At 42.4% G+C, this 269523-nt stretch overlaps 5 protein-coding genes and 1 long non-coding RNA gene across 8 annotated transcripts; 2 read left to right on the top strand and 4 right to left on the bottom strand.

Moving 5' to 3' along the window:
• Window positions 1-33492: 33492 nt before the first annotated feature.
• On the bottom strand, window positions 33493-43562 carry SLC30A1 (solute carrier family 30 member 1). Its single transcript, XM_010393772.4, has 2 exons — window positions 42824-43562; window positions 33493-39442 (listed from the first exon to the last, which is right to left on the bottom strand). The coding sequence occupies exons 1-2, from the start codon at window positions 43452-43454 to the stop codon at window positions 38532-38534; spliced, it is 1542 nt and encodes a 513-aa protein (XP_010392074.2). The 5' UTR covers window positions 43455-43562; the 3' UTR covers window positions 33493-38531.
• An 18010-nt stretch (window positions 43563-61572) lies between these two features.
• NEK2 (NIMA related kinase 2) lies at window positions 61573-69885 on the bottom strand. 2 transcript variants are annotated; one of them, XM_039569961.1, is made up of 10 exons: window positions 69732-69885; window positions 69339-69556; window positions 68028-68265; window positions 67258-67340; window positions 66881-67007; window positions 65893-66112; window positions 64872-64926; window positions 64719-64789; window positions 63804-63851; window positions 61573-62216 (listed from the first exon to the last, which is right to left on the bottom strand). In XM_039569961.1, exons 1-10 carry the CDS (start codon window positions 69825-69827, stop codon window positions 61990-61992), a joined length of 1383 nt encoding a protein of 460 aa, XP_039425895.1. In that variant the 5' UTR covers window positions 69828-69885; the 3' UTR covers window positions 61573-61989. The 2 variants fall into 2 exon arrangements, with proteins under 2 accessions (XP_039425895.1, XP_039425894.1); XM_039569960.1 differs by lacking the exon at window positions 63804-63851.
• Window positions 69886-70134: 249 nt separating this feature from the next.
• Window positions 70135-91292, top strand: LOC109143800. Its single transcript, XR_005604360.1, has 4 exons — window positions 70135-70214; window positions 73187-73280; window positions 74731-74821; window positions 91014-91292. It is a non-coding gene; the product is annotated as an uncharacterized LOC109143800 (long non-coding RNA).
• A 9716-nt stretch (window positions 91293-101008) lies between these two features.
• On the bottom strand, window positions 101009-161574 carry LPGAT1 (lysophosphatidylglycerol acyltransferase 1). Of its 2 annotated transcripts, XM_039568695.1 has the most exons (8): window positions 161519-161574; window positions 160867-161134; window positions 134567-134685; window positions 129395-129490; window positions 127026-127299; window positions 118310-118436; window positions 110740-110846; window positions 101009-106803 (listed from the first exon to the last, which is right to left on the bottom strand). In XM_039568695.1, exons 2-8 carry the CDS (start codon window positions 161102-161104, stop codon window positions 106652-106654), a joined length of 1113 nt encoding a protein of 370 aa, XP_039424629.1. In that variant the 5' UTR covers window positions 161105-161134; window positions 161519-161574; the 3' UTR covers window positions 101009-106651. The 2 variants fall into 2 exon arrangements, with proteins under 2 accessions (XP_039424629.1, XP_019137888.1); XM_019282343.3 differs by lacking the exons at window positions 160867-161134; window positions 161519-161574 and adding an exon at window positions 159792-159984.
• A 10008-nt stretch (window positions 161575-171582) lies between these two features.
• On the bottom strand, window positions 171583-208468 carry INTS7 (integrator complex subunit 7). The gene is made up of 21 exons (XM_039567956.1): window positions 208378-208468; window positions 208091-208309; window positions 207813-207942; window positions 206818-206964; window positions 203572-203709; window positions 203039-203085; window positions 202340-202539; window positions 201146-201268; window positions 198462-198579; window positions 197365-197496; window positions 196693-196790; window positions 195783-196022; window positions 194960-195097; window positions 194031-194237; window positions 190327-190521; window positions 189403-189506; window positions 188972-189040; window positions 187757-187889; window positions 186430-186528; window positions 185433-185618; window positions 171583-184537 (listed from the first exon to the last, which is right to left on the bottom strand). Exons 1-21 carry the CDS (start codon window positions 208466-208468, stop codon window positions 184250-184252), a joined length of 3102 nt encoding a protein of 1033 aa, XP_039423890.1. The 3' UTR covers window positions 171583-184249.
• Window positions 208451-232321, top strand: DTL (denticleless E3 ubiquitin protein ligase homolog). Its single transcript, XM_039569925.1, has 15 exons — window positions 208451-208512; window positions 208651-208776; window positions 209607-209705; window positions 210035-210096; window positions 210188-210308; window positions 210785-210850; window positions 211990-212105; window positions 212793-212866; window positions 213794-213897; window positions 214847-214951; window positions 216920-217032; window positions 220542-220631; window positions 222397-222532; window positions 226282-227144; window positions 228625-232321. Exons 1-15 carry the CDS (start codon window positions 208467-208469, stop codon window positions 228691-228693), a joined length of 2190 nt encoding a protein of 729 aa, XP_039425859.1. The 5' UTR covers window positions 208451-208466; the 3' UTR covers window positions 228694-232321.
• The last annotated feature ends 37202 nt before the right edge of the window (window positions 232322-269523 follow it).

Raw genomic sequence — 269523 nt, 5'->3', positions numbered from 1 at the left:
GGGCTCTGGCACCCTTTACACAGCCAAATGTGGCATGATTGCTGGGGCAACATTTTGGCAGAGGTCAACCAGAGCGCAGCAAGTGATGCGGGATGTGAGGGATGACAGCCTGTGCGCAGCTGGTGCCCAGCAGGGTACTCACCTCATGCCTGAGAAATGCCAAGTCCTGGAATCCATAATGAGTGATTCTTCTGTAATAGGGTGAACATACGTGTGTGTGCACTCTTAGCATGTTTGGGGACGATTTAATGATGGATGTGCCTAGGAAGGGTGGAGGATGCATAAATATTCCACTCACAACTGTTTTGGGAGCTGATTACACACACTGAGCTGTCCTCTCAGGTTTTGGGCTGAAGAATAAGACCTCATGTCACTGGTTAAACTGTATTTCAGGCACGACAGGAGTCGGGCGCTGTGCTGCAGGAACTGACTGACAGCAAGGCACAGAAAAGGGATTAGTCCTTCAGGTCAGCAGGAGAAGGAAGAAATTGAAATGACAAAGATAGAACGCAGGCTCAGAACTGCACATCGCACTGCATGGCCACGGAGCACCTTGTTTTAGAGGTATCTGAAAGTGATGGAAAGAGCAGGAAATCGAGATCCCCTGCTGATCTCTATTACCAGCTCTCGCTCCACTTGCCCTGCCACACACAAACCTGCAGACACACACCTGGGGTTTTTAAACACATACTTAGCAGCCAGCTTGAAGAGGACAAAATGTAAGAGTCACAGAAGTCTGTTCTTAATAACTGTGCAATGAGAAAACTTAAAAAGAGGAACCTACTCACTCTAAAGTAAAAGGTGTTCAACTTACTATAAGATGGTCCAATTTCTTTTAAAATTAAAATACTGGTGCTCCTGTAGTTTTACCAGCACGTTTCAGATTAGGCATCTGCTCAGGCATTGCCTCAAGTGGGTGTGTGGGTCACTTCAGAAAAACAGTTGTGGAAAATCAAGCCCTCCTTCTGTGCTGCATTCTGGCTGCAAGGAAACCACCAATGCCATTCACCAAGAGCAGGACCAGCCAGAGCTTTTTGATGCACTGGTTGTTTATTCAGTAATGTATTCACTGAATAAACAACCTGTTACTCTCACTGGAGTGCCACGCTAAACACACAGGCAGATGTGGAGGTGCAAACAGCGGAATGGGGGACGAGTCACTGCTCACCCCAAAGGCTTGTGATGGGCAAGTCCCAGGCACAACATCTCTGAGCATAGGTGAGCTCCAGTGGTGGAAAAGGCATGTTTCATCTCATTCAATTATTCATTCATTCATTCATTCCTAACACCACTGCTTTTGCTTCCTGAGACCCTAGCAGAAGTTTTAAGGCTCTCTGAGAAAGTTAGAAACTCTCTTTTCAGGGAGGGGTGTTATTTTTGAAACCCATGCCTTTCATCTGCAGTCACAGCAGCCTTTGGAAGGAAAACAGGCTATCAAAGCAGAGTCGAGTTCCTTGCACTCCAAGGGAGTTTGGAAGCAAGCATGGGGTGATCTCTGCAAGCAGAGGTGAACTGCCAAGAGCACTGAGATTTCTTCCTATGCAGCGATGAGGCAAGGCCCAGGAGTGAGCAAATCTTCCTGATGCAGGTTGGGTTAGAGGTGACAACAACAAAACCAGTCCCAAATCTCGATGATCTCTGCCTAGCAGTAGCATATGCCCTCCACATTTCTTAACATGATTGACAGTTTCTGCTGAAAAAATAGCCCACCAAATTTTACAGGCCAAAAGTGAGCCCCTGGGTGGAACCGGAGGAGGGGTTTGGCCCTGACCAGCACTCACTGTCAGCAGCACCAAAGGCACACAGCAGCTTTTAAATGAACAGGAATAGACTGCATAGCTAGAAGCAAGGCAGTTTTACTGCAAGGTCATGTGCCCCGTGCCCATGGGAAGGCTTTTAGCTATTTGAAAATTATTACTGCTCAATCTGAATGTGGCATCTTCAAGGACCAAGACATCCCTTTTTGTCATAGCCTGCTGCCCTCCCCAGAAAAACCCCTGGTTCACAGTTACCTTCAGCCTGTTACCAGCTATTTAACCTCCAGAAACAATTCAGATTTCATCACCAGGCCCCACCTGTGCCTGAACATGTCCACACCAGGTTATAATGTCTTGTCCTCGACATTATAACTGCTCTGGCAGGTGCTGGTGTGGTGGCAAACACTGATGAGATTTGCCTTCGGTCTGTCCTTAGGAATGGTCACCGCTGCTAGTATTGGATTATGCCTGCTCCAACCAGGCATGGAAATTTGCATACGAGGCCTGCTTGGAGGCTGCACCACAACTTAAACTGGTTTCAATTGGCACAAGTTTCTTGGCACTAGTGATGTGATGTATAGACATTTCACCTGTGAAGGAAAAGCAAGGCCAAGCTTTGTTACAAACTTTACATGAAATCCTAAAATTAGCATTCAGCAGAGTGACTGCCCGAAAAATCAGAGTGACGGCTTGTGGATTGAAGGCATAAAACTGAAAGCCTAAGAGTTTCTATGGGGTAAAGTGCTTCAGGTGGCTTTGGGCATGGCTGCGTGCCAGCTGACACGTGCACAGGGTCTTCCAGCTAAAACTAGAAACAAATTCACCTCTAGACTCTCCTCAGGCTTCTAAAAAATTCTCTGTTTGATCCCAACAGTTCAAAGATAAAACCTAGAAGTTCTCAGGACTGAAGGAGCAGAATCTCAGAGGGAGTTTTAGCCAGCTTGCCTGGCCGATTGATCAAAGACACTCCCTGTTCAAACAGATGGGAGCAGAGCAGGTCTCTTCATGATCTAGCAGAGAAAAATTTTCCTCCAGCACAAAAATAGCCCAAGCAAACCTGAATGTGTATTACAACCTAAATAGCACTGCCTCCCATCTGCTAGATAAGGCATAATCAAAACCTGTGATGTCCTGCAAACACTGACAAGGACTCTTTGCCTGAGACAGAAATCCCAGTATCGTGTTCCTGGAGGGATTCTCACTGGCATGGAAGGGGTGGTCCTGTGTTAGATCTGACCTGCACCTCTTGTTTTTCCCAGAGTCAGCTGGCTCCTTACAGCACGTGCTGAGAACACTGGCCCATGTCTCTCTCACTCTGGCCCTCTCATGCACGTGCGTGGCCTCTTGCCAGGGCTGCTCTTTGTGCCACTTGAGCCAAGCTCAGCTGAGTTCCAGCACCAGAGACTTGCTGGGAAGGAGAGGAGATTGCTCTCAGTCACATTTGTACTCCTCCCTGGCTCACTCCTGAGGCTCACAGAAAGTTCCCAGTACCCTCACAAAGCTCCCAGGAAAACCTATCTGGCAGCTCCCTGTTTCCCAGCACCAGCATAAATCGGGCAGCCCCACAGCCATCTCAGTGCACAATGTGGGGGGCTGTGCTGGGTAGGCAGCCAGCCCTGCTAAACCATGCCAGGGCCATGGAGTAACCATGAGCCTCCCTGGCATAGCCCGGGAGGGCTGGACATCCCATGGGGCACAGTTTGGGCATGCAGGCAGGAGAGCGAGGCTGTGCTCCTGACAGGGTTTGCCACAAGAGGGTCTGTTCAGGGAGGATTAGCAAAACTTGCCCCTGAGTGAACGGTGAGGAGGACAGCCCTGGCCAGTCAGGGTGTGCTTGAAGGAGATGAGCACTGGACCAGTTTGGGTTTGATCACTGCTGCTGCTGCTGCTGCAACTCCATTTGCAGCAGGCATTTGCAGCAAGGTATTTTAATGGAAACTAAAAGCTTTGCAGAAGGACAGCTGAATCGCAAGTGAGCGACAGAAAATTGACAGGGTAATTCTATGTTTCATTTTTAGCAGCATTATTCTGAAGTGTAGGATGGTGGTTAACTGATTTAACCAAGTTCTTACTTGGTTAAAAAGTTCTTAAGAGAGGCAGAACAAAGAGAACTCCTATTTTTTTTCCTTTTTTTTCTTTTTTTGCAATTTGTCATTATAATCAAGCAGCAACATTCGTATCTGTAGCAAGATTTCCATATATAACTGTTAATTGCTAATGAATGTGATTATAAGAATAGCTTTGCTTAAAAACAATACCTAGAGCAGTAACTGTGCACTTAGGTTTGTGTAGTAACAAATATTTTTACTTTTAAATTCTGTATGATTTTTTTCATTCTCAGACTGGCTGAACACACTGGAGTGCAGTCCTTGGAGATGCCCAAAAATGTAACAAAAGACAAGCCAAGGAGAGAGCAGCTCTCCCTGGCCAGACAGCCTCAAGGACAGTGCCCAGGGATGGATTCCCAAATCAGTCAGGCCGCCCTAGGGAGGGGGTGCAGGCTGTGCTCATCAGCCAGGATGAGTGCAAGAAGGGGCGTCTTCCCCAGATCCCAAGCCCATCCTCTCCACTACTTCATCTCAGTGGGCTCCAGCTTGAGGGCCAGAGGTGTGCTCCCAGCTTCTTTGGAATCGTGCCCAGAAGGATCAGGTGCCAGCATGAGTTCCCAGTGGAACGTGAACTAGTGATTAAATGCACAAACAAAACTGCTGATAGGGGTGTGCCTACGTTAGGCTGAGGTGTAGGCTTAGGTTAATACCCAGCTCTGTACGGTGGGAATCACAGTGGGATTTACACTGGGAACAGGAATCTTCCAGGTTAGCTGGGGATCCTTTGTCCTTAGCCCAAATTATAGCAAAGATGTAGTGTTTGGCAGATGCTGGCAGGATGAAAATCCCCTCTCTCCTCTCCAGCTGCTTCTTTGCAGGGGTAGGGTGGGGGTGGATGCAGAAGGCAAGCCTCCACAGCCCTCTCAGCTGCTCCTGTCCTGGGAAAGCCTAAGAGCTCACGTGGTTCAAAGGTGTTCCTCTCCCATCATCGCTCCTTTCGATCCCATTAGGGTCTCTCTGCAGAAATGCACGCACTCGTGGCACATCTCCGCTGCTGTCATTTCTCTTTGCACAGCTCGCAGCTTGGCTCCCGCCGTGCTCTTGCTTTGGCAGAAGAGGCCCATCGCCTCAGGGCACGCTCCACCCTGACCCCAGCTGCATGCCCAGCAGTGCTCCTGTGACTCGCAGCTGGCACTGGTGGCTTCCCACGCCTGCAGCCGGCACACACTCAGTGCTCACGGCTGCCAGATTCCCACCAAGGGGTCTCAGATCAGCAGGGAAACAGACCGTGATGCCCTGAACCCTGCTGGAAGCTGTCTCCCTGCCGTCCCTCAGCCACCTGACAGCTTTCCTAATAACATTTCAGAACTTTGACAATCAATAATGTTTATGGGGTTCACCAGTTCTGCTTTGTTTTCCTCTCCTCCAAATGTTTGATCTCCCTCCTTACAGAGAATGTCATTTTTAGGATGTTGTTCAACAACACTTATTCTCTCACAGCAGCAAAATCCTTATTAGTGAGCCAATGAGCAATGATTATTACCCTGACTACCAGAGGGCTTTGTGTTTGCACTTCTTTTCCTTGCTGACCACCTAGTCCTGTGTGCTCATCCAAACAAGACCTTTACAAGCAACATGAGCAAACCAATGCTGTGTAGGCTGATCTGGGCAGGAATATCATCTGCTTAATTATACAAGGTGGGAAGGGTCAGACTCTGACCCGAGTTATGATAGGTATAAGCTGTCTACACTCCAAATTCCCTCATGAGAATCCAGAGTCTGACTCACATCTCCAAAGGTAAGTTTTATGGTACAGTCAAGAGACCGGGTGACATGTGCCTTCTCTAGCTGCTGTCTTTCCTTCATCTTCTTTTCTGTTTGGTCTGAGATACCTTCTCAGTGTCAAATGCTCTGTTGTGCACCATTTCTGCCCCAGAAGAGCACCACCATTTCTATTCCACTGGAGCATAAGCAGTAATAGCACTCAAGCGGGGGAGAAGAAATCACCAGAGCGTCTCTACTGCTCAAACAACATCCAAGAAGTTCCTTCCCTCTTTTCCTGAGTTTTGCCTTTAAAGTTTTCCCTCAAGACTGCAGAGCAGCTTCTCCTGATGCTGTGAGGTCCATATATCCCCCCACCCTGCAGTCCTCAGCTGCTGTGGTGCCTCAATAGCTCTGGGGTTTGGTCCAGTCTCACAAGGCAAAACTGACACAGAAATCCACATAGGCAAAGAGAAAAAGTGATCTTACAACAGTGGCTGATTTTTAAAAGTAATTTTTTCAATAAGCTGAGCCTGCATTTGATCACCAAAAGCAGGTCATTTTGGGTAAAGGGCACTGACAGGGAACAGGCATTTACTGAGCTACTTTATGGCAACAGACCCTCTCCCACTGCGGCTTTGCCTCGAAGGGTGTGGTGAATAGGAAACAAATCCAGCCTTCCTCGATCCTCTGATCTCCAGTAATCTGGCCTGCTGGCCTCCTGCAGCAATTTTCTCCATAGCCCACCGTGCAGAGGGTGCCCTCATTGCCCTGGGCCTGCTTAACCCAGCTCTACCTTCATTTGCGCTAGCAGCAGCATTACATAAATTACTTACTCACTAATGATGCCTCTCTTAAGTAAGCAAAGGGATGACATCACCCACCAGCGACAAAGTAGCTGCACAGGGAGGGAGGGAAGGGGTGAGTCGTGGCTGCGTGGGTGTGCACACACAGACCGCTTGAGCCACGGCTGCATGGCAAAACCCAATCCTCCCAGGAATGGAGACAGGATCAGGAATAATTCAGACCTGGAAGAGACCTCAAGGGATCTCAGCCTACCCTCCTGCTGGCAATAGGGTCAGCAGTGAAGCCAGACCAGGTTGCTCAGTGCTTTATACACCTGAGTCTTGAAAACTTCTGAGGATGCAGCAAACAGCTTCTCTGGGCAACCTGCTCCAGGGTTCAACTGTCCTCACAGGGAAACATTGCTTCCTTGTACCCAGTCTGACTTATTTTTAGAATTTAAGTCCACTTTGCCAATTGTAAAGGTGGTTTTACACACCCCTATATACAAAAATATCATGTAGATGCATTCAAATCAATCCACATCTCTGCCCACAACTTTGTTCATAGCAGCCCAAGCCTTCTCCAGCCTTTAATAAACTTGTTATACAATATTTGATGTACACAGCACCATTTAATTTGTCTGTGGGAGTGCAGAAATTGGTTCATCTCCTAAATACCTCAAGCAAGCAGGACTATAGCACTAAGGCAGCTAAAATGACTGCATAGCTTATGTTTTGTCCAGATGCTGCATTATTCCTTCATAGTTCAGCAACCTACTGTTCACAAATTGCTCACAGCCTCCCTCCAGGCAGGAGGATCCCTGCCAGGTGCTCATCTCCAGGAAGTTTCTTCCTGCCCAGCTCCATGGGGTCAGATGGTCTCACGCATGGGGCAGCCCTCCTCCAGCCCAAGCTGGCTGGTGACAGACACCACACTAAGTCCCCTGCATGCTGGGGGTCTGGCACTGGCCTCAGGCTGTGCTTTGGGAGGAAGATCTTCAACCCCCCCCAAACCATTGTCACCCCACAGGACTCTACCCAGCAGCACCTAACTTTGCTCCTCCCAAAAGAGTGGTCAGTAGGGTCTGGTGTGAGATGCTGCGATGGTCATGAAAGGAAATCACGTCCACCTGCCACATTCAGAAGCCATCTAGCAAACTGACAGCTGGTGAAGAGGAGGGGGTGAAGAGAGGCACTGGCAAGCACTAAAAGAAGTGGTGCTTGTTAATACCCACCTTGGGGAGGGGAACTTTGCTTGAGATGGTTTGGTGGCATAATGCACAACCAGGACAGTGCCTGCTTGCATCTCTGGGCCCAGAAGTCTCCAAAACTAAATCAGCCTAATCTCTAAATCTCCAAAACTAAATAACCATTATGCACAGACCAGTTCTGCACTAGACACATGGTGGAACCCAATATTTCCAACTGCGCTGAGACAGTTATTTCCAACACAAAATCAAGAAATGTATCAAAAACCCACTAATTCCCTACCCCTGCACTTAAAATGTGCTTTGAAAATTGCCAGCTTTAACATAAAATCAAGTTCAGGATATTTTAATTTCTCTTCTGATTTTGAGCCTCTTGGGTGTGCTCCAATTATGTTGTGAGGCTTCTTTCTAGAAAGATGAGTGCCAGAATTTTTTTTTTTTTTTAATCCAAAAGCAAGACTGTCACAGAATTCTGTAAATCTGTGAAAGCACTCAAGGAGAACGAAAAACTATGAAACCTTGCACAGAAGCAATGATAGCAAACTGTACCACTGCAGCTCATATCGCTCACACTGAGACACCTGTATCTGGGGAGGGGACTCTGTAAACACTAAGGAACATGCCTAAAAGGTAAAAATCCCAACGAATAGAGTAGGAAGCTTAAGGAAGGGAGGAGGTTGGCTCCTCATGTGTTTTGCTCCCTGCCCTGCCTGAGGGACTGTTGTTGGCTGCACCACCATCCCACGCAAACACCAGTCGCAGGTTGACCGCCCACCACTCCCAGGCCCACTGGGTGTTAGTGCTTACAAAGTGCTTTGAAAACATGCCAGAGCAATTGTGCACAGAAATACAAGCAGCACAGGGGTGCTGGAGATTAAGTATGCCTAGGGAATAAGGGGCTTTTCCTTCCAAAACTACCCTGAGTGAGCTGTCTCGGAGGGCAGGTGCCTGCAGAGACACTGTTTGGCATATAAGCTGCTGTATGGAATTCTTGCCTGTCATCTCATATTAGATCTGGTAACTTGTTCAAACTGGAGGAGAAAATGGATTTCTGTAGTAAAATTCAGGCATCATAAAGAAACATATGAAATTTTAGGCTCTTTAATTACCAAATTCAAAGCCAGAGGAAGCAGAGAAAGCTATTAAAATCTGCTCAAGGATAATTAAGTTAAGATTGCTTGAAAATGTTACATGGTTAAATGCTGCCCTTTGTGCATTGTGAGAGCAAGGTTACTGGCTCAGATATATCTCTTGGTTAGGAAGAAAGACCCACCTGCAGCAACCCTGCTCTACAGGCTTCTGGCAAGAAGGAGAAATTGGCTCTCCTCGGTGAGTGAGTTAGTACCATGCTCACAGAGATTGCTGGGGGATTGAGAGACGTCTCTTCTCCCTATGGCTAGATTCCTGAACAGAGCTCGCCAAACCTACAGCCTAAAGAGCACTTCTTCAAAGTAAAATTGAGGGAAACGTGTGTTCAGCCTGCGGGTTGCAGAAATCAGCCTCTCCCTACCCAAAGAAGAGGATCCAGCAAGCGCCAAAAATAGCACCAGCTGCCCTGGAGACCCTTCTAGTAGTGCAGAAGTCCCATCTGTAATCAGAAAGTTGTGACGTCCGGCGTCAGTAATTACCCGCAGGCAACCCGAGGAACGCCAGATGTGTCTTCGCCACGAGCAGAGCGAGGCCTGAGCCTTCCAGCGCCTCCCGCTCGGGAAAGGTGCAGCGGGCTGGCGAGGCGGCAGCATATGGAGAGCAGCCAGCTGGGAGCCGCTCCAAAGCCGGCGCCCAGACAGAGGTGAAAATCAATAACGCTGCTAATAAATCAAAGCGCAACCGCTGGCACACGGCCCGGCTTTGCCCCGGCCCCGGGTTAGTCACTTCTGGCTGCTCTCGTCTCCTGGGGCTGGGCGTCGCACCGAGCAGCGCCGCTGTCGACTCCTGCTGCCAGCACCGGGCCGGGACAGGCGGCTGCTCCCGGCCCCGCTCCCGGCCCCGGCCGTGCTCAGCCCCGCGGGCCGCCCCTTCCCTGGAGCACTCCCGGAGCATCCGCGGGATCTGCGGGGCAGCGGAGGGAAGAGGGTCAGGCTGCTCACCCCGGGAGGGAAGGGGTCAGGCGGCTCCCAGGGCTCCAGCCCGCAGCCCCGCGCTGCGCGGCCGCCGGGCCGGCAGTGACACCGCGCGGCGGGCACCGGCACCGGCCCCGGCAGAGCGGGGACACGGCGGGGGGGAGCGCCTGCTCCGCCGGGGGCCGTGGTCTCGGCTGTTGGCAGAGGGCTCTGCGTGCCCCATCCTCCACTGGGGAAGGAGCCTTCTCCTCCCTCTCCTTCTGGATATATATATATACACACACACGCACATACATATATATAAATGTGTATATATAGCTGCAGCCCACCTCCTTCCTCCTCGACTCAAAGCCTATAACGCTGTCGTGTCTTGCCTCTACGTCCCGCATGCCCATTCCCACTGGTGGCGCGGAAGAGGTGCCAGCAAACCCTCCCGGCTCCGCGACACCCTCCAGGAAGCAGGCAGCCTTATCTGTAATCAAACTCACCCCGCTTTTTCCCAGCCTCAGTCCCTTACACCATCCCCATTTGGCTGGCCCTCCCGGGATGTTTTAAATGAGATTCTGTTTTCTTCAGGCCAGGGATGATCTTTCATCATGTCTGGTACAACCCTTCCCGCGCTGGATGCAGGCAGCATGGGACCTGCAGGCATAATTACAGTCCCGATAATAAGTACCAGTCATGTTGTTTGTCTCCCCGCTCAGCCTGCCACGCTGTGCTGTAATCAAACTTGCTGATTGTTTTTAAAAGGCAGGTATGTACTTTGGGCCTGATGCAAGGTTGTCCTACATTCTGCTCTGGGTCACGTCGGGATCTCTGGATTCGGTACTGAAGGGCTGCGGTAATCCTCCAGGCTCGTGTGCTGCAGGGCTCTGGTTCCCTGCCTTCCCCAGAAGACCTGAGACCCCTGCACTCAACACAGCATGTGGGCACAGTGCTCAATCAAAGGACACACCCTCTTGTTTGTCTGCTGCAAAGGAGAGATGAGCTGATGCTGTCCTCTCATTCCACTTTATGAGCTGCAGCGCTTCCTGAAGGCTGCCAGCCCCGTGATGCCCGGCACAACGGACGTGCCGGGTACATTTCTCCTAATTTTCCCATTAATAAGCACGTGGTAAGTGCTGGTGCTGGACGGTGCTGTACTGGCAGTACCACAGACTCCCATGAGGAGACATGGCAGGACAAGAAGACTCCTCGCTGCCTATCGGACTAGCATAAATCAAGTCAAGCTGGTCACTCCAGCTGTGCAGATCAGGACAGGAGAGATACATCAGCACATCCTGAAATGCCAATTTGCAGCTGCGGCTCCCTCTGTGTGGCCAGCCTGCTCTGTGGGAGCCACACACCAGGGCTGCCAATGTCTCTGACGAGCACACTGGTGCTTGCAGACGCTGCTGGCACATGATGCTGCTGTGGAGCTGCACCACAGACACAAACTTCTGCAGAGTTCACATCCCGGGTTTTCCCCAAAGGGACCTGGTTAAAGGGCAAGACTTTGTCTTTGGGGAGACAACCAGATCTGTGATGTGGCAGATCACTTGGGGAAGGCTTGGGAATGCACTGAGACCCTGGACAATAGTCCTCCTTCCAGATGCTACTGTGCTGAGGCTGACAGGGCTGTCTATCTCTGTGCCCAAGGCCCCTTGGCACGTGTTGCCCAGGACCCATGGGCATGTGTTACCCCAGCCCTGGAGCTAACTCATCCCCACACGTCCAGAATGAAAATGCAGGCACATGTCTCTTCTTTCTGTTGACCCTGTCCCTTGAATACTAGCAGTTTCTTCAGTGTCTTCAGAGGCCTCAGATACTCATTTTCAAGCCCCCTCAAAAACATGGCTTGGGAAAATGCAAAACACATCCACACCTGGCATCGGGCAGATGCCCATCTGGATGCTGGAGAATGCTACAGAAGAGTCTGTTCTCTGAATATCACCGAGATCAGAGAACACTGGGCCTCTCATCTACTGAGCAAACAGTTGCATAAATGAAACTGCCTCAGGCTCGCTGGAGTAAACTCACACACCCAGTGTGTCCTGGAGTTCACGCGTTTTAGAGAAGAAAGGCACAGAAATATCACTGTCTGCTAGGGAGAGTTCACTGCTCCACCTTTTTCAGCTCTCCTCTGGCAGGTTGTCATCACGTCTTGCCTATCACACCGTTCTCTCCTGCCCTGCACTCTGGGCAGGTTTCCAGGCTCCAGCTGGGGAATACTGACTTGATTAGATTTGATTCACAAAGGCATTTCACAACACTTGTTCACCTAAACAAAATAAAAGTCTTGGATCTAAGGATATTAATTAAGGGCAGGATAGATCCTTTTGAAGCAAACTTCTGGTAAGTCACCAAATTTTAAGTAGTACACTTTCCTGCCAAAATCCCCTGCTGAGGGAAAGTTCATATAAGTTCAGCTGCCTAACCCATGACTTCCCAAAATATGAGGTGACATGTTTTTGACTTTTGGATCCCTTAGACATAAAGACTGCTGTTCCAATTTTGTCAATTAACCACTTACCAGGTATGCAGGAGGTTTTAGCCATCTTCTCAGGCCTCAAACAGGATGCCACCAAGGATGAGGAGGATGTTGTGTCTCTTACTCCTTTGCCCCTGGTTCTTTTTGCTTGGACTCCTAATTGATGTGTCCAACATGCACACTAGGAACAAGAGCAAAAAGCCATCACACCTGCAGCAATGTCCAGTTCCCAATAATTTCTGCTCAGGCTGACCTGAGAGGGAAAAATCCCTCCCTGGCCCAGTTCCATGCTGTGGTGTCCATCATACTCAAAATTCACTTTTCTCCCCAGCTGATTTCTCAGTAGCTACACATAGATGGGAATGAGCTGGCTCCTTTCTGAAAACTAGCAGACTTCAGTGACTACTGCTGAGTTTATAATGAGGTTTGCCACCCCATGCTCTCAGACTGACACCATATTCAGTTCCACAGCACACTTCTCATCTTGCCCATCCACAAGGCCATAGCTGGAACTGCTTTAAAAACAACAAACAAAGCATGGGGCACAAGGAGAAAACTAATGGTGACATACCAACAGCCTTCCTGGGTGCTCAGGGAGAGGAGCAAAGCTGACCTCTTTGGAACCAAGGCAGGGGAGCATCATTTGCAAGCCACTCTCTCCTGGTGAAGAGGTCAGCCTCTCTGACCAGCTCAGCCACTAGCCCCTCCTGAAGCACAGGTGCAGGAGCCAGGCTGGCTTTGGTTTCCACCCTTCTGTCAGTTTCATCCTGAAAGAAAACCACTATGGGGACACATTCAGTTTCCTCTCCATTAAACCATTCCAGAAAAATAATCTCTACCAAATGCACTTTCTTAAGAAGCAGCACAAAGCCTGCTCTGTGAATCCCAGCAACAATGTGCTCATTAAAAACTTGCTGTTACGCAGTAATGAAAGTGCTCTAAAAAAGGGGGTACGGTCAGGAGCAGAACATGGATGGAGAAAGGAATTTACAGTCAGACACTCCTTCACTAGGATAGAGTTGCTTCAGTCTTACTGCAAAATGCTCTAAGGCAAAGCAAGAGCTGTTCCTGAGCAGAGGAAAACATGCAGGCACATGTTACACTGGCCTATGGACACTGCTCACATGATGGAAAGGGCATCTGAGGGCCACATGACAGCTCTCAGGAGAAGGCCATGGTTGAGGTGGACCTCTGAGAAGAGCAGGAGACTGTCCTGAAGCTCAGCTCTGTTCCCATCAGCTCCCAGCCTTACTGAACATAGAGGAGTTTCACGCAGCGACAGATGCAACACAGGATTGTACCTGTGCTCGGGCACAATCCCCAATTCCTCTGGGGAAGCACAGCCCCCAGCTTGCCTGGCAGGTCTGGTGCACCACACTGCAACATGACACGAGAGAAAGCATTTTTGGTCATATCAAAATGAGTAATTCTTTTAACTGGAAATCTCAGTGAAGTGAAGACCATTGTGCAAAACATTTCCGTGTTGATGAATCAGCTTCTTCCAAGGGGAAAAGCTGAGCCATTTGTAGAATGCTGGCCCGTTATACAGCACAGGCGCTCCCCCAGAGACCTCGCAATTAAGGCCTGAGACAAGCTGGAGCAAGCAGGCAAAATAAACCCTAGGTTCACAGGTACCAATTAAGCAAGGAGAGCAGAAATCTGAGTTTACCACTGGCCTGACCAATGCCAGAGGGGAAAAGTGAGTTGTCCAATTTCAAAATTAGATTTAAAAGAAGAAAAGCTGGTTAACATGAACCAATAAGCCTCGCTAGGCTGGAAAATGATGAAATAGCCCTCTGTGTGTTCTTGCCTCCCCCTTTTATGCATATGTCATGAATAATTAACTGGCTCTTTGTCTTCAGCCCTTGATGAATTCTGGGGTGTAGTAACAGGAGTAGCCGATGGTATCTTGACTCTTCTGCCTTCAGACAATACAACACTCTTGCATGTAATCCTATGATGGCACAAAGCAGGTTCTCCTTATCCTCCCAATCAGGTTTCTATCCTGTCTTCTTCCTGTGCATGTAATTATCTTCTGGAGTCACGTTCATAGAAGCAATAAGCACATACACCACTCAGCAGCACCATTCAGACTGGCAGAGCTGCTAAGGCTGGGCTGTAGTTACACAGTAGAAATCCTTCAGCAGCAGTCAGCAGCCCTGGACAATAACAGCAAGCAAGTAACACCTTGTAGGCCAGCTTACCCTTTAGCTTTTTATTATTTTTGTGGTCATGAGTCATGTGGGAGTACCTAGCAGGTAATATGTCACATACAAATGTTGGGCCTGGACACCAACAGAGCAGATGATATTTTTCTTTGGCTGTAATCTGAGCCACCCTCAAGAGGCAAGGTGTGTTATCACTGTCCTGGCAGTCATGCCGGTGGCTGGGCATGCAGCAGTGTCCCACCATGACCAGGAGTTAGGGAGTTGCCAAAGCAAATGAAATGCAAGACAGGAGGTACGTGAATAAATCTGGTCTACCACCACTGCAGGCAAACACAGTTCATGCTGGGAACAAGCAACAGAGAATGGGATCCCATCCCATCCAAGGGCAGGATTGTCATATTCCACTTTCTAGCAAACCACTCAACTGTCCATAGCTTGGGAAGTTCTGCAAGACACCTTGTACACATTCGTGCACTTCCTGAGAGCACCATGAAAGCCACAGTAATCCTGGAAGTGTGACAGTACTGGAAGCTGAACTAAATCACACCACTGTGTGCATTTCATTTGATGTGGTTGAGGTGGGGAAAGGCAGCCTGGATGGAATAAGTGTGCACTTCTGGTGTGGACAGTCATCATGGGCTGGCAGAAGGAAGGGAGCTTTCTGGGGAAGGAGACGGAGCATGGCTGGCACAGAGGGCATAGATGGGAGGGCTGGCCCTAGCTGGGGTGAGACAAGCAAGTTCACTTGAGATCTTGGGGGATGATTTAAAAAATGAAGCACAAAGGTAGATCTGAAGAGTTGCACGAGCAGCCACATTGAAGTAGCACAAACAGGTACCGCCAGTCTGCATCTCCCTCTCTCTCATCCACACCCCTCATCCTGCCCCAGCTGCTGGCTCCACAGGGCCTGAGTCTCCCCAGCTCCCTTGTAGGAAAGGAGGGCTCCCACCCTTTCTCTCTGTCTCCTGCCAGGCTGGGAGGGCTCTGCCTTTCCCATGTACATGCTCCCGTGGGCCTCAGGAGGCCTGTGGGCTGTCCTTGGCTGGCACTGCAAAGGGGCAAGGAGCGCCCACACCCCTTGAGGCCCCTTCTTGCAGGAAGCATGTACAAAAGTGCAGTGGTGAATTTCCCCCCTCCTTCCATCACGTATTACAAGCCTTTTGTGAAAGCAAATAATTAAAAAACAAATTAATAAAATCAAATTAACTGAGACATGACCTCAGCGTGGCCGCTCGGAGCAAGAGGCAGTGTCTGGACCTGATTGACTGTTGCTACACCTATGCCACAGCATTTTATAGAGTAGTCAAAGAAAAGGCAGGGTCCATGCTGCATGTTATTAATGTTTATTGGTCAAAGAACAACACTAAATCCCCAATTTTCCAGCTTTTTCTTATGGGAAATGTAAGGGTTTGATTGGAAAGTGTTCACCCAGCTGCTGGAGCTGAGACTGAAATGAGCGTGTTGTAACAAATAAACTGCCCATTTTTTCCCGTGAAAACAAATATAAACACAGTGGGATCAAAATCTGCTCTTTTCTTTGGTAGATGAAATGCCTGGCTTGTCCCAGCTAAACTAAACACATTTCCCTCCAGCTTTGCCCTTCACTTTTCAGTCATGCCCCCAGCAAGCCTGCAGTCCCAGAGCAACATGGAGACAACACGAGGGTCTATCTGGGACAAACACTCCTGTGCAGAGTGACAGACAACAAGCACAAGGCAGGGTATTACTGCGGGCTAGGGAGTGTATCCACCTCAAAAATGCTGTTGACTGCAGATGTATGAGGAAACATGTCACCATTGTAGACAGCCGTGTACATGGCGATGTCTGATTGAGATCACTACTAATTACTCTGGCAGGGTACTTGAGGTGCCTTAGAAAGCCAACACCCGCTGATGAGGCGTGATCCTTCCTGGAGTGGTGCTCTGCCGCTGATTGCAGCTTGGGTGTTTCAGCTTGTGCTTGTCTTTCCTCCTGAGAAGGGGGTTGCAACTTCTTCTGACCCTGAGCTCCCACAAGGAGTGTGTTCACTGGTCTGTCATGAACTTCTGAATGACAACCCTGAAAGCAAGTAAATTTATGACAGTTTGATACTCAGCTATACACAACTGCTCTCGGGGTGTGGGTTTTCACCTGCTTTTGCTTGGCAGTAAATTCACTCAGGAACTGAAGGAAAAGTATGATGCAAGCCATGCCCTAAGCAAGGAAGAAGGAAGTTCCTAGCTCTGCCCCTCTGTCCATGCAGAGAGGCTCCAAACAAGACTAAAAGCAAAAAAGAAAAAGGCAAGAAGAAATGATGGATGTGAAATGCAAGAGGGAAATATAGTTAAATATCAGAGGGGTAAAAAAACATTCAGGAAGAGATGTGCACTTGAAGCACCCCTTCTGCATGGCTAGGGCTTCCATTCCCAACTGTGACACCTCCAGCCCCACTGTGGCCTCTAACCCGTCTCAGGGGACCTGAGAGATGTGAAGGCCACTGAGCCAAGGCTCACTCATTTGTTCTCAGGGCACAGTTCATCCTGCCCAGCCACCTCTGTATTTCAGCCATAGTGAATGAAGAGGTAAATGCCAGCTCTCCTGGACATTCCCATGGTGACACTGAAGCCACATAGCACAAACACTGATTCCTGCCAGACAGGTAGTCTTCAAACGAGTCAGTGCCCTGGGGAGTAAGTATTTAGGCATACTTGTAATTTGATTTTAAAGGTTGGAGAATTCTAGGCAAAGAGCTGGGGAAAGTGGTGTGAAAAGACCTCAGTGGTTTTCTAACTAGCATCTTCTTGGCATTGTAGCAACACGCATTAGCAATAGCAAAAGATCCAAGACAAAACATTCAACAAAAACGAGGTCAGTGGAACAAAACACATTATTACTGAAACCACCTTGCCTCACAACATTAACTGTGCCATGAAAGACACTGACTCAAACCCGATAAGAGATGAAATATTAGAGGTTGCAGCACACATTTCTCAAGAGCTCCTCCATTGATCCTACTGCCCAGTTGATGATCTCTTTGATGACTTCCAGTTTCACCAGGGGGTCCTTTCATTTCCTCCCCTGTGCTGGTGTGAGGCTCCCACATGGTAACTTGTGCCATCCAGTGTTCACAGCAGTGCTGACTGCTCTGGCTTCTTCTGCATGGTTCTTACGGATCCATGGCAGAGGCCTATCCCACACAGAGGCTGTGCTTTTCCATCACATTGCTCAGGCATTTGTTTTATACTTCTTTTTTTTCCAAAAAGGAAAATGGAATAATTTTTTTCAGGTTTTCTTTCTGTTTTGTTTTGGTTTGTTTTGTTTTTAAAACGTCTTGATATTTTAAAACATCTTGATGCAGAAAAAGGACTTGCATTTTGAACTGATGCAAATGGCCGTGAGTGAAAGGATACTGTCATTCAAATATTGTACTGAGGTCACACAGCGCAAGGAAGTCAATTAAAATATTTTTATCACTGTTATGGTAAAGACTCTTGAAAAAAACCCCAATATTTTGCAACCTTGCATTTCCTGACACATGAAGATGAATCTAAGTCCCAGCACTGGGAGCAAAGACCTTTGCCCCTTTGCTCATATGGGAAAAGAAAGTGGGAAGGCATATCTTGTGCTGCTTGTCTAGGTGCCCTCTGGAAAAATGGCAGGACCATGCTCCAACAGAAACAATTGAGCAGATGCCTGCAGGTGGACTTCAGAGCCACGACAAAGCTAAGAAACCCGCCAGTTTGGGTCAGAAAGAAAGGAAAAGCCTTTGGCTGGAGCTGAAAAAGGGCTCTAGACATTTAACAAAGTTTCCCGTCAAAGTTCCCCAAAAAATCAGAGGTGGACTCTGGCTGTTTCTCTAGAGAAAATAATGCCACAGGTATAGTGAAAACTGGAAAATGAAGGTTAGGAACAGGGTGGTTCTTTACTGATAAATCATCATGACACTCTTCTTTGCAGAGTAAACAGGAAGTTTCTCCTCTCCGATGTACCAAGGTCTTCAGGAGGAAATGATTGCATACACAGTTGCTGAGTCTGTTACCGATAATTATAATCTGTTTTTCCACTGAAGTAAACTCCCTCACTCTTTTGCAGTTCAACTCAGGTGATAGTTTTCAACACTTACATCATCATCATAAAAAGGAGTGTCCAAAGTCTTGCAGGGACTGGGAGAGGCAAGCAGTGGGCATCGGCTCTGCCTCCTGCCCAAGAGCAGCAACAGCAGCTGGCAGGTGATAAGCAGCATTCAGTCTGGGTAGGGGCAATATTCAAGCAGGGAAAATCAACAGGTCCTGAAGCAAAATAAATCCGCTGAGTTTTGAAATAGATTTCTACTTGAAAGAGAAAATCTAGCATGGAGGCGAAGCTGGGAGAATTAAAAGGGCTGCCAATGTGGGCTGCCCTTGCAGAGTGAAGAGGGAAACATCATCCCATCCCATGCCATCCCATCATTGCTGCTGTTTGGGGGAACCCAGGAACATTTATCCCTGGAGCAGAGCCAAAGGAGGGGAGCAACTGGCCCAGGCACCACAAGGACTGAAGGATCCCCAGGGAGGAAGCGTGGGGAGCTCACCGTGTTCCCTACACCCTCACACACAGCCCTCTGGGTCAGATCAGTACAAGTATTTAGCTGCCTACAAATGCAAATCAGGCACAACGTGGTGTTTCCCAAAGCATTTGCATCTCAGACACCCACATATTCCTAAAACTCTCCCCTTCCGCCTATGCACTCTGCGTTAGTTTCTTCATTTCTAAAATGGATATGGTAATTACCCGCCTCTCTGGCAGCAGCAGGAGAGGAGACACCTGCTCTGCTGCTGTTACCTCAGTGGTGTCAGCACCACATCCCCTTCCCATTCCCCTCTGTGCCGTGTGCCAGGTGATGCCAGCTACTCCATCAGCACCTGCAATTGCATCTGGAGACTTTGGGAGAGGAGAGAAATGCCAGCTCTGAGTCTAGCCTTGTTTAAGATGGTTTTCTGGGATGATGCTTCCTGACCATTACCTCAATATCTTCAGGCTCCTGCCTCAGGAAAACTTCAGGCTCCCCAGACTGGCAGCACATCTGATCATTGTGTTTCACACATGCAGCTGCTGGCAGGCACGTGATGGGCACTTGCCAGAAATACCACGGGGTCATGAGCGTGCACTGCAGTGAAATGAAATCTGTGTGGGTGCCTTTCAAGGAAACCACAAGTCTTTGGGCACCCCAGCAGTCACACAGCTCAGGAGAATCTGTCTCCTGTGTGAATTTTTGCAGTGTATTTTTCCTGGATTGTCAGCCTTTTGTACTTGCCCTTCATAGCTAAGCCATATCTTCATCTCCTCTTGGCAGTGCTCATTTCTCACAGTAAGAGAATATCATCAAAACCTAAGCATAACAAACAGAAGCGTATTCTTGCCAGTCAGCATAAAGCAATCCCACATTAAATTGACCTGTTGGATAGTGCTTTGCATTCTACTTACTCAAACATAAAATCCTGTTTTCCTTTATATAAGAAAGAGGGAAGTGTACAGGCAAAGGGGTTTCACTTCAGGAACAAGGAATACCAAAGAGAGTTCACCAATTCAGTTTGCAGGCTGAACTCAGCCATTAAAATATCACAACATGGAATCTATATGCTCAAACAAACACTTCAGCTGATCATCCACGTACTTCAGGCAGGCAATCCATCAGGTCTGACCACTCTGACACTTTTGAAAACTTGTGCAAATAAAAGCATTAGGCAGTGCAGCAAGTTAGACCTTGAGGCAGGTGCACCGGCTGTGGGCAGAGCAGCACAGCTGACCTAAAAGCTCCCAGGCCAAAGAGGGCGCTATCAAGACCGAGGTCACAGCATAGCACATATGGTGGGGTCATGGTGTTAAATTCCGGGTGCTCAGGTGCTGCTCAGCATCTCAGACCTGACACAAAAGGTACCACCAAAGCAGCAATGTTGCAAGCAAGAGGATGCAGCTCCCCTTGGCTGCAGTAAATGCAGCTCATTCTGTACAACCTCCCAGGGAGGTGCTGAGTGTAGTACACTAAATTAGCAGGAATGCTGCAGCTTGCTATTAACGCATCCTGTGAGCTGCTGGACTCACAGAAACTCCACAGAGAATGGTGGAAACAGACTCTCCTCAGCTGCAGACCTATATGCTCAGCCATTCCAGCTCCTATTTTTCATCCGTGTCAGGCTCATCCTGAAATAGAGAGGAGCGTATGGTGACGGTGCAGTGGTCCTGAGCTTTTCCCTTGGTCACAAGTGTAACACAGAACAGCCCTGGAGTTTTAACTCAGCCCCTGGTGCTGCCTCCTGGGAATCTGCTACCAGTGGTTTTTTCTCATCTGAGCACTCAAAAAATTGTTTGGTTATCTAAACGTGCCAAGACACAAAACCAGGGGAAGATAGTAACAGTGGAGAGCTGGGCGGTAGTGATTAATAAAGACACCAGATCCTTCAGACTTTCATTAGGAAATACAGCAGAGACCTGAGTCACTGGCTGCTCCCAGGGTTTGCTGCAGCTGTGGCACTCAGCAGCACCTTGCAACACCTCTGCTGGCTCAGCCACCTCGCTTGCCTGGGAGTTTCACTACAGCCCACTCCAAACTGTGCTGGAAGATTAGAAAATTGCCCAAACCACTGTTTCTTGACCAGCACACTGGCTTATGGAGTATGTGCTTCAAATCTCATGCCGTGTGGGTGAATGTCAGGGGACCCAGAGACAGGAGTCATAAGAAGAAAGCCACAAGAGCCCTGGTTATTAAAAAGTCTCAGGACTTAGCTGCTAGGCAGGGTATTTCTTCTATTTGCACAGTGTCTGAAGCATCCCAGATTGGTAAGCTCTTAAATCCCTTGTCACCTAGGGACTGTCACACTGGGTCTGATAGGTCTTTCCTTCTGTAGCTTGCCTCCAAAAGGACTCAGCAGTGGGTGCTGATGGAAAGAGGGTGAGAAACAAGGCATGCACTGCCCAGCCCCTCTCGTGGCGGGTCCTCCTTTTCAGAAATTCTTCTTTTTCCTACAAGGTGTGCAAGGTTAGAGAGGCATTTATGCTCACAGATAGCTTATGTCTCTGGTTCATCCTCAGTCCTGGGCCCCCACCTGCATGCACTGCCTACTGGCCAGCAGCAAACCTGCAAGCTTCCTTGGGCAAAACGCAAGGGGAAAAAATAGTGAACATCAGCCCTCAGAGCTACAGGGGGACTCAGGTCAAAGGGTCTCCCAAGCAGGCAGCCTGCCCACTCCTTGGCAACCCCCATTGCAAATAACCTTGCAGCAGAACCCACTTTTCCTTAGCAGGGATTGCCAGCCACAGAGCAGAGCTGGGCCAGAGAAGCAAGTGAAAAAATTCCTGCTGATTTCAATGAGAAGCAGCAGGCCAAGCTCCAGTGCTCCAGATATTCCCACCAGACACCAATGCAGATTTTTTTGAGAGCTGGCTCCTGTTGTAGTAGAAGACACAAAGCATTTATCTGGCTTCTTCTGGCATCCAGAGGTTTCTCCCTAGAGAGGAAGGATAAGTAAAGACTTTGTTAATTATTTGTGCAGCCTGGTCTCCTGCTGCTCACTCCTCTCACAAATGACACCCACAAGCATGGTGGAGGTGGGCTAGGACAGAGGCAAAGCCCTGAGGTGGCTCTGGCTCAGCAAATGCTGCCTAAGGCTTACCATGGGCCAGGGCTCAAACTTCTTCAGCACACACCCCTCCACAGTGTTAGCTCCTGTTTTGCTGACAGCTGCAGCTGTGGAGAGCCTTTTGCTGATTCACAGGCTTTGCAAGGGTTATTATTAGCTTATTGAGATGAAATGGCTGTTGATTTGAGAAGATTTGGTACAAAACCAGGGCAGAGTGACCTGAAAGTGGGAGGATTTCTTTTTCTTGATGGCAAGTGTCAAGCCCATCACGCTTTGCCTGTATGCACATACAAGCTGATGAGGATTAATGCACAAGTAGTGCACTGTTGCCACTATTAAAACGGCAGCACCCTCCCCCTGAAGAAAAAAGGGGGAAAGAGAGAAATCCATTTATGTGGATCCCCATCCCCTAATAAACAGGGAGCTAGGACCTGGGGGTGACAGCTCTGGGGGATGAGCAAGTGGGGCTGATGGTCACTGACACGAGGTGCCCACCTGCTCTGGCTGGCTGTGTTTTACTGTGCAATATTGTCTCCTAGCAAAAATGCTCAGTGTCTTTGCCCTCCATTTTCCACAACCATCTTAATCCTTCAGAGCAAGAGCTCTTGTAGCAGTAGTTGGGAAGTGGAGTCAGATGTTTCCTGAACTGTCCTATAAGGTTTCTCTGCTAAAGGGTTCAAGCAGCACTGATGCCACAGGAGAAGTACGGCAGGAGTGGCTACACAGTCCCTCCACCACCTCAGCAAAACAGCATAGGAAACCAAAGAAAATAATATGTCCTGTTAACAATTTATTTGTACAAATCATCCAACTCCACTTCAGAAGCAAATCAGATTGCTTCCTTGGTGCTTAATTAAGCTGATTTGCTCTCCCTCGGACACATGGGAATAGGATTGGTTACTGTCACAGCCTTGACAGACTTTTCAGGGCTCCAGATGGGTTCCCGCCTGGCTCCCTGGGTGGGTATCAGAAGGGAAGGATTGCTTTTAGTAGCAAGTCCTTGGGGAACACTCCTTGGCCAGCCACTGCACCAAGAGGTCGAAGCTGAAGTCCCTGTTGCTGTGGCACCCCGGGGTCAGCATTTGGGCCAGTGCTGTTCAGGCTGGGCTGTGCTTGACACACCAGTCCAGCTCTGCAGCCTCCTGCCGAGGGAAACAAGGGCGCTGCAGTGCTCCAGGCAGGCTCATGCTCAGCTGCATGCATCTGCCTGATGGATTCAGCCTGCGGAGCTACTTACACAGCTCTCCTGAATTTCTGCTCATCTCAGTGAAAGAAGAGAGATCAGCAACAGAGCTGACAGCTGAAGCCAGACCTGTTCAGATCTGCTGCCACCAGTGAGCCTGGCTCAGGAATCTCTTTCTGAATTTCCATTTGGACCCACAGAATTAGTTTGAGTACAAGAGGGCACCAACAATGCACCTAATTTGTTTCACCCTGGAATACACCATCATTTAAAAGCCTGGAATATTTATTGTTGGCAAAGAGATATTGATTGCTTAGCCACAGGCAGAGTAAAAATCATTGAGGGGAAAAAAAAAGAACAAGCAACAAAACAAACCAGAAAAATTGCTCCGGTGGCTTCCTGCCACGCTAGTGTGCGATGCGCTGCCTCAGTTTTCACTGCCTTCCAGCATCCCTCAGCCCTCACAAGCTTCCAAGGCACAAAAAATGGCCTTTCCCTTTGAATTTATTGGAGAATGGTTTCCAGCAGCTCCCAGGCACTTTATCACCTTCCTGCAGGGGAACATAAAACAGGGCCCTTGTCTCTGCCTGTGCCGTAGGAACAAATAAATAAGGGCAGCTCCCCGCGGCTCCGCCACTGGCTCATCCATGCGCAGGAGCTGGCTGCATTGTACCAGCGAGCTCAAGCTGCGGAGTTCAGAGTGAACTCAGCTCTGAATTCCCCACCGCCCCTGGATGTTTGGAGGCAGTTATTTCCTTCTTGGGGTTTGCCCAACAGGAAGGCTGGTTCCCACCCCAAAAACCTGGTTAAAAGCTAATGGTCTATTGTGGCTCTTGTAAAAGATGAATTTCCCTGCTAATGGGGGCTGCCTGCTTTCTTGCGGTGGCAGCGCTTCCAGCGCCGCTTGGACGCTGCAGTTGGGTGCGTGCGGCCGGAGCGGTTTCCTTTCAGCAAATTGCCTTTTAATAGCGTGAGGGCAATCGCTCTCCTCACTGGGATGCTGCAGTGGCCCTGTGGCAAGCCTCGCTGTCGCTCCATTTGCCACAAAACCCCTCGCCTAGCTTCCCCTGTGGCCTGCGCTCAGGGACGGCGGCACCGGCGCCTTCTGGGGCAGCTGTGAGGCAGCTCCGGACAGGGACCCACCAGCAGGAGAAAGCGAGGCTGATCCTGCAGGCAATGGCCTGGCCATTCACTGGCGTGGGGGCTGAGATAAAACCTCCTGGGCGAGTGAGCAGTGGCGGGGGGCTCAGGGAATTGCTGTGAGGGCTGGAAAGCTGTGGCACTGCTGCTGGCCAGGGCCTCCTCCAGCCCCAGCGCAGAGATGCCCGGGCTGCCTCAGGCCCGGGGGAGAGGCAGGGTGGTGCCGGGCCGCTTTGTGAGATAAGGGTGGGGCTGTCCCCCTGCACTGGCAGCCAAGCCTCTCTCATCTGTCCCCCGGCACCTGTCCATGGCCATCCCAGGACAGCTGGGCACGAGGACTGCAGCCATGCAAGGTGACTACAGCCATCCACAGGGACTGAAGCCAAGCACGAGGGTTGCAGTGGTGCAGCCCCTCCAGAGGCAGCCGCTCGCACAAGCCCAGGCATGGCAGAATGAGAGACTGAAATGTTAACAAGGCTGTGCTGGCATCAAAGGGAGAGCAGCATCGCGGCACAGCCGTGCTCCCCGACACTCTGCTCTTCCCAGCACCCTCTTTGCTGGAGTGAGAAGGACGTAAATGAGCGCCTCTGTGGGTTTTTGCCACCCGCCTCTGGAGATGTGGTAGGCGTTCCTCAAGGTTTTGATTATTCTAATTTTTGCCCGGTTTTAAAGGGAAAAAAAAAAACATAAGGTGCCACCCATATTTCAAAAAGAAGAAATGTGGACTAACCTGTCAGTTTATTCACAGGGAACAATTTGTTGTGTTCTCATCAAGCCATACTTCTATTTCTTTTTCCAAAAAAATGTACTGTCTTTTCTCAGCCTAACCTTAGTGATTATCCCTTCCCAAAAGCTTTAGATAATTATTTGGTTCAGCATTTATCACTTAAAGAGTAATTTATGTGCTAAAATGCATAATCCAACAGCCTAGTTTAATTGCAAGATCTTAGCACTACAGTTGAACTGCATTGTTGGGTTTAATCTCTCTTATTCTTTTATGGGTTCTAATTAGACCCATGCAAATAACAGACTTTCTAGACATTAGCAGCTCTGAAAGCCTTCAGCAAAAGCTACTGGGGTCCAAGTGTTTTGTTCTACTCAAAACACTGAGAGAACTTGAACTTGTAATTTCACTCACAAAAGTATTTCAAAATGGAAAGTGGTTTGGAGTCAGGGGTTTTTTATAACTATTTCAGGAAATTAAAGCATTTTACAAAACAAAAAGTCATCATCCCGTGAGTCTGTCTCTGCAGTGAAACCACCACCAGCTACTGAAATGTTTGTGCTGGTATTAAAATTTGGGGGGAGGGTGTGGATTTCTCTCCTTGCCTTAACATCACTTAAAGGAATAGATATTGAGAGCCCATGAAGTAAACCATCTGCTTAGTAAAGACCTGAGCATGGGTGTTGGGTCCCCCAGTGCCCCAGATCGTGTCTGGGCTTTCCAGTCATGCCACACGAGACGGCATCTCTGCTGTATACATAAGATTATTTTCCCCAAACAGAATAGTAGCATTTCCAAGACAATCTCAATCCTGTCTAAAGCAAACAAACCTGATTTAAGGATCCTAAATTCTATGCAAAATCACTTGTCTAAAGTACACAGGGGCTGGGAAGCACTTAGGAGTGCTATTGATGCCTCTGGGCTTTTTAGAGGCATCTAAGAAGCATGAGAACATGGTGGTTTGTCCTTACATCCTGTGAGACAATGAGATCCACGATACTTTTGTGATACTTCTGTAGAATGACACCAGTCCTGGAGGTGGGTGTGGGCTGGATGTGGTGCTTCCTTGCCCTGAGGGAAGACAGTGAGGGAGGACAACCGAGTGCTCTGGGACAAGATGGATGTACTCTCCTCTAAAGCCACAGCTCTTGCTTGCATCCAACATGCTATGGACTCTGCCTGAGCACCAAGACAACTTCTTTTTTCAGCCCCTCTGCTTCTCCCTGCCTGAGAAGCCGTGTAGCAGGGAAGCATTAGCTGCAAACAGATCACGGAGGGCTCTCATTTCACCACCTGACACATAAAAGCAAAAAATAAAGAAGTCAGAAACATTATCACCATGGAACTGTTCTGGATGAACTTCATCTGAGATTAAAACCAAACCAGCAGCATTTTCAGCATGGCAGGCATTTTCTTTAGCTTCCAGAAAAGAAAAACATGAGTCAACAGGCTAAAGAAATCTCAGAAACAGGTGGTGAGAGACACTGTATGGAGTTCAGTATTCATGCAGTTGCTCTGGTTCTTACATAGCCTGTTTTAAATGAACCAAAATACCACTATCTGTTTGTGGTTGATACATATTTACTGCCTTACAAGCAATGGACATCTACCATAGCTTTGCTCCAGTGATGTTTATTCATTTAATAAGACAGTCTCTTAAATCTCCTCTCTACAACCTTTAAGAAAATCAAAGTGTGACCAAATTCAGAAAAAAACCACAAAAACCTACCACATTCTTTTGGGCTTGGTTGGGGTTTTTTTTCTAGTTCTTCTGGACATCAAAGAGAACAAAATTAGGAAAATCCTTGAGTCTACCTGCTTCTGTATCCCTCCTAATTGACCTGCACAGGAGTCTGTCTCTATATCGCTTTCAAGCTGCTTTAGCTAAATTGCTTCAGGATACAAGAGGTTAAAGCATCCTGCTGGGCAGAAATCTTTTACTCTAAAGGTCTAACAGCCTTTCTCTTAATCTGCAGAGTAGAGCTGTGATCATACAACAGCTAAAGTCATGAGCTTGTTAATGCTAAAATGACAGATGTTATAACAACAGGATATTTATTAAGTTTCCCATTACCCTGCTGGGTTGTCAGACCCCAATTTCTTTCTAAGACTGCTTTTTGCTTTTTTTAATAACCAAAAGTTAACAGAAGTCTGTTTCCAGCATTCTAACAAGAAGTCACGTGAGAGGAAAAAAACTAAACAGAAAACATTTGTAAACTCTTCATCTCTGTTATGGTATAGACTTGTTTTAGAGTAAGTATAGTTTTAACCTTTTACCTAAACACTATACAGCATTGCATGAAAAGTCAGAGTCCATGTGATTCCAAAGTCCTGGGACTTCAGTATCTATTACTTATTTAGTGAAACACTGCAAATTCTCTCATGGTGGGTGTTTCTCCTCATTGCCAGATTAGGAAGCATCCAGCAGCCCTGCCTGGAGGATACCTACCCCTATGATCAGTGGTATGCTGGGAGGCGACAACCCCTGCCCAAGCAGGGCTTGGAAGTTATTGTGGAAAAAGCAGACAGCCTAGAAAAGCCACCTGCACAAGGAAACAAGAAGCAACCAGGTTTAAGCAGTTATTTCTGCATAAATTGAGTTTCAAGACTCATTCATCAGTTCTAAACTCTGTGACAGCGTTGATCCCAGACCAACTGGAGTGGCAGCCCATTATCAGAGTTGTTACACCACCGGTGGTGCCATTTCCACCAGCCTGTTGCTCCCTTTACACCTACGTCACACATGGCCTGGATTTGGAGGCCTTTCCTATAGAGAGAGTGGAAGTTTCAAACATTGAGGGCCAGCGCTGCACAGATGGGTGTTCTGTGACAGGAGGTGCTCAGAGCACAGGTTAGCTGGCCTGCACATCCCAGCTCATGGCAGTCATGCCCTCGCTTCTCCCATGTGCTGTGGCCCTAAAATCACTGCAGCACAGCCAGGATTACCAGGAGCAATCCCGACCTTTCTGAGGAACACTGTTGGTTTTCCATCCCTCAGGTTGGGTTGGCTTGGGGTGCAATCCAACAGAGGATGCCTTCTTTCCTTAGCTGTAGTCCTGCTGGATGCTTCTCGAGATTTCTACAAACCGCCCCTTGTGGTGAAATTTTAACCTTAAACTGAAATTTTAACTTTTGGGGGAAACTGAAGTCCATGTGGAGATAAATGAGACCCCTCAGAGAACCACGGCTTCTACAAAGAAATCAGTCACATTTTCGAGTCCCAGAGAGTACTTCGTATTTCTTTACGCACAATCTAGCAGAGTTTGAGGTATGAGAAGCACGACAGAGGTCAGAGCCCTGCCTGTGCTATGAACAGAGAGCACTTTTCACCTGTCAGAGTTCCCAATGCTGTACCAGGGCAGGCTCTTATAATCTACTTATCAGAGATGAAAAGTGAGATGGAAAACATGCTCTAAGGGGTCCTGTAACAACCATTACCATCCTATGCAATTTACTTAGTAAACATCTTGGACCTACCAAAAAGCACCTCAGTGAAATTTCAATGAATATTAAGTTTTCCTCCTCTACATATGAGTGGCTCTGTTCAGGGTTAGTCACAGGTGCAGAAAGTAAAAAAACCCAAAACAAACAAAACAACCACCTCCCATCCCCAAAACCCAAGAGCCCAACTTTTCTTAACAAAGGCTTAAAGTGTTGAGAATTAATCTGGCCTTGCCTTCAGCATATTATTCCACATTTCCAGGTCTTTAATACCTTCCATCCAGCTCAACTTGGTTCAGAGTCTTGCACTCCTATTGAGCACAGGAAAACAGTGTCACTGGCTCAGCCAGCCAGCGCGTGGCCCCTGAAGGCATTGTCACAGGAAGATACCTTGAAGCCAATTTGGTTAAGACAATCCCCTTCAGAAAGAATCTGTCAGAACAAAGCTCCTGTCAGAACCAAGTTGTATGAAAAGTAGAATAATCATATTTGGGTGAAACCCTCAGCATACCCTTACATTATTTAAAAGAAGGATCACATGTCCTGGAAGGAGTAGCTGAGTGATGTGCAGTCCAGAACTGCATCTATCATGCTCTCCACTCCTCCCCTACCATACTTTCACTGGCTGGATAAATCACTGCATAGAACAGGATCTAATCTGGTTATTTCTGGAATAAATTCACCATCACATCACCAGTGTCTTGAAGGATTAGTTTTTCAGGATGCTATGTATAGTGCAAGTTAAAATGCATCTTAGGAATAGATACATTTTCTTATGTATCACTAAAGCAGCTTCTTCTTCATGAAGTTCAAGCAAACATTTTTCCACCCTAATTTATTGCCGTGGTCCCTGTTTTCACAGCATGGTCTACAGCTACTCAGCTCTGCAAAGTGCTGAATACTTGTTAGTGGCGAGTGACCTGCTACCAAAATTGTGTGGTTAGCTCCACTTTTTATTAACTGAAACTTCCTTTTTTTCTAGCTGATATTAAAGAAAAATAATACGTTAGCAAAAATTGGACAGGTTTTTGAAAATGAAGTTTATTTCTATGTTCTGTGAATTAGAAACAAGGATATAGAATAAGGAAATCATTTATGAAATGCTTTATCAGGAGAATTAATTATTTTATTTTAAAATATTCTTAATAATATTAAAAAATACTTGCATTTGAACTTTAAAAACACAGAAATATTTCTGTTACCTAGAGGAACTTTCAAACCTTCATCATCATTGAATAAGTAAGATCTATTAAAACATAGCTGGTTTCAGTAGCTGCAGACACTCTGCACTGCATTAACCTCAAATTTTCAGTTTGAGGTTAAGGTTTAGAGATAAAGGGGAAAGGAAACATGGCAGCCATCCATCCTTGTTTATCTCGTTTAATTTTTGTCCTAGCCCAGACCAATGACTTTTTTCTCTCCAAACCACTGTTTCAAAAGGGGAACTCTCATGTTGCATAAGAACCCTCCATATTTGACTTTACCTTAAGTCATTTTGAGAAATACTGCTCTGTCAGGATTTTACCACTGCCAGCAACAAACCCCCATGCAAAGACATTATTTTTGTCAAGCTGTAGGCTCTTGCAGAGAGAGGCTACTTCTCATATGCTTGGGGGTGAAAGAAAACTGCTGTTACCTGATTTTCTACACCATTTCTGTAGCAGTGAGTTAAGCTTGGTACTTCACACTAACCTTTCCTGATGGAACAGCTGAGGCTCTGCTGGCTACCTTCTGTCTCAGAAAGATTAAGGTCTCAGCTTCAGCTGTGATATGTTTAAGCATGTTTTTCCCTGTCTTTCACTAACTTGGATTTCCACGGACTCCAAGTGTAGGTCTCTCAGTAATAAGCTGTTGAGCACTGCAGAGCTATAGAGGAAAACCAAAGAAAACCATTACCCTCATTAAAGCAGCTGCAGGAGGGGGAAAATACAACCACTCCAAAATCAAACCCCATACACACTCCATTGCTCATCTTTCTCCATTGATGCCATAATTTCATTTGCTCTCTACTAACCAGAGTCACCACCATGGGAGAAGTGGCCTGCCTTTTTGATACTATCAGAGATGAAAGAAGTTTTGGCAAAAATCTCATAGATCAGATTTTCTATTCTTAAGAAAAGATCTAAAGAACTCCAGTATCTGCCCTATCGTATTTCCATGCCACATTAATTATTGCATGCACATGCAGTAATAGTAACTCAGATAACTCTCTGGGAAGAGGACAGCAGATAAGAGCATTACAGAAGGCTACTGCAGAAGCTGTGGTCTTGAGTATCTCACCAGCTTTCAGTAGAGAAACATTGTTTTGACATTACCTTGTTTTTGTAGATACTTTTAGAATGGGCACACCAAGTGCAGTGGTGCTCAAACTCTGGGTTCAATGGCACCTTTTTTTTCAGAGCAGCATGCAGTGTTGCAAGGCAGTTGAGCAACACACTCTCCCCTTAGCTGTGTGGCTAAACTTCTCAGCATTAAGGGAATGGGAAAAGGGACAAAAAACCCACCAAACCATGCAAGTTTTCAGCAAATGTTACTGAGGTTTTGAATAACACATAGAGCTTGGGTGATGCTCTGGGCTTTTCACATACGGCCCGTGATGTCACGCTGCGGCTGTGACGTCAGCGCAGCTCTGACACAGGAGCTCTGCCCACGCAACTTGACTCAATATTTAGTTCTGCAGTTTTCCTACTCCTTCAGAAAAAGATAACTGGGACATTATGGTGCCAAGTGTCATTCCACTTCCAAGCTCAAGCATACGCACCAAACACCTCCTTTTTAGTGATAACTTGCCGACTAACTCGTCAGTGTTTCTTACTGTGCCACTGCTGCGTGCAGGGAGGTTTTCAACGAACTGGAAACACACCTACCAAGGCTGGGTAAGAATTCTTGTGATAATTAAACACAATTCTTTCCTTTTTATTTTTGATCAGCAATGTGAAGAGAAAATCACTTCAAACTAGCATGACATAGAAGTCTAAGACCTCTGCCAGTATGGATATTTAGGATGAACTGCTTGAGCCTGGATTTTAGCTGGTACTTAAGCCCAACCCCTCCTAACACTCAGCTGGAAGCATGCAGAATCAACCCCATCCATTTGGGTCAGAACCTTCCCACATGCCCACAAAAATACAAGTGAAAATCATCACCCAAATTTTGCTAACTCACATAATCCCTTTCTCAAGGGAAAATGTACTTGTCTGCAACTGACTGGGGTAGAGCCCAAGGCAGCACAGGATAAAATGATGGACTGCATCTCCAGTCAGCACTGCCTGATGAAAAGATCTTGAGGGTAGGCAGTATGTGCAGCATTTATCTGTGGGAGTGTTGTTCACTCCTGAACTAGGAGTATGAGCACCCAGCTCAAGTAAGCAGCAGTGACCCAGTTACCTGCAGAGACTCCCTGAGCTGTACTCTCTGCACCCTCAACTAGAGGGATCACACGGTAACATCAAACCAAGCAGTGAAGCTGAATCCAGGTCTGCAGCAGGCCAGCAGCATCCCCTTACACTCTGCAGACACACTCTAAAGCACAGAAGACTGGCAGCAAGTAACTCCCTCAGCTGAGGTCTTGCCTATACTGCAGAATGCAGCTGCCTATAGCACAGAATGCAACAGAAACAAGTGTGGGCCAACCCACAGCAAACCTAATACATGAAATTAAATCTAACAAATCCACCCAGTGAGTCCAGGGGAAGATGAGGACAGGCTTCAGCCCAGGCCAGCAACACAAGCACAAATGCAGGAAGCCCAGCAGGTTGCACATCCTGTTCCACAGCATCACCAGGGCTATTCTTAGCTGCAGGAGCTGGTGCAGGAGAAAAGCGCTGGGAAGCCGACCAATGTTGTAACTAGAAACAGAGCTTGGGTGATGGGGGGTAGGGATTGCCATTTGGTCTCAGCAATACTTTAATGTTTGTGTTGATTGTCACAAAAAAAAAATAGATAAACCAAAACACAAATACACATAAATGCTAGCCAAAGTTTCAGTGGCAAGGCTTTCATGCCAGATTTGGGAAACTAGCGCGGATCAGCCTGAGAAGGTGCCTGCTGTAAAGTGCTTGTCTGCCTGGAGTCAGACACTCGCATCCCACCCTTCTCCTGCGACATTAGCTCCTCTGAAAATCAGCAAGGAGTTGTTCTGGGAGCTGGATCTGGTCCTTGTGGTCAGGCAGCTATCTGAGGTACAAGGTCTAGGAATGACATACAGGAAGGTACATGTAAAAGCAGAAATAAGCTATAGACCTGAAGCTTCCCTTCCTGCTAATTTAAATTTCCCACACCAGCATGTCTCATAAAGGATGTTCATAGTAAGTTTAAATCACATCCTGTCATGAAGTGGTAGAAGTAGCTTTGGAAAATGGCAAAACTCAAGCTCACATGCAGTGCTTACAGCACAACCAAACATACCCTCCTGCACATGTAACTAATAATGTGGAATCACTTTTCCTTCTTGAAGCAGAAAAAGGAGCTGCTGAAGCTGCACCAGTGAAGGGCTCCAAAATGAACTCATCATTGCAAGCTTATTAACAGCTCAAGGCAGGTATTGGTCACCATCCTGCCCTCCTCAGTAGTAGTGCTGGCAGCTGCAGTCAGTCTTTTTCTCCCAAAAAACTGTGCAAACTGCAGTGTTTCTGAATTGAAACAAATGAAGCTGAAAAGCACCAAAACATCTTCTGCTCTAAAGCAGCTTTCTTCCAAAGACATTCAAAAAATAGTATAGACTCATATTAGAAAGCCTACCTTATTGACCCTTACATCAGATATTTAACCACGGCCAATTAACAGGTCAAGAAGAGGTTTTTTTATTCTTTTCAAAAGCTGTTTTCCTTTGAGATAAAAAAAACATATTTTGCATAATTAACTCTTCCTGATACTAGAACTGAGCAACTATTCTTTTAATTGCACCTGGAACCCAGACAGTTGGAGGCCAGGACTTTACAACCCATTTACTAACCTCCTCTTCTATTTGTGCTCTTTGCATTTGATTCTGAGGTTCTGGGAGATGCTGACAGTGCATTTCTACTAGTTAGATTCCTTCCTAGGAGCTGATCTGAGAAAGAAATCCCAACTAAATGTATTTGACAGTCAAGAGCTCCATTTATTTTCTCAGCACTTTACTATTTAAAAACAAAAAAAAAAAGGAAGAAAGAAAAAAAAGAATATTATTCTTTATTTTAAAATAAGGCAAAAAGAAATATCATCAATGAACAAGTTATGCCAATCATACTTTAACATTGTTCAGGAAAAGGATCCAGGACATGAAAATAAAGAAGCCAAATTAATCCCATGTGCTTTTTGGAGACTTACAGATGAAAGGTGTTTTTCAGCTTTGTGGTTTTGCTTTTCAACTAGTTAGACAACACGGTGAGTGCAAAAAGTATAAATGTGAGCCTGCTAAAACGTGGTGCTGTACCTCACAGGCAGCTAACTACACAAAGCAAAGGTCACAAGGAATAATCAGACCTTCTGTTATCAGCAAAGCTACATTTGATTTGGAAAATTGTCAAGTCTGGCTTTAGCTCAGGCAAATGGAGCATCCACCTCTTTCTGTCTAGCAGAGAAGGAAAAACCAAAGATACTGTGGACCCGAACCACTTAAATGCATACCTCAGAAGGGTGTAACTGATGCTATGCTATGGAACTAAAATATGCAGAGCATATTTATATGCTTTTAAATATAGTTAGCAGTATTTCCCATTCCCTCCACGTGGAACTCGGAAAATCTAGTTACAAAATTCGCCCCCTCCATCCCCCCTGGTCTCTCCATAGCTGAAGAGATTAGAAAGTGCAGTCAAAGCAGGGGGCAGGGGAAGGAGAATGGCAAGAATCTTTATCCCTCCTCCCCAAACCCCACCAGGCAGTGTTTAATAAATTCACATGGCCCAATTTCAGAAGCAAACAGCAACGTCAGTTTAGCTAAACTTGTTAACAAGTCTTAGGACACTCAGTGGGCTTTTTCCCATTTCTTTTTGGAGAATGGGGAAAAGGAATAAATCCTGGAATTATATCGAAATGACAGTATTTCGACAGCAAACTTAGAAACACCATAGCAGTCCTGATTTTAATACATCCAGAAAATCTGGGTACTTTTTTTCTTTAAAAGCCAGGCTGCACTGGCAGAAGCTTTGGACTCACTCCCACAAGTAATTCCTGGTGTGCAAGTAAGTACTCGTCAGCCCGATGAAACTATTTAAGAATACAGAAATGTTCAGGACTGAGCCCTTGCCATGACTTTTGGGGAGTCACAAGTTGGGGCCGGTTGTTTTACATAACTCTGTGTATGTCCATACCGCACACCGTGATGTGGCAGCTACAGGTATTACCAAAAGCCCACACTGGCTGTTGAAAGCAGTTGAGCTACAATTATTAGGGGTTCCACAGAAACAATTTACTCTGCTAAAAAGGAAGCTTGATGGTACTGTGGCTAGCCCACTGAGTGTCTGAATTAGTTCTGCACTGCACTTAGGTGCAGATATAATCTAGGAAGTGATTCTAAAATAGCATGTTCCTGGATGAGACATGGAGTAAGGGTAAAGTATTTCATCCAGTGATGTTCAGTACATCTCTGACACATTTAATCAGAAGCCTAAACAATCTAGACACTGAAGTACAAACTTATTTTTCCTTAAAATCAGTGTTCCATAATTGTTTTTATTTTAAAAATTCAGGAATGTGATACACAATACAATTAGCTCCCCACCCCTGCAGTGTTCACTTACATGAGATTCACTAGTTTCATGCTTTGTGGGAAAAAAAAAATAGGAAAGAGAGACTGTGCAGTGCTTTTGAATGCTCTCAGTGTTCTTAAAATGTGAACTTTAGAACAAATCAAGTCTGTACAACCCCAGACAGATCAAGTTAAAAAAAACAAAGCAAGCTATTTCACAAGTTAGCGGGCTATAGTCGGGTCTCCTACAGCCAAAACAGAGAAATTGTGTTCCTGCTGCTGCACAGCCACCACCTTGACCTCAGTCTATGCTTTCAGGGAGTTTGCCATCGAGGGTTAAGGAGACTAAAGGGCCCTGGTAACACCAGCTGGTGCTGCACGTGCAACAGGGCACATGACAGAGAGGCCACGAAACTCCCCATTCTGCCCCCATCATCATCATCATCATCATCACTGTCACCTCTGCATCCTGTCAAGATACTTAAAATAATGACGGGGAGAGTTTTTTGACTTTTTAGCTAGCCATTGCCTGCAATGGACACAGAAATAGAAAAATATGATTTCTGGCACAAAAAAACCCAAAAAAACCAAAACAAAACAAAAAAACCAAACCAAACCAAAAGATTAAATAGTTTAAAATGGAATTAGTGACTACAACTCCATCTATTCAGATGCATTTACTGAGACTATTAACCAATGATGGTAACTGTTATGACTTACTAGTTGCCCTCATTTTATAAGAGCAACAGGAGAGAAGTCAGACTTCTCAGTGCTACCATGGTTTGATTTGTTGGTATTATTTTAAATAAACTAAAGAGCAGTAGTTCTATGGTGCATTAGTGACATATGGCAGGACCTCAACAATTCATACTAATGATTGAAACCAATTTTAAACTAGTGATGAAAATAATTAGTGAAAGTTTACCACAGAAAGCAAGGATACACATTTAAAATAAAAATACTACTTTGTTCATTTCAAAATTTACTTGGTTAATACTCTGTAGTATAGTAGCAGTGGTAGCATACTCTGCAAATGTAGTCTCATACAAGATCTCATTTAACAGTCAACTCTAGATCATATACAGGTAACAGAAAAAAGAGTTAAGGTAATTCAGACAAAACAAAAACATATATAAATACTATATTAATACATTTAAGTTAGTTTATGAGACTATACAACAAGCATAAACACAGAAAAAGGTGAGCAATGCTGGTGACTGGGAAGCACCAACCTCCCCAAGCCAGCACAAAGCCGAGCCCACCCATCCAGCACCCACAGCTTCCTGACGATGCATCTGAGCAGCCAAGGGGCAAAACCCCCGGGCAGTGCTGTGCTGCACCCAGGCAGTGCAGCCTGCGATGAGCACCCTGGAAGCAGAGCCAGCGCCTCCACCATTCCCATGCTTTGGCACACAGCGCTTGGCCAGAGTGTGGCGTGAGCAGGGGGCTGCTCTTGGCTCCACAGGCTGCACAGTTAATGCACAACACCGGTAATCCACCCATGGATAATCGAGAGTTGACTGCAAGGCTCTGCTGAGAGCTTGGGTGAGACCACTGACATGACGTGGGCCAATCCAGGTCCGATGAGCAGCAGGACTATTTTGTACTACTTAGGAGAAATTATGATGCAAGACACAAATTGGAAATGCAAACTAGGGAGGTGTTATGTATCTGGAGGCAAAGCTACATTCCCTTCACTAACAAAACATTCTTTTTTAAAAAAATCTACATTTAAATACTGTTAAAAACCTGAAAACCACAGCATCAAAAAATTTCATAAGGCCAAAACTATCCTCAGTTCCCTCTGGTTGTGCCTAGGTATTGCAATACATTTGTAGAAGTAGTAAATGCCAGGTAATCTAGTATCTTATCCTCTTTCCAGTGCCTTCCAGTAACAGATCTCAGAGCTCATCACACAATAGTTAAGCCTCACAACACCCCTGTGAGGTAGGTATTATCCCCATTTGAAGACAGGGAAACTGAGGCAAAGTGTTTATCATAACCAGAGTCAAAGAGCAAACAATGGAAGATCTGAGCTGTTTTCCAGTTTTGCACATAGGAGCAATCCATTAATCACAAGACATTAGATCCTGTACATAACGTGAGAGTGGATCAAAAGGGCCAAGGTTTTAGATTAGATTTCTTGTATGTTTTATCATTGAACTCTCATCTAGTCTCTGCCAAATTCAGAGTCCACACCGCAGTTTCTCCTTTCCTAAGGTCTAAGTTGGCAGCACACTCTTAACAGCTTGTTTAGAGCCAGTTGTCAATTAACTGAGTCAAGATTTTAAACCACAGATTTGGATACTGAGGAAGTGAAATTATGTAATACATAAACATCTTGAAGTGTGAAATATAGTGAATATATTACTCCCTGCACCACTTCCCCAGAAGTCAGTGGAGGGCTCCTGAGGACACAGTGCGGACCAGGACTGAAGTCACTGCAAGTGTTTACAGACACACTCAGCTAGAAGCAAAATGCACCTTTACATGACTTGCTGGGGAGCTGCTGTCTGTGCTTGAAAGCATGAGTTACACTGTTGGTGCTTGAGCTATATTGTTGGAGGCAGACCTCCCCCAACAGAGCACTTATTGACATAACTGATTCTTTATCTTAGTAAACTCAGCATCAGCTAAATATTAAGCTCCAGCTCTTTATTCATAGCACTGTTGAGTCAAGGGTTCTTTAAACCTCGAAGACTTTCATGACCAGACAAAACTTGGAAGTAAGGTAAAACAGCAGAAAATCTATAAAGTGTAGAAGACTGTGTTACTTTATTGACCAGTCTCATGTCTCGATCACAGAGCAATATATAGTAGCTTGAACTGCCATTCTGACAGAAAAAAAACCCTTTCACATCTGTTGTTTTCAATTACCTCACTACCTGACCAGAAGAAGAGGGGACAATTTCTGACAATCATATGATGTTCTCTTTAAAATATGCTGTGCGATAAATTCACTAGAAAAGCCTTCACATTTATTATTATTACATAGCTTTAAGAAAAATATGTGAAACTGCAAAGTGGTTTCCAGTTTTTAGTAGTTATATCTTTAAAAATGTTCTACGAACTTTGGTTTTCTTAGGGCTTCTAAATAAACAATATATTAAAATATCTACAAATCAAATATTAAAGGAGAAAGCAGGTCCAAAGAATCTGTAACACAAATTGAGTTCCTACATGCTTATCCCTCAAATACCTTTTCACTGGAAAAAAGTATCTTAATTTGAAGCACAGCAAAAAGTGTCTCTGCTGAAATGTTGAAACTGGTTTTCTGAAGTGTTACAGCATTGGTGCACTTCCTGTCTATCTCAGTCAAACAAAGTCAACACAAACACATTGTATCATGACAGTGACATTATATTCTTTAAAACAAGCATTCTATATTTAGCAATATGACAAGAACAAGGACTTCAGCAATTACACTACTTGGCAAAATTGCATCTCAAACATCTGTCTCTTCCTCTTGCAACACAGCTGTTGACAAAGTCACCACAACTCAGGTAGCACCCTTCAGGGAGTTACAAAGATGACTCAAACTGCTCGTTTTGATCGGTGTTTGCCTCCAGCTTCACTGAAGGGACGCTCTCCGACTTAGTCCTCCTTGTTTTTGGAAATTCAATGACAACTTCTGAACAAGAAATACTAAGTGACGAGGATTTTTCTGTCTTCTTTGCAGTACTATCTTCTCCTGTTCCACAACACTGCTTCAAAGCACACTGAGTCCTGCAAGGCAACTCGCATTTCCCTCTCCCTGACTCGGAGCCAACGCTGGCAAACTCAGGCTGAATGGTAGTTGCATGAATCCCTTCGTCGTGAAAGATCTCTTTGATGCGCTTTGCCACCATCATGTACGTGGAAGGGTCAGGACACTTGATGTGAGCAGTGCCAATGATCCTACTGCCTGCTAGCTGCCAAATGTGTAATTCATGGATTGCTTCGACTCCTTCGAGGGTACGTAACTTTGAGTTCAAAGAATGGACATCTATTTGTTTGGGAACAGTCTGTAGAAGGATAAGGGCTGACTCCCTAAGTAACGGGTAAGTTGTGTATAGGAGTATACAGACCATAATCAAACAAAGCACAGGATCTAAATATAGCAACCAGCAAGGACCAGCCACAGTAATGCCCTCTTGCTCGGACTTGTTAGCTCTGCCAAGTGCTTGGGATAAAGTAGCATTTTCCATGCAATGATTATTGACACATGGATTAAAGCAAGGCCCATCTTCAGGGCATGGATTCCACAACCCATAAAACAGCAAGGCATTCAGTACCACAATGACTGAACCCAAGGCATCTCCAAAAACATGCAGAAAAACTCCACGCATGTTAAGTTGTGCACTAGAGTCTTCTTCAACCTCCTCTTCATCCAGAGGATAATGGCCAGCATTCCCATTCACTTGTACATCACTCATGTCATCTTTCATATCACCTGACAAGAAAACAATAAAACAATTAGGCATGAGCTATAATACAACATGTTACTGTAATTTCTTATAAAATCATATCCAACAGTAAGCATGGCACACTGTGTATGAAACCAAAAAGCAACTCAACCCACACACTTAGCAACACCTTCTCTGGCTGAGGAAAATTCAGTTGTCCCAATAAGTGATCTAAACAGTCTTAGAAGGCAACTGTTTCTACATGGAGCTTAAAGCTGCAGAGTGGCAAAGAATGAAGATGACCACATTTTAACTTATTCTACTGAAAAACTACTTTCACCTTTTCCAGCTGTTTAACCATTTGCCTGTTCACTGTTTGTTTCTTAAACAACATGCAGAACTACAGAGCATATGTAAAATGGTGGTTTAAGTAGCTCAGTTGGTCACATTTGTTCCTTCTGTTGAAACACTGGTAGACTGATCACATTGCTAAAATCTCTCTTTAACCACAGGACTGCACTGCTATTTCAGATTAACATTTGAAGCCAGAAGCTCAAAAGCTGTATGAATACAGCTGTGCAGCAGCTTCTTTTCAGATTTACCAATGCATTTTCAAGAGGCTTCTGAATTCAAGGAAAAGGAATTTTTTCCAAGATGGTGCATGGAGCCAGTGAGATACAATCAGCTGAAATTTTAGATTTAAAATGCAGAATTTACCAGCAGAACTGACTATAGGGCAGTGTAAATTATCACTGAAGCTCTGAGAGGCTATGAACTACTGTTATTTCTATTTCAGAATAAATAAATAAGTAGTAAAATTACATTTTATGCAAGTGACATATAGCTGTTGAGTAGCACACAGCTTCTGATATCCAAAGCCATGGATTGTGCATAAATGGCCATTTTAGTGCCCTCCTTTGCCACACCTGTCTGCAATATTTACCACGCCAACACAGCTAACCAGCTACATGGGAATAAATACACACATCATTACAAAGAATGCTTTCTCCAAGAAAATCATCTTCCAGTGTTCAAACTGGAGAGAATTCTACATGATTAACCTCCTGCTTTTCTTCAAAAGTTCTTCTTTGGATATTTCCAATGCTAAAGAAACACAACAGGCACTGGCCCCTGGCCTGACAAACTGAAACAAGGAGCTCTTACTGCTTCTGAGGTTATTGAGTTCAGAACTTTGTAAACATTAACAAGACGTGCAGCTTCTGCTGTTCTGCTCTTGTGGCTGCGATTCTGCAGTTGTAGAGTGTGCACAAGTCCTCTCCTCTCTGAAGAAGGAGTGGGCTCCTACCGAGGCTGAGTTCCAAGCCCCAGCTCATTAACTCATCCAGTACGTTTCTGCCCTGAAGCTCCAGCTACATTTTCCACACTGCCTCTAGGAGTTATGGAACATGGGACCTGTAACTTTCCAGAGAAGTAAATACATTAGAGGGAAATGTCTTAGGTTACAGAGTTCAAAGTCCATGATGAGAGTGAGGAAAGAGGAACGCTCTGCTCTGTACCAAGTACTTGGAATAATGGAGATCTGGAAAGTCAGTACAGCTGTCTACAAGAGTGGGTAACAGGAAACACAGCCCCAGAAAGATCTTGAATTTTTTTTAATGGCAAATGGTTAAAACAAGTCCATTTGAAATATGTTCATTGAAACATAACAATAAACTGATTATTTTACATAAAGTGCATGCATAGAAATGCCTGTGCAGGACTAGCCCCTAAGGCTATGCCTACTTTTCACTTCCACCTTAGGAAATCGGGGACTACCCCACTGTGTGATTTCCAGTGAAGGCACAGGACCACCCTTGTCTTCAGCTCTACATCTTACACCTTCTCCCGTGTCTCCAATCACCTCTACCTGAAACTTTTCCATGGGCAAACTATGAATAGCTCCATCCATTACCTGATCATGATAGGGCACAGAAGGAAACACAAACTTATTTCAAAGTTTCACTGTGACCAAAATTATGCCATATTACCACCTAAATACCCACAACAAATTATTTGTTACTGCCAGAGGCACATCCATGAGACATTCCAGCCAAGTTAGCTCACAACAATATGCATTTTAATCCATGCTATAAGTTAACCTTTTGGTCTAACTAGTCCAAAACTTGGCTAAAAGCACAATTTTTCACCATGCAAGAATAATTCCCAAGCCAAGATATCTACGAGACAAAGGGTTAAGGGAATTTTACATTGTTTGAAACTAATTATTAGGACACCTCTGTTGGAACTAAACGAACATTAAGAGCTTATTATGTAGTCAAGAAAATGGTGTAGTGTATTCAGAGGAACTTTCCCATCCTCTTGAAAAACCTGTCTTTCCAAAGCCAACATGGAGTCGGAGAAACAGAAACTAAGTTCCTCAAATGTGTACTGGAACCTCTGACCACAGAAAATCTGAAACTGTAGCGAAGTTCACTCCAATCAATTAAAGCTCCCTTTAAGCTAAAACAATGGTCTCCTGATGTCACCCTGAAACTGAAAGAGAGAAAATGGTTCCAAAGCCCGAAGTCCATTCCTTCTGGTGACAAGGATGCCCTAGGAACAGATAAGTGGCAATCACACACACCTTTCACTCTGCTAGCATGCAATACTTGGCTTTGATCAAGCTGCTTCAAAACGAACTATCCAGGATTCTGGATACATTAAAAAATAACCCAAAAAATTCCTACCCATAAAACAGTTTAACCACAATTGGGAAGATTTTAAATGTATGTCTGCATGCAGGTGAGTGGGAAGGCGCATGCTTTAGAAAGCTAAAGAAAAATTATTCCAAGACACCACACATGTGCCCTGACACCAGCATGCTCCACATTCCGGCTTCCACAGTTCTGACTGGCAACTTCCAAGACTTCTTCCTATTAATACCGATGCTATTAAGAAGCACAGCGTTATCGCAGTGGAGTAGACTTCAGTATGTTTGGTTTAGATGGAGAGTAGCTTCCCAGGTAGCTGATAACTGACCCAATGGAGCAATCCAGCTGCCGGGACCGAGGCACCGAGCCGCGCTCCATTTGATGTGCAGCCAGTTCGGATGGCATTAGGACAGCGTCTTGTGACAGCTCGTGTCGCTAGGCAAGAAACGCTTGTCATGTGCCTTTCCTTGCAGAACCAACTTTTTTCCCCAGGGCAAACTGCTTTATCCTAAGACTCTTTTACACTCTGACCTGTCTGCAAAACAAACATGCAGCTTAGGGCATCCGAAGGAAAGGCGTGAGGAAGAGGTGCGACAGCCATGTGCCCCAAGAGCTGCTAACAAAGTTTCTCATCTCGTTCCCAGGAGTGCGGATAGATGGCCCTCACAGAGCCCGCACCAGGTGGGACCAGGACGGCCACCGCCCTACTCGGGGAAAGGACCCCTCCCGCTTTTCTACGCCTGGATGGGGCAGCGGCGCTTACCCCGCGGGGCTTACCCAGTTTCTCCTGGCTGACTCCGTTGGAGCTGCTGCAGTTCTCCACCAAGGTGCTGGTCTCCTCGCGGTGCAGCGCAGTCTCCCCGTCCCCGGGCGGCTGCTCGGGCTTGGGGCTGCCGCGGGGGTGCTGCCGGCCGCCGTGCGAGTGCCCGTGGCCGTGGGCGTGCCCGTGGCCCCCGACGCCGTGGTGGTTGAAGAGGCAGAGCCCCAGCAGGTTGATGATGAGCCCCGCCACTCCCACGGCGATGACCACCAGCGGCTGCTGGATCTCGTGGGGCTCCGTGAAGCGCTCGATGGCCTCCAGCAGGATGGTGAAGCAGAGGGCGGTGAGGAACACGGCGTTGACGAGGGCGCCCATCACCTCGGCCCGCACCCACCCGAACGTGTTCTTCTTGGTGGCGCGGGTGCGCTGGGCGAAGCGCACGGCCACCAGCGCCACGACCAGGGCCATCACGTCGGAGAGCATGTGGAAGGAGTCGGAGAGCATGGCCAGCGACGACGTGACGCGGCTCACCGCCACCTCCACCACGAAGAACAGGAAGGTGAGCGCCAGCATGCACAGCAGCCGCGCCCGCCGGTTCTGCCAGCACCGCGGCCCGCCCGGACCCTGCGCCGCCATCCCCTCGCACATCGCGGCTGCCCAGCGGAGGCACGAGGAGCGCGGCGGGCGGTCGGAGCCCCGAGCGCTCGGGCGGCCGCTGCGCTCCGCTCCCCCCGCGCCACCGCCGCCGCCGCTCCCTCCGCAGGCGCCGGGCGAGCAAACTTTGCACCCGAGCCCCCTCACTCTTTTCACACGGAACCCGAGCGCCGCCTCGGCCACGCCTCCACCCGCGCCCCATTGGCCGGCGCGCCCCGCCCGCCCGGCCGTGCCCTCCCGCCCCCGCTCCCGGCCCGGCTCGCCATTGGCCCGCGCGCCCTCGCGACAGCGAGGCCCCGCCCCCGCCCGGTAACGCCCATCGGGCCGCGGCCGCCCCGTTCCGCCCGCCCTCGACCGAAACGGAGAGCGGGCGGGGCCGCCCGTGACGCGCCGCGGAACGGCGGCTCCCATTGGCTCAGCCCCCCGGCTTTCCCCTCCCGCCCCGCCCCCGCAGGCCCCGCCCGCGGCGAGCGGGACTCGTGCAAAAGGTGCGCTTCACACGGCCCCGGCCGGGCGCGCGCCCGGGGGCGGAGCTCCCCCTGCGGGCCGCGGGGGCGGGGCCCGGCGTGAGGGGCCCTGTGACGTCACGCGTCCTGAGCGGGGATTTTGGGTGGGATTTGCGCTTTTTTGGGTGAGTTTTTGTAGGGAGGTTCCTGTTTGATTCTTTTCCTGTTCGTGCCGCTGAGGGCAGTAAAATAAGTGCGGAGGCTATCAATAATAGCTGATGAGCGGCTAAAAAAAATTGGAAGAGAAGAAGAAAGAAGTTTTGCTTGAAGTTTTGAAAGGCTGTATAATATAATAAAATATCATACTAATAAAATAATTATATAATAATTGCTACAATATCAAATATTATAAAAATTTAAAAATAATAATATTGCAAAAATGTGCAAATCCCAAAAGGTCAGTCCCTGGACATTGTTTGGTTTATTATGCTTGCAGTTAGGAAAGGGAAAGCAAGTGTTTTGAGACCTCCAGAAAAATCACAGAAGTGTAACCACAAAATTTAAAAAAAAAAATTCCCCAAAATTACAAAAAGGCAGAGCCGACCTCTTACTTTGCCCACTACATTCCAGGGAACCAACAAACATGGCAGCAAGAGAAAGAGTGTCAAAGAATATTCCATGAGCAGAACATGGAGAGGAGACAAGCAGCCCTAGCTCTTTGCAGCTGTAGAGGTGTTGCTCTCTGTGTGGATCCACAGAGGCAGTAAGAAAACTGATGCTCTGAGAAGGAAAACCTAGCAAGAATGCAAAACACTGTTCCTATACTTTCAGGTCCCAAAGGATTGTGATTCAGGGTCTGTGCAAAGCTTCCTGACTCCGTTTCAATAGTAAAATGGCCGAAGGTGCTCACATATCCACAAGGAAAGCGTTATCAACAAGCATAACTGAGAGCACTGATTCAGGACAGGCTTCCCCTGTGCTCAGCAGCATCCCCATGAGCCCACAGCTGGATACCACAGTGTTTTATCCATGTGTGCCATCCCCACGCCTTTGCTTAACCTTCCTCACTTGGCAGAGGTGGCTCGGGCACCACAGGCACTGCTGTGCTGACCTGTGGCGCTGAACCCTGCTTTCTGTGAGATTATCCTGGTGTCAAAATCTAGGTGTGCTACGTGCTGAACGTAGCGGTAGCAGCCCGCACAGAATTCTTTAATGCCCATTGTAAATACAGTCAGCAATTAGATTGCTATAGCGTTCTCCTCACCTGCCTGGCTTCCCATATGCCCTCATGTCACTAATTAAGAAATAAATAACCAGGAAGCTGACCGGCAATTACATAGAAACAGAACACGCCCATGTTGTGTCGTCCTCACTCCCACACAGGGCCATTAGTTTACAAGGAAGAATTGCCCAAATTTAGGATATATGGGTCAAAGAAACTGGTGCAGCTCAAAGCTCTTTTAATTCCTGCAGGTGAGATGGGTCATCATTTTACAGGGATTGCTATTAATCCAATGGAATTTAGCTAGGAAGGAAAGGAGGACAACAAGTTTGGTGTCTCTCATTGGCTCAGGTTCAGGAATTACTGAAATTGGGTGTTAGTTGGTTGCCCCTGGGTGTCACCATAGTTTTCCTGATTAAAAGTACTCAGTCCCCTCCTGAGAGAAATAAACAGGATATCGTTATCAGTAGAACCCTGATGAGTAAAACTTCATTATAAACTGTGTCAAGAGCTTTGTCTAATTTAAAGAGGGGAGTTAGGGCTTTTTGGGCTTCTTTCTTGGTATGCAAACAATGTCCAGATCAATTTGTGATCCTTTTAACATCTCTTTACCATGAGACCACCTGATCTGCTCAAGCACACCCACACCACTGGTCAGTGTGCTGCAGCCTTCCCCTTACAGGATGGCATGTTGTTGATCCTTAGCCATGTCCAGGGATAGCTTTTTCTCCTGCTATACCAGGCTGAATGTTTAATTCCACTTGGGGCCAAAAGCCACAAGACATGGACCATATACCCCAGGAGAATGGGAGCGCCTGGTTTCTTCCCAGGCAGGGAAGAAAAATGGTTCCTGAGGCCTTCTACTGCTCCCTGATGAATAGGGCTGTGCGTATAGTTTTGACCCAGCCACTGTTGTCTCCATGGGCTTCAAACACAGGGACTTTGACGAATGATCTCCCATGGCAGCCCAGTCCTGCTGCTGGACATGCCAGGCACAGAGTGGCAGCTGGACCACACAGGAGTTCACACATCTACCTCTTTCCCACACTCTTTCTTGTAAACCAGTGGGCTGTAGGCTGCTGTTTCCAGGCTTTTCTATTGTATTACCGTACACGAGCAGCCAAGAGGAACAGGGAGAGTTCCTAAACTTAGGGCTGTCCATCTGGCAACATCATCAATTTTAAAATTAATCGGAAAGTGACTGATAAAGGTACCTAATGAAACCAAAAATGGTGTTTTACAGGAGACACAATGTTCCTGCTTAGGCTTTTAAGGAGAATACTTTGTCTTCAGAGTAGGGAAGACTCTGGATTTTTTGTTGTTTTTGTTGTTTTTTTGGTTTTTTTTTTTTGGTATTTAGGCTTCCGCGTATTGTTCGTGACTCAAAGAATTCTTTCTCGGCTCAGCTTCCGGTCCACAAATGTGGAAGGACCCGTCTAAAATCTGTTTGCTTACCATAAATGCTCTGTGTTCCAAGGAGAGAAGTAGCTGTGGATGTCTGGCGCACAGCTTCCTCCCCCCCAGAGCCAGGTGATGGGTCTGAACAGAGAGCTGCTGCTTGTCACCTGTCCTGCAGTGAAACGTTTTGTACCGAGTCCTGCTGGGCTCTCCTGAGCCAGCCGAGCACTGTGTGAAGAACAGGACTTTGGCTGGGAGTTTTGCTATTACTCAGCATGTTTGCTGAGCAAATAAAGTCACTGCTTTTTCCCTTTGAATTTCTGCACAGGGTTGCAAGCGAAGAGATCTCCACCACGTAGGGCTCTTCATCACTCCGTGCCTTTCCACTTGGAAAAGGTGAAACCCTGCCTATAAACCGCTGATGTACAGAGCACACTGCCTCCTTTTAACACCTAACTCTTCCCCTTTCTGTGCAGTCATCAGACCTGTCGGCTTTTAATGAGGGCTTGTGGGACTGTGGCAAACATGACTCCATCTGTCTGCTCCACTTCAAGGCTGTCAGTGTTCATTTTAGGCTGCGTTTCTCACAGCCAGTGTCTCTCTCTCTGGTAGCTGTCCTTACAAGGTTTGTTCAAATTAGATTTGGTGTTGCAGTCAGCAACACCAAAGCCAACAGAAGCACTCACTGTCCAGCTACCTGCATAAAAAAGGTTGTTCCTTGTAATGAAAAATAACACAAATGAAGAGTATTACTGTTCTTGTAGCTCTAGGTTGGAGTCACTGTTATGTACTGATTAAGGAAAGCAGCTTTATCAAGGAAAGGACTTAGACATGTGTTTGCAGTTAATTAAAAGGCCTTCTTTGAACAGAGGCAAGTTAAGCATGTGCTTACATGCTTTTGTTTGTGACCTGTGAAGAAAGACTGTAGCAGTAATTGGCACTGAGATAGGAAATGAAGGACACCTTGCTCTATAAAGAGATTTCTTCTTCTACCTGGTTACTGCATCTGTGAAATCTGGGCTCTTTGGAAGTCGGTGGCAGAACTCCAGTTGAGGGGATCAGCATATCGTCCGCTATACGTCTTCTGAACCTTTTAGAAGCGAAACAGATTAAAAGCCCATTTTTTTCCCTTCCAAAACATTTTCTCCCTAATGAAGAAACAGCTGGTTTTAAAAATATGCCTTTCTTATGTCCAGTTTTGATCTTTCCTTTATTTTGCTTTTTTACTTTCAAGCTGTTGACTTGATCCAATGGCATTCAGTAGCCTGTAACTGCTCCAGAACTTTGGGCCCAATTAACTGTATGGCCAATCTGTAATTGTTTCTAACAAACAGGCATGCCCTTTTTGGTGGACTAAAGAGCATTTCCTGGTTGCTTTGATCACCAATTTGTCTGCTTATGATACAAATAGTATTTTCTTAAAATCCACAAGTAGGCAGGCAAAATAGTTGCTCTAATCAGCTGTGAAGTTAATACTGATAAGGTATTAGTTAGAAAAAATGCCTTATTCAGCCGATGCTTGAGTGGATCCAACTAGAAAAATCACCACCATATTAATCATTAAAGGAAAAAAGGCAGGAAAAATTGTGGTGTTACTCACTTTTGCACACAGTGTGGCTCTCTGGTGGAAAGACAAACAGTGATTCAACAGGGATGGGAAAATTCTGTAAATACGGAATTCTGGAATGAAAAAGTGTCTTTGCAGCTGATTGGTTCATAACATTTTTAATTATTACCAAAATAAACGATTATCCTTCATATGGAATTTTTAATAAATCATACTGTTAAGCTCAGCCTTTTATTATCTGTAGAGAGAACATGAGAACAAGCCAATTCTCTTGGAGCCATGGTAATGAGTATCAACGAATCCATGGGTAATTGCTGAGGACAGACACTGAGAGAGATATGTGCTAATCACAGTGGTGCCTGCTACACCTATTTACAGTATCAGGGCCTGTCAGAGAGCTCACAGTACTTTCTGGTGCCCAAGCTGCTTAACTGGGGGGCAGGGATTTCAGCTGTCACAGTAGGATGCTGGATTCCATTGGTGAAGGGTGTCTGCATGGTCTCTTGTTGGAAGAAGATCACTCGGGTCCTCTGAGGTAAGTCCCTACAGGAACAGTTAATACTGTAGGAACTCATAAACGTGCATGTACTGGCATTGGAAAAGTCAGTTCAAAACTAGTTCAACAAGTGCAGCTCTGAGTCGTGGGAGGCTGCAGAGCACCTCCACGTAGTGCTGCAAAGAAGAAATGCCCCTTGGTGACACATTTTGCCTTGAGGAATGGAGCTATGCTGGTTTATCTCCATGACTCCTGGGAGCTCAGTGACATCAAGGGCCCACTGTGCAAAGACCTCAGTCCCAGGGACTGAGCTAGGCAGTGTAAGAACATGGTACCAGAAGAGGAAGATCCCCAGGGAGATTGGAATGGAAGCCATCCCCCTGGCTGTGTATATGCAGAGTTTACAGGCTGCTTCCCGCAACAGCCATGAGCCCAGGGATACGGCACATCCTATCATTTCTACTGTGCGAGACAGGCCTGCCTGCAGCATGGCAAGGAGCCTGGTGGCACAGGATGTGCAGGGCACACTCAGGCTTGGGGCCCCTGTGCAGCACGGCTTGACAGGCTCCTGCTCTGACCTGGCGCCAGCAGGTCTGATCTGGAGGGCAGCCTCAGGCTCGCCTTCCCCAGCAGCCCAGGCACTCCTGGTGCTTCCAGCCAGCTCATCTACCCACACACTGCTCCTGCTGCCACAACACACACCAGGCAAGAGCTGCAGCCTTCTGTCCTGACACAAAGTCTTTTTTAGGTAAAGTCATTCAAGTGCCTGAGCAATAGCATACTCAACATTTTACCCTTTATGTATTAGATATTTACTGTATCAGCTTGAGATGGATGAATTTCCCTTTATTACACAACAAATACGGATGCTTTGACTTGGAATATGCTGCAATCCCTACTCTGAGACCTGCTGGACACTGCTGCTTTTCCCAGACACCAAATGTGGCCTTCGCATGAAGGCTTCATGTTAAGGATCAATTATATTTGATGTTTGTCAAATCATATCCCAAGGCAGTAAGCACAGACATGTAAAGTTTATGTTCTGTAACTGCATCTATTAATTTTCAGAACTGCCTTTCACAGAGGCCTTTTTTTTCTCAACTTTAGCTGGTCCAACTAAAAGCTGGTGCAAAAAAGAACCACCGCAAGTCCTTTCCAGAAATTACATTCCTGCTCCCAACCAGGCCTCAGATCTAGCAATGAGGGCATGTGATGCCATGAGGGGCATCAGCTTTGCCTGCCAGTGCAACCAAAACCCAAATTCTTTTTCATCTTCATTGTTTTTCAGCCAGTCCAGCCAGATAATCCTATTTACCTAGGGCAGCAGGATTGCTAGAGCTGACACACAGGACCATGTGATTGGGGCAGGGAAAAGTGTGTGACCATATACTGGCATCCACTTATGCTGGTCATGAAACCGCAGCCTCAACTGGACAATAAGAGAGGGATTCATGTTTGGGAATTGGTAGCTGATACACAAACATCTTGTGATCATGAGTCTTCCTTTAGAGTCAGCAGAGATCTAATCACCTTTGTCAGTGGAGTCTGCCATGTGGTTTATCTCCTCCTACAGTGCTATGTACTTGATTAGATGAATTCCATCCTTAGAGTGTGGATTTCTGTTCTGGATTATAAAGAAAACCTGGTGTGAACTGCTTGGAGATTAGGTCAATGGTTAATGAAGTGTCTCCTGCACCCAGTGTTAGTTTTGCCCACTCTAAGACAAGGATTTTCCTTATTCTTACATTAAAGAGCATGAGCTAAGTGAGTTCTTTAATGTCACAAACTGAGTAATGCCAGCAGGAAGAGTAGAATCCAGTGGCCTGTCCTGCCAATGCTAGAAATGTGATGCTCAAGGCTGTGTCTCCAAACTAAAATTCACAGACATAGCAGAGGTGTTTTGATTTAATCAGTCCTGGGCAGTTGACAGTTCTCTCAGAAGCAAACATGAGGGGTGGCTGCTTTTGGAAAGCAGGTAATTTGTGTTGGTGATTAAGCATGGAGGAGCCTCACTTGGGGCATCAGTTTTCAAAACACCTTCATCCAAATCTTACGAGCTAATTCTGTACAGTTCATTATCGAAGTCTATTTGCATATCAAAATAGTGACTGTGAACATTGCTTCTTGCAAGATTTATTTGTATTAACCTACCTTATATCTAGCCAGATGTTTCTGCCTTAATGTTTGGGAAAACAAGGGTTCACATCAGCATGGGTGGATTAAATGATGTTCTACAGTAGCTGCAGAGCCAATGGAGGGAACCCAATTCTATCACTGCTAAGATGACAGAGCAGTAATTATATCCAGCAGTTACTGTGGCTGGCCCAGGAAGGACTTGTTAGTCAAGTTTGCAAGTAATCCATTTGTGAAATATGTGTTCCATGTACTTTATTGACTAACAATGTATATTATCTGGTTAGTTAACTGTGGGGATAAAGGTCTTTTTTCCTGTCATTTGTCAAGCTCTCGTGCAAAAAGCTGCAGTTAAACTGTGTATAACCTTAGGATCCTGAAGAGTGCCAACTAAAGCTCTAGGAATATGCTTATTCAGTTTTTTATTAGCCACATAAAATAGAAAAACTTTGTGCCTTTGCCAATTAGATAAACCGGGGCCTATCTCTTTCTTGGAAATCTCTCTACAGAATGATATTCTCCTTGAAAAAAGGAAATATATAAATAAGCAAAATATGTATTTGAGGAGCAGTAACATAGCAGGCCAGCATTGTTAAAGCTCCAGTACATGCATTTTATAGCATTGTAGTGATATAAAATCACCATAGGCACTATCAAAACACATGTAGACACTAACTGTTAAAAATCAATTAATTAGGAGATCTTTTGCAAACGGGTCTTCAAAGCTTTTGTGTCCTTGATAATTATATCCAACGCCTTTGAATGTAACCCTAAGTAGGAAAAATGTTTCATGGAGAATGATTCATGGAGACTTGGTTACAGCCTATAAGCACACAGAAAGTCAGCCAATAGTGTTTGTGTGTTCATGTGTCCCCAAAGAGTTGTAACAGGCTGGGCTGACACAGTCCTCCATGGGAGACAACCATTCCAGCGGATTGCCCTCTAGGACACTGCGTGGGTGAACAAGGATTTGGGTGTGCACATGTGGCCCCTCCTGAAATCTTCTGTATGGCAACATGCAGGCACTGTGTAGGCTGGGGAGCGTTACAAGAGGGAGAGGAGGAGCTACTTGCTCTCTGTCATTGTAATTCGCCATCATTGTATATGATGGATTCCTGGCATTGGCTCTGGCCTGATCCAGCAGTCGGGGCAGCAAGGGCCCAGCACATCCTATCAGGGCACATAGCATGAGTGAGCCTTCCCTCTGCTGAGGTGATTCATCCCAGCCCCGCATACCACAGTGTCCTCCTGACCTCCTTAGTCCTCCTGGCCTCCTTAGTCTCTCTCTGACCTGCTGTAACTGTGTCACACAGCCTGCTTGTGCTGGTCGGGATGCTGACACAGATCCCAGAGTACGGACATGGATCTCTGGCAGCCAGATCCCTGCGTGGCAGGGAACAAGCAGTTACAGGAGCCGGTGCTGTACCCTCTGACTGACAGGTCCCAGTGTAACCCCAAACTTGGAGGCAGCCCAGCTTCATGTTTCTGTGTTATCTGCTTCACCCAGCAAAGGAACCCTCTGGGCCAGCAGGATAGCACATGTGCTTGGGGACCCTCCCACCTGCAGCACTGCTCCCAGCTCCCCTTCCTCATCCTGCATGGGTGTTTATCTGGGACAGCTGCAGCCTTTCGAGGGGAATGGTCACCTCCAGCTCTTCCTTGCAAGGCCTGCACAGCCTTTGGGTGTGCCTGAGTGCCATGATCTGCAAGCTCTCCACACGGCCTCTTGAAGCCACCGAGGTGCAAACCAGCTAATAATTAAACCTGCTTTCTCAGTTTTACTGCTGGAGAAATGCTTCTGTGGCAAAGCACTGAGGAGAGTACAATACTCCGTTCACATCAAAAGAATATGCAGATACCCAAGGTAAATACTGTCCTGCATTGAGCACACTTATTTGTGTGCTGCTCTCTATTTACCCTGATGGTTTCAGTGAATTGAGTTCCTCAGCCCTCCAAAGAGTTCTCAGCACAGTGGTCAAACAAACAATGTAGTTTTCTGGGTTTTATTTGTTCCAGTAAAGAACCCCAACAGTGTGACTGAAAAGTACAAAGGAAATGGAGCAGACAGTCAAGATGGAGCAAAGACAGCAAGTGGGAAAAGCAAATCAAAAGCAAGTAATTGGCAGAGTTAGAATTAGTTATTTCTATTAATTCCAAAGTTCTTGCTTCCTTCTGCCAGCCTCACCTGATTGTTGGGCAACAGGGGCAGTTTCTATAGGTTTCCCTTTAGTTAAAATAATTTGTTTATAAGACATATTATTTGTAATAAATATAAGGGTATCATTTTGTAAAAACATTCTTCAGGAAGTAATAAAACACTTGCTCAGTTAAAAGTGTGTCCTCAAGTGTTTTTGCTGGATGGGTGTTATGCTCATGTGGCTTTATTCCCCATAATCATTCCCAGAGAGAGTAGAAATGAGGGATGGTGGGGAAAGAGATTTGGAAACAAATAAACACTCTAAATCAAAAGGACAGGACTTTGTATGCAACCCAGGCCACAATAGCATCAATGGCTCCCACAGGGCCAGAATTCCTCCTGCATTCACAATCCAAGGACAAAACCTAATAATCTTGCCCTTGCTTTTCCTACTGCAGCAACTTTCCTTGGTAGCTTGCAAACCCCAGTTCATCAGTGTCTGACGCATGGCAGATGTCTCCCAGAGCTGTGGAGCCCCCACACTGTCATTCTTCTGACGTCACTCGTGCCTCAAACTTCAAGGACTTACCAGCAGGGGTGTGGGGGAAATGCATTTGTCAACAGCTTTTAGTACAATAGTTCTTAGCAGGATTTGTATGTTGTGAAAAAGGACAGGTTTCCTTGGGAGTTCCCCATCCTTTGCAGATGCTGTAAGGGAGATGAAAGAAAATTTACAGAAAATCTCAGGGGCAGGTTCTGAAATTATAGCTCAAGGTTGATCATTAGGAGCTGAGGCTTTGATATAACTTTAAACCCCGACTCAGAGATTCTCACATAAGGGACTCCTGCCTAAATTGTGTACTGTCCTCTTGAAATCCATCCAGCAGTGATGGAAAGGTTTCGGGTTGTGGGGAAGCTGTTTCACTCCTCAGTATCTCAGCCCTGCAGTCTGGCTACTCCCTGGTTGCCGGTGTCTTCTGGCAAGAGCAGCCCCAATCACTCAGGTCCACACACTGGAAATGTTTCAGAAGTACATAAATAAAACATTAATGAGGATCAACGTAGGAGAAAATCTAGAAGTAATACACTGCAAAGAGATGACCCTAATAAACAGCTGAAGGGGTCAATGGACTTTTTATTATGATGTTAAGCCCAAATTTTGATAAGAAGTTTCTCCATAACTCACTGAGGAAGATGTAATCGTGAAATGGGTACTAAACTAGAACTCCCAATTATAACACATGCCTTGAAAAGGCAATTACATGGAAATCCTTTGCTTCCAATGATGCTGAATTAGGGTTAATGTTTCTACCATTGCAGGAAAATTACAGTGAAACCCCAAGTACCTGTAAATAAACTGTTGTTTTAACAACCACTCTCCCTCCCATACCAAGGGACAATTAGCTTAGACAAAATTTTTAAAAAGGAAAGTATGTCAAATATAGTCTTTTGATACCTCCTCAGTAATCTGTGTAAAATTACCTAAAATTATCCTTCCTCTTTCTTGAAGAAGTAACCACTTCATAAAACACATAAGCAAGAGTGACAGTACTCTGAGCAACCTACGTGAGGAAGCAGAGCACTGAGTGCACGTACAGACAGGCTCACCCTGTTAATTCAGAGCAAACTTCCTCTCATCAGTTACTGGGCTTAATCTGAGTAATAAAATTAGAAGGCTGGATGTTGCCACAGAGACATTTCCAGTTCACCTTGTGGCCTGCATTGGTGTGTTGAGAGGGACTCAAGAGCTGTGCAAAGACAACATATGAGCATGGGTTTGTTTCTGCTAGCTGCATGCTTAAAACAGACCAAAAACCTCACTGCCAGGTAATGCAAGTCCTAAATAGGAGTTTCCTTAGAATAACTCCCAGGCTGAGAAATGTCTAGTGCATGCATTTATTTAATTCTTTATTATATTATATATTTGCATTACATATATGTATCTATTAGACATTCTATTTTATATTTTAATATATGCATGTATATGTTATATATCTATACACAAAATTTAATATTATGTATTATGTTCATGCTTATTTCATGCATTTATTGTTACTTATTACTTGCCGAGGGCAGGAAGCGACCTCACTGCTAATCGTGGGTCTTAAGGCAGCTGGGGACATGTGGTGTGAGGCTGGCTTCGTGTCCCGTTCCTCAGCACTGCTGGGGCTGGCACAGCACAGGGGGATTTACAGCACGGTAAGGAGTCCTCCTGGCATTAAAGAAGTGAGCAGATCCTGTTCTTCCAGGCTGAGTCACCAGGGAGAATGAGCCTGTGAAAGGGGGAAGACGACCATTGTTCTGTGTTTGGTTACTAACAAGGAGAGTAGGAGACAATTCTGTGTTTGCATATACGGAAAGCTGTCCTCACCACTGCAAAGACTCGATTTGATTCAGTGCCTTCCTTGTTGATGCTTCTGATTATCTGTAAGAGAACAATTGGTGATTCTACTGTAAGATCACTAAAAAATATTCATTCGCAGCCCGATATTGTGGGATACTGGATTAGGACTGAAGCTGGCAGCATATTTGGTAGTACATGTTTGTATAATAATAACAATAATAGATCTACGCAAAGTGTGCAGTTTTTCTCCAACTTTGTACCAATTGTTTACATACAGTGTGTCTTGTCCGCTAGTAACTAGGAAGAGTTAAATAGCATTATTCAGTATGTACAGATCTCAAAGTACTTCACTACAGCATAGTAATTTCTTCAATCCCACATTTTAAAGGTGAGAATTTTTTTGGTTTGGTTTTTTGGGTTTTTTTTTTTTTGGTTTTTTGAGAAGGTTGTCAGTTTGCCCAAGCTGAAGATGTGGGGAAACAGCTCGGTAAAGGATGCAGGGGCAGGACCTGCAGAAAGGCTTTAGAATCAATTTCCATTTGTGACAGCGAGTCTTGCATGCAAGTGAGGCAATGCAAATGTAGCAGGCCACGTGCAAACGCTGCAAATCACTGCAATAATGCTGAGCTTAGAACTGACCTCGGCAGCAAGTGCTACTTCACTTCCAGGAAAGTGGCTTTGAAGATGGAATATAAACTAAAAAAAAAGAATTTAAAAAAACCCCAAGTGACCGATAGAGCATCTGCATCAGCAGCAGCAGGAGCAGTGACTCTCCCGAGCGGTTTTCTGCCTCCTCTCCCTCTCGTTATCCCGCTCATCCCTCCCATGCCCTCCGCGCCCCTGTGCTCCCGCCGCGGCCTCGGCTCCGCCGGGCTCTCCCCGGACGCTGCGGGGAGCGGGCGCGGAGTCACCGGGGGTCGTGGAGCATCCGGGCCCGGGCAGTGCCGAGCACTGGCGGGGCCGGGCCGGGGGACACCGGGGCATCCCCTGGGCGGGGGGTGCCGGACCGCCGGGGCAGCATCAGCCCCGCAGGCGGCATCGCCGTCCCGCCTCGCCTGGGGCCGGTGCTGCTCCTCTGGGTGCTCTCCCGTGGCTTCCGCGGCCGTCGTGCGGCTCCTGGACTGGTTGGAGCTCCCCGACGGCTTTGTGCTTGTGATGGAGCATCCAGAGTGAGCTCAGGACTTCTGGGATGTCCTGGGAAAGCAGGGATTCCTTTTTCGTTTTCAGTCGCAGAAGGATTTGGGCTGTTCTACTCCCTTTTTCAGCTTTGGCCTATGATACTTTTCTTGGCTAGTGCAGGTGTAGGGGGTAAAGGGATAAAGGCAGCGTTTTGCCTACTCAGCTGTCCTCTTCCAGCACCGGAGGCTTTCTTTCACAACCCAAAGTTTGTAAACAAGAGTCAGATGCTGGTGAGAAGGCAGTGGGTGTGCCTCGTGCCAGCAGTGCAGCCCTCACATCCCCAGCAATGCCTGAATGAACGGGGGTCTGAGAGGGAGCAGCATGCACCTGAGGAGCTCTGCCTGTGTCCTGCAGGAATGCCAAAGTGCAGCCCACCAGAGTGGATCTGCTTTCACTGCTACCATGGCAATTCAGTGGTAACTTGCTCCCTGGACATCCTGCTCTATGACATGGTCTGTGGGGACCTTCCTGTCAACAACAATGAGGACATCATCTAGGGCTGGCTGTTCTTCCCACCATGGGTGTCTCAGGGTGGTTACCTGGCTTCATGGCATGGAGCAAGTAACAGCATTGGGAGAGCGCAGGTGGCACACAAGCATCCCGCTCTTGCAGCTCTGGAGAAGGTGGCACATATCCCGCCATCCTGCCCTCCTCCAAAATGGAGAATTAATTGGGATGCTTGGGTGCAGCTCTGAGCAGCCCCAGCATGGCTTGAACACTGCAGACCCTCAGAGAGGGTGGACAGGAGCTTTCTCCCACTGACCAGCAGTTTCTTGCTTCTCTCCATCTCCCCACAGTGCCAGCACCTAATCATATCAAAACATCATCTCAGCCTATGTGTTTGAGGGAAGGGGGTTAGGAGACAACACTTTTTCTGAGGACAAAACACTTCATTCACTGTCAAAAATAAACTTTGTGCTTCTGGTCCCCTTCCTCCAAGGCAATCTTTCTGTGTCCTTACTCGCCAGCTTTATTGCAATTAGGTGGGGGTTAGGCATCCCAAAGAATGAAACAACAGCCCCCGTTTCAAACTGCAGCAGCCACGCCAGTGAGCCTGAACTGCCACCCAGGCACACACTATGAATGTGAAAAGCAAGTGGGTTGCAGGGACCAAGATCTCACCCTGCTGTGAAAGCTGGGAGGAAATCAGAAGTGGCAAAATGCCATTTCAGCTCAACCCCTGCCCAAATTCTTCATCTTCCACCTGTAGGCCCCTGCAAAATGGCCAGGCAGAGCTGGGCTCTGGCAAGGTTCAGTCTGGAGTGCTTTATGCCCCCTGTCATGACAGTGATCAAATAAATGATAGTATGTATTGACTGGAAAATGGATACTGAAGGAAGAAGGGGATCGTTGGAGATAGGGAAGTCTCTTCTTGCCTCTCCTTTCTCTACCGAGGAGCTCCTTATGAAGAGAAATGCCTACATGGCGTTTACACCTGGCATCTCCCCACCCGTCCACCCCTTCCCTCACTCCAGTGTCTGATCCATTCTGTGGACTTCATTAGCTAACCTAAGAGGAGTCCCAATATCAATCAACACGGACCACACAGAGGTGAACGCTGCATAGTGAGGGAAGATTACAAATCTTACTTCAGGGGCAGAATTTGAGAATTGTATCTTTCAGGAGTTTATAATTTACTCTAGCAAACCACAAAACACTAAACATAGGCTATGAATCTTAAATGAAAAAAGCAGGAGGCCAGAGAGCACAGAGATCGATAAACCATAGGCCCTGGACTGCAGGGATACTGTATCATAAACCATCAACCCTAAGCAATAACCACTAAAGCTGGGTAAAAACCTGGAAATGTTGCTACTGGTGTTTTACAACTTTTTTGGGGGGTGGAGAACATTACAGGGAACAGTGGGCTCTGGCTGTCAGTGTTCCTGAGAAGTTTTATATACTGTTACACCTAGACTCTATTAACACCCCGTGCAGGGATACTGGATCTCCGGCACAGCATCAGCTCCACTGATGGCATTGTGGTCCCCTCACATATTTTCCACATCCCTTTGCTGGAATGGCTGACGAGCAACAACCAAAGGTCTGCCATAGCTGGACAAATGCAGATTACCACCATGGAGAAAATCCTTCTGGGGTGCAGGGGCTGCACTTGCCACAGGGACCAAAGAGATGGAGGCTCAGAGGCGGCATCTCTCACTTTTACGAAGAAGCTTGACAATCTTCTATATTTATGTCTGATTTTTATTCAGCTTTTTATCCACCCAGCTGGCCAGCACTTTCACACTGTTTAAGTGCTGTTCAGCTGGCTGCAGAGGGCACAGGGCATGACTGCTGAAAATCAGGAAACTGGTCTGTGTTTTTCAAAGATGATGCAGCTTCCCCCCAGGCTATCCTTGATGTTCTTATGCATGTAAAACTTCTGTAATTTCAGAGGTGCTCGCAACTAATCATATTATTAAAATTCCTGGCATCTGTATTAAACATTAATTTCTCTCACAACATTCCACAGTGTACACTGTTATTACCATCCTGTAAAGCTTAAGCTGTACCATATCCATATGTACACACTTACCTTCCCTTTTAAGAAATAAGTATATCCATCAGCATGATGGCAATGTTTTGCAAGCACTCCATAAGCAGTCACCATTCCCATAAATGTTCTATTTGTGAATGCTCTCTTTCCTGAATATGTTTGAAAATTGCATCCTGAGTGTGATTCTAATGCTACACACGTTCTATTGGAAAAACAATTACACCCTTGTAGAAAAATGTGAATTTTAGGATTCCAGAGCAAAAATCCTGAGAGAGAACGAAGCCCATCTCCAGGATGCCTTTCACTATGTTTGACACGTACTGGTAGGAAGTTCTTTTTTCAAAAACCTTAGGAAACACTGCATTTATCATATTAGAGTGATAATACTTCAAGAAGACACTGTAAATAATGCAGTTAAACAGCTTAATGCTACAGTTGTAACCTAAGCTGTTCTCATTTACTACTGCCATTGTGATTGATGCAGTTTGCACTCTCTGTAGCATTTCGTATTCGTAACAGTGTAGCTGTTAACAAGGACTTTGATTCAGCTATTTTTATAATGCATGCATGAAAGATGCAAAATGGCAAATCGGAGATAATTATAATTAATTGCACCAGCATCCGTAGCCAAAGCAAGTCAGCATCTTGCAGCAACGTGCTTAGAACAAAACAGGTAAAAATAAATGTAAATAAGATATTATATTTCGGATGAATGTATGATAGAGGAAGTTCTTATAAATGACAAGGCAACAGTGCCATCTTGAGGTTACTACGGAATTCAAGGGAGAAGAAAGCCGCAGACCATGCTCTCAAGGCATTTTACTTTTAAATTGCAGAAATGTGTATTCCAAGGGAAAAAAATACTCTCAAGCCATTTTCTTACCTTGGTCGTGTTAAAAGCAAAGCATTTGTAAACACTAGCCCTTTCACAAGATGATTAGAGGGATGGAGCACCTCTCCTATGAGGAAAGGTTAAGAGAATTGGGATTGCTCAGCCTGGAGAAGGCTTCAGGTTGCCCTAATTGTGGCCTTCCTGTACCTGGAGGGAGCCTACAAGAAAGATGACAGTCTTTTTGCAAGAGCATGTCGTGACAATGGGGAATGGCTTTTAACTGAAGGAGAATAGGTTTAGATTAGATTCTAGGAAGAAATTCTTTGCTGTGATGGTGGTGAGGCGCTGGGACAGGTTGCCCAGAGAATTTATGGATGTTTCCTGGATGGTGGCTGGCAGCGTTCCAGGCCAGGTTGGATGGAGCTCTGAGCAACCTGGTCTAGTGAAAAGTGTCCCTGCCCATGGCAGAGGGGTTGGAACCAGATGATCCATAAGGTGCCTTCCAACCCAAACCATTCTGAGATTCTGGAAATACAGTCTTTCATGAATCAGTATTAATTTATTTTCTTGGCTGCTTGTTTTCCTCCTTTCACTGATACCTGCATTTTACAGATGGCAAAACATTCTTGCATCCTACATATTTTTCAGACTGTACTACCCTTTAATGTTTTATGGGTTAAACCATAAAGATCCACATGAAGGCCAGAACTCCATTGCAGGTCTTCTGACTGAGGCACAGAACAGAAAAATCTAAGTGCACAGATGTGGTGACAAAGCAGGGATTCACCCTCCACATAAATGAGAAGTTTCAGAAATACGAAAGAATGCAGAGGAAAGCTGCACTGACCCATGTGGCACAGCTACTCTGGCTGTGTATACACCTGCCAGACATTCCCACCACACCTAGTGCTGGGGAATAACCACTAGAATGCTGGTGGTTTTACATTAGCAAACTAAATAGTCATGTCTAATTCTTTTAAGCAAAGGTTGTGGTGAAAACAGCAACCACTCTGCAAGCAAATGTTAAGTTCTACTGGGTGGTTAAGAATCTGCAAGATTGGGTTATGTTGTTGGGTTACACAAGTACTTCTCTATCAGCAAATCATGGAATGGTTTGGGTTGGAAGGGACCCTTAAGATGATCTAGTTTGTCAAATTAAATTGATGTTTCAAACAAGATTCTCTCCTATGAAGTAAAAACCATCTAGAATTCCTCCTCAGGTAACATTCATAGCCCAAAGGAAACAAATGTTTTGAAAACAAGCTGTTTTCTAAGAATGTATGTTTTATGGCATTTCAATCCAGAGAGGAAAAAAAATATGTAAATCATATGCCAGACATTAGTTTCAAAGGATATTTTAAAATTTATGAGTCTGAGTTAGTGCATGAAACTTACACCACCTTAAGTGAGCAACTCCTACACCAGCAGAGCATTGTTAAGGTTTAGATGGAGATACCTCCTAAGCTTCAAGAAAAGAAGGATTTACTATTTAAAGGACAACTGCCCCGCCCCAAAACACAGATGCTAATACCCTGGATGGCGTCCCATCCTGGACAGCAGTCTCAGGGGATCAGTTTATAAGTTTCAAGGTAAGTAAAAGGTGTTATTTCAAATGCCATGCCCTGACACAGGCCTTGCAGGAGCTGGTGGACAAGGCATTCAGCTGCTCAGGCAGAAAAGAACATAAACTCATAAATTATGTTATTCTGACCCACCCCACTCATTAGTCAAAACATAACATTAAAAGTAACCTGCTTTGATAGGTCACTTACTTAGTAGGAAGAGACAGCATAAAATCTTTGTGCTCTTTTGTTAAAAAATATTTACAAGTGCAGAAAAGAAGGCACTGTTTTCCCACATATACAGAATATCAATACTTCCTTTATCAACAACTGTGCATTACATACAGCATCATTGTAACCTACAGACTGTGAATCTGTACATTTTTCACCTGAAAAGTTTTTCACATCAGATTTTAAACAAATCATTTATATATATTCATTCTTTATATTGTCAGAAAAGTATGGTAAACAGGATGACCAAAATACCTTTCTATAATAATACAATTAATTCAGTTTGTTTTATTTGGTATCAAAAGTACCTATTTTCATCATATAGCATCTTATGCATTTATCATAAACTACCTGTCATAAACTAAGAGTTTGTACAACAACTGTTAAAATACTTTTTCAGTAGGTTCTAGTTTAAGAGAGGGAGGCACAAGTATCTGCCTATACATTTAATCTTCTTTTCAAATATAAATACATCTGTTACAGCTTCAACGCATGCCCAAGATTTGTCTGCTCTTCAGTTGATAGTTTTTTTCCAGTTCAGACAGTGCTTGAGCCCGTAGATTTGCAGCATATAGACGCCTTTTGAGATCAGAGCTTTTCCCTTTGGAAAGGAAATAGTTTTCCATATTATGAGGAGGCACAGCTTTCTCTTCACTTCCATCAAAGAGTGAGTTCTTCTTGGTTGTAGAAAGGGGAAGCAGGAGTGCATTATCTTAAGAAATCAAAAAGTACTGCATTAGTGCATCTTCCAGCATTTATTGCTTTTAACCCTGGTGCCCATTTTGTCATCTACCTATGGCTTTAAGTGATCTAATTAAATGCATCTCCATTAATAGCAACAACTCTTTTCTCTTTTTTGAGAAAAAAAAATTGAAAGCAAGCCTTTTAAATGATGGTGGTAAAAGGATATATGCCATAGTAGTTTTTAGGGTGCACCTCCCAATACCAAAGGAAATATTAGTTGATTGAGAAGAGAAGACATGATGCTTCTTTTGAAGGACAGAAATTAAATAAACAGTAACATAAGCCCGTTCCAAAAGAAAATTGAAAGAATTAGACATTAGAAAATTCCTAAAGAATTTTCAGCTTTTAAATTTTTTTCAGCTACTGAAAAAACCTTGTCTTTTCTTCACAGCAGGGGCAGACTCAACCTGTCCAGTGGTCTTTGTACATTACCCACATTGTTTCAACTCTATCATTGTATTAAGTCACTGGGGTACAAATTAGGCTGACTTGACAAGTAATGAGTTCACATGCATTAAAAATTAGCAAGTTACTTCCACTGCAGCCTCCAGAACAGGAATTTTCATAGTGTATCCTACAGCATGCCACTATCAAAAGGCAGTTAATGACTCAAGAGTACAAAAACTACCATCAAAAGCTATTATAACAGCTGAGTTGCCTCTCATAAGAGCCAACTTCACAAGGCCCAACTTAAGGTGTGATTTTTATTTAATCAAAGGTCTAACTATTCTAAGTTTAACACTGAAGCCTTAATTGGCAATTGATGAGGCTACAGCAAGAATGATATAAGCACTAAAGAGCAAGAAGGAATTTAAAAAGCCAGCAAATATTTCAGCACTTTCTAGCTTCATTACTCTAAGTCAGATCTGTTTTAACATTAAATGGCTCACTAAGAATCAGAAAAGCCCTGCAAAAATAGGGTAGCATCCAGGACCCTGTCTTAAAAACCAGGATTTTTGGTATTCCATTTTACTGTCAAGTGAACCCCTCAATGGACTTCTAGGAGAACTTAGGGATCTAAGAGATGTGTGAGATGCAATCCAGTTGTGAAAAATATAGCCATATTTAAGCAAGTGAAAGCACAAGCAAGCAATGGTGGTACCAAGATTGGAGAAACACTTGGTCCGTTTATATGAGAATAGGCATAATTTTAGAAACACTGGAACAAGACCACACTGGACTGAAATGCAAGAGCAGCAAATCACATGCTGTACAGCTATTGCAAGGTTTGGACAGTTTTGTAATAACTATGTTCACTTTTCTGAATTATCTATCTTGAGGTATTAACCACCCAAACTGGTTTTGCCTATCCTCAAAAACTAATATACCTGGTAAGGTCACAATATCATGTAAAGGGGTGGGAAATGCAGAAGAGAACAGAAGCAAGAGCAGAAGCTCATTTGCATTCAGTCATCCAGTTTTAGATGCAACATCAGAAAGCCAAAAGCAAGTTTGTTCTCAAATTCTTTAATGTGCTGAAGTCAGACAAGATGTTGAGAGACGGGTGGAATTCTCAAAGCTGACAAATGTTAGAGACTGCTCAAGGAGCACTCACTTTCTAGGGGCATTTTACTTGTGTCCTTTCCTGCTGTGATAGGCACTTCTTGAAAAAAAAAAAACAAGGCTGCTTCAGTTTTATTTGCTTTGGAGGCAGTGACATGCTTATCTTGCTTTATCAGACCAAAACTAAATGAAGAGAGTGTTACTGCATGTTAAAGAGTGTTCACATGTCTTTGTTCTAGAGTGCTACTTCTGACCCAGCCCTTCACTATTCCTACCACTATCTAAAAAGGCATTTAGATACTTGAATATTATTTTTAATAATAAAAGATGGCAGCAATAAAGAGATGATACTGCCCCTTATGATAGCAAGGATTGAACAACCAAGTGAGTATCAAATACTACTGTAAAACAGATTGGACTAGAGGCAGTCAGGAAGTCTTCTAGCACATTTTCAAATCTGAGTTTTTCTTTCTATAATAGCAGTGTGTATTCTTCATAGTTTATACAATGCACCAGGCACACCTGCGTCACTTGCAACAAATAATATTTCCCATGTTGAAGCTTTTGCAAGTTTAATGAAAGCTGAATTTATTAGAAGTGTGCAATTTTATTAAAATTAACTAAATCAAAGGTCCATAAAAAGACATCCATACATAAAATAAGTGCAGCTCTGAGAAAGGTTTGGGTTACAAGCAGGCACTTCCCTTAGCTCACCACAAGAACCTAATTTCCCAGACAGCACAAGACTGCAGTGCAAACAGTGCTAACTCAGACTTATGCTGAGCATCACTCATTAAGTCCTTCTGCAAAGCAGAAAATCAAAAGTCTCTTCCCAACCGTGCAGCCATAGCTGGGCTTTGCATTGCCCCAAGGGGGCTGTGCCGAGCACGTTGAGCACCAGGGGCTTTCTTCCGGTCACACCAGCCTACAATGGCCTGAGCAAGCGCCTTCTTGCGTATTTGCATACCTGGACCTTCCGCATAGGTTACCTCCCGCTGCTGCTTGTGGAGATTGCACCTCTTCAGCAGGTTTTCAGCTCTGGTTTGGGAAGAGAAGTTTAAGCTTTTTGTTACAAGACTGTAGAGTTTCTAATATAGACTATTATAGGTTAGTAAGGTACCTAGCAAGTTTGTCCTCTGCCAGTCTCTCCCGAACACAGAGTTCCCGTTCTTTCTCTGGAAGTAGAAATATGGTAGTATGCAGTGTGAACATGTAACTGTTAGAGTGACTCTGCATGGTGGGCTTTTCTTACACGGAAAGAGCAGTAATAGCCAGTGAGATGCACCCACATTTCTGATTCTATGGCTCTAAGCAAAGATAACTGCTGCATAGATACAACTTTATCAATGCACTAATAAAGCATTGACAAGTACTCTGAAATGCCAGGCATGCTTCTGTTCCAAAAACTCTGACATGTGTGCAACAGAGATGAGATAGCAACTTTCTATTCTACACATTAACTCGTGGCACACATGATTGACACCAGATTTAATTGTTTATATACTAGATACTATAGCTCAGCTATGACTAAACACCCTGCTTACAACAGTAGCAGCTGTTATTCAGGCTCAGAAAAAAAATAATACAAATGGTTTAAAACTATTGCAGAGCCTACTGCATATGCAAAGAGGTATCTTATGTAGGCAGGAAATGCCAGCACCTGAGGACCAGCCATCTATAGTCTCACAGGTAAGCTAACCTGTGGGGTGCAGCTTTTATAAAAGCAGTTGACAGTTTACTCAAATTTTTTTTTCCCCCCAGCATCAAGCTCACCTTAGGTTACATGTTAGTATAGGCAATATTTACTTACACAGCAGGTAAAAAGCAACCTAGACTGCACAGTGCAGACCCTACTTTTCTGTATGCTTTCCTAACTGCCACTCATGTTTAATAATCTTCACAAACCAGACTTCCATATCTAAACTGCCAATTATATCTTAGTAATTTAAAACAGAAGCTCGTATAGCAGAGTAAAGCCCTGAGCATTCTTGGTTTGGTCTTTAGACAAAATTCTAGTGGTGCATGCAGGACTACAGTATCCTACTGCATTAAAATGAGGGTTCTGAAAACTGTCTACTTTTTCTTCTTCCAACTGAATCAGAATCTCAGTGCCACCCCCATCCCAAAATGGAATATCATACGCTCCAGACGTTGTTCTCTCTCTTTAATGGCTTTCTCTCGCTCCTGTAATTGTTGCTCCTTCCATTTCAGCTCATTCACTGCAGCATCTGAGTGTTGCAGCCTTTCTGGCTCCCATGGTCTCAAGCCTCTTCTATCATAATTCTGTTTTTGTTCTTCTTCCACCAAGTCTTCTATCAAGGGGTGCTTCAGAATATCTTCAACAGAAGGTCGGCAGTAATCCTAAAGGAAAGACATTACCAATATGTTCCATCTGTAAGAAGAAACATTAAGGCCAGAGATTCCCAAGCAAGACCAGCTGAGGTACTACAAAGTGAAGGACAAATTGGAGAAAACAACTTAGGAAGGAGTAGCACAAATAGATGATAAAAGCCAAGAGAGGAGGCTGCTACCAGCCTTCAGATCCAGAGCTGCAAGTCTGTGTCTCCCAGCCCAGGCACCCTCTCCTTGCAGAGTCAGAAGGGGGTGGGTGAGCGTGCAGAGGCAGCTGTCAGCAGATTCCTCAGCTAACAATCTGCTGAACAATCCATACCTGCTGGAGGCTTGGGTGCTTGATACAGCTTTGTTGTCCCATGCCATGTTCTTCTCAACACCCCCACACTAGCAGCGGGGAACAAGCTATACATTATCCATATAAAGCAAACCCCAAAATGAAGACAAAACAGCCCCTTCCAACTTCCAAACACACTGGAACCATTTTAACCCTGAAATTATAAGACCTCAATAAGCATGCTGTAAGGAAATCCCGTGTAAGCCAATATTGAGGCAGCCTTTTGGCATCCTGTGACCCTGGCAGGACACTTGAGCTGCTGCTGCCTTTGTTTGATGGACTCAGAGCACAACTCCTCCCTCCTTCCCCTACAAGTGACACTGCCAGTGACAAGGTGATAACCACTACTTCAGGTTGGTTTGTTTCATAAGTGAGAAGAAAAACCAGTATTTCAGTTCTAGCCCAAATTATAGGTGGAAACAATAGTAATTGATTCTTACCTTTACATTCAGCATCTCCCTGAGAAGGTCGTTCAGCTCGTCTGAGTAACGATACGGTATTCGCCTGAACCTCCCTTCCCTTATCTTTTCTGCCAGCTCCTTTTGGTTGTAAGCTGTAAATGGAGGCCTGAAGAAGAAAATTTTTCTTGGATTCTTTCACTAGTTTTACAGGACTTATTTTCAGAAAACAAAAGCATCAGACTATGAAAAAACCCTGCAATCAAGGTTTGTTTTGACTACCTCATGTCAAGCCCAACACAGAAATAAAAATCTAGGACTAGTCTCTGAAACCTTTAAGCTTTCATCTATACAAAATATAAATCACACCTGCATTAGCAGTTATGTTTCCACATTTGTTATCACACTACCATACTTACGAGAGAGCACATAATTCATACACAAGACATCCCAGAGACCAGATATCAGATTTTTCATTGTATGACATGTAGTTCATTTGTTCCTAAAGAAAGAGAACAATCTTAGGTTTATTAATGAAGACATGGTTCCACTATTGCAGGATAATCAGCTACTATTCAAACCTGAAATAAACCATTATATACTGGAGTTACTGCTAATATTCCATCCTAATTAATATTCATATCTAGTCTTACTAGAAGGATTTTAACAATTTGTGGCAGTACTACACTGTAGAAGACTGAAGTGTTGCACCAATCTTCAACTGATGCAACTCTATTTCAGTCAACATTAATCTTTTCCACACAAAATCCCCTGTGTCAGGGAAATAAGTCATTCCTTCTCATTTCCACTACAAATTAAAATCCTGTCATCAGGAGGTAATTTAATAAGCTCTTTACCTTAACTCTATGAAACATAAAAGCCCCCTAACTTCCCTGTTCTTTTACAGGAACAATATACTCCAACAACTCTAATGTCCCAAGAATATAACAGACCTTATACAGTGAAGAGCAACTTTAAATAGAAGGAAACTGATTGTGTGGGGAGGAAAGGAGATGAAAATAACCTTGTCTCCAGAACATACATAGTCTATAAAAAAAAGTCACCTGCATTTAAGACCAATCTTAATAATTTAAGATTAAAATCTCCCAAACAATCATGGACTCTGAGACCAACACAGCACACCTTGGAAGGGCAAAATGAAAGATCATGTATAGAGGGGAGGTCTTACTGGGGACATGTAATACGGAGTTCCAACAAATGTTCTGGCAAAGCTGGTGTCATGGTGCAATATCCTAGCCAGTCCAAAATCTCCAAGTTTCACATTCTGTTTGCTATCTAGAAAGACATTTGCTGGTTTCAGGTCACGGTGCACAGTGACTCCACCGTCGCTCCGTCTGTGACACTCCTTCAAGGCCAATGTTAATTGAGTCAACACTCGGAGAACAAAGCTTTCTTCCAAGAAATGCCTGAAAAATGAACACATTGTTTAATGGGTTTTCTGAGCACACATCAGTTTGATTAGTCACTGCCAGTCTTAGTTCCATAACTCTTTTAATACTACTATCATAAAATGCCACTGAAATAGCCACTATCAGCAACAGGCATCTATGCATTCTCCTTTAAAACTGATTTTTTTAAGAAAATTCACTGCAAACATGTTAGAAGACATTTAGACTTTTATTACAGAAACCCTGCAGTATTTCCTTCCTTCCCCAAACCATCTAACAAACACACAGCATTTTCACTACTTACAACACAAATATCAATTTGATGCTTGTACGATGAGATCTGCCCCTTTGATCACTTAAGATAACAGTATGTTGTCACCTGTTAATAATGAGCAACATACAATAACAGCCAAAACAGGGCTGATTTTTTAATACAAACTTCCTTAAACGAAAACACTGATGCTGGGGGGCAGCTGCAGAACTGTTTCAGACTGTTGTCCCAAAGTAAAAGAGGTGGTATCATGTACGTGTTTGACCTAAGAATGTGAAAACTGATACTATGCTTACATAGGATGCTAAGATTAGACCAAGGTGAAGCCTTATCAACTTGATGTCTCCCCAAGCTTTATATAAAGCTTTATATAAGTAGCTTTTCACATTGTGTTCAAAATCACTCCTCCCTTCCACATATTTTGGTGTCCCAATAGAACACAGGGGCCCAGTAGTTTTTCTCATGGGGAAGGCCAGAACCCACAGAGCAAGCTGCCTGTCTACAAGAGCTGTGACCTCCTGGTTCATGTTCTCAACCCCATTCATAGCCAGAAACCTCTCAACGGCTTCTCCCTCACAGGAGAGCTCTGGGGTTTTTTACTACCTCAGCACCAACATCCAGCCCGGTGATGCATTCAATAGCACAATTCCCATCGCTGTTGTAACTTTGTACAAAACCTTTCGCATTTGAGAAGAGTTGTAGGGTCCAAAGGGTTAATCCCGAAACTGCTCAGGAGTTACAAAATAAGTTTCCCTTCTCTCTGGACTGCCCAAGACTCGTGCAAGACATTCCGAGCGTGCCACAAACACATTTCACGTGCCTTTCTTTCGCGCGCTTGGCGATCAGGCTGGCCAGGTCTCCCCCATCGCAGTACTCCATGACGATGTACAGGGTGGTGCTGCTCCTGTCGATGATGCGATCGTAGTAGCGCACGATGTTCGGGTGCCGCAGCTCCCTCAGCAAGTTCACCTCCGACACGAGCATCTGCTTCTCCGACTCCGTCATCGCGCCATAGTCCAGCTCCTTCCATACTAAGATCTGCGGAGGCAGAAACACCCTGGGGAGTGACTGGGACGGCGGCCAGGGCCGCGCAGGGGGAAGAGGGGCTGCCAGAGCCGCTCGCTCGCGTGTCGCGGAGAGCCGCCAGCACCGGGCAGGGACGCACGGCAGCGGCAAAGCTGCGCTGCTCCCGCGGCCGCCTGCTCCTCCTCACCTTGCCGTCGGCCTTGCGGCGCACCTTGCGGCACTTCCCGTAGGAGCCGGCGCCGATGGTGAGCAGCACCTCGTAGTCGTCGGGGCGGCCGGGCATGGCGGGCAGCGCACGCACGCACGCACGCACCCCGCCGGGCCGCGCAGGCCGCTGCGCTCGCGCCGCGCCGTTCAAACGCACCGCCCCGCCCGCCCATTGGCCGCACCGCCCGCGCGCGCCGCCCGCCCATTGGCTGCGCCGCCGTAAACAGCGCCCGCGCGGCCCGGCGGGTACGGCCGTTAGCGCCGGGGGCGGGGCCCGCGGCCACAGCGAGCCCCTCGCCCCGCCCCTCGCCCCGCCCCTCGCCCCGCCCGCGGCTGAGGGAGACGCCCAGCGCAGCTTTTCCCACTTTTTCCCTTCTTTTCCGCCACGTTTCCCCTTTTCCGTTTTTCTTTCTCTTCCCTTCCCTTCCCTTCTTCCTAATTAGACAAATCACCGGGCCTGCAGGTATTATCAATAAGTCGCATATTCATAGCTCCTCAGGAAGGGGCGTTTCTTTTCCATTAAAAATAACAGTAAATCATCACCTTCCCTGAAATGTTTACATGTATTGGATAGATGATGACAGAAAGTTGGAACATCTTAGCAGAGTTGGTTTTGGTTGGTTTTTTTTTTAATATTCAGAAATGCTAAAAAAAACTTAAGCTGTTTAAAAGAACCTAATCTGGATTTATTGCAGTCTACAACTCCTCATGAGGGCAAGAGGAGGGGCAGGCAGTGACCTCTTCCCTGTGGTGCCCAGTGACAGGACCCAAGGCAGTGGCCTGAAGCTGTGTCAGGGCGGGTTTAGGCTGGATATTAAAGAAAGGTTTTTCACCCAGAAGGTGCTCGGGCGCTGGAACAGGCTCCCCAGGGAGGTGGTCACAGCACCAGGCAGCCTGACAGAGCTCAGGGAGCGTTTGGACAACGCTCTCAGGCACATGGTGTGACTTCTGGGCATGTCCTGTGCAGGTACAGGAGTGTGGATACAAAAATGCTGCTAGCAAGGATTTTCTTGCTATTTTCTAAGTCCGTGAGAGACTTTTCTCTCTCACAGAAGAGGTAGCAGTTATGTAAACAACCAAACACCTGCAGCCTTGAGGAGTCTTGTTTATAGTACAGTAGAAAAATATTTTGACAATGGATGTTTTAGGATTTTAGCCAATCACCCCCAAGGGGTGGCTGATCCTTTGTCCAATTAGACTATGAAGAAAAAAGTTTATAAAAGAGTTTGTAAAATAATCAAATAAATCAATCTTGCTGCACAATTCCTGCCTGCTGGATCTTCTCTCCTCCTCCTCCCTACGGCTGCAGGACACGGTGATGTACCCTAGGGCCCAGGCCTGCCGTAATACAGGAGTTGGACTCGATGATCCTTGTGGGTCCCTTCCAAGTCAGCATGTTCAGTGAAAATTCTCCTTTAAAACCAGGGAGGAAAATTTCTCATAATTCTTAAAAAAATCATTCATGAAAAACTACAAAAATCATGGCAGCTCTACTGGCCCACCACATATGAACACTCATGCTACATCATACACAAACCACCTGCCGAAAATAAACCAAATAACGTAATGGCTTAAAATGTGCAATTTGGAAGCAGCAATGTGTGGGCCCACATCCAAACATCGAGCCAGCAAATACTGAGGTTACATAAATGGCACTGAGTAACACCACAGTATACTAATGACATTATAGAAATTTTAAGACGAATGTAGTGTGTTCTAGCATCATTTATGATAAGGAATGATGCCAGGGTGCAGTTCTGGATTCAATTTAATCTATGTGTGGAAGTGGCTGTGACTGGAACAGAAACTCCTTCAGCAAAGCATTGTAACATGCTTGTATAATCATAGAGTCGTCATGGCCTGGGTTGGAAGGGACCTTGAAGATCATCTTGTTCCAACCCCCTGCCATGGGCAGGGACACCTTTCCTGCATCAGTTGTGAAAGGGAACAGTTGTATGTCCTGACCTAGAAATTCAGCAACAGGACAGAGTATTTCCTCATATTACATCTCCACGTGGTCTCAATTATTCCCCAATTTTGTTTCAGGTTTGAAATAGGTTTGATGGGAGTAGGTGTCATGGTGTTACTGAATATTTATCAAATATTCTTCTATTAGTCTTTAGAAAAATTGAAACCTTTACTTTTATCACCAGGAGGCACAAAAACTCCTGCTGTCCACTATAAAAATTGTATAGATTTCTATCTCTGGAGAATGTGTGTTCTTTACAGGAAAAAATGAGCAAATGAATTATACAGTGTGAAGACATTTTAGTTTTGTAATTAATGAGTACCAGGGTGATCTAAAGGGTTCATGTTTATTACTGATTTCAATTACCTTGAAAGAAAATCCTCACATGTACCATTAGCATAGTGAATAAATTACAGCATTACACAATAAAAACGACAAGCAGTATGTATTATTCAGGCTGTAAGCTTCATTTCTGGTTTCAAATATCTCTGTTTCAAACTTCTGTACTTTCAAATTAGCAGAAGGTCATTGTGCATTCCCACTGTTATCAATGGGAGCCTTTCTATTTATATTTCAAAAGAAATAGAGTAGGATTTCAATACTGTGTTTTGTCTAGGGACTATCTTAAAAGATTCTTTAGAAATGTTGGTTTGGATCAGAGAAATGTCAAAATGTCATGCTTCAAAAGCCAGCAGCAGAGTCATTTTACTTTTTTTTATACTTACTAAGAGCTGGCTAATTTTGAGAAAAATGTATTTCTAAAAGTGGTCATTAAAATTTTTAACAGGCACTCCATTTTCTTTCTTTCTGATTTTCATACTTACAAAAAAAATGTAAGAATTTTTTTCTTCTTTTATATGGACATGTAAGTGAACCCAGACGCCAATGATCCCAAAAATACGTATCAAGTTTGGAATGGGGGCCTCTTTTGTCAGGTATTGTATTTTCAACTCTGGTCTCTAGTTCAGGAGGAACTCTCAGATTTCTAGTCCTGAAAATACATGTGCTGACTTCAGGCCCTCAAAAGCCACCAAGTAGTTTTCAATAACCTGTTTACAATATTGCTTCTAATATTTTATTTTTCTTTTCTTCTTTTTTTTTTTTTACATCAAGATAAATAATATTTTATGCAACTTTATATTTCTCTAAAGATACTTTGTTTCTTGTAAATGGAAATAGGTAAAAATAAATGTCTTACACTTTGCTGTGGAAGTCCAACACAGCCTAATTATACAAATTATAGCAAAAAAAAGTATAGTAAAGCACTGTAGCAAATTATGTTTCTGGCAGCTTTTTTTGTTTTCCAGTCAGAGAAGATTGCCCAGGTTCAGAAAGTGAAAATAAGCTCAATAGGAAAAGTGCTGTAAATAAAACCATAAAAATGATGAATGATGAAAAATAAATGCACTTTATAAAAATAATTAGAAAAACAGCTGAGAAAAATCTTGGTTTTTTTCTTTTCAAAGAGGTGAAAGACATGTAAAGTCACAGTCCAGGATCTCAAATGTGCCAAAGTCTTCTAGCAAAAAAAGGAGGAGTTAAGTATTCAATATTAGACAGGTAAGAGATCTTAGAAATATTTTTACATCACAACAAGAGAAATTATAAATACTGGAGTGACTGAGACAATGAGTGTTTTATTTGAGTTCATTTTCACCACAGAAGTAGTTTGGGGTTTTTAATATTCAGTTGTGTTTGTCCTTACATGTCTTTGTGCACATTGGGTTTTTTCTCCTCACTTTCTCTCATTAGGTCCATGCCCAGAAATTTTACATTTACCTAGGACTGTTGTACATAGACGACATCATTTTTGGTAATGTTCTGGCTACTGACTTGAATGACAAAAATCATACACAGGATTAACAAAAACATATAAAATACTGGGATATTAGAGAGAAACACTCTAAAAAGTATCAGAGGATAAAATTTCCCACTACTTTTCCTCTTTTGCTTTATGAGGGAAGCAAAGAACACATTCATTGAAGAAACTCTGCACAACGCAGCTGTGGACAGGACAGCAAAAGAACAAAGTTTAGCAGCTTTAATTGTAGTATTTAAGACCATGCTACTTCTCATCTTCTGTAATGCTTGGATTCAAAGTCGAGTGAGAGTCCAAGAGCAATGTGTGCAGCAAGGCAAGCTTCAATGAGGGAGTTTGTTGCAGCAGCTGTACCTTGAAGGTTTTGCATTACAAACCATTCAGATGAGAAAATCATAAACCCACATGAAATAAATTCAGCAGCAGGTCAAGTCTTTACACAAAAGACTGTAAAATCGACAGGCTAAGAGGATGGGAATTAATGAGGAGGAGACTGAGGAGAAAAGACACATTTTTGCTTTCAGAGAGGGGAGCATATGAATTCTACTAACTCCAGGTTTGCTTTATTATCCATTCCTTATGTTCTGTAAAGTAATATTTAAAAACAATGCATGGCTGGACATTTTGAAAGTATGTAATTACTTAGCTCTCTTTCTTGTAATGAAACTATCAGCCCTATATGTTATATATGTCTTCATATATATGCTAATTTTCAAAATAGTATTCATTAACCTTAAGAACAGAACGTGCTCAAATTGATCATTAAGACCGCTATTTAAACTGATTAAAAGACTGATTATTTGAGATGTATAGAACTTCAAAAGTGAAATTCTGGAGTGTCCTTAAATCCTTAATAAATCAAAATTTAAAGTATTGGAATTGACTCTCAGGAAGGATTCTAGTATGATAATCCATAATTTCTGTTGGCTCGCTTACTAAGTCATTCCTAGGAAAGTGGACAAGTTTAGGATCTGTGCCTCAGTTTCTCCTCTTTTGAAAGGGAGGTAGTGTACACCTTCCAGATTAAAAATCCTATCTAGAACCTCTCAAAATACTTGTCAAAAAATGCTTTAAGTGATACAGTAAGTAAATATTTTGCTGACTTGAGCTGCCTAAGCAACAATATTAGAGTTTCTTACTGTGGAACGGACAGTGTCAAATGATTTTTCATTAATTTATTTGTACTCACAGTCCCTTCAGATATATTGGGGGAAAGTTTTTCAAGTACGGCCATCACCAGATTTCCATGCACCATTGTTGTCACAGAGATTTTCATTACCAGGTAGGTCAGTCGCTATTTCTCTAACTCCCAATGTCTAAAAAACCCATGCTATGATCCCAAAATAAGATTTTCTCCTGCCTTGTTTCTCCTATGGGAGAAAAATGCACAGAAACCACATTAAAGTCTCATCATGAGCAATGATGGCAGAATCCCATCCAGGTTCTCTCCCAGGTCATCACACCTGCAGAATGTTGTGCAGCTCCGGCTTTCCCTGAATCCGGCACCTTTCTGTACACTTGGAAGGGATGGTCCTAAGGCAGTGTGATAGTGTGCAGCTCCTGCCAAATATGTCCTGGCTTACAAGCCACCACGTCTGGAAAGGCAGGCAGCAGAGCCTTCAAAAGGCTTCAGTGTACCTTGGGGCACTTTAGTGACTCTACAGCTTCTGCAAAGCCTTGATAACCCAGCTGTTACAACTGGAGAGCAGCCAGGCCCTCTCCAGTTTCATTCACACCACACTTCCTTTGGCTAATGCTTTGTACTTCCTGCAAAAACTGCAGGTAGAATGCCAGCTACTGCTGAAGTCTTTTCTGCCTCTGCATTCTCTTTGGCACTCATACAACTGCACCTGAAAGTAGGAAAAGTGCCTGCTGACCTCTTACTGATAGCAGTGGTCTGCAGGCTGGCTGTGCCAACGTATGTCTCAGAGGCAGAAACAGGAAGCTCCTCATCCCTGTGCCAGGGCCTTTCCTGTTTGGGCAGATTGCTGTTCATTTCAAGTTAAGGTGCCAGAAGCACAAGCCACACACTTACAGTCACTGACCTGTGAAAAAGTCCTGCCCTATGGCCTTGCTTAGAAGTATCATTTGGCAGTTTTGCCTGGTGTCATCAGAGCCTCTGGGAACAGGTGGCATACATAGGAGCTGATGGCAAATGTAGTCACGTGCCTTTGTTGGGAGCTCTAACAAGCATCCTGGGGGCAAGAGGCCTTCATTTTCAATCACATGATGATAAAGTTGAAAATCCTGACGTAAAAAATTATTGGGAAAAAAAGAAGTGGCTTAAGATTGTGAAATATTTTTTGAAGGTTTGAAATGTTGTGCTGAGCATCCTGTCACCAAAATTCTGAGATAAATTGTAGCCAGGGAAATGTTAGGAATTTGACAGCTTGGGAAAATCACTGACATTTTATGCACTATGCACAGTATTTCGCCTTTTACATTTTTAACAAAAACGTGTACTTAGCTAAGGACTATTCTCCTCGCTTCCACGAGTGGCAGAGCAGTGGCAGGGAGACTGTCACAGGGGTTTATTTGTTTCCAGTAAACAAAGACTGATATTCATCCTTCTGTTACCCTCTTCTGCCTCTCAGAATCCTCTAGTTAAAGAGTCTTTTCCACTATGCTGTCTCTGTTATTAAGCTTCCAAATAAATTGTTGTGTATGTCAGTGGAAGGCTGTATAAATAAAAGAGAGAATTACAAGAGTAGCAGGAACAAAAATGAAAGAAAACTTTCTAGCATTTTTATGTTGCAAGCTTATGTTTCCAGGAAGGTACATAGTAAATGAAGCACTTACACTGCATAAAATCCACAAAAACTCTGTGGGTTTCCAAAATCAAAATATTGTTAAATCAAAAATTTGTAATGTGCCTCAGTAGTGTGTGGAAAATCACGCTGTGAAGGGCCAGTGTCCACAAAGGAGACAGAGGAGCCCTGCAAGAATCTGCCTTGCCTTGCCTTGCCTTGCCTTGCATTCAGGAAAGGGTAAGCCCCAGTCATAGCAATCAGATTGTGAGACCACTTCAGTTGGCAAAGTTTTATATCCATGAACTCGAAGTCACAGGAGAATCTGTGCTGCTTGTTTGCAAAGTCTAAGGTTCTGCTTTGCAGTCAGTGAGTTTTAAGGTAGGAGAAGAAAGAAGGATTTCTTACAGATTTTTTTTTTGAGTGTATAAATAAGGACATTTTAAGGTATGTGAATATAGTTATTCTTTTTGTGTTGAGGACCTTGAGATCCATGACACAGGGGATTCTCTCTTAAACTCAGGGACTGACAAAATACAGGGACAGGACAAGGGGAGGTGGCTTTAAACTGAAAGATGGCCAGTTTAGATTAGATATTGGGAAGAAATTCTTTACTGTGTCAATGGTAAGGCACTGGAACAGGTTGCCCAGAGAAGTTGTGGATGCCCCAACCTTGGAAGCGTTCAAGACCAGGTTGGATAGAACTCTGAGCAACCTGGTCTAGTGGAAGGTGTCCCTGCCCATGGCAGGGGGGTTGGAACTGAATGATCTTTAAGGCCCCTTCCATTCTGTGATTCTGTCAGAATTGTTTGGGTGAGTCACACCGAGCTGAGGAGCCACAAGTTCAGCCACCATCACTACAGAGACATTTGATCAGAGCTCTCAGTTACATTCCCTGCTCTCTCAGGTGGAGTCCATGAAGGGGTCTTGGCACCTCTATGATGAACAGAGCAAAAAGTATATCCTCTGCACGAGTCAGTGGCACCAAGTGTGCTTCCCTGTGTCCGCTGGCAAGAGAAACTGAAGTGCTTTAACAGTGCTGATACTCACGAGGCTTCTAGTCACCTGCATGAGGAATGGGGCAGCTTGCCCCTCTCTGAGCCAGCTTCAGTCTGTGAACTCAGGGAACCTGCCTGCCACGGTGACACAATAGTTCAGATTCTTTTTTACTGGTCTCTTTGTCAAAACATATTTTGTTTGATTTTTTGTACTTTCTGCAGGAATCGTTTGACAATGACAGCTGGCTAGGAAGTCTTAAAATGGTGAATAGGATCTTGGGAGCAAAGTTGGAGACTATGGCAAATGAGCCACATCAGTACATCAGTCAGTTCAGAGCCTTCACAGAAGAGCTGTGGCTTCTGAGAATCAAGGAGGCTTTCTCTTCTGCAGCTATATTTGCTGCTTTTTAAGCTGGCTTCACAGTTAACCAGGATTTCCCTATCTCAGAACCATACACCTTTTTTCATTTCAGTGTAATTGCTGTGTCTCTGGGTTTCTGAGACTTTCTGTTTTTTAAGATACTAAGAGACTTTCTGGATGAGAAGACCAGTTCCAGCTTTATCACACCCCAATGCTGGATGTAGTAAAAATCCTTAAAACCATAAGTGAAAAAAATAAAACAAAAAATCCCCACTCATCAGATAAAGCGAAGGAAAACATTTGATTTACAGTCTGCTTCTACAGAAGGCCTCATTCCTCCTATATATGCAATTAATTATTCAAATAACTTGTTGAAAATTGATATAATTATTTATAATTATTCTTGGTTAGAATTGTAGAATTATGTGATTACATCTAGATTAATGCATCATAAATGCAGGAGGTACAGCCTAGGTGAGGAGTAAATGTCATTTTATTTTTCAATTTATTCATTTTTACTAGGTAAAAAGATTCACAGTTTAATTCTCATGATCCTAAACAGATCATGAACTTACTTACTTACAGGCTCACTGAACTTACCTTTATTAAATTTCTTTTTTAAGTTAAGTAGTAGAACCTCTGCAGTTACGGATGCAAAACTCACTGGGTTTTACAATATTTAGGAAGGCTAGAAAACACCTTAGAGTTGTGTGATTGACGTGCAAGTAATGTAAGTGTGTGTTTCCTTTCTACAAAATCAAGCCTGTAGTGTTGAGTGGGTTATTCCTAGGAGAATATAACTGCTGGAGAAGCAGCAGTTAATTCAAAGTTAGTTTGTTTTTAATCCATCTCAGTCTTTGCTTTTCTCTCATGACACACATTTAAATTTCACATTTCCTTCTACTGTAAATTCATCAATGTTGTTACGATTGTCTAGCACAGGTGCTTAATAGGTTTCAGTATGTATCAGATAAGCATCTGAACTTGATTTTTTTTTTTTTTTTACATCTTTATTAAAAGCCATGACAAAGCTACTGGGTCTGATTCTGCTACAGCAGAGAGTTGTGGAGGCTAGGATTGATTGCTGGAGTGAAATCATTCTGCAAGCAAAGTGCAAAATTGATTGTAAAGGTCTTTAGTTAAGACCATGTTTATTAAAAATGTGCATTGATTTTACTGGTGTTGTGTCTAAGAAGATTGTATCTTCTTCCATGAGGGAATGCTACCTCTAAACAAAATATATCCTGTCCACCAGCAGCTTGCACAATTGGGTAAATTCCTACTGAAGCAAGTAGAAACTCCCTGCCAATTTAAGTCAATGTTGGAAGTATCTTTTTTGGAGATGGATACCAGTCCTACATATGCTCTGATGCCAGAGGATCAGGAAATGAACAGTGAGGAAGACTTCAACATGCTAGAAGAGAGGGGCATGACCTCTGGTGGCAGAGGAAAGTTCTCAACAGATTTTGATGCTCAGAGCAATGAAACCTCAGCTGGAAAGCCCTCTCTGTCATGAGGCTTCTCACTAACTCATGCTAACCAAGAGGACAAAGCATCCGTTTGTGAAATCTCTGATCCTCTTCAAGTTAGTGAAGAACCTCAGGCACAGATTTTAAAACCTGATCTAGAGATACCACATCAAGCCAAACTAACTACCATTATCTTTTTTCTAAGATAACTACCATTATCTTTTTTCCCATCTAAACTACAGCCACTACTGCTAACCACAGCAAAAGGTGTCTCTGAAGTAAGGCAGGCTACAGAAACACAACCTGTAATTTATGCATGGCCATTAATAAAAGATGGAAGAGAGTTCCAGCTCCTTTTGTCACAATTTTCCAAAATCTTCAATACAAAGCAGCCCAAACTTAAGAAGACACTGTTCTAGTCCTGGTGTAACTGAAGATGCAAAATGTTTCCAAATAACCCCAGTGAAAGAGGTTGCACAAGAAGAGTGAGACAGAAAGACAGCAAGATCCTCTCCTCTTATTGTAAAGTTGTCTAGCAGAGTTGTTTCAGAAATTTTGAAGTCACTCACCAATATCAAGAATAAGGATTATAAGAGTATGCTAACACTTTCATCTTTTAGTCCTATTGGAAAACAACTGGAAATTCCTGTCTTTAAGGGAAGTGCTCTGATGATCTACAATGCTCAAGTCTGCTTTCTGTAGGTAATGAGGCATGAAGATTTGTCAGCGGAAGTGGAAATAGCTGGTCATCACATGTTGCTTATGGTTTGGCTCATTCCATGTAGTTCTATCCATAATCTAACTCTGAAAAAGTTCCACATCCACTGCTGTCAAGAAAGGATGCTGTGAAACAGAACATAAAATGTCGTACAACCTGTGCTACCCCCACACACCAAAAGAAAGCATCAAATGAAACACATTTCTCTTCACACAGGATGGCTGCTGTCTCTCAGCCCAAGAACTGATCATACATTTTTAAAAAAATGACTGCCAGCAGTGACACAGTGTGACCTCTATTCCTATTCCATTTGGACAATGGCAGAGTTTAGTTTTCATCAGTACTACATTTTGCTTACTTAGTAGCAAAAGGAGAAGGGAAAACAGTGCTTATCTATTACAAGTAGAATACCTATTTCAGGTGTGGGTTTTGGTAGCAGATACTGAAGGAATGGGTATTCATACCAGACTGATCTCAAATTGCAATACCTCATGGTCAGATTTTGCAATGTTAAAGGTGACCGGTGTGTGAGATAGATGGGGTAGAGACAGTATTTTCCATGGAGCAAGGTCCATAAACAGTTGTAGCAGGGTTTTAACAGGAGACACCTGTCATTGTTGTACTCTTGACAATGCAAGTGCGTGATCTCCTATAGCTCCTTGTAAAAATACACAGAAACCCCATAACAATCCTTTGCTTTGAGGGCTGAATAAATTCTGAAGCCAAGAATACAAGTTATATCTGATGCAACTGAACATCAGGAAAAAAAGGCCATGTGGTTGTAGCAGAGGATGGGGAGACAGAAATTTTTTGCAGAAGGCAAATATTCTGGTACCATATGGTGCAGAACTCCCTGGTGTCCCTGAGCTCAAATTAAAAGAAGCTGGCTGCCTGATTTTCAACAGGGAAGATTTGAATTTTGGAGCTGCTGTACAAGTGTAACACCCATAGCCTTAGTGAGGATCTTGTGCGGGTTTCCTGATGACAATAACAAAAATAGGTTTTGAAAACAAGACAGTTCAAATGGAAGCAGCTGGAGTGGTGTTTTTCACTGCAAAGGTTTAAAAGCTGGTGTTTTCTTTGTATAAACTGATTTTTTTTTTTTGGTCTGGTTCCCTATGGAAATATAACTTAACTGATCATATCACCTATATATTTCTCTTGGTCTCTATGTCTCTTGTCCTCCTACAAATTCCAAAAAAATAACTCAGCAGAGAGAGAAGAAACATCCCAAAGTGCTCAACTGTATTATTATACCAGAGTCCACATGGATGATGATGATGATGATGATGGATGGGTTCACTGCTGGGAAAACCTTTGATTATTGTGTGCCCTTGAGACACCAGAGAATTTAACTATGAGATACAAATCCTCAGGAATACGAACTTCACTAGCTCCACTGCTTCCTGAAGTACGTTTTATCAATCTGTGGTGTTTTATTCTCAAACCAAACTGAAATCCAGTCCTACTGATATTACAGTAAGGTGATTACAGTGAATAAGTGCTTTCATGTGGAGAAAATGCCTGGTACTTACAAGCTCTTTAGACTGATGGAGAAAGGTGCAACATGAACTGATTTTTGGAAGATGAAATCAGGCGAATTAGAGGAGAATGCACAGATTTTTAACTGAACAAATAAATTTAGGAGCAGACAACTTAGATGAGTGGACATTCTCTGATTTTTTTATGTTCATAAATCAGGACAGTGGTTTTTTTTGAAAGATAAACTTTAACTGAAGTTTTATCTGTATTAGCAGGGTGAAATTTTCTCATCAGAAAGTTAAGACAGATGGCAGCATGTTTCTTTCTGGCTTAAACTTTACAATCAAGCAAGAGGTGGGCAGTGAGGCTTGTAGAGACACCGTCGTCAATGGAAATAACAGAAGGCAAATAACTTGGCTGAAGATAAATCTTTAAGGAACTCACTGCCTCACCATATCCATTCTGTAAGGCAGGGCCCATCTATGTCTCTAGAACATTTACACTTGACAGATACATTTTAGCAAATTTTGCTTTCATGCTCAAATATGTTTAAATATTTTCAGCTGTCCTCATTTGAAACAATCAACAAACACTGTGGTAAGGCATAAGTATTTAAAGAGCCAGGTGGCCACCTTACTTTTTTCTCTTGCAGTTTTTAAGCTTTATTTCTGTAGGAGGCTTCCAGGAAGACACTTAATGACATCAGTACGACTTCTTGCCTAGGCAGCAGCAGCTTCTGAGTGGAACTTATTATGGAAAAGACAGACACAATACATTCAGGTTAATAGGAGAAAGCAGGGAGCCAGCTATTGCAGGATATACTATTTCCAGTATACTTACGAAATCTTGTTCTTTGCTTCACATTTTGTTCATACAGAAATACCTTGAGAAGGGTACTTCAAAACAAACGTGTATGTGTCTATACATGTATATATACAGCTATTTATTTCTTCTGCAACCAAAAGTTTGCCTTCAATGGGAACCAGCTGGGCCATTTCTTAAAACTAGCACAGCCCTTTACTGAAGGATTCTCCAATACTCACAGGGAATATATTTGCCTTTTCTGTACTTTACCCATGATCCTGAATGCCATCCTGATCCCACAGCCTGATTTATCCTCTCAGAGCCCACACTGATGTGCTGACTGGACATGCATTACCCTCACTGCAGAGGAGAGGTGTGAGGCTGGGACTGGGAAACCGGGCTCAGAATGCTTCAGTGAGCGAGCTAAGGACCCCTATGATCAGAGATGGGGGAACTTTCGCAGTTTCTGTGTAGCCATAGGCACCAGGCAGGCTCAGCACTAAGGTCACAGCACTGTGACTCATGGTGCCTATCACAACTTGCCAACACTGAGACTCAGCTGCTGGTGGCAGCATGGGAAGTTCAAGGCTAGTCTTCCAAGTGGAAGGGAAGAAACAGATTGTGATTTTCCAGGTCACTGAAGCTGTTCCTATGGTGTTCAAAGGGGAGTTATTTTGGCACTCAACAAATCCAGCAACAGAAAATGTCAAAAGCTACCTGGAAATATCTGGGACCAGAGGGAGAACCTGCTGCATGGAAGATCTGTACTCAGGACTTTCCAGGGGAATTACCTGTCAGTTGGATTGTTTGCTCTCAGTTCTATGACAGCCCATAGGGGGTAAAAAAGGTACTGCAATAGAGGGTAGTTCTATATTTTTATCTGGATCTCTTTTGTCAGGCTTTCCTGGAAAAGCTGGACTACACTATCAGAAATTAGAGGCACCTCAGAATGCTTAAGGAAATGCCCAATAGGAACAGAACTCAGTTACAGGTTATGGCTGTGCTTCAATTGTCTGTGCATGGAGTGGACCCTCAAACAAAGCAAGGGCACCTATGAAATGAGCAGGACTGCCTAAAGAAGCTGAATGCATCAGGAATGACTGAATTTTGAGTAAGGATGAGCTCCTAACACAGCATCCTAAACCAACACCAGTCCTTGTCATTCAGGGCTTAATGTTTGAGAGAGCATTATGTCAGAATCATACCTGATTGTTACACCGCATTCCAAACCCACTTCTAAGGATGACTGGGAACCGTGAAAAGCAGTTCTGGTCTGGCTGGCTGTGCCTTGAGCCAGCAGCACTCTGGGGTATGAACAACCACTTGCTGATGGTTTTGGTCTCATGGTGCTTGCCAAGGCTTTTCCTAAAGGACACCGCAGATCTTCCTCCTGTGTCAAACAAACTCCACAGTAGGCCCCTTCTGCAGTCTGCAGTGATACATGACTGGCACTCCATCAAAAGTCAGCTTGATGGGAACTGTGGAAAAATTGATAAGTATTTCTTTTATCAGGATTATTTTGTGGCCTGGCAGAGTCCCTTTAAATGCTGGCAGTAATTCTTCATTGCCCTTGCTGTCTGCCACCTCCAAAATACTCATCAGCAACTGCAGCTACCTATCAGCTGTTACACAACTGTCTGTGCAGCTTTTGATTATATTTTTTTTTCTTCCACAGTGCTACCATCCTTCTGGAAAGAGAGAAAGGGACAAAATGTTACAGTGATGCTACACAATAGGGCAATACATTGTGAATAGCTACAGTATAAATGAGACAGTTTAGGGTAATGGCTGCTGACACCTCAGGCAGTCCACAGGCCACAAGTCTGCAAAATTAGGGTGATAACAATTATTGTGCTGTGTGACAAACAAATCCATGGAGAATTTCTCTTTCTGAATGTGAAATCTGATTTCTGTGATACCTCATTCAGTTTTGGAGGGGCTGAAGCTCAGAATCGGAGCTTCTATTTTGCTTCTATTTTGGTGATCTCAGGATCATCTTGAATTTGCCTTGAAGCCTGGATATCTGTAGTAAAAATACAGATTGGAAAGAATTTATGGATCACACTGATCTGTAATCGCCCTCTCTTTTTCTACTTAAAACCAGAAAGAAAACATTACTTGTATTGTTGTGTACGGCTCGTTTCAAACACCCTGATTACTTCTATCTGTCTGTTAGAGGCTTATCTCATCGTTAAAAAGGATGAAGAGGCATAACAAGCTCTGAGAATCAAAATTCAAGAGCAACCACACAGATCACTGATGAATTAAAGCAGAAGAGATAGGGGAATTTTGTAGAAGATAGATGCAGAGTGAGAAAAAGATGCAACTCTGATGTAGGTCTGCAATGCCAGCTAAAAATAATATAAAATTTTTGTGGTCAAATGCATGTTTAGTTAAGTAGATCGTTTGATCCACAGTTTGAATAAATACAGGGCTTCAGAGCTCTCTGGAGCTTATTTGCTTTTGTCCTCAGGGAAGTACCCACATGGTGTAATCCCAGTGAAGACAGCAGCTTTGCCTGGGTCCCTGGGGCATGGTGCTCATCCCTCAGCACACGAGTGCATGAAGTCCCTTACTGGCTGCCATCCTGAGAATCTGCTAATTCAGTTTCTCAGTGACTTCCAGCGTTGTCTCTGGTCCTGTAGGTCTTGAGAGTTCGGGGAGTTAATGTGTTCTCTGTGAGAGGTGATTATTGTATTAATTAGTCATGCTCCAAAGCTTTATATGGATAAGACTGAAGCATTTAAAAGTCAAAAGTTACAATGCCACCTCCCAGAATTATGTCAAAGTGACCCCGCAAATAAATTCTTCACTGGGGTTGCTCAGGAAAAGCAATTCTCCCTCTGGCCACAGGGAGCCACACGGCCACCGCTGTGAGCCCAGGGAAGAAAGCAAGGGAGAGGGCAAAATCTGCCGAGTCTGTAAAGTCCCTGCCAGAGAAGTTTGCAACAGGGGTTGTTCTCTCCTTGAGATTACCCCACCAGTTACACCTGCTTTTTCACCAGCACCTGCTGGCATCTTGCACTCTTGTTAGCCTGGCACATAGAATGCATAGATAGCAAAATACTTGCATGCAAACAGAGTAATTAGTGCAGACTGTCATCACAATTTATAAGTTCCTTTTTGACTGAAATTTTAAGGTCACTTTGCAAGATGGAGAACAACCAGTCATCTGTGAAGCCCTAAGCAACAACAGCAGTTGCTTGGCCCCAGAAAATAATCCAGGTTTTGTGTGATCACCCTAAGTATACAACTCTTAAACATTTAATTCTGTCTGTACCAATGGCATTCTCATCAGTAACATTATAGATCAGAACGCCTGGTCGTTATCTCACACTCCATACATCTAAGATCATTCTGGTATTTATGTATATGTCTGGTAGCTGTGTTGTGCTTTCTAGACAAGACCGTCACATTCAACTCCCTCAGCACCCTCAGCTTCTTTCTCAAGACCTCTGCCTGGCTCACAGAGACAGACTTGCACTGCATGTTCCCAGTGTCTCCCTCAATGTGTTTCCACAAAATTTCAATTTGGTAAGCTTGGAGATTCAAGAAAAGCTCCTATAGATCTTTTCTTGTGAGGGAAGGAAGAAAAAAATTAAATGAAACAGCAACTCTACAGAAAAGCATCTAAGGAATTATTAAGGTCTACTGAGGGATCAGTTTCCCTTGTTTTCAGCCTTTCCTTACCTTTTCCTTTCTCTAGACACAGCACATGCACTACAAATGTAGAAATACACTTCTTGGGGATTTAAATTCTAACTAGGCATCCAAATAGTTAATCTTTCATTTATTCAGATCCTTAATGCTCATTGCCATGCAATCTCACTTACCAGAGTGTGTAAACATGTTGAGATATTGCCTAAGAGTTCAAATATTGAGGTAGTTGGTTTGGACAAGAAGGTCTGCTGCACTGATTCATACTGAGCCAGATTAGAGGAGGAGTGCTGATAATGCCACGGACCTGCCTGGTGTCACATGCCAAGTTAATTGCTGGACTAGAAACTGAGCCTGCTAATGCTGAATTTCAGTCTGTTGTTCCATCTACTGTTCTTTGCTGCTCTCAAGCAAGAAGTTTAGCTGTTTGGAGGTGCAGATTTGGCCTGTAAAATCAAATTACATTGTCTCAGTCCAAACGTAGCCTCAACTCCAAACGTCCCCAGCTTTGTCTGAAAGCTGATACTTCCTAAATGAAGAGCTCCCTCTGTTTCATGTATCTTGGAGATAAATTGTATAGAGCAAGGACTATTCCTTGGAGGACTTTAAAAATGCTCTTTGACCAAATGATATTTGACATTTCCTTTGCCACTCTGCAAGGCTCCTCAGAGGGCTGAGCTACTCTCATTTCTGTCACAGAGGCACAGCCACCATTTCACTTCCCTTAAGCTAAACAGAGTATGATGAGCAGCAATTCAGAATTAATTTGACAGTAATGGAGTTGACAACTATTACTGTGAGGTATTTCTGCTATGAACATTGTCATCCTGTCCTCATTTCACACATACCCCCCAAGTTTTGGTGTTACAAGGAATCTCTGAGGAGCAGACAACCCCATATACAATGCACACACATACACCCTGATGTCCAGGCACAGCAGCAACTTTGGACTTGGCTTCTTTGGATACAGCAGCTGTAGGTTGGAGATAGAAAACAGCCCCATCAGCAAGGGGCTTCAAAGTACGTGACACACATAGGTCCACAGGAAGTGGCAATTCTTTCTAAAAAGGAGTCAGGCCTAGAATCATAAACTAATTTTGGTTGGAATGAATTTTTGGAGCTCATGTGGTCCAACACCTTGCTAAAACCATGGAATATCTTAGGCAAAAATGCTTATTATTTTCCTTCTGGCTCTCTTTCTAATTAAAATACCCAAAAGAAACTGGCAGTGGAAGGTTGCATTCTGTGTACGACTAGAAAAAGCAGTGCAGGTTAAATTTAAAATATGTGCAGTTCCTTTCTTTCTAACACAGGTATAAGTTAATGAATAACACTGAGCTCAATACAGTTATAAAAACGGACACTACTGGCTACAATCACTACACAATATCAGAGTGGATTCTCTCCCTATCTGCAGTGATTTGATGTTTTAATACACACATTGTAATTTAGGTCTTGCAACCCTGAGGACAAGGGCAAAGTCCTGAAATAATGAATGGCATAGGGTGAAGAGAACTGATCATTAGTCTCTTTATGCAGCACTCAAAACCACTTCCCTTGGACTTCTCTTCCCCTTTCTCAAATGAAATGTGATTTCAACATGCCTTGTGGGAGCTTGGCTCCTGCCATGCCAGATATCCCTGCTCAGCAGAGAGCTGCATTCCACCTGGCCTGTAGCACTTACCCACAGAAGCACGGCACAGAGCTGCTCCAGGCTCACTGCCAGTGACTCGGACATGGCCTCTCCTTGATCCCAACCTGCTGGACATAATGAGTTTGTGCCCTTCCTGTGGAGAGCCAGGCTAAAGACAGATGCTGGAGTTGGTCACTGAAGAAACCCAAACATGGCAAAAATGCCAAGATGTGTGAGGACAGGCACTGCAAGCAAGGACAGGTTCCTATCCAGCTGATGAAAGAAATTTCCTTAACTTTTAATGTCTCAGCAGCTCGATTTGTAAAATCAGAACTTAATGTTCTAAGGTATTAACACAAAGTCTTGGCTCCATTCAAGTATGTAGGAGCCTCATCTCTGACTTCAGTCTGCATAGCTGGTGCAGGCTTATTTTAGTAACTAGCCCTGTATCACAGCAACTATCATAAACAGATATGTATAGCAATCAGTTTAATGATTTTTATCAGTTTCATCATTATGACACTGGGAAAGCTTCAGGAAACAAGATGATTCCAGGACAGTTCTGTAAATGTATCTTCTATGAGAATAACAACACCGCCTACTCGGTCTAATCTAATAAACAATGTTTGCCAGTTCCAGGTAGCAAGTATTTCAGTAGACTCAACCAGAACACAGTCAAGTAAGTCCTTCCTTTGCTTTAAACACAGACAACAGGAACATCAGTTATCCCACATGCTGCTGATAGAAGTGGGGCAGTTTGATTTTACTGAAACCCTCCCTGTTGGTTTCCTGTGTGGCCATGGGCAAGTCAGGCACAGGGGCTGTGTGTCACTTCTGCTTCTCTGGAATGAAATGGGCTCTGATACCAGCTTCTCAGGAGACAGGTAATGATCAAGATTTTGATCTTTTGATGAGCTGTAGCATAGAAGAGCAAGATGCTTTCATTATTAATATTCTCATACATTTATCCTGTAGTAATTTATTGCATGAGCCAGGAATTATTCCTCAAAGAAGCGTAGAAGATAAATCCTCTCGAGCTGTTCTGTGAGTGACAAAGGCAGGGAATGCTGGATTCCTACAGATTTGAGTTCTTTGTCTCCTGAACTCTGCTTCCTCCTCCCTTAATAGCAGTGCAGCTGAATGTTCCCTGCAACACCCACTGGGTATGGAGAGCACACGCTGCAGTCACTACAGCCATCACAGACTGGCCAGCTGGCCAGGTTAAATAAAATGCCCATATTCTGCCTACTTTTTTTCTCACATGGGTGTCAGTAATCTGGGGAGTCTGCCCTCTGGGTAGCTATTATTTTTTCAGTAAAAAGCCCTTTTAGGATCACACTTGCAGGATTTAAATGAAGATGAGGATGACCAATAGGCCTGAAATATGTGGTGCAGAGTAACAACAGATGAATCAACCACAAAAATCTTCTCTTTTTAGGAAACTGGGGATGTTTCTCCCACCCCTCATGTGTGAGATGGAAATGCAATATCAAGACTCCCAGACAGCCCTCTGTTTTATGGCAATAAAGTGCAATACAATTAGCTTAGGGCATTTTCATGTTTTAAAGATAGTTTCCCTGTGTTGTCATGACAGGGTTAAATCCTTTTTCATGTTCTAGATAAGCATTTAACAATCTTGTATCTTAATATAATCATTCTAGATTTTCAAACCTCTTGGTTTGGGGATAATTCTTATATTTTATTGAAAATTGCTTGTATGATGAATAGAGACTGTAATTTTGTCTAAAATTTCATAAGGAAAAATGTCATATATGGATAAACTACATTTCTAATACCTAGAAAATATAAGGTATTGAGCCTAATTATAAAGTTGTCCTTTTAAAAATTTAATTTAGCTTTTTGGCCTTAAGATCAGTATTCCATTAAGTCATAGGCTGATGAAAGACATGTAGGTAATAGGAGAAGCAGCAGCCTGTTCTTTGGCCTGGCTAACTGCAGACAGTCCAAACAGTTATTTTAATACATCTTACTCTGTTAGGAGAATTATAGTGTCATGCATTTGTGCTTACAGCACTAGCACTAGCAAGGTCGTAGGTAAGCTCAGTTTTTTATTTGAATGTGGTTTTACCCAAGCTAACAGGAGCACCCAGGAAAGCTGATATATCATGGATATGACTTAACCAAGATTGTATGAGGAGATAGTATCTTTTCTTTTTCAGTCCAGTAAAATACAGTTGTTTTCCCAAGAGGCCTTCCCTAATGTCTTTAATGGAAAAACATACTACATAATTACGTGACTCCTAATTAACAAGAGCTGGCTCTGAATTCTTCTGTTTAAGACGTGCTGGCCTGCACAGCTCTAAACTGACAGCTTTAACTCAGTGCCTTCAGTAAGGGTGTGCCCATGTGCTCTGTGCTTCGCAGTGGTTCAGATCACTGACTTCTGCACAGTCCCTGTGATATCCATCAATCCTGTCTCCTGCTGGCTCACACAGACAGCTTAGTCAGCTCCATGAAAGGTTTCATTTTTTAGATGAAAAATTCAGATGAAGATTGCTGCTGTCTGTGATTCAATTGCCTCTGAAAAATAGCAATGTCCTCTAATATTCATTGTTTTAATAGTGCTGGTGTACTGGAGTGATAATCAAAGTAAGATCAGTTGTAATTTTGACTGAAAATAAGGTCTCTGTGACTAGATGATCTGAGGACACAGTTTGTGGTTGCATGGGACATCCAGAAGAAAAGAGGAAGCTTAGAAGACATACCACAAGGTACAGGACCCCAATTTAAACCTCATTTGAAATGGGGTTGTTAGTCCTGGCTTTCTGAGGTGAAAGTCATGTTGGTCACGTCCAGTGGGAAATGCTGACCTATTACCTAACCTCTGTAGTTCACTTGAGACAGAATCACAGAATCTGGTGTCTGATCCCACACAAGCTAATTCAGCATATTGTGCTGGCAGAAAATAGCTAGCTTTGGTTTGGGTGGTCATAAGGTTTTTGTCAGTGCTATTCAGTGTAGAACACAAAAGCACAGGGAGGCAAAGTGACTTGGTAGGCCAGAGGGGAACGTCTTCCAATGCTTTTCCAATGCCAGTCCAGTAGTGACCACAAGGCTTCATGTGTTGCTTAAAATATTTAAATGGCCTCCAACATTTCAGTGTCAAAATCAATAGCATTCTGATGAATTGGGACATTCATTTTCTTCTCCCTCCCCCTTCCCACATTTTGAATCTTTTCTCTCTGCTGGTATACTAAATTTGTTTTGAGGTTTCAGACAAATTTAGAACATTTTAGCTTTTAATTTTAATTAGTAGGCACAAGAGGACCTGACCCCTTTTATAATAACTGGAAGGGTTGAATAATCAAAGTCTGAGTAGTCAAGGTCAAAATATGTTTCTTAGTGTACATCTTACAGTTATCTAATACTAACTCTATACACCATAGATGTTAATCTACAAATCTTTAGAACCCAAATATTTGTTTTTGTCTATGAACAAATTAAACAAGACAGTTTTAAAATTGAAAATTATTAATGTCACAGTTGCCTAACATTGCATGTAGTAGCAGTGCATCTGCTCGTGTTTAGGTCAGTTCACATCAGCAATAATGCTTAGGCTAAAGCTGCTTCTGTCTTTAATACAGGATCTGTAATGTCACAGGAGGTTCAATGTCTGCACCACAAGCACAATTACATAATGATGCATCACCCACAGCATCTATTGGTGTGTATTTATCAACAAGGATGAGAGGCATATGCTCAGAGGGATCGATGTTCCTGTTAACACATTGCATTGGAGGGATGAGCAGACACCCCCATGGAAATGGATCCCAGGAGCAGGTAGCCTGGCTTTCTTAAGGCATTGTTCTCATTCTTCCTGAAAGTAAGAACAAGATCATCTCTGCTTGGTTATGCTAATCTGTTTTCAAAGCTCGATACAATCTGTTTTCAAAGCTCAATGCAGTTTGTCAGAACAGGCTATTTCACCATTATAAAAACGCTGAACTCAGGCTGCTACTCCTGCAGCAATGGATTTAGGAGAGAAAAGGGAGAAATTGGCCTGCACACAGAGCTACACAGCAGCACCAGTTCATGGCAGTGCTTGCAACACTACAACTGGTGCACTTGGAGACCTAGGAGGAAGCTAAGTAAGTGCGCTTGCACATGCCTGAGCCAATTAACGAAACCATGGCAAGCTTGTATGCAAGTACACGAGGTTTTTTCCAGCCTTAATGATTCTGTGATAATTACTTCTACAAAGCTGCTTCCTATGTCTAACATTCAAAATAACTACCTCAGCCAAGTAATTCTTCAGCTTTTTGGAAAGAACAAACTAGAAGTAAGGTGCTTATATCAGAAAAGAATAAAAGGCAGGAAGAGACAATTTGTAATAAAAATACTGAGTCTCCTAACAAGGAACCGTTCAAAAGAGGGCAGGGTGGGGCATGTAATTGCTGCTGAATGTACAACCAGCCCCCATCAGGAAGAATACTGAGTACTTGTCCCATAACTTCATCTTCAGTGGTGAGCTCACCAGACCCTTGTCCTAAAGTCTGTTTTTTTCATTGAACTTTCCTTCCCCTCCTCTAGCTCTGTTTGGAAACCTCCTGGAGCAGTGCAGTGAGATCTAGAGCGTTATTAGTCAGCCCTCTGCTGCCTTGGTCCTTGGCCTGGTGTGTTCACACAGACTGAAATCAGGGCCTGTCCAAACCAATAAGCCACAATCTGGATGGAACATCTGAAGGCAGAACACCCACCTACACTTTTTAATGCAGTGGTCACCACTGGTAGAGAAACTGAGGAGTGTAGGAGTAAGCTTTGCATCTGCCACAAATAAATCAGGAAACGACCATGAATTAAGACCCCCAGTGCTCCCACCCTTTGGGAAGCCTGGGAGAGCCAGTACTGCAGATAGGAGAGGCACTGCTGTGAGCAGGCAGCTCCAGAGGCCGGTTTTCATGGACTGCATGCAGCACTAGGAACTGATTGCAGGTTGTGTTTTAAACAGCACCCAGCAATGTAGACGTGACTGGGTTTGAGAGATTGTGCTTGAGCAGTTCTTTTCCACAGGGTATCTCACTCCAGTGAGGCAATCAGCTGGCCCAGCTGCAGCCTCAGGCATTTACTTTGTAATTCACTCCCTCCAATAAAAACATAAGAATTCATGTTTTATAAAGCTGGAAGAAAAGACTTTCTAGCACAGTGCAAAAATTAAGTGCATCCCTCTTGTCATGTTTATGCATCACTGTAAATGCTGTTCATCTTTTTAATTTTGCCACATATGCACTTAACTGCCTTTTCTTTGCACTCTTGTCTAAATGTTAAAGCAGATTTCAATCTCTAAGTATCTTCCTAAGTCTTTCTTGTAGGTCTGTGACCCAGCTGAATAGAAGCACCTTCCAGCCTCTTTATTTTCTGTGTTTTAGGGTGCAGTCCTGAGATAAGTGAGCTTTCTCCTCATTTGAGGCTTAAGTGTGAGTCATTACTCAGCGAAAAATCCAGATGGAATGTTGTCAGCAGAGTTCTTACCCAGCTCTGGGACAACAGGTGAGCAGGATGAAAGTAAGGCTGATAAAAGAGCAGCATCTCACTGGCTATTCAGCTGAAACATTTATTGTAAAATCTCTCAGTCACTGCTTGAGCAGAAGCTCGTGATCCCACAGATCTTGACCTGAGAAATTCCTGTTTGGGCCAGCACAGCACAGCAAGTGGTACCAACACTAAGCCAATGCCCCAGAAAGCCCAGGTCTTCCTAGTAAATCTGTTTGATAGTCAGTTTATCAAATACCAGATACCTATCAGGGATCAGGGGAATGCAACATGATTAGTAACCTGCTGCACCATCAGAGAAAACTGAGGACAGCAACCAGTTTGACAGATCTTATATAACAAACAAGTCAGGTCCAAAAATCTCAGCACAGATGTAATAATCCTCTTATTTATATATCGCCTTTTGGAGGGGATGAAGGACTCGTAACATTTCAGTACTGGAAACTTCCACTGGTGATGCAAGTTGGAAGAAAGATACACAGTGACCTGAAGGACTGAGGTAGCTGAGCCTCTGCAGAATGCAGCAGGCAAGGTAACACTGTCAGGCTGCACTACCAGACAAAAAGGCACTGAGCAATGCAGATGCAGCTGGTGCCTACCAGATGTTCTTTGAGAAATGTTCTCCAACCTTCAAGTAGAAATTGGATAGAAACAATGCATTTCTCTCTAGTTGTGGCAGATAATTTCTGGAAGGATTTTGCATTTGGGAAGTGTTCAGCAGAGATTTATCATCTTAAAGAAACTGTGGGCTTTGCCCAAGGTCAAGACAGGACAGCCTGTGCAACTGTTTGTGGCAAATCCTTGGACTACAAAGAACAAACAAACTGAGCAGCCCAAAGCCTTGTACAAGCTGAAACATTCATTTTATCCTTTACATTAAACTTTAGTTTCTCCAGGTGCTCTTAAACTTGCTTTCAACCTAAAACAGGATCCTGGACATGAAATAGCAATCCAAAAGTTAAATCACCCAGTGATTTTTAGTACCATGGGAATTTACTTGACTAAGAGCAGCACAGTTTAAATCAGACCCAAGTTAAGTTTTGTTGGCATTAATGCCACATTCTGATATAAGAAAAATCCTGTTCTATGTCCTATCTGAAAAGGTAATATCAAAAAAAGCCTAAATTATCAACTGTTAATATTAATTCCTACAGGATACCAGAACTCACCCTACTTTCCCAGTTAAGATGAATCACCAGAAAATATTTTGTCCACAGCAATGCTTGTATTGCAAATGGTTCAACCAGCTCATGTAGGATAGCGGGGTGCACTTCGTTATCTTTTCTTTGTTATCTTTTCAGCTCTCTGGAAAATGTGGGGGAATACAGAGACCTACCAGAGAGTGCCAGTTTGTTGAATTACCTATCTAAGGAGATGGTATCCTCATGAGATCTGGTCTTCCTAAAAATACGTGTGGCTTTGCTCAGGTGGGGATAAAAGCAGTGGTGAAAAGTGTGAAAAGTTTTACTGTGGTTTGTAAGGACAGGAGAAAGAGTCACACTTTACTTTTCTGAACCCAGTCCCAAAGACTTTCAAGGGCTGGTGTTAAGCTGACAAAGTGCAGATGCTGTGCCTACCCACTTTAACCTGCATGGGTTACAGGTTCCAGGCTAGGCTGCATTTAGAGAGAGCCCAGTGGAGGAAACAAGCTGGCTTTCTATCCCCATCCTTTTCTGATCTAATGATCCTTTAAAAGCCATGTGTCCCCTTTGCCATGTCCCAAGGTGTAGAAAGTTGTTCTGACTTTCCCACTGATTTGATTTTGTCTGCCTCCAGCTTTGCAGCAATGCAAACGTCTTCCTGGCACGGAGACACCACCTTTGATGTTTGATTTAAGTACCAGCAGCCAGTGCACGAGACAGGAAAGAGAGTAAGCAAATCCCAGTGCAGAGCCTTTTCATACAGAGAACATATATTTTACATAAGCATGTAAGTCAACTCCTATTCCTTATGGAAACACCTCCCCAAGGCTCCTGCATGCACCTTAGTGCTTGGTTTTTAATTTAGCCCTAAGTAACAGTTGTCATGACAGGAACAGGCCTGGAGTAATTGACACTCAGCTTCATCTTTGAGGCATATATAGACAGCAGTGACCTAAGAGCACAGGCTCCTATTTCAAAGAAATATGGGGTGGGTCTTTTTTTCTTTTTTTTTTTTTTTTTTTAATTGAAATACCATGTTCTTTCCAGGAAGAAAGTCTGTGTACTATCCTGCTTCCTGATTCTGAAAGATAGGGGTGTTCAAATAAAGCCTTTTGGATTGACAACATTTAGTCCATTTGTGAAGGCACAATGTTTTAAAATTATGTAATTATTAATTTTTGATTGTTTTTATATGAATCACGATTAAAAATCAATAAAACCCAAGCACGACAGGAGTCATTACAGAGAGCCAGAAGTGGATTCTCAGTTGATGCCTATTCAGTTGCCATGTTTAGGCAAAGCAGTCTTACTGTTGGTTTGTTCTGGTTTGCTTTCAGCCTGTGGAACTCCTACGTGGTGCTGCCTTGGGGCATTCTCTGACCCAGTGCCACAGGCAGTAATGGCAACTAACTGACCAATTTACAGATGGGGCATCTCGTTCCTTACAGCCACCACCTGTCTTCAAAGCATCCCTGGTGAAGTTAAAATAATAAGCTTGTCCCCTTTTTGTCAGATTATAACACAGACTGATCTGTTGAAAAGCTGCAGTTTTCTACAGCTCCTTTTTGCTGTTACTTTTTTCCCTTTTAACAGTTTTAGCCTTCTTAGCCTTCAATAGCAGATGATGCAGTAATTAGAAGAAATAAGTATAATTAACCACTGGCAAAATGTTTTTTCTCTCCCTCTGGATTTGCAAACACTTGCAAGTGTTAACAAAAGAAATAAAAAATCGTGTCTTACCTCTCTTAATGTTTGAAGTGGGTGCCACACTTGTACTTCACTGTGTCACTGTAACACATATTTTTGATACCAAGGAAGGGTTATTGCCCTAACCTGGAGACTTCCATGCAGTGCTCTAAGTAAGGAATGTTTTGTTCCTGCAGTTTTGATAATTTAGCTGCAGCTCTGGGCTGTCTTACTATGCAGCTTACTCCTGATTCATCTTCTGAGCTCACAAAATACCAGATAAAAATAGATTATTGTTCTATCTAAATTCCCATAATCCTTGTGCTCATTAAAAATAAAGTCATGTAACTGTTCTTAGTCAGGATTGCACTAATTAGTACAACGGGCACTTCTGACCTTGTGATTTCTACCCTTAATACACTCAGGTTGGCTGTGCTGCCTGCATTACCATACCCAGCATATCTAATATCTCCTTACACAACAAAGTGCTGCAGAGAGAAATGCAAACCAGAAAATAAAGGTCAGGAGCCTTTTTCATGGCTGTTTGGAGTTTCTCCACATCCTCATCCTTTGGTTTCACTGAATATTTTGTACTTATTTCCATATAACAAATTAAAGAGTTGCAAATAAAAATCAGGGGCCAACTTTTCATAGATCCTTTAGGAGATAGGGCAGTTCCCCAAAGAGCTCTTGACCAGTGGCTCTGGTTCAGGTTAGCAGTTTGTTGGTTTTTGTAACAGCTCCTAGGATCTCAAAAATTTCAGGGAGATACCAGCACAAGCTTATTAAACTTAACCTCATTTTAATGCTTTTAAAAGAAAGATTAATATGAAGGGAGCAACTTCCCTGTTCTCACTTTACCTTAGGGAACAGTTTTATGCTTTTAGTGTTCTTCACTATGCAATAAAATTAAATGTGCATATTTTTGTGTAGGAAATTAAAAACTGTTGGCAGCAAATTTTTGTTCTGTAGCTGCTAACTCATTTTTGTTTGATTTATATGTGTCATCAGAGTCAGGAAATCACTAATCCATTAATAAATCTAATCCTCTCACCATCAAGCTGTATGGATAAGTATTTAAATAAATTATATTGATAGGAAAATCAATTCTCTGAATGTTGTAATAAAAATCCAGAAAGAACTTAACTATGCAGGTGATGGATCTACCACAATGAGAACAGAAATTTAAATAGTTCAGAGAAATACTCAGTCGTGGTAGACTGACAGAGGATATAAAAGCAGGAAAGGTAGAGGAAAAAAGCTACATCAGGGCTTGGGTTTTTTTTAAAATCTCTCATAACACAAGAGGGAAGGAAGAACCAATGAAAACACAGAAGATTTATAAAGAATGAAGCTTTTTCTGAAAGTAAGTGGACTTCTGACAGAGCTTCTCTACGGCCTGCAGGATTCATTAACCTTCCAAAGCTCAAAAATCATCAGGTCAACAAAAAAACCCCAAAGAGAAAACCAACAAAGCCTTGACAGTGAGGAGGAAAACTAAAACGAAACAGGGATGTAAATTTCAGTGGGCCAGGACATAAGCCAACTTCTAATGGAAGGGTTAGGAAGAAAATTCCTATATATAGCAAGGTTATTTGACGCTTGTCCACTCCAGGGATCCTTACAATTTTCCCTGAGGCACTTGTCCTGGCTATTCTGGGTATGAGGATAATGGCTCAGACATATCTGGGCCCTGATTCTCTATGCAGCCCCACTCATCTGTGTTTACATAAGAAAGGAAGACATTTCAATAGTTACTCCACAGATGAAAATTATTAATCTGAAAATTTAGCATGGTATTTATTGCTATTTCTTGCAGGATCAGGGTGTGTAAGCCTGGAGCAGAAAACAGGAATGTTGCATTGAGAAGGTAAAAGCACAGAAAAGCAATTTGCCATCTAGCTGCTAATCTAAGTTTCACAGACTTCTGGGCCAAAGCCCATGAATTATTTAGTCTTGTTACCTGCATAATGTAGGTCACAACCTCCCTCTGTAATTAGGCTAAACAGTACCTACTTCTATTTCCGCTCTGTAATAAAACATGTAAGGCAACAACTCTGATTTCAAGACTTAAGGGATGGAGAACTGAACACATGCCCAAGCTGGGGCTTTCTTTCCCTTCCTCATCCTGAGCTCAGCTCATTGCACGGAACTGCTGCATCTTCAGCCTTTTTTTCCAGCCTGGAGTCTATGACTGACAGCACCTGCTGAGTACTTGTACATAACACAGTCGTACTTTACTTAACCCTTGGATAAGCTAAGCAGACGAGACTTCCTTCTTTCTCTTAACTAAGTTTTTCCAGATTAACTTTGTAGCTTTAACTCTCTCTGCCTGGGGTCTTTTAGGGGTTGTGTTGGTACAGCTTCACTTTGTGTGTGTAAGGCTTATTCAAAGATTAATGTTAAAAATCAATCTTGACCTAGATCCTTCTCTCAGCACAACAGAGAGACTTGGGTAAGGGCCTCACCAGGAGCAGGTGTTAGACACAACTTTTGGTGACTGTTCTCACCTACAGGTGCTTCTGCCCAACTTAGCAAATCCTTGGCTGACTGTTCTGAACTTTAGGGAACAGCTGTGGTGCAAACATGGAACATCAAACAGCATCTTGTGAGTATTTCCCTAGAGGAATGGCTAGAGTAAGAAAACCCATTAGCTACCACCTTAAGTGACAGTGGAATCAACACTTAATATTGGAATAAACAAGTGGGAGAAAATTTATTTGACAGAAATTAATCCAGTGCTAGTTACGCAAAACTGCTTCAGCAAATATTACTGCAGGCCTGTGGGCAATTAACAGAGCTTAGTTTTAAGACTCTACTAAATATTAATTATTATTTACACCTATTTTTGTCACCAGTTTTGGCTTAGGAGTTTCTTGGAAAAGCAATCCCACCCTAGTTATAGGATACAAGGTTCAGCTCTGAAGGCTCTTAAAATTGCTTGTCAGGTGAGGTCCTGAAAATCATTCAGCCATGGTGTAACAGAGCAGAGCATTGCACATAAAATGTTCCACTGGTTTTGCCAGCTGCAAGAAAGTTATTTAGTCAGAGTAGTGGCAAAAAACCCCAAACCAAACCAAACCCAAAACCAAAAAGCAAACCAAACCATCAGTTCTGTTCTAACAGATTCTAAGTGTGGCATTTCAGTGCAGGAAAATTACCATCTCATCCAATGAAGGGAGTTTTCTCTTTCAGGATGCCTGACATCTTGTGCACTTAAAGGCAGAGGTGCAGGACAGCCCCTATCCAACAGCTCTGGGTTTCTCCCCTTCAAATCCTTGCTGATGAGGAAGACCCAGTGTGTCTGCCTAAAAGAAATGCAGAGAGGAGGGAACACAACAAGAACAGTATCAAAAGCATCTTCAGTGTTTCCAAAAGCGCAGAGGGAGTAGAAAACCCAACAGCTTCTCCCTGGGGGGAAGCACTGTCAGGCTGTGGGTTTCACAGTGCTACTGGTCCCATCCCCTCCAAAGGGATGGTAGGTGAGGGTGAGACAGAGGTTAATCAGGAGGAGTGTTTAATGCCAGTGCATCTGAATCCGGCATTTCACCTTCTACCATGTTGTGTGATGGCGTCTGCTGCTTCTGAGCAGATGAAAACCAACTAAGATTGTGGGGCAAAAGCATCAAAAGAAGGTCCAGTGTGTAGGAAGCCAGTGAGCTGGGAGAGTCATGGCAGCTGCACCAAAGGGAAGAGCTGGAAGCAGCAGCCAGCCACCCCTCAGAGGTGGAGAAACCCTCACTAAGGGACTGGGCAGCATTCATTTCAGCTCAGAGCCAGCCAGGCCTCACCTGGAGACAAGGAGGCTGTGGGGAGGGAAACACTGCATTAGAAACTCTTCCCTTCCATCTTGCCTTGCTGTTTTGAGTCAATATTCAATATATGGTCTCACTAATGTTGCAGAGGGAAATCCTACTACCCTCTGCTCCTCCGTGGTCTATCTGCTCAAAGGGTCAAATCGGCCCTTTTATTTATTGCTATGTATTTATTTACAGTGGAAATGCCAATGCAACCCTCAGTTACCAGAATCTCCCAACTCTTGTGTTCTGGGATAGTTTCTCTTCCTGGGAGACATCTACTCCTTGTGGCTAGATGACCTTTCTTTTGCTCAGTATCAAACATACACTGCACTAAGTGATTTGGACCACTCAGTAACTTGTCCTCACTAACAACAAATTGGTAATAAAAAAATTGTGGTTTATTTCATATAATTTATGAAAATACTGTACACAGTTGAACAGACTTGCAGAATTATACTAGCCATCTGCAAATGAAAAATTTCCTCTTCAAAAGTAATTCAGTATAAACTGATTTTTTAGTTTTTCTCCTTGATGTTCTCAAGTGAGATTATAAAAAAACAACAACTATATTCTGTCAACAACTATAATCAGCTACATTTGCCATCTGGTTTAGTCCTGTAGTTTTGTTGAGCAAGACCAGTGTTGCTTTTTCCCAAAGGCACACAGAAGAGCCCTACTGAGGTTAGCTTATTATTTATTCTTTGTATAGACCCAGAGTTTGATCTTATTGATCCCTTTCACAATACCCACTTTTTTGGAACTTTTAAGTTTCCCAAGGTAAACTTAAAAATCCTCACATAAACATCCAGTGAGCTCCTTGCCACCTTTAATCCACATAAATCCACCATTTATCTGTTCTTATCAGCCTTTAATACTTACACAATAATGTCATTTACAACAAACTCGATGATTTATTTTTAAGCAAAATTATTGGCAGCCTTTATTCAGCTGCACCAAATCCCAGTACTAGCTGCTCTGAAACTTCTGATGCACCACTTCTCCAAGCCCATGGAGAAGTGTTCATCAAACCTGGTACAAAACCAGACCAACATCAGAAAGGACAACCAACCCAAGAGACTTCTTCCTTATGCCACAGAGAGCCCAAGGATATATGGGAAGTACTAACAGATTCTAGCTATAGAAAGGTATTGACAAGAAAACATTTTTTTCTCCCCCAGGAGATACTTTTTCTTTACCTTTGAGATGGAAGTAACTGCAGCACATTACACACCTGACCCCCTCATGTGCCTGGTTTTTTACCTGTAAATTTTTAGTATCTTTTTTTGAACAATTTTTTTTTGTTAAATAGAGACAAAAATGGTTCTTTGTAAACCAGAGTAAGCACATGACATTCACACACCTTTTTTATTTGCTGTTTCAGCTGAAATTAGTGGTATTTAAAAATGGAGAGCATCTTTTCAGAAAAGCTGACAGTTACCAGAACAGCAAAAATACAGTACAGTCCTGAGAGATAAAAATTTATTTATCTGATCAGCATGTCATGATATGGTCACAACTCATACAGCTGACATAGCCAAGAAGGATGTTTTTTCTTTTTAAAAATACATTTTTCTTTCCAGCAGGAAGGATTTTTTTTAAAACAAACATTTCATACTAGGCAGGAATTAAAAACAATGGCTTTTTCAATATGACAACACGGCTGGTTAAGCACTGGATCCCCCACCAGTGCCTTAATATTCAGATTTCAAGTTTTCCCCCCTGCTCCCTAATTCCCCCCACCCCTCACAGAAAAACACCACACAGAAAAACAAGACAAAACCCAGAAGGGAAACAAAGAGGTAGACGTCACTACAACCATGGCGCAGCTTTGGAAATTGTGCGAGATGTCTCGTGATGCTCTAAGGAGTTCCTTTTCCCTTCGTTACGAGTTGCAGAGCTGGGCCCCAGCAGTGAACATGAGAGGTGACAGGAGCCAAGAGCCATCGCCAGCGAGAGCTGCCAGGGCTGCAGAGTGAGCGGGGCTGTCCCACCTGGTGCTGCTCTGCCCAGCTGCAGTTGCTTAAAAACAGATCCCTCGTTATAACTGTGCGGTGTCACACCGACGATAGCCTTGCTTCCGACAAGGCTGGAGTCACGTCCTTCTAGAAGGCAAACCAGGGTCAAGGGGGCTCAGGTTCTGCTCTTGGCACACTCTATGCTCTCAGAAACTTTAAGGAGACTCATTGCTACAGTGACTTGCAGAGAAACTCTGCAGCCCAGGCACCGGTACAGCTTCCAGCGGGTGCTGGAGCAAGTGAGGGCTGCAGAAGCTGCTGTCCCCTCTCCCCCCTACTGCTCCACTCCTCCCCTTACCACTTCTGGCACTGAAACATTTGTCTCTCTGTCCTTCCTAATAAACAATCTATCACAAATTAACACTGCAGCTGGACAGTGAACCAAAGTGTTATTTTACTATTTGTTGTGTTTATGGTAAGCACAGTAAAGGTTGTGTATCCATTAGTTATAAGCACAATAAATACAACCATCAAAGAAAATCTTCTCATCTATTAAGTATCAGAATCACATGAAACAGTCTTGGAAAAAAAATCAACTCCATTTTTGCCACAGGGAAAAAAAAAAAGCCCAGGGAAAAGAGAAATGCTGCTTCTGGTATCTGTCTACATTTCTGAAAAACATCTTGGCTACTGGAAAGATTTTATAAAAAAAACCCAATGAAATAAATTCAGCAAAGTAATTCCAAACATGACCAGCCCTTCGCAAAACCACTGACAGTCACTCCAGGCTTCCACATCCATTTTATCACACAAAACAAAAATGCAGGTAACAGAGAAGGGAAGGAGACAATTGAGGTGAAGATAACTGGTATAAAAAAAAGCCTGTTCATCATACAATATGAGCATCATGGTGGAGTAATTTTAAGGAACTCACTCATTTTAATAGGACAGTTGTTCAGTGAATAATTATGTCATTATCTCATGATAAAGTAAAAGGTCTAACTTTAAAATGCATAGAATCCTTTCAATGACTTCTATCACAGCCAGGCAGGTTACAGTTCTTACAGAAAAAGCAGAGCTGCTCAGAAGCATTTCTAATGTATGCAGACATTTTAAACCAGAGTATGGTTTCCATTTTGCTCTTCCCATTGTTGCTCTGTATTTTTTAAAAGAAGTGTAAAAACTATCAAATATGCAATTTTGCAAAATAACCCTTTATTTCATATGGCTCCATTATTTCCAAAAAAATACAGAATCCCAGATGTATAATTATTTTGTGTGATTGTATCAGATCACCACAGAATCTCCAGCTGACTGTCAAGAGAATGCATCCAACCCTGGGCTTGTGATTTGGAAATCCCAGTTTTAAGTACCTTTGGTCCCAAAATTTATGTCAAGGCAAAGCGGAGCAGTTGAATCCTGTCACACACAGTGATCGGTATCTGTTATTATCGTGTACAAACAGGTGAGAAAAGTTATCAGCACTTTATGGCAGTGTCACACAACAAAAAGTTACATCATCTGCAAACCAAGTGAACAATGAACAGTACCACAGTGATCGCTTTATTTTTACTGCAAGAAGATGCACCTTATTTGTGACGCTGGGGGAGGAGGGAGAGGGAAGCTTTTAATTGTCCAGGAAAGCAAGGTAAACTGAAAATTCACTTTTCAACATCTGCTGAGAGCAACTTAAAAAAAGGAAAGAAAAAAAGAAGAAGAAGAGACACCATGGTTGCAAGACTCAACAGAACCACGCGTGGAACCCAAGTGAGACCGAAATGAAGGCACACTCACCCCAGGGCACTGAAGAAACTGCTTGGCATGGATGGGCATGTGCTCTTCACATCATGGGATTCACAGAGCAGCAAAACTAAACCGTGAGGACTGACACAACTTCAATTCTAACAACTTCTTTATGAACAATTAAACACAGAAATGTGGAGATGTTTTGTGGGCAACCCTGGCAGAGAACCATCCTTATTATTCGCAATGCATACAAATTGCTCTGTTCTCACTTCTGCGTGCAACAGCTTTCAGTTAGAATTTTTTCTGTGGGCTTTTCATTTTTGATCATTTTACACATTTTTCCATTATTTTTCTCCTAATATAAATTCAGTGTTATATTAATTTGTGATCAACTGTATGGTTCATTAACATCACAATCAAAATACATTTTGAACTCTCCAGAGAAGGCAACCCATAGATAGCAAAGCAAAATGCCCACTACATCCAGAACAGCAGCCAACTGCCAGAAGGTAGAACTGAACTGCAACCGACAGGAATTCATGTTTTAAAGACTCGCCTGCTAAGCTCCAGTCTGGAGCAGCACGGTATTTTTAGCACAGAATTTCCTACATACTGTATCCATTGTACGTTTTTCCCTTCATAGCAAAACTTTTCTCTCACTTACTGTCTTTCATGAAGCAGCATCCAGGATGATGCTGGGAGGGTCCTTCAGAGCTGCTTTCCAATGGTTTCGTTCTGGTGTCACCCACAGCAACTCGGCCATAAGGAGCCGCGGTGTCAGGTGCTTTTCCCGTTTTCCAGCACAGGCAGGAGGGGAAGCCTGCCACCTGACACCATTTCCTCACCCTACTGAAACAACAACCAGCGCTTGGAAACAAACATCTCGCAAGAGTAAGAACTACAGAGGAACAAAGTGAAAATGAACAGGACCAGATCAATCAAACTCTTGTCTGAAACATTACTGCGCAGTGCTAGTTTCTTGAGGCAGCACGTGAACACTCACTATTGACTGCAACCCACTGGGGAAAGAAAATAAAAATACTGCATTTGAAAAAACAAGATGCTCTTACATGGAGTTCACAGGGTCTATAAGGAACAGTCTCCTGATGTGAGTAACTGCTGTGCAATCTGCTTATATAAACTTCCCTTTTTGCATCACTCCAGTCTGTCCTAGCTCAAAATAATGAGCTGTACTCTGGGCATCTCTGTGGTTCTGATCAAACTACGTGGGGGAGAACAGCAGTGAGTAGCTTGCCACCTGCCTTTGGCAGTCTTTAGAGTCAGTCCCATGGGCAGCAGAAATAACTACTTACACATAACAGTGCTGGGCTGCCCCAACACCCCCCTGTACAATGACAGATTAAATACATTCATTCCATCAGCTGAACTTCAGCAAGAGCAATGTAAAACAACAAATACTCCCCAGACTCCCTCCCTATAAGGGCATACCTACCTCTTTTTAATGGTTACACCAGGATTCGGGTGCAGAGATGGTATTTATGAACAGCATCTTGCCTAAAACACAAAGCTATTGGCAACCACTGTCCTTTGCCTCCAGCCTGCAGTGGTTTTGTGGAGTCAGGGAGGGAACACACACTTCAGGGGACCTTACTGTGGTGTGTCATTTTGCATCCATCCCCACTGAGCAACCACTGCTGCATGTGGGGGGGCAGGGATGGCATATTTGACAAGGTATTTTTCCACAAAGCCATGGAAATTGGCACTGCCTCATGTTTTGGTATACTCTTTGCCCCCCCACCCCCAAACGGGAACACTGGCAAGGTTTTGTATTCTGCACACCACCTCCTGTGATTCATGTAGCAGCAGAGGGAGACAGAAGGGGAATCAATATTGCTAGCTCAGAGCCAAAACTACTGAGGGCTTACTTTGTTCTCAACAAAATTACTCTGTCAAAGGCAGTATGCCAACATCTGAAGTTCTGGCTACCCTGCCTGTATTTAGAGAGATTAGTTTTATTTTAGGAACAGTTCTCACAAATCTGTGCATAATCACATAAACACAATGCCAACCAGACCTGCCAGAAGTAAGGCTGTACATCACAGACATCCTTTCAAAAGGATCCTGCACTACACATCTGAAAGTGTCTTCTGTTCCCATCTGCCCTTCAGTTCTACCCATCCTTCTTCCAGTAAGATTCTAGCAGTAGGATTTTAGTGGTGAGCTAATTAATACTGCCCTCCATGTAGTTATTCAGAATATTTACCATACTTATTTTTTCAGTAGTATCTTCCTACAGATTTATGATAGCAATTACACCTATTTTTTCTTTCTACGAAACTAGTTTTTCTTCTATTACTCTTTAGCAAAACATTAAGATGGTTGGCATTGAATTATTTAAACTCTCCCACAAGTATATTTAGCACTGTTGCAACTAGCGGGGAGAAAAAGGCCTCTATAAACCACTCCAAGGTCACCTTGGTTGGACTGCAGTATACAAAATACAAAGGTGGCTAAAAATCACCAGCAGCACCAGCAGACCTTCAGAAACAGCTAGAATTGCTGTGCCCTCCAATGCGTGACAAAGCTTCCCTCTGTTCCCTAAGTTTTATGTCTTTCCTTCACTGTTTTTTCACCTTTAAAAGTGCATTTTTGAAACTGATGATGAGGGTTGAGCTGTATTCTGAACAAAAAGGGACTTTAACCGAGTGACTTTGTATTTTCCAAGTTTCCCTATAACACGAGATGCTGGTAGCCCACAGAACTCAGAGAGCTGATGGCAAGACCACAGCAGGGATGGGCTGATTCATCCCATGTGGACAGCTTTTAATCACACTGTGATGCTGCAATGCTTTTTGAGGACCAGCTCCTCACAGGACAGACCTGACACTGGATCTTATTTGGGTGTTTGGTTTAGATCAATGTGTCTGGTACAACAGCTGCTGACTGCGTAGCCACAAAGACACCTCCACCAGCTCTGTCGAGGATCTCTGACTCCAGCACAATGAGCTGCAATAAGTACACGTTGTGCAAATGAGGAATCTCTACCACACCAATGCTGTACACACTACTGAAGAGACAAGTTGCTGAATTTTCTGAGCTCTAACTACAATGCCAAGAAATACTTGTGGTGACAAAGCTTTCTTGTCACAGACATTCTTCTACGGTGGTTGTACAATTGCACCTTTTGTCCAAATGCTGAATTTGCTTAAGTGTGGGTGAGAGTATACATTTTTAAAAATACAGACAATTCTTAAAATAATACATCATCAGGTCACTATGTTACTGATCTTCACTTTTAGTGGAGTTTAAAATTCCCCCAAAGAGAGGTAAAAGTCCATCCAGTATTTTCCTTTACTCTTGAATATTCACATTTGCACATACAACATGATACTCATTTGCAAGAGCCTGGATTCCCATTGTGTCCTCAGGTCCCATTCCGCTTTTAAAATAGGCAATGGTACAAATACTGAAAGAGGCAGTACCACATCCCTCCTGACAAAAATGCAAATGATTGTATGGCAACCAGCCACAGGTTACTGAGGGTCATCTCCCGAGAAATCGCCTTTGTCTGACCCTGGGGCGGTGGAAAAGCTCCTACAAGAGAAAAGAAAAGACACTGAATGCTTTGCACAGGAATGACAGCCTTACTGCATGATTCTTTACCACCACTGCTTGTCCCAGCAATGGTGCCCACACACAATTAATTGGGCACTGCTCTATTATGCTGTCAAACTTATGAAAGACTCTCCAGCATTACCAGACACCTTCAAGAAAATAAAATACCTCAAAACAAAACACGACCCCATATCTTCATTACTATGAACAATTTTAATTGCCTTATAAGCTTTAAGTATAAGCCTGAAAGCATTCCTTAGAAGCTGCTATCACTGTACTCAACCTTTGCAGAGAGATCCAATTGTCAACTAAGTTTTGTGTTATTTCTGAAGTTTTATTAGTATCTCCATGATCAAATTGAATGGATTCCATATTAAACTTTACAGCTGTTTGGTGCTGATATTGTGTACTGTGAAGAAGCAACACACACACATTCCTGAGATTCCTCTTGAAAAGGTAAATACACACATACACTTCTTTAAAAGAACAGCTTCCACATATTGTTTGAACACTCAGTCATACTAAGGAAACACTGTAATTTGCCATGGAGTTTTCCAGAAATTCTTTACTGAAATCCTTGCTTCGATGGGAAAGACTGAAAGAGATTCAGCTGACAGTAAAATTTGGGTTTTTCCATACTTTGACTTTTTCTGACTTGCAACACTAAATTAAATGTGCCTGAATACATCCGAGCTTTATGATCATAAGCAAACTATTTGCATATATTTACATCAGCATATTAAATCATTTGTGTTACATTTCACTGAGATGCATAAAGCCTTGATGACACGAAGCACTTTGGTTATTATTAATCCTGAACATGGGATATAAAACTCTGAATATACCAGAGAAGATGATGTACTTGCTGCAGCATTATGGAGTCTCAACTTCTCTCAGAAGAACATGAAATTAATGATTCAAAGAGTAAAGATGCAGCAGTGTCAATTTTTAATCTTAGGAACCACACAATTTGGGCAATTAGATACCATCAGCAGCTTATCTCTGTGCTTCACATTTGCAATCACTGGAGGAACTGCAATCAAGCATTTAAGACAAAGCTTTTCTTCCTGCATGAATGCTCCATGCTCTTAATTAAAAAAAAAAAAAAAAAAAGGAACACCAAAGCAAACAAAGAAAAAGCCTAAAAACCCCCTTGATGAGCCCCATCCACCTCTCCCTGATAGGTATTTCACACTTGGGCAGATTTGTCACATCTTTATTCCCCAGTAACTCACAGCTAAGCTTCTATCTGTTCACTCTACGCTGGATTTGTTCTTCCATGGCCCATTTGTTTTTCTGTACAACCACTGACCTCTGGTTTAAATACCTTTCCTTGTTCCCTGGTAGATACAGAGAGCTGGGTCTTCCCCCCGCTCCCAAGCCATCTTTGACCCTTCCCTTTCCCAGCTGAGACAAGCCAAGTACTTTTAGTTGACCTTCACAGAAATGACTCTACCTTCCCCTTAATCTCAGCTCCCGTTACCTTTCCCTCATCCCAGTTCAATTTGTGTTTCTCGACATGGATGATGGACCTGTACACTGGATTTCCAGATGAGGTTTCAGACCTGCTACAACAAAGTGTTTCCATAGCACTGGGGATGCCATTCCTTACTTTTTTCATCAACTCACACCACTTGGCTTCTGAGCACAGGGAATGAGGAGCATAATGACTTCAGGATGCAATCACTCATTTCCAAGTGCTCCTAGATTATGGTTGGGTTTTCTTCCTTAATTAGTTCCTGAGTGTTTTTGTCCTGCTAAATGTAATCTCATGTGTGTTACTGTGGGCTTCAAGGTCATCCTGCTGAAGAGTTCAGGGAAATCAAGAACAAATTTTTCACTAGCTGCCTAAACAGGAGTCTGTTACCTACAGCTATTAACTCGAAATGGTTTTAATTTTAGAAATGGAAAGTGTAAAATGCACCTGTAAAAAATTATGGGATAATTTCATGTGAAATTTTAGGCATACTTTTTTTGGTTTGATTTCCAGAGGTCTATTATTACAGGTTTTCCCCAGGTGATTTAAGTTCTTAATGCTTAAGAATATAGCAAAATTGAGAAAGGTGCTTTAGGCTTTGTTTCCTTCTCTTCCCAAATAAAAATATGCCAAGAGAATGTATCCTTACCAACTATACTGTCAATGCAAACTTTTGAAGTTTCATGGAGCATTAAATGTCACTCCAGCTTTATGAAGTAAGCTTTATTAAGAGAAGTTCCTCGGCAGTGTGAATTGTAAAATAATATAATGATGATAATGATAACAATAATAAGGATTAATAATAACAATTGAAACAGCTCTAAGTCTTAAAACCACACCCACTTGTGACCATGTACCAGGTCAGTACAAAGCTGGCTCTTCAGCAGCCTCAGGGATTCCCCTCACATTCAACCTCAGCACCTTTCCAAGGGGTTTCCAAAAACTGTAGCAGCACTTTTTCAGTAGGCCAACTAAAGCAATGCCAGCAAGTTCTCAAAAAAGTATAAATGGCAGTAACTTTGAATTATGCTAATTTATGCCTAATAAGGCCCTATGTCACAGCATTTACATTTAAAACATGTCTTTATTAATTCATACTGATTGCACTGGCAAATTAATACCGATTACCCTATTTTGGAAGTGCATTTTAATGAATAAATCTGATTATATTAATTATACTCTCAGAAATTCTGGACTAGTTAGATTTTCTGGGTATGTCTTATTTCAATAGCATAAAATAATGTCACAAACCCAAGACTTCTTTACAATCTATTTGCTACACTTGTATTTTTAAAGATATTCACAAAGTCATTTGTCTAATAAAGTGCAACATATGCATTTGGATGTGATTTATATAGCAGGGTGTGACTTTGCCATCAATGATGGCTGAGTAACAGCAGTATTTCATAAAACAAAATACAACTCTGAGTTGTTAAAGAATTCTATTAATCTCTTTAAGCACTTGGATTGATAAATTAAGCACTCAAAACTAAATTAAAGCAGCCTTTGTAATAAATCATCTCACAAAAGAGGCATCTTTAACACAGTCACCCAGGAATACTAAACTCAGCTGATTTGAGACACCGAACACTCTCCCCATCAACAACTGTGATTTGCTAATGAAGAGAATATTTTTCTTTAGAGACAAGTTATATTACTTCATCTGGAGTTTTCCTACTCAGTCTACGTTTTATAAACTTCCTTGACTCTATATCAAAATAAACCCCAAATTTTTCCTCTCTGGACTTTTGTTTTTCTGCGTTATTATGATGCATTCCTGTATTTTGTACGCTGAACACGCATTTCCAAATCCCGTTCCCCACTCTCCCTCCCACTGAAGGGCAAGTGACATACTTCAGTATCAACTGATGGAGTAAAGAGCCCTGAGCAAACCCCTCTACAGTATTTTAAATCACATGTGTGCCAGTATCCCTTCAGTGATGTTACTGATGCCCCAAGTTTATTCCAATTCCTCTGCTCCATTAGCATGGGAAGTGTATGATGACAGGAGTGATCCTGGCAGCAAGGAGGCCAGCACTGACAGCACAGATCACAGCTCCAAAGACTGTATGCCATGTAATTCTCACAGATCCTTCCAATCATCCTTCCAACCATGGATCTTTGCACATTGCTAAATTATCCCACTCCATGAAATGCCACCTTTCACAGCTAAACTGTGTGTTACTGTTTGACAGCTTCCAAACACTACCCTAATTCTGACGTTGCCTAGGTAACTTACCTTTCCTAGATAATAATCATACTTTTTTGGCACGTAAGAAGCAGTAATAATAATAATAATAATAATAATAATAATAATAATAATACTTGTATCTCCTGTATGCCTGTGAAGAATGCTTACACATCCTTAAACCATTCTGAGATCCTTGTAAGAGAAGTCATTAGCAAAGCCCAGTTCTCTTTGCTGGGTATCATCCTACCTGTTTCATAGAAATGTGTCAGGAGGTCCTCCTTTTCAATGAATCGTTGATACAGCCAGTTTGTAAGAGCTTCAGGCTCTGCAGGTACATCTTTCACTGGAAAAATCCTATCAAAGAAACAAACACAAATTAAACCTAGCAAATGTATTCTGCATGTGGAGAACAAAACTCTTCTTCTGCCCCAGCCCACCACAAAACACAGAGAACAGAACTTTTGTGTAAATCTAACTGCATGATTTGCACTCTCTCCAACTCAGAGATCACAGAGGCATTAAAGATACAGAAGTGGAAAACTCCAGGTTCCCATCCAGAAGCACACAGAAGACACCAGCACCAGTCTCCATCAAATGCTGTACTACAGCTTTTGATAAAAGCTACTAAGTTGCTGGGTTTTTTTTAATAGAATGCCCCCACACTATATTACTACCCCCCCAAAAAATACAAACCAAGGAGGAAGGAAAGAAATAAAAAAATAAGAAAGTTCATCCACAGCTTTGAAGAAACAATTCAGCAGGCAGAAGCCACATAATGACATCACTAAGCACCAAGAGCTCTCCCACATCCCAGAAAACAAGCTCTCTGTGCTTTTCAAAGGATGCTGGCAGCTTTCTCTGAAATTTCCAAGGCAGGTTTTACACTGAAAACTGACCCTGTAGTCAGATATTGCTGCTCTGTCTTAAAAACACCCATGGAAGAATTGCCAGTGCTTTGGTACTTCGACACTGAATATTAGGTCTGCTTAGAAAAACATAACGAGGGCAGTATTCACTGTGGTACACACAGCCCAAAACCCTCAAATAACCCACCATACCTCACTGGGTTTTTTTTCAAAGTAGAACTTCCAGTCTTACAGTAGCTGTGAAACCTCCTCAGCAGACCCTCAGTGTCTTTTGATGTATACAAGAACTTAAATATCCACTGTGTTGTACTGGGAGGCCAATGCAGAAGAGGTTTGTTTATCAGGCTAACCTGAAAAATTCCCACTCTGAAATGCAAGGCCTTTACTGTAGGTTTCTGTTTCCAAGTGAGCTCCCACTTAGCCTCTCATCTACATCATGCTTCTATTTTCATTAGTGGATTTTCATTTCATTTTCAATAGTCTTAATTGATAATACTGCAAGAAATTGGAAGCAACACCACAATCACCTGGGCAGCCTCTGGACAGATATGGGAATGTCAGAATAAGAAAATAAGGCACTTCTGAAGAATGCTTTTGTTGCTGTTACAGTTTTCAAAATCTCTGCCTGCTTTGTTGCCAAGTCATTTGTCCTTCTTCCTTTCAGTTTGATGCACGGAAAAATAAGCTGTAAGTGGGGGAGTCAAACAGCAAAGTATTGCTCTAAGGAGTGAATTACAAATCACAGTGCTTTGGCATACAGAGACAACCTCAAAATAAGGAGATGAGCAACTTTATTTACGAACTATGGTATCAACATGAACTCAGCTATCTCTGCAGCCCTTGAAGTAATTCTACCTACGTCTTCCTCACACTGGAGTTCTCTATGCTCCAGTTAAGCCAGTCTTGGTAACCAGAAATTAGCAGCTGTTATCTCAGATAAAGCAGCTGGAAGAAGAGTCTTTGGCCAAAGACAAATGTTATGAAATGGTGCTTCAGTAAGCTGCTCAAGTTTTCAGTCTGCATATTAAGAACAAAGACAAACAATAAAAAACTATTTTATCTTGAAGCCCAGATGCTGTACAGCAGGTTAAAATTAAACCACGTAGCAGCAAGTAAAAAACACACCCACAGAGCAAGGACCATTTTGTTGAGGGTAGAACACTAAGAAAGACTTACTCTGTGTCCCCAAACACAACCAAGATGCCAAGCACTATTTTTACTCTCTTCTGCCTATCTGCTGTGAAGAGATAAAAGGCTCAGCAACTGAATATTGTGTTTCACAGAGTATTTTTGAAGGACAGATGCTTGCTTACGCAGGTTTTAAGAGGTTTCAGAACTACGAGAATGTGTGTTGCCTCAGGACAGAAGTGTAGGGTTACCCGGCTTCACATGCAGCCTCCATTGTAAAGTCTAAGATACTCTTCACCTCTGCCTTCACCTGTCCCTGACCTAATGGGTAACAACTTTGTTTTGCCAAGAAACAAAAAGTCTGAAAACATCACAGGATCTTGCAAGATACCTGTTAGGAACAATTTTTGAGCTGTGCTTTAATGGAGCAGCAAAGTGGCACAGGTGATACCAGCACTCTGAGAGACTAATGGAATGCTGCACACCACTTCCCTGCTTGAACCCATCCAGCTCTTGTGTGAATCAATAACACTGCCAGAATGCTTCAATCTCTGGATATAAACTGCTGCTTAGAAGTCTGGGAAGCAATCACTGCTACACCCAGTTTGAATGAATACAAACAGAATGAAAAACAACTGGTTTTCCAATAATGCTGCACTGGCAGCCCCAACTTAGCAATGATAAGTGCTAGTGTATTTGGAAGCATTTTCAAATGAATTTTTAGATTATCCTGAGTTATTTTTACCAGCAGAACATTCTTACTAATGACTGATCTAAATTAGAGATTAAGTATTTTTTAAAAAAATCCTCAAACTCTGGAAAGAAGCCCTTTCTGTACTCGATAAGGCAAAGCTAACCCCCCCCTATATTTAAACTAAACATACTGATAATGCCACGGTTCTCTGCCCATCAGATGGCTCAGCTGGCATCTGTGTTTTACAAGAACACTCTCTTGAAGGAGACTGGGTTCAGGAAGGTAATTGATCAAGTCTACTGTTACAAAACTCCCCACACAGGAGATCCAAAACAATGGCAGAGAGCCACTGCCCCAATGGGAGCAGGGTCATCCCCAGCCACTGGACGCTGACAACTGCCAGGTCCAGTGTTAAAAGATGCAGGAAACAGCTCCTTATTTCAATGAGATATGTAAACAGGTGTCCATGTGGTCAGGGCACGAGCATCACCTTGGCTCTACCTCACCTTTGGGTCTGCAGCATGAGGAATACCATTAGAAGCAAACAGTTTGCTGATCTCCTCAGGAAAATAAAATATCATCAAACAGAACTGCCAAGGCAAAGAATAAGGTCAACACGTAACATCTGAAGCTCCTGGAGTTTCTTGGGCACTTGCATCTTTCTAGCTTTTGGGCAAAACTAACCTAACACTGCATTAAAAATAAGAGCATCTTTGTTCCTGGTGTGGCAAACAAGGAATTTAATAGGACTGGATAAGAACTTGACCAGAAAATTCAAGGAGAATGGAAATACCTTTTTTTTGCTTCTCATCATGGGAACAGCTGCTCTTCTGTCACTGGGGAAAGTGGGAAAGGGGTAAAAGTAGTCACAGCACAGGCTGCACCCTGGGAAGTTAGAAGTGGTGGTGGAAATAAAGACACATTCCAGAGGGAATCTGTGAAAGAATCTTTTTTCAGTAATGAAGTATTATCCTCCAGCTGGAGGCACCTACTGGCAGCTGCAAGGTGACAACACCTGTGGGACACTCCAGGTACCTGACTGGGGGACAGCAACTTCTTAAACCACTGCACAGATTTGTGTCCATGTCCCAAACCAGAATATATTAGAATAAATGACAGTCCAGGAAAGAAGAAAGGATTGTTAAAAACAGGAGATGTAACTGCCAAAGACATGTTGGCATATGTGAGAAATTGTGGGGAATTAGGTACTGATAGGCTGTTTCTCAGAAGACACCAAAGAATTTTCAGAAATAAGGCATATTTAGAAACATTTCATTTCTTTTATAACTGGTCCTTATTGGAGAAACCACCTCTGATTCTGTATTTAAATTCTGAAGTTCACAGCTACCACTTTAAGTACTAATTGCCTTTTATCACCTGTCCTACCCTGAACTGAAGTTCTGTATTACTCGCTACTCCATGTAAGTCATGATATTATTTGCTGCTTCAATGGCTCTAAATAAATCCAGGACAGTGGAGGCTGTTGGTAGATGTCAGGCATGACCAAAAATAAGTTACTTGCGTAAAAAAGTGCATTAAAATACACTGCCAAATGGGATGCCCTTCTGCAACACTCATCCAGCAACCACAATGCATTTCATCTTATTTATAGCTCGGAGCCTGGCTTATTTCAATAAATCTGTATCAATGCAGACACAAAAATAGAACTTCCTCAGCAGCTGAAGGCTTGTTTCAGCAGCAGCAGCAGCAGCACAGCACAAAAGCTGGCACGGAGAAGAAAGGTGACAGAGCTGGGAACAGCCCGTGTGGCACTTCACGCACAGCCACCCCTGCGTCAGAGCTGACTCGGGCTGGCTCTGACGTCAGGGCTGCTGCACCACAGCCACCGTCACACAGCCCCAGCGTGGGATGTGGGCATTCAAGGCCATCACCCCGTGGAAAACCAGGGCAAAAAACCCAGCCCTACACCATTCCTGACTGAAGGGATGCTAAGCACCGAGTCAGCTTCATACCCAGGGTGTTTTCAATTTGTAAGTCTCGGGTTTTGCACACAGGACTGCAGCACTTGAGAAATTACTGCTGGACAAACTTGACTGGCTGAGAAACACCAAGCCAATCACACTAATGAAGTGCCTGGTGCAAGAGGAAAAGAAATAAACTGCAGACCTGACTCCTGGCACAGAAATGGTGGGAGCTGAGAACTGCAGCCAGTCCGTGGCCTCACTGGACACCAAACACGGACACCAAACAACTCAGCTTATTTCTGCTGAGTGGAAGTGCAGTGAGGCTGCATTTCTGGTCAGCACACACCACGCAATGACCCGAGCATAAAGCTAAGCCATTTGAGAAGAGCAAACAAACCTTTCCAACAGACTCATTACAAGGCAGATCTCATAGTGATGGCCTCTAGTTTGACAAGCCTTGCACGAGATGGACTGAAATCTCCCACTAAAATCCCAGTGCCATTTGACCTGGAGCAAGTTCATTAGGTATTTTCCTTGAGTGTTTTGTTTCAGAGAGCAAACCCAGTATTGCAGCACTTTCCAGTAAGTTCTGAGACAAGTCAGTCAGGGTCAAAAAGTTATTCAATAGATGGGTGAAGCTCTCACACCTTGTGTTTTTAGATTCAAACTTGGTAATTGTTCATTTTAAGTTTCTTTTGACATCCAGAGGAAAACCAGGCCACAGCTTAGCCTAATTATGAACTTCTGAGAAATGTGTCATTGGGACTGAAATCGAGGCTTGAAAAGCAAGGTTCAACTCATTATCAAAATTGAGCTTTCAAAAAAAAAGATTACTGGATTAAACCAAGCCTTCTCTGCCATTTCCATCAGCTAGAAAACCACCTAAAAATGGTAACATAAGGCTCCTTGCTGTGCTCTCTACACTTTTCTGTTGCTCCCTGAGTAGAATGAAAAAGAAATAATCCTGCAGCAAAGGCCCAGGCTATGAGAAAAGGAATCACTAGATTAGAAAGTCTGTAAGGCAAAAAGAGACAGGTGGTGATCAAAGGGCACAGCAGAAGGGACTGAGTGAGCCACCACAACAAAAGCAGCTCTGCAGTCTCTTCTGCTCCAGTTTGAGTGGCACAGAAAATGTTCCTTTCTTCCCCACTGCTGTCATACATCAGTACCTTGCTGTGGACTACTCTAAAAGGGAATAAGCATGTTTAAATCCTGATTCTTCTTTCATATAGCAGAGATGGCATCTGGACAAAACTATTCTTTGCTTTTTCCAAAGGGTGCTGCTTTTTCCCCCGTTAACTCAGTTAAAAGAAATTACATGAGAAGCTATTGTGCTCTCTTTCCAGTTATTCAAAAATTACCCTTAAAATTTATTTCAAATGTAATCTCCCAAGACATTCCAAATTACAAAAAAAAGAGCAAAATTTTATTGCAATAAATGCAGGAAAAGTGGAGTATAATACCTATGCAGACAGACTTGATGTACATTTAAAGAAAATTTCAGAGGATATCCATGTCAAATGCAGGAAAATAGAAACACACCTCTGACAATTTCCGTATTTTAAAGACAAAGTTCATTTTATCTTGGGTTTTCCTTTGCTAACTGAGCTTGTTTCAAAGAACTTCTTTACCTCTTTAACAACTTTAGCACAACCTTTACAAGGGACATCTCAGGCCTCAACACCACACAGGCCTTTTCAAACCTCAGTCACTGATTTAACCCCTGCCTACACTGTTAAGGGCAAGGAGTAGTCAATACCCAATTGTTATCAAAATTAAGAACTACTGAGGAACAGCTGGGGGCAGCTAAGGCAGGATATGAGCAAACTCTGTAAAATCATAGAGCATCACTGGGGGACCACTCATCCACTCCTGGCAGGACAGGGGAAATGGGGTGCTCCCGCTGAAGGCATCAAGTGGAGAACTTAGCAGGATCAAACAGAAACGCTCCTGGCCACCACCCTCCCGAGCAGCTACACATTGTGCCATGGGAAATTGTAGCAGTCTAAGCAGGTTAAAGTGGTTCAGTGCAAGAAAGGTTACATCATATTTAAGCTTGTGATCAAAAATAAGTGTGAATATACATTCAGAAGCAGGAAATGAATTCAAGTTAATTTGCTGTTGTTTTTAAAGAAAGTATTTTTGGAAATACTCTTTAGTAGAATTCTAAATACATTCAACTTGCAATTAAGCCAGAGATCTGAGAGAGTACTAAGGTGACCTGAATAAAGCACAACAGATACAATGCTATCTTATATAAATTAGGGTGTAAGTATGTTCACCTTCAGGGAAACTTGGAAGGTAGCTTTCTATAAAAAGTAAGGACAGATTTAAACATGGCTGTGGAAAGGAGCTCCAGCGAGCAGCCTGTATTCTGCACCACATAACACTGACACAGCAGTGATGCTGGAGAAGGTCATTCCCACTTAAACTGCCACCCAGGGGATCCACAGGGATACTTGAAAGCTTTCTGTAAAAGTCTAAAAACTCTCCAAATCATCAGAAGGGAGTAAGACAAAATAATGTGATTCTGGGATAAAATGCAACAACTTATTTGGTTTAGGAAAAGTGTTACAATACTCCTGGAGATTTCAGACTTGCATTAACTGTAATCTAAAAGCAAAATGCAACTTCTCTCTCCACCAGTTTAGGTCTCGAGTCAAATAACTGCTGAGGAGAAAAGTTTTAATGGTCTCCCATCCTAGCTGTCAATGAGAGTTGTAACACTTTCCAGCTGCTTTTTCCAGTTGCTTTCCTCAACTACTTAAAGTATTCTTTGAGTGAAAAAGCTTTTCTTTGTCAGAAAGTTAGATATAATAATCTATTAGGAAATCTGTTTATTTAACAACAGTGATTTTTAATTTGTTGTCATTACTAAAAAACAAAATTAAAAAAATTCAAGTTGGGCTTACCAACACCTTAACATTAAGGTGGAAAAGATGACCTAGCTAGCCTTCAAAAATATTCCTCACAACTCTATTCAACCACAAGACATTAATCCAAAACTTAACTGTCTGTCCTAAGATAAGGAATAGTCACTGAACTTTTTTTAAAAAAAAAAAAGATCGTGTTTAAATGAGTTGCCCACCTTTGTGAGACACAAAAATCCCACTCCCACTGCTACTGATTTCCCATATCCTGAACTGATACAACTGATTTGTGAATATTTAAGTTCAGTGTAGGAGGAGCAGGTTTATTTCCTACCTGTAATGTACATGTGTCACTGTTGGTTGTCGGTAGCCAAGAATCCAAGTTTGGATGTCTATAGGTTCAGCTTTGGGATATGCAATGGTTGTATCTATCACCCACTGGAGGCCTTTGGATTTGCTCTCTAGGAATAAAAAGCAAATTGCATGTCACTTATTTGAGAGTTATTCAATTTTTATATTACTTCATGAAGTATGAGGCACGAGACCATCAAAAATCAAATCCAGATTTCATTACAGAGCACAGAAATACTCTTACAAACTTCAGCTAGACCTAGATTTTATTTTCGTGGTTATTTCTGTTGCTCTTACATACTGTGGTATGCAGAACAGAACAAGTTCACTCACCAGGTATGAGTACAGTCACACAACATCTTGGCCCCAAAGTCAGATGCTTCCCCCCATTCACTAGAAGGAAAAATCCCAACATAAACATCCAAGCTCCCTGGTCTGCACTTCAAGCACATTTACACCTGGTCCTTTCTAAAAGATCATTGATGGAGCAGCAGCCATGCAGACCCCTCAAAGGTCCTTAAAAATGTGAGGTGCAGGAAATACAGAGGAAATACACCACTTTCAGGGTGTATTCAGGGTAAGAAGGCAAGGAACAGAAGATGGTCAGTTTTCACAGTGGGGAGGATACTGCACCCACGAGGTTCCAGGAAAGGCTGACACCAGTCCATGTTCATATGCCACTCAGCGTACTTAGAAACTGAAAAAAGGATCAAAGGAGGTGAAAATATTTGCTACTAAGATTATTGAAGAGAATCAAATCTGTCGGTCCCTTCCAACTCAGAATATTCTGTGACTCTGTATAAAATCTGAATATAGGTTACTACCAGCAACAGTCCAGGTCATAAATCAACCTAGCCATGACCCCTCTCTGGCACATCTTCAATTCACAGGTTTGCTAAGAGGGAGAGCAGCAGATCTGTAGAGCAAACCAAGAAGGAAGGCCACACCAAGATGGCACTTTGAGTTTAGCTTGTCAATTTTCTCTCTGTTCTAGAGCTGTCTTGTGTTTGAGCTCATGTTATGCCCAGGCCAGCAGAGTAATGCTCACCTACTGCTTGAGACACCAGTACAGCAATATGCTCACACCACACCAGGCAGTATTTTTGAGGATTTAAAAAACTGACTATCAGAAACAGCCACCCATGGGCAAGAGCATGTAAGAAGTGTTAGCTTTTAGTACAAAGCACAATACTCTTCAAGCCTGCAGCGGAGAAAGCTACGAAAGGAATGTAATAGAGGTTGACAAGAACACTGTCAGCACCAAGAACATGTATGGGGATTGACTGTTCACCATCCTTCTCAATACAAGACCAGACACTCAAAATTCAGCCAAGAGGAAAAGTTTTCAAAGCAAACAGAAAAATTATTCTGTGGGGAATTCCTTGCTAAAGGACATCAAGGATGCCAAGAGTCGGGTTCAAGAGGAAATTGAGTAAGTACATGGAGGGTTAACTGACCAGGCAGAAACCCCCACCTTGGGGAAACCCACCACACAGGAAACTGTCAGAAGCTTGGAGAATATGTGGGAGAAGTATGATGCAAGTGTGCTGTGTTCACACTCTTCCTCTGGAATCCACCTGGAGTCATGGACAAGATGTTGGGCTAGACAGATGTGTGGCCTCGCCCAGAGTCGCCGCTCTAATTTTACAGCAGCCCTACCACACACCTGAAGAGATGTGCAGCACTCAGTCTGAGCAGCACCCTGAAAGCCTCAGTTACTGACTCCAGCTAGAATGTACATGCAAGCACTGGCTTGCCAGTTTCTACCTGCATTTAATTTCATTTAATTTGCATTTGATTTAATTTAATTAAGTGTGAAAAGAAAATTACAGCAATGCCATCACATGTATCTATCAATTATTTTAACAAGCAGCCAGTGTTTTCTTGGTGTCTGCTCATCAGTGGAGTTGTAGTGCTTCGTTACAAATGCACTACTCCAACAGGGCTAGACAGCATCTCCTAAAATTTAGGTTATGAGTTCTTAGTAGCATGCAACATGCTAGTCTAAAATTTGACCCAGGGCAAGCTGCTCAGGTCAAGCTGAAACATTCAGTGTTACCTTCTGGAAATACAGTATTTTAAACCCCTGACAGACATGTGAAATGAGAAGTGGAGGCTGCAGGCTTGCCAGCATCATGACAGAGTGCTTGTCGAACCTCTCTTAAGAAAAGCACTAACTACAGAGTGCTCCATTTTAAAAGTAGCAATGATTCAGAGAAGAGCCAATATGAAATTAATATTAAATCAACAGAACTATTAATTTAGAAATAGATTTTGAAACAAAGTCATTCAAGTTATTATTTTCCCAGATGTAAAGCAAGAATGGATAAAGACAAGCAAATTGCCTAAGTGAGTAAGCAAAAAAGATCATTAATTGCAATTAGAAAGTGCCAGATGAATATGGGCACATTTTCTTATTATTTACAGTAAAGCGTTTCAAAATAATTTATTCAATATTTAGCTGTATTTAAAGCTGTTCTTTCAGTGGATAATGGTTTGCACTTCATTAAGGGAAGACTCCTGCAGTTCTCTGCTGTGCTGATTTCCTACCTTCTGCTTTTGTGGAGGAGAGCTGCTACTGCACTCGATTCCTGAATCCAGCTCCAAACTCACCTCCAACCCTTTTCAGGGCAGGGTGGGGGGAAAAAATTCTGACAGCCCACCAGAAATCCCAGGCCAGAAAAAAAAATTGTGACAGTAACATCAGCCTCTATAGACCTTCTTTTAGAGCAAGCAGGTGTTAGTGCAGCTACCTCCACGTGCTCTCAAATCACAGTATTTGTGCATGCTCTGGTTTAAAATAAGCTTTATATAATCATCCAAGATATCAGACTGCCAAAAAAATATAAGTCACCAAGGATTTAAGAAAATTAATTTTAAAATACATCTTGCTATCTTTTGGGGGGGGTTATACTGTGTTGCAACCTGCTCATGAGCAAATTTATTTTAAAGCCAGGGAGCTCTGACAGATCCTGAAACTGGAAAAGAATATGACAACTGCACAAAACACAGAGGAGTGGTACCTAAATACCTCCAAGGATGCTGCTTTCAGCTTTAAGCAGACCTTTGACAAAGGATAAACCCTATTATTTTTTAAATAGAGCACATAAACAGGAGCTCAAAACAAAGATTGCTGCATTAGTTATAACGTGGTGTGAATCTCAGGTCTGGCATTTGTAGCTGAAAATCAGGGAGCTCCCTGTATCTGTGCTCAAGAACTCCCTCTCACACAGCTTGGCTTGGCCAACTCGGCTGCATGGTTCTGACAGCCAAACTCTTCCAACTTTCTACCTATCATTAAAAGACACTCTTCTCCTTCATTTCTAGTACTTGCTGAAAGACTGAGCAGCCTGACTGTCAGAGACCTCAGCAGAAGCAGCTGCTGCAGAGGCCGTACTTAGGCTGATCTTTCCAAGCACAGGTTTTTTTTCTGCCGTGTCAGTCTGCTTGCCACTTTCAGCACAGGTGGAAGATTTTGATTTCTCCAACTGCTTCAAAATGTTAACAGTCTGATTCTTCTTAAATAGCACATAAACATTCTGTGCACCTGCCCTACACAACAGCACCCAAATCACACAGCAGTGATGTACCTCAGTGTGAATGGTACATTCTTGCCTTATGAGTGCTGAGACAAAACTGAACAATCACATGGAGCAGCAGCTTCCTGGCCTACACAAAAAAGATCAAAAATGAAATTTAAACAGCTTCCTAACTTGCTTGTTGTTTGGGGGTTTGGGGTTTTTTTTCCAAATCATCAGCAGAGGCAAATCTTCACAACTATTTTCTTCACTGTGGATTCAGTGATATTCAGTTGCTCCATCTTCACTTAAGAAGCAACTTACCATCAGTGTCTTCAAGACACTTCATGATCTGTCATCCTCCAAAGTCCCCTCACAGCAGATACTTGACTGTCTACAATCACGAATTTATCTGGGTTCAGAGCTTCTCTTTGTTCCCCCTCATTGTCCTCCCTGGGGTTGCTACTTCCTAGGGTCAACTGATGCTAAAACACCAGATTAGACGATGTGCAGAGCCCCTCAAACCCACCAGCAGACTGTCAGTGCTTGCCACTGAGGAACAGAACAAGTCATAGACAGATTTCAGTGGGAAACCTCGCCTTCAGCCAAGCTCTGGATGGTGTCACCCTGCCAGACTGGATCCAGAGTGGGAAAGAATGCACCAACCAGGTGTGCACCTGAGGCCTGCAGCTTGCACTTGAAAAAGAAAATATTTGCCAGCATTCACCAGAATTCAGGTGTGGTTTCCTGAGCACTCAGAATGCAGCCAAAAGAGGCCGGTGGCTCTCCATGCATAGCAATCCGTTCTCGTAATGTGTCCCTTGTTCTCTGCTTGTCCTTGTGTGATCAACTGGATCACTAACCTCAGAATTAACTTTTTTTCTCCAAAGATTAACTTTCAGACTGAGCATCTCACTAATCATTCCAAAATCCTGACATAACAGACCACCTGGAACAAAACAAGAAGCCCTTTTTCCAGGGGGAAATAAAAACAACCATCAAAAGCTTTTTCACATGTTATTCAAGTCACATTCCTCATGTAACAGCAAATCAGAAAGTTTGATTTTTAAAAAAATCGATTATGAAGTTCAATGTACAGCCTTGCAGAAGTGAAAATTTAATTTCTCTGAGAAACAGCATCAGAATTGAATGTACTCTGCTGCATTTGGGAACAGCAAGGTAAGATTTCAGTATGACTCCAACAAAGCTCATAGCAACAGCTTATCAGACAACAAACTGCTGCATGGTAAAATAAAACAGAATTTAAAAAAACAGACTAGAGCAAGTGTGATCAAAAATACGCTCTGGAATGTGCACCTTTGAAGAACAATAGCTCCAAACTCCTTTGAATTGCCAGTTTTGGGCATTTAGAACATTTTGATAGTTCTAAAACTCACAAAATCAATTCTTATCAACTGAAAAAACACTGTATTTGCAACCATGTCAAAGACTAAGTGTTGTGCTAAAAAAAATTCAAAAAACCAAACCAGTAAAATACCCCTGCAAACACACACCTGGGTCACTACAGGGTTAGGGTGATGAAGTATTTTTATGCTGCCCGTATTTCTATCCTGCATTAAAATCTTCTTCTGGAATGCAGGTGCTGGCAGCAGTGCTGGCCCATCTGTCCCATCTGGAGGCTTTCATCAGACACCAGAAGTACCTTAAACTCTCTTTTCAGGGACAGACACCACTTAGCTACACTCTCTGCACTGTTTACCTTCAACAGTGGTCATGCTATCAAATGACTGTACTACCTTTCCTATGGTTTTCCATCCTTCTATTTATTTAGGAATAAAATTACATTATTTTGTTAAATTAAACTAGAGTTTCAAAAGGCAGCAGAAGCAACAAGCATTTTAGTAACTTAATTTAGTGTTTACCAGCAATAAGTTAAAATTCACTCTGATGAAAGCTGGTACTTAGGATTTTAAATATGAAAGAAAACTGTTAAGAGGAGAAAATTAAGACAATAGAGGCTGCTTGTCCTGGAAAAGCCACTGATAAAGAACTGAGCAGTTTAAGTACAAGTATTATCAAACAGTATTAATTGTCCAGCTCAGGAACACTTGTTCTTCCTGTCACTTTACAGAGGAGAAATCAGCTACTAAACTGTGGGCAGTTCATTACTAGTATAAAAATAAATTGCAAAGGGGATTGGATATAAAGAATACCAGTATCATAATTAAGACTAATGAATCTTTGGGGAGGTTACCTTTCTCAACATAAATGCACCTCTACCACAGGGATGCCATAAATCAAATCAGAGACCTTATAGCAGGACAGATGATGTAGCACTGAGCTACAATTAGCCCAATTCTTGAACTACAACTCAAAGGCCACAGCTTCAGTGACATGTGACATACAAAAGCCAGCTGGGCTGAGGAGCTGGGGCGTGACATGATCAAACAATTGTATCTGACTCGGTTTGTGTCAAACTGTGATAACAGTATTTTAAGGATGAACCATCTTTTATTATAGTAGCTTTTGTCATCTTTTCTTCTTTCACCCAGTTTTACGCATCACTCCAGCTGAAAAAGTAGAATGGTATCAAATTTGTAATAGCATAAAAGCTACAAGGATCATTTAAAATGAATTAAGCACTAATAAAATGAGAGCAGTCAAGAACAGAACTGTGTATCATGACTCAACATAACATAGCTACCCAGGAAACTCAACAGGAGGGGACATAATTTTTGATGAGGAGAACTCAATCTACAAACCAATTTAATGAGAATCAGGTGGGAGAGGAAGGTGATTTCCCATGAGTACCAGTAAAGCTTGGTGGAAACAAAAAGACAGGGAGAATAATAAATAATGGAGTAGAAAGCTTATTATAGTAAGCGGAATAATTTGGCAACCCAGGACTCCAGGAACATTGTTACAACAGTATAGAGAGCACAAGAAGTACTGCAGATGAAAAATGTGTCCAGCAAACCATGAAGTTCAAAAGTGTGATGCTTCTGATAAAGAAGCCACTTCCCAAGCAAAGGAGTAAAATTATAATGTACAAAAGGTTTATAGGCAGTCTCCATGCAAGTCCCTGGCAAAACCTTTACTGTGGGCACTACACCTGGCTCTAGCACCCACATCTCAACAATGGTCACATGAACAGGAGGGAAGCTTGATTTCACTGAGATGGGTTTTCCATGTGATTAAAAACAGGGAAAGAGAGAAGAGATTAGAAGTAAAAATGTTCACTGACTTGTAAGGCTTCTAACTTTATAATATAACCTTATCAATTTATACAACTGTATTTCATTCAACTGAACATTTTCTAGCATGGCAAGAGAACAATAAAAGCATTCAGAAAGCAATAGATTACAGGAAGAATCTTTTATACAAGATACAAACCAAGAGCTAAGATTTCATACATCTCTAAAAGGGAAGTTTTACAATGCTAGAAACATTTTTGTGAGCTTAAAAGAAGAGAGGACATAAAATACATCAGTGTCACTATGTACCAAATACTACTTTTTCCTAGCATATAAAATTTACTTTCACTTTTCTTTTTCATCCTTTTTAGTATGCTTTCAAGTCCATTACTATGAAAGAATGACAGCTAAACCCACGCATTTCATTCCTATTTTTTGCCCATTTATCTTTCCTTGAGTAGGATGGACAATATGGTTTCATTTCATTTCTGAGGGAATTCCTTTATTTTACTACCCTGTTAGGTCAACTACTATCAAATGCTCATTTCTCTAGAGTCTGAATCATGCCACTCAAAGTGGAAACAAAAAACCAGGAAGCCAGTTTGATGTTCAGCTAAGTTGACTGCAACCCAAGAATAGGAAAATACAAAATTGGTATTTGACAAGAAATTTTGGTCTCCTTCCAGAACTAGAAGACTTGTAATTAATTTGGGGAACTTCTTACTCTTCATATCTTTTTGAGATGGCAAGAAATAGAACAGAACAGGCCAAACTTTTCTCCTCAAAAAAATTCAAACTTTTTAACAAGGATCAGGGTATTCAGTTTCTCTCTTTTAAACCTAAAATGTTTTATGACAACAAGAGCTTTCTTCAGCCTTTCTTTTCTGAATGTAGTCTGACAGGAAACACCCTGATGCATTCCACAGCTTGGTTTTTCAGCTCATTTTAAATCCTACCTTTACTTCTCCAACAACATCATCTCAATTTATTTCCTACGTTGACAAGAATAACTTCAAATCTAAAATCTGGAAGCAATTTCTGTATGAGGATTCTTGCTAACCCTGAGATTCGAACTTCAGACAGAAAATAATCCAAAGTCCTCTGCCTATGTGGCTTCATTAGTAAGGATCTTTGTTTCAAATTGCTAAATGATTATCAGAATTTGCCTATGGAAACACCAGCACCACTCATCAGTAAGAAACTACCACAACTCCCCAACCCATTGTTTCTGTAATAAGTAACAGGAATCCACAAGGAAGTTAATTAAGATCTAACCCTGCTCTTGAACATGCCAAGAAGTTAATTTTAAAAACTGAGAGACTAAAGCACCATGTCCCATAATGATAGGCATTATTTATACCCCAGCTATACTCTCCCCTACAGCCCAGGCATCCCAGAACAAAAATGTTGCAGGATTATTCTTATTCCCTCGTAACTCTTCTGACATGACAGCCAAACAATCCTTCAAATCTAGTAATCAGTGATAGTTAACTCCAGCCACAATGGGGACAGGCAACACAAAGATCTGTACAGAAGAGAAGAACTTGAGCTGAACAGAAAGCAGTTCAAGAAGAGGGATAAAGTATAAGCAGTGGATGCAAAGAAACTTTTAAAGCCCAGAATAAAAACATGAACTCAGTGTATTCCAAAAATACTTTTACTATAGTTCCATGCTATCACAAACCAGTGCAAACCATCGATCTTGCTGAAAGGAGTGGATCACCTTCTTGCTCACTCTGGGCGCCTACTCCAGTATCTGCTTCACCATCATGTGAGCCACACCAAGCATTCATGCAGCCATATCACAGACTAAATCAAATTAAAACTAAGGGGATTTTTTTTTGTCTGAAGGTGAAAAATAAAGTTAGCAGAACTAAAACTAAATATGCAAACATTTATATAAAATACAATGGCTCATTATGAATGTATTTGATATTTCAAGAGACCAATTCAACACAATGTTTTTCTTAACTTGAATCTTTGATACTTAACTTTCTTTTTACCCACAGAGTGAAGTGATCTTTACCTTTTCTCACAGTGTCTCCACCTGATGGAGTTCCATTTTCTTGCGGCGCTACAAGCGTTTTCAGAATTACTTGTGTTGCCCCAACTCTTGGCAGGGTAACATGTTTAAGAAATGGCAAGTTGTTTTTCTTTGCAAATGCCTGGCTTGTTTCTCTCCTTTTCCTAAGAAAGCCACCCTCTGGAAATAAAACAATCCATTTCCGATTGCGGCTCCTGTAATACTTTTCTAGATGATCTTTGAGTAACACAAGCTGCTGGTCACGGTGTGCTCTCCCCTGAAAGGATAAAACATTATCTAAATAAAATGAATGCTTTAAGGAGACAACATCAGACATAATTATTTTATTTCTAAGGTTTCTCTCTTTTCAGAGATAAAAATAATCCCCTGAGACAACAAAAAGCAATGTTCTCCTCGGAGTACCTACTGGAGGCCAACAGACCAGGCCTCAGTTGGGTTACCACAGCAGAACCACAGACCTCACTCAAATCTGCACCGCTCCAATGACTCGTTCATGTCTCCTCTTTGATGTATTAGGACGACTTCTTCACTTAAGAACAGTAAGATACATCCTTAATTACTGCAGAAATATCTTCAGGAACAATCTTTTCCCATCTCTGCACGCACCAAGCTACCCAAATTTTCAGAGGAATCTATTCACATTAATTAGCATTTTGGAGTGCTCCAAAGTGACTTTGTCAAATCACTCAAAAGACACAGGAGGGCAAAATTAAAGCTCTCCTCAGCAGAGGTGGTTTTAATTCTCTGAAATGTCAACAAAACTGCCACAAACTTTCCCGTTTGTTGGTTGGCTGGGTTTTTTTGGTCAGAGGAAGGAAGATGGGAAGAGTGGAGATGAATCAAAGACAAGAAGAAACAATACTTTACTGAAGGTGAGTTTTGTGAAAGTGTTTCTCCTAGCTTTAAGTCTCACCAACTTCCCACGAGAGGGATGAAAAAGGCTCTGCCTGCTCATATTAATGCAATTATAGAACAATATAAAAGTTCCTCAGTTAAGCCAGTCCTTTCTCATCAGACCACAGGACTCCAAGATAGCACAGCAGTTAAGACAAGAGCAGTGAACAGTAACCATCCAAGTATTACTAGGGCCTTTCTAGAGTCAGGCAAAAGACCATTCCTCACTCACATGAAGTATTTTGCCACACCCGAAGGCTGACAGCCTAGAAACATTTTATTTTCAATTGGTTTATACTTAGAACCACGATGATGTCATTTTATTTGTGATGTTGTGTGTAGCAACCACCTTACAAAAATGAGGAAAAGCCTTTGTTTGCACAACTCAGCAACTGTTTGGTTTGTAACTGGAATTGCAACCCCACATGCAGAAATTACAACTAACAAACTGATAGTCCTGTGTATCTCAAAATGTGCATCTTGTAAATCCTAACTGCTGGAACAGATTGGTATTTTACAAAGCATCCAAGCTTGTTTCCTTCCATCCTCTCACAACACACAGTGGTGTGCCTCTAGAGACCTTTGTTTTATCTAATTGTGCCTGAGGCTGTCTAACTATGCCTCTAGTGTTAGCGAGAAATCTCACTTTAGCCGTGTTCTGCTGTGATTAAGCATTTCTTTACTTCATTCTGAGTAAATTATCTTCTTCTCTGCAATGTGAAAATTCATTATTTCTCTCTGGCTCTCCACACATTTTTATGTCCAGGCAAAGTAATGAGGAGAGGAACGAAACATGTATGGTGGATATTGCAGTTCATGCTTTTCATTGGCCTCCTGAGTTTCTGCTTTGAGGGTGCAGCTTGACCAACAGCCATCAAACAACAAAAAACCCTACCCAAACTGCATGAAATAATCTGAGGGTCTCACTCATTAGTATTTCAGATGCTGAGCTCAACATTCCTTCCTAACACTCAAATAATAATTAACCTTCAAGAATCAATTAATTCCTATTTGCATAGGTCCATCACCACTTTAAACTGATCCACTACTATGTCACCATCAAAAGGGACGGTCCTGCCTTTCCTAATTTGGAACTTTGACAGCCACAACAGCGACACAACCAGACAGACTCTCTGCATGGCTTGAAGGTCACTAAGGAAAGATGAGAGGTGTGCTCAGAAACAGAGACAAAAAGGACTGCCCATGTATTTTGCTTGTACACCTCTCTCATAATAGGCTCCCATCACAACTGGATTTCATAAGCATTTGTGCTGTGCAAATAATAAAATTAGCTTGGAAAATTAAGCTTTTTCCGAACAAAGACCTCCCAAATATACACTTTACAGCATAGTTATTTCATCATGCAAACCAACCAGGAGATGAGAAGTAAGTCCTGTAACACCACAGTGTTCCAAATATAAGGATAAATCAAAGCACTATTATGTGTTTCCATTTACCTGTCTTATAAAGAAGTCTCCATGGATTAGAGACACAATGCCAAAGTTTGTATACTTAAAAATATGATCCATCAGCCACATCATCTGACGGACAACCTGAAAAGTAAAAATAAATTAAAAGAGTGAGTGAATATCAGGTGCAAAGAATTATGAATATCCTGGTCACATTCTTGTCACTCTCACAACAGCAATAAAACTAGCAAATAGATAGAATAAGGTCCTTTACGCCCCAAAACATAAAGCAGCACAGGTGCTATGCTTCTCCCTCAAGAGTAAGATTAAATAGCTGCCTTTTTGTAATGTAATATACAGTTCTACAATATTAGCCGTGGCAGAGCAGCCACATGTATCCTTGAGAATTTAATTAAACCCTGCTGCTTGTCCCAGGCAAGCAGCACAGTGGGAAGGCAAAAACAGAGGTTGAGCCAATTGATTGACTTGACCATCACTTCTTACAGGACAGTGAAGGCAGACAGTTTACCTGTTCAGTCCTTCGAGATTTAAAATAGGAGACTTACTCCCAACCAAGTAAGTAAGAGAAGGGAAAAGCTTCTTTTCTCACAAGGTCTTTTTCCTCTATCACTTCTACATGTAGTTTTTGAGAGGGGTAGGAAGTGGGTCTCCAAAACTGGAAAATCCAGTGTCCCCTACATGCTCCCAATCTTAGGCTAGTCTACCTTTTCTCTTCCCTGTGTTATGAGGCCACATCAAGACTGATTCAAGCTCAGTGAAATTGAAGTCATGTAACACAGTACTCTTCCATTTACCACTATCAAAAAAGAATATGAAAGACTGTGACATTTCTCTGGTGGTCAGATGATCATTCAAGCACCTTCTGCTTTGCATCTTTCTCACGTATTTTGAGGCAAAGACAAAAAAAAGCAGCTGAAGAAATAAAGATGACATGCTAGTATCTCTTCCTATCTGCCAATGGTATTCCTTACTAGATGCTACACATCCGAAGGACCAAAGGCACACTATGTATTTGTGAGTGACAAAAGAAAAATTAGTTCCTAGATACAATTCCTTACTTGAGACTAACATTGGTGAAATTGTTTATCCTACAGCTATCTCCAGGCCTATGTTAAATAAAAGTGAGGATCTTAAAGCAAAATTCTTCTCTGCAGACATTAACATTCTTTCCATTTCAGTAAATTAAAAAGCTTTATGGAGGAAAAAACAAGAAGGAAAAGGTGTGCCCTAAGGACAAGAGTTTAAAAAAGCATCACTGAGAGGTGTTACTGCTCTCCAAGGCACTACAATGAGCTCGTGCCCACGCATCACCCAAAGGTGACAGGCTGGTGTAGGGAACCACATCCTTTGATAAAAACACCACCAAAATTTCACTAATGATGATTTAGCCTGCAGCAGTACTCAGGCCTGCCAGTGTTCATCGACTACTTTGGCACTTTGACATCTGCTGTTCTATTATATCAAGCAGAAGCTGAACCAACATAATCTTATTTTACTGGAGGAGATAAGCAAGCTTAATACTCTGCTTTGCTGGAAAGAAAACGTGTCTTTCGAGGAGTCAGCACTGGTTCCAGATGTTCTATGGCAATCGTGGATGAGGAACTCCTGCCCAGCAACGCTAGTGCTTCTCCCCTACCATACCACATGTTACTGTCTTTTTCTTTAGATGATGGTAGGTCTATCCTGCAAGTTGATCACTGCTCTTCGGAGTCTGAAGTCCATCTCACCTTGTTTTAGGTGACACAGGGCTTCTAACTAGCATCCCTGGGCTCCCTCAGTCTTTCCTGAGAAGGAGTGATGAGATTTTGTCAAAGGTAAGTGTGACATGCAAATTATAACTAAGACACACACAGGTTGCTGCGTGTGGGCTACAAAGAGACAAACTTCAGAGTTCAGTGATCATAAATCTATCTGCAAGCCCAGGCAATGGTAGGAAGTACAAAGAGAAAGTATTTTTATGTATGGATTAATATATACACACACTAATATATCAAATCAAAAAGCAGTTCAAAGAATAGGACACAGTTACTTTGTTTGCAATCAAAAGGCAAACAAGATTAATGGATAATCATTTTATTCTGCTACCAAGGGCAGAGTAGAGGACACTGCAAAACTTTGTTGGTAACTCTTCTATTTAGTGACTCCTCTATTTAGTATCCTCAGGAATGAAACAACACTTATGAGATGAGCCTCTTATCACTTGCATTTGAAGGAGGTTTAAACAAAGACACTCAGAAGTGTTTTGAACACAAATTCATAGTTGTTAACGGATTCAAAGAACTTTTGGATGCCACTTCAGGTCCTTTTTCCTTCGTGCTTCGTGGTTAACTAAGTTCAGAAGCTAGAAAAAGCTTTTACCAACTATATAAAAAATAATCTAGGTGCCTCCTATTACACAGGCCCACTTTCATTTCAGTCTACACAGATTTCACAACGCAACCTGGATAGACTGACTTTCATCTTTCAAGTGTCTCTAACTTAACAATGAAACACGTCTTGAAATCTACAAGCTGCACTTTTTTCTCCACTGCACCCTTCCTGGCACTGCTTTCTGTTCCGAATCAGAAAAAAACCCCACATTTATCAGTCCTAATCCAGTCAGAAAGCAGCAATAGCAGCATTTTCACCTACTTCTTTTTGTGAAACACATAACCTTCAATATTTATGAGACCACAACTTAGTTAATTTTTTTAACACTTCCTTTCACAAAGAAATTGGAGCAATTTCTCAAACTTTATAAAAAGTGTAATTCGGTCACTTCTGGTTCACCTGAAACTTTGCTGTTTGGCTTATATTATCATATAATGTATTAATCAAACAATGCCAATCCAGTCCTAAAATTCTAATTTTCAGCTAACGTTCCACTTTTCTAGTAAGAGATCACTTTTTTCTTATTCATGTAAGTTAATCTAAAAAACCAGAAATATCTCAGCACATGTATTTCATCTTACTGCTTGGTGAGATTCAATTTACTTAAAACAGACAGGCTACACTATCACTGGTATGTAAGTATTTATAGAATGCTAGAAAAAAATACCATGATGGTTCCTGACATGACCCTTGGGAAACACTGTCAAGTTGCAAAACTGTCTCATGAGTTTACCTCACTATACAGAAAAACCCAGAACTTTAAATTGAATGCTCCTGGTGTCTTAAATGAACATTTCTTTTTTTTAAAAGCAGCATTAAGTGCTTGCAGATTACATCTGGTTTTGGTCTGTACTGGCTGGCAAAAGCAAGCGAAAGACATTTGGGACTGGCACAGGATTAACCCTCCTTAACAAAAAAAAAATCATTATTGAAAATCACTATTTTGCTGACAGATGAGTATCAAGCTTGTGAAGGACTCCATGTTAAGTTTACACTGGATTTAAGGAAAGCTGACTAATTTAAGCACTTGCATACTGTATAATGATTATTTCTGGACAGGTAGGTTTATTTTTTTTCCTCCAATACTTACTTTCACAGTCACTCTAAGTAATGACAAGTCTCTTATCTTTAGAAATATGAAGCATGCTATTTAAAAGCACCTGATTCAGCAAGTTCTAGCAAGGATAAACTATCCTGATCTTCTCCATTATTTTCAGCCACTTGTACTACTCCTGCTGTATTTTAAGCATGTATTGAAGCTCACATTGTTTTATTTCTTTATTAGCTGAAAACAAAGCCAATTAGGCTCTGGACATGCACACTGCAAGAGCAATTACCACAACTACTTAAGGGAAAAAATAGTGATTTTAAGGATGTTCTGCTTTTCTGAAAACATGCAAACCTAGTAATTTCTGTGGTGAAGACCGTGATCTCAATGCCTTCCTCCATTTTTAGCATCTCCTACAGTCACTGAAACTTACTCTGTCTTGACTGAAACTTTCAAACTATGGGGTCAAATGGATAAATATTATTTAGATTTATATATATATACTAGTGATCATGATCATATGCCATACATATCAACAGGACTACACCCTCACAGCCGTATCTTTATCACAAGATTGTCCTATGCACTATTTTGATGAAGGGAATCAAAGAGTTTATTCTCTCATTCTACTCCTTTGCATACAGCACAGAACACCATAGAGATCCAATTCTCTCAATTCCAAAAGAAACAAAAGCAATTAAAAGTACTTTTAAAACAATCTGCTCTAGGCTAGAGTAGAAAGAAAGAAAGGAAGGAGTCTGCTCCATCTTGAATGGCATTTTCATACTTTGTGAGGTTGGGTTGTTTGAAAGGGTTTTTTTGTTGTTTTTTCTTAAACAGCTCTGCTGTCATAAGAAAGATCTGGAAAACTTTCTACAAAATGGTACATCACTGATGAAGGTAAGTGTATACTTAACTATATTAATTTGCACTAAGAAAAACAGTGCTAGTTAAAAATTGTGCAGATGCAACAAAAAGCTCTTCTTGTTTCCTTGTTTCTTCACCAGATGATGATGAAGGAAGGCAACACTAAGACACTTCAAGAAAGAAGACAACACTAAGACACATGCAGCTGATGCATTTTTTCAGCTTGACAGGTATGCTTCCCACTCTTTGTAGCCTAATCTTGCACACATCCCCTTCTACCTAATTTGTATATAAATACGATCTCCTGTTTAGATTCTATACTCTGGTGTTCACTCCTTAGATATGAATTTTCTGAACAGTAATGCATGAAACAATTAACCTTAGTTACACTTCTCACCAAGAAATGCTTAAGGGTTTGTGAAATAAGAGCTCATGCAATTTTGACCTTTGCTAGGTAGCTTAACTTTGGCATGCCCTCACTCCTACCAAAAATCCATCCACAGCGTGCTCTAACTTTGAGAAAAATTCCATGCTGGAATAAAGTCATAACCAAGAAGCCAGACCTGTGTTGGTCTGAGCAAAGTTGGCATGAGTTGCACAAGGGCATGAGGTGAGAGGAAGGAGTCAAGTCCATGATTACATGCAAGGAGATCTGCTTCCCTCTGCGTTAACCTCAACTGGATGCACAGCGACTCAGCCCACATCTGACCTTCTCCAAAGACAACATTCAGGGTCTGTACCTGCTCCAAGCTACTGGCTGTCATGTTGGACCAAATCCAAACAAAAACCTCCCTAGGGAGATGATCTGGTGGGTTAACACCCCAAAGCGAGCCATTAGGGCCACACATGGATGCGAGCAGTCCCGAGGGAACACGGCACACACAGCAGCACCCCACGCCCCGGGTGTAGCCTACCGTGCCTTTATCCTGAAGGCACATCATCAGAGTGCAGACGTCACCCGTCGCTTGGTGGTTCACCAGCACCATGGCTTCATCTTCTGACACTGCTTTAACGTCATCACCCCATTCCACTACTATTAAAAAAAAACCAAAAAGGTAAATTAAACAGTGAGCACAGGGAAATCTTTCTATCAACAAAACAAAACGACCCCACACCCAGACTATTATCATAAAGAAACCTACATGCTACATGTCAATTTAAATTGGTACATAGCATAAGGCAGGAATATTAGCAAGACCATTTTTCCAAGCAGGGGGTATCCAGCTTAGTTCTAAATTGCATGCACAGAATAAGAACAAAACAAAAATACTCTACCAGAACATGTGCACAGAGATTGATCTCTTTGTGTCATTACACCATTCTATATTTAGGGTCTGAAAATTACATAAGCTTTTTGACCCAGCTTTCATACTCATCTATCTCACCCCACTAGATTAAAAAGAAAATGATATTGTCAACAGTGGGTTTTTCTAGCTGGGTTTGTTTGAGGTTTTTAAAACCTAGCAAGTTTTTTTCATTTCTACACTCACTATTATTATTCTACTCCAGTAAAAGCAAAACAAAAAGATCTGTATTTGGATCATTAGGTTTAAAATGCTACGTTAAACAAGCTCATTCATTCAAATCTAAACAAGTTAGCTATAGGCAAGAAAGTGGGTTCAGAAAATGCTGCTCAGATGACAGAAACTATTAGTCACTCTTTTGCAGACCAGAGACCAGATGCTCCAGCAGCAAGAATGATGTCAGAAGGAAGATACAGTTAGTTGTTTATCATCCAGCATTTACACTATCAAAACCATGCTGAGATAAGGAAGAGGGGTTAAAATTGGTAATTCCATCATCACCAAGTAACTACGTGGAGAAAGAGAAGACTGCCTCCCAAAGAACCCAGGATGGAAAACTAGGAAATGTGTGCTGTAAATTAAAGACCAGGCTGTGTCTAATGCTGCTATTGGGATAAAGAGTCTGTCTTTCTTCAATGAAAGGGATGGACACTGCAGTGCAGGGTAAAGGGAAAGGATGGACAGGCAGAGGAGCTCTATTAAGTTCCAAAAGAAAAATAAGAGGCATTGCCTGTGCATGTAGGACATAACTATTTTTCTGTGTTTGTTCAGTACCTTAAGTGGTTCTTACTGGCTATTATTTTCAGTTCTGACAACAAAGGAAGTATTTCACCTGCACTACTGACTCTTTTGTACTGTTAGCAGTTCTTTAGGCAGTGAAAAACTCTCAGAACAGGACAATTATTTTACTACAATCTGTCTTTTAATAGATGGTTTAACTGATGCAAAGGTAATAGCCTACACACTGAAGACAAGAAGCAATAACCCATGCATAGCTTCCCTGTCCTTGAAGAAAGCAATTAGCATCACACTTTTGAAAACTGCCACTTTATTACTTTCTAACAGCTCCCAAATTAGTACTGAATTGAGACTTGAACACAAAGCAAAAAAATAAAATGCTGTATTTGCTCACAAGTAGATAAAATCAGACTAGAGATATGAAGGTGAAGAGGACTATTCATTCCATAATGTTCCATATCTTTTCCTTTCCCTGGGAAAGCTAAGCAGAGATCTCTTCTTATTCTTCCCACCATGAACTTGGAAGATCCCCTTTATCCCTCCTCCTCATTATGTGCAAATTCCCTCTAATGTCCTCTCTAACCCCATGGAAGTTGGAAAATGCTTGGCCATGGCAGTCATAGTTGACTGTGCACCTTCCTTATCAAGTATTTCACGTATCTTACTATGGCAGTAACCCACAGAGCAGGAAACCAAGATGAAATGAGAATTGTTTTAAAGGGAAATGAATCAACCACGTACCGACTTCAAAATTATTACTTCAGTGTTTCTATTAAGCAGCCAATATACAAAAGCCAGAGAAAATAAACACATTCCTTTACTATAGATATTTCCCTGGAACATAGCAATTAAATAATAATAATTTAAACCGTAGAACAACGTAGAACAGTTTTGAAGAAACTCTTCAAAAATGATTCAGAGATCTAACTTTACATTGGCTCATGACTGGAAAATACAAGCCGTGAGAAGCAGCACACAAGTGAAAACAACAAAAGAGGAGAACTTACGAAGCTTAATTTGCTATAAAAAAGTACACTTTTAACATACTAGGTGACAACTAATGTCTGACTTTGAAACTTTCAGATAGGCCCCAGTCAAAGAAACACAGGTAAAAAAGCTTCTCTGGTTGCCTATTTTACCCACTGCTGTTGAATACAAGAGGGTATAAAACAAACAAACAGCTTACAATGCACTAACAGGTTTCAGCTGAGAAGTAAGAAAAAGGTGGGCTCTGTGATCCCACTCCAAATGTAAGGTGAAGAAATCTGAAGTTCGATTTAATTCTTCAACTGGTTTACTCAATTCATTTTACCTATCAACCAGCCAGGCTAACAGCTCAACTTGTGCCACTCAGCTGACAGGTAGTGGGTTATTAAATCCCAGGGTATCAGCTAGCCTTCCTCTAGCTTCTTTCCCCTCTGTCATTCCTCCTCAAGGCAAGCAGGCTGTCTCTTGTGCTTAATAACGCTTTATGGTCAATTGATTGACCTGATTATCAAGGAGAAAAGAATCACTTTGTGCAAGTCCTTCACAGAGCTTTTCTAGATTGAAAAGAGAACAGCAAACCACGGGAGTGCAGAGAAAAACTAATGCCATTACTACAGTTTTTTAAAGAAGAATAAAACAAATCCTCAGGTCTCTTAAAATTACAAGTTCACAGTGTCCCTTTAAATTCAGTGGGGGGGATAAACGCTTGTCTTCAATTTTCTCCCCACACTGAAATTTTCCAAAGAAGAACATTTGGCTTTAAGAAATAGTTGCACTATTATAATCCTCCACTGCAGTTGGAAACACTGAAATCAAAACCTCAGCTGCATGGCAGCAGAACCAAAACCACTGCTTTGCTCCACTGTAAGAAGACAGAAAACAGCTCAAAGACAAGTATTTGGTTAGATTTGGTTAGAAAGTTATATTTCTGCAAATGCAGTTTAACATAGTAAAATAACACAAAGGGAGAAAAGAGCAGGAACCATTTTAATGTGGCAAGACAGATGTGACTTAGCTTCACAAGACTTCACTTGTGACTTTGGGTTGTGAACAAAAGGCCTCTCCAGGAAAGGATGAAGACAAATTTACTTGCAATTACATGAACCCTAAGACAGAAATATTTATTCCTCTCTCATAACAAGAAGTCCAAGATGTAGAACATCAAGAAAATATTTCATCTAATGAGCTGCAGACATGGCTTTTTATGAGCTAATCTTTGCAGAGCTTAAAGAAGAAAACAAAAGTAATAAAGTTTTTTCCATATTTTTACTGAACTATTACTAGCTGTTGAGAGCTCTCAGAACACTTGGCTACTTTGCAATCGTGTCCTTAATGTAACCGTGTGCATGCAAGTGATGCTATGAATAAATATTCAAGCACTTTAATTACAGTATAGCACTAGGCTGAGCAAAGTACTACTAACCTAACTAAAAATTCAGTAATTTATAGTTTTGAATATACCTGGAAGAATGGCAGTCTCCTGATCTGTGCAACTGCCCAGCCATTAATATGAACAACTTCATTTTACATACTGTATTTTAAAACCTTAAAAATGGTCTGAAATTTTCACCATCTCTTCTTTGTTACAGTCAGCAGTTTCACTACAGTGTGTGCCCTAAGAATTGGCATAGATCTTTTTGGCATCATAACAACTTAAGTCCTAATTTATTCTTTCAAAAGGCACTGAGTTTTAAAAGACTGACTTTTTATGGCAAGGTCTGGGAAGTGACCTTAAGCATTCTAATCACAAATATTGAAACACATATCACCTAAAGTTACAGTATATGTAATTGATTTGGATATCCACTTTATTTGCTAATTAGACTTGAGTCCACACAATATTCACAACTTTCTCTAGAAACTGGGAGAAGTTAAGAACTTGCACTCCAGAACTTTCCACAAGATGACAGAATGGGTCAGGTTGGAAGGCACCACAGTGGCTCATCAGGTCCAACCTTCCTGCTCAGGTCATCCAAGAGCACGTGGCACAGCATTGCACCCTGACAGTTCTGCAATATCTCCAGTGAGAGAGACTCCACAACCTCTTTGGGCAACCTGTTCCACTGCTTGGTCACCCACACAGTAAAGAAGCTCTTCCTCATGTTCAGGTGGAACTTCCTGTGCATCAGTTTCTGCCCATTGTCCTTGTACTGTTGCTTGACACCACTGAGCAGAGCCTGGTCCATCTTCTGACATCTCCCTTCAGATATCTAAACAGATTGATGAGGTTCCCTCTCAGTCACCTCTCTCATTCTTTCCTCCTAAGAAAGATGCTCCATCATCTCTGTAGCCCCTCACTGGAGCAGCTCCAGTAGCTCCATGTCTCTTTTGCACTGAGGAGCCCAGACCTGGACACAGCACTCCAGATGTGGCCTCACTAGAGCAGAATTGAGGGGCAGGATGACCTCCCTCAACCTGCTGCCAATGCTCTTCCTAATGCACCCCAGGACACCGCTGGCCTTCTTGGCACAAGGGCACTGCTGGCTCAGGGACAGCTTGTTGTCCACCAGGACCTCCAGGTCCCTCTCTGCAGAGCTGCTTTCCACCTCCCAGACTGCTGCTGGTGCATGGGGTTATTCCTCCCCAGGTGCAGGACCCTGCCTTTTTAGAGCCATCCATAGCTTATTTTCCCTTCTGATCACTTGCAATCACTTGCATCCATGCCAAAAGACTGGCAACTCTTGGAACTGAACAGAACCACCTTTAGTCAATCGCTTGGAAACCTTCAGCAGCAAATAAAGAGCATTACTGAGGAACAGCCTTCCTCAAAAGCCACCCTGCTTTCTAGCAGAAAGAATGTTATTGTTAGGTGTTCAGCAGTGACTAACGCCTGACAACCAGGTTTCTATGCTTTAAGCATTTCCCCTCTTACTCAAGCATTTATGTCTGGCAAGTTGCAATCCTGCTTTACTGTTATTCACAAATGACTTGTCAAAGCACGTTTCAGCTGGAGTAGCCACGTAGAGTTGTTCAACTCATTTGTCTCTCCTTTATAGATGGGATTCTTTGATAGCAGGCATTACAAAATCCCAGAAGTGACGCCAGAGGTTAAATACTACTTAGATGTTTTTCACCCTTCACAAAAAGGTTAAAGGTATTTATCTCCAGGAATTGGTTGCCTACAGTGAAAAAAAAGGAAAACAAACAATGGACTAAGCTAATTATCATACAGTTAGTCTTTTACATTTATTAAGAATGTATTTTAGGGTCAGAATGTATTCCAAAACACCTACATAAAATCAGACATGTACTACTGGAAAAACAGCTCTTCCTATCCCACCCATTCCTTCCAAAATTCCTACTGCCAAGGAAGACCTCATGTCTTGCTTTTAATAACACACAAGATGTACAGATGATGAATAAAAATAGAGCACAGAAAAGGAGGTAAAAAACACACATACAATATCACATCTCATTAAACACGGCTTTGCTTAACATACTATCCTTTTTCTATTAAAGAATGTACCCTTCCTAACAAAAGTATTGTTGATTTCAATACGTATCTTTAGGTTGTAAACATGTAGTTTCAAACCATATTTTGATAACAAAAAGAACATCCTTTACAAGTAACTCAATTCAGAATTTTATGATGATGACAGGAAAAACCTGCCAGTGCAGGTCCGTTTATTTCCATTAAGAAAAACTGACAATAGAAAATTCAGAGTAGGAGCAGCAGCTGGGGAAGGGAAGGCTGCAAATAAAGGGAGGTTGTTCCTACAATATATTTTAATAAACCCAGGTTGGGCTTAAGATGTCCCAGTCACGATCTTCGTTTTTCTGCAACAAACCATTCTGCACACCTCTACACTTCATTGTAGGACACAATACAAATTTTCTTTTTGCTTTCAGTTCTTCTTAGCTTCCATCCTCTCCTTCTGCAGTTCAAGTCAGATCTGCTTTGTGGACAAGAGCACTAGCAGTCACAACATTTATTTCCTAAGTCAACCCACCCTCTTACTTCAATTAACCAACAGTCAGAAGTGTTAAAAACAGGAGACAATTACAACAGAGATGCCCTGGCTCCGTCACCTTCCTAACCAACCCAGGAGCCATGTTTTACCTAAAGCACAGCAGTTCCTTTTGGAAACAGGCTCTAGCAATGACTGCTTTTGAAGACTGACTTAGTTTTCCTTGAGTGCACATTCAAGACCTCATGGGTACAGTTTACTTGAGTTCTATAGTTCACTGGCACAAGAGATGATGCCTGTGGCTGAAAAGAGGGCTCCTTTTACCCATATGTGAATGAGAATGAATAATCAGCAAAACCTTAGCTCACCTTCAAGGAAGCAAACTTCTGGCCGACCTAAGTACTGGCAATACCATTTCAAGAGCTTCAGCACTTTGCAGTTGTACCAGGCAAGCAGTTTATATGATGAGAAAACTTTTTAAATTAACAGATATTATCACAATACACAAGCTATGATCACAGCAGATATTTAAGGAAGAGTTCCGATATATCTCAAATATTACAAGAACATGTCTTGCATGAAACACACCCTCCACATTTTCTGGAGGTCTCAGTTATTTTATGCCGCTCCCACAACACTGCTTGAAATGTACAGGCACCCAAGTCCCACAGCTCATAGTTTTGATCATCCAAATTGGAAGCTCAGCTGTAGATGGTGGTTCCTGCTCCCAAGGAGTAGCACAAGTCACAGTGTTTGTAGCCACACAGGTAAATGGGAACTCTGAGATGTGAAGATTGCCATTGATGTCAGCTTTCATGACTACAGTGGTAATGAACTGTAGCAGCTGAGAAGGAACCCCGCTGTCTGTTTTGCTGCTTCTATTCTTAGAAAAGCAACTGCAAGACTGAAGAAGGAGATGGAGTGCTGAAATCCTTTTGAAGTACCTCGCGCTCATGAGTCAGAGCACTCACAGAAGGAGGGAGCTGAACAGCACATTCCTCCCCGGTGACAGATAAAATATATTAACCACCCAGAGGAACATCAGTGCATTCATGAGCTAATATCCTAATGCTCTAATACCTTACATATTGCACATGTTATAATGGCCAGGAAAAAAAAATACTTTGTTTGAAGTCTGGAAGGGGAAGCAAAACAGTGGGGTAGTCTGGCAATTTTTTCTCACCATTAAAGAACACTTCAAAATAAAACATCAGAACAAGTAAAGGTTATTAAGGGATACTGCAATCAAATGCTCAGGCCTAGAAGTTGAAAATTATCCTGACAAGTTTTAAAGTATGCACACAAAAAATTACCTAGTTAGTAGCACATCGTCACCAAGGTCCTAAAAAGGCAGTGAACCTGAGCCAAGAGTGAACACACTCCAGATTAACTGCCACCACTTCAGTTTATGTGCAAAGCTGACATCCTGTACCATTTGGGTCATTCCTAGTTACAGTGTGGAAAGAAATAATGTCAACCTATGCTCAAAAATGTCTATTTCATTTTATTTATGAAATAAAGACTAAATTTACAGGACTGTCTTCAAGATTACCATAAACCAAAAAAGGTATGTAAGCTAAAGATGAACTTTTGCCTTTTCCTGGTCAAAAGCTTCTAAACACTGGGGATGACCAAAAGGTTGTAATGTCATAAGTGACAGAAGCAAAGAAACATATTTTCATAAAACAAACATCAAAGAGATTCTGAATAGAAGGATCTCAGCTAAGTTGTTACGTAGAGCAAAGACAAGATTTGCAGCTTACTAAAACTGCACAATTTTACACGGGAAGAAACATCATTTGACAATCACTGACCACAAAATCTATCATATGAAAAAAATCTGCCATGGAATTTTGGTGCAGAGATGTTTTAATCCTCCTTAAAGCGGGAGTACAGATTTTAAAAGACAACCAAGACATATAGGTTTTTTTTTACCACTATGCACTTTGTGATTCAAGTCCAAGGTCAGAGACAAGGATGGAAACACCACAGGCAATCTCTCATCACAGAGGTCAGCACTTGCTTAACTAGACCTGTTGTCAGACAAGGCTGTGGGTCCTGCATTTCAGTCTCTTTATCCACAAGAATAATTTTTATAAGTGAAGAAGGGTTCTCACCAATTAAGCACATGACTTTAAATACTGAATGCACATAATACTTTTCCATTGTTTTAAAATGCAAGAGTCAAACTCTCAGGGTTTCACCTGTAACACTGATGTTTACTTTTAACAAGAGGCAAATGTGATGTTGGACTACCCTAAGTTGATATCTGTAAAGTCCTTTTCAGTGTACTGTACACTGAAACCACAGTAATTTAACTATGGTTACAATGCAAAACGTATCCTAATCTCAAAGAAAACTGTATCTGTAACGCTGCTTTATGAAAAACAGCCTGGCTTTTCTAGAATTAAAAAGAAAAGTTGCACTGAAAGCAGCAATTCTGGAATACAACACCACAACATTTCAAGCATGCTTTTAGCAAAAGGTTAAGTACTACAGAAGAGTGAGAGAGGAGGAAGGAGTATTGGTTTTCTCTGGTAAAAAAACATACCAGTGCAGCTGGGTAAGGAAAATATGCTACAAATACAAAGCTTCCTATTATTGTTACCCTTATCACCCTTTCAAGCAAATAACAGTTGGCTGAGGCTCTATATTTTTAATAACTTGAACCCAGCAGGTTGCTACAGTACTTTACCCATACTCATCGTGCCCCATCACTACTGCTGTGCCACTAACAAAGCGGGAACCGAGCTGATGAACAGGGTCTGACTCAGCAAACACCAACAGGCAGGAATAAAAGTGCTACAGCACTTTTGTCATTATTTTCCCTTTAAAAACTACCAGTATCTTAAAAAAAAAATACCCATCTGCTGCATGAGCTGGAGAACTTGTTCCCTCCTGGATTCAAGTCAGAAAATACCAAATGACTTCATGCTCAGTACATAAAGTGAGGAGAAGAGGGAAGAAGTGGGATGTTTGGAGTGATGGTGCTTGTGTTCCCAAGCAAACACTGCGTGTGATGGAGCCCTGCTTTCCCAGGGATGGCTGAACACCTACCTGCCTGCCATGGGAAGTGGTGAAAGACTTCCTTGTTTTGCTTTGCTTGTGGGCCCAGCTCTTGCTTTCCCTATTAAACTGCCTTTGCTTCAACCCATGGGTTTTCTCACTTTTACACAATCAATTCTCTCCCAGATCCTGCTGGCGGGGGAACGACCAGGCAGCTGTGTGGGGCTTGGGTGGCTGGGGTTAAACCATGACAGGCCAACAAAGAGTCACTGAGATGATTAAGGGACCAGAGCATCTTTCACAGGAGAGGCTGAGGGAGCTGGGAATGTTCAGCCTGGAGAAGAAAAGGCTTCAGATGGAAAATCGCACCCATGTGTCAGTACCTGATAAGGGCACAGAGAGAGGTGTGAACATGACTTAGCCAGACTCTTCCCTGAAGTATCCAGTGACAGGTTGAGAGGTAACAGGGACAAATAAAAAAACCACAGGATATCCCACATCAACATAAGGCAAAAAAACCCCCAACAACCAAACCACCAAACATTTGTACTATAGTATGTTTCTGGGTTGCACAATGAGGTTGTGAAATGTCCATCCTTGGAGCTATTCAAACCCTGACAGGACATGAACCTGTGCAACCTGTTCTAACTGACCTTGCTTTGAGCAGGGGGTTCAGCTATACGATCCTCAGAAGTCCTTTCCAACCTAAACAACTCTAACAGCTTGATACCAGGAGGAAAAACACAGTGTTAACAGAATTCTCTCTTAGTGGATATGTTCAACTACAACAAAACCTACAGCTTCATCCTGCAGCATGAGAAAGAACAGCCTTTATAATCACAAAGCACACGCTGCAAATACAAACTGGTAAGGTTTTTCTGTCTTACTGCTGCAGAACTGCAGCAAAGACATAAATCTGAAAGATAGTTCAAACCTTAATATGAAAGAAGCAGAGTATGATTCATCTGGGATCATCAAACTCGGGCAAAAAAGTGGGACCAACCCAGAAGCTTGAGGCAATGCATTTTAGCCACAATAAGCCATTGTGTTCACTGCTAGGAAGTCTTGATACTTTCATCTGAAGATCTTTATTTAGATATTTATATCTTTAGCTATATTATGGAAAAGTAAACTCCTCTATTGAGCCTGTTTTGTCTGCATGACAAACACAACACATGTAAGCAGCTACATTGAAACTGAGCTACTTTAAGTTACTCAAACACCAAGATATTCAAATTACTACTTAATACTCAGATACAGCTACTGACACCTACTTAAACACAAAACTTAAGAGTAAAAAACAAGTAAACAGAGGACCCCAACATGTAAAGTGGGAAGGCCTCAATTATTACCTTTATCTATGATATTTATCTAAAATAGTTTCCTAAGTTGCTCTTATACTTGAGAAGCAGAAAAAGAGTCACTGCAACATCATGGGAGCATCTGTGCTGGTGGAAAAAAAAAATAGGAGGGGCAAGCCAGCACAATCAGGGCTATCAAAAGATGGCATGATGGGGCAGCAAGCACCAGTTGAACCAGGATGAATCCTTACAGAATTGTGGTTTGCTACACTGGAAGACCTGCTGGGCAAGTCTGGTTGGCCCAACAAGAAAAGCAAAATCAGTTCGAGTCACCCGGGTTACCTTCAAAATTGCTGTGAATTTCTTTTTGAAACAAACCTGTTAGGCATGTTGTGGTCTCTGGAGCACAGCAAGTGTAGAGTTTTGTTCTTTTAAAGAACATGTTTAGAACATGCTAAAAACCTGCAACCTCCCCACTCTGTTTCTGTAAGCTTATGTACAAGAGAAAGCAAAACATCCTCGGTATAAAATTTTTGTAGCCATGTGTCACAGAGACTACAGAGCCACTATTTAGGCAGGGACAGGGTGACAGCTGCTTAATTTTTAGTGAGCTTTGGATTTTTTTGGGGAAAGAAAATCAAAGAAAAATATTTCTCCCTAAGACAGCAGTTTGAAAGCACAGCCTGTCACAGTTAAAGTACTGCATCCTGCAATAACCTGAGCTGTCTTTGCAGAATCAACCGACTAGACAGCAGAAATTACCCAGAGGCAGTATCAAAAACTACAATACCACTACTAGTTTCCTTCTGAGTCACCAGCAATGGTATGCACTACTAATGTTGCTTGTCTTTCCAGATGTGAAATTCCCCACAATGCCAAAAAGACTCATTCATTAACTCAACTGTTAAGGTGGCTCAAGAAGTACAGCTAACATATCATATAGCCTTAAAAAGCTAATAGATACAGGACTAAAGCAGTCAGACAAAATCCAATCTCCAGAGGAGACAATGCCCAGAAAACAGAGCCAGGTTTTTGGCCCTAGAGTGAAGGGAAACATTTCAGACTGTGTCATCAACACCAAAAAACAGTATATCCAAACCAACTGGGTGAAAAATCCCATTAGGAGAATGGTCTATGCAGAACAAATGACTTGTGAAATTGTAGGCCTGTTTCTTACAGACAGAAAACTCTCTCTTTCAAAGTGGGGAAAGGCTGAAACCTGCTTTGCAGCCTCAGCTGTTCACTCTGATAATCCTGATGTAAACTAGTCAGCCTAGAACAAGCTGGCCAAAACTAATAATCAACAAGTCACCATACAGGAACACAGCACTCCCACAGCTCCCATTCAACTGTTGAGCTGCTTCTGCAGAGGTGCATGCTGCAGGACTCTGTTAGGGATCAAATCATCTTCTTTATATGGCAGAAATAGGGTCTGCATTATGTAATCCAGAATAATATAAATAATGGGGAAAAAGATTCACTGAAAAACATGCACCCACAGGGTGAAAGCAAGGCTTTAAATAATTGGGGAAAATCTGTAATGCTGTTTCAAGAAGAAAATAAGACACGAGCAGAGTCTGATGGCCATAAAGAAATAAAGATAAGAAAAATCTACTATCACTGTATATTCACTGATAACTGTTGAGCTGTTCAAAATCAAATCCTGATAAAGACTGCATAAAATTTTCATTGTTACTTAAGAGGGAGCAAGCTCTATCACTAAAAAGTTCTGCAAAAACTGCTAGTTTACTCTTTGGGAGTGGGGGGGGAAAGTGAGGTATTTTGAAAGCCACAGTTCCAGCCATACAGAAAACTCTGCTCTCACTTAATCTAGATTCTCCAGTCATCCCAGTTGAAAGTAGGGCTTTAAAGAGCAAGTAACTGGTGGCATATAGCAATGAACCTGCCCAGGAAGAGATGGCCATTTCCTCTCCTTTCAAGATTTGCAGACTGCAGGCTTCCAATATAATAACAAGGAAACCAGGGCATCTTGAAGCTTTTCTCAAAGAACACAGCTGCAGAAATGACATGACATATGCAGCAATTTTCCAACAAATATCCCAAGGCCATGCAATATCAAGTCTTCCTGGGGACAGCAGAAGAACTCAGCCAAATTTAGTTATTACATACTGCACGAGGGACTGGAGAAGGTGGCCAGCAATGAAAATACACTAGTTGTAAGTCTCATTCACATTTTTTACTGCAAGTTTTAAGTTACTGTATGATTTGGGACCACCAACTTTTCAGAGCACTACACAAGAGGCTCTTTTTGAGGTAAAAGGTATGCAGAATGCAGGAAACTGTCACTGGACTGCAGGAAGAGAAAAAGCAATTTCTCATAGGAAACTGATAGAACACAGCTATTCTAGTGCACTAGTAGTTAGAGAGGTAACTCAAGGGTTTCCTGGTACCCATGAAACATCCTCTGAAGTGCCTTGAGGTTTATGCAATACAGGAACCAGAAAACTGCAATAGGACTGCAAGTGAGCAAGCATTGCTTTTCTTTAAACAAGATGTGGAACTTGCCTAAAACTCCAAGTGAGAGTTTGCATTCATCTCTCTGTACATACAAACCCTAATTAATAGCATGGTGAAAAGCCTGATCAGCCCCCAAACATTCAACTGCTTAGCTCTGAACTGCACCCCTGGGTCTGAGCACAGGCAAGGGTTACACCAAGAGGGTACACATCAAGAAAAGCTGCCAGAGTAACAACAGTTAAGGACTAAGACTATGCTTTTCAAAAGATAAGCTGTGTTAAAAAAAACCAACTAATTACACTACTGAGCAAGGAAATCATTTTCTCAGTGTTCAAATCAACTGGGCTCAGAAAACCATGATATTTCATATATCCTTTAAATAAGTCATATTGATTAAATACAAACAAACAAAACCCGATCTCAATCTACTCTTCCTCCTCAGGGAAGCAAACTGCATGACTTTAACCACTGGCTGAAGGTTCAGGTCAAGAAAACAATACTATTACTGGAAGTCAAGATTCTAACTGTGGTAAGATCACCCCTTATATCCCAGCTCTGATCATTAACTTCTGTTTACCTAAACCAAGTTGACACCTTGAAGTTACCTTTTCATATTCTTCAGGTCTTGCCTAGGTTACCACAAGACATGATGATGTCTTGTTATACAGCTGATGTTTTCCAGCCCAGCTCATTGTCCAGTACAAATAATCACCACATAAAAGTTGTGCCAGATGTATTTGGAAAACCCTTTACTTTCAGATTAACTGGGTTAAATGGGAAAGGCAAAAGGCCTTTCAATGCATTTATTTGTTGTCTGCTTACAGTGACCTCAGAACTGAGGAGCTTGTCTCCACTTGAAGGACACTGACCATTTAAATCTTTTCAACTTTAGTAAAGTCTGGACAGAAAGAACAGCTACTGAGCGCCTGAATGATCACAAGAACACTGAGAATGCAGATGCAGCATAATCTGAAAATTAATATCCTCAAGCCATAAAACAGACTACTAATCAACAGCTGCAGCATTACTCTCTTCTCCACCCACACACCTCTGTGCCATTCTCCAGTTCCAGTGGGATAGCACGGCCATAAACCACAGAACACACCCAGGCACTGGGCAGTCTCAAGTTGCAGTGTGGAGGGGGACACTTAAAAATGAAAGGCCTGCAAAGAATCAAAAAATAACTGGGTACAGATGCAAGAAAGAAAGATAAACCTTTTAAGAGAAGCCTTAAATGTTTCTACCATTAGGTTTCAAGGACTTTGAAAAACTTCTCATCCACGCTAAAAGTAACAGTCTTTACAAGGAAGTTGTGACATGAACAAGAACTGTGAAAACAGTGTCCCTTGGACTTGTTAGATACCAGGTTAATTTTTTCCAAATAATGGATTTTATAAAGGCCAGGGGGAAAATGATGTTCGGTTACCACAAATTTAATGAAATAATTTAATCATAAACCAATTAGAAGCTAATGGTGCAAATAAATATAATAGTAAATTCCTATACTTAGTTTTATGTTTCTGTTTATGCAAATCCCATTACAAGAGGCCACAGAAAGTTTGAGAAGCATGCTGGAATGTGTATGACACCAATTCTGGCTGGGAACTTAAGTATTACTTTTGTTGGTATGACACAACAAATGATTCAAGAGAACAAAACCTCTTATTAAATTTGCCCGAGGTTATGCTATACCAGTTCAGCGACTTTTAAGAATTAAATGTGTGGCCAGGTTTCAGGTTGACAGTAAGCAGAAGCCCATCATAAAATCAGAAGTAATACCTTTAATGGCACACTCAGGCTATCACAAATTAAGTAATTAGCAGGAAAAAACAGCCTGTCATTTTATTATTATTGCTGATGTACCTCAAAGCAGCAGCAGAAAGTTTACTGCTCCTAATTTTAAAAAAGTTTAGCTCTCTGGCATCTGTTACTATTACAAAACAAATAATCCTCTTACACCTGCTGACAGCTGCAAGAAGTACCTTGGATTTGTGGCCAACAGCCACTACTTGGAATTTCAGTAGTACTTTTCACAAATATAAAATGGTCACTCTACAGAAACAAATTTATTCAAACATTCTGAATGGATGATTTCAGTATCTATCCTTCGTCCTCGGGGCACAGACCAGTATACAATGCACCTTCAATGAAATACCCAGTCTCAAATTGTGAAATATGTTTCTACAATGACAGTAATTGACACTTCTTCTCCCTCTCTTCTCGCTCCTCAAATTAAAAAAGAATTCCACAGCTCAAATATTAAAAAAATTCTATAGATTTGGAACAAATGGTGAAAATGACAGCAGGAAAATGCTGTGAAACAAAAAAAGAAAAAGAACAGACTTCAGAGTACTTCAATTAAAAGCTACTTCGGTGCAGAGCAGTTTCTCTGGAGAGCACCCATAAAGGGGTTTAACAACAGAGTTGTGAAAGAGACTGTGGAAATAGGCTTCTCCATTTCAAATATAGAAGGGTGCCACAAATGAAAGATTTGATGAGTCTCAAACTTCTACTTTACAATTAAATGATTAATGTGAATACTTGTAAGTCTGTGGGTAGCAATAGGCACTGTAAGCACTTTAAATGAAACTTGTTATGATCTGTGGCTACTAGTGCCTTGGCTTACTCTTCTCCTGAAACTCTTGCCAGAAGTCTTACAAATGACTTTTTCTTCAAACAAAAAGAAAACTAGGCAAAAAAAAAAAAAAAAAAAAAAAAAAAAATAGTAGGGCTACAGAAGTCTAGCACTCCCACAGAGTAAGAGGTTTGGTCAATACAGGTCCAACATTGAATTCTACCTATCCAACCAAATCCGCCGTATTTTGCTCAAAGAAAACTGCCTCAGATCAAACCCAGTGAGCAACCAGACACTCAGATTTGCCATACAGTTTTTGCTAAGTATCAGGAAAGGGTGGCAATGGGACTGGAAAAGAAGGGAGGAGACCACCTGCTACAGCTCCTTCCCACAGCAGCCACCCAAAATAACCCTTTGCCCTCCTACAGGGACACCACTTGTGGTTACATGAACTCAGCTCTGCATTTTGGCTTTTTAAGTTCAGTAGGATGTTAAAACAAATCAGAGAATGTAAGCAATGAAGAGGAAAAAAAAAGGTATGCTTCAGTATTTTCTCCCTTTGAAACAGAGGAGGAACAAAAGTGCTCTTCCAGCCTGCAGAAATCTTGTCAAACTCCAGAAGCCCAAGATAGGCATCAAATGATCTTGAGGGTTTCGCGACGCGTTAACCAAGACAACAGAATTACCTGGGCAAAGACCTCACCGTTGCCACATTCCCTTCCTCTGTTACTAAGTTAGAAGACCAAAGTATTAGGTTTGATAATACGAACAGAAGAGTTCCAAACACAAAAAATATTCATCTGTTCACTTTCGTATCATCCATGCAAGAAGTTTAACAGACATTTATATTAACCACGCCTGCATCTGGAAGCATTTCTACAAATGTAAACTGAACCTCACAGGTCCTTCATTCTCTATTAATGTATACACAGGCTACAGTTATATTTACTTCCAAGTAATGCTGCTGACAGGAGAAACATCAACTGAGTTTTATGCCAGAGAAAACCACAGGAAATAAAAATGGGTAAGAAAGAAGAATGCATTTGGAAAGCAAACTGGCAGGTACCAGAGTTGGAGATTTTCCAGGCCATCTATATATATTTATGCATATCAAAACAGGACAGGTTCAGGTACAAAACTCAAGAGGCCACACTTCTAATCTGATGCCTTCACAAGTGCTGCACAGTGGTAGAGAACCCTTATTGACAGACTCTCATGCTGCTTACAACCCACACCACTGCTCTCTCCCAGGTTTTCCCAAATATACTCAAATATACCTTGACCTTCATGTTTTTACATGTCCCTGGGTCAGATTCACAACTGTTTTTTACTTTGATCTGCCTAGAGTAATCTGAGCATCACTGCTCTTTCTTGAGAGTTTGTTGTGGTTTTAAGAGGAAAATTAACACTGTCCTGGACAAAATCAGGATGGAATTTCAGTCAGGTTGATGTCCTCCCAGTCCTCTTTTTAGGAGGCTACCTGAACTTCTGTTCAATTTAGAGCAGAAGGTATTGAAAGCTCAATACATTAAGTTCTTTTACCAGTTAGCCTTTTTCCTAACATTAAGACTAAAGAGTTTTCTGCACATGCCTTTTGGACCTAAAAGGCTGTGCTAAGCAAGGTGTACTAAACCCTACAGGAAAGGATGCTGCTTCCAGCACCATCTGCCACTGCCAGGTTAATGTGTTGCTTCAGAAGCAGAAGTAACAAATGCTGACTTCCCGAAACCTCGTTGTCTAACCTCCTTCTCCCCAACAAGATGGACAAGATATGCTAGCACTGTGGCAAACCCTAAATCATTGATGCACTGTTTGAACAAGCAGCAGATGTCAAACAAGACATACAATGGCTGAGTCTGCCTGCACTACCCTCAGCTGAGGCACAAACTTGGGTCTCTCTCCTCCGCTCAGCTGTCAATTTTCACAAAACTCATGAGAACACAATTATGCCTGAAATCCGAACCATCTGGTCAACTGCAGACAGATTTGCAAGGAAGCAAATCAGAAGTGTGGGAGAGGTGAGAGAAAGAATAGCTGTTAAACAAGTACCTTAATCTTATCAGGAAACTATACTTAAACATGGTCACATTTATCTACATGGGTAATAAAAACCCAAGTCACAAAATTATACTAAAATGGTGTTTGATGGCCCACCACACTCAAACATAACTGATGCTTAAATTAACCAAAAGTATGCATTCTTAATATTGATGGGGTTTTTTCTCCCCCCCAGTTCTGGCAAGCAAACACAGACACTATGGACTCTCACAGAAACTCCACAAGCTTGTAACTACGTGATCCTAGAAAACCAATTAAACTAAATTTTAAGAGAAGTCACAGGCCTCCCTTTTGCCACCAAAAATACCCCAAATCCACAAGCACTGATGCCACTGTCCGAAAGAAGCAGCTTTCCTGAACTCATGTCCTCCCAAATAGTAGCAGCTCTGCCCCTTGCTCTTAGAACACCATTTCTACTTTTAGTTCCACATAAGTGAGCAGCAGTAATAAAGCTATTAATCTTTCCTCCCCTCCTTTACTTAAATTACAAAGCTGAGGTGAGTCTCTAAGCTATGAACTATTAAACTCCTTAAACAGGGACATTTCCTTACCCTTTACAACTGTAACATTTAAACAAGAAGTTTTCAGGTTATGCTGTATGAATCAAAAGAACTAACACCATTGGCATTATCTGGTAAAGCACTAGGAAAAGGCATAATGAAAGTATTTAAGAAAAAAATTAAACAAAACCTCCATGTACTACTGTCTTATTAAATCTTAAAGATTTGAAATGTTCTACATTTTAAGGGGGACACTAAAAATTCCCTTCTTCTTTACAAAGAGTCAAGGAGATTGAATCTCTTCTATTCTGGCTAGGAAACAGAATCACTGACTTGCCCAATTTGGTTCTACTTCAAGTTAGGCTGTGAGTGAAATGGTTCTGGTTTGATTTCAGCCTGCACTAATGAGGCTCATGACTCTCTTAGAGAGGTCTTAATTCTTCAGTAGCTTTAGAACAACTGAGACAAAACTATTGAACTGTGAAGGTGAACCACTGATATTTTTTTAGTATTATTCTCCATCCTGTCCTTTACATATTTTAGAACAGAAGGTATAGTTGTTCATTGAGACAAAACTTTCCCTAAGCTCTCCATGACGGTTCTCATTTCTTTTCTGAACTGCTACTTTACTTAAATGTTTATTACTTTATAATGTTCAACACTAAACAACTTCTGCAATGTGTTGGCTATTCGTGCAGCTTAAGTACTTTTGAAGTTCTCTTGAATTGTCTCTGTAGCTGACAAATTCAAATAGTACACATAAATAACTTTAGAGGAACCCCACTGCTGAGCTTGCACTAGAACCACTGGTCTTCTTATTCCTTTATCAACTAGTTTTCAGTTCACCCTAGTCCTTTGTTCTCACCCTAAGCTTAGTTTTCTTCTCTAAAAGAATTTGGCAGAAGGCACTTTTCCAATCTAAACAATATTAACCAGTTAAGAAAATAGTCAGAAAAGATGAAGAAGTCTACTTCAGTGACATTTTATTCACACACTAAAGCCCTATCCTGCACAGGACTGCTCTCTTGAATTGGGGCCATAATCAGTAGTTAAAAAAATACACTAAAGCTGGTACTGTCACCAAAACATGCATTTCCTTCCTCTTTCTCCTTGCTGTTTGTACCTACCTTCTCTCACCACATCCACAAAATGGACTGGGTTAGTGATTGTGTTTTCTAATTCACCCAGCAAAAAAAGGGGTGGGTAGTTTTAGCGTGGGCCAGGGCCAGCTGTGATACAGATCACCATACAATCATTAAATATTTGGCCAATTGAACTGAAGCAATGGTGCTAGGATGAGTCTGAAAGGCTGAGATTGGCTTTCTTCTGCAGCACTGCCTGCTTGAAATGCTTTGGTGGGGGGGGAGTGGAGAGGAAAAAACACAGACCAGCCTCATACACAGAATCCCTCACTGGTGTCACAGAACATTTTTGGGAATGCAAACACATTAGCCTTATTTATTTCAGTAAGTGCACATCCAATGGCTGGACTTTTATCTGAGCTGTGCTGGCTGCAGGAGCAGTGCAATTCCGTGCCTATGCAATCATGCATTTGACATGTCATCCTCCACATCAGAGTTTACATCCCACTGCAACAAACGCCAGCCAGTTACGTATCTTGGAGCTGTACTTCAGCTCAGGTCACACTGGAGAGTTACACCACTAAGACTGTATTCCATAAAGGATTTACTGACTATCCTGTCTAATTAAGGTTGCACAACTCTTTCATTTTTCAGCACCTTAAAACCTTGCCAAACTAACCTTTGGCAAGACTTTTCTATCCCTCTCAGACACGAGAGAAAAAGGGCAACTGATGTATTCTGTTTGTCTGTTTGAGCCTCATTCTAAAAAAGTAACTTCCCAGAACAAAACATCAGAGAAAATAAATTTTCTTCTCCACATTAAACATTCAATTTTTTTCTCCAGCTTTCTTGAAAATCTCTAAAACTTTCATGCTTTAGAACAGTTACACTAAATGAGAGTGAGAAATTGCATCTTTGACATAAAGGCATAATCTCTGACACGTCCCAATACACACGATGACACTGCTCAAGTGGAAAAAAAAATCACTTCAAAGAATTTGTGGACAAAGAATTTAACTAAGATTTTGCTTGTCCAAATCAAAGCTGGACAAAGCTTTCCTGTAATTATTTCACATGGTTCCTAAAAGCCTACGATCAAGGAACAGAACAGGAAAAGGTGAAGAGAACAGAGACACACCTCTCAGGTATTCTTAGTCATATCCTTTCAGTAATGAAGGGAGAAGTAAGAAGACTAGTGTGAATAGATATGTTAAAAAAAAAGGCCCAGAAGAACTAGGAGGGATAAAACAGATGCTAAAAATAGCAAACTTGGCAATAAGGCGGAACAGAACCCAGAATTCCTAAAACTTTGTTTTCCTTTGGCTGTTAGCACATGAGCTAATTTAGATGCATCCCACAGCCATTGCTGGACTTAAAAGTATAGAATCACACCTTTCTGTATAGGTATTCATCAATAATTTCATCTTTACTATGCTTTGGTAGGCTTCCAATAGCTCTTGTATTATCCAGAGTAGGTGAAACAGGAGCAGAGACCAACCTGCTCTAAAAAAAAAAAAAAAAAGAAAAAACCCCTAAACAAACAAAAATAAAAAAAGGACTTAAATATCAACAAACAACAAAAACAAGAGTGTGTGCTTTTACTCTAAGTTTTGTGCCAGGAGGCAGCAGCTTTCTGAAAATAAAACTCAGAGAATATTTCACTATCTAATCTTTTAGAATGACCCTTTACAGTGAAATGATACAACAGAAAAATAAAATACAAGCTTTACTGCTTTTGACACACTAGATTACATTTGCTGGCATTAGATGAACTACAAGGAAGTATGGTAACTGTAACCCATGTTCCCAAAAGGAGATACGGGGATTTCCTGATGTGATTTCTCATGTCATCAGAAAAGGACAAGGGTCTTTGTATAGCACTCTTTGCAGACACATCACATGCATGGAGAAACTGACACTGAGTTCACTGTACACTTTCCCTCCTCTTACGCAAAGCTGCAATGGGTGTTTGCTCTGAGGCCATGGTGGAAACAGCTCCAGTGTCCCCAACTCATTCAACTCTGACCTTTTCTTATCGAGACAGCTCCAAAGTTACACACAAACCTCCTCTTACAAGCAGCAAAATGAATTCAAAGACTCCTGCTTGATCTCAGTATAACCTTCACATCAGGGAAAGCTTCATTTAAGTCAGAGATTGCCTAGAAACTCAACACACGCCCACAGCATAAACCAGAAGTTTATGTGCAGTACATTGCTACCCAAATCTACTGAGTCACATCAGGTATTTTTGCACATTCTAAGAAAACGTTAACAAGAACAATTTTCCTTCTCCATTTCACACACTGCCTGACCCCAAAACCAGAAGCTGTTTTGCTGTGCCTCTCCCTGCCCAGTCCTCAGAGTAGTGACTGGACCCAAAACCAAAATACTGACAATGAAAAATCACACTGTAGGAACTGAGGAGGGTAGAACCAATGGCAGGGTTAGAGGCATACATAGGTCTCCTGAAATAACACTGCCTGCCTTATTTGGGAGAAAAAATTTACTTTATCTCATCTGCTGTCCTTCAGCTTCTGCTGCACTTCCTGCCCAAGGAGAGGGGCTGACCCGTCATGAGAAGCAGCGCAGACAGCAAATGTTGTCTGCACCAAGGAAGTGTTGTCACAGCAACTCCACCTGTATTTTTTACAGCTCTGGAAGGCAAAAATATTTGCATTCTTAGAAGATTAGAGGAATTAAGGCTGTTGACTCATAAAACGGAAACAAGATTTTGCATTAGAAGGAAAAAAAAAGTATGACTGCTGAAAAAATTACAGAGTGGTCACATCCTAATCACGTATGTAACAGCCAATAAAAGTTAAATCACTTGGGAGGAGAGGAGACGGGGACAATTAAAAATCAAAATCTCAATCTCAGTTCTTCTTTACTTGGCTGAACAACAGAGAAGGAAAGAGAAATTCTCCTCACTTGACAAAACCTGACAATTCTTACAGACACTCTTTAAAATTAGTCATCATCCTGGCTGACACAGAACAGCAACATCATAGGATTGGTTCACTTTTAATTAAGCGCTGCATCATTATACTAGCAAGCATACTCACAGCACTAAGAGTTTTTGCATGTGGTAAGAGGTGAATAACTCTCTTCCACCTGCCCACAGCCCACTGACCTATCCAATATTACTGCAAGGCTCTGTGTGTCACTGAGAGGCTGAAACACAAGGTTTTGTCAAAGTGTCCTCTTTGCTGCTGGAATATCAAATACTCCAGGCACAGCTCTGAAGAAACCCACTCCCCAGGTGCACACGACCCTGTAGAGCCCACAGCTTCTCTCCCCTGGTGCTCTGACAGAGGAGCTGATGATTGCTGCAGCCAGAGGACACTCACACTCCGCCAGCTCCTCCACATCTGCAGCCAGAGGCGCAGGCTGGGCACAAGCACTGCTCCCTACAGCGGGACCGAGCTGCGTGGAGCAGTGGAACAGAACATCAGCACCCTGAGTGTCAGGACTGCACTGCCAACTGATTACTCTGCGGTCCTAGAGACTCCTAATTGCAATACTGAAACAACACCATCACAGGCTCCTACCGACTCCTGCATTCAGACAGCAGGAAAGGCAACAAAACAGTTTGTCTCTGTGTAATAAATTAAGCAAGCTTCTCTCTAGCAGTCCTGTTTTTGGTGATTTGATTAGGTACACGGATAGTACACTTAGTCTGCAATACTTGACCAAACAAGATTCAATCTGTGAGACGATTGCTTTAAAACTAGTTTTGTAGGTGAGCAAAAGGTCATCAGAAATTCACCACCACAGATATGCTCCATCTCCCTCCCATCTACTGCACTATTTAGTGCTATCTGGTGTACTCATCTATTAAATGACAAATTATAGTACAGGGGAAAAAGGTACTTGCCAACAAAGGATCAAGCACTCTCGAGTTTGCTTTTTTTAGAATGCATCTTCCAACAAATGCGGGAAAATATTTAGAAGTATTATCCAAAGGTGCCTTTCAAATCGCACTAATATGCAGATTCCGAGTGCCCTGGCTGAACAGCTCCTACAAGAGCAATGCATTTATAAAAAAAGCCTTTAAAAAAAAAGGAGATTTAGAAGAGTTATAAGAAAGCCTTTTTGAAATAATATAAAAATAAAGTAACATTGCTAGACTGTCTGTACACTCTTCATAAAAACATACTCAGTTTTCATTTTCGTAAGAAACCCTATAGAGCTCAAGAGAACAACAGAGATATTTATCATACTCTGCCCTTTAGAAATCAAAGTAAACCAATTATGCACAAGTTCTCTCTCATACTTGCATCTTAAGAAGAAAAAGATTAGGGAGAGGACAGTGACCTTTACAATTTCTCTTCCCATTCCTTTCTTTATTTTGCTTGTCCAGTCATACGCTACCTCTTTACATAATATCAAGTGCATCTGCAAATAGAAACACCTACATTTATCAAAACACCTACATTTATCAAAAAGCACAGATTAGAGCTACTGATACAGACACAGATCAGGTAATTTCTGTAATAAATCCTCTATGATGCTAACAAAAACCCCCAGGTTTAGACAGGGGCAAGGAAGAGATGGGCAGACCCAGTTCATGAGTTCTTCCTCAGCTCTTCCAGCTACATTCAATAAAATACACCAACAATTATGCAACAGCAGCAAAGCCCAGAAGAATAAGCTAGCACTCATCACATTTTCTTCCTTTGGTGTCGAGCTTCCTCCTACACATTACACACAAATTACAGGAGCAAAAAGTCCGCCCTGAATCTATTTTGCAGGCTGAGTTTAAGTTCCTAATTACAAATGTTTTATGTCACTTCTTAGCCAAGAGATTACCCAAGCTCGGAAAAGGAAAAAATAAATAAACTAAAGAACTAAAACACACTTTTGACACAACTGAAGCAGACCACTCCTGCCAATTAAGAGACAAGTAAACTTATTTATCCGTTTACCCTCTTAAAGATGAACAAACCAACAAAAAACCCCCTCACCAACTACTATGCTAGACGAAAGAAAAATCTTTAATCTTTTCAATGAACCCATACTATTTACTTACTATCTTGTATTTACTTTTGCAAGGATAGAACACACTGAAGCCTACCTTTCACTTAGTTTTTTGGAATTAAAAAAAAAAAAAGATTCCAGAGCAGTGTCTCTTTCAGATGCACCACTGCAAGTCTTGGACACCAACTCTAATAAAGCAGTATTTCAGTTCTGAGTTAGTTGTGTCATACTCGATAAAAAACAGGGGACCTACTGGCAATTTTTTGTAACTCTGTTAATCAGAAAAAAGACACACAGATTACCCTGTCTACATAGCTTGAAGCCAGAAAGATACACTCTCCAGGTTTCCTCTGCACGTGGTGATGAGCACTGATGTGGTTAAAGAAAGGACAAAGAAATAAGCTGTTCTTGCTAGTTCATAGCTTTCAGTATAAAACATGTTAACGCCTTTGTGTCGAATAAAATGCATTTAAACTAAAATTTCATACAAGCATTTGCTTAAAATCCTCCCCAAAAGCCATGCTTCATAGTGAAAAGCGAAAAGAAGGGCCTCCTTACCCGTACACCATCCCATAAAACACTTCTGCATAGCAGTCTGTAAATACTTCAAACAAATATACTAAGACATTTCAGGACTGTAAAACAAATGATTTCAAATTGTCAAGATACATCAGCAACACCAACCAACAGATGCTTCAGGAAGACTCTAGGATGTGCAGATCATGCTAAGACCACCTCCCAAGCAATAGGCAAAAGAAACCACACAGTTCTGCAGTCAGCAGTAGAACTACCCTGAGGAAATGGCTTTCAAAAGTTGTCACGGGACAATGAATTTTAACCAGCACATTCAGTATACACAGTGAATCCTCGAGGTCATTTGCTGTATGACTTTAACATCACCATTATGTCCATAAACTTTCCCATTTCCAATTAATAATACACACGACACCTTGAAAGTCAATCCTTCCTTCTGGAAGGCCTTTGTGCTTTAAGACATAAAGCAGACTTTTACAAGTGTACCTGCCACTGCAAACACTATGTGGACTTCTTTTAATGAGCAAACATATAAAAAGGTTTATAAACAGCAGATCTGGATAAGCTTGAGCTGTACCAGGCAAGGCAGTTTTGAAGCAGTGCAACGTTGCGACAGTTCTAGCCCGAGAGATCAGAGCCTAGCTTGCTGCTGCTGCTGCCACCATCTCCTGAAGAAGAACGGGAAGCTCACCTAGAGTATCCATAGAAACTTTGTGCATCTCGGAAAGGCACACGACAGGGTACCAAAAGCCACACTGGCACAGAGGCTTCAGCTCTTGTTGCCTAACAAGACTCCGTCTGGGTCAACACTGACTTTCTGACTAATCAGGAGTCTGACCAGACTCCAGAGCTGTGTGCTGCCATTCCTTGTTTTTCTTGTTTACACAAGACCTGCAGATGCAGCCTGGGCAGAAGAGAGGGAAAGAATTTTAGGAGGGCTGCTTATATTTTGCACTCAGTAGATTCATTTCTTCCCTTTCCAAAGCACATACAAAGAATTGATGGCTGTTTGCTTGCACAAAGTGCAGTAGCCAGGATGAAAATCAGTGCATCTGAGGACAAGACCAGAGCCTTCCTTAATATTTCAGTTCAGTCCATCACCTTGATGAGCCTATGAATACTAAACGAGCAAAAACAAGTCCAATAATAACCGCAAAGCAAGCATGCAGAGGGAAAAACCCTACAGATACTGTAATTAGCACTGCTAACAGTAAATGAAGAGTCATACAGTTGAGAAATATTGCATATCATTACTTGAATGGAAGAGGTTCCCTCTGTTTCCCTCCGTTCTGAGACGGCAGAAAACAGTTGCTGCTGGAAGGAATAGAAGACCTACTCTTCTGACATGAGCTTCATGTCAAACTTCTTAGCCTTGTCTCCTGATATTTCTAAGGGGAGATGATTTAGAGATACACAGACTTTATATAAGAAAAGTTAATTCTACCAGCTACATGCACAGTACTAATCAACCCGTTTTTGAAGGGATGTATCTTTTTCATGTAACACTAAAATAACATGATCAAGATACTAAGGAAAACTCGTATTTCTCATTTTACTAGGAAAAAATACTGATTGCAAAGCAGTAAGTTTCTAGCTATGATTTAAAAAATGCATACAGCATGTCAACCCAGAAACGCATCTGTGTAAGGAACCTGAAAGAAAAACATCCTGCATATCTACAATATTCAGATATTCCCCTATACAGCCCCATATGAAAACAGTCTCTTAACATATTAGTACTTTTTAAATTAATAAGATATTCTTACCTGTGTATCCTGCCCACCAGCCCCAGGAAGCCACCATAGCTAAAAGCCATTTAAATAACACTCCTTCGATATACCAGAAGCTTTTACTGTCCAATATTCGGAGAGGCTGCAGCATAATTAAATACAAGACGTAGGACGGAATAGCAACCAGGTTATTGGCGACCATAAAAGCGAACCTGAGGAGTGCTTTCAGGCAGGTATAGCCCACCCGCCGGGCCTGCTCTAGAGTCACGGCCATGCTCTTCACAGCGGAGGGCGCGGGACCGTCCTGTGGGCAGAGGGAGAACAAGGTGGCACAGGTAGCGCTCCCCGAGGGGCGAGGCGCGGCTGTCCGCCAGCCCTGCCCCAGCCCGCCTCCGCCGTGAGTCACCGGGGCAGGCAGCGACCCCCGCCCCAGGGGCACGAAGGCTGCGGCGCGACCCTCCGGCCGGCACCGCCTCCGTCCCGGGCTCCGGGGGACCCCAGCCCGCACTCCCGCCGGGGCACACACCCGTGCTCCCGGCCGCCCTCCATCTCCCCCTCCCCAAAACGGCGGCGGCGGGCGCTACGGCGGCTGCCGGCGGCCTCTCCCCCGCTCCGGGCTGACAGGAGCCCCGGGGCCGCGGGGCGGGGAGGCAGCGGGCGGCGGCGGCGGCCCGGCCGCGGGACTCACCTCCGGCGGGGCGGCGGAGCGGCGGCGGAAGCGGCGGGGCTGGGGGAGCTGGGCCCGGCGGCGGCGGTCCCGGCTGGCGGCGGCGGCTGGCGGCGGCTCATGGACCCGGAGGTGGCTGGCCCGGCCGCGGCAGCGCTGCTCGCCCTGCGGCTCCCTGCGGAGGGAGAGACGGGGCGGGCGGCGTGAGCGCGGGGAAGGCGGGAGCGCCGGGCCGGGCGGGCAGGCGCAGACCGCGGGTTCACCTCGGTTCTCCCGCGCCCGGGCCTGGCACGCTTTGCTTTCCCTTCCCTTCCCCTCTCTCACCCTTCCCCTCCCCGCCGGCTCGGCGCCCCGCGGGCGGGACCGCGCCGAACCCCGGCCCCGCAAGGGCAGGCGGTGTCGCGGGCGGGGGAGGACCCTGCACCTGCCAGGGGCGGGGGTTCGTACCTCGGCACCGCCGCCGCCTGCGAGCCCCCGACGCGGGTTCATGCCGGGCGCTGGGGCCGCGCTCCCCGCCCCCGCCGCGTCCTCCGTGACCGCCCGGGAGCGGGGCTGGCGCTGCAGCGAGCGCCGCCCCCGCCGGGCAGCGCGCAGCCCCCGCACCCTCCCGCTCACACGCACACACACCGGGACGGATCCCGGAGCGCAGCCGGCCCCGCCGCAGCGCATCCCGGGCCGGCCCGCGGGACGCCCGCGCTCCGCGGAGGGGGCACGGGCAGAGGCTGCCCCCAGGGCTTCTTCTCCCGTCCCGGAGCCCGGCGGGGCGAGACTGGGACGAACGGGGGAACGGCCTGAAGTTGTGTCAGGGGAGGTTTAAGCTGGATGTTAGGAAAAGGCTCTTCACCGAGAGGGTGGTTGGGCACTGGCACAGGCTGCCCAGGGCAGTGGTCACAGCACCAAACCTGGCAGAGCTCAAGAAATGTTTGGACAACGCTCTCAGGCACATGGTGTGATTCCTGGGGATGTCCCGTGCAGGGCCGGGAGTTGGATTCGATGACCCTTGTGGATCCCATTCTAACTGTGGTTCTGTGACCAAGGAGCAGCATGGCTCGGCCGCATGACACCCGCTCACCCTTGTTTTTTGGTTCCTTGGGCAGTCGGGGAAGGTAGAAGAGGATGCTGCCACAGGTTCCCTCAGCACTATCAGAAAGACCCTTTGGGCCCAGACAGCAACAGCGCATTTTGTCTTGTCCTTGTAGTCATAAGTCCCTTGTGCATGCTTTTTACAGATCAACTTCTCCAGTTTTCTTCTCTCTCATCCCTCCCCAGCAGCCACAAACATCATTATCTACCCCCGAAGTAACTCTGCAGTGGTCTCCAACCTAGAGAGACACCTGACCCCAGCAGAGAAGCAGCTGAGGGCAGAGACTTTACAGCCCCACTCAGAGACCCTGCACCTTTACAAAACCACTCCAGGGTGAGGATTTTTTGCCTCTTGTGTAACTGCATCATCGTTGTGGCAATACAGGACTGTTGCCTCTTGTCTGTTCACTGTGCAGATACAGGTCTGCTCCTGCCTTCTCTGTAACCCCTGAAGAGGCCATGGAGGAGCACTGCCAGACCTCCTTCAGCCCTCTCTGGCCTGAGCTTACTGAGGCGGCCTCAGCTTACTTCAACTGTTAAAATACTTACACTGAACAGAATGGCTTTTGCAAGTGATTTCAACTCTGCTTGTGTTCTTAAGGAAGAGCAGCAGCTGAAACCACCTTAACAAGGAAACATGCTAGAGGGTCTTTTGTGCTGAGAAAAGAAAAAAAAAAGTTCAAATTGTAATGTGTGGACTGAAAAACATACTGTTTTCACATACTAACCATGCCATGTGTAAAACTAGTCTACCGTTTCCTAGACAATGAGGCTTCCGAGATGACTGTGCCATCAACAAAATTAAATCCCAACCTCCATTCCAGGAAGCAAACAAAGTTGTTATTGCAGATAAATTTAATTTGAGAACTTTAAAATGCAAACAACTGAATAGTACCATCGTGTTCTATTTGAACAAAACAAAACAAAACTAAACTGCTGACCTTTTTGACAAAAAGGCCACATCTTGCCTAAGTGTTTCCAAGTCCGGGCGTTTTTTGTCCATGTTATTTTTATATCTACGTTAAATCTGACAGTTGTGCTCAGTAATCATTATGCAGTCAGCTTGAGCTGTTCTGAAGTGTTACCAGCATCAGTAGAACTTGAGTTTTATGTTGGTTTTGGGTTTTTTTTCAATATATTTCATACAAACAACTCTGGGTATACTCTTGAAGTTATTCTCAGCAAAATTTTGCTCCAGAATCCTCAGGTAGAAAAAGAACCATTTTTAGACCATAATTAAGGATATATTTAAATTTTTTACATACAACAGCAAAATGAAGCTTAGTTTATGTATAATTCCAAGATTAAAAATATTCATTATAATTATAATAAATTTTTAGAAAATTTTATGTATCTTAATTTTATTCACACTGCACAGTTTGGAATACTATTCTGAAATCTGATGCATCCAATGAGAGACTGCAGAAATTATGTTAGACAAGTAATGAATTAGGCAATTTATCCTGCAGAAAGGAATTACACATGGGGAAGCAGCTGTACAAAGCATTCATTCTTTGTCAGTGACTGCCTTAGAGCTTAGGAAGCTGTGGTTTAGCATTCTGCTGAATGAGCTCGTAGCAAAGACCCACCCCTATTCCTCATTTCCTGGCCTTCCCATGGACATCCCAGGTCCTAGGAAGCATGCACAATGAAATAACCTCACTGCTCTTGGGAAGCCAGCTGTGTCACCCAGCCTGAGCCTCTGAAGAATCCTTTCTGGTACAAAGTTACATGTACGTGTGTGCTGTTGCTGCAAACACAAAGAAGGAAACAACTAAAAGCAGCAATTTTTTATTAGGTCAGTAACTCTGAAGCCCAGAAGTATCACAAGTGATTTTTTGTTTTGGTTTTAAAAAAATAAATTCCAATTTCTGGAAGAAATTCCTCAGTCTCTGAGCTTCATGAGCTTTCATTATACATAGTTTGTCATTTTACTACCATATATGGGAAAAAAAGGGCAAAGTGTTAATATAAACAGCTCTCACTTTATGGCCTTTTTAATAATTTCTCTAAAGTTTACATGTTTTTTGACTGAATACCTCCCTATAACTTTCTCTTTTCACCCTCACAGAAATACTGACAGGGATGTAAAATACATTTTAATGTGCTTATTAACTGGTAGATAGAGATATGAACATTGGTAAAATTAGGTGATTAACTGATGTCAACGATTGCTGGAGCAGATAAGTAAATATTGGAGTCGTCTCCCACTTACCTTCATAAAAATCTACAGACCAAAAACACAGGTTAATTCCTGCCAGTAAGAAGGCAAAACATGCTAGAGGTGTGAATGTGTCATAGTAATAAACAAACATCTGTTCTATTTGGCTACTTTAACAAGTAATCCTAAACAATACCCAGGTTACTGCATAGGCTGGAAGATGTTTAATCCACACAGGCTGCATCTGAACACTGGATCTGGTTGCAAGATTCCAGTCAGGTGTCAGTCATAAACTCCTTGAAAGCCTTTTGAAGAAGGTAATGTTTTCCATGTCTGGGTACACTTCCAGAAGTGATTAAGCCACTGTCATTGTCATACTCTGCCCTTCAGTGGCACATCTTTGCATTCCAACTTTGCTGTAGCATTAGAGCTGCCTGCGAGCGTAGCTGCGAGGGGGAAATGCAGCGCAGACATTCAAGCAGTCCACGAGTCACAGCCATAATGGAATCCAGGCTTGGAGCTGTAAACACCAGCTAGCTGAAAGATTGGTTTCTGGAGTTAGGAAACAGCAAGTTTTGGAATGCTTTTGAACCTCTGTCTTGGTCAAAGATTGGCAAATAAAAAGCCACTCATTTGTCACGACCAGATTCAGTCAGCCCTCCCTGCTTGCTTTCACTGTAGCAAACTGAAGCTGCAGATGCCATATGGTTGGAGAAAAAAGGGTTAGGAGGATGCACTCGTGTGCTGATGACTGTAAAAACAAAATGGCCTTTGCAAATCATAATCTGTCATACAGAGAGCAAGGACAAGAAAATAGCCTGAGAAATCTCAGAAATTCTACAGAACAGAAAACAACTACTGCTTCCAGCCTCTCTGAAAAAACAACTGGTGACTTGGGGAATGAAATAAAATTTTATTAAAAAAAAAATCATGATAGGAAACATGAAAGTACACTAAATTGCCATGAGGAACTACAGAGATGGGAACAGGCAGAGCACAGACTGCTGGAAGATGCATAATATGAAATAGGGAATATACTCAGGGGAGCATAAATACAGAAAGCATCTCAAGTGAATTAAGTAGTTAGCATTGGATTTGGAAAAGTCACAGTGTAAAGAAGCATCAAGAACCTAACTATGTTTTCTATAATCTGCGATAAAGAAAGGGGAGAAAAAGATAAAGCCAAAACAAAGCAAAAAAGGGAGGAAGTTTTAGGATCTGGAAATAAATTAATTACATTTAACCTTTAATTCTGAGCTGCTTTACAGTGTCAAATACTCCAGTGTGAAGGATTTTTGCATTACTGTCTTCAGAACATTTAACAGTTTCATTACAACAGTTAAACCTTCCAAAATACTCTGTACAGTAGCTTCTACTGCAACCTCTGTAAGAGAGGCAAAATCACCTCCATTCTCCAAGTAAATTCTTAAATTTACAGGGCAGTATCAGTTACTCCATCTCCACCAGCTGCCCCTCAGGCGGAACCATACTTGTCGAAGTCCCTTGATCTTCAGTGGCAAGCTGATCTCAAATTCTTTCCTGTTGTCATCCAACAGTAGACATGCTTTTTAAGAGATCTATTTTCAGTAATCTTTCAGACACACAAGTTCATTTTGAAGGCTTGCATTCATTTATCACACACAAAATGTAAAACCCAGGCCACTTTCCTTTTGCCATTTCTCTCCAGGAAGTAAAAGTTATCAGACTATTTGACCTTTTAGTCAAAGATGCTTTTGTTTGCACTTTAATTCTTTTAAGGGCACTTCAGGGTAACATGAAGCAGAAGTTAAAAAGGAAGTAAATTGTGGCATTGACTTTAACACTTGTCACATTCCTGAATTTATATAAAAAGGCTTTAACTGAGCTGACACTGAATCTCAGCCCCCTGACAAGCTTCCTTCCCTTGCTTGCACCTCCAGATCCTTTCACCAAGATCAGCCAGCTGCAGACAAGTCAGCCTTGCCAGCTCCCTTGGCTCTAGCATACAGAGTTGTCATTTTTGCTCATTTTCTCTAATATTTAAACCCTTGGATGAAAGGCTTTTTTACATTAAAAAAATTATAGGCCTCAGATAAAATCTCACAAGTGTGACCAAAGATTGCAGGCTTACAATAAATGCACACTTTTCTTCTCCCTTCTACTAGCTTGAGTTGACATCAGATCTTAGACAGTGCTTGTTTAACAAGACTGCAGGATGCCAGGTTAAGGCCTTGAGTTGTTTTAGGGACATTTTTCTATTACTAGTGTAAGAGAGACTAAACAAAATGTATTTTTTCCCGAGTGAATAAAAAATAGCATTGAAGTAGCAGCATTTGACCTGAAATAGGTTTTGGTTCTTGCTGTTTGTTTTATTTTTTTTAACCAGGAATCATTAAATACGATGCAAGTTGAATTGTTACATGGCTCTTTAAGTTAATATTTCATTCCAAAATTTTTGTAAGCCTAAATGAGATCAAGTAAACATTTTATAACCAGGCATTATTGCATTTGTAATTTTACCCAAGGGGATTTTGAACAGTTAGACACAGACAGAAGAAGAAACTCTGGCTCCAGTGAGGCAACTCCAGTGCAATGCTTGAAGTTCTGTCCTACACAAAGTAAAAAATAAAGTTTGACAAACAGCTTCTGGGGTGTCCTCAGAGTAAACCAAGGCATAACTAGAGAGGCTGTGTGACGTGGAAGACACAGCCACACAATATCAGTGTACAAAAATATCAGTGTATCAAAAATACTGGGGAAGAGGGAAGACAGCTCATGTCTGATGCTGGGGCTGGCTGTGCTCCCATCACTCCATCTACTAAGTCCTGCATCAAACTGGGTCTTTATACAGTGAGATTGTCAAGAACATGTGTACTGCATCCTCCTGGCTCTGCATTTCAGATGGAGCTCATCTGCTGGATTGCTGCTGCTCAATTTAATTGGCTAGCATAATTGGGCATTCTCTGTGGGAATGTATTTTTGTCCCATTTAATACCTAATTCTTATTTATCACATGCTTTCCAATTGTTTGCTGAGTCCAAGGTGGTGTCAAAATAGATTTACTGGGTATAGAAACATAAAAAGTGATCATTTCTAAACTTTTTCAGGTGGAGATCATGTTCTAATATTTAGCAGCACTCTGTTCTTTAGGATTTGTCAAGGGTTTGTTTTTAACTATTTTTGGATGCATTTACTTCCTTTGTGGCACACGAGCAGTGTGATAACCAGCATCTGTACTACTTCCACCACAAACAATCTAAACAGACTCTAAGTGTAAGCTACAGAGGGGAACAAAACCATATGATGCTTCAGTGAAGGCTATCTTGATCTCCCAAGGGAATTTGAGTACATTAATATCTGAATGTACTTCTTCTTTCTACAGCAAAACAGGAGCAAATCAAGGAATCTTGGAGCTGGTTAAGAACAGTGCAGTCATCTTGTTCATGACCTTCACCATTTGTAAGACAGGCAAAACCCAGAATATATCACACTTGAACAACTTGCCAGCTAGTCAAGACTGGCAGGTGAGCCAGATGTAGCCATCGCTCCTTTTCTTCTACCAGCTATATGCAAATTTCATAATTTTCCACTTAGGCAGAGCTTGTTAACCTTCACACAATGCCACTCTTGGGTTTTCCATTTCAATCTTTTACATAAGATCTACATGTCATATTTGTAATTTTTTGGGTTACTCTTGGTCCAGCATATGAGGAATATAAGCCCTCTTATTGCAGCTACATGTTCTGTAACTCATATGCAGACCTGGTAAGGTCACTCATAATGTATTTCACAGTTGTCCAAATCAATATAATCTCAAAATTCAGAGAGGTTGTTCCTGCTATTACAATGCCTTTTCATACCATAATAAAGTCCCCATACCTGTAATTGTGAGCTGAATAATTCAGGTGTTTTGAGGTGTCTGATTTCTCATTAAAGCTAAACTGAAGACTTTGACAGAGGCCTCTTATTAAAGAGGGGTAACAGATACAGCACAATGCAACCAGGTGGTCAGTGAGCAACACTTTCATCTGCTGCTGCATGGAAAGTGTTTCTGCCATACTCCGTGTGCCAGTCAATGGGCAGCTTGAGCACAACAGAGCTGAGTTCTCAGTTACATGGGTGTATTTTCTCCCCCTCCTTCCCCCCCCTTGACACTACTGTCACCAAGGTAAGTTTGAGCTGAGGGTTTGCTTTTGATTTGTTTTGTGGGGTCTTTTTTTGTTTTGTGTTGGTTTGTTGGCTTTTTTTGAAAGAAAGGAGCTCCAGAGTTACTCCAACTAATTAATCTTTAACTTATTTGTTAGCTTGGTTATGAAATCTTTTATCCATAACATTGATTTAATTCAGTCCCATCTACAGAATCTTATTACTTCAGGCAATGAGAACATGCTGATTATATGTAAGCTTGCACTTTGCAAGATTTTTTTGTAAGCCCATTAAGTTTGCATATGGAAGCATGGCACAAACACAGAGATGAAGCCAACCCATCTTTAGGCAGATGGGACCCCTAACATTTTCTAGTTATCACACTGTTTTGTGATTAGCCATTTAAAAAAAAAAATATATATATAGAAAAAACAGGAATTTGACTGCCCTGAATTAATCTCTAATATTTTTCTCCATCTGTACTGGCAAATTAAGCACTACACTGATCATAAAGTTCGTATGTTGCATAAAGATCAGATGAGGCTCTTATTTTCATTCAAGTTCACTTCAAGTCAACATTTACCAGACTGACCTACTTGGGTTTTGGTAAATTCTTAACACCAAGCCAGTGTTTGTAGACCAAACCATAAATATAAGAGAACTAAATAAATACTTATCACTGTTATTAAGATGATTCTCACACTTAAATCCCCAGTGAACAGCTTGTTACAAAATTAAAGAGTTATTCAGACCACTTTATCCTTCTTACGTTTGTTGAATTCTCTATCGTTACAATCTAAAATTAATATTGATGTTTCATGAAAGTGGTGGTTTTTTCTAGTTGAAAAAGAAAGTAAAGAGTCCAATGTAACAACGACAGCTGCCTTTGAGGGGGAGTCTGTTTGTCCATGTGCTGAATTCCAGTGATTTCAGACAGCACTGGGCAAAGTGCAAAGATCCATCCTATTTGAGCTGACTGAAGACCTGGGGACAAACTAATCAGGTCTGATCCAAGGTCCACTGTGCATTTCCAGGAAGCAGGTATTGTAAAATAATTACCATCACTGAAATCTGGTAAGGACAGAGGTCTATTAAAAAACTCATCTTCCCTCCCCCAGTTTAGCATGGCACGCAACCCCCTTGTCTTATGATGCCATATGCAGCTTTGCAACTGTTCTGCTGAACTTCCTCAAGACTATGTTTAACTTGGTTACCCAAAGAAGGTCATGAACACATCCATGTTGCAAGCTGCTTATAAAGTTTTTGCACAAGCTCAAGCTGACTGAAGAAATAATGCAGCACTGGGAAATCCAAAAGGAGAAGTCACGCCATAATTTGCATTTAAGCTACCCACATCCTCTGCCGCCTCGCTACCTGGCTGAAAAACACTAATGCTGTCTCTCTGCTGAATGTAGAATACTGATGTCCACTGTTAACAGGAATTAATCATTTCTTTGGGAAAAGTTCAGTTAAAGATACTGTTGGCACTGGTTAGTGAGTAATCATTAATTAAGGTAGACAACACTATCAGTTAGGCATTAAAAGGTATCCTGGTTTGTTTATTTTTCCTCCAGAGACAGATCATAGAATCACAGAATAGCTTCAATTGGAAGGGACCTTAAAGATCATCCAGTTCCAACCCTCCTGCCCTGTGCAGGGACACCTTCCACTAGACCAGGTTGCTCAAAGCCCCATCCAACCTGGCCTTGAACACTTCCAGGGGTGGGACATCTACAACTTCTCTTGGAAAGCTGTTCCAGTGCCTCACCACCCTCACAGTAAAGAATTTCTTCCCACTATCTAATCTAAACCTACTCTCAGTTTGAAGCCATTCCCCCTTGTCCTGTCACTCCAGGCCCTTGTAAAAAGTCCCTCTCCATCTTCCTTGTAGGCTCCCTTCAGGTACCGCAAAGCCATGATTAGGTCTTAAACAAAGCCTTCCTTTTTCTGAAGATGCAGGAGAAGGTTGAATTCCAGAAAATCCTTATACATCTTATCTGTAGTTTCATATTAAGTTTATCATCCTAAGTCAGGGGCAGGCCCAACATCCTCAGAAGGAGAGGAAGGGAGGAGGCACCATGCCCTGTACTGTGATTGGCATCAACAATAAAGCCCCTTCCTGTCCTCCCCACAGCCAATCCAAACCACTTTATCCTGATTCACACCAGCCAACAGCACAGACTTAGGCAACAGTCAAAGAGGAATTTTAATCTAGATGGTAGTAATGCTGTTATATATTTTTTACCACAGACATCCAAGACCAGTTTGCTTAAGTCTGTGCCACAGCACAAACGTGTTTGTAAGGGAGAATTACTGCCTATTTTAATGCCACACAGTCAAGTGTTGCCCAAAAGCTCCATAGGTTGGCATGTGCAGTAAGAGCTGGAAATTGTTCTTCCTAAAATACCACAATTGTTTCTCATTAGTGCTACTGATGCATTTCAACTTAATAAAATGTTATAAAATCCATTGCACCATTGTTAACTGTGGCTAAGAAAAGCAATCCTAATGGCATGGATGAATCCAGCCAGACCACAAGGGATTACATAGTTTGATTTGCTCAGCCTCGGTCTCATAACAAAAAGGCAGAAGGAAACAAAAGTAAGGTTTCAAAATTATAGATATAGTTTCATAGTTACAGATGTAACTGTAATGCTATTTTTGCTTAGATTTATTAATCTACTATGTATTTAGAAAGAAAAGTTATTAAGGAAAGTAAAAACACAACAGAAACTCCTTTTATTAAACAGAAGTGATGCAAGTAGAAGATAAAAACCCTTTCAACCATCTGCTCCACTCTTCTCTCTTTTTCTCCATATAGAAATATCAGTAGTCCCAGTTTCACTGAGCTCCTCTGAATCTGTACACCCCCTTGTCAATCCCACGTGGCCCAGGCTGGAGCACCTACCAGTGCTTTATGCCTCATCTCACACTGTCTCAAATGCAAGTTTCTCTAAGGTCCCAGCTTTCACCTCCCTGCTCTACAGCCCCGAGGTTTCCAGTGGAAATTGTAGGCTCTGAGCAGGACACCCACCATCCACCATGTTGTTCAGGTGGGGATCCATCCCCAGCTTTAAGGTTGAAAAATTGTATTAAATGTCATTTGGAGATTGATAAATAAAGTCTGGTTAGTGGTAGAACTCAGATCTTTCCACTTGCTTCCACTTAAAGCTGTCAAGACTGACAGACAGCAGTGGAAGCCACTATAATTAGATTTGGAGGGGAGGAGGAAGGAGAAGACAACAAGCTGATGTGTTGAGATTCTGAAAAATTATCAAACAAGATGTGCCTTGTGTTAATGAAGAATGGTACATCACAGCAAATTCAGTATCATAGAACCATAACTGCTTATCACACTCAGCTGTGAGAACTTTGTACTGACTTAATTGAGGTCAAGAATTAATTGCATGCCTTTCAGATAACACTTCTAAATGGCAGCATCTGTCTAAAGAGAAGACATTAATTCAAACCTTTTAGGCCAAACATTTACAGAGAAGCAGAAAGTGCCAGTCAGAGCAAGAATGGGAAAAAAGTAAGTAAAATGTTATCTTGTCATAAAATGTGTCTTGACTGGCAAACTGTAAGTATGGATCAAAGCAGTAATATGCTGGAGGAATAGCTAGATACAGCAGAGCGTAGGCTTGAGTATTTAACCCACTACTTAATGTTCTCTTCTCTGTACTTGTGTATTCCAGGGAATATTGCCTCCCAAACCCAGCCTTGCATCCTCTTTTCCATTGTTAGTACTCAGTGATGACTGAGTTAGACACTTACCAAGGCAACGCCACCAAAGATGAACACAAAAATAAACAACAGTTGAAGAACAAATTATGTTGCATTTGTTACAGCTTGTTAATAAGGGGTCTCAAGCTTGACTGGTGAAGAAACAGGACATACTATGGGGTGGTCCTTGAATTCCAGCCTATCTTGGTGCCTGAGATTACCAGCTGACAACCTAGCAGGGAGCAGCCGTGGCCAGGGCAGTGTCTCAGACATGAGCATCTCCAGGAGTATCTACCATGCCCAGTGATAAACTCTTTCTTTTCCTGATGGCAGGGAGGAATGGAAGCAGAGGCCTGACACCTTCTAGTTCCACAGCAGCTATTGCTGTCTCAGGTTGGGGTGGAGGCCGGTAATTTGGAGTATGTAAATTATATTGCACATTCCACTCCCTACAACACATGCTCTTATTGTGGTAACTTCTGTCTCCAAGTGGAGGTAGTATAGGAGTTGTTACATTCCTTGAATATTGATCATCCCTCCCCTAGGGATGTGGTACACATTAAAAAACAAACAAACAACACCCCCAGCCAACCAACCCCAAACCTAAACCAACATCAGTCGTTAGATGAATGGACAAAAACATTCCCTGGGCTCCGCTCTCCAAGATGGCAGCAACAGGATCTAGGACTGCAAGCAAACATAAATTACACCTGTCCAAATCCACAGCAGAAAGGCTCACATTCCAGTTGAGGAATCTCTGCCATTCATTATGCTGCCAGGTGCCTTCACACTTGCTCCTGGCCACTAAATTTTCCCTGTGAAAGGTGAGCAAGGAAGGGAGCAGCCCTAACACGCACGGTCAGGCAAAGGCAGCCGCTGACTGTCAAGCTGCGAGGCTGATCTGTACTGCTGCCCACCACACACATGCACAGCTTTTCCCACCTCATTCTGCTCCTCCTCCTCTCTGACAGAAACTCATAAGCATCACAACTTTTGCAAAGGTAACTTCAGGGAATTACAGAATCACTAGGTATATTTGGAAGGACTGCGTGCAAGCACTGCTGTGCAGGATGACCTGTTAGAAGCTACAAATTATGTCTCGAGGAGATGGATGAAAAAGTGCAAGTTGGCAGCTGAATGAAGACACAACTGAGTAGAATTCCACTTGTTAATTTGTAGAATGAAGGTAATAGATTGCAGGGAAAAAAGTTGATCAAGATTGCTCAAATACACTACGTAATACACCCTGGAGAAGTCTAAACCATTGCATAAAGTCAGGAAGACTTGCAAATCACTGCTGTAACCAACACACCCAGGAGCAGTCATTCTTCACCTCTGTTTGCCAGAGGCCTTAGAAAACACCACTATTTGACTTTATGATCAAAACAGAAAGATAAAAACATCGACTTGCAACTTGAGTCTTGCAATGCTGCAGCTCAGAGATCAGCAGCTGCCAAAACCCCGCAGTCTCTGGTCACCATCTTTAAAAACAGATGAAAAATTAAATATCCTTACAAAATAAATGGATTAACATTCTGTTCCAGTAGAAAAGCATTGCGTACCAGAGAAAAACTCTCTGTACCCTTGTTCACAGAAGCTCTTCACCCTGTGAGCTGTGTTGCTGAGATCCTACCCAGCCTGTAACAGCTGATCAAGTTCACATCGAATTTCAGCTGAACTGTTATAAAAATCCTGCAGGGTTTCCACAAAAGGTCAGCACAATGTATGCAAATGCATGATGAAAGGATATAAATGAACATACAAGATAAACAATATGAATTCCTGATTAAAAACAGTTCAGCTGAACCTAGGTATTATATAAACACCAAAGATGACTTTTTATAATCTGATCATCCTAGTCAGTGACTTCATTATGCAGGGAAACATGAGCTGGAATACTCAGATTTTTCAGTGCATTCTACAGTTTCACATGTGGAGCCATTTGCATGCATTCAGTTCCAGGCAAAGTCCACTGCTAAGTACATCTGTTGTCTGCAAACAGACCTCAACAGGGCTGCCTATTTAAACACAAAAAAATTGAATTTTGGATCTATGATACAATGCATGTAAAATCTAGCTATTGCTTCCAGCTAGAGGAAAAAGAATGCTCATGGACAAGGTTCCTGTTTTAGCAGTTCAGAAGCACTAATTCTGTTACATTAGACCTAATCATTGAGAACATTTAAATTAGTCTTTAATCAGCAGAGCTTCATTACTTAACATGTGCTATTTGAGTGCATTTATTAAATGCACTGTATTTCCCCCTCCTCAAAACTCAGATACCTCGAGCTCTTTTTCAGATTCTCTTTTAGAATTCATCTTTAATCTTTGCTATTATAGAAGTGTAAGTTTGTCCAGTTTCTCTTATCTTCCACCCTCCTTCAGAGTAACAGTTGCTTACATATGCACAAATACTTTAAAAGCTTACATTCCTGAAGATACAAAGCTTTCATGCATCTCCAAAATACTTTAGTAAGTGGAATGCCCATGCAACTGCAGCTCCCTCTACTCCTAGGTAGCCGAAATGATTAAAGAAACTTATTAAATAATTAATCACAAGTACCATTCTTTGTCACAACTGGATTCTTTTGCCATTGCCTGGATAACACAGATGAATATTTTACTGTATCAGGTTGTATGTCTTGCCAGGCTTGTAATTGAAGTGGCCTGGAAGTTTAATATTTTAGTGAGGCACAAATGAGTCATGGTCTCAACTGCCTGTGCTGAGCATGAATTATGCACCTCATTTTAACAGCAGTCCAACACAGAACTATGGCAGACATCCTGTGCCCAGTGTCAACCCTACTACAGCGTTAGGGGGATTTGTCCTACATTAAAGGAAACTTTTGTCTACATTTTGTTTAGAAATTCAATTCCTGTGAATGGCTTGTGAATCCATGTAGACTGTTGAGTAATCAAATCACTGGTGAACAAATTATATCTCAGGAAGAACAGCTGTAGATTGATGCTCTCTTGCTGGACAAAGTCCTTTCCACCTCAGTCCTCTAATTTCAGCTGTCAGTTTTTCATTACCAACACCACAGCTAGAACTAAGGATGGGTACAAATGAATCACTGCTCAAACAGCTGAACTGCTGTGACTAACCCAGGCTCCACAGCTTCTTTAAAACACTGGTCAAAGTCTTCCTGAAGTAAAGATAAAGGACAAAGGGAGTTGTGTTTTTCTTCACAGTGATCTCAGTATTTCTATACTCTAGTGTACTAAATAAATTTATTACTTGTAATCATTTCTGTGAGCACAACCAGAGGATGCTGGGGTTTTTTATCTCTTCCAAAGGGTGGAGATGAGGAAACAAACCAGACGATAATTACAGTGATAAATTTTTAAATTACTAATTTGCCATCAACTTTTATCAACTGCAGGTCACGCAAGTGCTACCCAAGTCCCACCCACAGGATGGAGTGGAAGACACTTGGCTTGTAAAACTTCTTTCAAGTTCCTGTGCTGCTTATCGTTTACTCCTTGAATGGCCAAGTATCAGGCACAGCCCAGCAAGACTGGGCATTTGAAGGTCAAACCAAAACTAACTGAATTGTCTAACAATCCTGGTGGAAGGACAGATTTTACTGAGCATTTGGCTCTTTTTAAACTTATTTTTTTTAAGCCACGCTTCCTGGAGTCAATTACTAAAAATAAAAATGAGGAATGAGATTATGCTAAGCATGATTTATGGCTGTCATCATTGGAGAGAAAGCAGCTGAAAGTAAAAGCTCAAGAGATTAAAAGTGGCATTTTTCAAATTTATTCAGATTGCACAGCAGAGTACTTGAAGTGGTCAATGCCAACTTCTCCCTGGGCTGCCTTGAAGCTGCTGGAAGTGGTCAAAGATTTACAGGAAGAGGATGTCAAGCTCCCAGCAGTTTTTCATAGCAAAGAATATTTTCATCTCTGCCAGGAGGAGATAAGTGGTCACACACAGGTGAGAACTCATGAATCAGAAAAACCACATCACAGGTAAACAGGGGCTGACTTGGCAGTGGATGTCTGAAACCAGAACAGCCTCTAAGTGCTGTTATTAGCCATGACTGGAAGGGCAGTGCCCAGAAAGCACAAAGAGCAGCAGAAAGGCACATCTCAGGTGATTAGACAGGCATCACAGAGGGCTTTCCCGTCTGTCTTCTCACAGCAAGAACTCACTGTATTTGTACTACAGAGCAGGCCTCATTGAAAACAAATTTCAAGTTCCATATCCCTCTTGGTAAGCTTTCTGGTGAGGTAGTGTTTACACATATTCAGTGAATCATCAACATTCCCATCTGCTATTTAGTACACTCACATCCCTAAAGGGCAGACCTGAACATGAGTACCTGATCTGCAATACTGGTTTTTGTTGAAAAAAGGTTTAATAAAAAAAATCCAACAAACTGATTCATCAGCATGGCATTTAAAAATATTTTTTCTCAAAAGCATTAATTACCTTTTAAGTTCTGCACTGGTTTTGTTATCTTGCCAAGTTGAACTACTGGAGGCATTGCAGCACAGTTAAGAGTCATGGGTTGTATCCTCCCTTTTCCTATACAAGAAGAAAAAATATCCCTCCACAAAACAGAACAGTATTTTGTATGACCATAGTGATTTCTTAAAGCTCTGAACAGCAAAACAAAGAATTAGGGGTTTGTTGTTGTTATCTGGTTTGGTTTTGTTTTAAATAGGAAAGCCAGCACAATTGGGTGCTTTTTTTAGGGTCAGGCTGAAATACCAGAACTACAACTAAACCTAAAGCCTTCAAGCTATTCTTCTGGTTCATCTCTATTGACCCACTCCCCCCAAAATGAAAATCAGTGTATGTATTTGTTCTTGACCGAATTTACATAGGCTAACAGAAATACAAATCTCTGTAGTGGATCTGTGATGTGGCTTGTACTACCCAGATGCACTCTCAGAAATTCCTACCCAACTAACAAAGACTTTGTCCACATTAAAACTTAAACCCTTACAACAGGAGAAACAAGGAAAGCTCCTGCATCTCTCTCACATGGCACAGAAGGCTGTCAGGAAAACCTTTTCCTCTGCAAGGGTGAAAATGCACATCAATTCACTACTGGTGACAGACAGAGATAAAGGAAATAAACTATTAGAGTTTGTACATTGGAGGAAGGACCAGCTCACTGCTTACATGTGTCAGCTTCACTGATGAGCAGCAATAATTAGCCTAATTAGTTAAAATTGCTTTTGTTTCTCCCTCGTGGAATGAGGGAAAGACCTTCTGAAGAAGTCATACATTTTTTGTCAATTATTACAACTCCTGAAATTTCCTCTGTGTCTGAAGTGGGTGACCAGCTCTGAGGGGGTCTCCATCCACTTCACTCAGCGATCTAGTCTGGACACTGTCATTTGCACAGACCAATTTCTGCAAATATGAAACTAGTGCCAGTGGATTTCAGGCTAAGGGATAAAAGCCTAGCTTTAGCCAGAACTTTTGAGTATTCATGTAGGAATAACACTGGTACAAACTGCAATACATGAAACCTTGACCTCTGCACACCTTGGGACTTGGTGAAAAAAGGCGAGTCAGAAGCCCTCATCACTCACCACTGTGAGCTGCTGCTCACACGCATTGCTGGCAAATCTGGACATATTCAAGCACACCTCAGCTGCTCCAGAGCAGAGACTGACACTCACACAGGCTTGGCCCCAGCCACTGCTCCAAAGGGCCTTCCTTCCCTTCTGTTGCCTCACTCACTCGTGGGGGTGACTCAGAGCAGCCGGGAAGGCTGGGCAGCTGGCTGGGAATGACTGCAGTGCTCTCTGCCCACTCCTGCTGCCCATGCAGAAAAGCCACAGTTCAGATGGACATGAACACATTGTTTCCTCCAGACTCCTGTTAAATACAGAAATACACTGCAGGTGCACAGTCAGCCAGTCCAACAGCTCACTATTACTTCCAGGATACACCACACATCTTCCCCAGCACCTTTCTTGTACTGCCTGCATTGACCAAGTCGCTGTACAGTCAGACAAGACAAACCAGCTGAAAAAACACCCTAGCCAAATGGAACTGTTTTAAGTGGATAAACTCATGATCTGATCCAAAGAGCAACGCTGGAGTCAGGAATAAGCACAAGAGAGTCCCTTTTCAGCACTGCCACACACCTAGACGGTGTCAAGTGAAGCATGAAACTGTACCCTGAAGATTCCCCCACCATGTTTGGCAGAGTCCACCCATCCACATCACACTCAGTTTATATTTATCCCAGTCTCTTCCAGCTCAACTGCTACTCCTTGGATTTTCTCCGTACTTAGCTGTGTGTTAAGCACGGACAGCTCTTAATTTCACATTAACTGCATTCCTAAATTTAGAGCTTCTAGGAAGCAAGGAAGGGCTCCATAAAATGGATTGCCAGCAAGTCACATACTTAAACTGTTGAGCAAAGGTATTTTAAATCAGCCAACCCACACAAGTCTCTTATTTTATGCTATCTTCTTTCAAGCTTTGTAGTCACCATTGATACCCATTTAAAAAACCTTCCAAACAATTGCTTTTATTAATCACAGTTTTAAGAGACTTCTGGAGAACTCCACACTCATATCTGAGGGAATGTAAATGTAACACTCCCTGTCTATAGGGGAAAAAAAAGGATTATTTTTACGTCTGTGAAGTGGCTATGGCCTAAGTTTTATATCTATACAATAAAAGAGCTTCAGTATCTCCTTGACTGCTCTACTGAGTCACTGGTTCAGCACTGACAAGAAGAAAAATCAGCTTTTTACTATAGTTAGGTGTCCAGCAGACTAAAGTGTTTAAGGCATTGTTACAGGCTCTTTCTAACCTCAGAATTTCTCTCAAAATTCACTGAACACTGCTCTTACCTTATCTAAGATCCTTGTATCAGGAGGCTAAGTGCAAACTTTATTAACATACGACCAAGCTGCCCTTAATTTTGATACCATCACTTGGAGGTGGGCAAGCAAGAGGTAAAGACTTTATCCTAAATGCAAATAAGAAAACAAAGAAACAAAAAAAAGCTTCCTATTTCTCAGCTGACAATCAGCAGAGTAGAGCAACTTTCTGAAGTGCAGACCTGGGATGACTGCTCACTGAAATGCAGTAATCTGTAACTTCAGTAGTGAGTTTGAGCAGCTGCTGTTTGTCAGAGAGATGTTCCTTGGAGTACAAACAACTCAGGAACTATCAGGGGTCGCTAAGATAGGCTTGTTTCCTGGTAACACAAAACAGCACCTGGCTTAAAAATTCAGAGGGGGAGAGGGCAACTGCAACACTGCATAATATGCCCTGTTAAAAAAGCAGTGTAGCATTCAATTTTCCTTTGATTTCAAGAAGTGTTTTTGTCTCAATCACTCTCTCTGCTTTGGAGGTGAAAATGTCAAGGTTCTGGGTAAGTCTGCTTTTGCTCAGCATCCCAGGTTGTGTCCTTGGAGGCACCTATGTTTGTGAAGCAAGAGCAGCTCCCATAGTGCTGGACACAGAGCTGCAGCAGTCAAGCAGAGAGAGCTACCAGTTCTTGGGCTTTACACAACTCAGAACTGCTTTGAGAGCTGGCAGGGCTCCTAAGTTCCCCCCCCCCTCTATTTTTTCCCCCTGCCATCTTGGTTTGCACAGTGCAGACACCTGAGTACACCTGCACTGCCACAAAGGGAACAGATTGTTCAGGGAAGATGCTGTTAGGAACTCAAAGGACGTGTGTGTAAATATGCTGACCAAGGACACAGCAAGTACTTTAGGCAAACAGAAAGACAACAACCAGAAAAGAAATGAAGCCAATTCGAAGGCAAGATGCCTCCATACTGTGTTGTATGAGATCTCTCTTTCTCTGTATGCATACACACACGCACTGAATATCACTCAGAAGATATTTTAGGAAAGCAATATAATTCAGTCAAATCCTATCAATTCTTTCAGTAGGTTGGTGGGGTTTTAAACTAAAGTTGTGGTATCACTAAATAAATAATTCTTAAAAGTTTATGCACCTGTTTAAAGAACCATTAAACTTGCTTCTAGACCTGTGCAATTCCAGTACAGTTTCACAGGACTTAAGTCAAAATATATCCCCTATAAAATACAAAAACTTCAGCTATATTCAGGCATATCAGTCCTTGGGTAAGATGAGGGCATATCCAAGGAAACAAAAATAGGAAAGGAAGTCTAAGATTCCATGAATACCCACGATGAGTGCAACTTTGGGAATAATTTTTGAAATACACTTGAATGACCTTAGCAGGAGATTACACTCTAAATTCCAGGGGAAGGTAGAATCTGACAGCGGACATTCCTTCCCTGCCTTGCATCCAGTTCCACATTGCCTGGAGCAAGGGATCAGCCAGGAATCTAGAAATGACACTTTCTGGCATGCCTGAGCACATGTTCACAGGAATGTGAGCAGCAAGTACTTCCGAGAGTAACTGGCTACACCATCCTCCACCATCTGAGGAGAAGCCAGGTCACATTACAGAGCCTAAGCACCACAAACTATTGTCTTAACGCTGAACTGCACATATTACCAGCACCTCCAGTCATCTTCATTCAATCATCTCTCCTCCTGCTCAGCCCAACAATTTATCCCAGCTAGATGAAAGCGTATCTCAGTGATTAGGAACAGATCATGACGTAGCTGTCTGCATAAGCCCTTCTGTTGTTTGAATTCTTAGCAGCTGTCTCAGGACCAATGTCTAGCCACTGAATATTTTCTTTCTTCTGCCAGTAAGTGAAACAGATCTGAATTGTCTTCCATTATCAGTGTGCAGCTATGCATAGTAATCAAGTTACTGCTTTGTTTACTGAGAAGCACTAAGGAGATTTAAGTTGGGTCCGTATGTCAGAAGTGCTTTCCAAATTCTTTGTTGCACATCTTCAAGTACAGGCACCAGAAACAGAACGCAGGAATCAAGCAAGAATAACCTCCCTGCTTCCACTAATAGTCAAGGATCACATTCACTGCTGATAGCTCCAACAGCAGCTTTCTACATATTGCTTTAACCCTTCCTCACTTCTCTTTAGGTATTTTGAGCAATTGTCTGCCATGGAACATGTGGTTTCTGTTGAATTGACAAGTGTATTTCTCAGTGTATTAGGAATAAAAATACACCATGTTAGAAAACAAACAAAACACACCCCCAAGAATAACCTCACTACAAATCTAACAAAACATAAAACACTGTGCTTACATAAAAGGACAATTTACTAAAGGTCCAGGGCCTTTCCTGATCAGCACACACATATAATTAACCTGCAAATGAGCCAGCATGAGAAATCCTTCAGAGTTTGTTAGAAATACAGGTATTTGCACAGCAATCCAACTTCCTATACGAGCTAATTTCCAATAAGTAGTAATTGCAATTTTCCTCCCCCTGCAATCTCCCATACATAACATCCACATTCTCAGCCTCCAATTATTATTTGCTTGGCTTTAAAACTGATACAAGTTCTTGGAGTTCTAGAGGCCTCTCAGATCAGGTGAGCAGACTTGTTTAAAGAAGGAACACTTTTTTCAGCTGTACTAGGGTTAATCTTACCAGCTCACAGACCGTTAAGCTTCAAGCCAGAGCAGGGCTTTCCCTGGATGAGTCTGGGCTTGTTCCTGCTAGGCTTCTCATAAGTTTATCTATGCACTGGGAACATCACATGACTTACGAGAAAAGTTTGTTCCCCAGTGTAGAACAGTGTCTTGTACTTTCTGAGTTGTTTTGGAATGGCACCATCAAAGATTTCCACCAACATATTGGTCAATAACAGAGAAAGAAACACACATTCATTATGCAGGATAAAAAAACCTGTTTGACCTCGTAGTCCTCCTTTTTTTTTTTTTTTTGCATTAAAATACAGAGGGTTTTGTGGTAAAGACACTGATCTATGGCTTTAATGAAAAAACCCAGCTGACCACAAGGAGTTCAGATCTTCAATCTGACAGAGAACATACATAACACCAGGTCAATCACCTCTTTCTGGACCATTTAACTAGATGTAGCTGCAGGTACATATATGCATGTGTGCACACAGCTGTATGTATAAACACATACACAAAGCTGTAGGCATGGAACCACAAAAGTGGGACAGAAACCACCAATTTCCTCAGTCAGCTTGAAAGGCAGTGGCACTTGGTGTCTCCTGTTCAAAAGCAAAATCATTTAAGGAGTATGCTGCTCAACTTCTCCCCACTTTTGTGTCTTCTGTTTCAACCTTTCATCCCAATTATCTTTTCTAGTTAGGATTACAGCCTGACTAAGATATTATGACATCTAGCATCATCACTTCAATTTTTATTTTTTTTAGAGAGTCTCAAGCCAAAAGGAACTACTATGAGTAACACAGAAAAAAATTCTTCATCCTGCTATGCAAAGGAAGCCTCGGCTTACAGCAATTCATTATCATATTCTCTGCACTTGAAGCAAGCAAAATCTGTAAGCTCCAGTCGGCTCCACAGTGAAATCACCTTGAAGAAATGACAGTATCATGGGAATTTGCTGAGAAAATAACAACAAAAATTTCTGCTCCAGCGAGAGGGATTAAGCCATTTACAAGCTGAAGTCTGTAAGAGCCATCCTTCCTCCTCCTCACTCAAGTGGGTCCTACTTTCCTGCAGAGTGATAAGCAGAGACTTTTTATGAAGAGAAGGTGAAGGTCATGTTATGTGATCTACTGCCTGAAAGTCTGGACACAGAGTTCAGCCTTTTATATCACAAAGGAAGCATGAAAATTATGTATGAAGCAGTGTATTTCCAAAATTATTCTGGATCGATTTCTAGTATTGGCAAAATTCTATTTCAAGTTATCTTGTAAAATTAACAATTAAGATTAGAAAGCTGGTCAAAGACTACACAAGATTACAAAGCCTTTGGTATAGAAGACTCCTTTTAAGGAACAAAGCCGTTAACTTGCAAGTTGTCATTCATTTAAATTTCCCTCTTAAAAGAGCAAATAAAAAAACCCCCAACAAAATGAAAGGCTTCAGAAATATAGATGCATGAAAATTTAAAAACAACATGGTAATATTTTCTATATCATCTGAGAGACAGTGATTATTCCCACCTGTAAAACTCTGCCTCTTGCAAGACTCCCCAGACAGCAGGCCCTCAAGCAGTCTCCTCCCTCTGCAGGACTGGGTATCACAAGTGAGCTGCAGTTTTTTTCCTTTCAGCTGCATGCATTAAGTAGTGCTGATGAATTGTAACAACACACATACACCAGCCAAATACTGCAACTTGCTATTAAAATGTCAGAAAAAAAATCTATGGATATTCCTGCCCATTCCTTCACATTAAAAGATACACACTTGGTATTACACTCATTGCTGTATAACCAGCCAAAGTGAAGTGTTTCCCAACATCCTGTACGCCTAACATTAGAACCTATGTGCTTCAAAAAGCAACAGCATGGAAAGTACCAGTCAGCAAGCTCTTAGTGTCCCCTGCTATCATAGTTTATGAAGTCTGCTGGAACACGTTTGTAAACAAAGTTAGAGAACAGGTAGAAGTTTATAGTAAGAGCACAACTCCAAATTTGAACAGCTGCCTCGGCTGAATCAAGTTCAAATTTACCCCGGATAATTTAAAAAGCAACAAATTGGCATCTGAGACTTTCTAGGAGAAGGTTATAATAAAAAGTCTTCCAAAAAAATTTAAAAAAAAAAAAGTCCAAGAAAAACTGCAATACCAATTGAGCAGGACGGAGTCACTTCTGGGAATCAAAACCGTGAGTAGGCGGTTCTCTGCTGCTGCTGCTGGGATGGAGGCTGTCCTTGCTGCTGCTGGAGACGAACCTGCTGCGAGTACGGGTCCTCAAGAGACTTAACAAAAATAGTTGTTTTAGGCCCAGTTTTCCAGACAATACCATTTGAATCTATCACAGAGGACTCCACAGTGATGTTGTGGGTGCCAAGGATCACAAAGTTTAACAGAAACTGAGTGCTGAAGTAGTCGTTGTGCGGTTCCACCCTCTGCTCCATTTCATTGGTCATGTTGTCGATAGGAATCTGAGAACACAGATGGAAGGTTAAAACACCATTTTATATAAGCCTGCCAAAAATAAGTTTTCAGCTCTCCACTTGAAGGAGAGAGGAGAAAAAAGGAAAAATCTGTCCTCAATTTTTCTAAACCAATACATATGCATGCTTGAGACAGCTTGACAAGCTAACAAGTCATCTTCTACCCGAGGTTCTACTTTTCCACAAAGTAATGTGAGTCAAAGATTACACACTTCCCAGTCCTGTTCTTTCACAAGCCATTGACTTTCTCCTATTCCCCCTCAAAAAAACCACCAAACAACAACAAAACAAACAAAAACCCAACCCCAAAACCCACCAAAACAGCCCTTTCACTAAGTATCACATTAGCAGAACCTAAATCTCAGTCATGCAATCTTTGATAAAACTGTTGACTTTAATATGTGCCTCCTCAGATGCTATTTCATGTGGACAGTCTGTCCTAACAATTTCCACAAACAAAAGAACCTTAAAATGACTATAAAAAATTTCAAGAGACTATATGGTAGAGAATAATCTACTCCTGGTTTGGTTTTTTTTCCCTGTGGAGTTTTGTATGATATATAACTAGGCCGAGTTTTCCTCATCTCAAACTGATTCCTAATGACTTGTTCTGAACATCACAAAGCCTCTTTGCTTGGAAGAAGAGCTGTTACAAAAAGGTATTGACATATTGCAGCCTTAAAAATCCCAGATCCCCCTCCACACGTTACGCTTGGCTCTGGCCAGCGCTTGAATGGCAACTGTCAGGAGTGAAAGGATTACAGAACCACACATTCATCTCAACCTGGAAAACCTGAAAATTCTGCTGCCCAGAGTCAAACAAAAGAAAAGAAAAACACAGCAAAAAAACTTAAGACTCCTCCTGGCTCTATTCCATCCATACCTTATAGTCTTGTCCAGATTTGCTCTGCAGCACTGAAGAGACATTTAGACAGACAGACTGGATTTTACGGAAAAGGCCTGGTTTAGATCCGTGCTGAACCACTCCTTCCACCTTGAGGGCCAATTGCTGGTTGTTTTGTACTGCTATAGGTTCTGCTGGGTTCCTTGGAGACGGGGATAGAGCAAGCTGGAACACAAGTAAACAGAGCAAAATGTCATTATAAGCCTCCAGAAAAGCAAACAAAATTCAAGGATGAAACAGGACACCTTCTTATAGAAAAATTTCCAAGGAGAGGGTGGGTAGGAGAAGCAGCAAATGGAAACACAGACATTATCAGAGACTCATTACTATTTTATTTAATAAACATCATCAGCAATAGCAGATAATATCTTTATATCAGTTTCATTCACTACACTTCTTCAAAAGATGTGGAAAAAGATCTTCCACAGAATAGCCACAGGTATATTAAGCTGAACAAAGAAGCAAAATGCAGTAAGATTGAATATTAAAAAACTTAAGGCTTTCACTTTTCCCAGAAAAAAGAAGCACTTGACTAAAACAAAAAAACCCATGACCATAGTCATATATAGTTATTCTCAGTCAGTGTGCTGATATATATGACAATTTTCTTCCAAGGCAGTAAATATTGCTTTTTAAAGGAAAAGAAAAAAAACGATACAAATCTATAAAAGCTGCCTTCCTAGGACCAGAATTATTTCGCTTTGCAGACTCAGAATCAACAAAAATTCCAGCTACATTTTATCTTTAAGGCTTTGCAATCAAACAACTGAATCCCACTTGCCTACGTCACAGCCTAGTGGCTCTGAACAACCATCCATACATGTTATTCAAGTTATTCCTAACAGATTAACCCAAATGCTATTTGCAGTTATGTATCTTGATTAAAAATGCTGAAGCTTTGTGCTTTCAGTAGGGCTTCTCAAGAAGTAAAGACTCTGTAAAGAGAAATTTGAGGCCATATTTGAGCAGTACATACCTTAATACTTGTAGACTGCAGCTTTTGGAAAAAGTACCTTTGAAATGAAAGGGGCACCTTCAACAAGGCAATGACAGCATTGCACAGACAAGCTGTATGCTGCAAGAAACAGAGCCAAAACAATTGAGAAAAATTATCATTCATGACACAGGAAAAAGACATGTGTTTGAGGTACTGAAACAGCAGGAATTTCCATTATAAGTCCAAAAATATATTAATACAGTCATAGAATTACAGCCACTAAGATGACAGTGACTACATTCAGCCTCTCTGTTTATGTTCTGCCCCTTATTGAAGGAGGTATTCTGCTCTGGAAAGAACAAGGTAGCCAAGCAAAAGAAAAATACAAATCTTTCCAGTCCTAGTGTTAGAGTCGGCAGAGCAGGATCTGCTTAAAACACTCATACACAAAACCAGCACACACAAACCCTCAAATAAACAACTCCCCTCCAAGCAAACAACACTGGCATCTATCATGACTTAATGCAATGCAGTAATTAAGTTTTAAGCCTTGTCTACTCTTCTTTTCCCTGCTGCACCATGCCTCTGGCTCATATGAACACAAGCAGTGCCACTGAAGTCCCCAAGCTGCCCTGGTGAGGAGCCAGTCACAACTACGTTTACAAGGTTTACCTTTGCTGTGGTTTACATGACTCATTCCTCTATTCTATTTGGAACTGGTAAAGACTGTTGAATTTAGAAACCAGGCAAATAAATGCCAGCCATGACAAACAAACTACCTTGTTCCCACTAACATGCACTTCAGCTTTATGATGTTCACTAGCAGGAAGAGACAAACCCACCAGCCCTGTAAAGGAGAGCGTTATCAGCTCACTGCTTGCACCTGGCACACTCCACTTCGTGCTCTCTGATGATCTGCTTTGATAAGAGAAATGCTACGCTCACAAAGCACAGTTCACCACCACCAGCTCAGGGACTAAAGCTAGGCTGCTGTGTGGGAGGGGGAGAATCCCTTCACAGCAAGAACGTGAACGAAGACAACGTGCTCCAGGTTTGACAGTGAGTGTGGTGAGGGGGTCTGGCAGAGACCTGACAGTACTTGTAGTTACCTTATCAGCATCTGCTGTGCTGTTAGCATGGAAATTTTTAAAAGATTACTTTTAATCAGACCAGTAAGGTTACAGATGCTTTAGCAAAACTGTTTTTGAAGTGTTTTTAAACAAGTGTGTCTCTGTAGAGACTGTTTGTGTCAGTAATGTTAAATAACTGAGAATGCTTCCCAGTTTCTTGCCAAGCACAGATAGATGGAGTTGATGGGGTTTTGCCCCCTTTCTCTATACAATATACATTTAAAACTGTTACTTGCCAAGTAAGACACAGGAGCATATTTCCTGTTGAGGGATTCCACTTCCTCTAGTACATGATTAAATACAGACATCATTCTTCTTTCATATTCACTTTCAACATGAGCTGTTCCATTTGAGCTATATTCCTGGAAACTGAAAAAAAAATAACAACAAAAAAACCCAACCTTTTCATTGTGTCTAACTTACTTTTCTCATCATAACCTGGAAGGCACACTACCAGACAGACCCAAAAAGACATTACAACCTGAAATCCATTAAGAAATGTCTTTCAAATTGTTTACTCTAACTTTTTTACTATTTTTCCACTATAACACTTGCCCTTTATATTTAAATCTTTCTTAACTACCACTCACTCACCACTTTCTGTCCCCACCCTCTCACCTGAAGCAGTGACAGTTCTAACAGACTCAGCATACTTACTTCCCCTGGCCTTTATTTAACCCTGCAGTGTTTATAACAGTTACGAGAAACTCACCACACAAAGAAAGAATGCCAGTCAGAATTGAGACTAAATCTGGAAGTTTATCATCTCCTGCTTTGAAGACAATTCCATCTCCTAGACACCCAGCTTCATACAAATTTGACTAATACACCTTTAAGCAATGCTTAATTCATAACGAGTACTACAGACACTTAGGATGTTCACCTTTATCACCAGCTATAAAATCACAAAAAGATTTTATCCACAGTATTTTCCATTTAATCTCCATTTAAACTCTGGGTGTTTTAAACAGTGATTCAGTTCATCAGTACTTCAAGGTTGTTTTCTAGTGGATTGAAGTCCACTGTTAGAAAAAGAGCCAGAGGTGATGGCTTCACATTAAAAATTTGAACTAGTTTAGTGCATGTACTTTCACAACTTTGAAGGAAGCTAAGATGCACTTACAAGTGCAAGCAACAGGTATGGGATCTAACACACAATGACACAAATTAAAATAAGTGGCTAAAGGAGAGATTAAAAGTTCAAGTCTATATTTAGGACAAGTCTATTATAGTGCTGTCAAGAGCAAAATCAGTATAAAATACAGAACTCAAAAGAGAGTCCCCAGCCTGCCAGGTACAGCACAGCAGCAACAGATCCTCAAGCCTGCCCAGAATATAATTAGAAGGGTCTACTGAGAAACTTTCTGAGCATTCCTTGAATTCCTAGGTTTAAAGCTCCAAGGATTCATTAATACGCAGAAAAGGAGTATGCAGTTAACCATCAAACCTACCTTGCAGATTCTGGATCCAAAATCAGAGCTTCTATTGCATGTGAAATCAACAGGCAGCTCTGCTGTTGTCTGATGTCAACACTAAGGAGTTAAAAGACTTTCAAAGTTGGCACCTAAAGCAAGAAATGTAGTGTATTTAGTGGCACTCTTCCTTGCATCTGAGAAGTAATCCTACAGTCATTACTAATTTAGTAAACAAAGAGCAAGAACTGTGAAAATACCAAGTTACATGCTGCTCCAATTTTTGTGTGTTGTTTATGAAGTAATTCCAAACAATAGTACGGTAATGATTATTTTCAAATAGGTTTGAAGCAAAGGACAGCTAATTTTTATGTTATTAACTTTCAAAATGACTTTATGGCAGTCTTCACAGAAAAGAGGATTTTTACGAGAAGGAAAGTGGACAAATTGTAAGATTTTTAAAAGGATACAGTTCTACATTCCTTAGAGTTGCTGAGTCTGCATCAAAAGATGACTGATACAGATCTCCGTACCGTGTAGCCAAGTTTCGGAATTCCTCCATGGAGTGTTTCATCTGCAGAGACAATGTTACTAGGCAAAAACACAAAGCAAAGCAAAACAAACAAAACCCCACATATCCAGAAAACCACTACACTGTAGCATACAACACTGAAGGAATAAGGTGGCATATTTGAGAAAAATTCATTAAGTTCTTGCTTCTTCACTCAGATAAAGATTACCAAAGTGACAGACTCTCATCCATGCATTAAACAGCTACTTTTCCTACACCAACAAAACCTCCTTGGGTTAAAAACAAAGCAAACAAAAAAAACTCCATCAACAACCTCCTCCATCAATAAATAAAAATAAAAAATAAATAAAAATAAAAATAACTGATAAAGCAAACTGCTATGTCTTTCAAGGACTACCCACTGGTTGCTTCTGGCAGACCATGTGCATTTAGAAGCAAACCTTCTTGGTGTTCCATACAGTACCAAGGCAGTTGCCAACACTCAGCAAAAGGAGTTGCAGAATGATCCTCAGGTATATGCATGTATTCTTCCTTGGTGTACTCAGAGTGTCTGAGGTGTTTCAAATCAAGGTGTGAAAAGCCTTGCTGCAAGTTTGAGTGAACCAAGTGACTTGCCACATGCATTTCCTTGGAAGCTGTGTGTGTCACTGGAGAAGAAAACACACGTGCACACTCAGCTTCAAAACACAGCCTGCTACAGGCAGGTGTTTTCAGAGCTACAGGTGAAAACCAAGGTCCACTATTCAAAAAAACCCACTTCACAACTACTTTTCATTTCTTTTGTCAAACAAGTTTGCTGAGAAGCAGAATTCATACCAGAGTCACAAACATAACTGCACAAGAGCGGAACGGGAGCACATGCCTGGTTAGAGATGCGTCCACACCTTTGGAGATCGTTTCCCGATGTCATAGCAATCGTTGTGGCAATAGCTGGTGGTGGACTTGTTTTTAGGCTGTTGCAGGTACAAATAAGTTGAGAAAAAGCTTGCAGAAGGTCAATCCTGAGTTTCACAAACCCACACTGAAAGCTCAGAGGATTAAGTGGTGTACTAGCAGCCTGAAATACAATAATAGGGATGTTGGCAAACTAGGTCAAAAGCAAAAATGATAAAATTACACTGCAGTGTCGCTGAACAGTCTCATCAGACAACTGAATTCTTAAGTTCAATTCTAAAAGCTGGTGTTTTAAAACGACATTTAACAGGTTGCTCAATTTCAATCACACTAAATATAAATGACAGAAGTTACACAATTACTAAGTCATATTCCAAGCATATCACCCTTGTACCAAATGCAACTTAAGCAGTGAAAATGCTATTAGGGCACCTATTTCCTTTTTCCTAGGCCAAGCCATTGGGCTTCAAATGACATTAGCCCAGATAGTCTTTACCATAAGAAAGTGTACACTGAATTGGATGGCAAACAGAAACACGAGGACTGAAAAAGTGATTCTCTGCATCAGCCAGAAGAGAAAAAATTGGCTGAAGTAACCCACAGCAAGAGGAAGGGGTGGTTTTTTTGGAACTGTGACCTGGATGGGAACATTGTGAAAGCACGGAACCTTGCATTTGATGAAGAGACACAGTCTAGTGGTAACTAAGAACAGTAAATAACAGAACTCCAGGAGGGTAGACAAGCTGCTATTGTTCAGAAAATACAGTTCTGTGAAGCTTTGCTCCCTAAGAGCTTATCTGACTGGTAGAAGCATCTGTGACAGCTTAGGACACCCAGGAGGGGGTAAGCTGCAGTACCCAAGGTTTGATACTAGTTAAGCCAAAAATACACTATTTATTTTTCCTAAACTGATGGATTTTGAGAAGAACAAGCCCTCTGCAAAACAAAGCACTGGGACTATCTCTCAGACTCATGCCTATCTTCCCCCGTGCTCCTTATTCCCCACCAGGTCATTTCCCAAAGCAGGAAGTTATAACCTACCCCAAAACCTTACTAAGAACCATTTCTTTCCTGGCAGAAGACCAGAGAACTAGTTTCTCACAGAACATCCCATCATCTGAGAAGTGGCCCACTACTGACTAAAGTGAGGAAACATCAGCCCACTGCAACCAGTTTAAACTACTGAATTAGATTTCAACTGAAAAAATAAGACCATTTCATACTCGAGCCATTAAGCCTCTCTTATCTATCACTTTGCTTTTCCTTCTCCAAGGGCACAAAAAAATCTCTTTTGAATTGGAATTGTTCAGTTTATTCTGCAAGGATGGTTTCAGAAAACCCTCTGTGGAAGAGGGCTACACTGCACTGTAATTGCTCCAGAGAGACTACATGCTTTTAAAGAGTAAAGTACTTATATCAAAAAATCCAGACATTTTTAGTAGCACAAATTGGACTTGATTCTTGTAAATGGAAATACAAGCTCATCTCATTAATACTGCAATTTACCTGATCTGCTGTGGGCAATAAATGAATTATAATTCTTTTTTGAAAGTGACAGAAATATTTCTTTGGCTCAGCCAAGTTCTTCAAATACCACCACTTGCTATCGAGATATTTGGAATTAGTACTACTTAACCAATGGCTGTATTAGTGCTTTGTTCAAGTTCTGTATCTTCTTTAGATTACCAGCAGTGAAAAATAAACCCAGTGCTTCCACTGAGACACATGATCTGTGCCAGAAGGAGCAGGACCCATTCAAAACCTTTGCTAACCCTACAACGAAGTACACAGCAAGACCGATGGGGACTGTGGTCAATATGCTCCCTGACAAGTAAGTCCCTGTTCTCCCACAGGGTAAGGGAGAACCTCTTATCCATAAAGCAGTGGGACTTCTTTCCCTCAAGTGCACTAATTCCAATGAAAGAACACTCTGCAGTGCAAGATAGAGTTTTATGTGTATCAAGGAGGAATTGAGAAATTTTCCGACAAGATCAGGCACTGTCTGAATATTTCATCATTGCTTAATGGGGCTGACTGAATATCTGCAAGACATTTACTGACACTGTGTTTTCCAGCTACAAAGTGGAGCAGCTACACAAGGTTCATCACATGCACCACTGGTCTGTGGTACCAGCAGTGCTGAGTCATGCTCTGCACTGAAACAGCAGCAACAGGAAAGCTCGAGTAAGAGAGAAGAGACAGCAAAAGCCTTCAGCAGGAAGGCTGTCACGTGCATTTTATGGCACTTTGCTCCCCTTGGAGAGGCTGAGTTCTATAGACAAGCAGTGAGCGGCTCCTTTTACAGCTGATACACTCAAGCATGGTTGGGAAATTGTTCAGAGTGAGGCAACAAGTCAGCAACAACCAGCAGTAAAACCTGATTTCTTCCTCTCTCACCTACAAAACCTCTACTTACTCCTCTGGCCCTCAATCATCCACAAGGAGGGCACTGCACCCAGAAAAGCACTATGTGCAACATGCAGGAACTGATGTCATCAGAAGAGATGAAGACAGGAATCCTTCAACATAAAAAAAGCCCTGAACTCCAGGGAAAGGGTAATTAAATTACTGGATCACAGAATGACCTATTTAAGCAAGTTATTTTCCTGCCTGTATTAAATATTAACATCTAATTAGATGAGGTCCTCTTCTCAATGTCTTCTCTATGTTAGAGAAATCTTGAAGTGTTGAATTAAAAGTCTTATTCACTCAGCCAACAGTTAAAGACAAACACTTCAGGGCTGATGAGTCTTTCTCACTGAGGACAAAAGTAGCAATTTATGTCATTTCAGCTTATTCTGGAACGTTTTATTAATAAATAATAATATCTGAACTTTATTAAAAACGAATGTCTGAATTGTCATGACCCTAACAGTCCAGTAACTAAAACAACAAAGCAGCTTCACTGAAGAGGCATACAGAAAACTGTATGTAAAGATTTCTTCATGGAAACTAAAATATGAAAGAAAGCATTGTGTGAAGCTGGATCATCTTTTGTTAAGAAGCAACTTTACAGTAGGAACTGAAGGTCCCTATTCATTAATGCCTTTTTTTTTTTTCTTTGTTTACATTCACAGACATCATACAGCTTCTTGCTATTTTTACCACTTTGGAGAAGCAGAAAGCATTTGCATAAAAAGCAGGTACCAGTTGGATTTGATGAAACTGAATTGTCTTTCCTCCTCTTACTAACTTGCTGTTAGGATTCTATGAGATCACAATGTCAAATACAAGGCAACATGAACTCAGAAGGAGGGAGGAAGACGATTGAATCCTTCTCTGTATTTCAAGAAGACAGCAGCCAATTTAGGCCAATTCCCAGGCTTGGCTATTACAATAGTTTTTACTCAGCCAAAGCAAGGAGTGGAAAATTATAAAATGATAACTTTAATTAAACAAGATCTGTCACATTTCCTATGATCTAATCAAGGCAGGAAATGAGGGGTGGAAGGAGAAGAAAAAGCAAAGAGAAATCTAGCTAATCACACTTGGCTGAGCTACAGGATCTTTTCTCTCAAGATGCAGTGTGTTACAACTGAGATGCCTGCAGAGAAGAACCAGAGAGTCTGGCAGATGCCAGACATATTTAAGAACTTTTCAGAGAGTTAAGAGCAGAAACCAGAGAGCCATGATGCAGTACACAGAACATCACCACGAAAGATGTGTGCTGACCGTCAGTGACGCTATTCCTTTGTGGTAGGATTTTAAGGCTTCGGCAATGCAGGAGAGCGCGGAGCTGTAGTTGTCCTCCTGCAGGCCTGTCAGGCACTGCTCTGCATGGGAGAACTCCTTCAGGCTGTTCAGCCAGAAGTAGAAGTGTTCTGAAGCCACCTGAGTCAGCAGGCTTTGATACAGTTCTCTGGCCATGTCGTGGTTGCCCTGTAATGACAAGAATGTTTCTGAAACAGGACATGAAGCAAGGCTGGGATTTTCTACAAAACTTACACAAATAAGAAAACAAGAACATCTTCAGGACTACTCCCAGCTTCAAAAGAGAAACAATGAAACTTTTACCAATCATCTGATCATGGCAATCTTAACAATACATAAAAGCACAAATGCTTATTTTATGGAAATGCCAGCCTGTATAAAGTGTAGTATTTATTTATACAAGCCAATTCAATAAGATGAGAAACAAACATGGAAATTTACCTCATCATCTCATATTAGGGTTTCTGTGTAATTCTAACCCCAAATATGAAGCTACTGAAGGGAAAAGGGCAACAGTATCTTTTTCTTCCTTTCTTCACATTGAAGAAAGAGAAGCATACATCAGGATGACCTGTATCACATTCTGAAGAACAGTCAGACAATACAGATTAGGTGTGTGTTCAAGAAAGTGCCAGCACATCACTTACTTCCTTCTCAAATACTTCAAAAACACAAATGAAAAAACATTTTGATGGGATGAGTGTCCTAAATGATACATATCTGAATGAGCATTCCAGGGAATTAAGAGGGAAAGTGATTTTTATTTTTTTCCCCATTCACTTCCTCCTCCCAAGTCCTACGATCTTCCTTATTCCCTTACCCAATTCAAAGAAATCCCGAACATCCCTTCAATCACAGCAAACCATTTTTCTCCAGGTATTTTCACTTACCATCCTGGAAGCCTGCCTGGCTATCCTGTAGGCTGTCCATCCATTGGAGGCATTCTCAAGCTGCTGTTTAATAACAGTTTTGATTTCTGTGGACAAAGCTTTCTGACTGGAAACAAATATCACTGTGGCAAGAGAAACCTAGTAGAGAGTGGAGGAGTGAGGAAGAAAGTTATATTTCAGTAACTAAAGAAAAGAAAAAAAAAACCAAGCCAATTCTGTTTTATTTTGGACTCAAAACTACATAGAAAATTACATATATATGTTTTAACTGCAGAACTTCTCAGTCATTATCTTTTAAGTAGTTACAGCAATCCAAGTACTTCTTGCAGATAAAAGTAATTTTCATTCAAAGAATGTCTACTCTGCCTTTTAGCTATTTCAAATGCTCCAAATAAATTAACAGAAAGCTTGTAATTTCTTTTTAAAATTCAAATTCTTCTCCAAATAGATGTAATGAAAGCATTTTTCTCTTACAGTGTATTAAGTCATTTGCTTCAGAGCACCCTATATAAATAGAGCTAGCTGCCATTTGGCCTTCAACCACTACTTTAGAGATACCCCAATAATTTCAATAGCCAGGCTTGCCTAAGCAGTGCCATCTGCTGGAAAATCTAATGGAATACACTGCATAGTTCAGGCTCCATCTAGGAGCTATCTCTATACTGAACACTGACATATGGAGGTCTAAAGTTAAAACAAAACTGAGAATAGTGGCTACAGACGGGCACATCAACCTGGACATAACAAATGCCTTAGCTGCCTTTCAAAATACAATCCATCCACAGCTTTTCATACAGACTTTATCCATCAAGGGAGGTCTTACCAAGAGTTCCTGTTTTTTATCTGTGGCAGATTGTCCAATTAATTTATAGAGGTCCATTAGGTCTCCTAGGATCCCATCTGCCAAGACAGGCAGCTGCATGGCAATGGCTGCTAAGCAGTGGCACATGAGGATCCTGGCATTGTCCTGGGCACTGTGCAGCTGTGTCAGCAGGGATTCCACCACGGACTGGCTCAGGTGAGGGCGGCACTTCACCAGCTTCACCATGCAAGTCAGCGTGATCTGCAACTCACACAGTCAACAGGTACAATCAACACCATGTCTTCAAAACCAAAAAAGCCAGGCACACTTACTTATCTGCAAGTATGACTGCAGAAATACAGATCTGCTATTTCCACAGCCATGTTCTCTACAAAAGATGAGATTTTTCTAAGAGCCCAAGCCTTTATCCCCGAGCTCCCTGAACAAAGACACATCACAAATTCAAGAAACAACAGTAGTCTCTCACATCACCAGCCTTTACAGGTAAATAACTAGAAAAATTACTGATAGTCTCTGAAGTAGGAAAATAAGGATAATTATTTATAGAAGTGTTGTGACCATGTACACTGCATCTCCATCTCCAAAAAGCAAGTTCTCTCCAAGAGTCTCTTTGTCCTCCAGAGATACTGCCATCCAATGTTCATGTTTTATTACAGCTGTTCCTCTGAGAGGAATGCTCCCTGCCCCCCACAACAATTCACTTACTCTAGAGCTGAGAGGAGTTGTACTATAGCTATGCTCAGTTTCTCTACTGCTCTGAACTCTGGTTATGGACAAACTAGAAAAATCTTCTTTTCCCTCCAGTCTGTTATGCTTCCACCAGAAAGGATGTGGTGCACACCAGCCTCTCTGTTGTACAAGCTGTTGTTCTAACTTCCAGCTGTGAAGGGGAAGACAACAGTAATGTCACCTTTAAGGTAGCCTGGGCTCCTGGGCTGTCATCTTGACTACAAAGAACAAGAAGAGCTTCTAAGCCAAAAACTGCATCTTGCTCCAAAGGCAGAAGATCTACAAAAAGAAAAAGAGTTAAAAAGAGTTTAAAAGAGTTAGTTTGTTCTCTGACCATAGCTGGTGTAATGCTTGCACTGCTGTTGCAGCCATGTCAATTAAGAATCTTCCTAACGTGTCTGCTTTACCTTACTTTGATGAGAAACAATTCTGCCATTTCATGTCTTGGGTAACTTTTCAGCAGTCACAGTGACGTGTAAAGCATGCATAAATCTTGGGACTAAAGACTTCTAAATGGCCTGTTATTATTTTGCAACAGACTCTGTGCAAAGGGCTTTCAAGGATTGACCAACACTTCAGCAGTCTTACAGCAGAGGTAAAACAAGCATTTATTTAGCACCACTTCTACTCTACCCAGTAATTTTCTCTAAATTAGACAAAGATGGAATCTTCCCAAACATTCATAAAATCAGACAGAGTATTTCCTACTAGATTATAGTCCCCACTCTCCCTAACCAGCATGAGGGATCAGACAGATTTACAGACAGGTTCACAGTCAGGACGAGTTAATACATGTTAAGTGCATAAGCCTGACTGTAAACAGAGCCTCTTCATTGCCCTTGCTTTCCCTTACCTTTCTCCTGGCAAGAGGCTGATATATTGGTCAGGATTCTCACTCCATGAGCTGCAATGCCACGGTTATTGTGGTAACAGCACTCCTGTGCTAGTTTTACCAAATCAAATCTTGCAGTTGTAGCTGCTGCTCCTAAATAAAAGCAAGGCAAATGGAACATAAAACTGCACAGTTCATAAATATACCACAGATCTTTAAGTACCTTTCTGCAAAACAATTATATTGATTTAGGGTTCTTTCTTCTGTTTAAACAATAGGATGAAAATAGCTTTCTCTCCTCAGGCAAAACCAGACTCTCATTCTTGAACACTACACAAGTTAGACACATGAGAAAGAACATTTGGATCTAAAGGTTGATGTTTCAGGTTGATTTCTCAGAGAAATATTGCCTTAAGAAATATTATGTCTGAATAAAAAAAGCTGGTGAGTGTATTAATTATTAAGCCATGCCAGAATGACTGAAGAGGATGTACTATTTTTTTTCCCCCATTTCTGCAGCCCATGTATTTGAGCTCATAATACTCATTAGGGCAGTCTGGCTTTCAAGAAGAAAAAAGAAAACAGTGTGATCATAATTTTGAGAACAAGATACCTTGAATCACTTTTAAAGCCTACTCTTCTTCTCCAATTTCTCCAGTACATTGTCACAAAGCAGAAAGGTTCATCTGGTACTGCTGCAGGTCATGCTCACAAGGGTGGCAGGGTAACATGCCAGCCCACTCTCACACCATGAAGCCTCCCTGCTACTCAAAACTTATGCAAATCCATGGTTTTAAAACACCTTAAGCAGAATGCAGGTCAGCCATTTGAGAGGCAATACATTTCTTCACAAAATGAAGAAAACTTAAAGACCCAAAGGCAAAAACCATTTTCATATACCACAGTACCCACAAAACAAAACCTGAGACCATGATTATCCATGACTATACAGTGTCCCGTTTGAAGTTTACATATGATGAACACAGTGTGACTCTCGGTGTTCTGAAGTTCAAAAATACTTCTAGAAAATCCTACAAAGTGTTTAGATGAAACTGATCATCAGTAGAAAACCAACCTATTAAAATGCCAAAGGTAACCATCTAAGCCAGTTTTCTTACCTGGAGCACTGCTGAAGTACTGTTTAATGGCAATGGTCCCTGATAATGTGGAAAGAACAGATAACATGCCCATTTTCAAGCTGTCATAAGGAGTGTTAAGAGCAGATTCACAGAGTGCCTAAAAATCAGCAGGAAAAAAGGTACAGAGGTAAGAAGTCCCATTAGCTATCTGTATGAAAAATTTAGCTGCACTTCTCTGAAAAGTTTTGAGAGTCAAGGTTTTCCCACAGAAAATACTGTACTAAAATCAAAAGTCAAGTCCTGAAGCAGCTGGTTTAGAGGACTGAACATGCAGCTTGCAGAAAAGTGACAGTGGGTCTTATACACTAGAAAACATCAATTACAAGTCATTTGTTGATTAAACATCAGTGGCAAAAGTATTATCAGGTCTCATTGATCCAATACTATAAAAGACTTTACGACAGTTTGAGGCCTACTGATTATTTTTCCTTGTAACAATCTGCAAGGTTTTATATAAATATACACCTTAGAAGAGCTAAGTTTCAAGTGTCATTTCCTTTAGAAGTATTGGTGTCCAACAGGACTTTTAAGGTTCTTGATAAATATATTAAGGTGTATTTTATATTTTAACTCATTTGTAGTAGAGCTCCTGCCATACTTTTGTGCCTTTTGCCAGAACCCATCACAGGCCTTATGACATCTAGGTTTGAATAAGTCTTAAAATGCACATTGTTCTCAATTCCTTATGCCAACACTGCAAACAATTTAGTCATTCACTGATTCTGGATGCTTTTTTAGCCAACAGGAGGGATGGCAATATGAGACACAAATAGAAAATATAAGTATATTCTGCTTTAGAGTGTGCCAAAACTGAGTGACAAAGACCCTGAATAAAGAAAAACAACACAATTAGTTCCATAGAACATAAAAAACCCCCATGGTTTTCTTATCAGGCATACATATTGTGTAAGGGTTAAATTCTAAATACATCTGTGGTTTGTACCAATTAGTATTTTGCTAATCCACTGAATAGTGTGGCATCAACAGACAGAGAAAGATCCAATGACTGGGGTAGAAATTGAGTCTTGATGTCTCCCAAGACACTGATGCTTTACTCAGTGCTATTAGATCAGCTCTCAGGGCATATCTGAAACAGTAACTGTGAAGACTGCCAGGAGCGCAGAGGAATTAGCAGGATGGACTGCTAATTCCATAGCACAGGCAGCAACAGCTTCTGAAGCTGATGTCTAGAAATCAGTGAAGCCTCCACAATGCAAAGACCACACTTCCCAACTGACCTACACAGGACAGACTTAAAATGCTAAAGAAACGAACCAATGTTTGTTGGTAAAAAGGTACAAGAGGCACATCTTGCCATGGGAAAGGCAGAGTCTGTTCCAGTCCCTGCTGTATGAACATTACTATGGAGAACAATTTCCCAACTCAAAAGGATGACTTTTTATTTCAGAAGTCAGAAAAACTCTTATTATTTCTGCATGCCATTCAGAAAGCAGTAACGAGCTTCAGACAATTAGTTTTGTATTAATCTAGTCACTGTTTTAGTTCTGACATCAGTAGAACTTTTTCCTATGCATTTCAACCATCAGGACACCCACTTTACTTCAAGACACTACCTGATGGTGAAAGCCATGTTATCAATGTCTCTCACTCGTATTGAGATAACTACTAACCAGATATAATGGGATAGAGTAGCATTTTCTCTGCAAAAAATCCATAGAGCAATCCATAAAGCAATCCCTTAAAATTCCTAAAAGGAAATACATTTCTGGAGTTAACCCATTATGAAGAATAAAGCATTTCACTAACACAAAAACCTCTGCACACTCCAAATCATCATCTCCAAGAACTGGGGACAAAGCAGAACATGCTTTACTTCTCAGATGATTGTTAACAAAACCCAGCATAGTTTTTCCTCCCAGCTGCCTTATGCTCCAACAGCATAGAACAAAAGTAGCTTCCAAGAGTAACAAAAGCAAAGAAAAAATGACCCAGGAAAAAGTAGAGCTGTAACCCTGTGCCATTAAGTTCTTGAAATATTTACTTTCCCATTAATCTAAACTGAAGTTATTTTCCATAGTCATTTCTACTGGAAAAAGAGAAAGGAGAAAAAAAAAAAGTTCATCTGCAACTGTGACTGAAAGAAGGCAGCACTAATACCTACACTATAATACTAGTTTCCCCAAATAGCACAGGTGCACTATAAACACTCTCTTCTTCATACAACAGCAGTCACAAAGCTACTATTGAAGATAAGCCATGAATTCTAAGAAATGAAATCAAAATTCCATTTGACCTTTCAAGTACACCTCGCTGGATGATATGTTTTGACAAATCCTAGAGGCTCTGTTTTGCTCCAGAGCTTTGGTGTGGTAAGATCAGTGTAAACATTCATGCCTGTTATCTGAGATGAGTTTGTCAGATGGAAAAGCTACTTCCTCACTGTACAAAGGCCTACTACATGGCACATGCCTTCCCTTAGTCATAATAATTCAACTTTAACCCTTGAGTGTCAACTTATCCACTTGAAGACATTCTATGAATTGCTCATATACTTGGCAACTCTGCTTGGCAGAGTAACCTAACTTAAGGATATGGGGATGAATGTTATTCCTTTCTTTATCTCCCAAATAATTCTTCTGGAAAGAATTCTACAATTCACTGGGAAGTTTCATAATAAACTTTAGCTTAAAAAACATATAGACCTGAATATTTTCTCTGCTCCATGTATGTGGTGTCTTGTTGGCCAATAACTTCAAATCCTGGATTGCAAGCCTCTTCACAGCCTTCCTGGGGTCATTTTTCAAGTACTGCAACAGAAGTTGGATCTGCAACAGAATAAATTCATTGTTTAAGAGAGATGCTGCTAGAAAGAAGTCTCTTCAAAAGCACTCGGGAAGAAATGCTGAGCACACTGAGCCAAAACTAACTTGAAAAAGCATGAACACACCAGCCCTGGTTTTAGTCTCCACTCCCACCCTGGTTACATCAGTTTTAAGCAGTATTGGCTGTTGTGCTGCAGAAGTAGAGCCTAAATCTCCATGCTTACTGCCATTAAAAAAAAATGAAAGCAGCGTATTAAGTGTTCTCATGTTGTTTCAGTAGTCTTAGATTCAGTACCATCAAAAGCATCATCTGAAATACAGAAGTGAGCCACAACAGAGAGTTTCAGACAGATCAATGCTATTATCTAACAGTCACAGACACCAGCCTTCCACAGCTGTACAGGGCTGAAAGAAAGCAAATTGATTTTCGTGACTCCTTTACAAGGATTAGTTGGATGAGTCTCAAGTATCACTGTGCTCAGACCTGCTCTATAAATCACATCCACAAAGCTCATTATCAGAGCATAGAAGCATTGTATTTTTCTATCACTGCTTTCTCATTACTTGGTTTATAGTCCTGAATTTAAGCAACCAATTGAAATTCCTCAAAGTTCCCCAAAAAATACATTTTAAATGCATTCCGTGCTATTGAAATATTCATTTACTTGCATGAAAGAAAGGCAAAAGGCACACCCACAACCCAAGACAATATACAGAAGTGCAAAGTGAAGCCTGGCTTCTACAGGCAAGTTGAAGTGTTTTCAGAAAAAGTCAGGGTGTTTATTTTCCTGCATGCGATCTATCCTAATTGATTTGAATCCCAGCTGATTTAGAGAAAGATAAGTTACGATCTGTAAAAAACGCTTAGTGGGTTTGATGGGGTCACCTGAAAATGGAACCAGAAAAGGCAAAAACTATGAAAGCAGCAGCAATTTTCAAGGTACTCTTCCTCAATGGTTGGGAGCAACCAATCCAGCACAGCCATCACATTTCTTTTTATCAGCAGCCAGAATCTGAGTGTTTCTTAAATGAACTTTGTACTTCAAGTGGAAGGCATGCCTGAGGAAGAATTACCTGCTTGGGAATGTCAACCAAAGAAGAAGCAGCAAGCAGAGTAAAGGTGTGCAGGGTGACAATGACCATCTTGGTGGAGGGGTAGGATGTCACCAGCTGCTGCAGCAGCTGCCGGGAGCTGGAGGCCAAGCTCGCGTCGTGGTGCATGTGCTGCAGAATAGGGATCAACTTCAGCTTCAAGTCCACAGGTGTGGCCAAACCTACAAGGAAAGAAACACAGGCAGAGTTAGTCCTTGGGCTGGCTTTTTTTGGCAGTTCTGAGGCACAGAGTATGTCTGGATTGCTACTGCTGCTGAAAGCAGATGGTGCAAACACCTGCAGTAGCTTCCAGTAACCCATTTACTAGCTAGGTGTGAAATGACAGCACTACCAAGCACTTTCATGGCTGGTTGAGAAAGCTGCTCCTTGCTTCACTGCAGGTAACACACAAATTAACTCATCTGAAGCAACCTGTGAGAGTCTATGCAAGTTTATTCATCACACTAGAGATGGGCTTTTATTCTGTACCAAACAGGTGCTTCGAAAACTTAATTTTTAAGAGGATTTAAGATAACCAGAGAGATTATTGATCAGCTAATTTAAAAACTGGAATCATCTGAGGGCAACAGCATTCTGATATCTAATATGTAAATATGAATAATAAAGAATTTTCAGAGAAATTAAAGCTTTTCCTCTTTATCATTCAACATACACATGTACCTTGAATCATCTCGCTGATTTTATTACATATTCCAACAGCAAAATCCCTGTGGAGAAAAGAAAGTACCAGGTGAAATGAAAAACAAAAAATTAAGTAATTAAAAATTTAAGAAAAAACTCAACTGACCTACCAAACACTGTGTTTTAACGATTAAAAGTTACACACAAGAGTGCCTGCCAAAACCTGTCCTTTTCAGAACCCCTGCACACAGGCATGATCAAATGATAAAATGAAAGCTTTCAAAAACTGACAAGCTGCACTACATTTTGCTCCCTAATATGCCATCCATAAAATAATTCATAATAAAAGCTGCTATTCCATTTTTCATTCTCATATTTATGAGCTTTCCATTTTAGAAAAAAAAAATCTGCTGAACTTGTATTCAGATTTCCTTACAATACTGTTACTGCACATAATTAAGTGTTTTGCTATAAAGGACAGCACAACAGAAGACAGTAAGGTTTGTGAATGGTAGTGTTAATGGAGTTTCCATTTTCTGTAATATGAAGAAGTGAAAAAAAATAGATCTTACTTAGATTGTGCAGAAAAGTTGGCAGCAGCAAATATAGCAGCTTCAACTTCCACATTATCATGGGAATCCAAACTCTGACGAATACTGTGATGTGCATTCTTCCTTTCTGGAATGATAGATGCCATGCTGCCCAACATCCTACAGAAATCAATCACAGCAAAGTCAGGAAGAAAAATGATCATGAAGAAATGATGGAACCAGATAAAAATGTAAAAAAACTGGTTAAAGTATTTATATTTTATCTAAGTATGTGCTCTTTCATGTTGGCTACAGAAATAAACAAATGCTAAAAGTAAGCATATAATTAAATGTAACAGATTTCATCATGTGGGTTGTATCAGTGGTTTGATAAAAATTACATTTTGATAGCTTTTAGCTTGAAATTGACACAGTGAGAAACTTACCAAAAACTCTTTTAAAATTAAGAGTGCACTATGGAATGATTTGTTTCCAACATCTTTCCCTGATGTAACATAAGGTTACTAATTAAAATAGTGCAACATCTTTTGTGTAACTGCTAAAGAAGTAGCAGATCAACTTATACTTTGCCAAAATATCTCCAAGATACCTTTCAGGCATATTTAGCATAATCCAATTAAAAGAAGAATGAATGCAGGATTTATACTGATGGTAATTTTAGCAAGAGTTCTGTGCAAATATTTACACACGGTTATCTACCGATAAAATTCCACAGACAAAATTTTGTTTTACCAGATTGTAGGAACCCAGAGTGCCGAGAGTATTTCTCTGCCTGTTTTTAAAGTTTCTTACCCCCCTGAACAACACTGTTTTAACCTCCAACCTTGGAAAAAATTACCAACGATCAGACAAGAACTAGAAAATACAGTGGTGTGAATTAGGTGATAGACTACTATGTAAGATTGTCACAGGGTGAAAAATTTAGAGGTTTTGGGCTTCTCTTTGTAGTAAATAGATAAGAGTAAAAAATATCAAAATGGAGGATTGTTGTTGTTCTCTAAACCTTCTTCTTCTTCTACTACTCCATGTTCTGCAGTAAAAGTAGTTTGGAATGACTGGACAGAGAATTCCGCAGTTCCTGCCTGTGTTACTGAATAATTGGTAGGAAAGTGAAAATAGTATTCATTTTTAGTAACCATTACTTAAATTATCTTCAAAAGGCTGTGTAAGTATTGATAATTAGAGAATTCACTCCTGCTTTCTGTGCTCTGTGCTGTACCTGGGTCACGCTAGTGGCTCTGTTCCTCTGATAAGACTTAATAAACAACTGTCCAGCAGCACTGAAACTCCAGGAAAAGCCTCGGTTTATCTTTGAAACTCCTTGCAAGGACTTTTAGAAAATTCTCTCCCATCAGGAGGGATTTGATTTATGGCACGGTTCAGTGTCACCAGATCTTTCTTTCAACATGTTCTTCTTTATTGACACTATTCAAGAAGGACAAAACCAAATCAACAGAAGATTTTACACTAAAATTGCTGAACCAACAGCTATTTTAAGATTTTATTTGATGTATCCTGTGAATTTATTAGTAATTTAAGTATTTTTGCAAACTGAGAGGATTCCTGGGACTTAAGCAGATAACCCTCAATTGCACAACTGCAATCTTATGTTAGAACACTGAAGTGGAACTACAAGAAAACATGCAGACATATTGTATTTACAGATTTCTGAGATACCAGGGCATGAAAGTATAATCTCAAATGAAATGTCAAAAGAAAAAAGAAATGGACATATGAGCTAATCAATCAAATGCCTGTTAATGCCTCCCATTTCCCAAGAGTGAAATCAGTAAGAGTTCTAGATGGAGATAAGAAAAGAATATAAAGGGAGAAAGGAAAGTGCTCTCTTCACATTTGATTTCACCTGCACAGGGTCTGGAAGATGCAGTTAAGAGGATCATGTTGGATAGCGTTAGAGACACACCAGAGACAAACCAGCAGGACAGGGATGTTAAAGACAGATTAATTTTATTTGTTTTCCCACTTGATTCCCAGAAGTTCAAAGCAATCAGTAATATAACAGCACTTCCTTAGAAGTTATTGATCAGAGACCAACAAGCAGTAAACTTCTAGGACAATACTGAATGAAAAAGTAACAAGGTTTGTGTAAATTTTGGTTACAAGTTAACAAAAACTACTTTGCCACAAAAGGAAGCACTTTCACTTAGTCTAAACACATCATAGGCAACATGTGATATATTGCATATAGCTACTGTGTGGATTATGCATACAACAGATTCAGTGTTCTTCTCTTGAGCACACAAAATTTCAACACCGCAAATTCTGTTTTGCCGGATCCATCCACAAAATTCTCACCATCATAAAAGGTTAATACCCTTATTCTTGTTAGCACTGATCCTTATCATTCACCCCTTTTAAAGACATTGTTTTGCTTTTAACTCTATGAGCAATGTATAAAAAGCCTCCTTTATTTCACTCATAGAGTCATAGAATGGCCTGGGTTGGAAAAGACCTTAAAGACCATGCAGTTGCAACCCCTCTGCCATGGGCAGGGACACCCTCCACTAGATCAGGTTGCTCAGAGCCCCATCCAACCTGGCTTTGAACACTTTCATGGATGAGGCCTCCATAACTTCTCTGGGTTATCTGTTCCAGTGCTTCATCATACTCATAATAAAGAATTTCTTCCCAATATCTAATCTAAACCTACTCTCTTTCAGTTTGAAGCCATTCCCCCTTGTCCTGTCACTGCATGCTCTTGTAAAAAGTCCCTCTCTATCATTCTTGTAGGGTCCCTTCAGGTACTGGAAGGCTGAAGGTCACCCCAAAGCCTTCTCTTCTCCAGGCTGAACACTCCCCATTCTCTCAGCCTTTCCTCATCGGAGAGGTGCTCCATCCCTCTAACCATCTTTGTGGCCTCCTCTGGACTCCTTCCAACAGGTCCATGTCCTTCCTGTGCTGAGAACCCCAGAGCTGGACACAGCACTGCAGGAGGGGTCTCACCAGACAGGAGCAGAGAGGCAGAATCCCCTTCCTTGGCCTGCTGCCCAGGGTCCTTTCCATGTAGCCCAGAACCCGTTTGGCTTTCTGGGCTGCCAGTGCACATTGCTGGGTCATGTCCAGCTTTACATCTACCAGCACCCCCAAGTCCTCAGCAGGGCTGCTCTTGATCTGTTCATCCCCCAGCCTGGATTGATACCAGGGGTTGCCCTGGCCCATATTGTACTTGTCTTTTTATTTCAGATGAGCACTTTGATAGTTACCAACAGATTTGAAGGAAATCAGGAAGGCTCATGCCATACATACCGGAGTGTAATAGCCCGAGCAACCGGATCATTGCTATGGATTACTGAGAAAACTCTCTTGACAAATTCATCCACATTTAGGATCTTCTCTAAGTGCTTCTCACTCTGCTGGGTAACTTTCAGTACACACAGCCTCAGGAAGTTGTTGCTGTTAGAAAATACACACATTTCTTTGTCAGGCTATTCTGTAATGAAAATTCAAGCACTTCAAATACTAAATTAGTTAAATATAACTTTTGAGGGCAAATTAAAACAAGGAAATATCTATGCTTTAGAAACATTTGAGTACACTGATACAGTAAAAAAAGACACCGTTAATATACTATTGCTTTATCTTCTAGTTCAGGTAGTGTCAAACTAAAGCCCAGTTCCAGGGAAATGAACCTGTTGACACCAGTGAGGAGGAATGTAAGCAAATGCCTGTTTTGTGCACACACAGGGATCCAAATCTACTAGAAAAACACATCCAAGACCAAGACAGAGAAGTCTAATTATCACTGTCAAGTGTTGAGCAAATTTATTTTCCTTCCTGAAGACAACGGTGAAGATTCCACTACATCAACAAAAACTTTCGTAAGCTTTTACAAAGCAGCTTTGATTCCACTATATACATCACTTAGACAGTAGGCACTTGGAAAGCTCTACTTCGAGCTTTGTTAGAGATTAAATTTGCACGTATGATCATTCATCTGTTTATGAATTATGATTTGAACGTGCTTAGGGAGCAAAACTTAGTCAGGGAGTGAACTTAGTCAGGGAAAGAATCCTCAAATCAGGACAGAAGGAAAGGAACTGTCGGTATCACTCACAGCCACTTAAACCCACTAAAGAATTGGAAAACAAGTTTAAATCAAGCACAACCTCAACAGACTGGATACTGCAGCGGTGTTATCAGGCAAGCACGACATCCCAGACTCCGATGCAGCGACACTCCAAGGCACAGGGCGTTCCTACGGCTCAGACCGGAATGGACAGGACCTGCCCAACAGTACTCACCCCACTCTGAAAACATCGGCTAGCTTTAGGAACGCCGAGTTGATGAGAATAGGGAACGGGTATTTCTGGAAGAGCCTGGGAAAGCGAACGACGGCTTCGCACTGCTCCCCGAGTTTGCCAGACCTGAGGCCTAAAGGAGACAGCAGGAATTACAGCAGGTACCTCCAGCCCCGGGTCCTTCCTCCGCCCCCCGCCGTGGATAAAGCGGCACCAAGCAAAGCTCCCACCCCGGCCCCGCTGCCCGGGCCGGCGACAGCCCCGAGCCCGCGCGGGCTCACCTTTGTCCAGCTCCATGAGGGCGGAGTTGGCGTCCAGCTCCTGCTCGCCATAGCCCGCGTCGGCCAGGAAGGACTGGCGCTGCCCGCCATTGCAGCCGCTCGCCGCCGGCCCCGCGCACGCGCAGCCGCGCTCCCGCCTCCGCCGCGCCGGTCCCGCGCAGGGCGCGCGCCTGACCCCGCCCGCCCGCCGCCACCGCGGGAACCGGCGGCGGGTGCGGCCTGGAGGCCCCGCCCCCCGCCCCCTCGCCGCCCAATCACAGGAGGCGGGCGCGGCGCGGCGCGCTCGCCGCTGGCCAATGGGGGCGCGCGGCGCGCTTGGCGGGCCGGTGGTTTGGCGGGAGCTGGCGCGGCGCGCGCCGGCCGTGTTCCCGTGGCCATGCTGTGCCGCGCGCTGCTCCGCCGCGCCGCCGCCGCGCCCGCCCGTGAGTACCGCGCCTTGCCGCGAGTACCGCGCCTTCCCGCTCACCCTTCCGGGCCCGGCCGTGCCCGGCCGCCTCGCCGCTCCTGGCCCCCGAGCCTGTGGCGTCTGGTGCGCTCACTGTCCGTCTGTCCCATTGTAGGTCCGTCCTCAGCGCTTCCCCTGCAGCATCTCTTGGAGAACTACCAGTGCAGACAAGAAGATGACCACCTGTCTTACGGAGAAACGGGAATGCCGGTCCCTCCTTTCGGCTGCACCTTTTCTACAGGTAAAGTCACCTTCTGAAAGCCCTTTTGGGGGGCAGGGTATGGGCTCTGCTGTCAGCAGAGTTCCTTGTTTTAAAGTGAGCTGATAACAGTGCACTTGCTCCTGCACGTGATAAACATTGGCTTGTGGTGCTCCTAGATATACTGTTGGAAAGTATTCCCTCATAGAAGCAACTGCAAAGCATTTATTTTAATGTGTCTTTGTTTCGTCTGTGTCTGTTTCAAGGTATGTCCTCTTGGTGACAGCGTGAGGCTACATAGATGAAAGACTGGGCTTTGTTCAAAATACAGGAAAACTATAACAGGGTGGAGAACATTAGGTGGAAATCAGAGGTGGATGGATGTCACCAGGCAGTTAAACACAGCGTTTCCCCATGATGGGGGTAGGAGTAAGCAGTGAAGCTCCCGGATCTTCAGGGCAAAACTCTTTCATTCATTGTACTCTAGTTTTGGCATGAGATTTTACTTTTCTCCAAGGTGGCTTCCTGCTTTTCCAACTTAGGTCATGGAAAATGCTGGAAGCTGTAGATGATATTTACTATAGATAGAGAAAACGGTAACTAGAGAACTATTATAGCTGGTCAGAGAGGCTCAAAAGTTGCTCCTGGAGCCATTTGATTGCTCATGTATGGTCGTTCCTGAGTGGAACATCCAGAAAAAATGCTTGCCAGTATTTCTGTATTTTAACATTTAGGTTGCCGTGTAAATGCTGTTTATTCCACAGACATATATTTGCTGCATTCCCTATTTAAAGCATCTGTGGCCTTTCACAAAGAGCATGGGCATGATTATGTATTAGCTACATAATATAATACATTTCAATTTATTTCAGCCCCAAATTTGGAGCACGTACTGGCAGTTGCAAATGAAGAAGGGTTTGTTAGACTGTATGATACTGAAGCACAGACCACCAGCAAGCTCGTTTTTAAAGGTAAATGTTGTATAGAAGGTGATCTTCATTTGATGTGACAAGTATGGGATTCGCTGGAATCAAAGAGAGCTTTTTGCAAGTTCTTAAAACATAAATTACAATTTCAGTACTTAAATCCTTCCATATACTTAGCTGAGTCTTCTTTACAAAGCAGCAGCATGCATGTGCTCTTCAAACAGCAGTAGTAGATGAATTGTTCTGTGTTGGTTTTCATCCTAAGGCAAACTGTTGACAAGATTTCTGATTTCAGTGTCTGATGTCGTTTAGTCTTCTGCAAAATATCATTCTGCGATGCACTGAACTAATCTTGGCTTTTGTTTTCTTGTTAGAATGGCGGGCTCACTCAAATGCTGTATTTGACCTTGCCTGGGTGCCAGGGGAACACAGGATTGTAAGCAGTCTTTTGCCATCTAACTTTATTTTTAATGATTTCGCAACTGTGTACAGAAAATGACTAAAACTTTTTATTTTTCCCTCTGAAGGTCACTGCTTCAGGAGACCAGACAGCCAAGGTGTGGGATGTGAGAGCTGGCGAGCTTCTTGGCATATGCAAAGGTCACCAGTGTAGCCTCAAGTCAGTTGCTTTTTCTAGATTTGAGAAAGGTAAATGTTGATATTCCCTGTTGTCTGTTTTTTTCCTTCTTCTTTCCCCTTGGCGATGTACTTTAAGGGCTCAAAAAGGGCTTTGGAAACTGACAGGTAGAAATAGCACAGGCTGACTGAGCAGTGACCCAGCCAGTAAAGCAAAACTGCCTTTGTTGGAACTTGATGGTGTCCTGATCCTAAAATCTGCACATTTCTGATCTGGGGCAAAGATAAGATAGGATATCTACTTCCATACCTAAGTGTGTGAATATGCTTTTCATGGGCTGGTTTCTCTAGTGGGAGTGAGAAAAGAATAGCAGGAGTAAGGAAGCTAGTCAAAAAGCATGGCAAAACAATAGCCTGAGTTTTGTATTTCCAGGACTGGTATCCCAAGTGTTGGGACAGAAGGGCCAGAGGTACATAGATGGCATTGTACTGCATTCAGTTAATTAAATTAATGCTTTTGGAAACTAATAACACTCTTTTTCTCTCAGCTGTCTTCTGTACTGGAGGCAGAGATGGAAACATCATGGTTTGGGATACCAGGTGCAACAAGAAAGGTAAATAAACTTTCAGATATGTACCAAAAAAGCTTGGTGTCTCACATGAAAGTCCCGCTCAGATGGACTTGTTGGACTGACACTTTTGATTACAATATAGGCAGCAGAGGAGTCTCAGATAACTGTACTGCTTTAGTACTGTGAAAGGATGGAATGGGTATCTCTGCTATGCATAATACATTTTTCCACTTTACAGCAGTCCCAGATTTGCATCATGATACACAGGCTGGTTTGATAATTCCCTGTGTGTTGGCAAGGAGATGAGGGGGTACAGAGTGCATCCCTGTTAGGGCAGCACAAAAGCAGATGAGATGGGAGAGATTGCTTAGGTCAGAGCCATCCAGAGGGGTGAAGAAAAGCTGGGAAGGTTCCTGCCAGAGTAGGAAGGAAGGCAGAAAGTGTAGAAAAAAAGGAGCTTGTGAGTGCTGGCAGCAATGAATATATTGTGGGAACACCTGCTATAAATACGGTGTGAGCTCATTCTGCTCCTCTTTCTATTTTCTGGAGCTTTTCCTTCTCTAGCCCCTTCCCCTTATGCCTTTTCCCAGTTCCCTGCCCTACCACATCAGTTTCTTTGCCTGAACATGTCTTGCTCTTCCATCTGTCCCAGATTTCCTGGCTTTTCCAAACAGGCAAGTGGAGGAAAAGAGTGACTCCACATAACTGAACTGGAAGGTGTAGGAAAAAAAAAAGTAGAAAAGTGCATCAATCTAGTAAAGGAGCACATTTCATAAAATAACAGACAAAAGGCTAGACAGAAAATTATAAAATAGAGTGGAAAAGCACTGGAAACCTTCCAGTGAGCACAGTTCTGCTTGGGATGAGATGGGTTGAATGCTCCGGAGCAAGATGTAAGATGTGAAAAACAGACCAAGGGGTGATGATTGCCAAAGGTAGCCTGCCTAGATCAGTTTTGCCTTTGTTGTCCATGCTGCACTGATCTCTGTAATTTTTTGCACCATGTTCTTTTCACTGGTTTTGTATTTAAGTAACAATTTTTTCTTTTCAGAATACAGTAATGACTTTAAAGGTTAGCCTCAGCCACCTTTTAGGACCAATTCCAAGTTGATGTCTGTTTTATTAAAGTGATAAAAAATTGCGTGTAAACTACTAACTGAGATGTCTTTGATTTCTTTCAGATGGCTTCTACAGACAGGTGAATCAAATCAGTGGAGCACACAACGTGGCTGACAAGCAGACTCCTTCCAAACAGAAGAAGAAGAGGCAGAACCTGAGAGGACTTGCTCCCTTGGTGGTAGGTATCTGGGGAACAAACAAAATGTGTCTTCTGAGGACAGTGTTGTTCACAGAATTCTTCCTAATTAAATATAGTGAGAAATATGTGGCTTGTATGTGGTAAATGCTTCCATTTATCTTTGCAGAGATAGGTTTTTTTGTCATGGTCATTTGCTGTGGCTAATTTTAGACATTGTTTAGTTGCCTAACAACCCATGCATCATAAAAGCCAACTTTGGGCAAGTGCTATGTGAAAATACATCTTGTTTTTTGTTTTTTGTTTTTTTTTTTTCCAGAGAGGAAAGGAGTGGCCAGCATTCCATTTTTGAGGGGGGAGATATGAAGGGTTGTAATTTTTTTTTCCTGTCTTTTTTTACCCCCCCTAATTTGACCAAACAAATTACTGCCTTACTGGAGTAAGACTTGATCATTTTTAATATATTAAACCTTGTGATGAATGCAGCTCTCTTATCTGTGACTTGAAAGGTGTAATCTCAAACTGCTGCCCAAACACTTATCTCTCAGTGGCAATTTCACTGGTGGGAGTGTTCAAAGGATTGTTGTGTCCTAAGTGACATCTGGTGTTTCTAGGTTCTCCTGCCCGGCTAGAAGGAGGTTTTCCCTGCATTCACATGGCCTTGAACTAAGCAGCAAGATCTTGCTGACCTTAAAAGAAAATAAAGTGCTTTTTTCTTTTCTTTTTAAGGATTTCCAGCAGAGTGTAACTGTGGTGCTGCTTCAGGACGAGCATACTCTGATCTCTGCAGGAGCTGTTGATGGGTAAGGAGGGAGGATGCCTGCTTTCCTGCCTATTCTGTGTGCTCAGTGGTGTAAAAAGATACAGACATTTTTTCTCTAAGATCAATCAGTGGCCAACAAGGCTAGAGTTACTGCTAGGTGGAATCAACAGCTATGCTGTCAGCTTGCATTGGCTTTACTTCCTTGCTGGAGATTGCAGCACTGGACAAATTGTGCATATGTGGTAAACACTCATTTTACTGTCTTAGCTATGGGGCAGAATGACAGCAATTCTTATCTCTCTCTCTGTTCTCGTGGACCTATGAGACCACACACAGACAGACTATTGTTAGACAGCCTTTTTGGATGTGGGTGGGTGGTCAGGGCCTGGATATGTGTAGGTGTGCTTGAGAAAACGTTGCTTTGAGTTACAAAAGATTCATTCTCTTAGGTGCCAGATCTCTTGCAGCATCTTGGAGCTCAAGCAAACTGTCTTATTGATTAGCATGGAAACCCTCTTGGACTCGATTCTTTAGCAGCTTCCATGTGGTCAGAGCCTTTCTGAGGCAGATAAGATTGACTCTCCTGCCTATGGTTCATGACAGAGACTTGCTCCCAAAGAGCAAGGGAAAAACTGGAAGACTTGATTTTTAAAACTGCAGACTAAAACTACTTGTCCTAAGTATAAAGGCATCCTTGTATTTCCTTTTACTAGTTGAAGGAAGTTGGCTTGTAGGCTCTTGTTCTGTCTTGTGTTAGTTACAGAAGGCAGTGCTGCCTCCTCACTCACGGCCAGCAGAGGAATTGTTCTGCTTTCAACATCGCTCTGCTCTGCTTCTCAGTTGTTGTCTCCTTAGCACTGAACACTCCTCAGTCATGAGCAACCTGACTTCCTGTGCTCCTAAAAGGCTTTATCAGCATGGCAAGGGAAATTTGGAAGCTGAACACACTCGTGCTTTTCTATTGCAGTGTGATCAAAGTGTGGGACTTGCGCAGGAACTACGCCGCCTTCCGTCAGGACCCGCTGCCCATCAGGTCTTTCTGCTACCCTGGAACCAGCACTCGCAAGCTTGGTAGGGCACTGGACATGAATTTGTTAGAGTGCAGAGTGAATTTAAGAAGTACTGCAAGTGACATTTCTTATCCTTATAGCCAATTGTTGATCACACTGGAAAACTCTGCAGGGTATTTTGATAGCCAATACCAAATTTTCAAGTTGAAGAGCAAACATCCCCAACTTTTGTATCACTGCACCAATGACGAAAACTAGCTAAAGTTTCAGCAGTCCATTTTCTTAAACAGAGATGAGGAACAGTAGAGCTCTTGATGAGGAATTTAGCTAGTCATTTTGATACATGAGTAAAATTCAGATTGAACTTCCTTTGCATTATAGCTTGCAAAGACAACAGACTGGACGGGGGTTTTGTATTTTCGCCTCTTGAAGCTGTTATCAAAAACAGTACCACACTTGTTCGTGTTTCTCTGTCTTCTTTGTGCCTTTAATGCCTTACAATGCTCTGATACAACACAGTAATTCCTGATGACTTGTCTAATCAATGTGGTAATGGTCAGCATCAGTCCCAGGAACACGAGGGAAATCCTTGAGCAGGCATTTGTGAAATAATTTGCCTGCAGGGAAAGATTTTTCTTGAACCTGAATCACTAGAAAATCAGAGGATGGTTTATTCTACAAAAGCATGGGGGTTTCTCTTTATTTTTGACCTCCACTTCTACTATTGGTTGTTCCTGTTATCTGTTTGAAACGATCAAATAAATCACTTGCCTGCTCTGAAGGTGCAATTCCTTTCTAAATACCACCCTGAATCCTCATGAGAAAATGTGGGTGTTATTCTAGAAACATTTCTTATTCAGCAAGTGCTCTGTCAAACATAGAAACTTTACCATGAAAATCTCACAGATGTTACAGACCCTTTCCAAATTTCCTTCTCTGGGCATTTCTTTGAGAATGTCTCTTTTCCAATTTTTTTTTTCCTTATGAAGAACTTCTCTCTTTGTCTGTAGGATATTCTAGCCTGGTTTTGGATTCCACTGGTGCTAATCTCTTTGCTAACTGCACTGATGATAGTATCTACATGTTCAATATGACAAGTTTAAGGACCACTCCAGGTAAGCATGATATCTGTGGAACTAGCTCCAAAAAACCAGATGTTACAGAGTGTAGAAAGGCAAGTTTGTCCCTCTGACATAGAGAGACAGGGACCAAGTTCTACACTTAAGAGGAGGCCTATTCAATGCTCTTATCTCTAAAGCTATGCAGGAGAGATCCATATTTTTTGTTAAGCCATCTACATGAAATTGATAGCACAAAAACTTTTATGAGTGCAGGTACTGGTTCACCCAGACAGACTGATGGTAGTTTGCACATTAGCTCTCGTTATCCAGTGAGGAATGGCTGCTATCCAGCCTGAAGCCAGTTTGAATCTTTTCCTTACTGGCAGTCACTGATTTGTCAGACTTCTAGCTATGAATCCATTAAAAGTGATCACCTGATTACTTCAGATATTTTAAGGTGTCTTTTAAATTTAACTTCTACCACAGTTTCTGGGAGAAAGGATCCCCAGCATATTGAGAAGTTTCAGCCTTTCGGATTCCTTCAACTCTGCGTCTGTGACCTTTACATGCAAAAGATGGCCCAGAGCCTTTGGTGCACGAAGCTGCTTTGTCATAGGCCAGTGGCCACTTCCCAGAAAGTGGCAAAACTTGTTAGATGCATTCCAGCCAGACACATAATTTATTTTCCATTGCCTTTTCTCAGTGTCTCAGTTAACTGAAGTTAAATGAACAATGTGTCCTACTGTCTGCTCTTCAGGAAGGCAGTCTGGTGGGTGGGAATGCTTCCAGAGTGGAAGAGTGCTGCAAGTAGTAAATATTAATAGCTTGGTTGTTGAGGCTAACCCCGTGTGTCACTGCCGGCTGCTCTGTGGGAGTGGGCTGCCCGGCCTGTCCTCTCATAGGAGCAGGCTCTCGCCAGCGCAGCCCTCGGCCTCCTCATGGAGCTCTTGCCTCACGTGTGCAGCCGAGGCGAGCAGTCTCCATGGCTCCAGCTGCGTGGAACTCGTGTGCTGCGGCTCCTCGGAGCGCTCCCGCAGAGGGCAGCGCCCGCCCGCCCTTGTGCCGCTCTCACTGCGCCCTCACCGCGGCTGCAGCCGCTCTTATCCAGCGCTGAGGCAGCTTTGGTTCGTCAGGAAATCCTCCTGGAACAGCACTGGCTGCCTGGTTTGGGAAGGGATTCGCTGTCTGGTGGCCACTGCACTGGGAGAGCTGTGGGCAAAAAAATTCAAAGGGTGTTTTGGGGTCTCACAACTCTTCAAAAGCCACTGAAGGCAGCCACGTGTCCTGTGGGCTGTGGATTGTTTCCTTTTCGAGAGCCATTATTAAAACAGGGCTGGAGGAGAGGGTGCCAGCCCAGCCTGGGGCTACACTGGGTAACTTGTCCTTTGTGCCCCACGAGAGGACAGGACATGGTGCAGCCAAGCCCTCCAGATCCACACTCTGCTCTCATGCCAGCTGAAGGCCCTTGTGGTTAGTGGGAATGTCAGCCATTTGGGGTGATGGTTTCAAGGCTTTAGCAAACACTACCGAGGCTTTAAATACAGGAGAGCATGACTGACAAAATGCAAGTTTTGTTGATGAAATAAAGCTGCTGGCAGCTGGAACAAGGAGCAGCCAGTGCCTTTGTTGCCACCTGGGTGGAAGAAGGCCCTTGCTGTGGGACTGCCCTTGTTGATGTAGTGGCACTGGTGGTGGCACTGAGGGAGGAAGAGACAAGGAACCTGAACCAGAGTAGGGGGGCAGCCCAGGTGATGGCTGAGCCTGCCTGTGTTATGGGTCAAGCTAGAGCTTTAATGAAAGTGCCGTTGCTTTCTTTGGGAAGCCTGAAGGGCTCCAGCTGAATAATAAAAACTTCCTGCTGCCAGAGCCCCAGAGCAAGGGAGCAGTGCAACCACTTTCTCCAAAGGATATGTGGCTAGGCAGGAAAAGCCTGTAAGATCAGCCCTCCTTGCACAACTGACTGCAGGGCTGTGCATTGAGTGGGGCTTTTATTTATCTTTTTATTTTGTTTTCTCTTCACAGTGGCTGTTTTCAGCGGACACCAGAATTCAACCTTTTACATTAAATCCAGCACCAGCCCAGATGACCAGTTCCTGGTCAGTGGCTCGAGTGACTGCAATGCATACATCTGGAAGGTGAGGCAATGGGGGGAGACCCAAGCATGCAGCTTGGAGCTGCTTTTGCCTTTCATGTTCACATAGAACCCTCCTTGCTTCCCAGTCCTGCCCCAAGCAGCATGGGGTTTCCTCCTGGCATGTTGTGCCTAGAGCGTGTATGTTGCTGTCAAGGCTTTATGTAATTGTTTAATGTAAAACAGAGCTAACCTCCTGCCATTGGTACGTCTCTCATCGCTGCTGCTTGTTGCAAGTGCTGTTCTTAATCTGGTTTTAATGGGCATTAAAATCCTCTTTCAGTCCTGTTGATTCAGGCAGCTATGACAAGTAGGCAGTTCTTAGTTCATATTTAGCAGTGGAGCACATTAGCAGAAACCTGAAAGTTGAATTGTTTTAAAGGGCACTCTTTCCCTCCACCTCTCCCTTTTCCAGCTCCTGCCTCAGCCATAGCATTTTCTCATGCCTAATTTACAGTAGTTAAAGCCTTTGTATTACAGCAAGGGCTCAGGCAGAGCCTTCAGCAAAATTCCAAAGCACTGTCTGACAGCTGAGAGGCTTCGTCACTTAACATTTTGCAGTGATGTGTAGGAATTGCAAATGTCACCAAGGTAATAGCAGGCACCTCAGAATAAGGCATGCTTTGAGGTCTGTTCTCTGTGTTCCCCAAATGGGAACAGAGTAGAGTTACTGAAGTAGAATAGACAGAAACCACAGGTGACTGCCTTTTTCAGGTTTGGGATAATTTTTAGGGAATGTTGACTTGTGTATCCATTTCACAACGAATTTGAAAGTAAAATGCAGACCTCTCAGAGGAGAGGGTCAGCCTGCTGAGGTTGTGGTTTGAGCATGTAGCCTCTTTAATTTGGAGAACACTTGTAAGCAGCTGGGTTGCTCACTCAGTAGAGGCAGGAGTGTGGTAGCGTGACTACTGTGCCAAGTGGTGTAATTTTAACCTTCCTTGTGTTCCATGCAAGTTCAGCAAAAATGGCTGTGTGAACTTGAGTTGCACACTCTGCGTTCATGTTTTTTGATACTTTCTTGGAACACAGGCTGGGACTCAGTTGAGAGTATTCGAGGATGTCATTATATCTCAAAATTTAAGCATTTAGGTACATTTAAAATGTATTAATGTACAGAAGGCTTGTGTTGCTATCGCATATGAGTGACAGATCATATTGCATATTTATAAAATAAATCATCAGACAATTACTTTTATTTTAATCCTATGGTCATATTAGAAAGTGGGACTTCCAATGAATTTGTCTCTTCCAAGATCTGTCATATTCAGAGGCTTCTTAGTTTAAATGTTGGCAGATTTGACTCTGAAACATATATATCTTTTCATGGCATGAAGACTTACTATACTGTGAAAAAAAAAGTGGTTAGATGTTGCGTGAGCAGTTAACAGGTAACATTCTAAAGACCTTAATGAAGAGCTCTTTCTGTAGCTAGAGAGGAATGAAAGGCAGAGGAAGACCTTTTCCATTTAGATGATTTCTTTGAGAAACTTTAGCATCAGTGCTAAGTTTGTGTTTGGGTGAGGAACACTGTGGATAGAAATTATTGCTGACAAGGATGCTGTTTGAGTCTGTTTTCATATGTAAGTCACTTCCAGGCAATGAACGCTTCCTTTATTGTGTTGGGTTTGGTTTTTTTTTTTTAAATTAGAAGTTTATTAATTAATGAAATCTCACTCTTGAACAACTGTTAAGATTATAAAAACTGAAGGGCAGAGAGGTTTTTCTCCACGAAGATGGCACCTGGGGTGCCTTCCTGGTAAAAAAAAGTACTGTTTGTAGACATGTACTTCCATTGTTCTTTCAATCCTTTGATGTGGATCACTCCCAGGAAACCGTATCAAGTTATGCTTTGATTTGTCCCAGCCCTGGAATGTACGTGCTTCTGTGCCATAGGGTGCACAAAACCATGGACACCATTCTATGCTGCCTCTTGAAGATGGATGTAACAGCTGTGAGGAGAGCAACTAAAAAAAGTCTCATTTCCTAGGTTTCTCTTTTTAACCTTTCCACAATAGGCCTCACTTCCCCAACAATATCCTGCCAATTCAGGCACAAAAAGCAGCCTGTGCCGTGGCTGATCCTGACTTAACATGCACAGACTGGCCGACAGTCTTTTGCCAAACACAGTGGACACAGCCATAACTCTGCACTCTTCTTCCCTTCACAGTAATGTGAATTGGGTGTAGTTGATTTAATTTACACTGCTATAGTGTAAAACCACCGTGTCCTAGAAAGAGTAATTCCCTTCTGCTGCTTTCCTTCCAGCAATCAGTGGCTACTGGACCACTGTTGTGTCTGTTATGAGTGTATAATAGCAAGACTGCTGTTAATTGTAAGTCAAGGTGTTCTCTGCACCAAGATCTGTTGTTTATTCCCTAAATAGGGATTTAGTTTCCATGGCATTGCATGTTTTGGCAGTGAAGGGAATGCTCTGACCAAAGCATTTAGTGGATATTTAGTCAAGTGCTTGCCTCTATCATGCCATGGGAAAAAAAAAGCGTCCTGTTAAGATGAACCTGTTTGTATCAGAACAACTTAAGTTCTGAAGCTGGATATTCAGCTGCAGTTTTGCAGACTGTTGTAGATGATGTTCCACAAGAGAAAAATATGTGTAAATCAGAAGCCTTTCTTCCATCTTTGAAACCTATATGTAATGTCTACTCCTTTTCCCACATAGTAAAGGATCTGTTCATTCCTTTAGTCGTTTATGCAAATCCCCTTGATAATGTCACATCAATGATGGTGACTCACAGCTCCAGAAAGGATTGCCTGCTGAAAGCAAGCAAAGCTTGGACAGAATCTGTGTGTGTGTGTTTTCTTCTTTGGGCCACTTAATTCTGGCTTCAGCTCTGTCTGTCACTTACAAGAGCTGGAGTCGAAGATAAGTAGCAATACTGTAGAACAGGAGAAAGATGTTTATGAAGAGTGTGAGAGAAATGGAGATCAGTTGAATGAATGTGGGTGATTTAGAGAGCTTTTTTATGGACTCTTAAGAGGGTGTCTGGTCCAACTGATTGGTTGGAGGAGGAACAGGCACTTGGCAGTTGCACAAATGCCAGTCCTGAAGCCAGTGAAGGTTCATCTATGGGATTTTGTTGGCAATGGTTTTGGTTTTTTAATAAAACCATTGACCTTTGATTGGGACATTGGTAAAATGGCAGCAGAAACTATTTGCCTAACCTGATGCAAAATATGACCCTCCCAACATTTAAGCATCCTACCTGGAACAGGTAGAGGTACTTTAAATGCTTGTGTCATGTTTTGGGCTGACAACTCAGGAGTCAGAATTCCTGTGTGTAGCAGGAATTGAACAAGTTTCCATGAACTTCTGCTTAGGGCTTCCTCAGTTGTTGCCTCATGATGACAGGCTGAGAGCATTTGATTTATGCATTTCATACAAGAAAGATGGGAAGTATGCTTCCCAGGTGGGCTATGGGGTCTTTTCTTAGAGATGTATATTAGCCTGTGTGCCTTCTGACTGTTTGCTTGTTTTTCTGTGGAATTTTTAAGGTTTCTGAGCCCAGCCTTCCTCCACGGATACTCCTTGGTCACTCTCAAGAAGTTACCTCCATTGCTTGGTGTCCTTCAGACTTCACTAAGGTTTGTTTTCTGTCTTTACTGTGAAACAATAGATGTGATGTGACAACATTTGCTTTTCAAAATGGCAGCAGCATTTGTTGTTTTGGGAGGAAAGTTTTAGCCAATTACTTCTAAAAATGTTCATTTAGGGGACAGTAATCCGACTGTGTCGTATGAGCACAATGTATCAGAACCTTTTTATTACTTTCAGATGATTTAGGCTGAGAAGTCCTAAGAAATTGCAAATCAGCAAAGACTTCTCCTGATAAGATCGTGATACTACCTATAAGAGACAAAAAAGTGAAATAATTTAATCAGGGCTTTCATAAACCAAAGGCTTGTTTTGTTGTTCCATACTCACATCTTCCTTTCCCCTGACCATTGATACACCTGCTAGTCTTGTACAGAGTGGCAAGAAGTTTTGAACGCCTTTTAAAAACCATATGGACCCTTTTCAAAAAACATTGTGACCTCTTTTCAAAATCTGAGCTGTTTTTACGACAAAAAGAGCCTCCAGTGATATTGGGTCAGTAATTATGCACCAGGTATCACTGTAAGGAAAACAACTGAAGTAGGAAGTTTGTTCAAATGTTTGGCCTAGCTCAAAACTAGAAATAACCCTGAAAAATCCTGAACAATGTCCTAAGAGTTTCTTCCACCCCACAATATTAAAGAGGTCAGCTGCTTTTCCTGGCTTGCAAGGCAGCACCAGGGCTTCAGAAAAGCATTACAGTGTAGGAGGTTGGAAGTCCTGCAGGCAAACATGAGGAATTGTTCTAGTTTCATAAGAGGCACAATATGAGAACTGGCATTTCAGATGAAACCTGTGATCTAGAGGTAGTCCAGCATCCTGATCGTGATGTGTTGGAAATGCAGACCAATTCAGCCTTTCAAACTGTTACTGACACAGGGAAGAAATAGTCAGCCATTGTTCAGATGCCAAAAATGGAAAATGTGGTGCTAAGACATGTCAGGAAGCTGCTTGGTGTGATTTGAGAGGCAAGGTTGCTTTCTGTAGGGACAACATTGGTGTGAAAAAGGTCAGAGTAGAGACACTTTCCCATTCAGATTGCTGTGAACTTTCACCCCAGCATTTCCTTTTTCTTTCTACTGATTCCCTGTTGAGTCACCAGCTAATCTGCCTGAACAGAGCCATAAAATGTGGGCTAGATGGGTGGTGCTCCTTCGGTTGGTATTCCAGAGATCCTTTTGGAGCACGTGATGCTGTGGCAGGGCTCTAGACCAGTGTTCCTGGCAGAGCTGGGTTCTCTGCCAGATACTGCTGACATCTGACTCTGAAGAGATAGCACAGCTCATGCAACAGCCTTCCAATGTCACCTTCTCGGTGTGTTGCAAATGTTTGTCCCCAAGCAGAAGATGTCCTCAGCAGCAGAGGCAGATCAAGATGCAGGTGCAAAAAGGAGCATGGCTGCTTTTGTCTACCAAGGGATTGAAATCTCAAAATGTGCCATGACCCTTGCTGAGCAGACTAGTGTCTCTTAACACAGCCATGTGACACAAATGGTTGGTGGTGACTGAGATTTCTATAGCAGAAAGACATGGATGCAGCAGCCTTGCCTGCTTTAAAGCAAATACTGCTGCCTGGTACAGTAATGAAACAGAGTTGGGTTCCTTTCATTGTTTAGTGGTCAGTCTTGTACCCCTTCAGCCAAGCTTCACCATCATTCATATTGGCATGCTGTGTTGGGTGTAGCTGCTCCAGTTCACTCACCCAGTGATCCGTAGGATGTGCCCTGGTTACTCTAACACACAAATTTATACTTAGATTGCCACGTGCTCTGATGACAACACTGTGAGGATTTGGCGCTTACGACGTTGTCCTGAGGAGGAGAAATCAGTACCCAGAAAAGCCAACTTGGTGGGCTGGGTCACTCAGAAGAAACCAGAAGAACATGGAGCAGGTGAGGCCCCTGAGCTATTTTGCTCTGCAACATGGCTGCTGAATTTTGTCTTTTCTCTGTACCGGCGAAAGCCTTTGGCTTGTCTTATTAACCTTCTGGTTAACCTTCTCATATTGGGCAATAACTCATATAGCCAGACAAGCACTTCTACTTGTAAATACATCTGCCATCAACAGGACAGGCTGGCTGAAATAGCTTACAAGTATTGGCAAAGTCTGTATGGCCAGACTGCAAAGCAAATATTCATTGACACAGCTTGTTGGGCAGCCAGATCTTCAGTGGGGTTCAGCAGGGTTTGATAATTGAACAGCCAAAGGAGATGTCACCGTAGCAAAAACTCACACTTTTTCTTTCTTTATATCAAATAATAACTGAGAGCAATAAGATCATATGCTTTTTCCAGTTTGCTGGAAAGGGCTGGCAGCACATACACAGCCTTGGAACTCAGAACTGTTTGTTTCTGCCCATAGTTGAATCATGGACAAATTTCTCAGGTGCAGTTATCAGTATTGTGTCTCCTTCTTTGTCTTTAGTCAGTGGTACTGACCATATACAGCCAAATGCTCTGTAGTGAAAGTACTTTGAAAAAACATGTAGACAATTGTGATGGTTATGATGTCCCAGAATTATTCATGTGTTAAGTCTAGTGAACAAATGCTGTACCTTTCTACAAAGCCTGGGCACTCAGACAAGCTGAGCAGCATGCTCTGAGCTAGCAAGCAGATGTGGGCTCTGTAGAGAAGGTAGTCACTAAGCAGGTAGTACCCTAGACCAGAACAAAGGAACCCCAATCATAATACTACTTTTAATTTGTCTGAAAACTGCATTTTGTTGCAGTAGAGTAGGTGAAAGAAGAACTGTCGTTCCCCCCCCCCCCCTCCAAGTGAAGTAAGATGAGCTTCTCTGCAGAGTAGCTCTGGAACTAAGAATACAATAGCTTCCCAGCAGCTGCTGCTGTGACTTCCTGCATTCCACCTATCTTTTCAAGCCACCCTCCAAATGAATTTCATCTTGGCTAACGCAAATAAAGGCTGAAGGTCTCCAAATCCCACTAATGGGATAGCATTACCTCTAACCTTTCGCCAGTGAGTAACAAGTCTAGCAGGAAGTTTGCAGGACAATAGGAGGGAGAGTGCCAGGTCCACTCCATAGCTGGTAATTGTTTTGCATGTGCACACGCTCTTCCTCAGAGAGGGCTCAAAAATCCCTTACATGTTTCAGAAAAACAGAAGTAGGCATAGGTCTAGACCAGAAACGTGAAATCTAAAGTATCTTATACACTAAAACTTTACGAGTCAGGTTTGGCAATAATACCAGAAAAAGTACTTATTTCTCCTTGCTCTTGCTGCATTAAAGCAACACAGGAGGGAAGAGGAAGTACACAGACACTGCAAACACAACAGCAGGCTTCCTGCTGACCTTGGCTCTTGAGCACAAAACACGTGCTGCTAGAATATAGGAGTTATCTGCAGAGACTGATTCAGAGCTGGCAAACAGAGTACTATTTCAGACCTGCTGGGATGAACCTAGTAGTTCCCCACCCATTTTTGTGGAACAAATTGTGAGATTGAGGTATTGATTGTTGACCTATATCATCAAGTGTAGCAAGCAGAGTTTCCTTTGGCAATTACTTTTGTGGTTTCTTTAAGTTGTACTACTTTCACTGTGGTTTCGTATAACCAAATTTCTGGAGCAGGCCTGTGTGTGGACAATTTGTGATTCTTAAATCTGGAGAATGATAATACCATTCTGCAAGATTTGTGGCAGAGAAGGTAGGAAACATCCAAAATAACCTGCTTTGGTGTGATGCAGGTTGACTGCAGGTATTTGCAGTATTGTATTACATGCAATGACAGCATAAATGGAAACAGCTTTAATCTGGCTTAGTAGAAGCCTGAATAATACATGAAGCCTTAGAAAAAAAAGCCTGATCTTCCTATTCTTTATCTCAAATTTGTGTTTGCTTCTTGTCATGACACTCATCCAGTTCCCAGGATAACTTTTTTTCCATTGTCCAGTGTGTCCACAGTACAACTTTCAGACTGGTTTGGGATTCAGAGTGTTCATACCCAACTAGTCATGCAATATTTCTGCTGAATGAATTTTTAATGGTCATTATGGATCAAGAATTGCTGAGGTTGCTACTTTCTTCTCCCTCTAGGAGCTCAGATTTTTGAGTGCAACTAATTTCCCAGCTGAGTTATTAGTGTCTCGTATGTCCTCATTAAACTAAAGATTAGGAGAAGAAATCTTGACAGTTACATTCTCGTAGTCCACACTGAAGTAAGTTGTTATGGACTAGCATATTTTATCAGGAAAGGAGCCTTTAACTCTGTTTTGTGTGTTGAAGTTATTTGTAGTGGGATCCTTTAATATGGGGTCCTATTCAATTTTGTTCTAATGCAGCAGTACGTGTATTTTGGATACTAGATAGATAATACAGTGAAAGGAAGGATCAGAAGAGGCTTAGTATGGTACATAACCAGTCATGTAGGTGCTCACTCAATATGTTGTTTGTGAGACAGCCCAGCATAGTGAAGAAGATGGCAGGTTATTCACACTAGACTTCTCACTGTTCTAATGAAGTGCTAGTGCTGAGAGCAGGGAGTTTGGATTAAAGCACTGGTATACACCAAATGTTTAGTGCTCTCGTGCACAGGGTAACTTAAGGCACTACCTTGTTTAATTGCATCAGCCTGAGTTAGGTGAATGAGAAAACAGGCATCTTACAAACCCACTAATGTTCTCTGTTGGAGGGGGCTGGAAATTAAAAAAAAAAATTAAAAATAAAAGAACCCTGTCTAATATTGCTGCAGACCAAGATCTTTGCTATGTATGATTCCCACAGTTGTTAGTGAGGTCCTTAGGCCCATACTTATGACTGCTGTTTCCTGGGTGTTCAGAACTTCTCTTTTACAAGCAGAGGCATTTATATCTTGGCTGGTAAGCTCAAAAGCCACTGTGAAATACCTGTTTGAGAATCATTTGTTTTAAAGGAATAACTTACTACAATGACAGATTTTATTTCCTTTGGAATATAAGTCCTTGTTCAGGAGGGGAAGAATTTCTCAAACTTCCCTGGGTGTGTTAAATAACTACTGTCTCAATTCTGATACAGCATTGCAGAAAGTCCTCCAGCAAAAAAGATGAGAGAATGAAAATATGTCTTTCACTGTTCTCACACTTTAAAAAAATCTTTAAAATATGCAGCTAGTAATACCTGACTAGGAGCATTATTCACATGGTGGGGCATCACAGTGTAAGGCTTCCTTGGAACTGTAATTAGCTGTGGGACCTGCTTACAGTACCTTTGTCCCTCAGCTCGGTTATGCAGCTGTTAAAGATGCAGGGCAGGTGGGGATCAGCCTTTTTCCCAGGAAGCTCTCTGGACTGAACCAATGCAAAGCTCCAGCAAGGCTGGATAAACTTGGAAGATTCCGGATTTGTTTTGTCTGTTTGTTTTGGCTGTAGCTCATGTAAGAGAGCTTATTACTGAAGGGATAGATGGCAGACATTACTCCAATGTACTGTATTATACTTTATCAGTGTGATACAGGATTTTATGAAGGACTTGTACTAGTTTAACTAAAATCAGAGGGATTTATACAACTTCTTAGTTCAAAAGGGTAGGTCTGAGGCACATGGTCAGCACTGATTCCTCTCCTGGTTGGAAGGGGTGTTTTTAAAAGGACTGTCCTTACTCTGCTGTTCTGTGTTCCTCATCAGACTACTTATTTCTCCCCTCTTAGGGCGACCAGCCAGCCCACAGAGCACTCCTGCCAAGGCCTTGACAGCGGGCAGCATGTGCATTTCCTCGCCACGGCCCGCTGCCTGTGCTCCCACTTACTCTGGAGACCTTCCGCTGCCAACCAACACTCCGACAGTCGCTGTCAAAACCCCGACCACCACAGCCTCCACCCCAGCCAAGCCCCCTGGAGCCAGCCTGTGTGCCTCTCCCAAACTGATCCCTTCCTCCAAAATGTCCATCAAACATTGGGTTACAAGGACTCCGTGCTCTTCTCCTCCGGAAGTGGAGAAAAAGGCTCCTTCTCCTAGAAAAGCCCTGGCAGAAGTCCCCCAGGGTCTCCTGGAAGCTGCTTGCCCTCCCAAAGTCCCACACTCACAGTTTGAAAAGCGTGCCAAGAGAAGGCTTGACTGCAGCAAGGAGGGTGATGCGGGGCAGAAGTGTCTGCAGGCCTGTAGCTGTGTCACTGAGCTGGACCATGCAGCTAAGAAATCCAAGCTGAATTTATGTCACTTGGTTCCAGACCAAAAAGCTTCTGATGAAGACTCTCTCAGCCTGGCTGACTTGGCTAACGACCATGAAAGCTCCAGCCACAGCCCAAAAGAGCCTTCCCTTTCTGGAAGCCATATTAATCCATCAGGCATTCAAACTTCCCCCCAGCTTTTCAGATCTCCACATGGGAAAGACACTGAGGTAGTAGATAAAGAGAACAGTTCTCCTGAAAGAAAAAATTGGTTGTCTGCTCTGGGAGAGAAGCTACGGACTGGCAGAGCTGGCAGCCAGAGCACATCAAACAGCCCCCTGTCATCCTGCAGTCCTGGTGCCAAAAGACAGGAGTCTGTGGCAGTGGCCACTTCGCCAAAAACTGTAAGTAGGGCAGCCAACAACATTGTCATGAAAGAAGTTATCCTTAGCTGCCTCTCTCCCCTTGTTTGTTCTCTCCTGCTCAGACACAAAGAACTACCTGATCCCTTAGACTATGGACAAAAGGGATGATTTCTGGCCTAATAAGCCAGATACATTAATGCTTTTATCTACTAATCCCCTCCACCCAGGAACAGAATTTTTATGATGTGTCCTTCATTTTCAAGGGACTTAAGGCATGCAGGAGCTCAGAGATCTTTGCGGCTCCCAGCTGGATGTTTGAAGGATGTAGCCGTCATCTTAAATACAGCTGTACTCTGAGAGGCACAATAATGCCAACAGCTTTCCTGGCAGATCTCCTGTTTATGTGTTCACCATCACATCTGCCTGTTTATGTTACTGGAAAGCTACTTAAGCACTGGAAGAAAGAGCTAAATTCTCTGCCAGCTCAGGTAGCAAAAGAATTTGTTACCCACGTTAAAACTGTGGGGCATTAAATAATGCCTTCAGTTCCTTCAGTGGAAAACTGGCAGAAAACAAGAGCTGTGCAAGAGTCAGAGGGCAGGCTACCTACATCATGCTACTTTTGGTGTACAGGAAGCCTGGCACAGAGCTCATCCTAGGATCTGAAATGAAAGTTAAGCTTATAAAGCAGCTGAAAACGTTGGCCTGAGGGTTTAACTAGGAAATTACAATTACATTTTTTAAAACAAACCAAACTTGTCTCTGAAACTGGACTCCCAGTGTCTTTGACTGAGTCTTATTTCAGTAAATGTTAGGTAAATTTTCAATCATCAAATTTTAGTTGTACTCTCAATTGAATATCGGATGCAAGAAGTTGTTGCCGTCATAGAGGCTTCTTTCATTTACCTGTTTTCATCGCTTCCAACACTTCTATCAGATATGACGTGGGCAAGCCATCACTCCTTAAGTTATTCATAGCAGCTGTACTTTTCATGTCATGGCTGTACCAAGAAATCGTGGCTATAGGAAACCTACAGCTACTTGTGACTACTTGTGCTTCATGCTGTACGTGTTTAAACACCAGAGAGATTTGCCCTGGAGAGAGATTACTATAGAACAATTATCTTTTCTGCCCAGTATGCTCTGGTTCAGATTTTGGGATGCTCCTGTGTTGTTCTCATAGCCTGAGGAGATGCCAGGAATACCCAACAGCATTCCTTGATTTTACTGTATCTTGGAAATCTGCAGCTCTCTTACCTGCTGTAGGGAAGCTGAAACTGCAGCTGGAGTGCATTTCTCATGGCAGTGGGACAACCCGAGGATTTAGACAGCATCTCCTGTAGGTACTAAGCCTCCTATCAGTGAGACAGATAGTTATAAAGAGCCTTTCATTTACTCTCTTAGTTGGGAAGCCGAGCAAACTGGAACGATGATGGAAGGGAGACTTTGAGACTCCTGCAGCATATGAACTGTTAACCTAGAAGTGTTTCATGTTGGTTTTGGTTTTATTTCTTGCTAGGCTTCAGCCACTTCCGTTTCCATGAGGAAGATCTGCACATACTTCCACAGGAAGCCACAGAGTGACTGAAGCAGCGTGCAGTGGTTGCACCTGAGGGGTGTTGACACCGAGGTATCAGGACCAGACCTAACAATGCCAACAACGATGCACCAGGATTACACAATTTGTTGTCAGAACTTCACAGACTTGAGGTTTTAGTCTTCCTGTTTTTAAAGTTGTTAACAGTTGAAGTCAGCTGAGTGTGTAAAATACACACAATACTTACTCATGGTCTCTTTCTGACTTAGGGTATGTATTTTCTTATAAACAAGGTGGTTTTTACGTGGCAACTGTTCTAGTCCAAAGACAGCAACAGCTCTGCTGTGTATTGTTGACAGGCACATATAGCTTGTTAGTTAATGTTACTAATCTGCTGTTCAAATCTGCTTCTACTTAAGAGTAGTGTGTAAATCATTACACCCTCCTGAATGTGTGTACAGAAACTTACTGGAGGTACAGCTGAGCCTCTTCATGCCAAATGGCATTTCTGCAGTTACTCCTCTAGCAGTGCAATGACTGCCTGCTTCCAGCAGGGAAGTTAGCAATGTGTTAATTAAATATAAAAAGCTTTTAAATACCCCATGTCCATCTGATGGTGACTATGATGTAAGAAGAGACAAAGTATAATCAAGTACGTAATGCCTGTGCTCCCCTTGCCATCCCCTTTCTTCTCCACTCTGGAAACTACTGTATTTATCTACTTAGCTGCCTCTTGAACCATCAGCACTACAGCTCTTGAGACCAAAAGTTTACCACTTCTATGAAATAAAATACTGGTGAGGTGTGTTAGAAGAATTACTTTGGTCTATCCTAAATAGGCATCCCCTAGCAGCCCATTGCCAGTCAGCTCTTACAGGTTCAGCCTGTAGCAAAGGCATTAGTAACTGCTTATAACATACCTGCATAACACTTTTATAATACAGTAGTTACAAAATGATACCTTATAAACTGGGAGAGAGGCAACTGACATTTTAGAAAGCACTTGAGAGCGTTTACGTATTAATTTTAAACGCTTTGCCATTGTTAGTCATCCCTGGTGCTGATAGAACATGGTCACTGAAATGAGATCACTGTCCTGCTAGCTAATGACACTAATTTCTCAGCCAAGCTTTCCCCAGGATCTTCTAGTAGAAGTAGGATCTTCTGTTAGAAGAGCCTCATCTTAGGTTGGAGCATTTACTCTGTTTTCTAGTGTAATAGTTCCTGTGAACTGCAAAACCAAACCCTCTGAATCCCTAGTAAGTTTCTCTACTGCAGAAGAATTGAGGTATTTGAAGGGGATAGGATCCCACTAACTTATGTTTTCTATCCTAAATTTTAACACCTACTTCAGAGTAACATTGGAAAGCAAGGTAGCCGAAAGGGATTAGAAGGAAACATGCTGGTCTGTATTTTATGTGGTAGATTGTATTTTGCAAGGAAATAAATTACTTGAGATAAAATGGCTTTTGTGAAAGGTCTGTTACAGCTACAAAGCAAAAGTAGATGTGTAGTGTGCTTTTTAAAAAAAGAGTAGTTACTATCATGTTGCATCTTTTAGCAGAAGCACTCGGGTACGAATAGGGGCCAGAGCAGCTTTCTCTTGTTTACTGAATTACAGGCCATCATCCTATGAAAGTCAATGTAGTGCTTCAGGCATATTTTTATAATTCTTCTTAAAAAAAATTGATTTTTAAAAAGTGATTATCTGAATAGATCTAGTACCTTAGGCAAAACAGGAATATAAAAAAACCTGCTTGTTTAATTTTAACCTACTTCTGGATATTGAAGTAGATGGAAGTAGTAGAAACATAACCTAAAATAAGTAGGTTTGGGATTTAATTCAGTCTTAATTTTAATTATTATAGTGGCTGTGTGGGGTACAACCTGCCTTGCCTACAACCAGATTTTCATGCAGGATTCTTCCATGCAGTTTGTAAAAAACATTGCAGAATAAGGAAATCTGAACCCTATTGAAATACATGAGAGTCATCAGACACTTCAACAATAGGATTTCATCTTTCTCCACTCTTCCACAATATTTTCCTCCTCCAGAAATGTTCTGCAGCCAAACCATTATCTCCTGTATCTTGTAAATGACTACCTAGAGATGATATACACTTATGGGTTACCACTTGGATGAATAACATTCTGTGGCCATGTGAGATTTTCTTCTTTCAGATGGTACTTGTTTAGTGGAACAACTTGCTTTGTGGACCACCAGGCATTAATTTTTTCATCTGAAGCTCGTATCAACCTGGTTCAGAGTCTAGGAGAACTAAATAAAACGTATTTTTTTATGTCCAACTACCTTGACCTTACTGTGATAAAATCAAAATTGCAAAAGCACAGAAAAATTGCTGATACAAATCCTATGTCGGGGTTCAGAGTACCCAGTACTGCCTTTACCTGAGAAGCTTGATAAAATAAGCATCCAGAGAGCTGCTTTGTATTGTTTTTGGCCAGCAAGCTATACCTCTGAATTTTCTTTCCGATACCTCTGAATTTTCTTTCTTTCTAAAGGATTTACAGAAACTCTGACCTCCATGTTTTACAATCAAATTAAGCCTTTTAAGGTATTATTCCCAAATCCTACATATGTATGTAAATCCCACCTTAAGTATCTTACAGGTTTTTCCATGCAGATGATAGTGCTTCCTGATGTCTTGTCTCTGTCCTCGGTGTTCACCCTCTAACTGCCAAGTGCGATTTGGAACTGACCACAGCAGTTTCTTATGGTGCTGCATCCAAGAGCTGTTGCTGCTGCTCTGTTGGAAGTTGTGCCTCTCCCTGCTCAGCTCTGAGCAGCCAACCAGTTTGGATTAAGGGCAGCTTGACAGCGACTGGGGCTAACCCTGCTCGGCAAAACTGAGCAGGCACTCCCAGGATCTGTACAGATGCATGGTCAGCAAGCCTGGGCAAGCATTTCTGCTGGGAACAGCACTCACTTCACAGTCCCTTGGGGAAGCTAACTACCAAGAAAACCTAAAATTTAATTGCCTCAGTTCCCTGCCTCAGCAGATAGTTGTAGACCAAAACCGTGGAGGGGACTGATGTGAGCGTGTGGGGACAACATTGCCACCAAGGGGACTGTGCTGTCTAACTACCTCTTGATGTGTAGAGCTGGCCACTTCTTGTTGGTCAGGGAGTGCTTGAGTCTTCCTCTGGCATGGTTGTTTCTGCAGCCACTGAACATGGCTGAAATCTCCAGTATGGTGAGTGTCCACACCACCTTGTAAACTGAGGTGACAGAAAAACGCACTACTGTGGCATTGAAAAATGTTCTAGTTGCTCTCTGTATGTGGTATATAATTTCTTAAGTTCTGTTTAGAAATAGATGCTTTTCAGCCAGGGATTTGCCAAAAGCATTTGGTAGCTGGGTATTCAAGGGTTTGTGTGTGGCTCTTTTAAAGAAGCTCCTCAAGGTCAAATATTAAGAGTTTTTCATCACCAATATTTTTTTGCCAGTAAATGGGAAATGGTGTTCATCTTCAGGTCCACTAAAATCAAATTTCATTCTTTCCCTCCTGAAGCTGACCTAAACAGTTTTGCAAGTGGAAATTACCACCCTCTGTCTCTACACAGAACACAGAACCCAATGGTTCATGTTTTTCCCTCTCTCTGATTTATGTATGGCCCAGTGTACAATAAATAAAATACATCCTGCTACTATACAGCATCCATGTGTTGTCCTTCAAAGAACAGCTTAACCCAAAACAAACTGCTCTTCATCTGCACTGCGCAAAATGCCAAATACAATGCAAAGCATGGATGAGGGGAAAGCAAATATGAAAAAGTCCATATGTAATTTAAAATTACTTAAACATTTCATGTCAATTGTTTTATAGAATAATGCGGAGTTGATACGAGGATAGCATGAACCCAGAAGGGAAAAAGCAAAATTATACTCGATGATAACCTTTCAATTTTAAGCCACAGTCTGAATTACATATTTTTTTAATCAGAATAACTAACTTTCCATCTTAATTTGTGCATTATGGAAAAATTCCAGGGACTAGAAGTACAGCAGAAAGACACATTGCTCCAGTCTTGTGCAGCTAGACAAAGACTCAAAGATCAGAAAGCGTTATGTCTAATGAAGTCTGAATACCCCATCTTAATTTTTCAATATGGTATTTTTAACTCTGCTGAAGCTACAGCAGTTCTTATTTTTGAAGTTGTCCAGCCTTGATTTAAACACTTTGCATGATCACAGGTCCATTACAGTTGCACATAAATTATTCTAGAGTTGAGCTACTGGGAAAAGACTGATTGTTGGGATTTGTTTAGCTTTGTCTTTTGCCTGTTAGGTTACTCACTTTCTGGTCTGGATTGAAGATATTTATACTACATTAGATCGTTTATCAAATTTGTAGAAAGCCCAAACATGAGACAATCAACTCTTGTTCTCCTCTTTCATGAGCTAAAGAGATTCTACATACAAAACCCAGAACAGCCAAGGAAGAGCTTCATTCCTTCACATTAAAGAGCCACAGTGGTAGCTCCACTTAGATTAACACCAAAGCCACTCTTTACTTCACTCAGGTTTGTGGTTTACTTCTCTTGTCTGAAGAATGACTGAATCCTTTGGCAAAGTATCTTCAACCACCCACTTCTGTGCCATCCCTGGATTTTTTCATTTGGGTCATAAATTATGTAAGTCCCTGGTTGCTTCATAAGTGTGCTCTCATGTTGTATTGTGTGTGTGGCAGAGGAGGAGATGGACATAAACCCAAGCAGCAAAGACAGGGCTGACCTAGTAGAGCTGATCATTCTTACATTGACTTGCTTATAACTGTGGCAAACCCGTTTGATTAGGGGTTTTATCCGTCTAATTGTATCATTATGATAAAAATATCAGTTTATTCTCCTATTTGTGTTCTTGCAAAAGGTGTTAACTACCCAAAAACCAGACTAATAATAGTCCATGCGACTGTAAAGCCAGCTCCAGCAATAGCAAGGTAGGCTGTGTTGACAGGAGTTTAGCAGATATTGTCAGAATGTATTACTGAATTATTCAGTGTCACTGTTATTTTTGTTCTGCTGATTTTTGTGGATTCACTGACAGAGGAAGTGACAGTTTGTATACTGAGATCAAGAGATCCCTTGGATTCTTGAAAACAGCCTGTGACTGACATAACTGCAATGAGTTCTTATTTGCTTGAATGGACAGATTTCCTGCAGGTAGTTGACAGCAGGGCGATTATGTGAAAATTGGAAGTGTTACATCATAAGGAATTGGCTGTTTGTACACATCCAGTTGTTTGAAGAAGCAGGACTGGAGGAGTGATAAAGAGAAAGCTGATGTTTGCACAAGTTAGTAAGGGGAAAACAATCACAAGTGTAAAAGAGCAAAGTACATTGCGTAAGACAGACAACTGGGGAGAAACTAATCTTCATCCAGTTGTTACATGCTTAGACGAAGGAGTAGGGCTTGGGAGGCCCATGCTGCACTTTTGTATCAGACTCACATCTATATACTCTTATTTTTTCCTCTGTGCAATGGGACAGTTGTCCATGCTTGCCAATTCATTCTGATTAAGAGAGGGTGTGAATTTGAAGGCTGTGCCTGGTCCTTCTCTTTGTGGACACTCTTCCTCCACCTGTTCTAATTTAACTTAATCGACTCCTGAAAAGCAGTCAGTTTTGACAGAGTACTGAGATTAATCAGAATAGGGTTTTCTTGTTTCAGAATAAGCCTGGTTTTGCACTGGGTTGTTCAGAAACAGCTATTCTGAAAAAACATCTATTCAAACAGCCCTACAGTAACACCACCATATAGGTGAATCTTCAAGAAAGTCATGTGAGACTGCTAGGGGAGTGGTATAACATAAAAGCAAGGATACTCGAGCGTGAAGGCAGCAGGAAAGATTTCTCCATGAAAATTAATTTCTTAATTTCCTTAACTTGGCACCCCCAGCTGTATCAGTGTGAAAGAGGGACACAGAGAAGGGCTCTGGCGTTGGGCCACACAACCTGTGGTTTGGCTGTTGATGTGCTTCTGCCCATCCAAGGCTGAAGGGACCACTGCTGCTGCCCCTGCTTCCTGGTGGCAGAGCCCCCCTCACCTTTCTGCCGAGTGAGAAAGAATTCCATTCGCTTATGGATTTGTACAAAGCTGTGCTGCTCTGCTTTCCCACCACATACAGGCCCATGGAATGGGGAGTATTCCCTTAGTGGCCGCATTCCCGGCCCCAGAGCATCTCTGAGGCTGTGCCTGCATCCCTGCACCTCCACCCCTCCTAGCACAGCCCTGCATCGCCGCCTCCCACCACCTTCTGTCTCCGCTGCTGCCCCAGAGGGCCCACAGTGGGTCCCCTACTGTGCTCACACAGCTGAAGTGCTGAAAAGCACGTTCTGGCTGTGCCTTTATCTGCTTGCTGTGCACCCAGCAGGGACACCACCTTGGGCCACCCTTACCACAGGGCGTGCGTGCAGCCTTCCCTTTCATTTTCTCCCTGGGAGGCGGGGAAGAGTGAGTTTTAAATATAATGCTGCGAGTTCAATGCTGCTAAGCGGAGCCTGTCTGATTGCAGATGCAGCTGGAGCTCCTGGCTTAGTCCTGGCACAAGCAAGTTAAGGACAAAAGGTCTTCGTTCCTCTTATGCAAAGAGACAATTTCTGTGGCAGCTGAGGGCAGCATTAGTATTCATGCCTTGGCTGGTCTGGCAGCAAGGCGGCTAACTTGATATTAACTGTGGCACAATGACTGGGGTTTATGGGCTGTTTCTTAATATATATCACAGGTAGCCAACCAAATGCCTCTTTATCCTAATCTCCTTGGGGTACCTGCTCTCCTACCTGCTCCAGCAATGGCATTGGGTTTTTTTCTTGCAATGGTAGTGGTTTTTTAAGAGCCATGGGCAGGTTCCCTACTTGGCTCATTTGTTGTTGTGTTGTAATTTTGGATTGGTTTATTTCCCAGCTGACCAAAGTTCCTCTTAAACTCAAGTCATCTGTGTTTACAAATATTTTATTGTGTAATATACTAAAGCTTTTTCCCAGCATTTGAACTGGGCCATAGATTTGCTGCTGAGACATTTCCACATTGTATGCATTAGAAACGTGTTACCCTGAATGACTAAAGGAAATTATTTCTGCTCCAGGAAGCAAAATGATGCTGAGTGAAAGAGAGAAGAGGGTTTGGAAACAAGAGTTTCCCCTTTGCTCGGGCCCACTGAAATGCTCTCTCCCCTTCCCCCTCATTGTGTATCTCACCACAGCTCAAGGGTGTGCCAGAACATGTTCCCACAACCTTTCAACCCATTCAGCACAGCCTGCAACTCTCCTGGCTATTTTTGTGTACGCCACTCGATGATTAAGTGCCCAGGACTGTGATAATACATCCTTTCACCACTGGCAACCAACAAAATGCAGTCTCAGCTGCTCACAGACAGCTTTTCCAGTTCTTCTTCCTTAAAAAAAATGGATTATCGATAGATTAGCCTTCTGATCATAAGGGTATAAACTTGGAGATGTGTTGTTCCTGGCAAGGACTTCAGCTCTTAGTAATCAAGGATTATTCTTGTTGACAATAGGGGTTCTGCATTTAACTGAAGCCCCTTGCAGGCTGCCTTTGCCTGCTATAAACAAAGTGTCTCATCTGCAGCTGAAGATTAACCATGTCTGGGTCGAAACAGGGCAGCTATTTAATTTTACAAAGCTGTAGCACACAGTGGTTTCCTGATCACCTCTGGTTGTATAGTGGTTTTTTAGCTTTGCTTCAGCTTCTTAGTCTATTTACGAAACAAGATATAACCCTGCTGATGATTTATCCTTGGTAGAAAAGCCCCTTCCCTCTCTGACATCTGACAGTGTTTCCATTGCTCAGCCACACTCGGGTGCTGTGAGCCCCCACTCCCACAGCAAGATTAATTCAATCTCATATCGACCAGGTGAAAGGGTCGCCATCAATTCACTGTGGTTCATCGTTCTTGTCAACACCAGAACAGAGTCTTGTGGTCTGGGTTGGGGTGCAGTGATACCACCCCACTAAACCTTTTCAATTGCTCCTGCAATATCACCCAAGGGACCAAGGCACAACACATCCATTGCAGCTGACTGACAGCTTGCTGGCAGCTCACAACCCAAATCACCCCTGCTTCACATTATACCCTGGTGAACTAATAAAAATAAAACAACAAAATGGGAGCTCTACCATTGAACAAAGTAGGGGAGCATCAGCCACTGCAGTGTGGGCAGGACATGATGGAATCAGAAATTAGAGCTTTTGGTTCCCACCTTCCCACTCATCTTCAGGAGTGCCTGAATCCTTGAGGAGCCTTCATTGCCTGAGCTTCCAGGCAGGCTTGCAGCAATGTTTGAAAGCAGGAGTTTCTCTTCCAAGGACCTTTGGCACCAGCAAACATTTCAATTAAAGCTTGACTCACTAAACAGAGCAGGGGTTAAATGTAGGGAACCACACTGAGGGTCTGGCTCTGCCCATACCTGCAGAGACAGGTGATTTTTGATGCCAAAATCACCTGCTAGAATCAGGGTTAGGCAGAAGAGGAAAGCACTCCCCTGATGGGTTAGCTCTGACTCTGCAAGACATATCCTCCCAGTCCCACCTGGCAGCCAGAGGAAAGTCTCTATCCAGAAGCAGAAAAGGAGGCTGTTTTGGGACCTGCCAGTCACAGCTTAGAGGAGTTATGCAGGCAAAGAGCCAGACTCCCACAGATATAAATCAATCAAGCTCCACTGACATCACAGCTCTGCTCATTCACACTAAGGGAAGGTGTTGCTCACTGTATTTCAGGTGTTAGATTCTAATTTATACTCACTCTCTATCCCACTACAAGGTAAATCACATTCATTGGCAGGCTCTTGGCTGAAAAGGGTGGTGCATTATACTTCTGGTTTCATTCTAAAAAGTAAAAGCAAAACCTTAACTTAGCCCTTCCAAACTATGGTATGAAAATGCATGCCAAAACTGTGATGTAAAAATATTTGGAATGTTAAAAATAGATTGGCATTTGAATAGCTGTTGAAAGGGGAAGCAGTCCCAGCTAAACCTGGCATGACCAAAGCTGTTTATTTTCCATACACTTACTTCCAAGCAGGTTCAGCACACGGAGAGATCATTTCCTCATAGGGTCTCTGTATCCCAGGTACCACTGGTGGCAGTTCCCAGTGTAACTGTAGCTGGTTTCCCACTGCTGTCACCTGCCTTCCTGGCCCAGCATCCAGTCCGGACATTGTCGTCATCAAACTGGAAACTTTTCCACCACAGGAAACTATGAAGGTTGAGTTAATGCGAACAAAAATCTTACCTAGGGAAAGACTAGCATCTTCCAATTTTAGCCTCCAAAACTCTTTTATGCTATTTTAAAGGCAGAACTTACCGATTTATCAAATCATTGGACAGATCAATGCATGAAAACATTGGCTGCTTTCTCGGTGCCCTGTGCTGACGCGCTTGCACATTGCTCATTTTCCACACTGAAGTCATGCTGTGCTAAACCAAACATTCATAGGTAAGTCTCTGCAGCATCTTATTCATGGCAAAATAATGATACCTTAGAAGCATATTTTTCCAGCTCAACTCTTAAGTACCAATGTATTTTTATACAATCAATATTCATCTTTAAATATGAGAGACCTACAGCGCTTCTTATGAATCTTCTGAAGAGCCAGAGCGTGGGGTAAGCAGAAGGGCCATACTATGGAGAGGGGAACTGACACCAAGAGGAAAGATAAAGTCAGTGTTTTGTGAAGCCAATGGATAGACAGAAGAGCAGTAGATAAATAATCACATATTCTTGTCCAATTTAAGATTCAAACCATCATTAGCAAGAAAGTGATGCCAGTAGAATTATGAATGTCTTCTGTGATATTTTTCATGACCATATTTGTGTGTGTTTCTAAATAAAATCTCCTCTGCAGCAGACTGCAACCATCGGCTTCACACTTTTTCAAGGCAAGAACCTCCACCTTTGTTCTTTCTTGCCAGTATGCCTCACTTAAATTGAGCCTGGGTTTTTGATGACTGCCTGAGCTGGTTTCTCTGTGTGTTAGAAGAATCGTTTCAAAAGGCTTACTTGTTCTAAAGTGCACCAGAGGAATGTGGGGAAGTGCACTGGTGAGGGAAAAGATAAACAGAGCAAATAAAAAGAGCAGTTTAATCTTGCTCAGCTGTATCTCAGCTGCAATTCCACTTTCTCTGGGCAGCTTTGACACAATCACGATGCAAGCGGATGGTGAGGAAGTGAAATTTGCAGTAGCGCCCAGCCCCACCTTGAAACAAGACACAGAGAAAGGAAAGGCTTGCTCACCAAGCCATAATACACAACAAAATTTTGCTCTACCATGGCTGCAATTTGTTGGTAGTCTCTTGCATTTCCATATCTCTAGTGTATAGCAGGAAGCTATCATCTGCATTATCACAAACAAAGTTTTTTGCTTAGCAAGCCTGCAGATGAGTCATTAGATCCACCAGCACAAGCTCTGTGTGCTGCTTCATGCCAGGCACACCCTGAGGAGCCAGGGCAGCAGAGTGGCCACACACCTGTGGATGCCCACAGGACAAGAGGCTGGAGCTGAACCCTGCTCTTGCCAGCAGCAAGTCCTCTGAAGGTTGTTTGACATTTTTCTCTTTGTTTCTCCTCCTTTGTAAAGCTATTCCTCTCTATTTCATCTGATGCTGTTGGCATCTCCCACTGCAAAGTGCTTTAAAATCATTGCACAGAAGGACACCTACGGAGATGCACTTTACAGCTCCAGGGTGACTGGTGGAATGAGGAGAAAGCATACTGCCCCCCCAAATCCAAAGAGCTAATGTAATTACAGGCTTTCTGGCTCACAGCTGGGGAAGCAGAAAAGATGCTTCATAATGAACACTCCCTTCTGGCATCTCAGTGTGGGTGAGGGGAGGGGAAACCCAGGAAAGGATCACTACAGTAGGGCTGTGAAATAATATTTAAACCAACATCTTAAAGCAATAAAAAGGAGTTTGCTTCACAGGATGATTTCTTTATGGTTAACATTTTATTATACTGGTTCAGGTTTGCTGAAACCCTCCAGAAAAAAGTTATATGGTCCAAATGAACAAGTTCTTAATCAGTAAAAAACCCTCTCATTCTTTGCATGTTCTTGCAGTGCTGCAACGAGCCACCAAAAAAAGCAGGCTTGGGCCAGGGAATCCCTCCCCACAGCCCTCACCCACAGCAAATCCTGTCCTGGTGTTCCCAGGAGGTTGCCTGGCTCCAGCAGGGTCCCTGGGGCTGCCAAGCAGCAGTGTCAGCACTGCAGTGCCTGCACCTTGGGCTTGGCTTTTAGTCTCACTGCTATTCAGCAGAAGCTGCACTTGAACCAAAGCAGGTTTCCTTCCTCCATTGCGGTGACTGGGAAAAACATGGGTCTATTTCAGATAAAGCCCCAATAGGTGAATGATTTGAGGTGCGTCATGGCTGATTAACAAAAATCCTTAAGTATGAATAAGCCTCCCCTTTGAGCTACTTTGAAATAACCTTTAGCACAAATGTCTCTCCAGGCTCAGGACAGCTGAATGCAAAGCAGATGAATCCCAAGAGCTCAAACAGCTTTCCCCTGCTCTCTTATACTTCCTCTGTATCTTTTTGCCATGATGCATTTGCATTTAAAAGTAACAAACGGAGAGAAATTACACCTTGTGGGAAGTTTAGCTCTGTTCACATGATCTGCCTTCTTTTTTTAGCAGGATGCTTCCTGTATGCTCAGGGAGGTCAGTCACTGTTTCTGGTAAAGCACATTCCCAGAAGAGAAGGGAATAGAGAACAGAAGGGAGTGCAGGATGGGCAGTTTCTGTATAAGCAGCTAAGTAGCCCCTGACAGTACAGGGGACTCAAAGGGAAGAATTTTTTTCATGCAGAAATCCCCCTCCCTTCAGGCCTCCTGAGGCTCTGGCAGAGTGAGCACAGCATCTCTTGTTGCAAACTCGTGCCTCAGAGATGCAGCTGCTGAGTTCAAGCGTGAGGGTGAAAGGAAGGTCGCAACCACCTTGTCCTGCTGCCTTCAACTGCAGAGAGAGGCGCTTGGGCCAGCTCTCCTACCCTTTTTCTGGAGGCAAAGCTTGGGGTACTGCCCTCCTGCACCCAGAGGCACCCAGGGAGAGGGAAGAGAAACCCTGGGGAGCAGCAATGCCCAGAGTCCTGCACAACCCCGTGTTCCTTTTGGGTTCAGCAGCCTTTTGTGACATCCCCAGATTCAGGTGGGAGAGCAGAGCACATCCCTCCTCCCTCCATCCCCCAGCACCACTGTGGGTCATATGGCTCCTCGGTGTCCAGGACCTGGCTGAGGAGACCTCCTGCCCAGGGTGCTGGCAGAGGCCATGGTCATTCTTTCCATGGGATAAATATGGTAACAGAGTTTGCACAAGGTCAGAGCTGGGAATAAATTCCATTGCTCAAATAGGAGAGAGCTAAGTTTCATTCACTTGCCCCTGTTCCAGCTCTGTGTCAACGCTGTTTGTTAAGGGTGACCTATTACAGGTGACCTACAGGCTGCCCTGGAAACCAAATTCACTTTTTATCTTTCCTCCAAGCTCACAAAAGCCCCTCGGTACAGGCAGTGACCGAGCATGCTGGACGTGTTTGCTCCCAGCCAGGCTGGTGCTGCTTGCCCAGGCTGGTGCTGCTTGCCCAGGCTGCTCCTTCGGGCAGCACCGAGGACACACAGCGCAAGGCCAGGCACAGCACGCTTGGGAGCTACAGGATCCCTGCCTGTGCCCTGTGCCATGGACACAAATGAGGCGGCAGAGTGCTGACCTTGGCCGCCTTTACAGCATCCAGAGGTCACCCACTTGCCGCTGGCACGGCTCTCCCAGGCCACGCCAAGCTGCCTGCCCGGCATCTTCACACGGCCATTGGGCAGCCCCAGGGGCACATACCCTATTCCCAAAAGGCTCATCTGGGCCCAAGTGGGAAAATCCCTTTCATGCACCTGGATGTCGCAAACAGGCCCAATCACTTGCCAAAAACTAGCGGTTGGAGGCTGTGCTAATAGATGCACAAAGAGACAGAATTATGCATTACAGATGGTTAAAACATGTATGTATGTCTGGCACTTCAACAGCCCTGAGCACTTGCCCTTGCAACTTACAAGAATGAGTAAAAGGACATTAAATATTTTGTGTGTGGTGTACATTAAATATGGCAATTGTATATTGAAGGTCATTAATCTCTCTCTGCTACCTATTTTTCCCAGATGACATAGAAAATACTTATTTTGGAATACCTGAAATATGCAGGTGTTGTCCAGGTTAATAAATTCTGGGCAAATCAACTGTCCATATGCATAACAACTGTTTGGTGAATATGAGAGAGGAAAAAATTCTCATCTGAACACAGTGGATGGCTTTTACAAGGTTCTGAGTAGCAGGTTGCCTAACAAATGCACATTTTATTTGAATGATGGATCTGCCTCACATCTGCGCACCAGTGTTTGAGATCTGCTCAGATTCACTCTGCAGCTGAGGTTAAATTAGTCTTTATACTCATTTATCTCTGGATGAACAGCCAAGAGTGTCATTTCAGGTAATGATGTTTGGACTAAGGGGAATACACTGTGGAATAATCAAACAGCATTCTGAGCTGTCGGACAATAGATCATGTAGGATGGTGCGAATTCTAAATATCAAAGCTGTACCAAGTGAAGATGCTTCATCCTCATGCTGCTTTGGATACTCAAGGAAACCATTCTTTGTTTTTGCTATCAAGAAGCTGGACTAAGTGAAACTTAGGTCACTCCTTCCTAAACAATTCCTGGTCATTAATTCAATTTTGAGAACTTAGAAAAAAATATCTTTTTACGCTTTGATACATGGATGGAGAGGTAGAATGTGTTTTTAGGATGGCAGGTGATACAATTTACATGAGGAAACTCTAACACTGAAAACTGATCACTGAAATCTGATAGCTCACCACTGTACAAACAGAGAGCTACTGTAGTCTTAGTGTGCAGAAGTTTTAAGGCTCTTCAGAAACACAAAGCAAGTTACAGTCATTTCCAGATCTCCTACCACACAGTACTAAATTTTTAATTGTCATCCATAAATGCACCACAACCAAAGATAATTCCTGCCCTAAGGAATTATCATATCTAGTTGACTGATGAAAGTATAACCTATTACAGGTAAACCACCATATTTTAGAAGTATCCAATTAAACTTGAAAACATACCTGCAGAATCTGCTGGTACCTTGTATTTATACAGATACAGCTTCTCCAACTGATTTAGGAGAGAATACGTATGCCCATATATGCTTGCTGACAGGTTTGCACTGTGTTCCTTCAATCTTTCTCTCAGGGCCCTTGGGCCAATCTGAAATCTGTACGCTGTTTATTTTCATTTTAGGCTTCCTCAGTGACCACATCATTTGTCCACTGACAGCACACTTGAGAGCCTCTATCGCTCGAGTTGTTTCTACTTAGAGGCTATTTGAGATCCTTTCAGGTGCCAGGGTGATAAGCATCACACAGGTCTGAAAAGCAGCCTAGCAGGGCTCACATCTGATGAAGGTGCTACGAGGGGAGAGGCTAAGGCTATCTTGGGAGAGCATAAACAAAGTTATGTCCACAAGGAGTAAACAGATCCATCTCTTGGCAGGGATGAAGGGTGGGAATTACATCTGAATTAACTTTCTCTGCTTGCCCTGCAAAAGATTTAATGTGTTTGTTGAATGAATTTAAAGAGACATTCAGATGTTTACAGAGATCTTCCTTCTGTTTTCTATTCTAAATACATTCTCCTTTGAAATACTGAGTCTTAAGCCAAATGCTTAAGTCTTTACTAAGAATTTTGCCTAAGTAGTAAAATTAATAATGATTTCAGGTTTTGCCCATGGATAAAAACACATCTTCTTCCTGTGAGAAAAACAATCCATCAATATGAAGTATCTAAATGGTCACTGACTCAATAAATCATTTCATAAATCCCTGACCACTGATCTTTCAAATGCTTTGTAGTTTGAAATGGATACACAGCATGGTTTAGAAAGTCCTGAATTCTGCACTTCTTCCAACACAAGTATTCAAACCTCTCACATGACTAATACTTGTTTTTAAGACAAAGCCTTGAGAAGGAGTGAAATTAGCTGGCCCATAGCAGAATGGTTCTCTCCTGGGCAGGTGTGCTGAGGAAGCAAAGGGCACTTCTGACACATCTGTCCAGAGGCAACAGCAGTCTGGCTCTCCTCTCTGGTTGGTAGCACCAAAATATTCCTGTTGCATCACTGTCATCAATAAATCATCCTCTCCCTCATGGTATATTAGGGGATATTACTGTGTTTGCATAAAGCATAATCAGTGCTGCTGACTCCAACAATTCCCAGTTTGGTGTAGCAGAGGATATCCTTACAGCCACCAGCTCCTGGCCCACACACATTACAGAAAGTTAAATACCAGTAAAACAGAGCAATACCCTGCAACTTCTGTCCATGACTGCTCTCAGTAAATTATCTTCTCTCCTGTTATATTTCAGAAACTCTCTTCGTGGAGAGTTTTGTCTCCTCCTGGATACTGTACAGTATCCAAGTGAAAAGCAGAGGAGATTTCAGCAGGAAAAAATATAAATCCCAGGTAATCTGCTGAATTTGGTTACGTTACTGAAGGTGATACTCCTTTCCCAAGTTGCTTTAGCATCTCCTCACTGTGCCAAAATTTCTTCTCCTGGGTGGGTGAGGTAGAACACCTAAATATTTTTTTAGAGGATATGGAGTGAAATGCATCCTCAAGATGCACAGTAAGAGAGGAGTTCAAGAATCCTCTGGATAGCTTTGTGTTCATCACCCCAATTTTGCATCATCTGGCCAGGGGTGTGTGTGGTCTTTCAGGAACAGCTATGAACTGATGGGAGATACAAACAGGACAACACACTGGTACTGGCCAAGTCAAGCAATATACTTCCCTCATCCAGATACTTGGACAGGTGTTATCAAGCAAAACAATAGAACATTTCAAGTCTAAAATCTACTAATTTTTCCACATAATTGAAAGAAAAGACAGATTAGAGCGTATTTCCTTAAACTAGGCTTGGATCAGTAAACCTGGCTAATTCTGACAGATGAATTTTTAAAGCTCAGTACCTCCCAGCTGTGAATTAGCCCATTATCTCAGGGCAAAGTATCTATATCTTGCAAGTGATATAATTTTAGTAACTGGGCATTTTTCTGACCACAACAACAAACCTGATTTTTAAACAAAACAAAAAGCAAATTTTTTTCAAATGCATTGGAGGAAAAAAAAAGGTGGGTAGCTGTATGTGTAAAATCCTGCTCCCATTCCCTGTATTTTGTAAAGGAACAAAGCTCTTATCTGCTATATTTAAATTCCACAAACCCAACAACAATGGACTACTCATCCTTGTGATGTCTAAATTTCCTGTGTGGCTCAAACCCCTCCTTAGTGAGATATCCTTTATCACAGACCAGCCACTTTTGAAGCTGCAAGAAATCCCTGTAAGATGGTGGGACACTTTTTTACATCACTGCTGAAATGTGCTCTAACCTCCATCCCAAGGCAAGCTGAGAGAGGCACGTGTGGGCTGGCTACACCTTCCCTTGTGAGGTGCCGCACTTCGCACCATCTTTTGCAACCATGAGGGTCCCTGCAGCGAACTGAAGCCTAATTCTGCTGCCTCAGGCAAAAAACCTGATAAGGTCTTTAAAAAGAAGGACCAAAAAGAGTGTGCATTATTTTTACTCCTGTGCTGGTGACCACAGCTTTACGCAAGAGTGTGAGGAAGGAAGTGAAGAAAGTGGGTTGTTGTGCTGTCTCACTCACATCAACAACTTTCCGGAGCTCCTCAAGCTGGTGAGAAGGGGATCTAAATGTGCTGTGAGAGGTAAAAAAAGCTCTGGGTGTATCAAGGATATCGAGGGCAGTATTAATCACATCTCAGGGTATTTCTTTGTCTTTCCAGTTCAGACCCTATATGCAAACATCAGACATACCAACAAATGAAAATGTTACATATCAGTGCCGTGACTGAGCTTCCAAAGGGGATGAAGCTGGATAGGACTTTGCCGAGTAGCTGCCCAGAGTTATGTTTGTTTTATGAGCCAGCTTTAGCTGCACACAACTTTCACTGGTGTAAGACCTACCTACTGCACACCACAGCTAAATTAATTGCTTGTCCTTATCAGCTACATAGTTTGCAGTTCCGTTTCTCCTGACCTCAGACACATTTATTGTCAGAGGGGAGTTGATGCACAAATGGCATTTTCTTCAGCACCTAAGGATCCTTAAAATAAATACCAAGGTAAAATCCCTTTTCCCCTTCTAACCATGTATGACTCTTGATTTTAAGACCAGGAAAAGGCATCAGTGTCTTCCTTGAAAGGAAGGCAGTCTGTTGATTTTTCTACCAAAAATTTCTAACGATACCTGTTTTTCCACGGTAAGGGAATACCTCTCTCTTCAGCCTTTACACACACTCTTACGGCTCTGAAATAGGTGTCCCTTCAACAGACCCTGTGCAGCTAGAGCCCAGCTGTGGGCAAGTGCCTCCCTGTCCACAAAGAGATTTAATTTCATCCTAAAAACTAATCAGGCACTAGCCTACAACTAAACATCTAATCCTCCATCTTCAAAAGTTTTCACTTTGTGCTGCAATCCCCACTTTTCCTCACTGCCAACAGTGCTAGTCCCAGGATGATGCCTGCCACCCTCCTGGTGGTCCCAATGAGGAGGAAAGAAATAGAACAAGGATTGTGAGGGTCCCCCCAGCACTGGTTGCATTTCGGCTGTTCTCATTTTAAGTTCAAAGCCTTCTACATGGCAGCTGAATGGGAGGCTTTCCAAAATCTACAGGAGGCTGGGAAGGAATCCAGCATCACAAAGAGTATCCTGACAGAAACAGAAGAACTGGCAAATAAGCATATGTGAAATGTACCCCTTTTTGTCACAACCAGAGGCACTGTTTTCCCAACAAACACCCTATCCATCTGCTGAAGAACAGCCACTACCTGTCTCTGTGGATATGATCCTTGCTGCCCAGCCAAAGGGAGGTTTAAGCAAGCAATCCCCCTACCTTATACATTGCCCTCTTCTTACCCCGTTATCTTTTCAGTGTTGCTACTCTTCTGTAACAGATGATATTTTTCTGAGATCGTAGACCTGCAAAATGATGGCAATGTCATGCAAATGGGTTCATTTGCAGAGATAAAAATTCATCATGAGCATAGTTTTACAGGACTGGGCCTTACATTTCTCCTTGAACACTTTGCAACAATTTCTCTCCTGCCAAATCCCTTTCTGTCTAGATCCTGCTCTTACATTCAGACTCCATTTCCTGTGGCTTTGGTTTGGCTGGAGTTTATACTCTCTTTTTCTTCTTAATCCCTCAACTTTCTTTTGCTGCATTTTATTTTTGCTCCTCAAGCTCCTTATAGTGTTTCTGTAATCACACTTCTGCACAGCTTCTGAAAAGGCAACACTGCAGGTCTGTCTCAGAGCATTAGTTTGCAAGCATTGGACGAGGCAGAGAAAAACCCTCTGTGTCTAAATCCTGCCGTTTAAACTACTATAATGGACGATGTTTGCAGAAAGTCCTTTAAATACACTTTTTTTAGGGTATCTCAAATGTCATACACGCTGCAGGCACAGACTTTTTAAGTCAAGGATTTGCACCGACATCGGCGTCTCCTCAATTTTCTTCATAAAGCAGTGAGCCCAGCTCTTTCCTGGTATGTCCTTTCCGTTCTCCAGCGGCTGCAATAACACCAGTGGTAATTCAGAGGAGTGAGCAAGAGGCTCCTGCTTTGTGTATATCAGTGAAAAGCCCAAGGACAGAGCATGCCAGTGCTTCTGGCAGTGCAGCACATGATAATTAGACAGCCCTGGTTACACATCCGTTGGTGCAGGAATGGCATACTTTCCTGGTGAGCTGGCAGGGGCAGGTAATAAAGCTTGCATGCTTACACGTCCATTATGAGCAGGCTTATTAAGAGCCTCTCCTCCCACAGGAATGCTGTAGTATACATGGAAATGAGTCTGTGGTCACCCAGCATTTCGCAGGTATCCAGCTGCGCACTCAGCAGACACAGAGCACGCAAAGCTGTGCCAGCCTCCCAGGCAGAATCCAAATATTCCTGCTTAGAGAAGCAAGATCCTTTTAGTTGGAGCAAAGACAAGGCCCATTAGCGTTTAGCGCTGCTTGAACCACAGAAAAAAAAGCCATTTCTCATTCTCTTCAAAGAAAGATGGTTGCACGTACGCCTCCAGGCCCCCAAGGATATTTTGTCTCCATCTAAAATCCTCCAGATTACTTCACACGTTTCTTAGCCAATACCTCATTGATTACTGTTGCTATAACTCCTCCTAAACAGATAAATATTTCAAGTGCTTCAGAGAAATGTCCCCTCTCTTCACTGACGTGCGTCAAAATGTCTCTCATACCTTCTGAATCTGGCTTATCTTTCCCAAGGGCTGAGGTATGACAGCCCTTCTCTGTTCTTCTCCCTGGTGTTTAGAATGGTGCTTCTGCCTTTTGCAAAGGATGAGGGAGGTCAAAATCTTCCCCCATACATTTTATTGAAGTTACAGTATTTGAGAGAGGTTATTACTAATTACTAGTATTACTAATTGTTTTAGAACATATTTTTACTGCCTTACAATATTTCTGAACTTTATTGTGAAAGCTACTACTCCCCTCTTACTACTCCCTTCAGGCATACTTCCTTTGAAGCAGCAGGTACAGGGTAAATGCTTCAAAACTCAGGAGCTGCCAGGGTTTAGAATGCATGTGATGATGATTAGTATTTCCTTCAGGAACTTCATGTTTCTGAGATATTCTTAACATTGGACTCTTGCATCTCTCAGACACTCAAAACTCTCAGGGGATCTAGGGAAGTTGCAGTCCAGCCAAGTCCACTTATTCCCACAGTTCGCTTTCCACACCTCATTAAAAAAGTGATTCAGGATTTCTCTTCAAAGCTTCAGCAGCCCTGCTCATTGAAAAAGAAACCTTTCAGAAACAAACCAGTATATGCTGTTAAGTGCATACAGCACTCTCAGTGGGATTATATGGCAATATGGAAATATTTTTGGGTGAAACACCAAAACAGAAAAACATTTTAAAAAAGCAATGAAATACAAATGAAGCCAGCAACATTCCAAGGTCTTCAAGGATTCATCTATGCTTACCAGTTCTGCTACTTTAATTATGCTAACACAGAGCAGCATAATGCCTTTCTGGCACAGTAGCAAGTATACTGGTACAGTTTAGTCCAGTTACACACATTGAAGCAGGGTATACTGGCATACTTTTTTATACCTTCGTATGCAGAGTGCAGATTTTACTGCCTAAATGTGTATATATATATATATATATATATCTCGAAAGAAAAATCATATGCTTGTTAATAAAACCTCTGTGACAATTAGGTATAAGCCCCAACTAAATTCACCTTTACTTGAACTTGCTTATTCCTCTATCAGTTCTTCTGGGGTTTTCTTTGGAGATCTCTTTATGACAACCCCTCTTTGTGGATGCTAAAAGGCAGGAGCAGAGGAATTTTCCTGTGAAACTTTTCTTTCTCATGACAGAGCAGTTAGAGAAATCCAGCTTCTCTCAGCTTCTCTCTGAAAGCTTTCATTCTCATGCAAACTGGATGGACAACAGTTTGAGAGAATGTAAACCATTTCTACACCTGCAGGTTGTTGTGAGAACAGTGGAATTGTTTTTAGTCTTGTGAGAATAATATTTGGAAATGGGTGTCTTACTGCTCAGTCTATCACCTTGAGAGGTGCTGGGTGAATAGGCCAATCATATAATTTCTTTATTGCAAACCACACTATAAAAGATGGGCTATTCATTAAATGGTTCAGCTCTGCTTCGGCCATATCATCTGACCTGGACTTATGTCGTGATTTCGCTGTTCTCTGGGGATAACAGTGACACCCCTTTGCCCTCCCTGTTGCACTTCTCTGTGTGCTGCTGCAGCTGCCAAACCTCTCTCCAGGTTTGATTCCAGGCTTATCTCCTCCCAGTCCTCTTGCCACATTTTCAGATCAACCTACGTGTATGATCATCTAAATTCCATTTTTCCTGACAACCTTCACTTCCTCTTCTTTCTTGTCAGCTGGGTTAACAAACCAGCTGGAGCAGAAGGCCAGCATGAGCCTGGTTAGTCCAGCAGGACAGGTGGATGTTAAGCAATACTGTTACCTGACTATTCCTGCATTTTCATATAGAAAGGTAGGGAACTAATACAATTTGAGAGAGGTTGTTTTCTTCTTACCATCAGACTGCCTCACCAGCCTATTTTCCATTGCAAAGAGGTTTACCTAAGCGCAGATCTTGTTTTTCCTCATGTAAGTTCTCTCTGAGGCTCTTGCACATTCAGGTTTATCAGACATTTGAATCGGCAATTAACAGCCACCCCACAAATCTGGGTAAGGTACCTACATGTGTAGGTCTTTCTTCCCTACTTCTCTAGTAGCAGCGACATAATTAGTCCTGACAGCAGGAGATCACTACTGGAATAACTCCTCCGTGCCTCCCAAAGGGAGTCAGCATCCCATCAAGCCCCTGTGCACACATCAACTTGTCCTTCTCTGAGGCAGTCACGAGCTGGAGGCAAAAAGGGACAGAATCTTCCATCTGAAGCAAAGACAGCCACCAGCTCTGGACACGTCTCCATGCCACAGCTGGAACTGGCAGTTTGATGAGAAGTCTGAGAGCCCAGTCTCATCTATTACAAATTAGTATGGAGAACTGTCTGTTTATGTTAACTACAGCCTGACTGTCCAGGAAGAAGTCCTGCAACTCTTTGGACTTGTAAACTTACAGATGATGTCTCTGCTGGTCGTGTCAGCTGCAGAAGCAGTTCTGTTTTCAAAAGGGAAGCATGGGAAGGACACAGGAGAGCTGCCTGCACTGCACTAATGTCCTCCTTGCAGATGGAGTAGGTACCAGGCTGCTGTAAAACATCACTCAAGGAACTAACCTGCAACTCCAGACATGAAAGTTCACTTTCACCTGAACACTTTCAAGCTTTTTTTCTCTAGCAGCTGGGGAAGCAAAGGACTGCACAGTACTGAGTATGGTGGGGGTTTGATCCCTGGTTACTTCATGTCAGTCATTTAAACAGCCTAGGGACAAAACAAGGAAAGAACCTAACTGATGTGACTATTAAAGAAAAAAAGCCAAGGTTCAAAATGTGATTTCCTTCATATTTACTCCACTTGAGTGAGGACACACTGCAAAACACAGTTCTAGGAGTAGGAAACAGAAGCCCCGCATTGGCTCAAACATCAGCCTGAATCCTGCGATGACCCAGATCACAAAGATTAAAAGCAACACAATCCCTGAACTAAAGAAGTAGGTAAGTGGATAGCACTTAATGACTGTGTGAATCTTGGGTTATGGTTTGTGTGCGTTTTGCAGTAAAGAGGAACTCTTTGGCTAACTGATGAATTTTTTTCCCCCTTTTTCTCAGCCTCTCTGGAACCAGCACTCACACTCTCAGAGTGTCTTGATCCTGCCAACAATTCTGAGAGGGATGCTGAATGTCAGAAATGCAGTAATACAGAAATGGCTTAACTTTCTCCAATCAGTGGCTATTTTTTTATTTATTTACACTCTAAGCTGTTTAACTGGGGCAGGGACAACTTATTTTTATGGATTTGCATACAGGATTCAAACCGCAGCTCTTGTATTTTGCTGGGAGAACCCATAGGTGCTTCCACAAAAGAAGTAAAGTGAAAAATCCAACATGGAGATTGCCCTACAGTGCAGTGAGAAAGTCTAATGATTACTGAAAAGGGCAGTAATCCATGGATAAGTGACATCTAGTACAGCTCTGTGGCAGTGACAGAGACAGCAAATAAAGCACTAACAGCTCTTGTTAGCAAAGGAACAATTACAGCACCAGCAGCTGTGGGTGAGTGTGGAATCTCTGTAGAAAAGCCTGTGCCTCCACCACACTGCTTTGCCAGCGAAAGCAAAGGAGACCTTGAGCTCCCCAACTGCTGCACAAAGAAGGAAGATGACACAAGCAAATCAGACATTGTCGTGGGTCACTTTAAACTGCAGATAGCCCCGAAATATACCACACTTGTTGAACCTATGCCTAGGCAAGCAGCAGCAGTTAGGGCTCGTGGCAGTGGTGTTTGAGGTATTCAGACACCACAACAGTGGCTGCCACAGGCGAGCTCAGGCTCAATAAATGTTTCATAGAGAGCAGCCACTGTGAAACTCTTGATCCATTTTCATGTGAGTGGGACGAGACTGCAAGGGATGTCATGCAGTGAGAGAGACTGCTTGTCAAAACTAGAGACCATAAAGGACAAGAAAAATGTTGGTTTTTTTGTTTGGGTTTTTTTTTCACAATTTTGTTTAGGAAGAGACAAATCACAGAAAACAATGTATCACAGCAGGGCCATCTAACTCACAGGAGACAGGGTGGCAGTTTTGGAGCATTTCTGTGGACCAGCTCTGACACCTCCAACCTCACGAGCATAGCAGGTGGCAGGGCTCAGGGTCCACCCAGGCACAGGGGCACTGGAAGGCCTTGGGCAATGGCTTTGTAGTTGGATATCCCTGTATTACTGTCTGCATCTCTTCTAAATCTCCTTATGGACTAATTACTTGGGAGATCCCTCTAAACACTGCAGGAAAGTACCTCATCCCAGGCATTAACATGGCTGCCAGCCCTGTACATACTGCTGTTTTGTAATCAGAGGAGTGAAGACTGCAATTAGTTGCTCATCTTTCAAGCCTTTATTTTGAAGAAGGTAACACTCCCAGTTACAACCAAAATGATTAAGACACCAGAAACTGCAGAGCTGATGAGTAAATAATAACCATATGACTCATTTCCTAACTCAGAGATGCCTGGAAACTGAAATTAGCGAGCCACAGAGCAAAAGGCTTCATCCTTGAGGGGTTTCATCTTGTCTTTTTATTGTACATAAAAAGGGAAAATTATGCAGTGCCTGGGCCTTGCAACAGTGTCTTGCCAAGACAGTCTGTGGAGGAACCTGCACTTTATTATACTAAAGGCCATGCCTTAAAGTACCATGCTTAATACCACACCTGAGAGCACAGTGGATGGCCAGGGGTCTGCAATGCAATTCCTGAGCTGTTGGCACCATGGGGCTCTCTCTTCCTGGGCTCTTCTTACGTTCCCAGCTGCAGGTCACCAGCGTTTTGGGCTGCTATTTATGGTAACAGTCAGATGGATCAGGATGCACTTTAAACCCAAATTTCCTTGCTGCAAGAAGCTGAGCTTCAAAATGTAATCAGAATCTGAATTAGAAGAAACCACAAAGTAAGAGAACCCTGCTTATGTTCATGAGTGAAGATGGCTGGTCTCTACCAGCTGCTGCTGGCACCAGCCTGCTTGTCTTTGCAAATGCATCAGTTCACAACTGGGTCTCAAGGATCTAGGAACTAAATCCACCACACTTTGCAAATCTTATGTATCCCTTAAGATGCAAAACCCCCTAATTTTGAGGGTGAGTTCATGTTCATCTTTGCATAGGAAAAATTTATTAGAATATTTAACCTAATCTGGCATTCTAGATGGAAGCCTTACCTTGGCTGCACCCACAGAAATTTGTTACAAGAATAAATACATGGTACAGAAAAAATTCATCTCACCTTGAAAACTTGCAGTCCGGATTTAGGAGGTTAAGAGATAAAACGTTGAATCAGGTAAGAAAACTACTTCATCTGAATGTAATTTGAATGTCCAACAGAATGTCCCGGTAGTTCCAATCACCCAAATAAATGACTGCTCAGAAATGAGACTCAGAGAATGTTATTCAGAGTTTCAAATAAAGGAATATAAAAAATGGAGAGAGCCTACATTATTCATAAAGGCTGGCCCAGTGAAAGACCCAAAGAACCTGAGCTTTCAGAAACTTCAGCCATTGATGATCGTCTCTGCAAAGCCCTTGGACCCCATAAATCACTCAGCTGCAGTGGACTTCAACACACACACCAGAGAAGCCCAGATAAAAAGAGTAAATATTTAAGAATACAAAAAATCAATAACAGACCTGAGCAGCAGAAGATTACTTCCAAACCTATGAATCAGTTCCTTCATTCTTATGTTCACATAGCGCTCACTTGTTCTCAAGAGTTTATGAAAAATAACATCCTTTCAAATTTGAGCAGAACAAACTGTACCAAAACCATAACCAAAACATATGGTTTGCCTACAATTTCAGCAATTATCAAGTGTGTTATTTTGAGTTAATACAATTATTAACAAGGGCTTTGCAGACATTTCAGATACTCGGGTAATTCAAAACAGGCATGATATGTACTTGTCTGTATTTGCAGCAGAAATAAAGACATGTCAAGGTCCAGTTGGCCTCTCTGGTCATGCTCTAGAGCTGCTCACCTGCCCCACCAGCCTCACAAATGGGCCAAGGTGCAGCACCTGTAAAAGTGTTAGACTCCCCAGCTGCCCCAGTAGTCCCAGCACAAGCAGAACTGGGAGGCCTCCCATTCTCATGCCCTCACCTCAGCTTCAGAACTGAGACCTGCTTTTTATCTTTGTACATTTTCCCAAACTGGCCATCCCCCATTGGTCCTTCCACAGACTGTATTCCCAATCCGTTACTTGGCTGCCCTTCAACCACTTTCCAGTTATCATCTCTCAAACCCAGGAGGCAGCAGCAACAAAACCACAATTTTTACCTCAGACATGACATTGGCTGAACAACCCAGACCACATTTTTCTCTGGCATATTGTCTTTTTCTTTGCCTTCATCTGACCATGACTCTAGCAGGCCTGTCATACAATTGTGTGCCCATTTGTCCTACCTGTACTGCTTCTCTCCAAGTTTTGCAGTGACATTCCTGGTTTGCACTAGCATGACTGTGCATACACAAATTAGCCTTTCATCCAATGTGACACAGTTACCTTTCTCGCTCTCTTTTTACTGCATCTTTCACAGGTGGAAACTTTAACTCAGTTTCACTCCAAAAGTTGGTTGAGCCTCTTAAACATCAATGCCTCATCATCCCCACACTGAGAGCTTGCAAGAACGCAACTTCAGCACATCCATCAGCTGCATCTCCACTGACTGTAGAGGGAGCATAGATCCCTAATTCAGGCACCATTTGTGTCCAAGATTAGTTTATATGAATCCATCTGAAATACATATGTTATTTAATAATTTTTGTATTTCTGTGGGCTTTTCCAGTACCCAGGAGAATGGGTCTGCAGCTATTCTGGAACACAGATCAAAATAACAGTGTGTAGAAGTTGCCTGGCTTGTGTAGAAGTGCAGAGTCTCAAGTCCTTGTAGGAAAACTGCCCTTAACAAGGGGTGCTTGGCAGGCTCAGGTTCTGCATCTCAGAACCCCACCATCAGATGCAGGCTTCATGGAAAACAAATATACCAGGTCTTTAAAATGGGCGGCTTTGGATCCTAAATTCTCCTACCTGAGCAAACAAGTGAGCACTTGGTAAGAGCACTTGTCCTCTACACCCCATCACCAATAGTGAGAGGATGTCAGTATTCAACATGAAGGAGTCTTTTCACCACTATCGGTAGGAGCACTACATTCTTCTGTGTTTCTGAGCCCTGGAGTCACATCTGATTTTTTTCTGTACAGTTATTGTACAGTAAGATAGCCAGCACAGCCCAAGGATTTTGGGTTTTTTTGTTTAAAACCGCTTGCAGCCATGAGGTGTTAAAATTCACACTTCTTTTCAACTGCTGAAGCAACACTCTGGGATGACATATCACAGAAGAGAGGCCAGCTGATTATCAGAGAGAGATATATCATAAAACAAAATAAATGACAAAGAAAAATGGGCCACTGTAAAAGCAAAATAAAAACAGTGCAAGGCTGTAGCACAAGCAAACAAAAAAGCAAGCAAAAAGAAGTACAAGAGCTCACAACACTCTTTGAAGCCACAAAAATACTCAAATAAGAGCAGCAGTATTCAGTGGAAACTACACAACAGCACTATAGTCCAGCTGCTTTATTCTTCTCTTATAAAAATGGATCTAATATTAAACATTGCAGCTCCTTGTTAGAACATGAGGAACTAATGCTGGCTGCACACTATGAATCACAGTGAGTTTCTATCTGCATTTAAATTTTCTGGACTTTGGACAAAATGACCTAATAGCTATAAATACAGTCAAGTTCCCATTTCTAAAATCCCATTTCTACCCATCCTAACAGTTCACAGCCAGTGATGGTTTGCTGTGCAGGTACCAGTCCCTTCCCTTTTCAAAAGAGATGTGATGCAAGCTCTGACTGATTGGTGTGGACAGATATTCGAGCAGACGTTTCTCAGAGCTATCAGTTCTTAACTTCTGCGTTGCTTGGACATGATGACAGGAATCTAGAAGTAAATTACCCTGAAATTTTCCTTCCTTAAAATTGTTTTGTAAGACTGACTTCTGTCTCCTGCTGTAAGACTGTGGGAACACTACTACTGCCTGTCTTTGGTCCTGAATGGCACTGGCAGTAGCAAGCACGGAAAGATGTTATCTTCTTGCTGCCCACAGAGATAAAGCAAGAGGAAATAAAAAAGGGTGGATTTTAACATCAGAATTACCACATATTTTATGGCTTCTCTAAAAGGCATAAAGTTTCCCACACTGGAAGTCTGATTTAACAGAAATATCACCCAAAGATAAACTGTTAAGCGGCTCTATCTAGTTTTACATAGGCAGCTGTCTAATACCATACTGCCAAAGCTGATTAGATTGAAGAACTTCCCACAACACATGTAGATGAATCCCTTACAATATGAAATTGAGGTTTTCGTCATGCATAAAACCAAATGCAAGCATTCACGTTCCACAAGTCAAGCATGTCATGTCACTGCCTCATTTAGAAACTTCACCAAATACTGCTGACCTTGCAACACATTTGGCAATTCAGATAGTGGAAATAAAGCAACTCCATAAAATGGGGATATCCCCGGTATGCAGCATATGTATCTTCCTAAATCAGTTGCATTTTTTTAAAACAACCAGCAGGTCTGACTTAAGAGCACACACTCCTTGAAAGTGAAACAAGCTTTTTCAGAGGACTGTTGTCTCATAACTTGTGCAAAAGCCATAACTCCATTTAGCTGGCAACTTCATCTTGACAAGAAATAAGTACAATTGTATTTTCAAAGTTTTTTGTCTATGAAAAAAAAATCTCTACTAGCTCATAAAGAAAAAAAAACGTGCTAGAGAAGACTGGTGCAAAACTCATAGTGGTAGTAAAATTATGTTCGTTATAAGCTGAACAATTTACCTAATAAAGAGGCATAGGAATTTGTAACAACTGAAAGAGCTGTAGAGGCAAATTTAAAAAATCAATTTGTTCACTGGTAGACTAAATTAACTATGTAAACAGAGGAGCAAGTTTTGTAAGCCTGTTTTCCAAACAATACTACATTTTTCCCCCTACATCATGCATTGTTTTTGTCTCATACTCATTTTCTCTGTCCTCAGACCAGGAGCAGCACTACAGCAAAGCAGCCAAATTGTGACCACCACTGGTAATGCCCTTTCATTTTGAAAATCATGTTCCTATCCTGTCTTGGAGTAGAGGGTCATTGTGCTCCACAGAGGGGGTGACCTGGTCTGGGACAAATCTGAGAGTCGGGATGATATTAGTGCTGAAGGTCATTATCTCTTGGGAACACAGTAAGGATTAACCACAGACTAAGGACCTTTCCTGGCTCCCGTGGAGGAGTTTGGGAAGTAAACAAGGAGAGTTACAGAAGCAGCAGAGCTGGGACCTGCCTCATATGTGACCCCAGAGCTGCCAGGGATCCACGGGGACAGAGCTTGTGCAAGCTGAGGGACAGGCCCCGTGGTGTTCCCTGGCACAAGGACAGGCATGGTGGCCGGGGTGGCCAAGGGTGGGGCACAGCTCCTGCCAGGGCTGAGCACACAAGGGGTCAGGCTGGAGGTGTAGGGCTCTGTGGGCCTGAATGGGGTGGTGGTGCCACCTCCAGTCCCACCTGGACTGATGTGCTAGTGTGTAAAATGCAGGTCGTGCTAGTCCTCACACCAAAACCTAATGGCAGCTACATCTTTTCCTGCTTTCTCAAGGAAGTAGGACTTATGCAATCACAGCGTCTCTTGTCCTGCCTGTTAGATGTACCCTACAACAAATCCTGAGTCTGTTGGCCAAGTTTAACCACAGAAGGGCAGGGGTCTGAAAGATAAAAGCAACTTCTGAATGTCATGCAAATCTGCACGTGGGTTGTGGTGGGGACACCACAGCAGTTGCTCCAGCATGAGAGAATTGCTCTAAGAGCTCTACAGCTCTTAGACAGGGGTTTCTTCTGCTCAAAGTGCAGCACGCCCCGGAGCCAGGCCTGGCACAGCCTGTGCCCTGCCCACAGGAGCACTGGGGCACCAGGGAGGTCATAGGGAGTCACCTCACTAACCACTATTATCTGTGGTTGGTGAGGTGCTGCAGGACCTATTATTCTGTAGATTAATACAAAGAAGGGAACAACAAGCTGCGCAGCCCCTTTGGTCCTGCTGCACAGCTTGTTGTTCCCTTCTTTGTATTAATCTACAGAAGAAAAATCCCAGTTAAAGGTCACAGCAACACATGTAAGTTTGCAAGAAGGTGTTGTCAAGAAGCCAATATTGTAATGTCTGATAGTTTCAAGTGCATCACACTGACATAGCATGGAGACATTACACTATTCTAATATAACTTCTGATGGTCACATAATCTGGAAATTACCATTCTGAGAGATATTTTAAAAAAGAATTCTACTGCCTTATTATTATTTGGAATTTTATGTTGAACTAGACTTTTAGACCTGTAACTCAGATGCAGCAATGAATGAAAACCAAAGAACTTAAGCATTTTTCCAGTGTTTTCTCTTGTGGAGATGAACATGCATCTTTGGAAACCACTAATTCCTGGCACTGAAGGGAGCAGTCAGGGAAATCTGATAAGTACACTAACACCAGTTTGCAGTCAGCTGACAATAACACTTTCTAACTTTGAAAGCCTCATAAAAATGTGTATTTCCTTGCCTTCTCTATACCCACCAGTATTTTCTGCAGAGAGCTACTCTAATCTCCTGGAAAGCATCACACCTTATGGTACCAACCACAGGAAGATGTGGTCTGTGCCCTTGGGAAAGAAAGCCCAGGATCACCAATTGGACTGGCTGAGGAGGAAGGGAAATGGAAAGTTTCTGACTTTGGACAGCAACCATGAGAATAGCACGTTGCTTCTTTTAACCATTTCCTAACTAGAATTGGTAATGTGAAATTTACTTTCCATAGACAAAGAAATTGGAACCAGTATTACTTTGTTCAGTTCTGTTTATTTATAAGGGAGGAAAATCATCCTGTGTCCTTGAAAGCAAAAGCAATCAAGCAGCAGAAGAGGCAGGCTTTGCTTACAAATCAAAGCCCCTTTTTAGCTAGCAACCTGACCAAAGGTTTTCTTTTCAAATTACTTCTAACACTGCCAGACTATTGGTGCTTCTGTGGCTGCAGTGATCCCTTTCTTACTGTCCTGTCTCAGCTTCTGTTTTTTCTGCCCCTCCTCACAGAACCAGAAACACTTAGCAAACTGTACTCAGTAAAACCTCTTTACTTGCATATGCTTGAACATTGGAAAGCAGCTCCTGCTCTTTTGGTTACCTGGTCCATAAAAGATCCCTTTTCTTACCAGGTTATTAATATTAACCTAAATGTATTAAAACTATTTACTCCTCAAAATGCCTAATTAATGTTCAGATGTAGCCAAATGATAGCAGCATGCAATCTTGATTCAAGGCACCCAGCATGACTTGGCCTATGAAATTATTACAAAGAATTTCAACTCTGGTCTGCGGAGCTAAAAACAACAGTAAAACACACACCACCACTGTTCCTTCAGAGACAGAGTGTTTGCTGTTAAAAGAGTTCAGTGGTCAGTGGAAACAGCAAATGTAAAAAACTAAATATGGCTTGGGGGCAGAAAAAAAAGAAACTTCTTCAGAAAAGACTGAAGAAATTGCCAGATCCTCAACTAATGTCAATCAGTATATCTTTGGTGAAGGTGATGAACTTCCTTAATGTAATGGAGCTAAAAAGACTGGCCCAAAGCAAGTACTAGAAATTAGGACGGTCACAAAAGTACAGGGCAGGGGGAAAAACATAAATTAATGAAAACTATTTTCACTTTGCATTATCTAACAAAAGAAAAAATACTTTGAATAATGTGCTTATTATTAATCAGATGAACAGAACATTCCAATATTCTACTTATAAAGCAAATAACCCCACTCTTCCAAGTACTGCTGACAGTCTCTTCTCATGATCTGTGCAGACTTCCAAATTTCTTCAAACCTGTAATAATAATCCTGAAAAGCATAAAGTGGCTGGGCTGTGGCAACCATGCTCTAAAGTGTGAGAAACAAAGAAGGAAGCACCCCTACCCGAAGGGAGATCAGCTGGACAAAGAGCAGCAAAGCACATATGGGTTTTGCGGTTCAGGATAAGGATTTTTTTTGTTTATCCTTTGGTATAGCTCCAGCTTTATAGGAGTTTTTTCCATGGTATTGTTTGGCAATAGGTCAGATCTCTTATTGAGTATCCACAAGCTTCCTGCATCTCACCTTGTCTCCTCAAAATCAGAGTGCCTTTCTTTGTCATTGCAGCGTCTCATATTATGTTAAATGCCCTTTTCTCCTGCTTCAAAAAATTGTCTTTCTTTCCAATTCAAAACCTTTGAAGGACTCGTAAATCTTCCCCTTTGCTCCCTCTGTGAGACCCTCTGGAGCTGGTATTCTTTTAATCCCTGTTCCTTCTTCCTGTTTAAGGACTTTCCACTTTATCTGGTAAGGCCATTAAAGTTAATGCCTCTCCATCACTCTGACAAATACGTGGTACAGACCCAGCAGCAAACTGCCTGTTCCACATTAAAAACACGACATTTACAATAACATTGTCCAAAATCCATCACATGTGTAGAACATGCAGGCCACCCCATATGTCTGGGATCAAATAGAGTTTAAATTTCATTAAAAGAGATATTTTATGGTTTTTTTCTAAGACAGAGTGCAGGACTGGGCCTACTTTAACCTTCTAAACAGCAGCTGACCAGCCAAGTCAATTAACACAGATATTTAAGTAAGACTTGGGTAACAATGATTTTGAATTTTTCCCTTTTTTCCCCCACAAAAAAATAATAAAGCTGCAGAAACAAAAGTGTTTGAAATCCCCACTGCCCTGTTGGACAGGGAAAACAAATACTAAAGACATTCCAGTCACAATAGTTTTGTAGTGTTTAGTAATTATGTGTGTAGACAGCAGTACATTCAACACCAGACTACAGCAAAGACATTTCTATCTCAAAAAGCCAAGAAGTCATACATCCTCTGAAATCTCTGTGGTAAAATTGTGGAAGACAGAAAACAATTTTTTATCTAGGATATATATTCAGAGATATGAACCACAGAAATCAAATACATATGGTTAGTGTATCAATTTGTCTGCATTATTTTGGAAATGTGGTGAATATTCATAAAAGTTATCATAAGAAGAGATGCCATCTTCTATCCATTAGAATGATCTAGAAAAAAGACAGTTGACTATGCCTGTACTGAATAAAACTGGAAGACATTTTTTAACTATAGAATCTATAGAAATCAGTTTAGAACTGATCCTCTTAGAACAGCATTGAGTTTACTTACACATCAGCTCATACTTCTCCTGCCTACCATGGCTTTACTTTTCAGAAACCCACTTTAATATTATTTTTTTAATGGAAAACTGAATATTAAAAAAAAGAAATTAATTTCAGAAAATGAAAACTTATGTTTTCAATTACAAAAGTTTGTCCTTAATGACATGAATTAGTACATTTTATGTCAATGTAAATCTGATGACTTTGGTGGTTCTGTGGTCTCCAAAAATTAGAGTAGAGAATAATGCGGCCACCAGTTTTCAAAGGAAAGGAAAAATGGAAGGGGAATAGCCATGTATGAGAGCATGCATAAAATTAAATAATCTGGAAAGGAATTAGAGCAGGGGCTCAGTCATACTATAATTATTCTGCTTCACCTCAGAGAGTTCTGAGGTCTATTAAGACAGAAAATAGTTTGAATTTTTTCTTTTCTTCTAAGTTGTCAACTTTTTAACAAAGAGATAGACTGAGTAACATATGCAGCCATGTGATCTGTTCTGACCACTGCTGGCTAATTAAGGCTTTAGCTAATTTATTTTTGAAAGATGGTTTCAGTTAGAATCTGAAAACTCTTGTTAGGTAATACAAACACAAACTGAAGACCTGTTACAACTGAGAATGAAACAGCAGTTGTACTTCTCATCTTAGTGGAGGCTGTAGGTGTCATGGACTGCAGTTCATTTCACAGTAACAATTTTTACTCAAGGAAGACAACATCTTTTTAAAGTGCGAAATAACCTGCTGGTAAACTCCAGTGTTTGAAAAGGGCCACTAAAAATTAGAACGGTGAAGTCAAAAGTGGTGGGCTTAAGTGGAAAACCTTAAAAAAAGGCTTTTTTCTCTGTAAAGTATCTTCTCCTAGGAATCAGTTTTTTGACGAAATATCAAATGAAAGTTTGACTAGCTGTGTGGAATATTTTTCCCAACACCCTGAACTAACTGTCTCTCCTATGACATCAACAGGACAAGAAGATTTGCCATTGCTTTTTAGCATTTTCCCAAAGGGCTAGCACGACTGGTAGAACTCGTCTATGTAAATGTATGTATATATAAATGTGTACGTATACACGGGGCACCTTGTACAGCATGGCTGCTCCCCGGTGTGGTGTGATTTAAGCCAGAACAATGCTGAAGATGTGCTCATCATTTACACCATCAGAGCACTGAATTATCTGAGTGTTGTCAAGTATGCTCCTCCCCCAGGAAAGATGAAATTTTGAAGAAATGCAATCAGGTGTGATGGTAGTAAGACCAGCCTGAGGGAATCCATCCCTGCCCACCTGCTTCACCCCTCCAGGGGAAAAGTGGGTTGTGACTTCTGAAGCCAGCTTTGCACTGAAGCCAGGGTGCCTTTCAATGACATGGTAAACCCCTCAGACTTTAGAACATACATTGAACAGCATTCAGTATAAAATTCTATCTTTTCATGCTTTTACAGGACTGGGCAAAGGCAAATATGTCTACAGCAAAATTTCAGGTTGAAGCCCATTATACTTACTGTGATCAACTCATGGTACACTGTTAAGAATATATATATATTAAAAAAGATATGGTTGGCTCAACTCCTAAGAATACTCAAATCTATTTAATATTCCAGATATTTGGCTACCTGTTGGCATTTACAAAGCTCTTTCTTGAAAGTGAAAATATAGCCCTATTTCCCCTGCAATGTTTGACATTCTTAAATAGCAAAGGACTACTGCTATTTAGATGCAGGAACAGCAAGATCATTTGCCTGTTCAAATCTTCCCTTTCTGAAAACATGGCTTGTTTATTTATTTACTTATAATTTGTGAAAACACACTTGATAACTGGTTTTGTAAAAACAATAATAAAAGGAACAAACCAGAGTTATGAACTCAAATTACTACAACAGTACAAAAAGGCTAATATTCAGAGGTTAAAAACATGCTGTGTTGTTAACTGGTAAATCAGGATGGAATTCAGCTCTTCCAAAAATGGCAAGGTCACATACTGTCTGATCACATTCATACTACAAGCAGTTTTATTTCACTCAAAATCTTTTTCTTTTTAGTTGGTGTTGATCTAAGATGTTAGAAATGATTGCAGTCTACAGAAACAAGGAGGGGGGGAAAAAATCAGTTGTTAAACATGTCTGACTCTTGGAGATAATTCAAATGGAAAAAAATCCAGGTCATTGGCCTTTTTAAATAGACCCCCGGCAATATTTACTCCTCCATAAATAGCACAGTCACATGAAATAAAACTGTGTTCAGTAAAGCCTGCAAAACAAAAGAACAATTTACAGACTGAAAGGCAAACTGCGGCTCATGTGTTCGCCGGGTAGGATTAAGTGAGCTTGCTGCACGGTCTGTGCTCAGTGATTGTGGTGTCAGATCCGCTGCAAGGAGAGCAAGTCGGGTCACCGACGGTGCTCCATCCTTCAGCAAAAGCCGGGAAACGCCGGGATCCTGCTCCAGACGGTGACTTGTGAGGGAAAGCTTTTGCTGTAATGTCACGTTTCACTGGGGCAGAAACGAGCTCCATTGCCTTTCCCCTCGTGACTCAGAGCACATCTACTTAAGGAAAAATCACGGGCATTACTGCGCTGCTTTAATTCAACCACCACGGCTCTGGTGCTGTAGGAAGGGCAGCATTTCCCCGAGGTAGACAAGTCCTAACATGGAGACACAGGCTTCTGAAATACCAGTGAGACCATTTAGTGCATCTGCTTGCAAAAATAGATATTTTTGGATGTTACAGACAAAAGGACAAATGACTAAATTACTGTAAACATTATTTCCATTTCTCTAAAGCTCGTGTCAATCTCTTCTGTGTGCTTGCCCACACTTAGGACTCTATTACAAGTCTTACTTCTAAAATTTTTTCCTCAAAGGTCCAGCTCTGGAAATCATGTTGTTACATAAAAGCCACAGCTGTCTCTTTTAAGTCTCTTGTAGCTCTAAAAACACTTCAAAATGTGAAACAACTGCACACAAAACCTTTGTAGCCCATACAACAAATCAGTAGTATCCACAAGGGCATGTGACTTCATTTCATTCATTAACTGGGGAGTGGAAGAATTGATTTTAATTAAATCAAAATTTAGGACTCTTCCTTACTAGTATCACTCATTCTGGTTTTGCAAAATGAGGTTAAACAATGCTGCTGAATAGGTATTTTTGGGATCTGAACCTGGTTTGAGGGTAAATTTGCAGGCAGTGGGTGCCAGCCCAGTCACCAGTGGGCCGTAGAGAACTGGCTGCTCGGCTGACTTGGCTCTTTGTTTCCAGTTGCTAAATCACAGCAGAGACACATGGAAATAGAAAAAATTTTTCTGCTATTACTTTCCAAGGAGAATAGAACTAAAAGGGAATAGAATTACAGTCCTAGATGCAGACCTAACTCCTGACAGAAAGTATTTTACACCATCAAAGTGCTTGGAAACCTTGGTACAGCAAAGCCTTTCCAGCTTGGATTTAGGGAGAGATTTTTGCCTATCCTCTTCATTTTTCTTCACTACAGCCTATATATATCTGATTTGCAACTCTTGGCCACGTTTTGTACTTTTCTGGCTGCCACATTCATTAAGTTTCCAAGAGCAGCTGATTCTTAGCACGCAGTAATTCTTGTTAGCCTGCTATGAAGCTGACAGAATAAACCTTGCTGTTTGTTTAATTCCCTTCACTGAGCATTAGGAATTATTTCTGAAAGAACTCGGGTTTCCAGGTGTTCTTTTTCATATGCAAACATTTCATACCAGAAGGAGTTCCCTCTTATTTCCTTAATTCTGTGTTGAACAATCTTTACAGAAGACTGTAAAGCTGAAGGTAGTGCTCATGGGCATTTACAGAGGTCTGATTTGCCACAGACAAAAACATTTAGAAAGTGGTAGTGGAAAGGCTACAGTGGTTTTTGTTGTTGGCAGTGGCAGTTGGTTGGTGGGGTTTGGTGTCATTTTTGCATTTCAGTGAATACAGATAGCTTTTGTTACATTTAAAAATATTATGAATCCACTCCTCTTGCTGAAGATCTTTACCCATTTTATATATGTAAAATACAAATCTTCAGCACAGAGAACAGATTAATAAATAAACATATGCTCATGTTCTGTAGATTCTTGCTAAGGAAATGTCATTATGGCAAAGATGCTAACTGACTGTGAAAGCTTCGTTGTAAACCTATATCCCTAAGGGATGCTTTGCATCTTACTGAGCCAGAAAGATTGCTGTTGAATTCTCAGACAGCACTGTTTCCACCCAAAATGACAGTTCAAGACACAGGCAGAATTAAGGAGTTAAATTGGGATACATTTTCATTGGACTATCAGTTACAATAATCAGTGTATTTGTGCCTGTGCATACAAAATTCTTAAAATACATTTTTTATTTGCAACACAATCACACTGGGTTGTCTGACAGAAGATTCAATTTAAAGGTTTTTAAAATAACAAGAATCAGAGCTAGTTTTAACAATCCACTGCCTGCACTAACCCATACACATAATTTTGCCTGGAAAGACTGTAATGAGGTATTCATAGGTATGCTGAAGGAAATCAAACTCAGGACCCTTACAAAAACAATCTTGCCAACTAATCTCTGAATTCATATCCCTGAATTTCAAGTTCTGCTCTGGGAGGAAGGTGACAGATGGCCCTGAGATAACTAATGCTGTATTATTCAAGGATTTATCAAGCAGAAGGCTCGGGAACACTTATGCTAGACAGCAACTACCCAATACGGACTACAGAACATGTAAACATACAATTTAACCTGAACTAGGTGAATATCTCACTTGCTTTTACTGGGGCATTAGTCCAGGAAGTATTTTAAGCTAGGATTGAGCACCTCTCCTTTGCAGGCAGGCTGAGTGAGTTGGAGTTGTTCATCCTGGAAGAGAGAGGATTCCAGAGAGAAATTAGAGCACTTCCTGTATCTAAAGGCAGTCTACAAAAGAGCTGGAGAGGGACTGACTAGAAGGGCATGTAGTGACAGGACAAGGGACAATGGCTTTAGACTGAAAAAGGGTAGGTTTAGAACACATATCATTAAGATGTTCATCACCATGAGGGTGGTCAGGCACTGGAACAGCTTGCCCAGAGAAGCTGTGGATGCCTCATCCCTGGGAGAGTTTAAGGCCGGGTTGGATGGGGCTCTGAGCAACCTGGTCTAGCAGAAGGTGTTCCTGCCCATGGCAAGGGGTTTGGGATGAGACGGTCTTTAAGGTCCCTTCCAACCCAGGACATTCTATGATTCTATGAAATACCCTGAAAAACTCCTGGGGTTGTGCGGTAGTAAACATAAGCACAGTTGCAGTCAACGGGGCTTTTCATTTTCATTTTCATTTTGAGAGGGAAATAAAATTTTCTCCACAAACCTTCTTGGCTGAGAGTTCACCCACTTCGGGCATCCTCTTTACTAAAATATTCCTCCCACTGTCTCTGAGAAGAGCTAGATTTCTGGCAGCTTGGCCTCCAAGCATCTGTATAGAAGAATGGGAAAGCAGAGCTGTAGTTAACTCCTCATCTGCTGGCAGCGAGGCAGCTCCCAGCAGCAAAAACCCAGCAGCAACCTGGTACTTGAAGCACCACGCTTGCAAGCCAACTTGGCCAGGATTCTGCAAGTTAATGATGCTTCATGTTCACCTTTCCAAGAGTTTCTCTTCTGGGTAAAAAGATGCTAAGAAAGTGCAGAAAATAATCCTCCGTGACTAAATGAAAAGAACTGTAAATGTGACTTTCAGTAAAATCTGCTCCAGAATGTTGCTTCTGTGTTCTGAATAACGATCATGAATGATAATGAGACTTCCTCCAAGTTAGAGACATGCGAGAGGTTTTGCAGAATCAAGGCTTCAGGGCATATTGAGGGCCCTAATTTAGGGAATAACTTGGCATAAAATTACTATTCAAAACATTCTCTGTGGACACCGTGGACTTTGATGAATTTAATCTGGAGCCAGCAGCTTGTAACCTGGCAGGGTCCCTGTGTGCCTTTAAATACACTCTGAAAACCAGGGGCTTCAGAAGCTGACTCAGAGCAGCTCCGACAGCTGTGTAGGAAGCAGTATGTGCAGAAAGCGGGGAAGGGCAATCTCCAGCCTTCTCAAACACAGTTATTTCAGACTGCCACTCACAGCTCTCACTTTCAATTTTTATCTCCAAATACCCCAGTCCTGCAGGCCTGTATGTTCCAATGGTTTCATGCATCCATGGAATTCCACTAACTGCAAGCTCAACTTAATGCAAACATTACCATTTCAGTTTGGGAAACAGTAGCTGGTCTCCAGAGCTGCTGCTCATTCTTCTCTGAAACAGAAGAGTTCTATTAAAAAGGCAAAAGAAAACTCAGTGGCTAAAGACACTTCTCACTTATTTGAGAGAAGTTTCATTTTGTGTGGCTGACTCAGAGTTCACCAATGTTTCTTTTACAAATGATACATGAAGATGCAGTCTGAAAATATCTTCCAGTGCAGTCAATATGAAAATCCCATCTCTGCAAGACTACACCTATTATTTATGGAGGTCTTTGTGTCATGGATTTCTACTGCCAACAGATTTTTACAGCACAGTTTCAAACAGCATTTCTAAGCCTAAGCAACCTTGGAGAAAATATTTTAAACCTCAGAAAAACATTTTTACATTACCTAGAATTTGCAGCAGGCTTTCTTAACAAACTCTGAAATATTGATGAAGCTCTAAGGTAGACTCTTTTACACTGGGAACTGGCACCAAGGCTTGAGTTGCCAATAAACAGTACACAGGACATGCTGGGCAGTGTCAGTTTCTAAAAATGGCCACAGAAGAAAATGACAGCTGTTGGGGGGCAGGCAGGAACAGAGGAACACAGAGGATACAGGGGCTTGGCCCCAGTGATCTCTCAGGAGGAGCTGTGGGCCTTGAAGTGAAATGTGAATTAACCAGGTAAGGAATGCAAGGATTTCCTTTACTAGAAACAATACAGGAGCTGGCAGTTTAAAGGACAAGTGCCTGAAGACTGCTATGCTGTCTGTAAAATGGATTTTCTAATATATTTTTTAAAAATTAAATGAAAAAGTCTACACACCTACAAGAAAGAAAAAAGTATATTACTATAATTTCTAGATATGTTGTATCCAGAACTGAATCTAAAGTGTACAGAAAAGGATTCTCTGAGCTCAGCTCAGCAGATAGGAGTTATAGAATATTCTGAGTTGGAAAAGACCCACAAGGATCACTCTTAAGTGAATGGCCCACACTCCTTCTCTCTACTAAAGATCATTTCACCAAAAGCAAAAAGGATGGGAAGTGCACAAGTTAGAGACTGTGTTGACAGAGGAAAGGAAAAAAAAGAGACAGAAGGAAACAGAGTTTCTACTGAACAGGCTTCCACAGTCTTAGCCTTTCATGTTCACGTAAAGCTATAATCATTTGGCTTTTGATTTATGGTTTATAGACACAAAGATCAAAGTCAAACTCATGAAGGCATTTTACAAACATTTACAGTGATGTTACTGTACTTATGCCCTACCGCAGCTACTGAAACTTGAGTGTGTGCTTGAAATACTACACTTACTGCTGAATTGGTATCTAAAACTATATAGTAAAAAGAAATGTGCTGATGTGCATAAAACGTAGCTCTACGTGAATGGCTACAAGGTAAGGCATCCCACGTTTCTGCAGCTCAAAACGGGGGAGGGGAGAACTGTACATGGAAACGGGACAGCCCAAGTGAGATTTAATGCAGCCCCGAAGCGCACGCACGGTCACGGCTTTTGCGTGCTGCGGCAGTCCCAGCTCTCCTTTCTCACGGCCAGGCTTCAGCCCGACCCGCAGAACCCGCACAAAGCAGCAGGACCGGTTTCTCCCTACACACCCATCCTTGGAAGCGCAGCACGTGCTCGGCTCAGGCAAGGCTCTGCCTCCAGCCCGCGACACGGCAGCCGGCGGCTCGCTGCGAGAAAGCAAACACCGCGGCAGCGCTGATCGTCGAACACCCGAGTCCACGCGGAGACGGAGGGAGGACATAAAGTGCTAAGGCGTCGGGAGGGTGGGCAAAAAAAAAAAGGAGCACTCGGGAGATGGCACGGAGATGCGCTTGGGAGCGCATCCGCGCGCTGCCGCGACTCCCGGCGCGCTCGGCTCCCGGTCAAACACCGTTTTGGCAGTGTCCCTGTGAGAAGCATCCCCGGGCAGGCTCCGCAGGGCGCGGAACGCCGCGGCGCGGGACCCGCCGGGCCCGCTGCGCCGCTTCCCTCTCCGCCGCGGGATTGGCCGGCGCGCGCCCCGCCCGCCATCCCGCCGCTTCCCCTTCCCTCCGCCGGGAAACCCCGCCCACCCCG

Source organism: Corvus cornix, chromosome 3 (assembly GCF_000738735.6).
Source record: "Corvus cornix cornix isolate S_Up_H32 chromosome 3, ASM73873v5, whole genome shotgun sequence".
Taxonomy (NCBI): Eukaryota; Metazoa; Chordata; class Aves; order Passeriformes; family Corvidae; genus Corvus; species Corvus cornix.
Note: the sequence above shows the minus strand (reverse complement) of the source record. Positions and strands in the feature narration are given on the sequence as shown.

Bases quoted from the DNA above. Each gene is read 5' to 3' on its own strand.
- NEK2 (XM_039569961.1), bottom strand. From the start codon at position 69,827: ATGCCCGGCCGCCCCGACGACTACGAGGTGCTGCTCACCATCGGCGCC. The intron at 64,927-65,892 runs GTATGATATTCC...TTCTACTTCCAG, and splicing joins GAGAGAACAACGTCTGGAGC to AGAAAGAACGGGAACTCTGT. The intron at 62,217-63,803 runs GTGAGTGCTCCT...TGATTTCTTAAG, and splicing joins AAGTAAAATGCCCCTAGAAA to ATAATGCACTCCTGCTTCCC.
- SLC30A1 (XM_010393772.4), bottom strand. From the start codon at position 43,454: ATGTGCGAGGGGATGGCGGCGCAGGGTCCGGGCGGGCCGCGGTGCTGG. The intron at 39,443-42,823 runs GTAAGCCCCGCG...TTTTCTTGTCAG, and splicing joins AGTCAGCCAGGAGAAACTGG to GTGATATGAAAGATGACATG.
- LPGAT1 (XM_039568695.1), bottom strand. From the start codon at position 161,104: ATGGCCGTGACTCTAGAGCAGGCCCGGCGGGTGGGCTATACCTGCCTG. The intron at 127,300-129,394 runs GTAAATGGAAAC...TTATCCTTTCAG, and splicing joins GAGACTTCTTTATAAGACAG to GGGAGAGCACACCGTGACCA. The intron at 118,437-127,025 runs GTAAAGATCACT...TTTTATTCCTAG, and splicing joins TGGAGACACTGTGAGAAAAG to AGAGCAAATCCAAAGGCCTC.
- DTL (XM_039569925.1), top strand. From the start codon at position 208,467: ATGCTGTGCCGCGCGCTGCTCCGCCGCGCCGCCGCCGCGCCCGCCC. The intron at 208,777-209,606 runs GTAAAGTCACCT...AATTTATTTCAG, and splicing joins CGGCTGCACCTTTTCTACAG to CCCCAAATTTGGAGCACGTA. The intron at 212,867-213,793 runs GTAAGGAGGGAG...TTTCTATTGCAG, and splicing joins TCTGCAGGAGCTGTTGATGG to TGTGATCAAAGTGTGGGACT.
- INTS7 (XM_039567956.1), bottom strand. From the start codon at position 208,468: ATGGCCACGGGAACACGGCCGGCGCGCGCCGCGCCAGCTCCCGCCAAA. The intron at 195,098-195,782 runs GTAAGACCTCCC...ACTCTCTACTAG, and splicing joins ATAAAAAACAGGAACTCTTG to GTTTCTCTTGCCACAGTGAT. The intron at 185,619-186,429 runs GTATGTACTGCT...CTTGTGTTCCAG, and splicing joins TGCAGTCTACAAGTATTAAG to CTTGCTCTATCCCCGTCTCC.